The sequence below is a fragment of the Bubalus bubalis genome, chromosome 21 (genome assembly GCF_019923935.1).
Source record: "Bubalus bubalis isolate 160015118507 breed Murrah chromosome 21, NDDB_SH_1, whole genome shotgun sequence".
Taxonomy (NCBI): Eukaryota; Metazoa; Chordata; class Mammalia; order Artiodactyla; family Bovidae; genus Bubalus; species Bubalus bubalis.
Genome location: NC_059177.1, coordinates 59,183,297 through 59,432,668, shown reverse-complemented (window position 1 = coordinate 59,432,668; position 249,372 = coordinate 59,183,297). Strand labels below are relative to the sequence as shown.

The window sequence follows — 249,372 nt, the reverse complement described above, 5'->3', positions numbered from 1 at the left end:
GGCGGAGAAGGCAATGGCACCCCACTCCAGTACTCTTGCCTGGAAAATCCCACGGATGGAGGAGCCTGGTGGACTGCAGTCCATGGGGTCGCTAAGAGTCGGACACGACTGAGCGACTTCACTTTCATTTTTCACTTTCATGCATTGGAGAAGGAAATGGCAACCCACTCCAGTGTTCTTGCCTGGAGAATCCCAGGGACGGGGGAGCCTGGTGGGCTGCTGTCTATGGGGTCGCACAGAGTTGGACACGACTGAAGTGACTTAGCATAGCATAGCATAGCATGTATCCCTGGAGGCACCTCCCATGAGTAGAATATTCAAATGTGGTTTATGGGAAAAAAATGTTAGTGATACGAGGGAAATAGTAGACAGTAACATTGAGAATACTTATCTAAATATTAAAACTTTTGAAAATCAAAAATTATTTAAGATACAAAAGCAATACAGAAAAAGACATGTGGTCGCGATTACGTTACAAATAGGCGCGGAACAAAGAGACAAGAAACCGACCTTCCTTCCAGACGGGCGAATGGCGGGGGACTTTTCGTCACTCGCCTGTGCATTTACGCGTCTTCTAACACCCTTAACACCCCAAGTTACTTTATAATCAGAACAGGGGCGTCGTGCTTGCTGAGACCCCGGCTTCCTACCAGTGAGAAGACACTGCTCTGCTCACCTCCACCCTGTCACCATTCCTCCCTGCCGGGACTCAGAGCCTGGCTAGACCCCCTCACCCCGTGCGGTGACTGCCACGGGGGAGAAGACGCCTCAGGACCACAAGCCAGGGCAGGCTTTCGGGGGCCCTGCTGCCCTCCTGGGTGGGGCCAGCCCGAGACGCCGGGCCTCTCGGAAAGACCTGACAGCCTGGGCTTACGTTCCTCCCTGGCACCAGGCTGGGGTGCGTCAGGCTGCATCCTGATTCACTCTGCCCCAGTCCCCACCACCCCCAGTGCACACCCAAGCTCGCTTCCCTCGTTTACAAGGCCCCAGGATTCACTCGCACTTGTGGGCCCAGGTGAGACTTGACGCTCATACGTTAGGACGCTTATTTTTCCTGCTTTATGAAGGAACAGTCCAACAGGGAAGAATGAGCTTTAGCAGAAACACGCAACGGTGAGAAGGGCGGCTCTCGGCACCGGTTTTGGGTGTCGTGGGGCCCAGCTGCAGCAAGGGCAACACCCGCCCCGCAGGCCAGTTGCGACCAAATCCCGGATCTCACGCGCTTACAGGCAGCTTCGTCTCTTGTACCGGCCCTGAATTCATGGGGTCGCAAAGAGTCGGACACGACTGAGCGACTGAACTGACCCTGAATTTGCCCTTAACCGGCTACCCTCAAACCCTCCCAATGATACTGTTAACTGCCGTCTTATTCGATGTTCGTTGATTGTTGTTCATGCTGAAGGAGGAGACAGAACAGGCTCTATTTTGAAAGCAAGACTCCATCTTGGGCCGGACTGTGGACTCTGAGCTCTATGCCCAGAATCTATGGAAACGACCTACCATCTGGAAAACCAGGCCCCCGGAAGGAAGAGCCCCAGGGCTTGTACCTGGACTCTCCGCCTAAAAGAATATCCTAATTATCTGTGTAACCGAATAGAATCGTGCATTCTATTATGCTTACTGGGGTGTGACCACAGGCCTCTTGATAATTGTCCACTGTTAACCACCTAGGCCTAAGGCTTATGAATCATGGGTTAACTTTGATTGTATCTTTCTTTTCCTTTGTTCAGACTAGTTTCAGGGAATTTGGGGAGGTGGGTTTGAGCATATAAGGTTTTCACAGAAACTGGTCGGGGTCCCTGGCTAAGAGGAGACTCTGCTTGGGCCCGCAGGCGTAAGAAGCCGCACTGCACTATCTGCATTGTCCTTCTGGGTGAGTCGCTTCCCGGAGCGCGTGGCTACAAGTGTCAAGCCTCCGGCTTTTTTGCCCATCCAAGCTGAACCCCTAGGAGACAGATACAAGTCGGTCCCATAGTTCCTCAAAAGAGTTTTGGAAGGATGAGGCATCCCTGTGCACACACTTCCTTCACCCGACACGGAATATTTCCTAGTAAGTGTATTTCCAGATCAACGGTATTTGTGTCATGTTATTAAAAAACAAACTTACGTATGTGACTAGACTGCACTCAAGTGTAATTTGCTTCTATGTAAATCAGACTGAATTTGTTTGCACTTTAAATGTGGTTTCTGAGAGGGGATGAAGGTGTCACAGACGGTCGGTAACTACGCACAAGCCAGGGACTGTCTGCAGTACGCCGCCTGCCAGTAACGGACATCCTAGCAGAACGCTGTGGAGCGCAGTGGTGCCCACGACCAGTGGCCGCTTGGGGACGACAGGAGCCTGACTATACAAACGTACCACACGGCCCTCAGGAGACACCGCGGCACCAGACGGAGCCCTTTCCTGGTCTCGCTGCCGTCAAAACTAGCAACCACCGTACGCTGTTTGCTCGCTTCTTCGCCTCTAGATCATCCCAACGATCTGTCCATAAGGCTGGACTCTTCCTCCTGCCTAGTGAAGTCTGTTAAGCCCTCAAGTGAATTTTCCCACTTCAGTATATCTTTTACTCCCTAATTCCGGTTTTTACTGATACTCTCTATTTGGTGAGCATGTTCTCACGTGCACGCACGTGTAGCTGTTCAGTAGTGTTCGACCCTGTGACCCTTTGGACTGTAGCTTGCCACGCTCCTCTGTCCGTGGGATTTCCCAGGCAAGAATACTGGAGTGGATTGCCATTTCCCTCAAGGGGAATCTTCCCAACCTATGTATCAAAAACCCTCATCTCCTGCGTGGGTGGGCAGATTCTTTTCCACTGAGCCACCAGGGAAATGTTTAAGTCTCTAGACCTGACTTACTCTGTACACATTTAAAACAGCTGACTTAGTCCTGGTCTAAGTCCAACGTCTGGGTGTCCTTAGGGATAGCTTCTATGGACGGCTCGTTTCCTGTGTGTACACCGTATTTTCTTTTCATTTCTCTTTCTTGGCATGTTTCATAATATGTTGTTGACAGTGTGGTATTCTAAGCAATATAAAGTAGCAACTCCGGAAGTCAGACTCGCTCCCCTCCCCAAGGTTGGCTTCAGTTTCTGTTGCTGTCCTGATTTACCTGAACTGACTCTGGAAAGCAATGTGTGAGCACTGAAGTCTCTGTGGAGACACCTAGTAATCAGACAGGGCTCGCAGAGTGCTGAGGGCCCAGCCCTGGGTAAGTCTGCCCAGCCCTCATGCCTGCTGTGGGGCCTCGAGGTCCATGAGAGAAGCACAGCGCCTCTCAGGTCTTCCTACAGCCTTGGGCACGCGCCTGCTCTGCCCCGAGAAAAGGCCTTCCAAAAGAGCCGATGCTTTAGGGCTTCTCAAAGGCCCCTGGACCCTGGTTGCCCATTCCCCTCCTCCTTTAAACTTCTGGCTTAAGCATTATTCACTCCCTTGGGTGGGCAGTCGTGATGTTAAACCACCGCTGGGGAAAAGGCTTTTTGCATTGGATGAACTCTGAGCTCCAAGTAAGTTCAAATAAAAACAGCTTTGCAAGTAGGGTCTTCCAGAGAACCTCCAGGCAACTCAAACAGTCTGAGTCTCAAATATTCTTTTTTCTTTTTTACAACTAAGTCACAAAAATCGCTTCTGAAGTAACTTTTAACCAGCAGGCTTAATTTACTATTGTGTTCAGCCTCAATCCATGAAGCTTCACAAAGCAGTTAGCCAAATCTCGAGATTCAGCTGAAAAGTTCATCACTCATTTTCCCACCAAAACCCTTTTTATATTACTGATTAGACAACCCAATAGGTTTTCTCCTGGAATCGATACTTCGTTTCAGTGCACTTACTTTTTATCTACATCCGTTTCAAAGTTTCCTTTGATTGTTACGCAAACTTAAGCCTACGCTTGGAATCCCATGGACAAGAGGAGCCTGGCCGGCTACAGTCCATAGGGGTTGCAGAATGTCTCCTAAATTCATGTTAAAGCCTTAACCCTCCCCCACAGTGTGATGGTTTTAGGAGGTGGGGCCTTCGGGAGGTAATCAGGGCTGGGTGAGGTGGGAAGGGTAGACATTGTACAGACCAGAGCCCTTCTTTTGGGTCATTTCTTCTCAAAGTGTAAGAATCATCTTGAGAACTTGCTGCAACACCACTTCCTCAGCCCCTTCTGCGCTGATTCTGAGTCAGACCTTGGGCCTGGGAACCTGCATTTCTACCAAGGTCTTAGGGAACACCAGCGCTTCTCCTCTGTGGCTCACTTTTTACCTGGTGTTCAGCCCCAGAGGAGCGACCAGTGTGTGGTGTGTTTTCTCAGGAGTCTCTCGCCGCGCACCTGGGAGGGCATTCTAGCCTGCGTGCTGAGACATCAGCCTTCATCCCTGCTGCGGGGGCTGTGGCTCACCAGGGCGGCCAGGTCTCAGCGGCAGCTGCAGGGAGAGGTGCCCTTCAGCCGGCCGTCTCCCCCTCTCCCCGAGCAGGGGCCCTGCGTGGCTGAGCTGCCCTCCGTTCCCCACTACAGCGCTGCGGCCAGTCTGTGCCGAGCAGTCCCAACGCGCTGCTTTCGGGAAGCAGAATTGGAGGAATGACTGCCAAGCGCTCCATGGCTTGAGGCACAGAGCTGCAGCTGATTAAACTCCTGCCATTTCTTCACTCCTTGGCAGTAATGGATTCTGTCCATTTGCAAGGATTTTAAACAAATACAAATCTTGGGCTTCCAGGCGGGACAGTGGTAAAGAATCCACCTGCCAATGCAGGAGGATGACAAGACATGGGTCTAAGCCCTAGGCCAGGAAGACCCCCTGGAGGAGGAAATGGCAGCCCAGTCAAGTGTTCTTGCCTGGGAAATCCCAAGGACAGATGAGCCTGGTGGACTGCAGTCCCTGGGATCCCAAAGAGTCAGGCACAGCCGAGCATGCATATGCAGGAGCTATGAGAGAACCCGCTTTCTCTGCTCTGAGGTCCCCCAGAGAAGTCACAGTCTGCAGCCCACAAGAGTGTTCTCACGGGACCCCACGGTGCTGGCCCCGATCTCAGACTCCCAGCCTCCAGAACTGTGAGAAATACCAGTCTTTTATTTAGAAGTCACCCAGCCGATGGTGTTCTGTTAACAGAAGCCTGACAGACTACAGCAATTTACATATCATTATGTTCAATCATTCCATAGTCATTATATGATGGCAGCTCTAATACTTAAGCTATTTTCTCATAAAACTAAAATATTGATATTCCCATTTAAAACATCTCTCATTAAAGGCCAACACTCTTAAAACCTCTGCACTTCAGCTCCTATCAGAGTGAACACACAGCTCACCTATTTCCAAACTGCCGCTGCTGCTCTTGCACTTCAAACTGTCCAGCAAGGTTCAATTTTATTAATTAATCCACAGCTCGTTCTGATATTTGCATGACGCGTGGTAAGAAATACAATTTGTTGAGAAAAGTACAAGAGTTAACTTAATTTAGATCTTGTATCACTTTATCCAAAATTAATTAAGTTCTATCACAGATTTTTTCACCTGAACCACATGCTTTAACAGCATCCTGATGAAATGTACATATTTAGCACTTTGATCTTTTAACACATAACTTCTGAGCACTATTTGTAGCCAAAACTTGTCATTAGCACTAACTCAAATTCCTGGTTGAAAAAAAATCAAGTCATTTTTTACTCCAGGACTACAGATTTTATGTATTCAGTTGGCCAAAATGTTCATTTGGGTTTTCTGTAACATCTCATGGAAAAACTCAAATGAACATTTTGGCCAACCCAACAATATGTATTTAACACAAGTTTTATTCTGTGCAGATTATTGCACAGAATCAAAACAAGTTCCAGGCTGGTACTCACTACTATTATAATTCCTTCTTTGTTCTGCAGACTAACAAGACTCAGATTTATTATATTTAAAAATATTAAAAATTATCCAGATTTTGTCATCTCTTCACTTTAGATAGTTGTTCTTAATATTTATGATACAATCTTAAGTGTATAGCACAAAAAAACTGCATACTTGCTGCTATAGTTTAAAAGAATTACACTGGGCAGACAAAATTTTAAGTCAGTGATTCTCCTAAAGCAATCTGCATTCTGTTAACACAAACAACTTAGCCACAGTCCCTTCAGTGACACAGACCAAACTGTGCCATGAATGTTCCTCAGATGTGGTTACAACAGCAGGTTCATATTCTACGGTACTAACGGCCTAAAACTGTCAGCACAAACCACTGGGTTTATATGAAAATTTATATTAGCTAATTGTAACAGTACAATTGTACAGGAGCAGTGATCAAAACCATCCCCAAGAAAAAGAAATGCAAAAAGGCAAAATGACTGTCTGAGAAGGCTTTACAAATAGCTGAGAAAAGAAGAGAAGCCAAAGGCAAAGGAGAAAAGGAAAGATATACCCATCTGAATGCAGAGTTCCAAAGAACAGCACGGAGAGATAAACAACAATGCAAAAAAACAGGAAAACAATAGAATGGAAAAGACTAGAGATCTCTTCAAGAAAATTAGAAAATACCAAGGGAACTTTTCAGGCAAAGATGGGCACAATAAAGGACAGAAACAGTACGGACCTAACAGAAGCAGAAGATACTAAGAAAAGATGGCAAGGATACACAGAAAAACTATATAGAAAAGATCTTAATGACCCGCATAACCATGATGGTGTGATCACTCACCTAGAGCCAGACATCCTGGAGTGCAAAGTCAAGTGGGCCTTAGGAAGCATCACTACGAACAAAGGTAGTGGAGGTGATGGAATTCCACCTGATTTACTTCAAATCCTAAAAGATGATGCTGTTAAAAGTGTTGCACTTAATATGCTAGCAAATTTGGAAAACTCAGCAGTGGCCACAGGACTGGAAAAAGTCAGTTTTCATTCCAATCTCAAAGAAGGGCAATGCCAAAGAATGCTCAAACTACCACACAACTGCACTCATTTCACATGCTAGCAAAGTAATGCTCAAAATTCTCCAAGCCAGGCTTCAACAGTACATGAACCAAGAACTTCCAGATGTTCAAGCTGGGTTTAGAAAAGGCAGAGGAACAGAGATCAAATTGCCAACATCCGCTGGATCATAGATAGAAAAAAGAAAAGAGAGTTCCAGAAAAACATCTGCTTCACTGACTATGCCAAAGCCTTTGACTGTGTGGATCACAACATACTGTGGAAAATTCTTAAAGAGATGGGAATACCAGACCACCTTACCTGCCTCCTGTGAAACCTTTATGCAGGTCAGGAACAACAGTTAGAACTGTGCATGCAACAACAGACTGGCTCCAAATGGGGAAAGGAGTGTATTGTCTGTACATTGTCACCCTGCTCATTTAACTTCTATGCAGACCACATCCTGTGAAATGCCAGGCTGGACGAAGCCAAGCTGGAATCAAGACTGCCAGAAGAAATACCAATAACCTCAGATATCCAGATGATATTGCCCTAATGGCAAAAAGCAAAGAGGAATTAAAGAGATTCTTGATGAAAGTGAAAAAAGAGAGTGCAAAAACTGGCTTAAAACTCAACATTCAAAAAAAACTAAGATCATAGCATCCAGTCACATCACTTCACAGCAAATAGACAGGGAAACAATGGAAACAGTGACAGACTTTTGTTTTCTTGGGCTCCAAAATCACTGCGGACAGTTATTGCAGCCATGGAATTAAAACACGCTTACTCCTTGGAAGAAAAGCTATGACAAACCTAGACAAAGTATTAAAAAGCAGACATTACTTTGCTGACAAAGGTCCGGATATTCAAAGATATGGTTTTTCCAGTCGTCGTGTATGGATGTGAGAGTTGGACCACAAAGAAGGCTGAGCGCGAAAAACTGATGCTTTTGAGCTGTGGTGTTGGAGAAGATTCTTGAGACTCCTTTGGAGAGCAAGGCGATCAAACCAGTCAATCCTAAAGGAAATCAACCCTAAATATTCATTGGAAGGATTGATGCTGAAGCTCCAGTACTTTGGCCACCTGATGCAAAGAGCCGACTCATTTGAAAAGACCCTGACGCTGGGAAATACTGAAGGAAGAGGAGAAGGGGATGACAGAGGATGAGATGGCTGGATGGCATCACCGACTCAATGGATGGGAGTTTGCGCATGGTCTGGGAAATGGTGAAGGACATGGAAGCCTGGTGTGCTGCAGTCCATGTGGTCACAAAGCACTGAATATGCAACTGAAGAACAACAGTACAATTACTACGATAATTTTTACCATAAAGCATTTCAACAGTTTCACTATTAGGATGGTGCATGGTCATATGTGCTAATATCAGCTCTGAGCTACCTGCTGAATTGTGTCCAGGGGCTGACACAAAACTGCAGCAGTTATTACCAAGAGGTCCTGCACGGGAAGATGGGGCTGCTCTCAGAAGCAGGCCGAGGAGGCTCGGACTTAACGTTTTTCTCTGGGGGATGCATAGCAAGTGCTACCACACCCGGTCACTTCACTGAAATTCCTGCCCACCTCTGCTGGCATTTGTATTTTCCACCCACGGGTTAGGTTTCCAAAAAAGGACTTCCCGTCTTAGAAAAAACCCTGAGGGAAAGCTGTACAAATCCTGGCTACCTGCTAGAAACGGGAGGGAAGGGAAAAGAGAAATAGCAATCCCTAAACTAATACTGCGGAACACCTCGCCACCCCGGGTCTCCTACTCCATCCGTCCCAGCTCCAGGCTGCGCTCCGGGAACCCCACCTAAACCCAGGCAGCAGCGCCAGCCTGCTCCAGACGCTGACGGCACGGAGTCTCCTTCCTCCGATTACCTGTCGCGAGCCACCGGCGATCACAGCTGCTCGGACATAAACCCCAAACTCCGCGCCCAGCACCCCTCGCCCCGCCCAACGGCCCCAAGAGCCTTGAACCTTATCGCTACCCTCACACAGCCCTCCGCCAAGCAGGCCTCCTCTCCCCGGAGACCTCGGGCAGGCGCAGCGTCTGCCGCAATCGCAACGGCGCCTTTCCCGGGGCGCCTCCTCCGGCCTCAACCCCTCCCCACAGTCGGCGGGGCCCGCGCCCCAAGCAGCCGCGGCTTTGCTCGATGAGCCCACCAAAGGATGCCCGTGGTCCCGTCGCCGCGCACCTGCCGGACGCCAGGGACCCAGATGGCCCCAGGACAGGCCTGCACTAATGAGCTCATGGTCTACACCCGCGAAACGAACTACAGCTGCCCCGAAGCGTGGGGCGACAAGCCGGCGTAGGGCACGTCTTCCGGGTCCCAACACGCGGGTCCAACTGCGCAGGCGCACGCCCCCTTCTCGGCGGGCTCCGCGCCTCGCCCCGCCCTCCGGCCTCACTCCCGACAGGCCGCGCGGCCCCGCTGCACGCCGGGAGTTGTGGTCTCGGCTCGGGCGATGCGCGCGGGCGCGGCGCGTGGCAGGAAGCGGAAGCGGAAGCGGCCGCCGCGGCGCTAGCACTGACGTGTCTCTCGGCGAGGCGCGGCGCTCCAGAGCAGGCCCGGCGGCAGCGGAGCCGGAGCGCGACCGAGGCGGAGCGAGACCTGGAGCCGAGCAGCCGCCGCCATGGGGAGTGAGTCCCTCGGGGCAGCACGGGCGCGGGCGGGACCCCGCTCCCCTGGCAGGGAAGCCCACGCGGCCCCTCGCCCCTGCTCCCCGGGGCGGCGCGGGGCCCCCCAGCCCTGACTCTCCTCTTGTCTCTCCCCCCAAAGTCAAGTTTCTGGAAGTCATCAAGCCCTTCTGTGTCATCCTGCCCGAAATCCAGAAGCCGGAGCGGAAGGTGAGTCGGAGCAAGGCTCGGGGAGGGCGGTGAAGCGGCCCCGACGCGCCGAGTGGACGCCCCTTCCCCAGAGTCTGGTCCGGGCGGCGTGCTTTTTCCCCCGAGCCGCGTCGGGCTTCGGTTGGAGCGTACTCTGTGGACGTCCCTCGGGTGGCCCGAACCCGGGGCTTGCGCTGCCCCGAAGAGGACCCTGGCCTGAGTGAAAGACCTCGAGAGCCTCAGACTCTCCGGTTTGAGCTCCTCTCTCTCCGCCCGCTCCCGCGGGAGCGGATCGCCGGCTGTCCCCTTTCCTGGAGATGCGCTTTTTGTCCAGCTGCTGCAAGGAGTTGAGAGCAGTCACTTGCCTATGTGTAACGGAGTCTGCCCTTCTCCGTGTGCCCTCACTGAACTGAGAAGGAGGGCGTATTGTGACCCGTGTCTTTACAGCAGGTCCATGAAAACACGGGAAGGTAGAAATGTGGAGCTCTGTTGACTCTTTATCAAGATTTTTTGCACGTGCACAGCTTCAGGCCCAAACAGTCAGAGTTGCCAGTGTAAGCGAAGCCGTTAAACAAGGAAGAACAGCTTCATCGGGTTCTTACGGAGAATTAGTAGGAATATGTTTTTGTCCTCACATTCTTTGCGTCTCCTCCACGGATGTGCTGGCTTTGAGGGGCTGATATGCAAAGGTGTGTGTGTGTGTGTGTGTGTGTGTGTGTGTGTGTGTTCCCAGCGAAAGGGCCTGATATGGAAAGGTGTGTATGTGTGTGTGTGTGTGTGTGTGTTCCCAGCGAAAGGGCCTGGCTTTGGAGGCAGGCTCCCCGGGGATCCACCCTCACGCAGCCTCTTCATGTGTGACCTTGGCCTTGTGTGTAACTGAGTGTGGTGGGAGAGCAGTAGAAATCTGTGCGAGGTACGGCAGCGGCTCCTGAAGGGGTGAGCTCTGGAAGACATTGTGTCTGATGGCAGCCTTGAAGGAAGAAGAGAAGTGTCCTTGAAGGAAAGGAAAGGAATTCTAATGGCATCAGGAGTATGGAGTCTGCTAAGGCAGAGAAGACCAGTCGGTGGGAGGGTGTTCGGTATTGATAGAGCAAAAAGGGTGGGCAGGGAGCCAGACAGATGAGAAAATTGCTTTGGGGTAGGGTCGAGGTTGAGAGGATTCTGCCAAGAGAGTGAACTCCAGAGGTAGGGGAGGCAAAAGTAGGATAAACAGTTTCTGATGTTTTGCTGCTGAATTTGGCTGCTTCCAGGAGAGGAGACTTGGTTATTTAGAATGAGGAGTCCTGTAAAACTTGTCCACTATCTTTCCCCGTAAAGAATCGTTTCTAGCTTGTTAAGTGACCCGTCAGCCTGACAGGGTGTTGCTTTCCTTGGCTGCCTCCTGATTTCCCGGTGGGAAGGGGCGCAGGGAGCATTCTCAAGAGGAAGAGTTCTGTGGATGCTCCCCAGCTGCATGTGGAGCGTCTCAGTGTCCGATCTCCCCACCGTGGCGCGGTTGTCCTGTTGAGCCCTGTCCACAGTGGGCAGCGCAGAGGCGCTGTAGCCCTGAGCTAACCAGAGAGCCGTGACTCTGGCTCTGTGCTCACTTAGAACAAAGCTTAAAAAGTGTCTTTAAAGAACACGGTTTTGTTCACTTACTACCTCCACTCACAGGGTGTTTCTGTGTTAAGATCTTAGTCCACAGAGTAAGTCCTGTGTTTTCTAAGCCTTTAAAGCCGTTCATTCTTGCTGTGCAGCCTGCAGGTGCTATGAAGACGCTTCGGTTTCAGAGCAGAGGGGGCTTGGGCAGGTGTCTCAGCTTCCCCGATGCTGCTTCTCAGTCACCTGTAAAATGATTCTGAGCCGTCCCCTATCACCTTACACACCTGAGGAGACGTGGAAACTCTGGTTAAACAGACGCTACCAGTAGCTAGTGAGTCGGTTGAATGTGCCGTTCTCCCTGCTCCTCCAGTGTGTGTTACATCGTCTTATCCTTAGTTCCTTGAGAATACTCAAAAGAAACACGGTTGCAGATTAGTTGACTCCAGCATAGCAGGATTTTGTCCATTACAAAACCCCTTCAAGTGAGGAGTGACGCTCCCATGCTGTGGGCGGGTCGGTTTAGGGATCTCTTTCTGTTGCAGCATTTCTTTGATTGTGGGTCAGATCCTACACTGTTCATTGCTGACAGTTCAGAGCGCAGGCTTTGAGCTCAAATCCACAACAGCTGTGGGATCTGAGACAAACGTGAGAGTGAAGTCCCTCGGTTGTGCCCGACTCTTTGTGACCCCATGGACTGTAGTCTATCAGGCTCCTCCGTCCATGGGATTTTCCAGGCAAGAGTACTGGCATGGGTTGCCATTCCCTTCTCCAGGGGATCTTCCCGACCCAGGGACTGAACCCAGGTCTCCCTCATTGTAGGCAGACGCTTTACCATCTGAGCCACCAGGGAAGCCCATTTTTCTAAAATTCAGTTTTCTTGTAAAAGCAAGGATAACATGACGTCGTGTGAAGATTAAACGAGATGATGCACATGCAGGTCTTTGCGTCTGTGCCTTATCTGCAGAAAGGCTTCCCAGGTGGATCCATGGTAAAGAGTGCGCCTGCAGCGCAGGAGACGTGGGTTTGATCCCTGGGTCGGGAAGATCCCCTGGAGGAGGAAATGGCAACCCACTCCAGTGTTCTTGCCTGGAGATTCCATGGCCAGAGGAGCCCGGCGGACTACATTCCGTGGGATCCCAAAGAGTTGGATGTGACTGAGCACACACGCACACACGTGCACAGAAGGCATGCAGCACGCACACTCACATTTGGGCGTAGTGTGGCGTGTCTGCGCCTTGCTTTCCTGTGAGCAGAGCAAGGCATCGAGCGGAGCCCACTTCGTTGCTCTGCTTGTGGCGGGCGGCCTTGCCGTCTGGGCTCGCTCTGCTCTGAAGGTAACTCGCGTCCTGGCCCGCTCTGCCCGCTGCAGATCCAGTTCAAGGAGAAGGTGCTCTGGACCGCCATCACGCTCTTCATCTTCCTGGTGTGCTGCCAGGTGAGCTGGGCTGGGGTCCGCGGGCCGGGGGCCGGGGGCCGGGTGGGGCGTGGGGGGCCGGGAGCACGTGCCTGGCTCCTCTCTGCTTGCTTCCAGATCCCCCTGTTTGGAATCATGTCTTCAGACTCAGCTGACCCGTTCTACTGGATGAGGGTGATCCTGGCCTCCAACAGAGGTAGGCTGGCGCCCTGCGCCCGTGCTGCGTGGGCTCGACTGGCCGCCTGCAGCTGCGGTGCAGGCTGGGCTTCAGCCGGAGCCCGGGGGCCTGGAGGGGGCGTTCGCACGCCGAGCTAAGCGCAGCCTGGCGAGTGCCGCGTTCCGCACCCAGCATGTCACCCTGTGCAGAACTGCTGTGTATGTGGTGCAAAACCTGTGCCAAGAAGATAAGTCTGCAGGGTAGAGATTTCTAAGTAATGTGCGGAGACTAGAATGCCTTTGAAGCAGCTAGAATGACAGCCTGTCTTTCTCCTGTTTGGTAACATTCTTTAGAACATGCAGTTTGTTTCTCAGCTGTGTCTTGTCCGCATCTACAGGTTACGTGATGTGTCCAAAGAAGTAAATGCGTAAGCAGTGTGCTGTACACTCTAAACAGTCGCCTGTTTGGGGTGAGGGGTCATTTTGAATGTTTATGCTGATACTGCTTCTGGTGGACTCGTTTTAAAAATATGGTTCACATCAAGTTCTAAATCAGTTGGAAGCATAGCTTGCTTTAGTGTAATGGAAGTAGAGGTCTACTCGAAACTAGATACAGTTGTATGGCCCTCATCTCCAGGCTCTGGAAAGTATTCTAACGTCACCGTTTTTTGTTAACTGATGAAGAGTCAAACCTACCTTATCTCTGTACAACCAGCGTGAACCCGTTTTCGTGAATTTAAATGTAGCAATCCGTTTAAACGCCATGTGACTTCCTAAAGGGAATGTCACCTGGCAGACTGAACAGAATGGATTGACTTGCCCTCTAACTGCTGGAATCTGGGGGCTGTTCTCTGAATGAAATGTGCTGGCAGACTGAAGCACGCTGGGCTTCTGCTGGGGCACACAGTCCAGTGGTGTGCGGTCATTTTCTCACCAGCATCTTGCTTCTCCACACTGACGTCAGCTGTGTTTTGCCCCCCTTCCTAAGGCACGCTGATGGAGCTGGGCATCTCGCCCATTGTCACCTCCGGCCTCATCATGCAGCTCTTGGCTGGCGCCAAAATAATTGAGGTTGGTGACACCCCGAAAGACCGAGCCCTCTTCAACGGAGCCCAAAAATGTAAGTGGGATTGTAAATGATGTTCAGATGTCTGTAGTTGAGAATTTGAATTTGCTATGAAGTTTGGGTCATCAACAATTGGCTTGGGGTTTTTCGGGAGGCGGGGTTGGCTGTCTTTGGCAGGAGTGGGGGCATCGCTGTAATCCCCTCGGCCCTCCAGCCCTGTGTGGCCTGTGTTGGCATGAGGGCACTTGGGATGGGCTGGAGCAGGCAGAGGAAGGGCGTCTCTGCCCAAGGCTGGAGGGCCCGCCCTCCACCATCGCCCTGTCCTTCCACTTAGAAGCAGAGCTGTGCTAAGAGTTCAGTAGAATGTTGTGTGTTAAAAACCGGTGAGTGCCTCGCCAGTGGTGGTACCTGGCGGGGGGGGGTTTTCTCTCGTGGGAGTTTACGAGGATTCGCTTTAGAGGAATGATGGTCTTTCAGCTTAGCTGCATGTACCAGTTGTGTGATGCTGGGTGGTCAGATGCAGCTCGTGTCCCAGTTTCTTCACCTGTAAAAATGGGGATGATGATATTTTCCAAGTAGTAAATCTAAGCGGCACTCATAACAATGACCAGTCATCAGAATTAACCAAGTTAAGCCTGACTGTGGATTGACAGGAATTAATCGGGAAATGATAATTACACTTTCCTACCCAGCCGTATTTCCTTCCACTCCAGCATGTTTTAAGATCTTAGGTTAGTAGGTTAAAGAGTACAAAAGACTAATCGAGTTTAAACTTGTCAGTTTCAGACACAAATCAGGATTTTAAAATGTATATGTGCGTTATTTTTTGGAACTATAGATCAGCTGTTTCTCTTTGGTCTTGGACTTTATAAAAAAATTTTTTTCTGCTCTTTTTTCTGCCTTAAGAATTTGGTCTTATTGAGCACTTTTAGAAAGTCAAAAAGGGACTACATATGACAGGCACTTTGGAGTAGAATGTGTATATTTTGGTGGGGGGCGGCAAACTAAGCCGAAAAGCTGGAGTTGAATCGCAGTCCCATACTGTAAGATCCACGCCGTACCATGGGATCCAACAAAAAGCGTAGATTCCGTCGTGCATCCCGGGGGAATGTAGTGATACAGGACACGAGACTGTCTGTGAAAAGGAAAGCCTCCTCTAGGAGAGCTCCGGGAGAGCTGTGTGGCGGGGGAGTGGGCTGAGCGAATCGGTGGCATAATAGGTTTTCCCTTAAATACTGCATTAAATACAAACTGGGAAGGCTCAGCGGATCGCCGAGTTTGTGTTCTGTGCCCCGAAGCGTGAGCCTGTTGGTGGCCTGGGCGAGTACTCCTGGAACCTGGGCCCCAGCCGAGGGCCTCAGTGTGGCGTGCGGGTCGGGGTCGTCCCTGAGCTGTGTTCACGTCTGTCGTGAGGAGCTGGGTGGTGACGCTTCAGGTCTTTCCCCCGCCCCTCACTGAAAGGAGATGCGTCGAGGAGGAGGTGGAACTATGAGAGCCACGAGCTTCTGTTCCGAGTTGGGGTTACCGTGCGTCGATGGCGCTTTGTCGATGTGGTTCGAGCATTTCCTGGCTGAGCTCCCTGGGGGCAGGGTCTGTGGTCCTCACCTTTGTCCTCCTGGCGTGGAGCTGGCGTCTGGGTCGCCGTGTCCTCCAGGACCGCGTGCTGGCCCCGAGCACACAGCTGTCCTTTCGTCTGCAGTGTTCGGCATGACCATCACCATCGGGCAGTCCATCGTGTACGTGATGACGGGGATGTACGGGGACCCGTCCGAGATGGGCGCCGGAGTCTGCCTGCTTATCACCATACAGGTAACACTGGGCTGGCACCGAGGCTGAGGCACCCTCACACCCGCCCCCGCCAGACAGCAGAGCTGAGGCAGGCCAAGAGAATTTTCCTGAGAAGAGGCCCGGGCCCCGTGTTCCCTTCTGAGTTCACAGAGGAGCCCCCCACGGCAGGCGTGCTCTCTGCCTTCAGGGGTTCCCATCAAAGAAGCCAGCTCCCAAGGAAGGGCAGAGCCATGCTGTGGGGAGCACTCATGCGGTCTCTTTATGTTTGTGTACTTTTTTATTTTTTAATACTGACAGCTCTTTGTGGCTGGCCTGATTGTTCTGCTTCTGGACGAACTTCTGCAAAAGGGGTACGGCCTGGGCTCTGGGATCTCCCTGTTCATCGCCACAAACATCTGCGAGACCATCGTGTGGAAGGCGTTCAGCCCCACCACAGTGAACACCGGCCGAGGTGAGGCCCCGCGCCCGTGGCGGGGTTCCGTGAGCAGCATGCGCGCCCCCGTTTCAGGGGCGAGGCACCCGTGGCGGGGTTCCATGAGCAGCACGCGCTACCCCGTTTCAGGGGCGAGGCGCCCGTGGCGGGGTTCCATGAGCAGCACGCGCTACCCCGTTTCAGGGGCGAGGCGCCCGTGGCGGGGTTCCGTGAGCAGCACGTGCGCCCCCGTTTCAGGGGCGAGGCGCCCGTGGCGGGGTTCCGTGAGCAGCACGCGAGCCCCTGTTTCAGGGGCGAGGCGCCCGTGGCGGGGTTCCGTGAGCAGCACGTGTGCCCCCGTTTCAGGGGCGAGGCGCCTGTGGCGGGGTTCCGTGAGCAGCACGCGTGCCCCCGTTTCAGGAGCGAGGCGCCCATGGGCGGGGTTCCGTGAGCAGCACGTGTGCCCCCATTTCAGGGAAGAAGATCAGTTTTAGGTACATCGCTTCTGATTTTTCTGTGCGTGTATCTGTAAAGGTTTTGAAGATACAGGTTTCTGCTGACACCAATGTGTCAGTTGCATATTTCACCTAGAGAGCGCGTTGCAAACACTGGCCCCCCCTCACGTAGCACAGCCTGGCCGTCACTGCATGGGCAGGGCAGCTCTCCCAGCAGGGCTTCCCTGGTGGACACCCAGTTGCTTCCAGCCTCTGCAAGGGGCAGCTTTGTAAAAGAGGCAGGGATGTGGGCGCTCACAAGCTGAGCTCAGATCCTGGCCGCAGCCTTGGCTGCCAGGATGCTTGGGGCCGCCCTGAGCTCCGCTCCGGCCACCGGGATGTCCGGGGCCGCCCTGAGCTCCACTCCGGCCACCGGGATGCCCGGGGCCACCCTGAGCTGCCCCTTCTCAGGATGCCCGGGGCCGCCCTAAGCTCCTCCGGCCACCAGTATGCTCGGGGCTGCCCTGAGCTCCTCCGGCCACCGGTATGCTCGGGGCCGCCCTGAGCTCCGCTCCGGCCACCAGCATGCTCGGGGCCGCCCTGAGCTCCGCTCCGGCCACCAGCATGCTCGGGGCCGCCCTGAGCTGCCCCCTCTCCCCACCGTAACAGGAATGGAGTTCGAGGGCGCCATCATCGCGCTGTTCCACCTGCTGGCCACCCGCACCGACAAGGTCCGAGCCCTGCGGGAGGCATTCTACCGCCAGAACCTCCCCAACCTCATGAACCTCATCGCCACCATCTTTGTCTTTGCGGTGGTCATCTATTTCCAGGTGTGTCCAGAACCGGCCCTGGGGAGTCAGGAGGGCCTGCATTTCCCATGCCCACACCCCAGGGGTGGCGTGAACCACGCATAGCAGTGACACGGGCAGCTGGCTTTTGACGGAGGGAGCTCCGTGGGCTTACGGGAACCTGCCTGGACTAACGAGCTGAGGCAGCTCTAACGTTTCGCGGCCTTAACTCAGGGGAGGTGAGAGTAAGCACAGCCTCGGGCCTGCCGCTCACGCAGGTGTGAGGGGCCTGTAGCCGCGGCTTCCTTGTGCTCGCGGGAGCTCTCGGCTCTCACGCGGTGAGTCTGCGCGACTTGCTTCTGGACAGGAGACTCAGCTGCCTGTTGCTTTCTGTAGTTGGACTCGTGTCTGTCGTCTTTGGTCAGCCGCTCTGTCCTGACACACAGGTGTTTATGCCACCAGGTGCTGAGGACTGAGCACGTCTGCTCCGTTAGCTGATGCTGGTTAATGACAAGCTAGCTCCTCAGGGTCTTGGGGTTTGATTGTTGAGGTTTTATTTTAAATATCCTGAACTCCGTTCTAGGCACTGGGAGATTGTTTAAAAAGAAAACAAAATCAAGTACATGAAGAAAGCCCTTTTTATTTGCCAAGGGTTTCAGAGGGAAAGGTTGTATTCGTAGGAAAGGAGAGAAGCCGAGCTTTTCTGCAGTGAGTGAGAGCATCCGAGAAGGGCCTGTGGGGCCTGTCCGGGGCTGCCGTGGAAGCAGGGGGGACACGGCCAGCCACTGATGGCACTTCCAGGGTGTTCCACATTGGTGTCCTTGTAGAGCGGTGGACCTTGTTTTCTGACAGAAACCCTGCTGTGCTCGGGTGCATCTTAAGCAGCTTTTCTGGACCCTTCTGTCCATTTGCTCTTGAGTGTGGCGGGTGGGGAGGGGGCGTGGAGGCTCGAGCGCGGTGAGAACCTGGCTTCTGCTTGGCTCCTCAGGGCTTCCGCGTCGACCTGCCCATCAAGTCGGCCCGGTACCGGGGCCAGTACAACACCTACCCCATCAAGCTCTTCTACACGTCCAACATCCCCATCATCCTGCAGTCCGCCCTCGTGTCCAACCTGTACGTCATCTCCCAGATGCTGTCCGCCCGCTTCAGCGGCAACCTGCTGGTCAGCCTGCTGGGCACCTGGTCTGTAAGTGTGGCGACCCAGGAGCCCGTGAGGGGCCGGACACGGGGTGAGGCTGTGGCTGGGCCGTGCTGGCGCCGTGGGCCTTGCTCACGGCCAGCGTTGTTTCGCCCTATGACGCTTTCTAGTTGGGCTTGGCACAGGTTCAGGGACGTTTCTCTGGGTGGGACAGCTGCCCCGAGGGCCCCTGCTCGGAACTGTCTCTGTGCTGAGGTAGGGTGACGGGCGGCGCTCACCACTCCCTAAATCCCCCCAGGACACCTCCTCCGGCGGGCCAGCGCGGGCCTACCCCGTGGGGGGCCTCTGCTACTACCTGTCCCCGCCCGAGTCATTCGGCTCTGTTTTGGAAGACCCCGTCCACGCCGTGGTGTACATCGTGTTCATGCTGGGCTCCTGCGCCTTCTTCTCCAAGACGTGGATCGAGGTCTCGGGCTCCTCTGCCAAGGACGTGAGTAGGAGTTGCAGTCTCTGGGAGGTGGTTGATGCAGAACCAGCATCCTCGCGTGCGGCTGGAGTGAGGGGGCTCGGCTTGGCCCTTCTCCTGGGATGGGGCTGTGAACACACATGGCAGTTAGTCCTTGCTAGGCCCAGTTCCAAAGCATTAGCAACCGTGGCCGGACCCCAGGTAGATGAGCCTGTGCTCGTCTGGGGAGCAGCAGGCAGAGTAAACTAGGCTTTCCCTTCCTCCTCCTCGGCGCGGTTTCACCGTGCGTGTGGGTGCCGGGGGCGCCTGCATCTGGTGGCGTGTCAAGTGTCTGCCTGGGCCTGGACTCACGTCGTCCCCCTGGGTGGGCGTCACACAGGTTGCAAAGCAGCTGAAGGAGCAGCAGATGGTGATGCGGGGCCACCGAGAGACGTCCATGGTCCACGAGCTCAACCGGTGAGTGCTGGCCCCGAGGCCGATGGGGCCCCGATCTTCAGGCGTCCGGGAGCCCTCAGCCCCTCCCCCGTGGGGGGCAGCCAGGCGGGGAGACCAGTGCTTGTGGCGGATGGTGCGGTGAGGGTGCTGACCGAGGGCCCTCGCCGTGCTCCTGCGAGCCGGGTTCTCTGGCAGGGTTCTGTGGGGCACTCCAGGAGGAGCGTGGGGGGTCGAGCGTCTCAGGGGCATCCAAGTGCAGGTGGAGGCCGCTAGGAGGGTCGGTGTGTGGAAGGCCTGTGCCGGAGGCCGCGACCGCCGGGCAGAGCGAGGGGGCTGGACTCAGAGGTGGGAGAGTGAGGAGGCTGCGGCGGTCTGCAGGCCTCTCCCCTCACGGTGGGGCTGCCCCTGGGCAGCAGGGTGGGCCATGGTGAGCGCCTTAGACTCTTAAGCCAGCTTATTTCAGCTCAGTCTCTTGGTGTGTGAATGAACGAACGTGACTGGTTTCCTGTAGAGCTGTTCCCAGCATCGGGCTCTGTAGTCAGGCCCAGGTCTGTCCTGAGGACCACAGCTCGCTTGCCTCAACCCCAGGAAGTCAGTGTGGTTAATGCCAGGTCATTTTCTGATGCCTAATGGAGGCGGTGGGCGGTTTCGTTCATTCCTTTAAGAATTCTCTGATGCCTCTAGATTTATAGTGCCGTTCAGAAGAAATACAACGAAAAGTCATAAGGAGACATTTTACGTTCCCGTCTTCAGAATCTTTTGTGACGTTTTCAACGTCTCAGTTTGGACTGGTCCTATTTCAGTAGCTGCCAGTGACTCGTGTCCCAGCTCAGTAGACGGCAAGCCCTAGTCTAGACCGTTAGGCTGCCTGAGCAGACGGAACCGTGCGGGGTCGTGGAGTGACCTGAGGGCGCCGGGGTCCTCAGGCACAGTAAGCGGGTTGCTGCACAGCTGCTCCCGCGGCCTGGGTCAGGCCCGAGGACTCCGGGCGGCCTGTGGCTGATGCGCGCCCCTCCCCAGGTACATCCCCACGGCTGCGGCCTTCGGCGGGCTGTGCATCGGGGCCCTCTCGGTCCTGGCTGACTTCTTGGGTGCCATCGGGTCTGGAACCGGGATCCTGCTGGCGGTCACCATCATCTACCAGTACTTTGAGATCTTCGTGAAGGAGCAGAGCGAGGTCGGCAGCATGGGGGCCCTGCTGTTCTGAGCTGTGGCTCCCGGACCTGGCAGAGGCGGCCTGCCCCACCACGGCCGAGAGGGGACGGGGGAGCCGCGCTGCAGGAGCTCGTCTCAGGCGCTGCTGAGGCGCAAGGACTTCGGTTCAGTCGTGTGTTTGAGTTTCATATTCTTTTCATTCCACTTTGTAAAGTGCTAGAAATTTTCCAGTTTAAAATTCTGCTTTTCGCTCTGGCATTGGCGGCGGAGCTGTAGAAGTGGGTCTTGCCTAGCTGAGCGCCGGAGGCGGGCTGGGCTGCCAGTGGCCCCGGTGTCCACGTCACTTCTGTGTTAGCCTTTGCACCTTCTCAGCGTTGCCTGTGACCGCAGCAGTCTCGGCTGCCCCCTCAAAGGGAGCGTCTCGCTGGTTAGAAGCACAAACGTTGCAGCGTCTCTGTCTCGGGGCAGGAGGGCGGGCCCCCGCAACAGGCTGTTTCCTGGGGCCTGAGGGCAGCTCGCCGGCGCGTGCCCTTCACAGCCCGGCCGGAACATCTGGTTTGAAACGGTTTCTCTGGAAGACAATCATTTTCCCTTTTGAAGTTAGTTTTTTAGGACACTGTCTCTTCCAAACAAGTGGGATGAATTTCCAGAAGACCCTCCTGGCCCCTCTGTGTGTCTCTGTGGGCTGACCTGGTGTCCTCGGTGGTGGAGCCGGGCTGGGATCCACAGCTCTGCAGCCGCGCCGGGCTGAGCACGGTCCGCTATGCGGAGGACTCTGGGCTGCCAGCGGTCCGGTTGCCCTGGCCATCACCGAACTTGCTGTCCGTGCTGTGTCCGTCCCACCCGCCCCTCAAGAGGGGAGGAGCTGTGGAAGACTTCCCATTTATATTTTTTTAGAACATTTTCACTGTACTTAGGACCAAGCACAAGTGAAGTAAATGGCGGGATGCCTCTGATCTCCACTGTCACCAGAACCGCCCAGCAGAGAGGAGATAGGCTCTAGATCCACGGTGACACCAGGGTCAGAGACATTGGTTTTTGCTAAGTTTCACCCCTGTTTGATATAAAAAGACAATTACGTTTGAGACAAATTCTGATTGCAATAATAGGTGACCTAGATCTTAGGAATTACCACCTTCTCAAAGGCCTTTAGGGAAGCCCTTCTTGGGGGCCAGCAGAGTTAGGTAGCGCAGCCTGAGGGGTGCGTTCTGCCCCTCGGAGACCAGACCCCACCAGCAGCGGGCACACGGTGGCCTCTGAAGCACAGCCAGTAGACGTGCCAAGTTTGGCGCCCATCTGAGCCCAAGGGGCCCCGAGGCTCTGGCTGTGCTGCCCAGGGAACAGACCAGCCGAGGGACGCGCGGGCTCGCCCAGACCACCTGGCGAGTGGACAAAAGAGCCAGCATGGGCCCCGGCTGTCCCCCTCGGCCGGGCACCCACCACACCACACGCGGCCTTGTCCGACCCAGTCCCACGCGGAGACCTGACGCCCCGCAGCCCTGCTGCAGCCTCTGACCACGCACGGCTCGGGCGCCCGACCCGCAGTCACTGGTCATGGAGGCGGGCTGCCCCCGACTTCCAGGGGACTGTCACTGTGGACGCCCAAGCGGCATAACTGAGATAAGGTGAATAAGAAACAAATAAAGCCAACTTTTTACAAGCTGCCTTGTGGCGGTCTCTTGGTTTTCAGTTCTGTTGCCAAAGCCAGAGAGAGGAGGGCATGGCCTTGGCTGCCTTCGGGGGCACAGGGCTGGTGTGAGACATGAGTACCTAGTTTTGCACGGGGTGCTGCCCAGGGCTCCCCATTGATGGGAACCTGGAAAGCTGCGTTGTCCGGGTGTCTGGTGCTGCGCGCATGCCGGCCACTCCAGCCCCTCCAGGAATAGACGGTGGACCAACTGCTATGAGCGTAGCAGCTTCCAGCACTTCAAGTCCAGGCCTTGGCTGTGGCACGTGTCCTTCCCCACCTGGTTGCTGACAGACTCCTGCCTCGGCGGTCTCCGCTCTGCCCTGGACCCCCAGCACTAGGGGCAGCGGTGGCCGCTCCCTGGAATGTGCCGTGCAGAAGAGTTTCCAGCTGTTTCCATCGAGCTGAACAGTAGGTGTTTCCACAGTGGTGTGAGCCCGTGTTGTGAGCTGTTGCTCTTGTCCAGACAAGGCCGCACCCCAGGCCCTCCACGCCCGCCGCCTCAGGGGCCCCCCATGACACGTGGACAGGGCCTTCCTGCTGAGCTGTCCACATGGAGCCCTGGCCCTGGTCTCATCTGGGAAACATTTCTGAGGGGGTGTGCCGGCAAGGCAGGTTGGACCCTGGGGGGGATGGGTGCTCGGGCCTGGCCTGCAGAAGCTGGCACTGAAGCATGAGAGGCGGGGTGCCCTGTCACGACCCCCAGGAGCTCCATCAGAGGAGCCCCCCCCACTGGCGGAGCGCAGCAGCCCTCCCCGCCGGGCGATTGTGCTCTGCCTGTGGCGGAACAGAGCCCTGGAGACCCCTGCCCTCGCTCCCCACTCGGGGCCTTTCCTGGAGGGTGGGCTCCTCCCACCCACCTGAGAAGAAACACCCCGGGAAGCTCCCGCAGGTGCCTCTGCTAGAGGCCTCTGTGGGGCAAGGAGAGGGGCCTGGGGAAGGCTGCCACCCCTCCACGCAGGAGCCTCCTGGGGTGCGCCCAGCCAGCCTGCCCCAGGCCCACTGCCACCCCCACCCCTGCCTGCCCCACACCCTCCCCGGCCCGCTCTCCTGAAGGCCTTCACTGGGCCAGCTCCCCACCAGGCTGAGTCCTCCGGAAGCGCAGGGGACGTGGGTGGGCCTGTCCTGTCCAAGGGTCAGCAGAAGGCTCTGCACCGACCTCACCACCTGCTCGTGCTGGGGTCCAGACAGTCCCATGGGGCCCCTTGGGCTGTGCCCCCAACTCCCCTGCCCCGAAACAGACCCGGGGCACGGGGGGTGGGCATCGCACTGCCCTGAGCGAATAAAAAAAGTGCAAAGGAGTGGAGGCGGAAAATCTCCCTAATAAAAATGCTAGAGAGCAGAGGGTGGCTGACGGCAGGAGGCAAGGGAAACTTTTAAAATTAAAAGCCGGGTTCAGTAAGGTTTCCGGATGCTCTTTGCCCCGTGGGACGCACGCTCCTTCCCTGCCCCTCCATGGGCTTGGTCTCCATCGCGGGGAACCAGCCGGGCTTGGCCGCCCCGGCGCTGTGCGCGGGCGCCGCGTGGGGGCGCTGTGGCCTCGCAGAGGCGCGGGGCGCGCGGCCGGCCGGCTGCAGACTCGGGAAAGGGGTAGGAGGGCCTGGTGCGAGCCCGGCTGCTGCTCGCCCCCGTCACCTCCTCGCGGAAGCCGCCCTACCGCCCCCGCAGCACCGGCCCGTGCTCCTCCCGGGCCATATGCCGTCGGCTGTCTGGAGCCTGTACGCCCTCGCGCATGGGGCCAGGGGAGAATGCGGGCGATCGGGCCAGACCCCAGGTTTTCAGACGCCGGGCCATGGGGAGAGGCTGGCGGCCCGCGGGCGGAGGCCGAACGGCGGTCCCCGCGCCCAGCCCTCGCGCAGGGCGGCGCACGCGTGTCCTGGGACCGCCAGCCCCGTGCGCGCGTGCGTCCCCGCACCGCCGCGTCCCCATTAATCACACGGCGACGGCGATGTCGAACGGGCGGCCGGCGGGCGCCCATCGGCGCATCTTATCGCGCCGGCCCAGCCGCCGCGCGCGCCGCCCATTGATCGCGCCGGCCGGGCCGGGGTCAGCGCGGGCCGGCGCCTGACAGCGCATCCATCGCCGCAGACGCGCGCTGACGGCGGCCCGGGCGACACAGCCTGGCCATTAATCACCGCGCCTGCCGCGAGTGACGGCCAGGGTGACGGGGCCAGCCGGCGACAGCCAGCCCTGCGGCCGCCCTGGCACCCCTTCCCCGGGGCCTGCTGTCCCCAGGAAACGGAGGCAGGACAAGGACGGGATGAGTGGACCCAGGTCTACTCTCAGCGGGCCCGTTTCCAGACGCCAAAGGGCCGGGCTAGGCTGGGACAGAGCGGGAAACCAGCGCCCCCATCCCCGTTGCCCAGCCCTGCCTGCACCTCATTGAAGAGGGGGCCAGGGGGCAGCGAGGGCCGGCATACCCTTCCTGGAAGTAGTGGACATTGAGGGAAAGGCCCAGACCCCTGCCGGCTCTCTCCCCTCTCCAACCTGTGGGCCTGACGGGTCCAGCAGCAGGGGACCTCCAGCCTTTCCAGGATGAGCTGTCAGGACCAGGACGGGCAGGGCCCAGCGCCCAGCCACTTCTGGCTCCTGTTGGATGAAGTGTGTGGCCTCCTCCTCCTCCAAGAGGGACAGGGGTCGGGACTCTTGACTGAATCTCAGTAAATGGAGTGCCTGATGCAGCCACAGCAGACCCCCCCAAGTCTGCACACCAACCCATCTTCACAGGAGGAAACCAAAGCTCAAGAACCAGAGGGATCAAAGGCAAGGGTCAAAGACAACCCAAGCTGCTGCACCCCTGCCTGCCGGGCCCCCCCGGACCCCTGCTCCCGCCCACCTATCACCTCTGCCGGGACCCTCCAGAGCAGGCGCTGCTCAGGCTGGCGCAGACGCTGTGGGGCACCTGTATCTGTTGCTCTCCTGGGCAACGCCTGCTGGGGTCTGAGTGGGGGGTGGTCCAACAGGGAATGCACCCCCACCACTCTGGCGCTCCATTTTATTAGAAAGAGGGTTGAGAAAGGTCTGCTAGCCAAGAAGTCACCATCATCTGTTTAGTTCTAAAAACCAATATTCTCTAAGAACCAATCTTGGGGGTGTAACCTAACAGGTGTGGTGGTGAAAAGACGTGGGCTGAGAAAATGGAAGCAGGGCCCTCCCTTTAAGAGCCCTTAGGCCCCGGGCCCTCACATGCATTCCTGGCCATTAGCACAGGAGCAGGGAGCTGGGATACAGGCAGCTCACCCATCGGGCTTGCTGGGAGGCACCCAGGACAGCCTGGGACCCGAGCGTGGAAGATTAGCCACTTCCTACCAACAGCCCCCTCCCTGCCTCACGCTAACATTACAACAGTTCTTCACGTCGGAGCTGAAATAGTGCAAAAAATGGGGCTGCTGTAATTGTTGGTAGATTATGTGTCAGCCAGATAAGATGTAACAAATATTTCCCTCCCCACCAGGGTCTGTTTCCCTCTTGGTAATGGATGGAGAAACTTCTCATAGTCGGCGAGGGATTGGTCGTAAAAACTTCGCCTGGAAGATTAATGTAATAATCACAAGCTTTGCTGGGAAAAATAGGAGGGAAATTAAACTAACCCAGCCTTCCTACCTGTCCAGACCCGTCTCCCTCACTGTGAGTGCCGACGGACGAGCAGACCATCTCTCTGGGCACCACCAAGGCCAAGAGACCTGGGGAGTGTGGACAGGGGGCAGTGAACACGCGCCCATCCTCCCCAGGGCTCGAGGGCCCACCCCCGACAGCTCGGCACACTGAGGAGCATGGCCTCCAACCACCTGACAAATCGTCACTGGCTGGGCAGGGGACCCCCAGCCCAGTGCCCACGCTGCGAGCATGTGGGAGGAGGCGCGCGGCATCGCGGCCCAGCAGGGCGAGCGGTCGCTGTGTCTTCATCTTCGGCTCACGCTTCTGTGGGTCCGGCGAGCCTTAAGCTGGGAGACCAGAGACATGGGAGCGGACTCGGGGGAGAGGGTAGCCAGGTAAGGCCAGCGCGCACAGCCCTGGCCTCAGGAAGCACCCCACCACCCCTCCCTGTGCCCACTTCCCTCACACCCCCCACCTCAGGACCCCCATGCTGGGGAGCAGCAGGGCCCACACAAGACCCATGCTGGCAGCGGGGCTTCGAGGACCCCGGCACTCCGCCCGCCCGCCTGGATTCCCGCTCAGCTCCGGTGACGGGGGTGCGTGCGGCTGACTTACAGTGGTGCTGAGGATCCCCGTCTCGGTGGGCCCCTCTGGTGCACACGGAAGCACCCAGGACCCTGCCCGTGAGGCGCTGCTCCTGCGCCGGGCGCTGCCCCCGGTGGGCACAGGGACAAGGGCCGGCCCGGCAGAGCGCGCCGTGGTCCTCCTGCCCGGCAAGGGCACCCAGGCAGCGTCTGCCCACGCGCCGTGGGCCCTCCCTCCCAGGGCCTGATGAAAGACGTCATCCCCGTGACGGGGGCATGGCTCAGGGGCAGGGTCCAACTGAAAGGGATCCCAGTGGTCAAAGCTGAGGTACTTGAGCAACAAAATAACGTCGTACTGGGTTATAACCCTGAAGCATATAGTAAAAAACCAGGGGCTTCCCTGGTGGTCCAGTGGCTACATCTCAATGCTCCCAACACAGGGGGCCATGTTCAAGCCCTGGCTGGGGAACTCCATGCCACAACCAAGACCCAGTGCAGCCAAAGAAATTAAATAATAAAAGAAAAAACTCCAGAAGTCCATCTTGACACAAAAGAGAACAGATGGTCTCTGGGGCAAAGACACTCAGCCTCCAGGAGGTGAAGTGAAGGTGCCGCCCCCTGGGAGGGCTGGGCTCAGAGACGCCTTCCAAGGACGGTGAGGAAGGCGGACAGAGCAACCCGACGGCGCGCCCGGGCCAGGGCCCACGCCAGCACAGCAGCCAGGAGTCCCGCCAGCGGGCACGCCCGACGGGGCCTGATGGAAACGCCCAGCGCTCTTCTCCTAGTGACCCTTAATCCCAGTTTAATCACGAGAAAAACACCAAACCTGCCCCACTAAGGGCACTATGACAGGGTACCTGACCAGCACTCTTCAAAACTGTCCGGGTCATCGGAGACGAGGCAGCCACAGGTGTGACATGGGCGCTGGGTGGCTCCTGGGGTGGACAGCAGAGAGCTGACCGCCGAGGACATGTGCAGAGAGCCCAGGGTGTGCGCCGCGGGCTCAGCGCATACAACATGTGCTCGGCGGCGAGGAGCTGGCCGCCAGGGACCGCTGGGCCGTCTTCAGCCCTCCACCTCTCCAGCTGTTCCAAAGCACAGCCTATTATACAAAGTGAAGTAAGCCAGAAAGAAAAACACCAATACAGTATACTAACGCATATATATGGAATTTAAAAAGATGGTAACGATAACCCTGTATACGAGACAGCAAGAGAGACACTGATGTATAGAACAGTCTTTTGAACTCTGTGGGAGAGAGAGAGGGTGGGATGATTCGGGAGAATGGCATTGAAATACGTATAATATCACATATGGAATGAGTCGCCAGTCCAGGTTCGATGCACGATACTGGATACTTGGGGCTGGTGCACTGGGATGACCCAGAGGAATGGTATAGGGAGGGAGGAAGGAGGGTTCAGGATGGGGAACACATGTATACCTGTGGCGGATTCATTTCGATATTTGGCAAAACCAATACAATATTGTAAAGTTTAAAAATAAAATAAAATCTAAAAAAAAAAAAAAATCAAGGGAGTCAGATGTCATCAAAATAACCTATCAGGATTTATTAGAAAACACACCAGCGGCAGGGTTCCTTCAAAGCAGCCACGGGAGGAGTTACAATAATTTAAAGGAAACATTTCCATGCCAACCTCACAGTGCTACTGTCCACCCGGGTGGGGACAGCACCCAGCGTGGCTGGAGCCTCCTGTCCACGGCTGGGCCGGGGCCTGGCTGACCACAGTCCCCATGCAGAGGCCCTCGGTCGCCTCACTTCATGTACTTGTCCTGCTGGTCGGCCAGGATCTTGGCTGAGGACTTAGCATCGTAGAAGAGCTCGCTGATCTCCTCCACGTGCTCCTTCTCGATGCCGTCCTTCCCGTTGATCTTGGCCAGCAGGTTGGCCGGGGTCAGCAGCTGCACGGCGTACCTAGAGCGGCCAGAGCGGGGGTGAGTCGGGGCCATGGGCAGGAGCCCTTGCCCATGCCGGCAGGAGTGCTCATGAGCCCTGGGAGCTTGTGCCAGCTGCTGCAGACACAGCAGACAGGGACAGTGGTCACTTCCCAGAGAGCTGGACCCAGCACCCCACCAGAGGAGCCAGAAGTCTCCAACAGCTGTAAGCCCTGCCGCCTCTCACCGCCTGCAGTGCTCGCGGGCGGCAGCCGCACTGCAGGGAGGGCCGCGGCCTGGGGCCACGCAGTGGTGGGCGCCGACGCCAGGGTCCAGACGGGCGGGGCACACGGCGGGCAGAGGGGCACGGGCCCGAGAGCACACGCGCCATCCAGAGGCGAGCACGTCTGGCGCTTCTGCACGACCATGCCACCCAGCCAGCGTGCAGCTCTGCGTCCCCCTTAGAAGTGAGGGGCTGACGCCAAGGGAACCAGGCTGGGCTAAGCACTGAGAAGCTGTGACTCACAGGAAGGGATCAGGACACCGAGGGGCACCCTCCACAGCAACCGACTTCTGGCCGCTGGGAGCAGTCAGGACAGCCGCCTGTCAGCGCTCCTCCCCGCCCACCAGGTAGAGGCGCCGGGGCTGCAGGGGGCCACCTGCCCCGCCCCCGTGTCCAGTCCTGCCCCCCTCCTGCACCCCAGGGTCTGCCGGGCAGGGGGCCCACCTCGGGACGGAGGACTTGCTGCCGCTCAGCTTTCCCAACACTGCCAGCAGGCCGTTCTGGCCCTGGGCCGGGCGGGGCCCCATCCAGCCAGGGCCCGGGAGCCAGCTCACCTCAGGGTGGTCTTGGTTCCAATCTCCCCCAGGTGGTTCAGCGCCTCCTCACTGATGTTGATCCCCTCTGTCTGGGCTCGGATCTTAATGATCTTTGGGAGAAAAACTGTGATCAACAGTGGCCGACCTCAGCATTCTCGTGCCACCTCCTGAGACCATAGAGGCCCAACCCGGGCGGATGGGGCAGAGCCTCCCGTGGGCACTGTGGGCGTCGCACCCCTGGGGGACGCAGCCACAGGCCCACAGGAAGCAGCTGGTGCCTCCTCGCCTCGCCCCTCAGGGGCTCCCTCAGGGCAGCCAACCCCCCTCCCCAGGGCGGGCACCGCCACTTGTAAGGCAGGGAGGGACACCCTTTCTCTGCCTGACAAATGATGGTTAAATACATTTAAAAAGTTACTTTTAAAGACTCAGCCGCCCTCATAACATCACTGGGCGATATCACGTCTGTCAAGAGCAGGCTGGCGCACGTGCGCTGAAGACCCTGGGGGCTGGCGGGAGGCAGGCTGGGCAGGGACGGCAGCGCGCACGGCGCTGGGGCCCTGGCCGCGCGGCAGCGCCGAGTGATAAGGGGCAGCGGGGTAATGATGCTGCGTGTTGTGTGCTGAGATAACTCGGGGACGTTGAGCCTCGTATAATACAGGAATTTTTCACTCTGGCAGCTTCGTAAACAAGATATCAAGAAGCCCTTGTTTAAATTAAAGCCATAAAGACGTACCCGGGACACAGCCATGGAGGCGGGAAAGACTGAGCCCAGGCTACAGCGTCACCAGGGCAGAGGGGGACACAGCCATGGAGGCGGGAAAGGCTGAGCCCAGGCTACAGCGTCACAGGGCAGAGGGACCAGAGGGTCAGGAGCTGTCCGCAGGGAAGGCCCAGCTCGGAAACAGGCCTGCAGACGTGAGTGGAGAGCGGGCAGGGGCGCAGTGGATGGGAAGGCAGCCCCTCTGCAGTAAGCGGTGCCGCCAGGGCCAAGGGCCAGGTGCTGGCAGGAAGGTCTCAACTCAGACTTCTGTACGAAATGTCCTGAGCGCTAGAGTGCTGTCCACTCAAATATCTCACAGACGCTGCGCTGGCCACATCAAACGTCGGCTCAGCCGGGGGCTGCCAGGTGTGACCTCAGTCACAAGCACCTGGGTGCACGAGGGGCCCATCTGGGCTGCAGAAGCGCAGCTGAGCAGAGACGTCACCAGACGGGCACGCAGACGGCGGGAAAGCAGGGGTGGAAGGCTCCCGCCAAAGGACACCCCTCTGGTCACGCCCGTCAGAGCAGAGCAGCTCTGCACTTTCGCGTAAAAAGAGCTGCTCACCAACAGCTGGGTCTGCCACAAGAAGTCCCCGGGGCCTCAGGAACTCTAGGGAGATGTGGACACGGGGTCCTGGAGCCTGGTGGGGAGAGCCCAGCCCGAGCGGCCGACACTGGAGGGTGTCAGGGATGCTGCGCTCTCGCTCTCTCTGGAGCAGGTCACAGCAATGCCAGGAGCTCCTGCTCCAGACCGCTCACCAGTGACAGTTCATAAATTAGATCTTTAATCATTTAATAACCTGCAAGGGATAGTTTATGAGGGTGTCGGCGCTGGTGGCAGAGTACACAAGTTACATCATTTTGGTTTTAAAAAACCCACCCAAGCTCCAGTAGAAATGCTGAGACTGTCCCCTGAATGGCATAAGCAACGTCAGGTTTGTCCTGGAGCTGGTCTGTCATCTCCTCGCCCAAGAGAAAGCCCAAGAAGAGGCCCCCCGCTGAGCCTGTGGACCCTGGGGCAGCACGCACATGCGGCGGGGTGGGGTGGGGTGGGGGTGGGTAGGGCAGCATGCTCCGGGTGGAAAGGAAGCCACAGAGGCTGGCTGGCTGATCTTGCGATGCCAGCCTGGAGCCCTGCTCACTGAAAGCTGCTGAGGAGCCTGTGAGCAGCAGTCACTCCTCCCTGAGTGCCCGCGCTCTCCCTGGGGCCTCCCAACGGCCCCAAGAGGAGGGAGCGCTTGTCCCGTGAGCAGAGGCGGAGGCCCACAGAGGACACCACGCAGCCACAGAGCGCCGTGGGGCACAGGGCGCCGCCCCAGCCACGACAGTTGGGGTGAGAAAGGGGCCGGTGTCTCCTCTGCTTCTGCTCCTGATCAGTGAAAGCCTTGGCTTCGACCCAGCATTCATCCAAGACCAAGAGACTCTCATGTGGGGACAAGGCCTCCAGCCGTGGACCCCATCTCCCACCCAGCTGCTGCCGTCAACCACAACCACCGGGGTGCGATCCGTGTGATCACACAGGGAGAGCTCTGGCTCTACACATCACGGGCCTCCTGGGCGCTGGTCCACAAGACACGCAGGGCCAGGCCAGACAGGCCACAGGCAGGCGGGGGGGGCTGCTGCGCAGGGTCCAGGAGAGACCCTCTGAGCTCCGAAAGGAGCGGCCTGCTGGCCAACTGCCACAGAGACTCCCTCCAGATGGGACACTTCTTATGGGGAGGAGGCTGGTGGCACAGACTTCAGGTAAGGGGCTTCAGGATGAGACAGCCTGGGTCCCAGACCCAGTCCTGCCACAGATGGGCCGTGTGAACCTGGGCAAGCTAACCAGTCTACATCTCAGCACCCGCTCTTTAAGAACACCAGTAGTAACTGTCCGCCCTACCTCGAGCGACGGGATCGAACGACTCAGTACCCCATCTGAGTGCTCTGGAGGAGAGGGTCTGGCAGAGTCCCCCGGATGTCAGTGCGGCCCTGGGCCACTCCAGGTCCCCAGCCGTGGCCATACACTGACCCACAGTGAGAGACCTATGCCCCAGCAAGACTGTCTGGGGTCAGGGTGGGCACAGCAGATGGCTGGGCCCCGCACTGCACGGCCGGCTTTGTGTCCTGGAATCGCCACGCAGGGCTCAGCCAGCACAGGGGGAGAGGATGGCTCGGAAGGCCAGAGGGACGGGGCTGCCAAGGCTGCGGGCATGTGGCCGCGGCTCCGTCTCTGCATGGAGAGCTGGGGCTGCGCCCTGGGGACGAGGCCAGTCCCGTGGCCGTCACCTCTCCTGATTCAGCACAGGCGGAGCCGCCGTGCGGGCCCTGAGCTCAGCGCTCCCCGCGCGCCTTTCCTGTGAGCCTCACTCCACGACCCACACCCACACGTCCTCTGCTGGGACCTGGGCTCTGCCTGCGGGAGCCAGGCTGCTGTGGGCTCCGGTGGGCCGGCGCCTGGGCGGGCCCATCACTGAGTGGGCTCTGCCGCCTCTCTCAGAGCTGGGACCTTACTGGCGGTCCTCCTGTTGGTTTTCCCACTGTCCGTGTCCGAAGGTTACCAGGTGGGATGGAGTAGAAGAGAGGACTGCCAGGACTCCCGGCAGCTGAGCCTCTGGGACACTGGAGGCAATGCCCTGTTGGCTCGCACATCATTCAGGTGGGCCAAGGCTTGGGAGCACAGAGACATGCCCGCGGCCGGCAGCTCTGTGGGGGGCAGTGGGGGGCCAGGGCCACTTACGGGCGCCGTCCTGCTCGGTGTCAGGGACCCAGAGGGCGAGCAAGGGGAGAAGGGGGTGGGGCTGCCCACCTGTTTCATCTCCTGTGGGGTGTACAGCATGGTCCGGATGATCATCACTCGGTCCAGAAGGTCGAGAGGGATGCCGTGAGGAGAGGTGATGTCCTCCGTGCCCCTGCAAGGCCAACAAGTTCCACGTCACTCAGGCCTCTCTGGACAGTGGAAACATGGCTGAGGCCCCGGTGATAACAGAGCAGCTAGTTCTCGTCCTGAGAGTCAGAAGCAGGACTGCAGAGGACACAGACTAACTCAGGTGCCATTAGAAACCACGTCATTGTTTTTGCAAATATCAACACCACAGGAAACTGGGGGAGGAGGAGAAAAGCCAACTGGAATCACATCGAGACTGTTCGTACCGGCACCTGCCACGCCCTCTCATGTTACCCGAAGTGTGCAAATCCGTTTGGGTGGCTTCTGTCCCTGTTGTTTCAGTATTAACGGCCCATGGCGAGTCTCGCTGGGCCCACACCACTGGGCACTCGCGTGGTGGCCCCTGGCGCTGCTGCCGTAATTAACGGTGTTTCAGGCACACTGCCGTCAGCATTTCCTCAGCATCTCCCACAGAGCCGACACAGCCCTGAATATCTCCCTAAACATGAATGGGTGAACGGAGGCCTGCGTTCATTTTTGCAGCCGCAGGAGCGATCGGGCCCCGCTACCCTGCAGCCAGCACGGAGCAGCCTAACAGCGTGCTGCTTGCAGGTCCAGGAAAGGAAGGCCTGACGCCTCATCTCAATTTGCCTTTCCTTGACTATTAATGGATCATGTGAATGCCTTCCCTTAGGTTCCTTAGTTATTTTATTTCTTTTGGGAACTGTCCAATCATATCCTTTGCCTGTCTCTCTCTCGAATCCTTAGCCAAACCAGTGAATGGCCACCCCACCGGGTTGAACAGCACCAGCTTCCAATGGGCTGTGTGCCGGGCAGAAACGTGTGGCACACGTGCCAGGCTTCAGCCGCGTCTGGAAGCCCAGTGGGCCGAGCCGGGGCTCCTGCCTGCACGTCTGGAAGGCACAGCAGCAGGCCCCCAATTCCCTCCCCAACAAAATAACTAGAACGGCACTATGTTATGTGCATTTTACCACAAAGAAGAAATTGTTAAATCTAATACATAAAAATAATTAAGACCTTTTCAAACAAAAAAGGAAGCAGACTAGTAGCAAATACAAAACATTAAGACACCATTAGAAAAAAAATAAATCTTTTTCACCAACAAATATTTCTAAAAATAATAATAAAGAATTATAAAGATAAAATTCTATCATGATTAAAATCTTAGTACTTGGTATACCTGTAATTGTCATATTAAACAAAATAACCTTTAAAAACTACATTTAATTTTCAGTTATTTAATTCTGTTTAGGCTATATGTTTCTCTTTTTAAAACCTATTTAGAGATTCTCCTGGGAAAAGTTTAAAAGACCTCAATTCGCCATCCTAAAATATCCCCAATTTTACCACACTCATGATAAATTATCTTCATTCCAGAGATAGTAAATATAAAAACTCTAGAGAAAAAAAGATTAGGGAAAAAACCACAAAGGAACAGAATTTATCAATATGTGTTAAAATTTTTTCTTTTGGTTTTGAGTCCATAAAACTAAAAATTTAAACAGAAAAAAAAAAAAAAACAAAAAACCCTCTGCTTAAAAAATACTAAGCACTTCTCAGGAATTAAAGACCAAAGACTGTGGAAATGTATTCAAGCTCTGACTCTTAGGTACAAAGTTTCTTTCAGACAACGTATTAGAGAAAATGGTTTCTGGAACACACATGCTTCTGGGTGGGGCTGAGGCCAAGCTCCCCAGGCCCCACTGGGCGGGTTCTGAGGTCAGGGCCACCCTCCCGTGCCTCTTTTTCCCTAGATGGCATGAGACGAAGAGGACTCTGGTCCTGAGCGCTCTCGGCCCAGCTCTCGGCCGGGTCGGCTCCGGCCGCGGGGCTCCCTCGGCGGGGGCGCCATCTGTCCAGGCTGGGCCTGTCTGCCCGCAGTCACATTGAAGCCAGGCCCCACCGGAGCAAAGTCCAGAAAACATACACAGGGTCTGCGTGGCCGACACCAGACACCAGGCCAGGCGTCGTTTCCAGGTGCTGCCCAGGTGGCCAGGCCCTGGCTGGCCTGGACCTGGTCCAAGCTGCCTTCCCTTCAAGACCAGAAGACAGCTGTGACGGTGGTGAGCAGTGCTCTTAACAAGACAGCACGACAGGGATTCAGAGGGGCCGCACGATGCCGGCGCTGCATGGGCAGCGTGCACACAGATCCTCATCCTGGGCGAGAATGGCCACCTGAGCGGGGGCTGCCCCAGAGCCAACAGCACGGCCGCCGTACAAGCTCAGCGGAGACAGAGCTCCTCTGCAGAGGCGGGTCTAGGGTGCGCATTGGCCTAGGCTCCTCACTCGCTTTGGCTGCAGCTCTGTGCTGAGACATTGATGGTCTTGGGGTCTCTCTTCAGATTCCCGCCCCCCCTGGGCCAGGAGCACGCAGTCTCCGGGCCCTGCCGCCCTCACCACCGTGTGGCGGGCTTGCAGAGGCCCTGCCCCACCCCGTGGTGCCCCAGCACTGCCGGGAGCAGGCCCGACACGCAGGGCGTGCAGAACACGGCAGCCAACGGCTGGGCACACCGGCGCTCGCTCGGGCGCTGGAGGGGTGAGGCCTCTGGGCGCCCTTCCTTTTCTAAAGCTCTCCCTTGTTTTTGGCTGAGCTGGGTTTTGTTGCTGCGTGTGGGCTTTCTCTAGTTGCGCTGAGTGGGGGCTGCTCTCCAGCTCTCACTGCGGTGGCTTCCCCTGTTGAAGAGCATGTGCCCTTGGGCACGTCAGTAGCCACGCTGCACAGGTTCTGCTGTCCTGCAGCACATGGGATCTTGCTGGACCACGGAAAGAGCCCATGTCCTTTGCGCTGCAAGGCAGATTTTAACCACTGGACCACCAGGAACGCCCCTGGGCTCCCTTCTTGAAGGTGGGCCTTGGGGATTGGGAGGGAGGTACCACTGTGGCCCCAAGAAAAGGTTTGGGCCAGAAAGAAAGGACAGGATTCACTGTCAGAGGCCAGGGTTCTCGTCCTATCTGTGGCCAGGGGCACACGATGCTGTCATTCTGGTTCCTCATCTGAAAAGTGAACTCACAACACACACCTTGGGGAGCTCACGTGGGACGGAAGTCAACACAGCCGTGTGGCTGAGGGCTGGCCCACCCGACCTTTCCTTTGCCCACTCCAACCAGATGACCAAGTCACACCCATGGGAACCCCAGTTACCACGAGGAAGCCCTCACATGCAGAAACAGGGTGACTGCTCGAGTGAAATCAAGCTACTCCGAGCGTTTCCCTCAGGATGAACAGGGCGCCCTCCTCCCCACCTCGACGGGCGGCGCGACGGGGTGACGTGACCCTGGAGACACCGAGGAGCCTGGGGGCGGGGGGGCAGGTACCTGATGACGCAGTTGCCTCGGTTGGACGCGAAGATGACGATGGGGGCGATGGAGGACTCGAGCGCGCGGTGCAGGTAGGTGAAGCACTCGATGTCCAGCATGTGGACCTCGTCCACGAACAGCACGCCCGGGACCAGCTCGGCCACGCCCTGGTCAATGTACTTGTTCACCACCTTGTTGATCTCCCCCCGGAGTTTATCTAGGAGTGGATGAGGGTGACGGGCAGGGTCAGTGCCGTGGGGAGGCGATCGCCTTTCTCTTCACTCCCTCCGAATCCCACCCAAGCCCAAGTTTAGAGCTGGGCTTGAGTGTGAGCTGTGTGACCCCACCATCAGGCTACAACCCCACTCCAGGCTTCAGTCTCATCTGAAAATAGCGCTAACGTTGCCTAAAAGCCAGAACCCTGGCACGCTCCCCCGAAGGTGTGTTAAGTTTGTACACGCTTGTCTTCACCAGGGCGCACACCCCTGGTCTGGTCTGTCACACTCCCCACCGGGCCTTATTATCTCACACCCTCCTGGAAGATGGGCAGTTTTCATATGCAAATTCCCCTGTGCTACACTGAGTAAATGACCCTTTCTCGTGGCCTGTGTGACAAAGCTTCGGTTAATTAACTTTCAATCAAGCGCCTAGAAGGAATAGGGTGCGTTCAGAATCCTCTCTGGAGGAAAACCTGTGAAGAATGACAAGGTCTGAGGAGAGGTCCCATCTCAGAGCTTGAAGAGGGACGAGCATCTCAAAAGCTGAATAACTGTCCAAGGTCATGGTTTTCATTCTCCAAACCAGCACTTGCACCATCAGCAGGGGGGAGCAGCCCACACACCCAACACCTTCCACCACAGCTAAGAGGCGGGGCTGGAGAGACCATGCTACAGTAAGGACACTGCTCTGGGGGTTCACATCGTGCCACTGGCTGAAATTTGCAAGAAAACAGCTTTAACGTTGACAGTTTTCAAGTAACCAAGCTATCTGTGGTAATTCGAAAAAAGAGGAGCATACAGTTGGCAAGAGGAGCAAGTAAATCAGAGGCCCAAAAGGGGCAGGCAGCCTGCAGCCTCACCCGGGGAGGCAGGCAGGAGCCACCAAGGCGAGCAGGCAGTATGCTGCTGGCGGGACGCGCCCGTGACCGCCTGTCTCCCTCTCGGGATGCGCATGAGGATCCAGCGCAGCCCCCGCTGTCAGGAGGGGCAGGATCCCACGCACCGCCAGGCTCCGGCCCCCAGCACTGCGTCTCGTCTCACCTGTGATCTCCGTCTTCTTGGGCTTCATGAGCTGGCCCATCATAGACAGGATGTCTTGTCCCCCCTGCACAAGAGAAGGCTCAGGAGTCAGTCTCGCTTCCTAAGGCAGCTGCAAACACCTCATCACCACCTCCCCCCGGGGCCCTCATCAACTGATCAACTCAATAAGGGTCCTGAGAAGCAGAGACCCCTGGCACCTGCTCTGGGAACTTGAGGAGCTTCTCAACACAGGACTTTTAAGAGGCTCCCCGATCCTGCCAGAATCTAGCAAAACCCCCATCCCAGCCATGTCTCTTCCCGGTCCCGAATGCCTGCCGGACTCCACAGGACTGCCAACCCTTCCCTGGGCACCTGACTCTCCAGGACTCACTTCGAGCCCACCTGCCGGGAATCACATCCTGCTTCCCAGGAAGCTCCAAGGCCGTCCCGCTGCCCCAGCCCCGTGGGGCGGCACCGACTCTGGGCCTGCGTCCTCTCACCAGGCCTAGCGACCAGAGCTGCTCTGGGCCTGGAGCCTGACGGTGCAGCAGGCCGCCCCCGGCAGGCTCTCCAGCTGCCAGCGCCTCCGTGCAGGCGGCCAGAAGCCAGCTCTCCATGGCCACCTGGGGCTGCCAGGCCCTACCAGGCACACGGGTGGTCCCTGAACGCACAGCAGTGAAAGGTGGCGAAGCTTCCTGACCACTGAGGACATCTGGCCCCAGAGCAGCCCCGCCAGGTAGGAAATAGAATGCCCTCTTCTCAGAGGAGCAAAGAGAAAATCAGAGAGCCCTAAATCATAGAAAACCCGAAGACTCAAAGTGACCATTAGCCGAGCCAATCAGTGTAGGAGAACACGGCCCCTGAGCCGGCTCGGGCGAGTGGCTCTCACAGGCTGGTCCGGGACAGCCACTGCACAGACCGAGCGGAGGTTCTTCAGCCATTTCTTGGCCAAGGCTCCAAGGGACAAAACACCCACGGGTCAGATTTCAGGTTAGAAAGCCTGTTCCCTTGCTAGCGGGAATAGCCTCTTTTAGGACGAACAGGAAACCAGACCCAAAGACCACCAGCGGGGAAAGAGTCGTCCTCTGAAGCGCACGTTCCCCAGAGATGGCAGAAAGTCATCCCGCGCTTCCCCACGTTTTATTAGTCAGGACACAAGCATCCATCTTTTACTCACATGAGGAGCAGGGGCAGCTCCAGCTCAAAGCTATAAAACTGGGGGTTCTGCTAGGCAGGGGGAAGACCGCTCTGTGAGGCTCTCTGACATCCTGCAAAGGGCGCAAAGAACACTCCTGCCCCCACCACTCACACCCAGAGCATGCCAGGCCCAAGCCAGTGCTGGGGGGAGCCGGGGAGAAGCTGGCAGCTCAGGCCGGAGGCTGGCGGGAGGAGGAGCAGTGTGCAGGAAGCCATCTGTGACTAGAGCATCTGAACTGCAACAAAGGAGCCCCTCGTCGCTCTTGGCAATGTTAATTGCTGAACATTACAGACAGAAAAGGACTGTCTGCCCTCAGAAGCGGCAAGACTGACAGCTTATCCAGGAGCACCCAGCGCACAAAAGGACCCGTGCTGGCAGGGCCTGCGGCCAGCGGCCCAGCAGGAGCCAGTGGGCAGTACCTGGGGGCGCGCGTTGGCCACATCCAAGTCATGCAAGGTGACGTCCTGGATGATCTCCTTCTTCTTGTGCACATCCCCCTTGGGCAGGGGAACGTACTCTTCGGCTTCAAGGTCAAATTCTGTGGCATACGTGTCACACCTGCCCTGCCTCTACAGAGACAGAGAGAAGCCTGAGTGCCTGGAGAGGTCCACTGCCAAGTCCCCACGCCACTCAGCGAGATAAAGGTCTCCAGTCCCAACCGTGGCCAACAGCCGCCTTGACAAACTCCAAACGTGGCCTGGTCCCCTGCTGCCGAGAAGGCGCTATCTGCTCATCGCCGGGCTCCAAAAACCCAGCTGAGGACACCCGACACTTTCTCCCAGAATCTCCCCCTTGTTTTAACTGCATGCAATTCCCGATAAAGGGCAAATCCAGTAGATTAACTGGAGACGGAGGGGCTGCTCAGACTCTTTTGTAGGTGGGTGATTTAGTGCACGATATGAAGTATTATGCTCATCCATTAAACAGTGAGGAACTCTGTACAGGACCCTGGAAATCAGATACTAATGCAGCATTCCTTTCCACATGCATATATCTTGGGAAGAAAATACCAAAGAGATAAAAGGAAGATTAAATACCCTGCACATTTCAATTTGGAAATGACTACCGCTATTTCACCTCCTCACTGTTCTCCCCTTCCAAACAGGTTTTAGTATTTTTCTAACAGACTGTCTGTTTTCATCACGAGAAGGTTACAGAATGCAGATACAGGGAAGGCAAACTTGTCTAAACCTAAGGGGCAGCAGGCCCAGCGCCCCTCCCCGCGACCCCGGGCCCCACGAAGAGAGAAGGCCCCGCCCCGCCCCGGGTCTCCTTGCAGTGTTACCTTCACGGCCCCACTGTTGGCTTCGATGTAAATCACATCTCCAGCTTCTACTCGCTCTTTCTGCAAACTTTCAAAAATGCTGGGGTCCAGCTTAAAAAGAGAAAAAACGTAAGCCAGGGAACTATAACAGACAAGTCTATTCTGACACACTGTCAGGCGCCTCCCGCACGAGCCAAGGCGGCGACCGCACGGAGGAGCGTGCGTGCGTGCGAGGGCGTGTGACGCGGGCAGCGACCGCACGGAGGAGGAGCGTGCGTGCGAGGACGTGTGAGGCGGCTCTAGAGCCTGCGTGCCCCAGAGAGCAGGCGGGAGAGGGGCACGAAGGGAGACCCAAGCTCCTCCTTCCTTTTACTCCAAGGCTGCAAACTGGCAAACACAGCTCTAACCACTTACAGGTGGGGCCCAAGGCCCTAACACCCCCTTTTGAGACTGCTCTCCCTGCGGCAATCCCTGGCCCTCCCCACCTCGGGCAGGGGTGGCAGTTTCTGCACCAGAGGCAGGGACAGAACCTGCTTCCTCTCCACGACTGCCCTTCAGCAGGCCTGTGGTTTAGACAAGGCTCTCTGAGCTTCACTTTCTTCACCCACATGACAGCACCCAGGCGTAATCACATCACAGATGCGATTCATTCAAAGGAAACATAAAACCAGGATCTCTCTGAAGCCAGTGGACTCAAATCCCAGTGTCTGCTCCTTGGGCCCAACTGCTTCTATCTCCAGAAGGCAAAGCAGCACGTCCGGGAAAAGCTGCCTTCTCCAGATCGTCCAGACTCGGGCCACCTGGGCGATCGATATTCTGGGAGAGCATCCTTTGTAAGGAGTCGTTATTTAGAAACGTTTCTGTCTGTTAAACTTCAAGGGGAGCTGTTACTCTCAACTCTCAAACAAAACGAGAATAAAAACTTACCAGGACTCAGTAGGAAAAGCCATACATAAAAGCACACATGTTGTGTGATCCTATTTTTATGAAGTGTTCAGAAAAGGCAAAGATAGACAAAGTGGACTAGAGGCTGCCAGGGCCTGGGGGTGGGATGGGAAGTTACTGCAGATAGGCAGAGGTTTCTTTCTGGGGCAACGAAAATGTCCTAAAATTGGATTGTGCCGAATGCTACACCGCTCTGTAAACCGATTAAAAGCCCGGGAGTCGCGCACTTAAAAGGGGTGAATTTTACTTAAAATGAGACCTCGAGGAAGTTGTTACAAACAGTAACCACAGGAGCCCAGGGCTCCACCCTCCTGGACCACTGCCTGGCTGAGGCTGGTGTGTGGCGGGCCCCGAACGTGGGGCTGGGACAAGGGCGGCACTCCACAAAGGTAGAGGCCTGTCCTTCGCCCTGAAACATCGTGTCTCCAAACAGCCTGCGCAGATGCTCAATGTGGCAGGAAGTTTTCGTTTTGAAAGCAAAACATTCATCCTCTTGTTATTTTCTTACAGAAATTGTGCCAAACAGCTTTATGGATAACTGAAATTTAAACTGTATACCTTATGTTATCTATCCTACATTCGATAGTACACGTTCTTTTTTTCTTTTTTTGGCATCAAGCATTTTTGTATCAGTTAATTTCCCAAATGAATTGACTAAAGATGTAATTACTGGAAAGGTGGCAGATCCTGCTAAGAAATGTAATTAATACAGAATGGGAGAGACGAGGGGGAGGTTTAAGAGAGATACTTGCAGAGGCAAGCTCCTGAGATGGAAACCCTGTTAGGACAAAGAAGAATGGTGCTTTGGAGAGGCGACGTTTTTATGATCTCCATAAAGCAGTGACCAAGACACCACCTTACAAAATCAAAGAACGATAAAATCGCAGAGGAAGGCAAAGATGGAGACATTATATGGTCAACCTCCTGCAGTCTACAGATAGGGAGATGGAGCCCCAGAGAGCTCAGCTGACGCCCAAAGGTCCCACAGCGAGCTACAGCACAGACAGCAGTCAGTGGGACTCGGAGAATCTGCCCCACCACTGACTAGCTGTGCGATCCTAGGATAAATGCTTAGCCTCCTTGTGTGCCTCAGAGCTCTTTATCTATAAAATAAGGGAAATCACACACACACAGATTTCTTGATGCACTCAGCCCAGGGCTTGACACATACAGTGAATAAGTGCCGTGAAGAAGAGGCTATTCCTTATTATTAATAAGGCAGAGCCACAGTCAGATTGTTCCATTTCACAACATCAGCAGCTGCCACTTCCCACTGGCCTGTGGTGTCACACACTCTCAGTCACTTCCCACTTTCAAACCCAGTCATTGTCTTATACTACACTCTCCTCAAGGCTTACAGGACAGGGGCGGGAGGTTCACCCAGGACCTTCTCCACTGCCACTGCCACACCCTCCACAGAGCCCTGGGCCGAAGCAGAAGTGACCAGTGAAGCCATCACGGTTTCAAGGTCCCAACACACAAAAGGGCCTGCAGCCGGGACTCCGCACCAGGCCCCTCGAGGCGGCGCCGCCACGGCTCCTCAGCCCTCACCAGATGGCTCAGTGCTGCTTCTCCTGTGAGCGCCAGCAATGGAACCAACCGTCAGCGGCCAGGCCCGAGACACGCGGTCCCCTGGAGGGACGCAGGGTGGCACCAGGCAGCTCAGTCCTGACACACACGATCTCCTCGGCGCCAACAAGCCGGACCCGTCCTCACTGAGTCGTCCGCGTGCCAGCCCTGCCCACAGGTGCCGTCTGCGGCCCTGCACAGACGCGCTCACACAGGGAGGCGCCTCAGCAGAGCAGTGCCCACAGGCACGTGCTCACCTTCAGCTGCTTGGTCCCCTTGGCCGTCTTGAGCCCAATGATCACGTGGCTGATGGTCTTGCCGTAGCCCCCCATGGGATTCTCCGTCTCACACGGGGTGAGCTCCGTGACCTCTCCTTCGTACACCTCCTTGGTCTCCTTTATCCGAAGCCCTGAAGAGAGATGACAGAAGAAACCCTGGTGAGAGACTCGACACCCTCCCACTTTTCCAACAGTCTTTTTAGCCATAAAACCTCCACGTTATAAGAACCAACGAGTCAGCCTCGCTCACACAGTCCGGGGGAGGGAAGCACTGCACAGACGCAGCCCCAGGGCTGAGGTGAAGGGCCCGTCCCTCTCCAGGGAACGCAGGACTGGATCCGAGTCTCCGGGACCCCTCTCCTCCGACCACGCTACAGAGCCGACTCGCTGACAGCGTTTCCCATGGAACCTGCCCCGTCCTTCCCCTTCCAGTCAACATGTGCCTACAGACTCACTCCCGTTCTGCCAGCCCTGGAGTATGGCCTCCCCATCTCTATCCAGCTTATACTTTGCCCAAAAGTAAAAACAGAAACCTAAGGGAAACACAGACTCAAACGGAGATGCGTGCCACTCATCTACCATACAGGCCTTTACCTGCATCCTGACCGCACAGCACCACCATAAAAGAGAGCATTATGACGCTTACGGGACAACCCGGGATTTCAACATGAACTACACACGTGCTGGTACTTAAGAACTTACTGTTAATTTCCCCTAGGGGCGAAAATGGCATTTTTAAGTCCTTATTTTCCAGAGATTCACACAAATATTATAGGTCAGAAAGCAGGTCTGCAATCAGATGGGGCTACGGGGAGCCTTCCTACCACTTGACTACTTTTCTTGGCTACTTGATACTTTCCAAAATAAAAATTTTAATAAAAGAAACAACAATGAAATACTACTTTACAACCTCCAGAATCACTAAAATTAGAAAGACGGGCAACACCAAGAGTTGGTAAGGATGCAGGACACTGCTGGCGGGAGTGTGAGCTGGTTTAGAAGTAATGTGGTGTTTATTACCTCCTCAAGTTGGACACATGAATATCTGTGACCCTCCAATTCAGCTCCAAGGTTATACTCTCAAGGCTGCGGTGCACGTGTGCACGCAGGGACACAGCCAGCAGTGGTCACGCAACGTCACTCTTACTCGCCAAACACGGGCAATGCTTCTCCACGTCTGCCCGCCGCAGAAGAGCCGCCTGCACTGTGATGTATCCATACAAACAAATATCATGCAGCAATGAAAAACGATCGTGGCTACTCGCAGCAACAGGGATGACTCTCAGAAGCGGAAGGAGAGCTGCCCATATGCGGATACTCTGGGGCACTGGCGATCATCTCTCTCTTGACTGGGAGCTGGTTTCATGGTTTTTCAACTTAAAATGACCCACCAAGACACACACCAATGTTCCGTGCACTCTTCTGTATGTATGCACCAGACTACCAAGTCACTTTAAAAATAAATTAAAAAAATAGTCCAAGTAAACACTGGGGCTTCCCTTGTGACTCGGTTGGTAAAGAACCTCCCTGCAATGCGGGAAGCCTGGGTTGGATCCCTGGGTCGGGAAGACTCCCTGGAGAAGGAAGAGGCTCCCCACTCCAGTATTCTGACCTGGAGAATTCCATGGACTATACGGTCCATGGAGTCGAGAAGAGTTGTACACAACTGAGCGACTTTGACTTCACTTCAAGTAAATAACAGCAGCAGGACCAGGCCCAGGAAGAACACTGCCAGCTGAAGCTGAGGGGACAGCTCCAGATCTCTGCTGTGTCCAGTCACATGCCCAGCCTGCAGACTCACTGATCCCCCCTGACTGCACTCCGGATTTCGGGGGGCGGGCCCTGTCATCACTGTGAGGTTAAAGCTCCCCAGATGATCACGACATACAAGCCCAGCTGAGACGCTCATCTACAGAATGAACCGAGGACTCTGCTCTGCTCACGGCGTGGAGACATCAGCTGGTGAGGCGGGAAGCCCTGTGGTGGCTGGGTGCCTCACCATCAGCTTCTCTGTCCTGACCTTCTCTGTCCACACCGCGGGCCTGTGGTGTCGCAGACTCTCGGTCACTGCCCACTCTCAAACCCAGCCATTATCACTGGCTTGGTTTCCTTCTTTGCCCAGAAACCCAATCAGGACAAAGACTCAGATATTAGGGTTAAGGAACAGTTTTACTCTCCTTCACTCCACCTGACCGACTACAAATGGAAGTCTTAGGGTAGCCCCAAAGGAGAGGCTGCACTTCCTTTCTACCGCACCCAATGCCTAGTTCCTAAGAATGAAGACAAAAGTTTTCCAAACGACATGAATGCACCAGAAGATTGTGACAACATGGAAATTTCTGTACTTTAAAAATTAACTTTGATTTTTTTTTTAAATCAAAACTTATAGCCCACAGAGACAAGCTCCTTCAAATGGAAGGCTTCCTTCTATTTCCTGGCAGACAACGGTGACACGAGATTCCTGAGTGGGGAAGAAAGGCATTCCCATCTCTCACTAGCCCTGCATTTGTTTAGAAGTTGCTCTGTGCTGACAAGCAGGCAGGGGACGAGTGGACAGACAATGAGACCGGCTGTTAGCCAGGAAAGGGGCCGGGCTGGCGCGCTCTCTGGCAACAACGTCGGGAACGACACAGGTTTCATCTGCTGGCTCAGGTTTCTGAATCCCTGACAGGGATCTTCATCACGTCAAGGAAGCAGCACAGACTCCTTGCTTTTTATTTCTGGTCGGCTTACTGCTTCCTCCCCACCCCCTCTGCCACTTCACAGGAACTCAAAGGCAGAGGAAGACGCACAGGGCTCCCTTTTGAAGGCAGTCAATGGCCTGCCTTTCTATTCTGGGGCAGGATCAAGAAATTCCTCTTCACCTTGCTGCCATCAAAAGAATCACATTGTCCCCTCACCTCAAAAATGACAGATGCTCAGGAAATTTATCTTCATTTTTCTCAAATTTTAAGGCATTTAACTTAAAGCAATTCAGACATACGCATTCGTGTAAAGATGAGCTTTGTCATCTTTTACCAATTTCAGAAAATCATTTTCTAAATAAATAAAAATATATTTTAAAAGTACTCAGATAACTGGAACCGATTGTAACATCTTACTTTTTATCTCATCGGCTACTGAGTTAAATAAAATCTCTGGCACATGTTCCTCAAATTCTTGAAAAGTACTCAGGAAGAAGTTAAACCAGAAAGAGGGTCTTGTGAGCCATTTCCACTGTTATTCCAGAGAGAGCATGACACGTAATAACAGGAACTGGACCTTACAAAGATAAAAGCTGTAAGGAAGCAAGACACAGCACCTAAAGTGAATTCTGTCCGGAGAAAGTTTATAAATGGGGCAAAACTAAGCCACACTGCCCGCAACACACATGGGTGTACAGGGCTGCGATGCTCGGAAGCCGCTGCCACGGCTCTCACACTCTGTGGGGACGTGCGGGAGGCGAGGGGCTACACCTGGGAGAGCATGAGCATGAGTCTGATGCTCTGTACCCTGCGTGAACGGTGGCTGTGTGAGCATCTACTTCATTACTGTTAAAAATAGGTGTTTTTACACTTTCCTATGTATATGTTATCTTGGTCATGAAGATCTTTTTTGTACAGTTCTTCTGTGTATTCTTGCCACCTCTTCTTAATATCTTCGGCTTCTGTTAGGTCCATACCATTTCTGTCCTTGATTGAGCCCATCTTTGCATGAAATGTTCCCTTGGTATCTCTAATTTTCTTGAAGAAATCTCTAGTCTTTCCCATTCTGTTGTTTTCCTGTATTTCTTTGCATTGATCGCTGAGGAAGGCTTTCTTATCTCTCCTTGCTATTCTTTGAAACTCTGCATTCAGATGTTTATATCTTTCCTTTTCTCCTTTGCTTTTTGCTTCTCTTCTTTTCACAGCTATTTGTAAGGCCTCCCCAGACAGCCATTTTGCTTTTTTGTATTTCTTTTCCATGGGGAAACTCCAGTACTTTGGCCACCTCATGCGAAGAGTTGACTCATTGGAAAAGACTCTGATGCTGGGAGGGATTGGGGGCAGGAGGAAAAGGGGACAACAGAGGATGAGATGGCTGGATGGCATCACCGACTCGATGGACGTGAGTTTGAGTGAACTCCGGGAGATGGTGATGGACAGGGAGGCCTGGTGTGCTGCGATTCATGGGGTCGTGAAGAGTTGGACATGACTGAGTGACTGAACTGAACTGAACTGATGTGTATATTTCAATTTAAAATAGGTACATAAAAAATCCAGTGTTTCAGGGTAAAAAAATATTTTCAGTCAGAATATTTTGCAGTTTGACAAAATCCAGAACTTAGCCTGCTTTGCTGGGACCCCCATGGCTGTGCAGGAATGAAAGCTTTTCTCATTTTACAGGACATATCCCAATTTCCAAACACTGGAAATTCATTCAAGAGTTATTAAAACACTGTGTAAACCAAACGACATCTATCAATCAGACACGGCACTGAGAGCAGAAGCCTCTGCTTCCTTCCACCCGCTTCCAAGAGCGCCCCTCCTCCCATTCGGAGAAGCAGCACTGAGCGCCCCCGCCACGGGCTGGGAACCAGGGCGCCGCTGGGGGACGGGGTCCGCTGCGCCCGCAGCGACACTCAAGGCCCTCCTTCCCACACTTCCCCTCCACCGCAAACGGCAGCACCCGGCGAGCACCCGCACTTCCTCTCTCTTCCAGCCCCACATCTAATCGTTCAGGAAATTTCATCGGTCCACCATCCAGCTGGACCCAGAAGCCAGCCATTTCTTTCTACCTCCACCAGGCTGGTCCACAACCTACCTCCTCTCGCTCAGGCCCCTCACCAGCTCCTTGCTTCTGCTCTCACTCTCCATCCCAGCCAGAGGGGTTCCTGTGAACCCCAAACCACTCCTCAGCTGCTTCTCTTTCACTCAGCATGATTTGCAAAAGCCCTATTTAACACACCCTTAAACTAGACGCTAGATTCTTGAGGAAAGAATTCTGGGCTTAGACAAACCCATTCTTTCTTAAACTTTGAAGAAAACTTCCTTGACGTTTTCTAGTAAATGTCCCTCTTGAGAATACTTACCTTGCTTTGACAACCAAAGGGACTAGACAAGGACACAGGCGCTCTGACAAGTGCTCATCACCCGTTACCCAACAGTAGAGAGAGACGCAGGTCTGAGGGGGACTAAGATTTCCCCAGACCCAGACCCGCAGGCATGGGGCCAGGACAATGCCCCCGAAGTCCTGGCTGGAATGAGGGACATTTCGGAAGAGCAGTCACCTTCTGCTCGCTGTATGGAGTCAGAGCACGGGCCCCAGGGTCAGACAGGTGTAGGCTCAGACTATGGTTCTGCGCTACTTGCTAGGTAGATCACCGCAGGCAAGTCATCTAACTTCATGAGACTCTGCTTTGTCAGATGCAAAATGCAGAGCACATCCTCCTGGGCAGGAAAAGGCCACGGTCAGTAGAGGGCCTGACACACTACGAGCCTTCAGTACCGGAGCCCCAGGCCCCGCGAGGTCGGCACCACCGCCTCAAGGCTCCACAGCCCACAGCCCCGGCTCACTGACCGGCCGGGCACGCAGGCCCGGCGCCCCCACAGCCCGGCGCACAGAGCCGCGGGCTCAGGGCCAGAGCCTTTGCCGCGGCCGTCACCTCCGAAAGCACAGGAAGGCTGCCAAGAGAATCCACTGCCAGATGAAACCCCAGACCAGGGCTGGGGCCCACGCCTGCTGGTTGCTGAAGCACGTTCTAGAAAAGCTGGGGTTGTGTTTCATTGGCAAAGATGACACTAATGGAGCCAAACGCGAAAGAGCAGCGCCAGCAGCAAGCCCCACAGGCGCTTCGCAGGAGGAGCAGCTGAGGACAAGCCTCGGCGCGCGCGCGGCTACTCACCAATGGCCCTGCGGAAGTTCTCCATCAGCACTTCCGTCTTCTTGATCTCCGTGGAGTACACTTCACTCCCCACCATCGGGCAGAAGGGGACCTTACTCCCCAGCTCCTGAGCAATAGCTAGAGCTAGAGCCGTCTACACAGAAAGCAAAGAAATGCGCTTGTTTCACATGCTTGAAATACAGTGATTCAGGAACATATGCTACAAACAGACATTATTAACTAGGAACCGAAATTCTAGTCCCTTTAGTTGTAATACCGTTTGCATGTTTCACAATAAACATTTGCTGACTCTTGTGGACAACTTCTAATGTGAGCGGCATCTCCGACGGTCCCTGGCATCACAATGGCGTCACGACGGAGACTCGGCCAGAACAGGTCTAGCTCCCGAGGCTGCACACGCCCCTCCCGCTAGCCCTGTGAGCTGGACACCACTGCTCTCCCCATTTCACAAATGAGGAAGCTGAGACACAGATTAAATAACTCGTCCCCGGTACCGTAATCTAGAAAATGGCAGAGTGGGGCCTCAAACTCTGGCAGCAGGGTTCCAGAGATCATGTTCCCATCAGAATTAGCAGAGGCTTCCCAAACTGTTCCCTCAATGTCGAAACACGGTGCTGACCACGTCGCAGTAGAACAGCTCTGCTGGGTCTCTGAGATACTGCTTTCTATCTTTACAGACTCAGGAAGCCATCAACTACAGCCCATCAGAAATCAGTAATCAAGGAACAAATGATCGAATGCCCACTTTATGCGGAGTGGCCCACAAATCGGGCAGAATGACACCCAGGCTGGGATCCCGAGGCTACGAGTTGGTGCAGTCACACCTGAACATGCCCATAGAAACTACACAGTGACTTTCGCTAAAATAACTACAGCTGCTGAACAGACGAAGACGTAACAGAACGTGACCAAACATCACGTACGGAGAGCCAGGCCTTAATGCTGCTTTCAGCTTGCTTCAACTCTGACACGAAAGCCCAGTAAGGTCAGCTCCCGAGGTGCACAGGCTAAGACAAAAAGCTTGCTGCTAAAGAATGACGTGGATCTCTGAGACAGTTTTAATTCCTCTTCTGTTCACTGCTGATGGTTTAATCTTCAGTGTGACCCCAAGCACATGGGCCAGCCACGTGCCTGACTTTCTCATCAGTCAAATCAAATTCCTGGGTTAGTCACTGGTAACAAGCTGATTGCCCACAGACGGCTCCTACTTTGGCCTGCAGAATCTCAGGTGTATTTTTCAACTTAACTGTTGTCCATGCTTGGATGTAGGGAAATTTCACAGAAAAATACAGTCATTTAGCTTCTTCTGAGAAGCAAGAAGCTCTGGCCACAACGGGCCCCAGTGGCCACACGGCTGCGCTGAGAGTGGACACCCAGGCAGCTGCCCCCAGCAAGGCTCGCACTAGCTCCTGGGCGCTTCCTCAGCCTACTGCCCACGTGAGCAGGCATCCGAGTTTGTGCCCCCGAGGCTGATATCTCTAGAGCTGTGCTCTCCTGCATTCTGAGTATGAAGGGAACATCTCTAGAGCATGACAGCAAGGTAGCAGCATGCTCAACCAGGACTCTGTGGGAAGAGCCGTAGGCCAGCCAGGCCCACCTTCTCTCCAAACTGCTCACCTTCCCAGTCACTCTTCTCTCTTTTCCCCCAATGCTACAGGCCCCAACGCCTCTCCCTCAGTTGTGAACTCAGACAGTGCCACACCTGATGCAGTGCAGACCCCACAGCAGCCAAATACAGAAGAAATGACCTATATGTTCCTGTACCATATGAGAACTGTGTGGTTAAGAAATTCCTTGGGGTGTCCAGTTGCTTCCGTTTAAAGGCTCTCAGAAGGATGGCATGAGATGCAGCTACTGTGCATCTGCACCTACCATGTAGGACAGAGGGACCTGCACGAAGACTGCGTGACGTGAGCTGCGAACGTCCAGATGTTTAAGCTGGATTCAGAAAAAGCAGAGGAACCACAGATCAGACTGCCAACATCCGCTGGATCGCAGAAAAGCAAGAGAGTTCCAGGAAAACATCTGCTTCATTGACTACGCTAAAGCTTTTGACTGTGTGGATCACAACAAACTGGAAAATTCTCAAAGAGATGGGAACACGAGACCACCTTACCTGCTTCCTGAGAAATCTGTGTGCAGGTCAAGAAGCAACGGTTAGAACCAAACATGGAACAATGGACTGGTTCCAAATCGGGAAAGGAGTACGTCAAGGCTGTATACTGTCACCCTGCTTATTTAATTTCTATGAAGGGTACATCATGTGAAATGCTGGGCTGGATAAAGCACAAGCTGGAATCAAGATTGCCAGAAGACCTATCAATAACCTCAGATATGCAGATGATACCACTCTTATGGCAGAAAGTGAAGAGGAACGGAAGAGCCTCTTGATGAAAATGAAAGAGGAGAGTGAAAAAGCTGGCTTAAAATTCAAACATTCAAAAAACTAAGATCATGGCATCTTGTCCCATCACTTCATGGCAAATAGATGGGGAAACAATGGAAACAGTGAGAGCCTTTATTTTCTTGGGCTCCAAAATCACTGCAGATGGTGACTGCAGCCATGAAATTAAAAGACACTTGCTCCTTGGAAGAAAAGCTGTGATAAGCATCGTCAGCATATTAAAAGGCAGAGACATTACTTTCCCAACAAAGGTCTCTATAGTCAAAGCTATGGTTTTTCCAGTAGTCATGTATGGATATGAGAGTTGGACTATAAAGAAAGCTGAGAGCAGAAGAATTGATGCTTTTGAACTGTGGTGTTGGAGAAGACTCTTCAGAGTCCCCTGAACTGCAAGGAGATCAAAACAGTCAATCCTAAAGGAAAACAGTCCTGGTTATTCATTGGAAGAACTGATTCTGAAGTTGAAGCTCTAATACTCTGGCCACCTGATGCAAAGAACTGGCTCACTGGAAAAGACGTTAATGCTGGGAAAGATTGAAGGCAGGAGGAGAAGGGGACAATAGAGGATGAGATGGTCGGATGGCATCACTGACTCAATGGATGTTGAGTCCATTGAGTCCAGGAGTTGGTGATGGGCAGGGAAGCCTGGCATGCTGCAGTCCATGGAGTCAAGAGAGTCAGACACAACTGAGTGGCTGAACTGACTGACTGACTGACTTGCACAAGAGATCCCGCTGAATGCTCCCAACCAGCCTATGAACTCGATGATCTAGTTCACATTTTATGGACTTAGAAACTGAAAGTCAGACATTCCCAACTCACTCACAGTCAGCTGGCAAGCATCAGGGCCAGCATGCAAACCCCGTCTCCAGGAACCACTGCTGATGACCGCCCCAAGCAAGTGGCACAAAGAGGCTGTTGCCAAAAGATTAAACAGTCAACTTTATTTTCAATCTCACATGAACACCTTTTTCTAAAACCCAAACACAAAGCCCTATTATTATGAGCGTGCAGCCTTAAGAGGGGAGCGGCCACATTCTGAACAAGCACCGCACTCCTGCCGGCCACTCAGTTACGCTGCCTAAACCTCGGGGCCCGTGGGCACACAGTGGTGCAGGAGTTACCACATGCCTTGAACGTGTGGAGAGGCACTGGACAACCCACAGGTGCCGAGAGCCTCTGGTAAATCCTGAAGGAAAACGGTACGATGTTACCAGAGCACCAAGGACCCACGGCTCCAGCAAACTGGCTGAGAAAGCCACAGCCGCTCCTTCCGGTTACAGAACATCCAGAGTGAGTAAACAGTCAAGCCAGATCCAGAGAGGAAAGCCACCATGCCCGGGGAGCTGGCCTGTGTTTGATAGATGCCAGAAACCATGGATACAAAGAAGCTTCAAAGAACACGTGTCAGTAGACAAGCTGACCACAAAGAAAGTCTCCAAGGGCCAGGGACAAACTCGTCAGTCTCAGCACAGCTCTGGCTGAGGAGGTCTCCCTAGTAGGCTCTCAGACAGATTCAGGATTGGACTCTACACGGCCTGACGGCCAGAAAACCCAAGCCACAAAATTCCCATCACGTGCCCTGGGGTGGGAGCAAGCAGGGCCCCTCACAAATCCTCTCAGGAAGTTCTCGGCCCTAATCAGGAGATCAGGGAAGCTCAGATTTGATCAAACACAATTCCACAAGCAGACACAGGATATAAAGTGAATAAGAAATTGTTTCATGAACAAGAAACAAGAGACTACCAAAAATAGCCAGATCTTGAAGAAATGAAAAAATTTAAAAATAAGAGGAGGAGGGAGAGGCTTCTTCATTACAAAAAAAAGTAAAAAGAAAAAGAAAAAAAGCAAGCGAATATATGTATTAATGAGGTTAATGGCAACCCATTCCAGTACTCTTGCCTGGAGAATCCCACAGACAGAGGGCTCTGGCGGGCCACAGTCCATGGGGTTGCGAAGAGCTGGACACACGTGAGCAACTAAACGCAGCACAGCGCGTATGTACTAACCGAGGATACAAGAGATTTACAAAGTCACCATTTTGCAACCAGCAGTGTGATAACGGATAAGGCAAAGACCACTGAAGAATGCTACAGCCATCGGGTAAAGGATATTCCCAACATCTCAGTGTCACTTCCCAGAGGCCTGAGTTTCAGAGCGAGCCAGTCCCCTTGGAGGAGAACACGGCGTGGTGTCAGCCTTCCGCTGCGATGCAGGTTCCAGACACAATACCACCATCTATGCGGTGTTCTGCCAAAGTGCTGAGTGTTTCAGACACAGTCAGACAACCACTGTAGGACACTCTACAAAACAGCTGTCCTGGGCTTTTCAAAAATGTCAGTACTGTACAAGGAATCCAAAAAATGCAGGGAAGGATAACTGTTCCAGATAGAGAGACTAAAGAAACTATTGTGAATGCAATGTGAGGTATGTGATTATAATTCAAATAAGAAATATGAAAAATGAAAACAAAATGAAACAAAAAAAAAGCAGCACAGAAAACGAGAGAGCCAAAAACTGAAACGACTTACAGATATTTTACTATGGACTAAATATTAGCTAATACTATTAGCAACAGTACACTTCTTGGGTGGATAACAGTATCATGGCAAAGAAGGTCCTGGCGCTTACTTTCAAACGGTTTAGAGGTAAAATACAGAAAACACAAATGTCACAAAGTATTTAAAATTAGTTACCTATGAGTAGGGTACAGAGGGGTTCATCAAACTGTTCTTTCCACTCTTTTGTAGATTTCAAATTTTTTAAAATGAAAAATATTCAACGGACTGTCTTGAAGAGTAGCTTTCTCACAGGCTACAAGGCAGACTGGAAGAGAGGTCTAAAGAAGCTCCCCAGAATGCAGCAGAGCCAAAGAAACAGAAAACATAGGTTAAAGACTCGAGGACAAACTGAGAGGCTCCGGGCGGGCGCTTCAGGCTGGAGAGCTCACTGTGGGGGCCGCTCCACACTCTGCAGGGCGCCCTGCGGGCCCCACGGCCTCCACCTACCAGAGGCCAGCAGCACCCGCTGCCCCACCGAGTGCAACAATCGAAATGTCTCAGGACAGTGCCACAGGGCCCAGAGGGCAAAGGTGGTCCAGGCGGAGGACCCCTGCAGGGGGGTGCCACCTCACTGGACTTCAGGAGAGGAAAGAGACCAGAGAAAGGCAGCATCTGAAGAAAGAGAGGCTGGCCAGTTCCCAGAACTGATTAGATATGTTACATACTCAGATCCATATCAAGCAAGATAAATGAAAATAAATCCACTCTTTGACATAGCACAGTGAAACACCAAAACCAAAATATCCCAAAAACACCCAGAGGAAAAAGACAAAATCCTCAAAATTAATCTTCTCAAAAGCAACACTAGTAGCCAAAAGGTAGGAAATACCAATGAGAGAAACAGCATTGAGAGAAAGCATCTGTCAGCTGAACTACATATCCAACAAAACTATCTTTCAAAACAAGGGCAATACAATTAACACAAACCTGACTTTGCCAGTTCCTTCTAGAAGGAACTTCTTAATGATGCGGTTTAGGAAGAAGAAAATGGAAAGAGAGCAAACATCTAAGATACGAAAAGGGACAGTAAGCAAATAAATGGTAAATACAGTGACGAACCTAGAGAAGGAATGGCAACCACTCCAGTGTTCCTGCCTGGGAAATCTCATGGACACAGGAGCCTGGCGGGCTACAGTCCATGGGGTCGTGGAGTCGGACGTGACTGGGCAACTAACACACGGTGATGACCAGAAAGGAAACGGAAGTTCACGTTTACAGCCCTTTACTTGTTCACAAATACAATACTTTTTCCTCAACTTTAAGACACTCAACGTAAGATATACTGGCAATTCAATCTTACGACTTCAAAATGATAAAGTCATCATCTTACAACTACAGTTTAATAACTCTTCAACAGGGACGGCGGTGCTACTGCTTCAGAAAGGCTAAGGGACCTGCCTGGGGTCTCAGCACCAGGGTGGAACCCCCTTCTTTACAAACTCACTCCCAAGCTTCTCCTCTCCTGCATCAAGTGAGTGAGTTGCTCAGCTGTGTCCAGCTCTTTGCGACCTCATGGACTAGATAGTCCATGGATTCTCCAGGCCAGAATACTGGAGTGGGTAGCCTTTCCCTTCTCCAGAGGATCTTCCCAACCCAGGGATTGAATCCAGGTCGCCGGCATTGCAGGCAGATTCTTTACCAGCTGAACCATAAGAGAAGCCCAAGAATACTGGAGTGGGTAGCCTATCCCTTCTCCAGAGGATCTTCCCAACCCAGGAATCGAACCAGGGTCTCCTGCATTGCAGGTGGATTCTTGACCAACTGAGCTATGAGGGGAGCATCAAGCGGCCCTCTTAAAGAACAAACAGGCCCAGATGGTGTGTTTCAAGCACCTGGCCAAGCCCCTCACAGATCCCACAGGCTGTTAGGCATCTCAGCCTAGAAGGTCCTTTTATTTCCTGCAAAGCCAAACCCTCTCCCAGCTCCAAGGGCAAATGTCAAGCCTCAACTCCTGCAGCCATACCAGCCGAAGCACCACCTTCTGCTGCAACGCCAGTCGCATCTATGGCCAGGCGACGCCCTGCAGCTCAGCTGAAGACCTTCCTGCTGCCATGGTTCCCTCTCTGCCCCAGGGAGCCCATGAGGCCCTTGGAGATAAAAAGACAAAACTCGGTTTCCCCTCTCCTGCCATCTCTCACAGCTAGGACAGTGTTGCTTCAAGTCAGCATTTGGAAAATTGCCTGCTGACCGATTTTCTTTCCCTCCCAAATAAGATGTCATTCCCAAGATTTTATGACGCCCTAGGCCAACAGAAATATATTTCCAAAGCAAAGGAGACTTGAAAGAGATAAAAGACAAATTACAGACAATGAGACCCCTCTGAGGACTCCATTCTCTCTTCTCTGGAGGTCAGCCAGGATAATTTGAATTTTAGAAGCATGGATTTTAGATACTCAACTGTATTACTGCACATCAGTTTTAAAAACATACATATAACCAATTCAGCTAAACAAAGACTAGTTAAGACACAAATTCAATTTGGTTTAGACATTAAAATCAACCTCTTGGGCAGATTTTTAAAATGAGAGAAAATGAGTACCTTGCCAGTTCCAGGAGGTCCTGCCAACAGGACAGCTCTTCCAGCCATTTTCTTGCTTTTGATTAATTCTACTATCACACCACATGCCTAGACACCACAATGGAAAGAAACAGTAAATCAATATTAAAATGCTTCACAGGAGGAAAAAGTCAGTCTCTGGTGCACACAATTCACAGACTCATCACTGAATGCCAGGACACCACAGGGGCTGCTCTAGGTGCTGGAGGCCATGAGGGCCCCGGAGCTCCTGTTCTCGTGGGGAGACAAACACAAAGTCACTATGAAGAAAGGGCGACAAAGGGGCGAGTGGCTGGGGGCAGAGGTTACTCCACAGAGCGATCTCGGAAGGCCTCTTCGACACTGTATTTGATACATGAAACTCCAGGCAGGGCAGAAGTCAGTGTTCCCGGCAACTCAAAATACAGGAATGAGCCTGGCACACCCAAGGGACAGAAAGGCTGCATGAACCAGAGTTCAGAAAACAAGCAGGCAAGGAAGATGAGGTCGTGGAGGCAGGAGGGGCAGAACTTAGAAGAGGACCTTCCAGCCCACAGTCAAGTTTGGATTTTATTCTGCATGTAATGGGAAACCAGTGAAAAAGTCTCAGGCTACATGTCATGTTCTGAAGATTCGTTTTTAAAGAGTCTTGATGGCTGCTATATGGAGAATGGAAATGGGAGCTGCGGCATATACTCCAGGGGCCTCTAGAAATTGGAAATAAAACTGTGTTTCTACCTGCACGTGTGCGTTTTCCAGGGAGAGGTTCACAGCTTTCAGCAGATTCTCAAACTAACCCACTAAGTCCTAAGAAGCAGTGACATGTTCTGCTAGTTGGCCATCAGTTAACTACCCCGGAATGCTGCAAGCAAACGCTGCATGTGATTTTAATCTGTGGCGTCATAAGAGCCAAGAAATGCCTTTCAAATCCTCAAGACTAAACTATTTGTTAGCTTATCTTAAATATTCTGAGTATTAAGCCATTTTGTACAGCATATACATTGTGTATATATATATACATATCTATATAATCACATACATCTATATGTAGATATAGCTGACCCATGAACCCTTGAAGCTGGGATGCACGGTCTCCACACAGTCGAAAATCAGCACATAACTACACAGTCAGCCCTCCATATCTGTGACAGCAGCCAAGTGTCCCAATGCTTATATATTCAAAGAAATCTGCATATGGTGGACTCAAGCAGTTCAAACCCATGTTGTTCAAGGGCCGACTGTATACTGACATATATGTATGTACATACACAGAAATTCTATAAATGGGTTACTGATTTTATGCATTTTAGAATATTTTTGGAGCAAGGCTGAGAAAGTCACACTCCCTGAACACCTGTATCTTGAGACTACATAACACAAGATCTCTTACACTGATTTAAAGCATGACTCTCTGGCAAGGTGCATTCTATCTGTCTCAAGGCAGGTCACAGCTTTTCTCCCTGGGCAGTACCTTGCTGACAACGTCTTGTGAACACATCTAACTCTTCTCTCTCTTTTCCCCATGGACTATGGAGATGTATCTTGCTCTCACACTTAGACAGCCCCTCAAAAACACACGTTCAAGGAAAGCATGTGGATGTGCTCTATTCCATTTCTGCCTCAGCTGGAAAAGCACAGTACACTTACACAGCCTAGAAGATATTCTTCAGAGGTCGCATTTTTAAAAAGATAAAAGAGCCACTGTGGTCTTTCCATAATAACCTCTGATATCATAATCCTCAGCATTGGAACTCTTTGGGCAATTCAAAAGAGGTAGAAGACTTTTCAAGCCTTGTCTATGTACTCTTATTCACACACTTCCTCCTCCCGTTAATATTCTTCCATTTAGGCTCCTTCTCTACAGTGAGACACTTCCAGTGGATTCCAAAATTTAAAAAGTATGAACTGGAAGGGCCTTTAAAAAACTGTAACTCTCATTTTTCAGGTGAGGCTATTGAACATCAAGGAGGCTGGTGATGTGACCACTCAAACAAGGACCTGGCAGCAGAGGTGGGATGACTAATAAATCAGTACATAAATTCTGAGTCCCTATAGTAAGCCAGATTCTGGGTTTAACACCACCCGGTCTCTATCCTTGGGAAGCTCATATTCATATGGAGGCACACGGCATCCGAGTTAACAGCATGCATTCTGGAGTCAGGTTGCCTTGGCTTTAAATCCTAGCTCTACCAATCACCAGCTGAGTAATCTCAGACCCATAACCTAATCTCTGTGAAACACAATTTTCTCATCCGAAAACAGAATTCATTACAGAGGTACAAATGCTAACATATTTACCGTAAAGTATACTAATGTCTGCAGCTGAGTTTGAAATGCAAAGGCAGACGGCTGGATGGATAAATGAGCAGACAGGAGATAAAGCAACCGTGCAAAATGTTACTTGTAGAAACTGGGCACACAGGTACACAAGTCTTCCAATTTTGTTGTATGTCAGAAAAGTGTCATAAAAAAGTAGAGGAGGGACAGTATAAGGATGGAGGGGAGCAATATGACAATGGAAACAAGGCTGCTTAGCACATGGAGATCACTCAACAGCTATTTGCAGGGACAGCCTCTCAAGACAGCTGAAGCTGGATAAAGAGAAAGTTCAGTCACCTTATCCTGTCACATTTTCCCCTCTGGAAGGATGGTATTCAAAACGAAGGCTTCTCTTTGGCCCTTTCTTAGAGGGCAAGAGTCTTAACCGGGACTTACACAGCTGCTGAGCCACAGCAGAGGTCCACGGGCAATGGGCTGAGGGGTACCGTACTACACAGAGAGCACTGTCTCGGGAGTCAGAAACACACAGGCACGAACTCCAGTGTTGCTATTACTAAACTGAGCGGCCAGTGGACTGAGTGGCCAGGTCTCTCACCCTGAATTTTTTCATCTACAAAAAAACAACAGTTGAAAAAAAAAAAAAAAAAAAAAGAGCCTGAATAGTTCTGAGACAACAATGTAGGTGAGAGGACTGGGCACCATCATCACTTAGTAGATGTGGGCTTTAACTGGAAAGGTCAAAAAGGACTCGGTACCCGTCACCTGCCGAGGCTGGTCACTTTCCGGCTTTAAAATCCCAGAGCCTCCCAATGCGCTCCCAGAAACCCCAATTTGGGGCCCGCAGAGACCCCCCCCCCCCCCCCCACACACCGCAGAACCAATCCCCAAAGTCTAACACTCCTGTTTGGCGGTTTAAACGTTTGTGTCCGAAACGCACGGTGCGGGAGAGCAGGCTTTCGCCCGTTTTCTCCCCGCGGACTCCCGCGCCGCGCCGACCGCCGGGTCCCAGGTCCGCCCCGCCCAGGCCCGCCTCAGCGCCCCCGGCCCGCCGCCCGCCGCCACACCTCACGCGCGTTCTCCTGGCCCACGAGTCCCGAGGCCGCTTGCTTGGCCAGGCCGCTCTCGTCCAGCCCCAGCCCCTTCACATGGCTGTGGGAGGCGATACGCTGAGTCTTGGTGGTGCTCTTCACCTCCTCGATCTTCATCCTGACAACCGGAGCCCCGGAGCCCGCAGAGCCCAGGCAGCGCGCACCCTGTTACCACGAGGCCGTTACCAGGCGGTTGGTCCCGCCTAGGTCGGCGTCCCATTGGCCGCGGCGGGAACGCCTCCGCGCTCCATTGGCCCCTGGCTGCGCCCGTCGCGGCTGCCGGTAGGGCCCGCCCACCAGCTTCCGGCGGTGTCGCGGGGTTGGCTTCCCCCGCGGCCGGCGCTTCCTTCCTGGGTAGGGACTAGAGGGGCGGCGCTGTAGCTCACTAGGGTTGCGCGTCCCGCTCTTCACCGCGCCTTCCGGTCCGTGAGCGCGTTCGAACCGATACCGCTCTGCGGAGCTCAAGCTCGACCTCGGAGTTGGAGATGAACAGACAGGTTTAGAACTTAAGCTTCGACCTGCGCCGGCTGAGCAGTTTTCTGACAGCCACTCTCTCACCGTCTTCGGGCAGGCCCTGCTCAGCTTCCTCAGGGGCTTGTCCTCCTCTGCTTCCCCTCGCCTCCACCTCTCCCTTTACTTAGATTAAGTTGGCTGTGGGTGACGTTTCGTGTAATTCCTAGTCCGGATGAAGATGCGGGCGAAAAGAGGCCCCGCAACTCACCCAAGAACGCGCAGCAAGTAATCAGCAGTTGGAATTTCTGCTGAGGACTTAAGGCATGGATCCCATCCCTCAGATTAGACGGTCATCCCGCGGCTGCGTCCTGTCCGTTCCATGATAATGTCAGCGCTGCCTGGAACAGCGTACTCTTCCCATCCACCCATTCGTTCAACAAACATTGGTTTGCACCTGCTCTGAGCCAGACACTCCAGCGCACTGCGATGCAGACTTAAATACAAAGTCTGCAGCCATGACAAGCTCAGTCCTTAGTTGGGAAGCTTGTGACGGTGTGGTGCCAGAGCAGGTACACCCGCCTGGTGTGTAAGCCCAGAGCGGGCCACCTGGACCAGCTGGAGAGCCGCGGACGGCACCAGAAGGTGGTATGGTAATGCCCACACGGAACCCTGATGATAGGCTAACGTCCTTAGAAGCAGATGGTACTTTGCCATGCCACAGATAAGTGGACTCAGGTCCAGAGAAATGAGGGACTTGCCCAGAGCTCAGGGGAGCTTTTTTGCGTCCGGGTTGAGGCAGCCCTGAAGTCAAATCCTGCCGCAGAGTTGCTGACTCTCGTGTCTCCTCGTACTTCTCCATCGTAACTGCTGAGTCTAGCTTTCCAGTTACTTGCATGACTGCCGGTCAGTGTTGGTCTCTCCCACTAGACTGCAGGCACTGTGAAAGCGCAGACCGCGTCGCTGCTGTTCCTCGTTTTAGCGTCAGTGTCGGGCTCATAGCTCAGGCTTCCTTCCGGTTCTGAACCCCCACGTTCACGCAGAGTCGGGCAGATGTGCTGCGTGTATTTTACACACTGGATCTCACCAGACTGGGGAATGGTTTCTGTCGGTGAGTGGAAGCTTTTGTCCCCCGCCTCCTCTTCCACCGGAGCTGTTGCCTTCTTTTCCTGCTAAAGACGAGTTCAGAAATCTGATCTGACCCAGCATTCTCTTTTTACAGGTGCGGAAACGGAGGCCCTAAAGGAGGATGGAGTTTGTCCAAAATCACAAATTGAGCAAATGCCTTTCCAGGCCTGGACCGCAGGTCCAGCGTGCAAAGAAACTGGGCCTGGCCGCAGAGTCGGGGGTTCCTTCTGTTTCAGCAGAAGATGATGTAGCGGGTCAGTCTCCAAGGCGCATGAAGGTCGGTGAGGCCACAGCAGTAGACTTGATTATTATGCCTGCCCAGCAGCCTTCTTACCTCCCGACCTCCCTCACTCTCATTTTCTGTAGAGAATCACCCTTCCCTCTCTGGGCATCACATGGCTTAGATGGGTTGGCCCTCCCTCAGCTTTGTTTCAGGGATGGACACGGGAACCTGGCCTGGCCAATCAAAGTGTCCCCTCATCCCCAGAATAGTGATTGGTGCAGAAATGTGAGTGGACAGCCCAGTGACACTTAGTCCTGACCTTTACGGGAAATAACAGCAAAGAGCCTTGGTCCTGGGTCTCCGCGTCATCTTTGCCACTTCATGGGAAGTGTCCACCTGAGGCTGAAGGGGACAGGTCAGCTGGCAGAGACTCCTGAGGCGGCCCTTTACGTCCCCACACCCAGCCAGCGTTGCCCCACTTGCAGGGTGAGCAGCGCAGACCCTGGGGCTTAACATCCGTGGGCCTGTGCAGTGACACATACAAGGTCTGGGGCGGACACTGCATCCCAGCTTGTGCTGTGTGGGCCCTGGCCTGCCTGCCGGCCCGCCCGCTCTCTCACTCCAACCCCCTGACCCTTGCTGTTTCACCACCTGTCCCTTGATCCCTCATTTCTTCATCCAGGCTTGATCATCTCAGCCTCTTGGTTTCCAACGCTTCTGCTCCTTCCTTGCTTTGAAGTCTTTCGCATCTGACCTTTGAACCCCCAAGTCCAGGTCAAGCCTGCCTCTGCCTTCTCCACACCTTGAGAAGACTGCTGAGTATAGAGGGAGGCAGTCACTCGGGGACCCTGTGGAGCCACGCACCCATCATGTGCTCCAGCCTCAGCTGAGCGCTCAGAGCGTATCCTAACTAACAGAACATTTAATAATGGCCTGCGGTAATCAAACAGTGCAGCACTGGCATAAGGACAGACACAGACCTATGGAGTAGAATAGAGCATCCAGAAATAGCCCTCAGCATACGAGCAGGGGGGCCAAGCCCATGCACAGGGGAGAGCTGAAACTGTAAGTTTTGGTGACTTTGGGCTTAGCAGCAGTGACTGTATTTGGGGCCTGTTGTCTTGTTTTTTTAACAATTTCCTCCTTCTGATCAGTGTCTCAGCCTGAGAGAGGCGATAGAAATTTAAGGCATTAATGCTACTCTCAGCTACCGCTCTGGAGCCCTTGCAGTTTCTGCTGAGCCTCTGTGCGGTGCTCACAGCTCACGATGTCAGGTTCACATTCTTTAACTCATACTTCATTCTTTTCCTGACATTTCAGTCTCAGGGAGATCATTTGCTTGGTGGCTAGTGGCTGCGAACACGCATTTAAAGCTTTTGAGAGAATACAATGCACGATGAAGATTATGACGCTGATTGTAAGCAATAGCATTCCCAGGGTCTGGGGTGCACTTCAGAGCCGTGACTCCAAGATCCAAAGCAATCACAATCGAAGCCAACCGAAGGCCCTGTTGAAGGAGGCCCCCTTGTAAGCTAACTGGCTTCGTCTCTGGTCTTACATTCCCACGTTCTCACCAGCATCTGGAATGACCTCCCTTTCCGATTGTTGCCAAGTGCACTGGTGTGCTTGTTATTTCACCTCCAGGTTGATTTCTGGGGACAGAAGGGACAGATGATTTTGCCGGCACCCTGGAGGTGCTGCAATGACACCAACCAAATGACGTTGATCCACAAGGTGAGAGCATTGCTGCCTTTTTAATCCTGTTTTTTTGTTTAACATTTTTATTTTTTTGGCTGCACAGCTTGGATCGAACTGTGATCCCTGACCCGGGATTAAATCCCGGTTCACCGCAGTAAAAGCCCACGTCCTAACCATTGGCTGGCCAGGGAATTCCTGTGCCTTTTTAACTCTAATTCAGTGAATCTTAGGGGGTGAAGTATGACTCTCCCTTTTTAATACTTGCTAGTCTCACTTTTTATTGAGATTTTTGTGGTTCCCAGCTATTTATGGCAAGTGAAAATGTTTTTCCGTGTATGGGGAAATACTTTTATTTAAGTCGAACTTAACACTGTGTCTGCCTGGATTTTGCGTAAATGATGAAGACGGCTCATGTCATTGGGGTTGGAGAGGCCTGCATGAAACGGGGGTTGGCTGGCAGGGAGCGGAGGCTGAGCAAGCCTCCTCTCGCGGCCCTCCTCCCTCTGCGGGGAAACAGCCCTAGCAGCACCGCCGAGGGCTATCAGGAGAGTTCAGTGAGGCCTCTGGCACCGGGCCTGAGCACTGGAAGCGGCACAGAGAGTGGCATCCGGGCTCTCCGTCCCTTTGCCCTCTGCCTGCTGTGTGTGTGCTGCCTTCCAGTCATCTTGCCCTGCTTTCCCCTGAGGACTCTCCTGGGAATTGCTGTGGAGCCTGAGGCAGAAAGTGGGGCTGGGGCTTGGGTCAGGTCCGCCAGCCTTCTCTGCTGGGACCTGTCTCCATGCCAGCAGACACGCCCCACTGCAGCGGGGGAACCTGGCAGAACATGCTGGGGAAGCAGCTGAAGCCTGCAGGTCTCCAGGGCTCTGGCTGCACCCCCATCCCACTGATGTCATGTGGCAGTGGGGTCAGAGGTCAGGGGAGCGTGGTCTGACCAGAGGACAGGCCGTCAGGCTGTTTCCGGTGTAAAGTCTTAGCTGTCAGACTGTGCTCCTCTGACCAGGTGGGAGGGAATTATGAGCCATTCACTAACTTAATAAATGTGAAAATAGACTCCACAGTCTAGTTAAACGTCTATATTCGTTCACTATGTCTGCAGTAACCAATTCCTACAAACGGTGTCATAAGACAAGTCCCATGCATTCTGTTAGAGTTCTGCCTATCAGTGTCCAAAACAGGCCTCACTGGGCTACAGTCCAGGTGTGGGCAGGCTGGGTTCCTTTCTGGAGGCTCCAGGGAGCTCCCACAGGCTGGGTTTTCCAGCTTCTACAGCCTGCCCACCTCCTGGACTCATGTCCTGCTTCCACCTTTAAAGACAGTAACGGCCAGCGACGTCTTCTCATTTCACCATCTCTGGTTCCTTTTCTCCCTCCTCTCTCCCAGGGCCCACGGGATAATCTGGGATAAGCCTCCCCCCTCAACCTCATCTCAAGATCTTTTTTTTTTTTCATCTAAAGATCTTTAACTGAGTCACATCTGCCAGGTCTTGTTACCGTGCAGGCCAACACTGTCACAGGTTCCAAGACGTGGACATCTTTGGAGGTCAGTGTTCTGCACGGCCAGCCTTCCCCGCAGGGGTCCCGTCACAGCCCAGACTGATTTCCACAGGTTTTAGTCCGTATCAGAGAGCATACTTTGGTACTGCTTGTCCTGGGAAAAGATTTCAGGTTTTTCTCTGATTGTGCTAACTTGGGTCACACACTCACTGCCGAACCAGTGGCCATGGCTAGTGACAGGGACCCGAGTCTCAGGTCCTTCTCTGCAGCTAGAGTTGGGTCAGCCCCTGTGGTGACCCGGAGAAGAGCCTGGTGCCTCTGAGGACAGTTGAGGAGGGAGAGGACCCTGACCCCTGCAGACCTTAAAGAGCTTGTATCCATATTCAGGTGGAAGAAATGGGGCGGGGCGGTGGGGGGGGACATGGGGCGTGATTCCAGCTTGTGGGGACCAGTTCTTGCCAGGACGTCAGCTCCCGCCCTGCAGCTAAGGGGGCACTAGCAGAGCTGCTCAGCGCTGGCAGTGCCATGGAGCACAGTGGTGGCCTGGTGACAAGCTGATCCGAGGTTAGTATGGGACATGCCAAGGAAGGTACATGGTTAACACAGTCACTGGCAAGGTGGATAGCCTCAGAGAAGACAGAAATTTCCATTTCACTCCTAAAAGAATCTTTAAAACCAAAACTCAAATCGAAGAGCAAAGTATAATAACTTCCTCTGGGCAAATTTATAATTAATCCTGGATTAATTGGTCTTAATGAAGTTGAATTAATTACTAGCTGTTTGTAAAGAACTTTGAACTACCTTAATACAAAATAGCATTAAAGGAACAGAAAGGAACCAGCATTGCATTAACATTAAGAAGAAATCCCAAATAATCGCAGTTCTGCAGGCCGCTCCCTGTCAATCATTTTCCAGGGACTGGGCCCAGCCTTGGAACCCAGGCTGGGACTCAGGAGTTTGCGGCAGAGGAGGGTGTCTGTGGGCTGGAGGTTTGGGGGTGGCTCCCCTCAACAAACAGTTTGCATGTGCTCTCCTGGGGGCAAGCAAAGATACGCAAAGGTCCTCAGCCCACTGGGACAGAGGTGAGCACCAGAGCACCAGGCTGGTCTAAAGCAAAGTGGCTTCCCTGGGGTAGAAGCCAGCAGAGAGACAAAGAACAGAGAGGCAGGCATGATGGGACCTGCGTCTTGCTGGCAACGGCACTCCAGCTCCTGCAGGGTGTCCCTCACACTCCTCCAGGCACACCTGCCAAGGCAGAGCTCTGTCCTTCCCTGCTCGTGCCCAGGCACCGCCGGCCCCAGGATACAGTCTTAATCTGGACGACTTTCAGACAACCCAGAGCTTCCATCTCCTTGGCACTTGTGGAGATGGGGCTGGACTCCCCGACGGGGTTCAGGCCCCACCCCGAGGCCCACTGCTGGGGAAGGAGCGGCGTGTGAGCCGGCTGCGGTGGGACTGGAGACAGGAAGACCTGGCCTAAAGCCTCAGCTCTGCCGCCGGTGAGCGTTTAGATTTAAGTCCGGCCAGGTCATGGCTGCAGCCCACATCCCCAAGCATCAGGGGTTCACCAGGCAAATGTTCCTGAATTTCATACAGAAACACTCTTGACAGGCGGGGGTGGTAGTCCCAGCCGCTATGCTTGGCTGAAGCTGAGCAGTGGCAGCCCGTCCGTGCAGTACCCCTCTGGGCACTTTAAACCCTGCCGATCTCTCCTGAGAGCCACCTGCTGGGCCCAGGCAGGCATTTGGAAGTGTGGTCCGTGCCGCTGACCCGGGGCCACCCCTTTCCTGTGGGCGGCACGGCCAGAGCGTGGGGGCCGCGGGCCCGGCGCGGGACGTTCCTTTTGCTTTCAGTCTGGCGCTTCGGCGGCCCCGGCTCCCCGACGCCCCGGCGGGCGGACCGGGACCGGAAGCTTCGGCGGCGGAACGCGCGAGCCGGGCGCGGGCGGCGGCCGGGCTGGCTTAGCGGGAGGACCGGCGGCGGCATGGCGGGCCGGCGGGTGAACGTGAACGTGGGCGTCCTGGGCCACATCGACAGCGGCAAGACGGCGCTGGCGCGCGCGCTCAGCACCACGGCCTCCACCGCCGCCTTCGACAAGCAGCCGCAGAGCCGCGAGCGCGGCATCACGCTCGACCTGGGCTTCTCCTGCTTCTCGGTGCCGCTGCCCGCGCACCTGCGGCCGGCGCCGGGGGCGGGGCCCGAGCCCGAGCCCGAGCCGCGACTGCAGGTCACGCTGGTCGACTGCCCGGGCCACGCGTCCCTCATCCGGACCATCATCGGCGGTGAGCGCGGCCGCGGGCCGGGGGCCGGGGGCCGGGGGCGGGAGGGGCCACCCCGGCGACGCCGAGCGCTTTAGTCTTCTTACCGCGCGTGTGCGTGACACACTTGCCACTCGTTCGCAGCACAAGTTGGGGAAGCTCAGAGACCCGCACGGTGCCCGGAAGGCGTCCACTCGCTGTCCCCTGGTCCCCCGTCGCCCGTCCCGGGAGTCGGCCGCCGCCCCCTCCCGCGCCGCTTCCGGGCTCAACGTGGAGACAGGGCGCCTGTGTATACGTCGACTCCTCCTCTTCTTGTTCTTCCTTTTCTTCTTTTTGTAAACAAGATGGTAACACCACATGCACTGTTTCACTGGATACGCCACGCTGCCGCCCCTATAGTGAGGCAGCACCCACTCCAGAGTTCTCGCCTGGAGAATCCCGCGGACAGAGGAAGCTGGGGGGCTACAGTCGGTGGGGTCTCAGAGTCGGACACGACTGAGCGGCTAAGCACACACACACCACAATACATCATTGCTTTTCAACATCACGTGGAAATCCGTTGTACACCGGGACCACCATTTCTTAATGTCTTAATGATGGACATTTCTGTCCTTTACCGTTTTTGCTCCCGATGCTTCTTCAGTGAGTTTTCTAGAGCAGACGTCTTTGGTGGGTGTGCTTGTGTGTCTGTAAGGAGAGCCCCTAGAACTGACACGCCTGGGCAGAGGGTCTTGGTGGGTACTTCTCAGATGCCCTCCTGTGATGTACCATTTCATTAATTTTAACAGTACATGTAGTACACGAGTATGCATTCTACTCCTGAAGAAATAGAACGTCACAGACCAGGTAGAAGGCCCCTACTCACCCCTCCCTTCCCTCCAGAGGAAGTCGCTAGTGCACCTCTGGGGAATTGCCTTTTCACACCCATTTCAGTGCACTGGACTCCACAGACAGGGCTTTAAAACATGTTCCTTTTATGTAGAAAGACGGTCCTTTAACGCAAGCGCATGGCATAAAGGGTGTGTGGCTCAGAGACTCTCCTCTCTGTGGACCAGGACCCTGGTATCGCCCGCCTGTCTTCTCCTCCTGTTCCTTCTGACGGCACTCCCTGGGCCCACGGGCACATGTGGGAGCACAGATGGTTCAGATGGCTTCACTGGCCTGCTGGCGGACAGCGTCACTGGGTGCAGGGGGCCCCGGCTGTATGATGAGGGTCAGACATTTCCACCTTGCTGCCTCCCGACTGGTCCATGCTGCGGGCAGCCTGAGAGTTTCCTGTTTTCAGGAGAGGAAATGGAGGCACTTCTTATGGGTGTTAATGCAAGACCTGAGCACATGGAGGCGATGGGCCCCAGGCTGCTGCTCTTTTTCCTTCAATAGATCAGATGCGCGCCTTCCCCTCGGGGAAGTGAGGAAAAAGTGGCTTTTTCTTTTGAGTGGAAGGGAACGGCGTTCGAGGGTCTGCCAGCCTGTGGCTACAATCCGGTGTGTGTGCAGTGATGCTGAGTGAAGCGGTGTGTGTGCAGCGATGCTGAGTGAAGCGGTGTGTGTGCAGCGATGCTGAGTGAAGCGGTGTGTGTGCAGCGATGCTGAGTGAAGCGGTGTGTGTGCAGCGATGCTGAGTGAAGCGGTGTGTGTGCAGCGATGCTGAGTGAAGCAGGGTGTGTGCAGCGATGCTGAGTGAAGCGGGGTGTGTGCAGCGATGCTGAGTGAAGCGGGGTGTGTGGGGAGTGCAGCCCCAGCCCTCCGCCGAGGAAACTGCAGCTCCCTGGACAGGGCTGGGAAGCCGCTCTGCTGCCCGTGACCTGGGTCTGTGAATCCTCACGTTATCCTCATGACCCAGAGGCTTCGCACGTCTTGGTCTTCTTGAGATGGCTCTGGAGGCTGAGTCCTGGCTTCTGTCCCCAGAATCCTGCCTCCTGGACCTTGTCCTTCCTCTTGCCCTCTCCTCCTCCCTCGGCTCATGCGTCACATGAGGGATGGATGTTCATAAGATCAGGTCCACTCTCAGCCTCAAGACTGTCCTGAGGTTGCTCGTTGCCCTCGTGAGAACCTCGGTCTGCCTCTGCCCACTGCGAGCCTTGTCCCTGTCTCCTGGCCTCCCGACACACTGGCCTGCTCCTTTTTGGATGGGCCAGTCTTGCATCTGCTGTTCCCTCCTCTCGCACCATCTGAACCCTCCTCACTGAAGCCTCAGCTTGAGTGTCGCCTCCTCAGATAGGCCCCCTCGGACCTACTGGCCTGGTGTCCCTGGCTCTCTGCGCTCCTCCTTTCTCGTGTCCCGTTGTTCCCTGCAAGCCCTGTGTGCCGTCTGATGCGCTGGCCGATGCACTTGATGTGCTTGCTTGTCGAGGCCTCTGTCCTCTGTGGGAGCGAGCGGGAATAGCGTCTGGCTCACCAGTGTGTTCTCAGTGCCATGACCAGAGCCAGGCCTGTGGGAGGCACCCGATGAGTTCCGAATGAATGAAGCCATGTGCCAGCCCCGAGGCTGTCAGGGGTGGTGGTGACAGGTCACCAGCACGGTGTCCTCCCCCTGCAGATTGACAGTGGAGTAGAGAGTGAGCAGAACACAGGTCAGAGGGTCAGCGCTCATTCCGAGCCGTGCTGACCAGCCCCCGGAGCACTGGCTCTCTCAGTGTGAGTGGACAGGGTGCCTGTCCGCCCTAGCCCCTGCGATGGTGTTTCTGGGCGGTATTTTCCTCTGATCCATTTTACAGTATAAATCTTTCAGAGTTAGAACTTTGCCAAGATTCAGTGATGGGGCTTGAGTGGGGGTGAGGGACTTGGACCCATCCTCGCTCTTGCCCTGGCAGGAAGGAGGAGGTCTGACAAATGCTGGCGGCTGGGCTCGGCCATCTGTAGTCGTCTGTGGCTGCTAGGATTAACAGCGTAGTGTGGCCCTGGTCTCCTGTGCTTGTGGGTAATGAATGGCCACTCTGTGCCCGGCCGTCGTCCTGATCGCTGGCGCCCTGTGCCCCCGCTTCGGCGGTGCTTCCGCCAGGCTTGCCCTGCTCTGGGCCTGCCTGGCCAGAGCTACTGAGCTGTCACACCTTCCACGTGTGGCTGTCGTTCCTAGCCTCGGAGGGCCGTGGGCAGCCCCCGGGAGCCTGTCTCTGCAGCCTGGTGGGGGGAGCTTTCTTTATGACACTTAAGCTTCTTCCGTTCTCTGTTCTTCCACGTCTCCGAGCTCACGGGACAGCATGGAGCAGCACGGTGCCTTCCGCCGTTCTCTCCAGGAGTACGCCTGCAGTCTGTCTGCGATGCTCTTTGGTCCCACGAGAAGGCCCGTGTGTGAATGACCGTGCGTTTTCCCCCAGGTTTTGACTCTGCTCATTGGCTGTCTGCATTTAGCGCCGAGCAGGCTGCGTGGCCCAAGCAGAGGTACCACACGGGGGGCCTGGCCACTCCAGGAATTCAAGTATTTTCTTCATGCAAAACCAACCAAGCCAAAAAGACACTTCTTGTTTTCTCCACCCCTAGTCTTTCAATGGATCTGTCTAGAAATTCGTTGTGTTGAGTTATGGCATCTTACGCTTGTCCTCAAATGCTGAGGCACGTTTAAGGGCGATGATACGAGTGGAGGCGCTTCCTCAGCTCTCACTCCTTTGGCTCCTAGAATCTGTTGGCTTTCGTCCCCTGCGCCTCGGTGCCGGGTAGGACCCCTTCTTCCAAGCCCAGAGCCCTCGGCGTCTCTAGTAGACCCAAGTCAAGCTCCGCCTGCAGCTGCAGCCGCTGGCCAGCGGGTGACTTTGCTGGGTTTTGGATGACAGTGTGGGAGCCGTGTAACGTCAGAGACGTGGCCTCGAGTTTAAATGAATGCAGAACATTTGAGCAGGAACCAACCAGGAAGAAAAATGGAAGCAGGTAGTCATATCTCATTCTGCTGGGGTACATTTTTCTTCTCATGGGGCTTGCCCTTGAGAACAAAACATATCAAATGTTAAATCAAAGAATATTTTCTGGTCATGCCAAGAATAGAAAATAATGCAGACTTGCTTTGGCGAGGCGAATGTTTTGCTGGAAGGTTATAATCAAAGTCAGGAGGAAACCGTAGCCACAGCTTTTAGTAAAGCTGTGATCATTTAAAATTAATTGCTTTAAAACTTCTCACTTAGCCTCAGATTCACTCCATCCAGGTTGGAATAAGATTTGGGCAGGCGTCCCAGGAGCCAGCCAGTCCCAGGCCCTAAGACCTGTTTCCTGCACGCTCGTCCTTGCGTTGGCCGGTCCTGGGCCAGGCTGGGCCTGAGGCTCCCTCTGACCAGCAGGCCTTTGAGGCCATGCTGTGGGAGGTGATGGGGAGAACAGTCTCTGGAGCTCTGGGGACCCAAGGGGACCGGGAGGCCTTCCACCTGCTGTTCCCGTGAGCCTGGAGGCCTCTGGGTGGCTCTTGGGCCAGGCAGCGTCGACTGTCAAGACTGTTTTCTTAAACATTTGTTCTGAGATGTAATTCACATACCATAAAATCTGCCCGTTTCAGATGCACATTTAAGCATCTTCAGCCTGTTCCCAGAGCTGTGTAGTCTGTGCCACAGCCTGAGCTGCATCAGTGTGAGAAGATCCACATAGCCATAGGGGTCCCCACCCCTTCTCTGACCCAGGCCGAGCCACGGCAGTCCACACCCGGCTCCCTGACCCAGGCCAAGCCATGGCTGTCCACACCCGGCTCCCTGACCAGGCCAAGCCATGGCTGTCCACACCCCCTCCCTGACCCAGGCCAGTCCATGGCTGTCCACACCCCCTCCCTGGCCCAGGCCGAGCCACGGCGGTCCCTACCCCATCCCTAACCCAGGCCGAGCCGCGGCGGTCCACACCCGGCTCCCTGACCAGGCCGAGCCACGCGGTCCACATCCCGTCCCCGACAGGCCGAGCCACGGCGGTCCATACCCCCTCCCTGACCAGGCCAAGCCACGGCGGTCCACACCCCGTCCCTGACCAGGCCGAGCCACGGCGGTCCCTACCCTCTCCCTGACCAGGCCGAGCCACAGCGGTCCACACCCACTCCCTGACCAGGCCGAGCCACGGCGGTCCACACCCCGTCCCTGACCCAGGCCTGGAAGCCTCTCGCCTGCTCAGCGTCTCTGTCTGTGTGCCCGTTCTGGAGTTTGGTACAAATGAATCCCACGTGCCATGGCCTTTTGTGTCTGGCTTCTTCCACCAAGCGTGTTGCTTCCAGGGTTCATCCGTCTTATAGTGTGCAGGATGCCTCATTCCTTTTTTAAAATGCATTTTTGTTTTTAATTGTGGTAAGATATATTTTACATAAAATGTACTGTCGTAACCATTTTTAAGTCTGCAGTTCAGTAGCCTCCATCTTCAGAGCTCTTTATTCTTACCAAAGCAAAGCCGTGCCTGTTAAACCTGCCCCGCCTCCTTTTCATGGCTGAGTAGTGCTCATTATATGGATAGACCGCCTTTTAAAAACCCAATCATCATGTGAAGGACATTTGGACTGTTTTCACTTTTGGACAATGATGAGAAACTCCACTGCGGACATTTGCGTTCAGAAGTTTGTGTGGACGTATGTTTTCACTCTCTTGGGTTTATACGTAGGAGTGGAGTTGCTGGGTCAGAGGGCAACTCGGTCTGCTTCTCGACGAGCTGCCGCCCATCTCCGGCGGGGCTTTCCGCTGCTCCGCTGGGCTTTCCCTCCAGCAGCGTGTGGGCGTCTCGTTTTTCCACGGCTCTGCCAACACTCGTGACTGCCTGGCTTTTGGACCGTAGTCATCCTGGTGGGTGTGCGCTGAGAGCTCACGGACACCTCAACTTGCGTTTCCCGGATGTTCGCTGGTTCCTTTTTCTCTGGAGAGCTGTGTATCCAGATCCTGAGCCCCTTTTTTCAGATGGCTCATTTGGCTTTTGTTATTGAGTTGTAAGAGTCTTTATGTATTGTGGATACCAATCCTTTATTAGGTATCTGATTGGCAAATATTTTCTCCCCTTCTCTGGATTGTCTTTACTCAGTAATATTTGAGGTAAACAAGTAAGTGAGTTGAATTAAGTGGATGTAGTTTGAGAGGATTATGTGTGCCCGACATTATTCAGGCGGTGAGGGGTGAGGGGTGTCTGGAAGTGCCGTTTGCGAGTTTCTGGAAGGCCCTTAGGCGCCCCCACGCCCCGTCCCCGTCCTGGACCTGCCCGCTCGTCCTCAGCGACAGCAGGAGGAGGCTCTTTCCGTCTGTCCTCCCCATGGAGGGTCCCGCCCCACACCGCGGTCTTGTGCAGGTATGTTTTGATGGCCCCTGTGTTAAAGTCTTTTTTCATAAAAATTCATCGCCAGCATGTCAAAACCAGGAGCTTTCAAGTAACAGGTGCAAGTGAGTGTGCACTCGAGTGCAGAGTCCACGGGCCAGAGCTCTGGAGCCTGGGGCACCTCCTGTCGGGGAGGCCCGGGGAGGTGCGGCAGAGCTCACACGGCGCCCGGGAGCATCTCCCATCCACACGGGGGCTCTTCCAGGCCCCAATCATCTCACTGCGTCCTGCAAACTGGCCCCAAGGCGGGGGTTTCCCTCCACACTGAGCATCGCCCCTGAAAGGAGGCTGCGTGCTGCTCGGTCGGAGCAGCTCCAGGCCGTGTGTAGGGCCTCAGCCCTCACTGCTCTGGGGGGAGCCCGGCTCCTGAGCAGCAGTTTGTACATAAGTCAGTTTGTCAAAAGCACAGACTTGTGCCTCCATTCTCCCTGGATTATTGGAGTTCTGTGTGTTGTTAATTGGGTCTTTATTTTCTTGTAATTAGGCTCCTGCTGCTTTGAAGTGGCCGAGGCTGCTGGGGAGGGGGACCTAGCTGACGCGGTGATCCTCTCTTGGCAGGAGAAGAAACAAGTTTTGCTGTTGAGAGAGAAGTTGAGTTTCCCTCTGCCGTATCTCTCGTGCTAGGATGATGCCTCTGTGTCTCGGGGCTTCAAGGAGACTGCGATCGCTTCCTTTGTCTCTAACCTACTTCCCGAGGACGTCTTTTTGCTGGCATGCACAGGTGCTACCTGCAGATAAACCCGACTGTTCCCTTTTAGAGTTAGTACTGGGAAATACCAGCGCTGACCTGCTGGGCCCCCTGGATGCGGGCCCCGATCCTTTGCCACTTGGGGTCACTCGGTGGCGTAAAGCTCCTGGAATGGGGGGCTCAGCCTCTGTCCCCTGATGTCGGGATGAAGGCTGTCTGCCTCCCGGCTGTGCGGCCGGGCGGTGCTTACTCTGCTGGGGTCACTTCCAGGGGAATTTCAGAGCCCCCTGCCCTGGGCACCCGAGACCCTCCTGTGTGTGTGACCCCGGTGTTCCCTGCTCTCTGAAATGCGATGTGTTTGGAGGTGGTCCTCAGAGCTTCTGCCCCAGAGGAAAAAGACTTTCCGTAAGTAGGGCTGCTTTCCCCAAGCACCTCTGGGGTCCACGGGCGGGCAGAGCACAGGAGGCTGGGAGGATGCTGGAGTCCCCAGCGGCGTCGGCTGGGCGGGGAGGGCTGGCCCCCGTTGGCTGCACTGGGCGTGTTTGGAGAGCCAGTACGGGGTGTGCCCAGCACTGCCAGCAGGCTGCTCAGGGATGCCAGCGTGTCCCCTCGCAGCACAGCGCAGTGACAGCCAGGAGCCATAGGTGACTGCGGAGTCCCTGTCCGCCAGACTCCAGTGGCCCCTTCACACTGAGCAGCGCCCCGATTCTCCACAGCGGGGCGGGGGGCACTCCCGTGACCCCCGCCCCCCTCCCGCTCCTCCCCTGGCATCCTCAGCAGCGCGCCCCCTGCCTTCTGCCCAGCACGGCCGCTTCCTGGACAGGCCTCCGTCCACCCCACGCTCGGTGAGCACCGCCTGCAGCGTCTCAGGTCCCAGCCCCTCTGCAAGCTGGCCTCCTCGCCCGAGCAGAGGACTCGCTCTGAATGGCTAATACGCTTTATTTCACTGCCTAAAAGGTTTTCATTTTCTCTCCGTTGGTATAAAGGCCAGACTCGGCGATAGGCTGACAGGGCCCTTCCTGAGGGGCCAGTGTGTCTGCATTTCCCAGGACCCCAGGCTTAACAAGCTGCTTGCCCATCTCTGGACAGAGAGACCGGGGTCTCTCTGGCTCTACCACATCTCTGGGAAGCCTCCCCGTCCCCACGCTGGCCGGGGGGAGGGCCTGACCCACCCGCTGGGCCCCAGACCCCGTGTTCTCCCCTCCGTGGTCAGTGCGTTCGCTGCGCCCCATGTCATCCGACTCCAGGACCAAGGGCAGGGCCTCCGCGCAGGCGCAGAGCAGAGCCGCGGGCGCGCGGGTGAGCAGGTCGGCCCCTCCGCCGGCGGCCCGCACCCTGCCTCCCGCGGGGCTGGGAGCCCTCGGCCACACAGGGTTCACTGCGGAGCAGACCTGCCTGGAGGTCAGACGAGTTAATCTTTCAGTGGAAATTCAATCCTCATATTTCATTTTCAGGCCACTTTGCGTAGCAAAGTAGTTTAACTCGGAGCAGATTTCTGCTGTGCTGATGGTTAATTTCATGGCCCACAGAGGGTCAGCACGCCGGGGCCGGGGCCGGGGCCGGGGCCGGGGCCGCGGCGACCCCGTGCAGCTCGCCGCACACGGTGAGGGCCCGCAGCCTGTTGTCTTAGGGAGGCCCTCTCAGGCATCCTTCAGCACGGCGCTCTGGAGTTAACAGGGTGACCTTTTCAAGAACATTTTTAAAAGCTACAACACAGATCCCTCCCACACCGTATATTTTCCTTTCTCCACGCAGTTCAAAGGGGCTGGGTTGTCTCATAGGTTTTTCGCCGGCGATCTTCAGCTTGACCCTGGTTGTTTAAATCTGCCGGAGGAAATTTGAACAAACTTGTACTTTGGTAATTCTTCTGCCTCTGTGAACCTTTAACCCTAAGGTTTCTTGGAGAGCCTGGGGCTGCATTGTCACCAGCCGTCCCTGCTGGGGCTCTCAAAGGCCATTGTCTGGCGCGTCTGTTTCCACTTTGCTACTGGAGTTCTCTGGAGGAAGGGTATTAATTCAGACCTGATCTGCAACAGGACGAGGACTTCTGAACTTGCCCCCGAGCTCGGGGACGGGGAAATGAACATAATGTGAGCCTGTGGGCCCCGTGGGGTCCTGCAGTAGCTGTGGAGGTGGGGGGCCTCCGGGGCAGGCCGGCGTGGTGGCTTCCCACGGTGACCCACCTAGGCCAGCTCTTGTCGGCAGCAGGACCAAAAGCAGTTCCTGCTCCTGGAGGTCCAGCCTGGGGCCCGAGTTCTCCCCTGTGACCTTCCTGGAGCAGCAGGTCCTCAGGAACCCAGGAGGCTGGATGTGAGCCGGGACCCCACACCTTGGCTGGGCGCACCTGTGACTGCACCCTCCTGGGGAGAGGGGCCGGGCTGGGCGCGGGGCCTGCCAGGTCTCCATCGAGTTCTCCCCGTGCTCCCCACAGGAGGGCCCCGAGACCCCAGGAGTGTGTGGCACCTCAGTCATGGCGTTGGGGGCCCTGGCATTTGAGGCAGACTCTGCCCACCTCTGTCCTGACGGCTCCTCCTGCATCCTGGCAGCTGCTCTTTGCAGGAGCCTGGGGGCTGTTGGAGCCCCCGGCCCGCCCCCATAGCTTTCTTTCTCTCCTCCCAGGATTCATAGTGCCCTGAAGATCTGGCCAGCTGACCTGATTCCTTACGATCAGACTTTGAGGAAGGAAAGGCAACTGATGCATTCACTCATTCATTCATTCTGCAAACCCTGAGCCATACACGCACGCTCGGAGCAGGGTTTGCGTGGGTGAGCGGGACAGAGTGGAGCTCAGTGTCCACTGTGGGGGCAGTGCTGTGCTCTGTGAGCGTGCGGGGAGGACCGAGCAGGACACGTGGAGATGGAGCAGTAGGCAGGCGGGTCCTGAGGCTGCCCTATGTGTCAGAGGCTGGTCTGGCTGACTCTCAGAGCCAGTGTCCACAACAGGAACCTGCTGTGGGCTGGCCGGTCTGGACAGATGATACTGTCTGGAGCCTGTGTCCCTCCCAGGTTTGCCAGAGGACGAGGCAGCGCGTGTCCTGTGGTCCCGATCAGAGGCCAGGAGGGGGACCCCGCCAGCTGCACGCGCCGAGTCCTGTGTCTGGCCCTGGACTTTTCTTCCCAGGGAGGAGGGCAGGACCATGGGGAGACGGGAAGCGGCAGGTACTCCTGGCTCACCTGAGCTGGACAGCAGCCAGGACACTGGGACGCCAGGACTGCGGTCTGCCATTAACACTGGACTGCCGAGCTGAGCGCTGGGCATTGCAGGCAGGGACTGGAGGAGCTGAAGTCGCCGGCACCCCTGTCCTTCCCTCCGGGTGCCCGCTGGGCTGAAGGGGCTGCGCTGGGGGCAGACTTTGCACTTTCTTCCCCCAAAGTGGGCTCCCTGGGGGCTCAGCTGGTGAAGAATCCGCCTGCAATGCAGGAGACCTGGGCTCAGTCCCTGGGTTGGGAAGATCTGCTGGAGAAGGAAAAGGCTACCCACTCCAGTATTCTGGCCTGGAAAATTGCATGGACTGTATATAGTCCATGGGGTCACAAAGAGTCTGACACGACTGAGCGACTTTCACTTTCTTTTTCACTTTCCCCCAAAATGAGTTTGGCGTGAGGGTTGGCCGGAAGGGTGCGTGTGGGTACAGCATATGGGCAGCTTGTGGTGCAGAGCAGAGCTGCAGACAGCCCGAGAAGCCCAGGGCTTTCCTCGTGGGCTCCCGCCGGCAGGCTGGCCTCCCGCTGGGCTGGGCCTTGGCCTCTGCTCCCGTCGGTTCCTGAGCTGAGGGTCAGTGATTTACACCCCCGAGGCTCTCTCAAGATGCCGGGGTAGTCATCTGGGCATGGAGCCTGGACCCCAGGGTGCAGGTCACCCTGCAGGTTGGGGCCCATCAGGAAGAAGAACCCTGACTAAGCTCTAGGGGTTCCTCTGAGAAGCAGCAACTGGGGTCCCCCCACCTGTTTATTTCTCCCCCTGGAATCAAGTGGAATATTTTCCTGGAGAATATTGCCTAGATAAAAAGAAGTACTCTACACTTGTTTTGCAGATTCATTAGTCATTTCTAAAAGTTCTTAAAAGTAGATAGGAAGAAAACCTGCCATGGAAACCGATGAAGTTTCTCTTCGAGGAATGATTCTCTTCTAGGAAAGATAAGAGGCAGTTATTTTGGGTCTGGTTTTGTCAGCCGAGTCTCTCCGTCTTCCTCTTACCTCGCCGTCTGTCCCGGAAGGGGACGCTGGAGCAAGCTCCCCGGTGACACATGCGTATCACCCTTTCCTGACCGCGTCCGGGCCGTGGAGAGGTGGCGCTGGGCGGCGGCGTCCCCGTCTCCCTGCCGACTCGGGCCTTTTCGGGCACAAGAGGGCAGTGTTTGCTCGCGGTCCTGGGTGGACACATCCCTGTGGGGTAACAGGTCAGCGGAGTTAGAATGACCTCGGGCTTTTCCGAGACAAAATAAACCGTAAGCCGCAGCCAGGGTGGCTTCCCGTGTACGCCTTTAAGCGCTGACCCCTCCAGAAAGTAGCTGCTTGCTGTCTTTTTTTTTTTCCTTAAAAAGAAAAATATTGTTTCTTTGAACGTTTATTTTTCATTTTTTTTAATCAATGGAAATATGGTTTGCAGCCTTGTACGTACAATGGCAGAGGTTAAAGTGTTGCGAAAGCAAAACAACCGCCTTCCAATTAAAAGCCATATGGGAGGGTTTCTGTTTGAAGCAAGGGGTCAAATGTATATGCCGCCCCTTTCGCGTCAGCGTAAAGATTACTGGGCTTAACTTTTAAAGTGTTTGAAGATGTGGGCTCAGGTGCCAGCCCTCGTCACTCGGTTTTCCTTTTTTTCTGCAAGTTTGTGGTGTTAGCCAAAGCAGGGACTTTCCAGGAGAGAAAAGAGGTGATCTGCCTGCCTCCCTGGGTTCACAGCTCTGGCTGAACTCGGCCGTGTCTGCTCTTGTACGAGGATTTGCCCATTTTCAGCTCCTCCGTGGTGTTTCCCCGAGCAGCTTTCAAGGCTGGAAGACATGTCTTGGTGCCCAGTCCTCCTGATCCCCCGCCCCCCAGATTCGGCGTCCCACAGCCTCCTTGATCCCCTCAGCCTGGAAGTGCAGGTTGCAGGTGCCTCTGGGAGGGGACAGCCAAGCCCCCGAGGAAGTGGGTGGAGCCCAGGTGTGGCCTCCGCTGTCGGACAGCCCAGCGCAAGGCCACTTCCCTCCCGCCAGCTGCACACCTGGGCCACAGGCGGTTGCCCCGCTCGCTCGGCGGGTTTTCCAGAGCACGGGCTGCAGGAACACCGGCATGAGGGTGGAGAGGCTGTGGCGACGTCACCCCTCCACCCCGCTACAGGAAGCCAAGGGCTGGGGGTGCCGGACGCGAGGCCAGAGACACAGACGGAGGTGGCTGCCGCTTCTCCATCACCAGCCCCTCTGCCTGCCTGCGGCCGGGTGTGGGGGTCCAGGCGGAGCCTCCGAGAGCCATCAGGAGGAGAGTTGGGTTCCCAGGCTTGGCCTGTATGAGTGCCCCTCTTTTCACCTTTTGTAGTCACAGCGTCCGTCTTCCCAAGTGACTGTGTCCACAGGACAGACGCAGCGTGCACAGTGGCTGTGTGAGCACAGCTGTCCCCTCAGGCCCACCCGTAGATCAGTGGCGTCTGATGCAGAGTCTGACTGTGCCCGCCCTGCTGGAGCCTGGGGTGGCCTTCTTGCTTGTATCCTTGTGAAGCCTCTCTTCCGGCTTTTCTTAGCAGGGAGCCTGAGCGCAGGCTTTCAAAAGAGCCTCATGCCATGCTTCTCCAGCAACACAGTTTGTGAAAAATGCCGGAACCCTCCACTTCCAAGGGAGCCGGATTTGTAAGCGGACGGAGCGCTGCTTCCGCCTCGGGTCCTGAGCTGGTTTCCATCTGCGGTGCCCAAGGCAGGGGTGGCGAGCAGGGAATGGTACAGACGTTACTTGGCAGTAATTTCCAGGCAGATTCTTGAATGCCGTGTGTGCTTCGGGTCACCGTCAGCTCATAACGGAGCAACACGGAGTGAGAATCCCTGCCGTGGAGACGTGAGCGGCGCTGACGTGCGATGGCACGGATAGGAGCTTTCTGTGAGCGCAGGTTCCCCGTGCTATCTGGAAAATTCAGATTGAATAGCCATTCTGAAGTGCTCCCTTTTAAAAGAAGTCCTTCCACGAGCACTGCAGCCCGAGTAAATACCAGTAATTTTTATTTGCCTCTCCCTATCGGCGCCCTGCTGCAATGCTCCCGCACAGCCTATCTGGTCTTTTCAAGTGAACGTCAACTGATGAGTGTCGGCTTCCAACCTGCATTACGATCAGCCCTTCACACCACAGGCTTCTCCCGCGCCTCTGCCTCTGCAGCTGATTGCCAATACCCCACAGTACCCGGAGGCAGCCGCCGGGGGAGGGCACGTGCTGAAGCGTGGCCCCGGGCGCACAGGGCAGGGCTGTGTGCCCGCGTGAGAGGGCGCGGGGCCTGCCTGTGCCTCTCGGGTGGGTGAGGGGCTGCGTGGACCCGGGAACGCAGAGGAGGCTGGGAAAGTCTCCCTGCGGCCTGGAGGAGATGCCCGCTGTGGCCTCTGCCCACTCGTGGGGGCGGCCCTGGGGCGGCTGCTCTGAGACCTCACAGGCCAGGAGGGCAGAGGACGGAGCGGACATCCCTGGCCAGGTTTCCGGCGCGTCCTCCCCCTCCGGGCATCCAGTGCGCTCGGGGGCCTTCTCTCCTCCCGTAGTGCAAATGGCTCAGCCCCAGGACACCCAGGTTCGCAGCCAGTCAGACTTTCTGGTTTGCAGACACGGTCACCACGGGTCCTCTGCATGTCCTCCGGGAGGTCCATGGCCGACCTTCCCGAGGGGCAGAGACTGCCGGGCTGGGCCCTGCGGCTGCCAGGACTGAAAGGCGACTTTGGCTCTGGTGCTGGCCTGTTGTGTGACTGGCCGTTTGACTTTTCTGAACCCTCGTCTCTTCACACGCTGCGGAAAGGAATGGTGGCTCTTTTATGGGACTTGCCATTAGGACCCCTGTGGCAGCTGTGATAGGGCCAGCTCCGACCTGGTGCCCTCCTGCCGGGGGCGTGCAGACCAGCTCTGAGGGTCCGCGTGGGACATCCCCCTCCAAGGGCTTGTGAGAGTCGAGCACCCCCTTCCCTCAGCGCTTCAGACAGTGGGAGCGAGCTCTGAAATTATGCAAGAGCTATGTTTCAAAGAAGGAAGCGAAATTCTTGCATTTTTTTCAGGCAGAGAAGGGGAGGGAAAATAGATTCATTGTTTTGCTTGGCGGTTCCACAGGATGCAGGACCAAGCTGCACCCCCCTGCAATGGCATCATCGGCTGACTTTCTTTCTCTTTCTCTTTCTCCCTCCCCCCGCTTCCTACGCAAACTGCAACAGAACCCCCCTCTCCCGTACTGGGGACGTGCTGATGCTGGGCTCTTTTCTCTCCGGTGGTCTCTGGGCTCCTGGTCAGCACCTCCTGTGCGTTTGCTCTCCGGTGGCCTCTGGGCTCCTGGTCAGCACCTCCTGTGCGTTTGCTCTCCGGTGGCCTCTGGGCTCCTGGTCAGCACCTCCTGTGCGTTTGCTCTTCGGTGGCCTCTGGGCTCCTGGTCCGCACCTCCTGTGCGTTTGCTCTCCGGTGGTCTCTGGGCTCCTGGTCAGCACCTCCTGTGCGTTTGCAGGGGGGTAGCCAGTGCTGGACCCGGGCTGATCTCGGGTCTCGCAAAGAGGCTCCCCGCCCGCCCTGGGGAGGGTGCCGTCCCTTGCGTGTGGCCAGGGCTAGGCCGGGGAGTGGACATGCACAGAAAGCTGGGGGCTGACCCCTGGGTCCTGAGAGCCGGGGTTGCAGGCCAGGAGGAGGCTGGCAGGCGCCGGGGGAGGTTGTCTCGGGGGACCGTAAAGTCCAGCGCCCACTCCCAGTCACACCTTCACACAGCCTGGGCGGGGGGACAGGGCCCAAGTGGGAACCCCTTGGGGGCAGTGGCTGCTCATAGCCTCAGTTTCCTCGTCTTCAAACTGAGGAGTCACGGTGCGGGCTCTGTGAGACTCCACAGAGAGGCTGTCTCCCTTATCTCAACGCACGACTCTGAGACCGACAGGGTTCTCTGCAACCTACGAGGTCTCAGTAAGTGGCGTTAGCTGTTAGGACCGCAGCTAAGTGTGATGTGATGTTTTAATTTTTAAAAGACATTTCATGTAAAAATAAACCATCTGTCAGAAGTCTCCTTGTAGGAAAGTTTCCTTGTGGGAGAGAAGGGCCAAGTGGATGGCATCTGACACGGCGGGAATGTCAGCTTGTCGGGCCTACTTTGTCATCGGCCGTAATGTCGTTGGGGGGAAGCTGAATTGACCCACTTGAACTACAAGTGCTTCGTTCCGTGGATCTCGCCGTGAAACTGTAAGGTGGTTGGAACTGGGAGGAGGAAGGGCCCACTGTATGAAAGAGGCCCGGAAAGCAGGAGAGACGTGGACATTTGTCAGAAAGCAGCGTGTGTTCTGCCAGGAGAGGCTGGGCTGCCAGAGGCCCTCGGTCGTCCTGCCCCTGCTGAATGCGAGCGGACCCAAAACATGTGATGAGGAACAGGCTGTCTTTAAAGCGATCTGGGTCTCCCCACGGCAGGAGAAGGACACGGAACACACAGCGGCACACGCGGGAGCACGGAGCAGCTGAGAAGGCTTGAGGTTTCGAGTCAGAAGCTGAATTTGAGCCGTTAGCTGTGTGACCTTGGACAGATTCCCCGACTTCCTGGGGCCTGGACTTCCGGGTAGCAAAATAGGAAAGAATCGTCCTAAGGATAAGAAACGAAGCTGGTGCGGGACGAGCGTTCAGTAAACAGTGTTCTTGGGAGCATTGCTCCCCCGGCAGCAGGCCCCGTCTCTGTGGCCGTGAGCATGGGCTTCCCTGAAACGCTCTGGTTCCTTCTGTAAACGAACACCTGGACCATCAGTTCAGTGTCGAGGGAGGCTCGTAGGTGAGTTCACGTGACTCAGCCTTGGAAAGCTCCTTTCATTAACTCCTGATTTTAGTACCAGGACAGAAGAAGGCTCTTCAGAGACTGATGTGGTTGAAACCTGAGCTCAGCCTGTGTGTACACCTGGGGAAAAATTCAGAAAATTCAGGTTTTTCCAAAGACTGGATGGGGTACCCTGCTTTCAGTTGGGGAAACAGTTTCCCCCTGAGTTTACTGTTTATTTGGGGGGGCATGTATGTTTCCCAGTGTATCAAATATAATACATAATATTGATGTATTTTAAAGTTTTCGAGCTAACAAACATTAACCCTTTATGAGGGTTTTTAAATGGCCTTGCTGATTTTCCGTTTCCCCCAGATTCACATGAGTGAAGTTTCTGGCAGCTTTGTCTGCCTGGCCAAGCAGACATCTCCGTTTGGGACAGCGGGGAGGCCCACGGCAGCCAGTCTCACTGCAGTGAACTCAGAGACCTGGCCAAGCAGACACCTGCGTTTGGACAGTGGGGAGGCCCGCGGCAGCTGGTCTCCCTGCAGAGAACTCAGAGCCCTGCGCGCTTTCACTGTGCTGTGCTGCGGGTGGCCGAGGGCACGGGGCTTGTTACGGTGGAGACGTTTGTGTCTTGGAGAAGCAGGCTCCAGTTTGTGTTATAAACAGGAAGGTTGGTTTGCGAGGAGGTGGACGAAGCGCCCAGAAGAGAGAGGGCACGTGGCAGCTCCAGGGCTTGTTCGTAGGTGTCACACCGTGAGCCGGGCACAGATGTTCTCGGTGTAGACGGTCAGTGTCCAGGTCTCCAGAGGGGCCGCCCACAGACGCATGGCCCTCGAGAGCGGATTTCAGGCTCGGGAGGGGTCGACATGTGCCTGGAGACCCCGGGCCGAGCAGGCTGTGCCCAGCCCATAGTGCTGAGCCGGGGTCCCCGGGGACTCAGCACGACTCGGGCCATGAGGGCTCTGTTACAGAGTGACTGGACTCTGGGTTATTTTAAAGGAGAGTCTCCTGGGCAAATGAGAAGCATGAAAACTGTCTTCTTTTCCTACAAGTGAAACTTTTATTAAACACTTTTTCCCCAGGATCTTTTCAGCATATGAAGTGAAACTGGAAGCAGTCTCCATATGTAACTTATATGTGGGGGCTGAGAAGCACGAAAAATTCAGCTTCTGAAGACGACTCTTGACAGGAAGTCAGCAGCACCCAGACCGACCGAGCGGCGAACGTTCTCTGAGCCGTAACTGCGGTACCTCAGCTGTATGCAGACTCGAGCTAGCTCAGCGGTGATGTCTCAAACTGTGGCCGTCTGGAGGGGCTGCGTCCGGGCTGGCGTGTGTGGCCGTCTGGAGGGGCTGCGTCCGGGCTGGCGTGTGTGGCCGTCTGGAGGGGCTGCGTCCGGGGCCGGCGTGTGTGGCCGTCTGGAGGGGCTGCGTCCGGGCCAGCGTGTTGGTAGAGGCAGCACACAAACTCCCAGTTCAGAGACACACCAGCTTTCCCGTGAAGCTCACTCACCATGCGGCTTCCCAGAGTCTTTCCCGGGGAACGTCTGTGATCGCAGAAGCCCAGGACCCGAGCCGAGCGAGACTGGCCTCCCGCTCCTCTACCGTGAGGCTCCCAGACCTCCTTTCTTTACCAGGCCCAGAAACCGCTTCTCACCGATAGCTCTGCCTTCTTAATGCTGAATCTCCCAACCCCTGCTCCCTGCTGTTGTTACTGGAATTGTTATTTTCCTGGAAAAACTCCTGCTGAACCAGCGTGGGTCTCCACAAGAGAAGATGCTGCCGTGCGTTTTGGCCCAGTGCATGGGAAGCCACGCAGGGAGTGTGCCTGTGTTTGCAGGCATTTGCACCTCGCGGCCGGGAGGGAGACTTGCTTTCACAGCCTAGAAGGGCAGCCATGAATCCCAGTTCTGGGGGACGCCAGTGTGCATACCGACTTGTTCCAGTGAAAGGAAAGGAAGCCCTTGGTCCCGTTTGAGTCTCTGGGATGAATGGGGCCTATTTCTGATTCCGACTTGACTGAGGCAGTCTCTCCGTTTCCCCAAGTGCCGCTTCCCAGGGTGAACAAAACATGTTCTGTGTGCAAGAAATGTGAGATGCCGGCGGCGCGGGGGAGGAGCGGGAGAGGAAGCTGTTTGCAAACCTACTTAAAATAAATTTGAGGGGTCAAACATGGAACGCAGTTGCCGAAGAGAAAGGAAAAAACGCCTTAGGTCAGTTCAGCTGAGTAGCTGGGCATTCACGTTGGCCGGAGGACTGAGTATTTCTTGCTAATCAGATATAATCGGCCCAGATAATATTTGCGTATCTGAAGCTCGATCTCATTGCCTGTACATCAGGGAAATTAACCTAGCGGGGCATGTTTCTGAGTTCGGTGATTTGGACGAACAGACACCACTCGGAGGAGACGTGGGCTGTGCACCTCGTCGTCCGAAGCGTTCAGACCGGGGTCTGCAGTGTGCCTGTCAGCCCTGGGCCACGCAGAGGGGCTGGCTGGCGTTAGCACTTCACTGAAAAGCGATCGGTACTTCTAAATTAAACATGCAGAGTTATCTTCATGAGACATTGAATGAGGTTGCTGTGTTATTGAATTTGGCCCACAGTTTAGCCAGTTCAGCAGGGTTTGGGGGTGTCTGAAGCAAATTAATATGCGAGCGAATTTGAGTCAGCAAGGTGGATGACTGTCTTATCAGGACAAAAAAAATCCTTCCCCATGATCCACACTTTTCAGGACGTAGATAAAACCTGTTGTTTGAGGTTCCCATCTAAGAATGACGACTTCAAATTGCAGGTTTTAACTAGTAAAACGCACACGATGGAATAGTTGCATTAAACGGGGAAAAAATAGCTCCCTTATCTGCATGACATGTAGCATAGAGGAAGCCTAGGTTTGCGGGGGAGGTTGTTGTTTTGGTTTTGCTTATATAGGTTGGAAGAAAACTTCATTTTCTTTGTTGTAAAAACACTGAGGTGGTCCGAGCACCTGAACTTGCTTTGTCCTATAAGGCAGAGTGTGATTCTGCCTCTGCATCCTCTAACCTGGCCCGGCGCCTCAGCTGCTGTGGTTTCCTGAGCCTGATGGCCCGGCTGCTTCCCAGATCAGCCCCAGCCCCTGTCCAAGGCAGCCCCTCACACCCGCCTCCCAGCCAGCACGAAGTGTGTTTCTCATGGACACTGAGCCTTGCACACGAGGCTGTGCAGTCCGGGGTCAGGCATCCCTCATCCTAGTCCCGTCTTTAAAACGGGAAAGTGAGGCCTTGCAGAGGGGTGAGGAGGAGCGTGTGCCCGGGCAGCTGACACGGCGGGCGGCCCGCAACCCCGCCCCCGGCCCTGCTGCTGAGATGCTGCTGAACTGGGCTGGGAGGGGAGGCCTGTGACAGGGCTGGGGCTGGGGGTGCAGCCACTGCAGCTCAGGGAGCTGGCGGGTCACTGCTCCGCACTGCAGCCTGATGCTCGAGGGCGGGCAGGAGGCCTGGCACAGCAGGACGCTCCAGTCTTTCACAGCCACCTGCAACTTTAAAGCAAAACGAGGAGAAGAAGGGTTCCCAGGGTGGCGACGGCCTTCACTTCCATTTTCCGTGGAGCTCCTCTCCTTCTGGAAGCTCCAACCTGACCGTCTGCCTAATTGGGACCTGATCGAAGGTCATTCTTCCCTTTCCAGGGCCTGAGCTTCCCTCAAAGCATGCAGCCCCGGCCATGTGGGGGCACTTGAGGACACAGCCCTAGAACTCACGGCTGGCCCGCCACGTCCTTCACGTGGGAGACACGGGCCGCGTTCCGGGCACACGTGGGTGGTGGCCCCTCCCTGGCACCGGGCCGCAGGGCTCCCTCCGGGCCCTTTCTGCTGCAGATGAAGGGTGCAGTGCTGGCCAGGATGGCGGTCACGTTGCAGCCCCAGCCCTTGCCGTGCGGAGCGCACGCTGCATCTGCCCGCTCGTCTGCCGCCCTCCACCAGGACTCGCGCTCCAGCCGACGTTCCTCCCAGCAGATCACGTGCTTGTCAGACGGTGTGCCTTCTGAGCACTCTGCTGTGTTTTCAGCCATGGTCCTCGGTTCTCAAGGGGTCCTCCCACAAGCCTCCAGCCCGATTTCAGATTTAAGGGGGCAAAAACACAGGCACAGAGCAAAACAAGAGCCTTGATGTAAAATGGAAGTGGAACCTGGTGGCAGCCAGTGAGCCTGCGACAGGGTGGGAAGCGTCTCCTCTGACACGTCTGTCCTGGAGGAGTGTGCTGGCCCGGCACGGCCTGTCCCGTGGACCCCGACCCGGCCCGGCATGGGGGGCGGCGGCTCCCTACCCTCAGGAAGGGCCCGGCGTGGGGGCCGGCGGCTCCCTACCCTCAGGAAGGGCCCAGGAGTGAGAGGTGACCATGAGCACTGCAGGGCCAGCGTGGCCGACTCCTTTCTGGTTTGTCGGTTGAGTTTGTGGACGGCGGCTGATGGTCACAAAGCTGCGGCCGAGTCCCTGCTCTGCTACGTGGTCCCCGCTGATCCCTGCAAGATTTCGGGGAGGAAAGTTTGTGTTTGCTGTTGCTTTTTAGTAAATGAAGAAGAGACGACTCAGAGGGTCCCACACTATATAGTGGGAAAGAGACTGATCCAGAAGTTTTATGAAAAGTGCTCTGTTTTCCTTTAGGCGCCTCACACCCGTGGAGGGAAGCACACGGGGCCTGGAGGATGCAAGGGCAGGGTGTCCTCTGCCTCATGTCTGGGAGCTGCCCTGGGGTGACGCTGCACACTGTCTCGCGTGGAATCGGGGTGGCCTCTACCCCTATGCACGTGGGGCCCAGAGTGTGGAATCGGGGTGCCCTCTGCCCCTGTGCGCCTGGGTCCCAGGGTGTGGTATCAGGGTGCCCTCTGCCTCTGTGCATGTGTCCTGGGGTGTGGATCAGGATGCCCTCTGCCTCTGTGCACGGGTCCCAGGGTGTGGAATCGGGGTGCCCTCTGCCTCTGTGCGCGGGTCCCGGGGTGTGGAATCAGGGTGCCCTCTGCCTCTGTGCGCATGGGCCCCGGGGTGTGGAATCAGGGTGCCCTCTGCCCCTGTGCGCCTGGGTCCCAGGGTGTGGTATCGGGGTGCCCTCTGCCTCTGTGCATGTGTCCTGGGGTGTGGATCGGGATGCCCTCTGCCTCTGTGTGCGAGTCCTGGGGTGTGGAATCAGGGTGCCCTCTGCCCCTGTGCGAGGGTCCCGGGGTGTGGAATCAGGGTGCCCTCTGCCTCTGTGCGCGGGTCCTGGGGTGTGGAATCAGGGTGCCCTCTGCCTCTGTGCGCGGGTCCTGGGGTGTGGAATCGGGGTGCCCTCTGCCCCTGTGCGCACGGGTCCTGGGGTGTGGATCGGCGTGCCCTCTGCCCCTGTGCGCGTGGGTCCCGGGGTGTGGATCAGGGTGCCCTCTGCCCCTGTGCATGTGGAATTGGTGCGTCCTCTGCCTCTATGCACGGGTCCCGGGGTGTGGATCAGGGTGCCCCCTGCCCCTGTGCGCGTGGGTCCTGGGCCCTGCCTGGTGGCGACCCCACCACACCCTCCTGTCGTGCTGCTGCCCCAGCCCGCCTCCAGGGGCCGCATCTCAGGTGAGTGGCTGATGGAAGGAGCAGCAGAAGGCCTCTGTTTCCACTCACCCTGTGTGTGGTCTCTCATCTCCACCTTTGGAATCCCGCCGACCCAGGCTTAAGTTCTGGGTGCACTGCTTTATGACTTGCTGAGGGACCTCAGGCTACTGTTGAAGCTTTCTGAGCTTCAGCTGGGTCACAAGCGAAAATGGGGCTCGTAACCTCTCCCCGTGAGGCTGCTGTAAGGAAAAGGGGAGACGCTCCAGCCCGCGCCTCCCGCTGTCAGTTAGCACTGCCGTAAATCCTCTGGCCTGACCTTTGTTGTCTTATCTGGTCCCGATAAAGCCCAGGCCCCGTCCCTCTGAGTGACTTCAGTGAGGTCCCTGCAGAGGGCCGACCTCTGATAGCGGTGGCGTGGGCATCTGATGTCACACTGTCGCCCCAGAGCCCACGGGCTTGGCCTCTGGGCTGTGCCAGCCTCCCGCCTGCCCACAGGTCTGACGCCCACCCTGCCTTCTGCCACTGGTGCAGCTGGAGCTCTGTGCGCGCACGTTTGATCCGGAGACGGCCATGCCTTCCAGGGACCAAGGAAAGCTCCGGAGTTTGGCTTCCGGGAGCGTGACCTGGGACAGAGGCGCCGTCTCCCGCCACCTGTTTCCGCGTCTGTAACCGGGGAGGCAGCACGCAGCCCCGCGTGTCGTCAGCACCCCCGGGGCGCAGCTCCGAGCAGGTGCCCCGCAGCTCTTGGCTGTTTTCTTCTTACCTGGCCAATTCCTAAAACTACTGGAGGGGAATTTGAGCATCTGACCCCACCCGAGTCGCTTCCTGCCCTCTGTCGCCCGTGGCAGGGACGGGCTGGAGGCTGGGCGGGTTCGGGGCGGGGGGCGCGCACCGAGGCTGCTCGAGGACGCGCTGTGTCAGGTGTCTCTGTGCCCCGGCCCCTCTCAGGACCTCACGGAAGCAGAGTCCTCCAGGAGCTGTGGACACAGCCTTCCTGACAGGCTCGGCCACTGAGCTCTGTCCTCCGGGCTCATCCCTGCTGCAGTGTGGGGCAAAATTTCCTTCCTTTTTACTGCTGAGTAACGCTCCGTTGTCTGTATGTTCTTCCAGTTTTCCACACATAGATTAAGTACATGACCACACAGCGTGCGCACCAGCCTGCGTGTGTTTCCAAGCGTCTCTGCGGCTGGCGCGCGGCGTGCTCTTGCCCGCGTGACCGCTTGGCCTTTGTCAGTGCTGTCCGTGGCGACGTTGTGCTGGGCTGCGCTGAGAACAAGCTGTCTGCTTCCTCGCCTCTCGCAGAAGTCGCTGTGTGGGACTCGCCGCGTGTGTCTGGAGCTGACAGTGTCTCTCGGGGACACTGGGGAGCGTGTGGTCTGCGCTGTCCCACTCCCCTCCGAGACGCTTGGTTGCACGGCTGAGCCGCTGAGGCTGTGTGCTGTGCAAGGCGGATCCACCACTTCTGACACGTGATGCCCAAATTCCACAGCCTCTAGAAGTTCAAAGTGTCTTTTTGGGAGTTTAGATGAAAGCTGATCTGAACTGACTGAGGCTATCAATAACTTTTTGTAAAAGTTATTTATGAACCTTTACTTATAAACTTTTAATTTTTTCCCATTTAGTGTGAATATAGGTAATGCCGCATCCCTGCTGTGTCATTACATGATGTATGGTATATTTTTATTTGTGTAGAATTGCCTTTCTATGGGTAATTTTTTTAAATGTATTCATAATCTTGTAATTGAAGTACTTCATAAGTAACTCCTTTTTACTTAATGATACAAGGTGGACATCTTTAATTTGTAATAGACCATTCCTTTGTATGGTAGGTATATATTTTTGAAAACTGGTTTTATAACAGCTTTATTGAGATTTAATTCATACACCGTACAATTCAGCCGTGTAAAGTATCAATTCAGGGGTGTTTGGTATTCACAGAATCGTGTGCACGTCAGCACCACCACCGTCAGGATAGTCCCTCCCCCAGTAGGAGACCCCGGCCCCGCACCGTCAGCCCACCCCGCTCCCCTTGCCTTTGGCAGCTGCTCAGTACAGCGTCCTCTGTCCCTGGAGGTGCCTCTGCCTGACGTCCTGTGTAAACGGAATCCTGTGTGATACATGGCCCTCTGGGTCCGGTTGTTCCACTGTGCAGAGTGCTCTGGGGGCTTGTCCACCTCGTGGCAGGAGCCTTGCTTCTTTTCCTTTTGTGGCCGGAGAACGTCCCATAGCTTGAGTAGGAAGCGCTCTGGTGTCCATCGTCTGAGGGCATCTGAGTGGTTTTCAGTTTTCAATGCTTATAAGTCATCGTGGACATTTGTGTTCAGGTGTTTGTATGGGCGTATGTTTCCGCTCTCTTGGGTTTATACCTAGGAGAGGCACGGCTGGGTCAGACTCTGCCCCTGGTTTCTGAGGGTCCCCCGCCAGCCGTCAGGCTCTGCCCCTGCTTTCTGAGGCCCCCCCCAGCCGTCAGACTCTGCCCCTGCTTTCTGAGGGTCCCCCTCAGCCGTCAGACTCAGCCCCTGCTTTCTGAGGCCCCCCCCCAGCCGTCAGACTCTGCCCCTGCTTTCTGAGGCCCCCCCCCAGCCGTCAGACTCTACCCCTGCTTTCTGAGGACCCCCCAGCGTGTTCTCCACAGCGGCTGCCCCGCTTTCCCAGGGACATGGGGGCCTGGAGTCCCCGCAGCCTCGCCAGCACTCGCGGTCTGTCATCACACCCATTCGAGTGTGTGATGTGCTGTGTCGTCCTGGGTCCGGGGCTGAGGCGGGGCCGGGAGACAGGGAGGGGGTGCCTGGAGTCGGAAGCGGACACTGGGCACCAGCTCTGCCTGGGGACGGACGGCAGGAATGGGGGTGCCGGAGCAGGGCGGCGTGGGGCGCAGTAGAGCAAGGCTGTGGTCACCTCGCGGCCCTTTGTCGTGGGGCAGATGAAAGGGGCCCCGATCGCTGTGTTTATGCCAGTCGGGTGCGGCCCTTGGGCTCCTGGCGAGCTGCCGCGTGGCCCCGGGCGGAAGCTTGGCGCAGTGCTGTTGTTGACCCTTTGTACTGGATGGGAGAGTATCTGCCTTGCAGGCCAGGCCGGGGATCAGGTATTTGGAATGCATAGCTAATGCGTTCCACCCCGACCTTTGGCATTATTATTCCACAGAATCACATCTAATTGACTATTTCCAAGCGTCCTTGTACATTTCACCCGTAGAGCAGGGCGGGCTGCCCGCAGCCCCTCTCTGCTGGGGCTGCCTGGGAGCCGCCCCTCCAGCCTCACCCACTTGTTGGCAGGGCCCCTCTCCTCCCATGGGAGGACAGCCTCCCTGCAAGGAGGGCGTCGCAGGGATGCCCTTTCTCTAAAGGAAGAAGGTTTCTCCTCAGGGATGGCGGGGCTGGGGGTGGGCAGGGGACAGGCGCCGTCCAGGTGGGGCAGGCTGGGGCAGGCAGCCGCTCCCAGCCCTGCAGGGCTGCCCACGTGCCTCCCCAGTCCCTCCCCCTGGCAGCCCCTCTGCCAGCTGGTGGCCTCATCTCCTCTCCCTGCAGGATGGACACGGCCACTCGGGGCCGAGCCTCAGACACCTTCAGGGCGGCGGGGACTGCGCTCCACTTAGCAGCACTTACTAGAAAGTTGGCTTGGCCCAGCCTTTCTGGGGGCTGATTGTGGAAAATCTCTCTAGAGCCTTAAATAAATTCTATTTGTGATTTCGTAATTCACCTTCTAGGAAACATCGACATGAGCCAGAGCCATGTGCTCAGAGACGGCCTCGCCTCCCACAGCAGCCGCCTGGTGGGCAACCGAGGCCCCTGTGCTACCCTTCCTGGAAACAGTGTTGACAGAGGGATTTAAAGCAGGAAAACGCCCGTTAAATGTAACATTACGTGAAGCCGTGGAGCCGGGAATTCCGCTCCTGCCGGGCTCAGTAGTGCCTGGCTCCCAGAGACGCAGGCACACGTGGAAAGAGATGTCAGACATTGGTCCAGCGGCCGACTTCCGGGGGCGGGGCGTCGGTCACCTGGCCGTGATGAAGGAGGGGCTTCTCATCAGTCAGCCCATCCTCCCCATCCAGGTACCTGGGCTGAGCTGCGCACAGGGCCTGCTTGGCAGGGCGGCGCCTCGCGTGGTCTTTGCTCTGCGTCTGTTGGCAGTTTGGGGCTCTTCCTTTAAACGCATTTTAAGGTTTCGGGGCCAGGCTGTTCTGTGGCTTTTGTTGAGGAAACATGAAGGAAATCTGCCTTCCTCATATTTGTTTAACTACTAAAGCATTTAAAATATTATTTTTCCTTCTCTGAGATAACCAAAACACAGCTGACTCGCCATCACGGTGCGGGGCTAGAAGTTCGCCCACGGTTAACTCCGTGCGATGAAGGGGGCAGATTTCACAGAAGTAGCTGCCGTGCGCTCAGGGGCTTGTTACTCTGCTGCCTCAGAAAAGAGAGCCGAGCCTGGGTCTTGCCGAGCACCATGTTTGGTAACAGCAGAAGAAGGAGCGTGCCGAAGCCCCCGGAGCCGCGGTCACTGGCAGCTCTGCCGTCTGGGGGCGGGGGCCCCATCCTCAGCCGCGGAAGGCGCCTCTCAGGCAGACCTGCAGCTGCAGGAAGCCGTCGCGTCTCAAAGATGGCCGAAACCTCACTCTGGCCCTGGAAGCTGGGCTGGGGGCTGGGCAGAGGGCAGAGCCAGGGGTCTGCTGCAAGGACTGCTGTGAGGTGGGGTCCCCACAGTGGCCAGAGAGCCAAACTGGGCTGGTTGGGGGGAGCTCTGGCCTGTCTCCCCAGCAAGAGGTGCAGGACTGCCAGCAGGGCCGGGGACGCCAGGCCTGCGGAGGCAGCCTGGGCCACGGGCTGCCTGTGTGGGGCTGGAGAATGGGCAGCCCTTCCTGTGAGTGGCTCTGTGCTGGAGCCGGCAGGGAGGGTGCCGCTTGGCCGGCTTGTGTGAGGGTCGGTGCCCAGGCAGAAAGGTGAGGAAGCCGCCTCTTCACAGTGATTGTCTCCTGACCTCCGTGAGCCCAAATGGCTCGTAAAGAGGAAGTCCGGAGCCAGATGGAACGACCCCTCGTGGTGGACTGCGCGATGGACACACACACAGATGGCCCTGTGCTGGGTCTATGGCCCTCCTGCGCGTGTGAGGTCTGTGGAGCAGAAGGGAGCTTCTGGGCACACGGGATGTGTGGGTGGGATGTGTGCTCTGATGCGGGAACACAGAGGCCCTTTATACAGTCTCAAATACAAAGCCATTGTTTTCTGACTGTGAAACTAATACAGACCTATTTTAGAAAATTTGGATAGTAGGCAAAATTATAAGGAAGAAAGTCATCATCTAGCTGACATGGTTGAAATTATAAATTTTATGTACGTTTTTTTCTGCGGCTTTTAAAACTTCACCATTGTATTCTAGGCAGTTTTCCCCACACCATTAATCATGTTCTCTAAGCATCGTGGTTTCACGCCCGCAGGCGTCCCATCGTGTGAACTCGGGGGACAGCGGATGCGCCTCGGCTCAGAGACGTGTGCTCAGAAGCCGGCAGTGACTCCCTGGTCCTGCTCGCTCCAGAGCCTGGGCTCGCCACGCGTGACCTGGGACCCAGTCGGTCCCGGCGGGCTCCGTGGGACTGGAGCGTCAAGCACCGGCCACCCAGCCCCAGCCTCACCGTTGAAGCGCAGCTTTCCTCTGCTGTGTGCTTCCCTCTCTCGCACCCGCATGTGCCCTGCATGTGTGTGGGGCCGCTGTGCATCCCCTTGGCACCAAGGCAGAAGTGCGCACGCGCTCGGCCGCCCCCTCCGGCCCTGGACTCGTTCTGTTCTTGTGCTCTGTGAGCAGCAGCATCCAGGGTGAGCCTGAGCGCCGGGCTGTGCTGGGCTGGTCACTCCCGGGGCTCACGCACAGACGTGGCACCACAGGGCCACGGGCACAGGTGTGTTCACGCCTCTGATCCGCACCGCCGGGTTCCCTCAGGAGGCAGAGCCCGCCTGCACCCCCCAACCCGAAGCAGGGCTCGTGGCAAGCCCTGGGTCACCAGCCCCGAGTCCAGGTGCCCCGCCCCTCCCCGTGGCCACGCCACCCTCCCCGAGCGGCCCGGCCCCGCCCCTCCTGGGGACCCTTCCTTCTGGTGGGAGGGCTTCACTGCCGCCAGCCAGTCCCGCCTGCGTGGACGCCCCTCTGCCGAACAATGAGCACATTCAGGCCTGACTTGTGTTTTCAGTTATTAAAAAGCGGAGCCGCCTGTCTCTGCCTGTGACTTTCATCTCCAAGCCTTTATTACCCCCTGCCCCCCTTCCCATCGCCTCGTGTCTGCGGGTCCAGCCCCGGTGTCCCTGCCTGCAAGCCTTCTGGACGTGTGGTAGCTCCCCGGCAGCGCCGATGCCCGTGGCCCTGCACGGTTTTGTCGGGCTCAGGGCTGCGGCTGAGAGGGCAGTGGCTGTCCTTGCCCGCACGTCCCCAGGGCCTCACTCACAGTTGCTTCCACGCAGCTCTGGAGCAGGCGCCCAGCTCCATCCTCTCCCCTCGTCCAGAGTGGGTGGAGCCCCGTCTGCCTTGGCATCAGGGCGCCGGGTAATGTGGTGTGGAGGAGACTCCTGAGTCCCCTGGACCGCAAGGAGATCCAACCACACCATTGTAAAGGAAATCAGTCCTGAATAGTCATTGGAAGGACTGATGTTGAAGCTGAAACCCCAATACTTTGGCCACCTGATGCAAAGAACTGACTCATTGGAAAAGACCCTGATACTGGAAAATATTGAAGGCAGGAAGAGAAGGGGAAGACAGAGGATGAGATGGTTGGATGGCATCACCGACTCAATGGACATGAGTTTGAGTAAGCTCCAGGAGTTGACGATGGACAGGGAGGCCTGGCGTGCTGCAGTCCACGGGGTCACAGAGTTGAACACAAGTGGATGACTGGATTGAACTGAACTGAACCATCAAGAAAATGAAGGCTGTGTCTAAACTCTCAGGACCACATGTACCCCCTTTTCTCTGCCCTGGCACACCAGCTCACATACCGGCGTCTGCAGACTTGGGATTGAAAAGCTTAGTCACCTCTCCCCTGTTCATCCTGGCTTTACTGCGTGCCCACTGTGAGCCAGCCTCCGATCCCGTGGTGGGGGACACAGGAAGACGTACCCTCTCTGAGTGCCAACGTGAGCCCTCCTTGGTGGCTGAGTTTTTACCACTCTCCAGCCACGCCTTGGGCAGGTCGGGGGAGAGTGTGGGTTGAAACCGCAGCAGCGCTGTGCAAACGTGAGTGGGACGCAGGCCTCAGCCCAGCCACCACCACAGAGCTGTGGAGGAATGAACCTTTGTCCTGTGCGGCCGGGGTTGTCCCGTTAGAACGTTTCCGGTCACTGGGTGAATGAGGCACCCTCGGGGGCATGGAGGTGCTCAGGGACGAGAGTTCGAGGCTGTCCCGGCGTGGGGCGGTTTGCTGTGGATCATTTGGTCACCGCTGTGATCCCAGACTCAAGCTGTTCACGGTGCACCCTGGCGATCCTCATCTTCTCTGCACACGACTTTGTGTTAGCTTTTACTATTGTTAGAGCTGCATTCCTGCCACTGCAGTGAAACCTGCCTGATCAAAGGCCCCAGACCCCGGCACAGGGTGCTCTGGTCACAGGCGGCCTTTGTCTGCGAGAAGCTTGGCCTGTAAACGTTTTATTAGACCATTAAGTGGCCGGCAGCTCTCCCACGCTCACTAACGCCAGAGAGGCCCGCGCACATGCTTCTACTTTTCTGAAACTCTCGCTCTTCCTGAGGCTCTGTTACCCTTTGACCTGATTTTCTCCGAGTCTCGCCCCGCAGATCTGGCTTCACCTGCGTGGCTGGGATGACCGTCTGTAGGGAGGACCTGCCTGGAGTGGGAGGCGCGCTGATGACTTCAGGGGCTGGAGCTCCGCCAGCCCTCTGGCAGCCCCATGCCTCCTAAGCATGGCTCTGCTCGTGAGCCTCCTGGCCGTGCAGCACCCGGGGCGGGGGCCCGAGGGCAGCACCTGGACTGCACCTGCGTCCTCCTCTTCAGGGTGACGTGATGATCCCACGCAGCTCACCGTGCAGCCTCGGGAGCGTGCACAGCACGAGTCGCTCCGGCACTCAGTGCCGTGGCCTGTGCCATGCGAGGCGTTCTGGGCGCCCCTCTGGGGGCTGCCCAGGGACCCAGGTGGCATTGGGTCCTTCCTCTGGCCGGAATCTGCAGCCCCATGTTAGTGGCCCCCTCGGGCCCCAGGGCAGGCAGAAGGTCCCTGTGTGCGTGACCAGCCACCAGCCTCGAACGCTGTCTGCGTCCTCATCAGGCCCCGGAGGAAGGGCTGAAGGGGAGGCCCCCTCTCTGCCAGGGGCTGAGCTCATCTCCAGACCCCAAGTCAGTGTCGCGACTCGTCACAACAGCAGAAGAGTCTTCCTAGCCTGTCCCCATCTTACCGACTGCTGAGGCTGCGGACACGCCGCTCCCTCTGTACTCTCGCTGGAGCTGCGGGCGAGGCGGGAGGTGTGTGCGTGCAACACGTGTGTGCTGGCCTGGAGGGCGCGGCGTGGGGGAGGCGGTGTGCTGTGGAGCACGCCTGCACGCCCCTCACGGGCCCTGCTGACTTGGCATTTCTGGATCATCCTTAAATTTTACCGTGATTTGACGAGAAAAAATTTCGACCTAAGAAAAATCATTCAGTGACAGATCACTGACATAAGTTGGTTAGAAATACGATGTGAGATTTAAGTTTCTGCTTCCTCAGTTACGTCAAATGAGGCGTCTAAGCAAAATTCTTCCTCAGCCTGTGACGGCTCCTTCGAGAGTGTTTTCTCTGCGGGCCGTGACCGAGCACAGAGCCGCGGCTGTCGGGGCCCAGAGTGTCCGCAGGGTGCTGTCCGCAGTGGCGCTCCCGAGGGCCCTTGTTTCTGGGGGGAGCCTGGGGGCTGCCGGGCTCCGGGTCTCCTGAGGGCTGCAAGTCAGGTGCCTTTGGGAAGGCGTGTGGTCAGCAGGGAGCAGCTCCCCAGTCGAGGAGGAGGAGGCGGCCGCGTGGTGGCGCCTGTCGCGGAGGCCTGGGGCTGTGGGCTGGGGTCGGGGCAGGTGGAGAACCGAGGCGGAAGGTGGGGTGTTGGGGCGTGAGGGCCCGGTGGTGGCGAGGCTCTGCACAAACTCCAGCCCCACGCCGCGGCCGCTGCATGCAGACGCGCAGTGGACGCTCCCTGTGGCCGGGCTTCAGAACACCCAGTGGGCTCCTGGTCTGATGTCCAGCTGACTCAGGCCCTAGGGAGGAGGGCTGAGGCCGCGGCATTTAGGACGGGACTGGGCACAGCGAGGCCACAGGGCCTCCCCGGGGGCTTGGGCTCTGAGGAGGCGGCCCTCCCCTCCGTGTGATGTCTGAGCAGCCCTGAGGGCGTGGCGGCGGTGGTGGCCGTGTCTGTGAGCTCAGGGCCGGGGAGGCGCTCTGTGCGGCCCCCGTGGGTCAGCTGAGGCGAGTGTACAAACTGGTACTGGGGTTGCTTGGAAAATGCCCTGAAAGGTCAAAGGCAGGATGCTGAGGGGAGGAGATTCGGTGAAGCCTGCTGGTGTGTAGTCTTCATTTGCGAAGGGCAGAAATTCCGCCCAAAGTGCTGCTTGGAACCAGCGTGGTTTGTGGGCCGGATTCAGGCACAGCTGGATCCAGGCCCGCCTCTGGCCGCTGCCTCTGTGTGGTTCTGGAGCTGCCCAGGGCGCTCAGCGCGGCTCATTTTTGCCAGTCAGCGCCCCCAGCTGAAGATACAGGACAGACCGAGCAGCCAGCCGGGCCCAGCCTGTGCCTGGCGCTGGGCCCGGGGTTCCTGCCACGTTCGGGGGCTGAGCTGGGACCAGGGTCCCGGCGGATAGAGGCGCCCAGGGCGGGTGGCGGCCAGGGTGCGGGGGCCCCGGGTGGGTCTCCAGCCCCTCAGAGTGGCAGCTGTTCTCACGGCCGCCAGCCCCGCAGAGCTCCTGGCTTCTGTTACAAACCAAGCATTCGGCTATTTTTCTTGCTCTGGGAATTGTTGATAAAAACTGTCTGTTTAGTTGAAACATTGCAAAAGTTATACAGGAAAAATAAACAAATCTGAGGACCTGGCCAGTTGTGGCCTGGAGGGACATCAAAGGTTGGCCGGTCACCAGGCCCCACTTGCACTGGGGCGTGTCGTGTCCACCGCAGGCCGGGGGCTGGGAACCAGCTCCAAATCCAGCGCTGCGCTCGGGCTGGGCGTCCTGAGCTCCCGCTGGAGCAGCGGGTGGTCCTCACAGGCCTTCCTCCCGCCCCAGTCCAGGGGAGCCCAGGGAGCCCCCCACCAGGCAGCCCCCTCAGGCTTGCACGGGGGTCTCCCTACACCTCTGTTCCCTGGCACCCAGCCCGCTCACCCCACCTCCCGGGAGCGCTCACCAGGGCCCTGTGTGCTGCCTCCAGAAGCCGGGGTCACAGGCAGGTGCTGGCTGGGCCACGCTCAGAGCCGGCCCTGTACTCCCACTGGCTGTGGCTGCTGCCGGGCTGCAGGGCTGGGCACTGAGGCTGGAAGCTTTTCCAGAGGCAGGGGCAGACTGTCCCCGCTGGCAGCGTCCTGAAAACTGCCCTCAGGTCCCTGGCGTGGCTGAGGGAGCCCTCTGCAGTGGACTCTGAGCGGGTAAAACGTAGCCAAGCATCTTCACGCTAACGTCTTAGTAGGTAGTCGCTTTCGTTATAAAGTATTTGCAGTTGTTGTAAAGTACGTTTTCTTGTCTCAATTTTGGGAAAAGGCACAGGAAGAGGAAAATAGAAAATCACCCAAGGCGCTGGGGCTCAGGGCGGCTGCAGAGCTTGGCCAGCGGGGCGAGCAGGGGCAGGGTCCCCTCCCGGGAGGGGCAGAGAGCCGCGGCAGGGGCACAGCGCACGCGCGCTTTCTCTTATCCCATGTCGCTCTTACGGGGCTCTCTGCACGAGGCGCTGAGGGCCGAGGAGGACGCCCTGCACGGGTGTGCTTTGCGTGACTCACGGCCCTGAAATCCAGAGGAGAGTGAAAGACAAAGCCCCTCCGCAGCGGCTGCCCGAGTGGACCTCTGTGCCGCCTGGCCCCGACCCAGGCGCGCCTGTGAGAACCACCCCGGGAACAGCTGGGGACAGACTCCGTGCTCTCAGCCTTTCTGTTTTCGTTGTTACCAGAAAAATAATCGGCTCCGTGTCTCACGCGCCTGATGAAGTGGCCCAGACACCAGCTGTAGCTCAGGACGGTTTCTGCTCTCCTTGCTCTCAGACGGGAGATTGGCAGGCCCCCGGCCAAGCGCAGGGCCCGCGTCCGGGCTTAGCACATCTGTTCCGGTCCGTCCATCCTCCCAGCTCTTCTGGGCGTGGTGCTGGGCCGGGGGCCTCATGGGCCTGGAGCGCATGTGCTGGGGCAGAGCCCCCTCCCCCGGCACCCAGCTGGCCGCTCTCTGCATCAGGGTGCCGTGCTTTTTCTGGTTTGGGGCCTTCCCTGTGGCCTCCTTCCTAAGGAGGCTGGGACCCTCTCCCCTCCCGTCATCCGAGGGGGCCTAGAGGCTCACAGAGGGAAGCGGGGAGGCTGCTGTGAAGGAGCTGGTGGTGGGCAGAGCAGCAGGCCACGCCGGCCACTCCCTGGACTCACTACTGCTCCACGGGCCTCCGGGAGCCTGCCTGACTCGCCGCCTCGGGCCCTCGGTACCCGTGTAGGGGGTTTAAAGTCTCTCCCCGCCCCAGTCATTTATGCGTTTTGAGAATCTGATCCTCAAAATAGAAGAGAGGACGAGGGGGCAGTGGGGAGTCTGGTCACTGAGGACGCCACGCATGGGTGTCTGTTCTGTTACGTCTTGTGGCCGTGAGGTCCTTGGTCGTGGCGTGTGGACTCTTCAGGTGCAGCTTGTGGGGTCTCGCTCCTTGAGCAGGGGTTGAGCCCGGGCCCCCCGCACTGGGAGCTCAGAGTCTCAGCTGCTGGGCCCCCCGGGCAGCCCCCACCTGTGAGCATCTGACATGGTGTCTTCCCTGCTGAGGACCCTGATCTGAATTTTCAGGGCGTGCTTTTGGAGTTCTGGGCCGGGAGTCTTGTCTCTGAACCACATGGGCTCTGGAGGCTCGCGCAGCAGCTCCACGTGCCCCTCATCCTGCCGGCCACCCTGTCTGCCCCACCCTGAGGAGTGCTCCCGCCAGGTACAGAGCGCTCCCGGGGCTTCTGCCTGTGTTTCCCACTGCTCTTCAGAGCAGTCATCAGAGGGGACGGCTCCATCAGCGGGTGTGGAGGCAGTGGCGTGTGGACTGCACAGCCTTATTGGAGTCCAACAAGGCATCCGGTCTTGTCCTGGGATCCCGGGACAGAGCCCCTGACACCTGGGAATGCCCGGTGGTCGTGGTGGACCCCTGGGCTGCGTCTGAGCTCTTGCTGGGGGAGATGGAGGCCAGCGGCATGACTGGGGACCAGCTCTGGGCCAGAGACAGCATCCTGACTGCCTGACCTCTGCCCCTGCCTGAGGTCAGGGGCAAGCGGACTGAGTTCAGTCCCGTGGCCAGGGTCTGAATCACTCACGCCCAAGGAGTGAGAGCCCAGCAGAAGTCTGGGCCCAGGGCTCCGCAGGGCTTTGTAGCTGGTACAGAGGTTGATGGCGGGCGAGGTGCCCTGAGCCCTAGGGGAGGCAGGGGCATGTGTGGCCTGCGCGTCTCTTCCTCAGCTGTCCAGGTTTGTGTCCTGCATGGTAGCGTTGTAATCGGCCGCCCGTCCTGGGTTCTGTTCTCAGAGACTTCACCCTGGGGCGGGGGTGACCGGGGCCCGACCCCGAGACAGCCTGGCCGCGAGGAGCCCTGGTGGATGCTGCGGGGCGTCATCTCCCTCCCTGGGTCTTTGCACAGGGTGCTGTGCCCCGTCACTCCTGGCTTGAGTCTTAGAGGCTCGCCGCCTGGGTGCAAGAGGCTGCAGAGTGGGCTCTTACTCGTGGGTGTAGGGGCCAGGTGCGGGGAGACACTCAGGACCAGGGCCCAGGGTCGGGGAGATGCTCAGGACCGGGGCGCAGGGGCAGGGAGATGCTCAGGACCGAGGCCCAGGGGCGAGGAGACGCTCAGGACCGGGGCCCAGGGGCAGGGAGACGCTCAGGACCGGGGCCCAGGGGAGACACTCAGGACCGGGGCCCAGGGGCAGGGAGACACTCAGGACCGGGGCCCAGGGGCAAGGAGACACTCAGAACTGGAGCCCAGGGGCAGGGAGACGCTCAGGACCGGGGCCCAGGGGAGATGCTCAGGACCAGGGCCCAGGGGCAGGGAGACGCTCAGGACCGGAGCCCAGGGGAGACGCTCAGGACCGGGGCCCAGGGGCAGGGAGACGCTCAGGACCGGGGCCCAGGGGAGACGCTCAGGACCGGGGCCCAGGGGAGACGCTCAGGACCGGGGCCCAGGGGCAGGGAGACACTCAGGACCGGGGCCCAGGGCGGGGAGACACTCAGGACCGGGGCCCGGGGGAGACACTCAGGTCTGGGGCCCAGAGTGAGGAGACACTCAGGACCAGGGCCCAGGGGTGGGGAGATGCTCAGGACTGGGGCCCAGGGGAGACGCTCAGGACCGGGGCCCAGGGGAGACGCTCGGGTCTGGGGCTCAGGGGCCAGCCCCCGTGCCATGATCACAGAGGGGAGGTTGGTGGTCTTTGAAGGAGAGATGCCCAGGGATTCTGTGCTGCTGACCGCCATCCGGAGTCCCTGCAGGAGGACAGTGGAGCCCGTTGAGCCCTAGAGGCTGACGGACTTCTCCCACAAAGACCCGTGTCTCCATTCCAGGCGGCCGTGTGTCCTGCACTCCGGGGGGATGGGGAACAGCCGTCCTGAGTTGTTGCAGAGGAGCGGGGTCTGGTCCCCGAGCCAGCAGTCAGCGCCTCCAGCCCTTCCGAGGGGTCTGGCCCATCCCTAGGGTCCAGGGAATGTGGGATGCATCCCTGCAGCCCCACCACATCCTCGCTGGACTGGCCCCCCTCCCCCCTCCCCCTCCTCCCTCCCGCCCCCCCTCCCCCTCCTCCCCCACACCCTGCCCTGGCCGCTGAATTCCCCTCTGCGGTGCTTGCTCAGCGCAGACTTCGCATCTTGCTTTGATGTCCTTCACTGCGTTGACCTTATGGATCTGTGTGTCTGCCCATAGCACTGAGAGCTCCTTGAGGGCAGGGGTGGGCCACTCTGGGGGCTGCGTACAGAGCACAGAGGGGCCCAGTGTGGCTGGGGGGCAGCTTGGGAGGGAGGCGTCAGGGGAGAGGCCCCGGGGGGGGACGGCCGCTGCTCAGTCCCTCTGACTCCGTCCAGAAAAACGTCTGATTGTGTCTTGAACTCATTTTCGTTGCTTGCTTCAGTGGCCTCACTTGGCAGCTGAGGCCATATGCTAATTCCACCCTTTTCATGAAGGAATTCTGCTGATTTTACTGACTTTTTATGGTAGATTTCCCCCCCTTTCCTTCTTTTTTTTCTCCTGCTTCCCCAGTAAACAGATTCCTGAGACCACGCTCTCAGGCTCTGTGACCCTGCACGCTCCGACCTTGTTGCCCGGGGCAGCCTGGCCAGCCTCACCCTCCCAGCCCTGCACCCGCGGTGCCTTCTCTGCCTCAGGGCTCGCCGTGGCTGGGGCCGCGTTTCTGGAAGGGGCTGCCTGTGTCTGAGGCCACAGCACCAAGCACCGCCACTCAGAACTCTCAGAACGTGGCCCATCCATCTCGGTGCTCGGAGTGGGGGCCCCTTCCCTGGGGGGGGTGGCGGGGCCTGCAGCCTGGGCTGCTTGCTGCCCCACCTGGAGTCTCAGCATGTCTCCCACGTGGCCCCACGAGGGCCACTCCTCCCCGTCACTGGGGTCCCGGGGGTCTTCTCCTGAGGAACGCAGCCTCTGCAGATCTGGCCCTGGTCCTCACTGCACGCCGTCCTGCCTGGACGCGGCCGCCCACCCTGCGCCCTCCTCCCCTCGCATTTCTGTTTCTGGCACATGGGCGCTCGGCGTGCCAGGGGGCGTCACGCCCCAGGCCAGGAGTCCGTCCACGGCTCACGGCAGGCTGCTCAGGGCCCTCACTGCCCCCCAGTCATCTGTGTTCCTTGCAGAGGGGCTTGCTCACCACCAGCTCCGAGTGGCGGGGGGCTGCGGGGGCACCGGGGGTCACAGGACACGGCTGTGCTGGGCATCGTGGGCCCCCAGGAGCCCGGGGGAGGGCCGCCTGGTCCAGACGGGGCGGAGGCGTCTGAGCTGAAGTCCCCGCGTGCAGCTCCAGGGGAAGGGCCAAGCGCGGGTGCCCAGGTGCCGGGACGCGGGGCCAACAGCCGGGCTGGGGCTCGTGGGGGAGGCTGAGGCAGGGCCGGCCCCAGCGCCCTGCTCTCTGCCCCTCGGGGGGCTTGCACCATCCCATGGTCTCGCCCACTCGGGGGGGCCCCGTGCTTGTGGACCCAGGGCTGTGGGCTATGTGCCCGCCGCTGCAGCCACTCTGGGCCTCCGCCTGCAGGACTCGGGCTGGACGGGGCGCCTGGCCCCGTTGGACGCCAGCGGCAAGGATGGCGTCTGTCCTCAGGGACATGCCGGCCTGGGGCCGCCGAGGTTTCCACCTCACTGTCCTGGGAAAACTGTCGTCTCGGGCTGCCCGTGTCCCAGCATGCTGAGCCGGTGGGAGAACCTTGCCTGACACTGGGGGTATGCCCGCCGGAGAGGGGCCAGCCATGAGGCTGCAGGGGGTGCCTCAGGCTGGGGGGGGCCTGCGGAACTCCAGATGAGGCCTGCGGAGCCCCCACTCTGGGGCCCACGAGAGTTCGGGTCTCAGCTGAGGTTTTAAGCCCCACTGTACCCTCTGGGGGGGCCCGCCTGGGGACCGTGGAGGCCCTGCCCAGCTCCTCCAGGAGGAGCGCCCCCGTCTCGGCACCTGCCCTCCTCCCGAGACCCAGGGCGGGAGGGCCCAGGGCTCAGCAGGATTCACCAGCCAAAGAAGTGGGCATTTGCTCCGCGTCCTCCAGCCCCCTCTGGAGACCCTCCGCTGGGAGCTGCAGGCCGGCTTTGGCCAATAAACATGTTTTGTTTGGGCCATACAGTTTAAACATGTTTCTGGAATTGGTTGTCAACATTTAAAAGTTGGCACAGTTCATACAGTGGTCCAGATTTTTGGCTTCTTTTGAAAAATCAGAAGATCTGGCAACTCCAGGCCCGCATTCCTCTCTGGCCATGTGGGCTGGAGCTGAGGGGGGGCATCCCCTGTAGCGCGGCCCCAGGAGTGACCGTGGCATCCTCTCGCTCCAGGTCGAGGCCCCCCACGGGCCCAGCGGGCCTTCGAATTTGCCCACTGCCCCCACCTCGGGACAGGCATTCGTCCAGGGCTGGGGTCGGTGAGGCTGGGACCTCGGGTTCAGCACCTGCTTTGCCAGGCCCAGGGCTCTGAGGTCCGCCCGTGGCCCTCAGGTGACACTGAGCCTGGTGTGCAGGTGGGAGAACGAGGCTCCATGAGCAGGCCTCCGTGGGCAGGCAGGGAGGCGCCGGGGGAGCCTGTGTGCCCTACGTGCGGTGACCTGTGTCTGCAGGCCTTGCCCTCACTCCCGTCTGTGGGGAGGGGAGACACGGCCCGAAACCCGGGGACGTTTCTGCTTTGGGATCCCAGGCTGCATCTTCAGGAGTAGTTATCCCTGGTGCCACTTGAGGAGGATGCAGGCCGAGGGGCCCTGGGCCAGGCAGGGCCAGCTCTGCCTGGGGGCCCCCGCCGTGCACTGAGCCCCGGGTTTCTCTCATGCTGATGGGCTGCTGGCACGCCTGACCAGCCGTGTGCAGACCTGTGGTTCGTGCAGCCGTGGTGCAGTGTTGAGGCTTTCAGGCTTGTCCCCACAATGGGTCCCAGATCTGCAGAATTTTAGTGAAAAGCACAGACTTAAAAGTAGCACTTCCCCAGGCACGCGTGGGTGCGGGGAGGACCTGGGTCGGGGGCTCCGCGTCCCGAGGGCCCCATGAGGCACACACCTCACGACGTGCTCGCAGCTCTCAGCAGCCTGCCCCCATCGTGGAGATGAAGAACCAGGCCCGCTGTTTGGCTCGTGAGCGGAGCCGAGCTGCAGACTTGTTGCCGCGGGGCCTGGCCACAACCCCACCCCGATCCCAGCGGGCCCTGCGCATCCAGGGTCCAGGCAGTGAAGGCTCAGGAGTTGTCTGTCCCGGGGATCCTTTCATTGCTGGCTGCTCAGCAGGTCCTGCAGGGAGCCGGCCTGGCTCACCCTGCCATCTGGTGCCCGCGGACCACGTGGCCCGGCCTGCTGGCTGAGGCTGTCCGGCCCAGACGTCCCGGTGGCGAGGGCGCTGCCGGCTCACGTTCCCACGTCCAGCCTCGGTGTCTGTCCACACGGAGCTCTCCCACCCATATTTGGCAATTTGTCTCTCCCCCGCCCCTCCGAGGTGTCTGCCAAAATCCTGTATGATTCGTGTCATCTCCCAAGCTGTTACGGTATATGAGGGCAGGGGATAATTTAGTTATTTTTGACAAAAGAGCCTTAGCAAAAGTCAAAAAGGAGGGGGGAGTTTTCATACTCACTGCATGAAATAGACAATATTTCCTGAAACAGGAGATACGAACCTCAAAGAATTTAAAATAAAACATTCATTTTATTATTTTTTTAAAGAAGGAAAAACGAGGGGAAAAAAAAGTAGTATAGTCAGTCTTTTTATCCTAAGTACAGATGAAATTGATTAAACCTTAAAGACTGGCCTCCGCACACCCGGTTTATTAATTGAAGAATTTCCTCTTACCCAGAATGGGAAGTTCACATTAAACCGAGCTGGCCCCTGAGTGGCAGTGACACCTGAGAGCCGAGCGTTCTCCACAATCCTATTTTCTCTTCGGTGCGAGAGGAAATCCTAAAATGGTTACAGGGAGGAGGCGGGGGAGCAGAAACCCCACATTTTAAGGAAGCCTTCTTTCATTTCCTTGTAAAGCATGAAATCAAATTATAGCTCATGGCCCACAATTATTTTATTTCTACATTTCAAATTCCATTTTCTGCTCCTTCTCGCTGCTCTTGAACAGGAGTCGTACTGTTGTGCAAAGTCAGCTAAAAAGATTACCCCAGGTAGGCGATGGCACAGTAGCTGAGGGAAGCAAGCGCGGCCAGGACTGCCGGCTCGTGGTGGCCCTGGAGCCCGGCGTACCTACATCTCTGCATCCCCTGCGTCCCTCTGTCCCCCACGTCCCCTGCGTCCCTCTGTCCCCTGCATCCACCACATCCCCCTGTCTCCCGTGTCCCCCCAGTCCCCCACATCCCCCGCATCCCCCCAGTCCCCTGCGTCCCCCTGTCCTCCGCGTCCCTGTGTCCTCCACGTCCCCCGTGTCCCCTGCGCCCCTCCATCCCCCACGTCCCCTGTGTCCCCCACGCCCCTCCATCCCCCACGTCCCCTCCGTCCCCCACATCCCTCCGTCCCCCGCATCCGCCCAGTCCCCTGCATCCCCCCAGTCCCCTGCATCCCCCTGTCCCCCACGTCCCCTGCACCCCTCTGTCCCCCACGTCCCCTGCATCCCCCACATCCCTCCGTCCCCCACGTCCCCCGCGCCCCTCCATCCCCCGCATCCCTCTGTCCCCCACGTCCCTCCGTCCACCACATCCCCTGCATCCCCCACATACCCCACATCCCTGCCATCCCCCGCGTCCCCCCCATCCCCCGCATCCCCTGCGTCCCTCTGTCCCCCACAACCCCTGTATCCCCCAAGTCCCCTGCATCCCTCTGTCCCCCACACCCCCCCATCCCCGGCGTCCCCTGCGTCCCTCCGTCCCCTCTGTTGCCTCCGTCCCCTGCATCCCCTGTGTCCCCTCCATCCCCTGTGTCCCCTCCGTCTGGGAAGGCGTGCCAGTCGGCCCAATGTGGCCCTCTGCTCCAAGAAAACAGAGACCGCCTTCTATTGCTGTGCTGCCCTCTGAGGAGGGCACCACGGGCCATGTGTTGCTCTGTCCCAGGCGTCCAGGGCGGCTGGGAAGACAGAAGCGGGGAGAAGCTGTGAGCCCAGCGCCTGCTTAACACCCCTGCCTGGAGAGGTTGAAGGTCACGCTTTTCCCAACTGTCATCAGCCCTCGTTCTGTTGCAAGGAGACAGCCGGTTAGGGCTAGCATGCTCTTCGCGCACTCTTGCCGATCCCTCGTGCACAGCAGGCCTGGGGCTCACAGCGTCGCCTCGAGTCGCAGCAGACCACTGTGCAGGGCCGTGTTTTGCTCTGTCGTTTATCTCCCCCATTAGCTGTTTGTTCTTGTGGTGCTCTGGGTCTCTGTCGGCGTGCTCGGGCTCTCTCTAGCTGCGGAGCGCGGCTTCTCGTCGTGGACGTGGGCTTCAGTGCTCATGGCGTGTGCACTTAGTTGCTCTGCTGCACGTGGGATCTTCCCAGAAGGACAGAAAGTGAAGTCGCTCAGCCACATCCGACTCTTTGCAACCCCATGGACTGTAGCCCACCAGGCTCCTCCGTTCATGGGATTCTCCAGGCAAGAATACTGGAGTGGGTTGCCATCTCCTTTTCCAGAGGATCTTCCCGACCCAGGGGTCGAACCCAGGTCTCCCACATTGCAGGCAGACGCTTTACCGCCTGAGCCACCAGGGAAGCCCCAGACCAGAGATCAAACATGTGTCCCTTGCATTGCAGGGCAGATTCTTAACCACTGGACTACCAGGGAAGTCCAGTTAACTTCTACTTACCAGGAGTTTAATGCATTTACTGTCATTTAAAGTGAAAGTGAAGTCGCTCAGTCGTGTCCGACTGTGTGGCCCCATGGACTGTAGCCTACCAGGCTCCTCCGTCCCTGAGATTTTCCAGGCAAGAGTACTGGAGTGGGGTGCCATTGCCTTCTCCAGGGGATCTTCCTGACCCAGGGATCGAACCCGGGTTTCCCGCATTCCAGGCAGACGCTTTACGCTTTGGCCACCAGGGAAGCACCAGGGAAGCCATGTATAGTTGTATTTAACGTAAGTGCATTTGAGTCCCGAACAGGACTTGCTGTAAACACGGGAGTCCCAGTACTGGTGGCAGTGTCCGCGGGCGGGGCACCGGGCAGCTCAGACGCCCCCGACGCAGGTTCGCCTGCTCTCCACACCTCCCTCCGCGCCCCATCTTTATCAGCCCCGCCTCTAGAAGTTCTCTTAAAGGTCTACCCTCAAAGACTCTCTTAAAGAGGCTTTCATGCTTCCATTTAAGATCCCGTCGGCCACACGGCCTGTCCTTCCGAACAGGGACCAGCCCCAGTCCAGCTGCCTCCCCCACAGTCCTCTCCTGCCTGGACCCCAGAATCAGAGCGGCCCCGTGGTTCCCCCCCACCACTGGACCCCAGAATCGGGGCGGCCCTGTGGTTCCCCACTGCCCCCACTGGACCCCAGAGTCAGGGTGGCCCCGTGGTCCCCCCGCCCCCACTGGACCCCAGAGTCGGGGCCGCCCCGTGGTCCCCCCTGCCCCCACTGGACCCCAGAGTCAGGGCAGCCCCATGGTGTCTCTCCCCCCACCCCCACTGGACCCCAGAATCAGGGCGGCCCCGTGTTCCCCCCCACCCCCACTGGACCCCAGAATCAGGGCGGGCCCCATGGTTCCCCCCGCCCCACCGCACCCCAGAATTGAGGCAGCCCGTATTTCCTCCCCCCGCCCCCACTGGACCCCAGAGTCAGAGTGGCCCCATGGTCCCCCCCGCCCCCAGTAGACCCCAGAGTCGGGGCAGCCCCATGGTTCCCTCCCCGCCCCCACTGGACCCCAGAGTCGGGCGGCCCCGGGCGTCTCTCCCCCCGCCCCCACTGGACCCCAGAGGCGCGCGGGCCCGGGCGTCTCTCCCCCCGCCCCCACTGGACCCCAGAGGCGCGCGGGCCCGGGCGTCTCTCCCCCCGCCCCCACTGGACCCCAGAGGCGCGCGGGCCCGGGCGTCTCTCCCCCCGCCCCCACTGGACCCCAGAGGCGCGCGGGCCGGGCGTCTCTCCCCCCGCCTGCCTGCACTGTGGCTCCTGCCCCCGCCCAGCCCCTCCACCCTGCACTGCAGCTCAGAGGCTGGGGCCTGGTTTTCCGTCTGTGTTCACAGCCTCAGCACAGGCTTGAGCTGGGGCAGAGCTTAGTCAGTCTGTGGGCCTGAGTGGGCAGACGGCGGCCTCCCCAGCCGCCCCTTGGTTGACCAGGAGTGTGGTCCTGACAGTGAGGGTCCGCTCCCTGCTGGCTGCAGAGCCGCCTGAGTGCCTTGCCATGGCTAGGGGCTGCGAGCGGAGGCTCCCGTTGTCCACCCCCGCCCAGCCGCCTCTGCTGCCTCCTGGGATCCTCGGGATGGGAGAGGAGACTGCCAGGCCCAGAAGGGCTGTTGCATATGGGACCCGGCCGCTCAGCTTCATCCGTGGCCTCCCTCCGGCGCCTCACACCGCCTCCACAGTAGGCGCTCGGCACGGCCAACACCAGGGCCTTCTGAGGGGTCCCGGGGTCACAGTGGCTCGAGGGGCCCCGCTGGAAGCCGGGTCAAAGCCAGGAGCCACCCGCGCCTGGCACCAGCCCCCGGTCACTCTGTTTCTTCCCCGCACTTTGATCCGGGGACGGGAAGTGACATAACTGGCCCGTCTTGTCTTTCTCTAAATCCCCAGTATTTCCACAGAATGAATCAAACAGTGTCTTTTCCGATTCCCATGAACCCAGGGTAGGAAATCACTCTTGAGTCTGCGGGGCCAGAAGGAGCGAGTGGGTGGGAAGCACCAGTCGCCCTAGCCGCTCACAAGTGCCCCTCTATGTTAGTCGGCCTATCAGCGCTTCCCATCTGCTGCTGCGGACTGCAGAGTCCTTTAAAGGTTTGCAGAGCAATTAGAGCAGGGCTGAAGTCTCTCAGTACTTTGAAAAATCACAATTTCCAATTCCATAGATTATATATCTTAATCGTTTTGGAAATAAAAGTAAAGAAAAACAAAGATCAGCATTTAACATGTTTTCTGTGAAATGAAATTTTCCGTCTGGGACTAAGAGGGCGTAATGTGTTTGGGGGGGGGGAGTTTTCAACGGGAGAAACTGAATATAAAATGTTAACCATTTTAGCAAAACCAGATCATTAACCCAAGTTTGAGTTTTAATCAAAAGCTATGGGCATCCTATATAAGAAGTAATATTGAATTTAAAACAAAGAAAATACTTTAACTGGTGATGTTAAACATTCAAGAAACGGTGTAGGTGCCCGACAGCCCATGGCGTAAAACTGCAGTGGAGGCCAGCGTCCTGCCGCCATCAGGAGCGTTTCCCAGCGCAGGGAGCGCCTCTGCGCAGGGAGCCTCGGGTGGAGTCGCTGGACGGCAGCGAGGTTGCAGAAGGTGCCTCGTGAGGGGCCGTGGGGAGCGCCTCAGGCGCGGGAACCCTAGGGCGTGCACTGCTGGGACGGTTCTTCCATGGCGGGCAAGGGAGAAGAGTCCCAGCCACGTGGAATGGTTCTGAGCAGCGTCTGGGAGGCCCTTCACAGGGCCCCTGGCAAGTGCCAGCCCATGGCCTGGAGCGCTGTATGCCCCGGTGGGCAGGAGATCCGCACTGTTTGAACCTGGCCTGCAAAGGGGGCTCCCCCCTGCACACACACACACAGACACACACACCTTGCCCAGCGAGGGGCCACGGCAGTCCAAACAGATCCTGTCAGTTATGCGCTGACCCTGCGTCCGGTAGACCCAGCGTGCCGCCGGACCCACAGGAGCCCCGGAGCGGCCGCCGGCCCCAGGCACAGACCCCCAGGGAAGGACGCTGCTCAGCCCACACGGACTGCTCACACTCGGCCTGAGGAGGGTCGGGTAGAATCTTTGGGAGTCAGCGGTTGTGACCACCCCGGGCCTACCTCTGACGCGGCTGAGGAACTGTACTGCTGGGCCTATGGCTGCCAGTCGCCCCAGCCTGGCGTCTGTGCTAGCGGCCCGGCTCCTGACCGCACGTGCGCCTGTGAGTCCTGCCTGCTGCGTGCCAGCTCTGACCCTCGGCTCGTCCCCGCAAGGAGGAGACCCCCTTCTCACAGGCAGGAGGCGGAGGTCCGGGCATAGGACACCGAGAAGCAGAGCCAGGGCTCGAGCTCGCAGCTGTCTGAGTCCAAACGTCCACTCTTTCCATCGCCAGCTGCCTGCTGGCCAGGGCCTGCATTCCTGAGTCTCTGGGCCCCTGCAGCGTCCCGAAGAGCAGGTGGGCCAGGCTTCTCCGAGGAAGCCAAGAGGACCGGGAGAGGACAGGGAGCAGCGGCAAGCTGCCAGCGTCCTCGGGACGACCTGGGCTGAGCACTGTCCCTGGGGGCGCGGGGCCACTCACTCACCACCCCCTGAAGAGCCCGGGAGGACGACAGGGCCATGTCAGCAGAGGAGGAACAGGAGGAACAACAAAGCCAGCCGTGTCGGAGATGGGAGAAAAATAAACAGCTGAGGACAAGACAGCAGACAAAGAGAGGTGCTGGACCCCTGCCAAGAGGAGGGAGCGCCGGGAGCCAGCGGATGCAGGGCCTCGCGACACGGCACCCGCGGGGCTGGGGGCAGGCCGCCCGGGGCGCGGGTGCCACCGGGGGCGCGGGTCCCGGCTGCAGGGTCCCCCATGTGTGCCTCTCCTCTCCGAGTCTCACTGTCCGGGTCTGCAAAGGAGAGAGAGCATGTTACTGTGACTCAGGGACGATGGGTCGCCGTCCAGATAACACTCAAGTTAGGTCTCCCCCTTCATATTAGGCCAGGATAACTTCCTGGGTCAGTCTGAGGCACACTTGTAAGCATGTGTGTATGCACGTTTGGCTGCGTCGATCTCGGCTGTGTCTTTGAGGTCTTGGTGGCCCTTCCGTTGGCGCGTGCAGCCCTCTGGTTGCGGCACACGGGCTCAGCGGCTCTGCGGCATGTGGGATCTGAGTCTCCCGACTAGGGACCAAGCCCATGTTGCCTGCACTGCAGGGTGGATTCTTAACTGCTGGACTGCCAGCCAAGTCTCTGAAGCATAGACATTTAAAGCTGTAAAAGGACTGGAAGAAAACACATGAAAAATACATATAGTCTTAAAAGTAAAAAATACCCAGGTGACATACGAAGCGCAGAAACAAAAGGGGAAAAAGGAAAGACTGACCATTTCCACATAAAAAGGGAACATGTCTGCATGGAGAGGAAAGATTCATAAAAGCTAAAGGTGATTCAGGAGAGAGGCCTGGAATGCGCCTTCCCCACCCAGGATAGCTTCTCAGTGTTACAGCGTCTCTCTAAATCAGCAATAAAAAGGAAACAGTGTCAGGCGGGCCCTTGCAGGCGCCCCCAGCCCCTCCTCTCCGCTCAGCAGGGTTAAACTGTCTTTAAATTGGCAACAGAGTAACAATCCAATCTGAAGGGGAAACAGGGTCCATCCATGTCCCACCCTCCCCAAGGGGGCGGCCAGGCAGCACCAGTGCAGACCCAGCAGAGGCGCTGAGTGTCCCGGGGAAACAGGCAGGGAAAGAAGGCTGGGACGGTGTGGGAGGCAGGCGGGCTGCAGCCCTAGTCTGGCTGTCAGTCGGGTCCCAGTGACGGCAGACTCAGAGCCAGGGCTCGGGGAGGCTGGGCAGGGGCCGGGGCAGAGACCCCACAGGGTGGTGGGGGTCCACGGCCCAGCTGCGAGGCCGTCAGACAGTAGGCAGGGCAGAGCCGCGGAAGGCAAGCAGCTCACGTTGGAGGTAGAGGCCCTGCACACCAGCATCAGGAGTAAGCAACTTGAGGCTGCACAGAGGTTCTGGTTTTCACCCGGTGGGTTGACAAAATCACACTGCCCACAGCCAAAGGGCGGCCGGGAGCAAGTCCTCCAGCTGCCAGGCCGCTGTGCAAACAGGCTCCAGGAGTGTCCGGCGAGCCTGCCCAGCTGCCTGTTTAGAGACACTGACCACAGCCATAGGGCGGCCGGGAACAAGTCCTCCAGCTGCCGGGCTGCTATGCAAACGGGCTCCTGGAGTGCCCGGCGAGCCTGCCCGGCTGCCCATTTAGAGATGAGGACCCGGTTATAGAGCCGGGAGGGGCCAGCGTTCCCGGTCAGGTGACCCCGCACCCAGCTCTCGGGGCTGCGGTCTCCACTCGCCCCCTCAGCCACCCCTGCCCCTCTGACCTCGTCCTCTCTTCCCCCAGGGGCCCAGATCATCGATCTGATGATGCTGGTCATCGACGTGACCAAGGGGATGCAGACCCAGTCAGCCGAGTGCCTCGTGATCGGGCAGATTGCCTGCCAGAAGCTGGTCGTGGTGCTGAACAAGATCGACCTCCTGCCCGAAGGGAAGAAACAGGCGGCGATCGACAGGATGACGAAGAAGATGCAGAAGACCCTGGAGAGCACCAAGTAGGTCTGCTGACGAGGGGCGCCGGGGCGCTGGCTGCCGTCCGGGGTAGAGGCCACGGTGCTTGTGCCAGAGGACAAGGAGCCAGAGCGGGGGCTTCCTGACAGGCACGGCGGGTGGCTCCGTCAGTGCCCCGTGCAGGGACCCAGGCCACCTGCGTCTTGCTGGCCCGCCGCTGCGGCTGTGTCCTGGGGGAGCGATCAGAGCTGGGCACCGGCCCACGAGGGAGAGTCCAGGGATCACACGGCCTGAAAGGGCCCCAAGCACCCCCCCCCCACCAACCTGAGACCCTGTGGGTGAGAACTCAGTCCTGCCTGCTCACTGCCTGCTCAGCTGAGACCTGGTTATTGGAAGGGGGGCGGGTTTGGGTGATGGCTGGACATGACCATCACAGAGGCTTACGGAGTTGGATGGACAGACGGACAGGTGGATGGAGGGGTGATGGACAAAGGCTGGATCACAGGGCCCTCTGGAGTATTTCATGCCAAGGGGTTTACGATTCTGTCCTGTGGGAAGTGGGGAGTCGTTGACTTTTGTGCAGGGGAGTACCTGAGAGAGGCAGGCTGTGGTGGGGAGGGTCCCAGAGACAGTGGAGAGCCCTGGGAGAGGGCGGCCGGGCGGCCTGAGCAGGGGCCAACGGCCTCGTCCCGCGCCGGCTGCTGGTCTCAGGGTCCGGGGGCAGGAGGGGTGGGGGACCGTGGGGCAGAAAGCCCCCGGGTGCTCGGCGGCCACGGAGGCGGAAGCAGAAGACGCCCACAGAGCGAGGGTGTCCGCACGCCCGGCTGTGTCCTTGGCCGCTTCGCGGCCAGCGCCCTCTGATCAGGATGGACCGCGGCCGCCGCGTGCCCCGCGGCCCCCGACCCCGTTGAGCCTCAGCCGCTGCTCCTCCCGCCTGGGGGCGCACAGTGGGGATGGTTTTGTCTCCCCGTCACAGAGATGGATATGCTCTCCCCTCTACGGGGCTTTTCTCGGCTCTAACACCTGCAGCTCTCGCTCAGAATTCTCCGGTTGGTTAAATTAAAGCTTCAGCCCTGAGAATGGGCCAAATATGTCATAAAAGATTTCCCAGTGCTGCCTTTTGTTAGCAAAATTCATCAATCCGATAAAATCGACACATTTAGATAAGTGGTGCATAAGAATTCAGACTTTGTTATTCCCAGCAGAAGTGGACGTGAGACTGTAAAAAGGAAGATAAAAAGTTGTATCTTCTTTCTAGTGAGTTATTTGATCTCCCTGCCGTTTTATTTACTTGTCAGAAAGGGGATACCAGGTCCTGGGGCTCCTGTACAGTGTCCGCATCGTTGGTTATAAACGAGACGTTCTGGGAAGTGCTTAGGATGCTGCTAAGGGTCAATTAATAGCAACCATTTAGATTAGGTAAATTTAAGGAAAATTCTCACGTACACCTTTAAATTACCCTTCCTATTTTAATTTATTGGGTGAAGGTCAGTCACAGCCTTTATCGCACATGCAGAGGAGACTGGCCTCTGAAGGGCTGCTGACACCTCAGCTCTCCTCACGCAGCGCCTGGGGGTGGAGAGGCTCGGGTGTGCCTCCCAGGGCAACCATCTCGTGGGAAGAACTGAGCTGTTACCTCCACTCAGCTGAGAGCTCCCCTCAGTCCTTCTCAGGGGTCGTAGGGCTTCCCTGGTGGCTCAGCTGGTAAAGAATCCGCCCGTGATGCTGGAGACCTGGGTTCGATCCCTGGGTTGGGAAGATCCCCTGGAGAAGGGAACGGCTACCCACTCCAGTATTCTGGCCTGGAGAATCCCATGGGCTATACAGTCCATGGGGTTGCAAAGAGTCGGACACAGCTGAGTGACTTTCACTTTCACTTTTCCTTTCCTTACGGTCCCTTGTTAGGTAGATCGTCTGTAACAGCTGTTTCACACGTGAAGCAGCTTTCTGTCTAGAAAGGAAAAATATGGACAGCCAACCTATGTATGTATCAAAACCTAGAAAGTGGTAAAAACATGGTGCTTTATTTTTCCTATCCAAAGAGTAACTGAAAGAAACTTTGGAAAATAGAGGAAAGTTGTTAAAAGAAAGTGAAGCCCCCAGAAGATTTCTCAGAGCAGCGGCTGCTAATGTGGTTCCCCCCGTTCCTGTCCACTAACCGCGCCCTGCGTCACCCACCGTCTTCCATGTTCAGAAGGTGCAGTAAGATGTGCAGTAAGGTGTGCGTGGCACGACGCTGTGCGCTCATCCATCTGTAAACGCGCGGTTGCGGCGTTGAACGCCTTCACTGAGCTGGGCCCATCACCACTGCCTGCTTCATGGTCCCCGTAAACCCTGTCCCACTGACTGGTCACTGCTCGCCTCTGTCCCCCGGGCCCTGCTGGCCTCTGCTCTGCCTGTGTCTCTGGGAGCCTGACTGTTCTGGGACCTCATGGAAGTGGACTCAGGCTGCGTGTGGCCTTCTGCCTGCCCCGCTTCAGTGAGCACAGGGCCCCAGTCCGCCCGCGCTGGGGCGTGAGTCAGACTCGCAGTCCTTGTTTCTCGGGGCTTAGGCCGTGGCTTGCCTGTCCGTTCCTCTCCTGATGGACGCGTGTTGTCTCCTCTTGGCTGTGGGCAGTGGGGCTGCTAGGACCGTGGGGTGTGAGCCTGGCGTGGCCCGGCTTGCGTCGGGTGCATTCTCTCGGCGGCCCTCTGGGGGCCGCTGCGCCATCTCCCACATGCTGCGCGAGGCTCCAGTCTCTGCAGCCATGCCAGGAGGTGTGACGTGGCGCCTCGCTGGTCTTGGTTTGCCTTCCCTGGTGACTGCTGTGGAGACTCACGGGTGTGTTGGCTGTTGTCCGTCTTCTTTGGAGAAACGGCCGTCAGATCCTTTGCCCATTTTTTAATCAGGGGTTTGGTCCTTGAGCTGGAGGAGTTCTTTACATATTCTGAAGGCTGAGCCCACGTCAGACTTGTAAATGTTTCTTCCATTCTGTAGGCTGTCTTTTACTTTCTTGATAGTATTCCTCGATGCACAAAAGGTTTTAATTTTGATGAAATCCAGTTTCTTTCTTGCTTGTTCTTTTTTGCCTGTGCTTCTGGTGTCATATCCATGAAATCGTTGCCACATTCGATGTCACGAAGATTTTCCCAGTTTTCTTTTGCCTGAGAATTTTATTGTATTAGTTCTTAAGTACAGGTCTTTGCTCAGTTGTCGGCTATCTTTTAGGTATGGTCTACGTTAAAGGCTCACCTCCATGCCTTTGCAGACGTCCAGCGTTCCTGGCAGCATGTGTTTCCCTTTTCTCCTTTCACGTGTGGCTCCAGAGGCCCCTGTCTGTCCCGGCCAGCACTGCCCCGCCTCAGTCCCCGCTCCTGTGTGGAAAGCTTGCATCAGGAGGCTAAGCCCTCCAACTTTCTGCTGTTGTTTCAAGATTGTTTTGACTTTGGGGTCTCCTTGCAATTCCCATCTGAATTTGAGGATCTCCTTTTCCATTTCAGCACAGAACGGTGGTTGCAATTGTAACAGGGACTGTATTGGATCTGCAGATGGTTTTAGGTAGAATGGACACCTTAACAGGAGTAAGTCTTCCAGTTCGTTGACACAAATGTCTTTCTCTTTATTTAGATCTCGTATCCAAGTTTTGTTGTTTTTGGTATACAAGCCTTTCATGTCCTTGGTTAGCTTTATTCCTAAATAGTTCATTCCTTTAGATGCTGTTATAAATGGAATTGCTGTCTTAATTTCCACTTCAGATTGTTTTGGCTAGTATATAGAAACACAGGTGATTTTTGTGTGTTGACTTCATACTGTGCAACTTTGCTGAATTCGGTTCTCCCCCTGTAAGCACACAGCTGTGGTCCTGAGGTATTTACCTTCCTGACTTGTGCTTTTCTTACTTAACATTTTATAGAGCAGTTCTTCGTGTGACCGTAACTCTGTTGCCGACCCTTGGGAACGGCTTAAGTTTTCTTTCCTGTAAATAAATAATCCCTGATGAACATCTTTGACCACCATTCAGCTGTGCTCTCTTTTTTCTCTTGAGAAGAGTACCGGGTCACAGGGCAGGAGCCCTTCTGAGCCCTTTGCACATCTCTGGGTGCGCTGACATTTCTCACAGGCGAACTCTAGTGTCTAATTTAAAGATAGATTTGAAAACTCTAAGATGGAATGTTGCTTCACTCTTGTTATAATGATATGTGATTCTTTAATTACTGGTAAGACTGAGCACCTTTTCTTATGTGTGTAAATGTTGTGGTTTTGTGTTTAACTTATGCCTGTATGTTTTGTCTGCTTGCCTCTTGCGATTTTAATGCTTACTTTTTGATTTTCAGGAGTGTTTAGTATCAATAAGGGTGTCATTAATTAACCCTTTGCCTGTCACATTTCCTATAAGTAAGTCTTTAGCGTTTGCTGTCTTTCCATTCCATTATTTTTTTACATGCAGAAGTTTCTAATTTTTATGTAGTCAAGCTCTTTGATTATTTTTCTTTGTGATTTCTTTAATCTCTGAAAGCATTTAAATTTACTCTTGCATAAGCATTTATCAGTGTTAACAGAAATAAAAATAGAAGGTAACAATGTAGCCGTATCTTCCCAACGCATCAGGTCATAGTGCTCTTCCTGCGGGCCCGTCCTTCTCCCCCACACGCACAAGTCTGCCGTGGCTGTTATCACAGCGACGCTGTGCTGTGTTCTAGGCTGCTCTGTTTGTTTCTCCACTGAGGTTGCCGTCTGACAGCATCCTGGGGACTCTTTCTCCCAGACCTGCTCTGGTTCCCTCCTGTTTCTGTTCTAACCAAGCTGTCTGCTTACAGCGCCCCTCCCTCGGCCTGGGGCCCCCTGCACGGCGCGTGCCGCACGCCCGCTCGCAGCTGACGTGGTCTCCGGCACTGACTTCCTCTCCCGGCCTCCGTGTTTCTTCCTCTGTGGAGCGCGAGCTGATAGGCCTGGCCTCGGCGTGTTTATCGTCAGGGAGCCTTGGACGTGGGGTCCGGATGTCCAGGGGCTTCGTGACGAGCTGTGACGTGTGGAGCACTGCTGTGCGCTCGGCCCTGGGCTGGGGCTTCCCTCGCAGCCAGCTGCTCGCAGTCACCCCCAGCTTTGTGTCTGGCTTGACTTGTGAGCACAGTAAGGAATCGTAAGTGTCGCTCGTGGTTTTTACTACCATTACTTTGCGTTTTGCTCTTCCAGACCTAAGGCTCAGAGTCCCTCTGCGTACACCTTTTACGTGCGTCTCACACACACACACACACACATATTCCCGGGTGTGATCTTAGCTCATCTGAGGTGGGTCTTGCGTGCTGGCGAAGGTCCGCCTGCGTGCACAGTCGGCAGCTCTGGGCCCGGCTCACGCGGTGGGGAGCCACAGCGGTGGGGGCGGGGGCGCCTGGGAAGAGGAGGCGCCCTCTCCACCCCACCCCCACCCCGCGCTGCTGGGCGGAGGGGCTGTGCTCCGGGCTCTTGCTGCCGCGTCTGGCCAGCGCCCCTGTGCCCCTAGAGCCCAGACAGCAGCCGAGCTCTGAACTGGGCAAGGGGGCCACCTGTCCCCCGGGAGCCAGCAACCAGGACACTCGGGGCGCTCAGCAGACCAGCAGGCCAGGTCCTCGGGAGCCTGGGAAAAGGCCAGACACCAGCCCAACACGCCGTTGCGTTCTGTTCCAGTGCATTGCCCAAAAGGGTTTGGATAAACAGTAATTGAATTTCCGAAAGCTTTATGGTTAATCGCTGGAATTCTCAGCGCCTGCCTTCCCCTCCTCTGCGGCCCTGGGCCCGGGGCTGGCAGAGTGCGGGCCGAGGTATGTGTGGGACGGGCCCACGCCCCGCTTCAGGCTGAGAGCCGGGCCCGCACCCCGTTTCGGGCTGAGAGCTGGCTTCCCCAGGAGCCGCCAAATAGGAGAAATGATGCCGTTTCTCTGGGAAGGGGCTCTGAGGGACACAGACACGCTGCTGCTTGCAGTGGCCGCCAGGTTGCTGGTTTCCACTCTGACCAAGAGTCAAGGGCTTGAGGCTCCTGCAGGGGCGAGGAGGGCTCATGGGAACGAGGCAGGTCACAGCGCCACAGTGGTCCCCTTGCTGAGGGGCTCGTGCTGAGTCCTGGCTGTTTCTGCTGACTGAACCTTCCGTGGGTGGCTTCGGGGCTCTGTTGATCTTCAGGGCTCTGAGAAGGCTGGTTCTGGTCGCGTTTCCAGTGCTTTTATGAGGAGCCTCTTTGAGAGTCTTCACTCCACACTCGGCTGGTTTTTTGGTTTGTTGAGTCTTTGACATACACCTCGTGAATGCGCCCAAATCAAGGCACATCCGCCAGCATGCTTATCTCAGAGTTGTTTGTAACAGTGAAGACTCTGAAATGTCCTGGATGAGCCCCACTCGGGGGGACAGCGTGTGCATCCCGGGCCCCGCAGTGATGCAACTGTTCAAGGGCAGAGGCGGCCCGGGTTGAGCCTGAGCTCTGGAGGCGCCACCTGCAGCCTGCTGCCGCTGACGGCGGGGTTCGGGGCACACTAACTCGCCTTCTGAGCCGTTCCTTCACATCTGTAGGATGCTGACACTTTCGTCCTCATTTTCTGGAGTTTCAATGAGCGCGTCCGTGTCGTATTCTTGGCTTAGTCAAATGAGCCCATTGTTGTTATTTTTCAACAGATAAGTCTTTCTAATATACTGGCAAATAAACTAGAAGGATATGAAATTGTGTGACTAATGGAACCAAAATATGAAAAAGTAGTTCCTTGGCAATGCACGGAGAGACCGAAGTTGGAAGATGGGATCACGGTGATGAGCCCAGCACGTGATGGGAATGCACGTTGGGTGTTGTCTCCTTTCTGTGTTTCGTGTTTGTTTTCCAGTGGACGATGTCAGAGTCCACTGCATGGGAGTCTCTGCTTAAAGTGGCTGTGTTCGGGAGGCGGAGGCTGTGGGGTGGCCCGTGGGCGCCCGGCGCGTCCTGAGTCCCTGCAGAAGGCTGGGAGTGTTTGCTTAAAGTGGCTGGGCTCGGGAGGCCGGAGGCTGTGGGGCGGCCTGTGGGCGCCTGACGCGTCCTGAGTCCCTGCAGGAGGCTGGGCAGCGTCCGGTGGTCTTCCCTGGGGGTCTTTACTCAGGGACCAGGCCTGGCCTAACTGCGCCTCCTCAGGAGGGCTCAGCGAGCAGCTTAAACCCAGGGCCCCTCTAACGTCTGTGGCTTAGCACCAGGTGCTCCTTCGGGCCTCTGCATGAGGTCACCGGGCGGGAGCATGATGGCCAGCCACCCCGCGGTCCCTCCGGCAGGGCGGGCATGGAGGCCTCCGTCACGCCTGGCCCTCCGGCGGCCCCGGACATGCTTGATGACCTCGGCGGCCCTGTCTCTGTTCCAGGTTCCGAGGCGCACCTGTCATACCTGTTGCGGCCAAGCCTGGGGGACCAGACGCCCCTGAAACAGAAGCTCCGCAGGGCATCCCGGAGCTCATCGAGGTACGTCAGCTGCATCCATGCGGGGCTCCGCCTCCCTGCCCTTCCTCACAGGGTTAAACCCGAGCAGAACCGGGGTCTCCACCCGCAGCACAGGCCCCCACCCTGCAGGGCCAGGACGGCGTCCCATTAGAGTGCTTCTGGCAAGGAGGTTGGTTGTCATGTTCTGGGAGCCGCACTGAGCTCTTCTCATACGTGATTGTGAACATTCGCAGTCACATGATTATTAACGAACCTTGGGAGGCTTCAGGTATTGATCCGCATTTTGGCAGAAAAGAGCCTGGGGCTCAGAGGGCTTAAGTGACTTGCGCAGGCTCAACATTGAGCAGGAGGTGGAGCTGGGGTGCAGACCCGGGTTGGCCGGCGGGCTTGGCTCCGGGACCCACTTGCCCTGGGCCTGCAGACCTGGATCAGGAGTGACCACGCGCGTGGCCTCTGTTTCTGTGACTATGCAGGGCAGACTCTGCTGACTCAGCAGACCTGTTTCTGGGTGAAGCTTTGGTGACTTTTTCGTCGCCAGCTCCAGATCACACTGGTTGGGGAAGCTGGGGTGGTGGTTTCTGCTGCGGACGTGTCCGCGTGTCCCTGTCAGAAGCCTCCGGGCCGGGCCTGCTCACACACTCTGGTCTTCTTCGAAAAGCGTCGTTACCACAGGACCAGGGCTCTGTGCCGTTCAGTGCCAGACAGTTCTTGACAACGTCTTCTCTAGTGGCGTCAGGGAGGAGCAAAGCAGAAAGGGCCAGGCGGTCTCCAGGAGGGCGGGGGTGTCCGCCCTGCCTGCCAGCGTGTGGCACAAGCCTGTCTTTGCAGTTGCTGACGTCGCAGATCTCCGTCCCAACGAGGGACCCCTCGGGGCCGTTCCTCATGTCTGTGGACCACTGCTTCTCCATCAGAGGCCAGGGCACCGTGATGACGGGCACCATCCTCTCGGGCTCCGTCAGCCTCGGCGACAGCGTGGAGATCCCGGCCCTCAAGGTCAGTCTGGCCTCGCCCCACTTCCTCTGGGCCCCTCTCGAGCAGCAGGGAGGGGCCGGCCCCGTGTACCCCCACTGCCGGGCCGGGCTACCCCGTCTTCCCTCTGTCCGTCCCGCCCGCAGCCTGGAACCAGGGCTCACCTCCGTGCTCAGAGCAGCACTGCTGACTGGAGCCTCGCGGGCAGGGGTTCTCGGTGAAGGCGGGAGGCCCCTGGGAGCACGGGCCCTGAGTGAGGCGCCGGGCAGAGCCCCTCCGCTTTCTGCAAGCCCCCGAGTCAGGGTGACAAGGACGTGTGGGCACTCATTCCCGAGTCCCTTGTGCTTCGCCGCAGGGATTTCACGTTAAACGCAGTCAGAACCGTGGCTGCTCAGGGCAGGAGAGTCTGGGGACACTGGGACAATGGTGCATTCCTAGTGTCAGCGCCGGCGCTACGTCCCCCGTGGAGACCTGGGGTGGCAGCGGGGGTCCCCGCCACCCCTCCTCCTGGTCCCTTCCGGCCCGGTGTCCAGTGGCCCTGATCCCTCCCCTCGGGGGGCTTTGTTTCCTGGAAAGGAAACACGAGTAGGCCACCTGTCCTCTCGTCCATGGGGAACATGGGCTAGTGAGAACCTGCGAGGCCCCCTGGCGTTCCGGGCCCAGGGAGGGTCTCCAGTCCTCAGAGAAGGCGAGGGGAGGGCAGTGGCAAGTCCGAGAACGCATCTCGGCTGGGTCCGGGGCCAGGGATGCGGCCCTTGGGGCTTCTGTGGGCCCGGAGGCTCATCTGCAGGGCAGGCCCGGGCGCCCCCTGGGATTTGTTGTGCTGGGTTTCAGACTTGCCCGGGACCATGACCTCTGAGCTTCCACATTCTCCGTGTGCCCAGACTTGCCCAGGACCATGACCTCTGAGCTTCCACATTCTCCGTGTGCCTGCGTGTGAGAGCCAATGGCTTGTCCACACAGGGAGGTGTCTTGCCCGGAACAAAGCACCCCAGACCACTCAGGCCTGGTTTGGGGGCTTAGATGGCAAGACGTGAGCTGGTGTTGAGAGGGGAGTTTGGAGCTCATTAGAGTTAAGGCTGTAACAGGGTGAGGATCTGGATACCGGGAGGGGTGACGGCATTTTGCACACGAGCTGGTGTGGCATTTGGGGCCAGAGGGTGGGCGGTCGTGGGTGGCTTGTGCCCCAACAAGCACTGTGCCCTCAAGAACCTCCAGGAGAGAGGTGAGGCTCTCACCCTGGGCAGGGCGGGCTCTCCACCGATGACAAGCATCGAATGACACAGGGCTCTCAGGGAGGGGGCGTGTGACTCTGGGGGCTGAGACCAGGGCACTGCAGCCCGAGCCCAGGGGCGCGCCTGGTAGGGAGGGGGCGTGTGACGCTGGGGGCTGAGACCGGGGCACTGCAGCCCGAGCCCAGGGGCGCGCCTGGTAGGGAGGGGGCGTGTGACGCTGGGGGCTGAGACCGTGGCACTGCAGCCCGAGCCCAGGGGCGTGCCTGGTCACCTGGCCGCCCGCAGCCAGGAGGAATGGGGGGCGTCCCATCGGAGGCCCCAGGGCCTCAGCCTGGCCGACACCTGGGCCTCGGCCGCATGCCTCCAGAGGCGCAAGAGGACGCGCTCCCACTGTTCCTACGGTCAAACCTGCGGCGACCCGCCATGGTCCCAGGAGTGAGTGGGGATTTCAGACGACAGGCCTGAGGTCAGGAAGCTCTTCCCGCCCACTGGGGCCTGGGGCTGGCCCTTCCTGTAGCATCTCAGACGGCTCACTGTCCGGGCTGCTGGTAGGAGATGCGGGCCTTGGGGCTCTGCGGGTGGGTCGGCGCTCACTGACGGCCAGCCCCGCTCTCCCAGTCCTCCCCGTGACCCCGTCTGACCTGGAGGAAGGCCTTGACCCAGGAGACAGTAGTTGAAGCCGCTTGGCTAGCGCCAAAGCTCGGCTCTGGGCACTGTGACCACGTCCCTGGGAGCCCCCGCTCAGCATCACGTGCCCGGGGTTCTGTGGCCCTGCAGGGTCGGCTCCAAACTGGACGGCTCTGCCCCGAGGCCACAACATCCCCGTCAGACTTCCCTAACCGCCTCGGACGCCTCTGACCGCCTGAACTCCCCGGGCGGCACAGCCCAGCCCCTCCAGATAAACAGCCACATCCCCTCCCAGCCGCCCGCAGCCTGCCAGACCCCAGCCCGGCCCTGCCGCCGTGTCCGCCCCCAGCTGGGCCCGTTAGCTGAGGGGGAGTGAAGGAGAACCGAGACCACACAGCTGACACCCCAGGCCCTGCCCCTCAGGCTCCCGGGACCTACCACGCTCAGCCGGGGGCCCTCCAGTAAGGCGCGGCCTTGGGGGCTCCGCTGGTGACGTGTCCACTGGCAGCCCACCATCAGGGCTGTGTCATAGGACCCGTCGGAGGTGCCGGCCGTGAGGAAGGGAACAGGGACCCGGGTCGGGCCACAGGCAGGGCCCTCCGCCCTCTGCTCCACCGCCGTCACAGCCCAGATCCCGAGGGCCCCCGTCCACGAACAGGGGGATGGTGGAGAGCGCCCCGTGCCCAGAGGCCGCCTTGCCATTCGGCACTGCCGTCATGGGGATCCATGTGGGTCCACGCACAGGGCACGTGGGTCCTCTCCTGGTTGTGCGGGGACAGGACGTCTAGCAGGCCCCTGAAGTGGGGTGCATGTCCGAGCCCGAGGGTCCGCTGAGAGCCACGTTGGTGTGATGAGGAACGGATGTCCCCATGGGGTGTGGAAACCTGTTCAGTGATGAGACTTTAGAGGAAGTTCAGATCTCGATAGCATACTCCTCCAGATGGGGTCTGCATGCAGGTGGACTCACCTCTCATTCAAACCCCACAGAGGAGGCACCGTCTGAGACAGGACCCAGCGGCGTCTCCCCTGTCCTTGCCTCTGCTGGGAAGCTGATCCCCGGGGTGAGGCAAGGCCCGGACTCCGGGAGGACTTGGTCCTCCCCCACCACCTCTGCCGCCCCTGCCTCTGGCCGGCCTCACCTGAGCCCTCCCTGCCCGCAGGGGTCTCTCCTGGAAGCTCCTGGCCACTCCCCGAGCGGCCGGCTGCACGCCCCCACGTGTGTTTCTTCTATGGGTCCCACTGCAAGGACCTCCTCGAGGGCAGAGACCGCGTCCACCGGGCTCCGCGCTCTCAGCACCCGACCCAGGGCCCAGCGCAGAGCAGGCTCCAGAAACCGTTCAGTGAACGAAGCAGCGGGAGAAAGCCAGAGAGAAGAAGCGGCTGGTTTCTTAGTAGGCTTTTGATGCAGGTGACAACCTCAGAGGGCCATGTGGACGCTGCTCCCCGGGCCCGGGGGCAGGACCGGAGCGGGTGGCGGCCTCTCCAGTGTGGGCCCACGTGCTGGCGCCCCCCAGACAGCAGGCACAGGGCTGACGGTAAGCCAGGCGCCCAGGGCTGCAGCCCCGGCCGAGGCCTCTGCCTCGGTGCCCACCTCCTCCTCAGCCATTTCCTGGTACAGAAGGCTCGTCTGGGACGGTGCCAGGCCGGCAGGGCCCCTAGCCCAGCCGCCCCGGCCCGGGCCGGCCCCATGGGGAGACGCGGCCCCCTGGGCCGTGGTCCCTCCTGCCTGCTGTCCTCTCGGCCGCTGCCATGACCCTCTTGGTTTTATTTTCCTCATTAAAGGAAAGTAGAATGTTTCCTGAGTGTGCGTAGAGCCAGTGTACCGCTTACACTGAATATTTATCATTCTTTCAAGAAATAAAACAGTAATAAAAACACCATAAACATCACTTTAATCGTGCACAGGCTTCAACTTGTAATAATCCTGGGGAAACGGCAAGTGAGATGTCTCCCTAAAGTAAAGGCACTCGCCTGTTTTTGTTCGAAGTTTTGCTCAAATGCTTTATTGTATAACCTGTTCCTATTTTTTAAAAAGTGCCAGCCATTGTAGGTTTTTTTTTTTTTTTTTTGGTCTTTTCAAAAGTACTTAAATGAGATGCTTCTGGGCAGCGGTAAATCAGAGTTGAGCCAGCCTTGGGGGACTGTGCCAGCTGCAGTTAGGTCCCTTGCTTGCTGTTAGTGACCCTCGTGTATGAGGGCTCGGGCGCGGGTCTGTAGCTTAGGGCATGTCCAATAGGTTATTGCATCTGCCTGCCCGCGCGCCCTCTCCTCCCGCCCTTGCGCCCTCTCTCCTCTTCTCTCCTCTCCCGCCCGCGCGCCCTCTCCTCCCGCCCTTGCGCCCTCTCTCCTCTTCTCTCCTCTCCCGCCCGCGCGCCCTCTCCTCCCGCCCTTGCGCCCTCTCTCCTCTTCTCTCCTCTCCCGCCCGCGCGCCCTCTCCTCCCGCCCTTGCGCCCTCTCTCCTCTTCTCTCCTCTCCCGCCCGCGCGCCCTCTCCTCTCCCGCCTGCCATCTACTCTCCCACCCGCTTGCCCTCCCCTCCCCCACCCGCGTGCCCTCTCCTCTCCCACCCGCGCGCCCTCTCCTGCCCGTGTGCCCTCTCCTCTCCCGCCCACGCGCCCTCTCCTCCTGCCCGTGTGCCCTCTCCTCTCCTCTCCTCTCCCCCCAACCTGCGCGCCCTCTCCTCTTCTGCCCGTGCACCGGGGTGGAACTGTGGTCCTCGTGACAGGGCAGATTCCCGGAGAGCAGGTGACAGGTTCCCGCGTGAGGGTGGTGGGGGCGGGCCAGGGTGCTGAGCTGGGAACACGCCTGCAGTGGCCCTGCTGAGAGGCAGCTTAGTGAAGGTGACGACCTGAGTTGGGGAAGGGGCACTTTAGCTGACTCTCGATGATGGGATGAGTCAGACAGGCAGGGAGGTAGTGGGAGCAGGCCGGGGGAGTGCGGCGGTTTCAGCCTGTTGAAGACTGTGGTCCCTGTAAGGTGCAGGAGGTTCCGGAGGCTGCAGAGGAGAGCGTGTGCGTGTGCGTGTACGTGCAGAGGGGCAGGCCACAGGGGCCGGGGGGCTGCCCTGTGGCCCAGCAGGTTGGGGCACCTGGGTCCAGCAGGCGGCAGCGCAGTGGGCGTCAGAGCGGTGTGGGAGGCAGCATTCCCAAGCCCGGGGCTGGACTGATGGGGCCTGGTGCAGGGGTGGGCGCGTCCAGCTCGGCTCCCAGGCCTCTGGCTTGAGGAACAGGTGGGCTGGTGCAGCCATTGTGGAGGGGGAGCTGGAAGTCTGGGGTGGGGGCAGAAGTGGAGGGGAGCATGCACTGGATTTTAGTAAGTTTGGACTCTTTGGGGGCATCCAGTTGGAGGGGCAGTCTCGGGGCTGAAGCTCGGATGTGTGGGAAAGCACGAATTCATGCACTGTTTGCGTGTCCAGCGCAGCCTGGGGGCCTCTGGCGAGGAAAGGCAGCTGTGCTCCTAAAGTTTTCTTCCTGATGCCTGGAGGCCCCCAGCCCTCCTCCTGGCCCTGGCGTGGGAGCCGTCCAGCTCTGCAAGGTGAGGTCTGAGAGGCCCTGCGCTGGCACCTCGGGAAAGAGGGAGGGTCCTCCCAGGGCTGTTTACACTCTCCAGGGTGACAGGCCCCCGGGCCGGCCCCGAATGGAGCTGCCCCGGCCTGCCTGGTGCCTGGGCCGGTCTGCGAAGCGTCCGGCCGCGGGGAGGGCAGCCGTACCCCCAGCCCCCGCGACGCTGCCGCCGCCAGAAACAAGCAGGGTGACTGGGCGGAAGGTCAGGAGTTTAAGAGCTTGTTTTATTCGAGACGGGGCTAAGAGACAGGAGGGAGTGCGCGGGTTTATATGTGGATCCTGGTATTTGCTTTGAGCTGCGGCGAGTGGTCGGGCAGGGAGGGAGGCCGCCCGCCAGGGAACACTGCCAAGCAGAGCTCCACTAATGCGATCCAGACGCGGCCCATCTCCCGCCTAATGCAGTCCTTGCGGCAGGAAGGGCCCGGCAGGGCCGCTTAACCCTTCAGGAGCTGCGGTCGGACCACGCTCAGCCCTGGGCCCCACCCACCCGTCATGGGAGCCCCCTGCCCCCATCGGGGTGCTGGGGCGTCTCTGGTCACTCAACTGCTGGATGCACCCTTCAGGGCACTGACGGGGGCGAGCACGTGGGAGACGTTTGCTCAGGAATAAGGTGGCCACACGGTCTACAGGGAGGGGTGACTTGCCCAGGATCTCGGGGCTGGTAGGAGGTGGAGCGGGGTGGGACCTGGTCCCCAGGTACAGCTCTGTGCGGGCCCGGGACCCTCTGCCTGGTCAGTGTCCCCAGTCACAGCTCTGTGCGGGCCCGGGACCCTCTGCCTGGTCAGCGTCCCCAGTCACAGCTCTGTGCGGGCCCAGGACCCTCTGCCTGGCTACAGCTCTGTGCGGGGCTGAGACCCTCTGCCTGGTCAGTGTCCCCCGGTTGCCATGGGGGCTGTAGACCTTGCTTCCTGGGAGGACCGGCCACCACATCCGCTCACCTGCCTCCCAGGGCAGCAGCCGCGGAGCACAGGGTGTCCACGTGTGAGCATCCCCGACAGGGTGACGCCAGTGTGGGTGGAGGGACCGCGCTGGGACTGCCAAGCCTGCGAGGGCATGGGTGCCCACCGGTCTGCACTGGGCCCTCAGCACATTCTGTGGGTGAAGGAGTCCCACGCATGTACGTGTGCTTCCAGCCGTGTGGGAAAGCGTGTGCGCGTACACGTGTTTGTGTAAACTGGTCAGGAGACCTGAGACGCGCGCGGCTCAGGGCCCTGCGTCGTGGGTCCGTCCTGGGGGGAGGGTGGAATCAGGGCGCGGAGAGGCTTCTGTGTTCTCGTCACAGTGCTCGCGTTCAGACCTGTCCAACAAGCTGGTACTCGTGTTTCTCGTGTGGCTTTTAGGGAAGGAAAACCAGATTCGGCGGCGGAGCGGCTTCTGTCGTGCGCGTCCGTCTCCTCTCCCTCAGCCCTGGGCCCTCACCTGCAGACGGGCAGGCGGCCCCAGGGAGGCGGCCGCGCACGCTGGGCCCAGTGCCGGGCGTCCTGCCGCCTCCTGTGCGAGCAGAGCGGGCAGCCCGGCCCGGGTCTGACTTGGCCTGCGGGCCCGCCTCGTGAACCTGACCGTCTCCCGGAGGGGGAGCCGCCCCCACAGCGTTCTGTGCTGCCCGCCGCCCGGAGGCCGCTGGGGGAGATGGTCTGACTGATGAAGCGCTGCCACCAGCGGCCGGAAGTGCTGGCCTGCCCGCATCAGGCCCACTGTGCCCACGTCAGGTCAGGCGTGCCCGCGTTGGGACCAGCGTGCTCACGTCAGGTCAGGTGCGCCCGCATGGGGCCCAGCGTGCCTGCATTGGATCAGCCCTGCCCACGTCAGGACTGGCGTGCCCACGTCGGGTCAGGCGTGCCCGCGTCGGGCCAGGCGCGCCCACCTCAGGACCAGTACGCCCGTGTCAAATCAGACGTGCCCGCGTCGGGTCAGGCCTGCCTACGTCAGGCCAGGCACGCCCACGTCAGGACCTGCGTGCCTGCGTTCCAGCCCCCTCCCGGCCGCAGCCGCGGGTCACGGGAGCCGGGAGCGCTTTTGAAGTACAGCCTGGATGTTTGGCTTGACCATGTCTGTTTGCTTAAGCATCGCCCTTGCCAGTTCGTTCGGACCTTCTTTTTCTTTTAAAAACATGCCGCTTGCCAAAGGTTATTTTGGATCTGTTTTTGTTTATCAGGTGAATTGTTCCAGCACGATTGGAAGCAGACACACGCCTGAGCCACGCTCGGCCGCGTGCATGCGTGCATGCGCACAGGCGCGCACAGGCTCCGTCCGTGTACACCCCGCAGGGCCCTAGAACATACATGGCACACTGGGGGTCTGGGAGCCGCGGCGGGGAGAGCGCCGTAGTCCAGGAGCTAGCAGTGGCAGGGCTGTAGGTGGGAGAAGCTGGGCGCTGACCTCGGGAGACCCAGCCAGGGGAGTGTGGTGGAGCTCTGGGCCCGAGTGGGGCTCCAGGCTAGGTGAGCTGCTTCGTGCCCCGGCGCCTGCGGCGAATTTCTTCCGCAGACGCGTCTCCTGCCATCGGGACCCACTGTGCGCACTCGGGGCTGCTCAGAAAGCCCTGTCTGCTCCGAGGGGCGCTGTGCCCAGACGGGTGGGGGGCTCAGCTCTCTGGGGTTGGCTTATCTGAGACAGGGTCCTGCGCGGAGGAGCGGCCTGACCTGGCACTAGGTCTGCTCCCCTCAGGCTGTCGGGGACCCTCCGTGTCTGGACTTCGCTCTACTCCACATTGCGTGGCCTTGGGCCAACTCCGGCTCCCGGGAGCCCCTCGAGCTGTGCTCAGTCCTCATTTCCAGTGACGCTGCATGGTCCCCAGGCCTGGGGTGCCGTCTGAGGCTGGACCCGGGCATGGTTGCAGTCGCCCAGTGACAGGGCTGGGGTCCCCGACATGATGGCCGTGTGATGTGGCCACCCCCAACCCCCAGCCTGCAGGAACCCGCATCCTCCCCCAGCCTGGGACCAGCGGAGGGAGGTCCAGCCGGGGAGTTTGGAGACCGCTTCCTTCCTCCCCAGATGGGAGCGGGGAGACTCACGTCTTAACGTTTTCTTCAGATTAAAAAAAAATGGTCATCAGTAAAAATTTGAAGTTTCTATAAAGGATGTGGAGGTGACCTCCAGTCCCACCTGGGCCCTTTGTGGGCACCCTCAGCCAGCTCGAGGGTGTGCAGACAGTGTGATGCACATGTTTGGCCGCGTGTTCTCCCACACGCACAACCCGTGTGCTGGTCCTTTTCGATATGTAGATGGAGATTGTGCAGTTACGAAGCTGACTGTACAGCACAAAAGTAATTATGTCTTTATCTGAGTTTGGGAATCTTTCTAGAATGTATTTTATACTCCTCTCGTTCCTTGAGTGTCTCAGTTCTTCCTAGAATACTGCGTGTAATTTCCTTTGCACGTGATGACTCAGCCCATTTACTTGAGCTCGTGGACTTTGCAGGGTTGGCGCTGACAAGTGTGGACTGTTTGCTTCTCTGAAGGGGGCCCTGGTAGCCTGTCCAGTGGGAGGGGGTTCCCTGTGCAGGCCACAGGGCTGCTTGCAGAGGCCAGGTGTGAGAGAGGGTTCAGATGGGCTTCTGGGCACTCCTGGGGTTGCCTCATGAGGGGGGAATCCTCCCATTTGCCTTAACCCCAAGAGCAAGGGAACACTGAGAGGTGTTATCAGAGGAGGAGTGGGGAGAAGTCAGACTGTGGGGCCCAGAGTGGGTGTGGCGAGCCGGCTGGTCCCAGCGAGGGGTGGTGGAGGTTTGGTCCAGGGTGGTGCCAGGAGACAGGATGGCCGTGCCCAGCAAGCGACACCCTGGATGCAGGCAGGTGGGGCTGGGAGAAGGTGCCCACAGTGTGGGGGCCGTGGTGCCCGAGACGTCTGGGCAGACAGCATGGTGATCTGACATCCAGAGCAGCAGCGGAGTCCAGAGGCCTCCTGGACGGCAGGTCCCTGGAGCCAAGGGCAGAGTGAGGTCATTTGAGGAGTTTAAAGAGGAGGCCTTGCTTTCTGCAGAACCGTGGGGCATGCTGTGTGTATGTGTGAGTGAGGTGCCTCTGCATGCTTGCCCCCTCACTGTGGGCACCGCCCCGTTTCTCCGGCCCCTCTCACACCATCCCCAAGCCTATGTCGAGCTTCGGCGCCTCCCCTGTGCCTCTGTGTACTTCCTCGTAGTTTAGCCAACACCTTTGCATTCGTGGAGTTGAAGAGGGAGCTGGGTAACATCTGTGAGCCCGAGAGTGTGCTCAGCCACCGCGCGGTTTCCCGTCTGGGACGACACAGACAGACGTGTGCCCTCAGCAGCGGCGTCTGTGCTCTGCCCCAGGCCCCGGTGGCACTCACACGCCTGTGCTCCGGCTCCGCCTGCATCCTCCGCTGGTGCGCCTTTGCGGTGGGGGTGGCGTCCGTCCTGGGCCCACCAGTCATGTGCGGCTCCATCAGGACTCTGTTTTTCCTGGAGTTCCTGCAGCTCGCGTCGCCCTCTGGGGGCTCTTGCCCATCCAGAGGGGTCTGTCCGGGGTCTGTCTCCACCCCCCACACTCTGGAAGCTCCCTGAGCTGGGTGGGGGCAAGAGGGGCCGTGAAGGTGTCCCTCCTGGCAGGAGTGTGTGTATGGACTGCCTGGATTCTTTTTCACGGGCCATCTCTCGCTTCCCACTGTTTGCTTGTTCAGTGTGTATCACGTCTCGTACGCTGGGCTGTAGCCTGGTACCTCCTTACCCTGCTGTTCAGCCACTTGTCACGCTCCTGTGTCCGCCGGACGAGCCCCATGCTGTGCTTTCTGAGCCCTTTCTTCATCCCTGGGGCCGCAGGCTGCTGCGGACCCCCTGCCCAGCCCCAGGGTCAGCCGTTTCCACAGGGAGCCCACTGCTTCCCCGGGTAGCGCGGGACGCAGAGGCCAGGGGCTGGGGCTGGGCCATCCCTGCGCCTGGACCTCTCACCCACCTGAGCTGGGAGACCGAGTGTGCATGCAAGCCGTGCGCACACGTCTGTAATTACAGACACACACGTGTCTGTCCGTCTCTGTCTCCACCCGGCCATGCAGGTGCATCCAGACCGACGTGAGCTCAGTGGAGCGCCTTCCCACATCGACCCGCCCAGCCCAGCCCCCACCGCCCTCCCTCTGTCCACCTCCCTGTCTGCTGAGCTCCTTTTGCTAGACTGTGAGCCCAGGCCCCGGGCGCTGTTTCAGTCCGTGGGCACCCACTGGCCCTGAGCCCCCATCCCTGGCTGCAGGAAGGCCGCCATTCTTGCAGACGGCGTGAGCTCTGAGAGCTAGCTTGGCAGATCAGGTGGCGAAACACCCCCTCCAGTCTGTCGTTACCTTAGTTTCTAACTGTTAGAAAAGTAGGTGCCGGCTTCCTCCTGATGGGAGAATCCAGGCTCCACCACGGCGAGGCACGTGCCCCTCGCTTGCAGCGCCTGCGGTTTCTTCCCGGGGGCGTGTGCGCTCCCAAGCCCTTCCCCTGCTCTTTCTTCAGATTAAGATACCTTGGTACACACGTTGTTTTGTGCCTTGGTTTTTTCCCATGGAAGCTCTGTCTCCTAAGGCACACTGACGACCGAGCTCTCCCTTCTTGTCTCCCCAGCGCGAGGTGATAGCGCAGAGCCACCCGCGCGTGCCCGTGGCCTGTGCTCACCCCCCGCCCCCTGCGCCACGGGCGGCCCTGCAGCCACCTCCGCCCCGCCGCGTGGCCACGGAGCCCCCGCGAGGGAATAAGCAGGACGCTGTCCTCCTGCACGCGTGTCGGGGTCGGCCGTCTTCTGGAATGACCGCTCAGCCCTTCACACACCTCTGTACCTGGTTGTTCATCTTTCTGTGGGTCTGAGGTTCTTGTTTATTGAGACATGTGTCCTTTGTCAGATAATGTGTATTGAGGTGATTCCTCTCAGGCACTAGCTTGCCTTTTCATTTTCTTGATGATGCCTTTTGAAGGTTTTTAATTTTGAGAACTGCAGTTCATCGATTTTCAAGTACATGGCTTGTCTTTTTTTTTTTTTTTTTTTTTTTTTGTCTCTAAGAAATCTTTGCGTGTGCTCACCCCACAGTTAGGAATACATTCTGTTTTTCTTCTGGAAGCTTTATAGTTTTAGCTGTATATTCCATGTTCTGTTCTATGTTCCATCCCAGATTAATTCCCTTGTATGAAATGAAGAAGGGATTGAAGTTTATTATTTTTTCATATTTCTTTTTCATTTCCATTTATTGAAAAGATTTGCTTTTCCCATTGAATCTTAGTGGGATCTTTGTAGAAAAACATTAGCTAATATATCCGGGTCTGTGTGTAGAGCCTGTTCTGTGCTGTCCGTCTTCTACTCTTATTCTAATCCTAGTCTGCCTTGATCACTGTAGCTTTTCATTCCAATCCCAAAGAAAGGCAATGCCAAATAATGCTCAAACTACTGCACAACTGCACTCATCTCACACACTAGTAAAGTAATGCTCAAAATTCTCCAAGCCAGGCTTCAGCAACACATGAACCGTGAACTTCCTGATGTTCAAGCTGGTTTTAGAAAAGGCAGAGGAACCAGAGATCAAATTGCCAACATCTGCTGGATCATGGAAAAATCAAGAGAGCTCCAGAAAAACATCTATTTCTGCTTTATTGACTATGCCAAAGCCTTTGCCTGTGTGGATCACAATAGACTGTGGAAAATCCTGAAAGAGATGGGAATACCAGACCACCTGACATGCCTCTTGAGAAACCTAAATGCAGGTCAGGAAGCAACAGTTAGAACTGGACATGGAACAACAGACTGGTTCCAAATAGGAAAAGGAGTACGTCAAGGCTGTATATTGTCACCCTGCTTATTAACTTATATGCAGAGTACATCATGAGAAACGCTGAACTGGAAGAAGCACAAGCTGGAATCAAGATTGCCGGGAGAAATATCAATAACCTCAGATATGCAGATGACACCACCCTTATGGCAGAAAGTGAAGAGGAACTAAAAAGCCTCTTGATGAAAGTGAAAGAGGAGAGTGAAAAAGTTGGCTTAAAGCTCAATATTCAGAAAACTAAGATCATGGCATCTGGTCCCATCACTTCATGGGAAATAGATGGGGAAACAGTGGAAACAGTGTTAGACTTTATTTTAGGGGGCTCCAAAATCACTGCAGATAGTGATTGCAGCCATGAAATTAAAAGATACTTACTCCTTGGAAGAAAAGGTTGGAGAAGACTCTTGAGAGTCCCTTGGACTGCAAGGAGATCCAACCAGTCCATCCTAAAGGAGATCAGTCCTGGGTGTTCATTGGAAGGACTGATGTTGAAGCTGAAACTCCAGTACTTTGGCCACCTCATGCAAAGAGTTGACTCATTGGAAAAGACCCTCATGCTGGGAGGGGTTGGGGGCAGGAGGAGAAGGGGACGACAGAGGATGAGATGGCCGGATGGCATTCACCGACTCGATGGACGTGAGCTTGGGTGGACTCTGGAGGTTGGTGATGGACAGGGAGGCCTGGCGTGCTGCGGTTCATGGGATCGCAAAGAGTCGGACACGACTGAGCGACTGAACTGAACAGTGAGTTTTGAAGTCAGGTCGTGAATTTTGAAATCAGTGAGTCTTTTTGTTCCTTTTAGATTTTTTTTCTTTTTTTGGCCTTTCTAGGTTCTTTGCATTCATGTAAAATTTCAAATCAACTTTATTTTTTTTAAAAAATATATACTGGAATCTTGATTGTCATCTGTATGGACTCCATAGAACACTTTGGGGACACTTGGCGTTTCATGAATATCGACTATTCCAGTCCATGAACATGGTATGCCTCTCCATTGCTTCAGGCCTTTATTTTCTCTCAGCAATGTCTTGTTGTGTTCAGTGCAAAGTCTTGCAGAGTTTTAGTAAACCTATCACCAAGTGTTTTATCTGACACTGTTTAAACAGTGCTTTAAAATTTTCTGTTTGCTGTTAGAGTGAAGAAATAAAATTGGTTTCTGTATGTTGATCCTGTGTCCTGCAATCTTGCTAAAGTCAACTCGCTGAATCCAGTGCCTGTTTTGTGGAATCCTTAGAACTTTCTCTGTAAACAGTCATGTTTCCTGGAAACACATATGGCCCTTTCCTACCTTTTTTGCCTTAGTTTTTTTCCTGCCTCAAAGCAGCAAGAAATAAGAGAAGGTTGCTCCATGCCCACGGCTGCACCCTGCCCAGACCCAGGCCCCTGTGGGCGGGCTATGCCAGTGACCCCGGGCTTGCTCGGGTGGAGAGCCCCCGGGGCCGGGCTGGGGGCCTCAGCCAGGTGCCCGCTGGGCGTCCTCCCCCCAGAGCCTGTGCTGTGCCCCGGGGCTGACCCACCAGGACCTGGCATCTGAAGGGCTGGCAGGGAGAGCCACGTCTTCCCAAAAGTTCGTCCTCATCAGGGGAGTGTAGAGGGAAAAGCGAGTCAGCTCCGTCACGTGTGCACCCTGGACTCAAGCTGATGGCGGGTCAGCTGTCTCCTCCGCACAGAGGGGGTGTGGCCTTAGCCGCACCCGGACCCGAGCGTGACCTGGCCCTGCTCTGAAGCTCAGATCTGTCCGGGGAAGGACCCCGGGGGCTTGAGGACCGTCCCTTAAAGACCAGCGGCCACTCCGGCGTCACCCAGTGGAGGAGGGAAGGGCTTCCCGGACAGCAGCATGTGCGAACACGCGGGAGCAGGGAGCGGCCGAGGCTGCGCTCGATGCGTGGCCTTCCGTCTGCGTGGTCACCGTTGCAGAGCAGAGACACAGACGGCCCCCCGTTAGGTGCGGTTGCCATGTTGACTGAGTGCCTCTTGTGTGCGCTTCAGGCCTGCGCTGCGCCCCCAGCGGGCACGTCCCGTGGGCTGGGCGGGCGGGGGCATCGTGTGACCGCGGAGTGTGCGCCCGTGACCCCGCATGGGGACGTGCCTAGTCAAGGGGTGTTTCATTCGGGCGTCCAGACTGGAGTGAAGCAAAGGGGGCCGGTTCCAGAAGCCGCTCCTCGGGGGTCCGGGCGCCCCGAGACGTGTCCTGCCCAGCGCTGGCCCTTGATGCCGCCGGACGCAGGCCGCTGTCCACTCCCCGAGCCGCACTGACCCCCAGGCTGCCCTCAGGGCCAGGCAGCAGAGGAAGCGAGTTCAAGCCTGTCACCTGTTTGTAGTTTTCATAATTTCTGATTTGGCATTTTGATCAGTCTGTTTCTGGTCAAGGAAATGCATCCGCATCTCATAACAGGAAACCCTTTTGTGATCTTTACTTCAAGGCATTTTTCTCTCTCTCTCTCTACTTCCCCCGTCGTTTTTTCTCTTTTGGCAAAAATACAGGCTGAATATGATGTGCGTCTTATTAAAAGTTCAGCATAATTTATTGCCATTGGTTTGTTTACAAAGTCAACAATCCCCAACTGCACAGCGTGGCCTTCCTACAGTCACTGCTCTTTTCAGACTTTCTTGGCTTTTCCTTGGGGCTAGGGTTGGGGTGGGGGACAAGGAAGGACCCACACTTGAAGGGGTTGCGTGGCTCCAGGCTGATTCCTCCCAGGTCACAGCGCTAAGCAGACGCCCCACGATGCAGCAGGGCCACCGCCATCAATGTGGGGGTCCCGGGGGTGGTGGACACCGGGAGACTCCACCCCCTCCTCAGCCCAGCAGTCCTCCTGCCCTCAGAGCCCACAGGACGTGTGGGACCCGGTGGGGGGAGAACGGGCCCACAGCAGTGTGTCCAGTGTGGTCCCCAGCCCCTGCACACGTCTCTCAGGGGGAGGACGGAAAGTGGGGGTGGGCTGGCCCGGTCCCTAGGGCTGACTTAGCCCGGGCCTCGGGGGGCAGGGTCCTGGCAGAGCTAGAGGGGCTGCCCCCTCCCAGGCCAGCGCTTCCCTCGTCACTCTGCTGGGGGTGCCCCCAAGCCCACCCTGGGACCTATAGACAGGACCTGGGGACATAGCCCACAGGGTCCGGCCTCCCGGCCTCCCTGGTGGGAGGCGACGCAGCAGAGGCCAGGGCAGAGTCTGAGCTGACCACCCTGGGCCGCCACCATGGGGCTCCCCGGAGCCGACCGCGTCTCCTCTCCCGGCCTGGCCCCCGAGGCCCGCACGTGTGCACCGAGCCCCGGGCACTCGTGAGGCCGCCCCCTCCTTCCCGCATCTGCCCTGCGGCAGCCTCGTGCAGCGACCGCCAGAGGCCCAGGCCACCCTGCAGGAATGCGTTGCCTTAGGGCCCCGGGCGGTGGGGACCTGTGGCCTCTGCTGCTGCCCGGCTGGCCTCCTGCTCTGCGTACCAGGGAGGGCCTTGCTCCGGCCCCCGAGGCTGGGCGGAGCTCCTGGGAGACCAGAGTGTGTGGTGGGGGCCAGTGGAGCGCTGCCCGCTCACCATCTTGAGCAGGTGGGCAGGGAGGTCAGGGAGACGTGGGCTGGCCCGTGAGGCTCGCTGAGACTCACCGTGGGGGTGGGGGTCTCCGCTCCGGCCTCCGCAGTCCCTTGTTTACGGTTAGATTTGACAACTTCCCCAGGAGTTGGGGTTTGCAGGGCCTCCACCTCTGTCTCTAGGGCTTCCCTTGTGTGAAGAGGCAGAGAGCCTTCCGACCTTGCAGTGGAGCGGCAGCCCTGGGCGCAGAGACCTCGAGACCCCGGGTGATCTAGAGTCTTTGCGACCTTTCCTCGCAGATCCCAGGGCTTCCTGCCTCCCCACCCCCCACTTCCCAGGGCCCGCATCAGGCGTGGGGAGGGGCTACCGCGAGCCTCAGTCCTGGGGACTTCCCCCTGGTTGGAGAGTTGAAAACACCAGCAAAGCAGACACGCGGCACGTGAAGCTGCTGACCCTGGTCTCCTGGCCTCTCTCCCAGGTGCTGGGCTCAAAGCCGGTGGCTGTCCCCGTTCCCCTGGAGACCTTGGTGCAGGAGCTCCCGGCCGCCTGCCGATTCCTGAGTGTTCACGGCCGCGGGGGTCCAGGAGCGGGTGTGAGGTCCCGAGCGGTGTGTGAGGCCCCAGGGAGTCAGCCCCGCACAGAGGCCACACGCTCCCTGTGTGTGTCGACCTCTGAGTCTTGAGAGGCTGCAGTAAAGACACAGAGGCCCTGAGGTGACCTGTGTGATTATGTTGCTCCGTGTCGGGTGCTGCAGGAGCGTCCAAGGAGGCGCGACCCGGCCAAGGGTGTGCCCCGTCAGGGCCGTGCGGTGACCAGCGCTGTGCCCACCTGGAGCGGCCGAGGACCTGGGGGCCGTGTGCCCAGGCCCGGGACGGGCGTCTAGAGGGGGCGGGGCCGGATGCCAGCCCCGACTCTCCCCACTCCCACCCCTCGTCGCCCAAGCCCAGGGTCCACTTTGGACGACCACCCCTGCGCCCCGACCTCGAGCCTCCTCAGTCTGCAGGGACAGGAGCTGGGGGCAGGGGGACCAGGGCCCTGGGTGACGTACAGGGGCTGGGTCGTCTCAGGGCCGGCAGGGCCCAGGGCAGATGGGCTGTGTGGAGTGGCTGCTGACCCTGGGCCTGGGTGGCTTCTGACTTCTACGTAAAGAAGACGAATTTTCTCATCGAAGGGGAAAAACTGCCCGATTATTATCAGGGCAAGTTGGTTAGAGTGTTAGTTAAGTCATTTGTCAAAGCTCATTTAGTTGTCAAAATTAAATCATTTCCCTCCATTTCCTGGAGGATTGGTCATAATGATAACTTTCTTGGCGCGGCATTTATCATCCTGGTCCGAATGGGGGATGGGGTCGGGGCAGGCGGGAAGGTGTCCCCAGAGCGATACGACTCCCTGGTCCTCCTGTGGCAGGAAGATGCTATTTTAATCGTGCTTAGCTCCTGTTATCACTTACAGCATAGCGTTCACGTAGCTGTAGCCACAGGCCTGGACTAAAACAGGGCGATACCAGTGGTCATGTTCACAAGGCAGGGAGAGGGACGTGGTGGGCTGTCAACTCCCCCACCCCAGCGACGCTGACGGCAGGAGATGGTGGCCCTATGATGCAGGGTTCTGATTTCAGCCGTGCGGCTAAAAAAATTAACATCCTAAAATAATTGTGGGAAAAAAAGTGTGGCTTACAAGAAAAAAGGGTCTTGCACAGAAAAGAAAAAGAGAAAACGGTCCAGTCTCTCATTTCTCAGATGCTCCTTGACGTTTCCGTAAGGTCAGTCATATACCTGCTCACAGCCCTCGAACAGCATGAAGGTTACAGCTGAAGAGGGGGAGTCCCCCCACCCCACCCCAGGCCCACCCCAGCCAGGCTTGCTGATTTTTCTAAATTTTTCTCAGAAAAAATTTTAGGCAATGTTAGCATACACACAACTCTGTATGTGTGTGTGTGCATCCGCACACACGTACATATATATATATATATGTAAAATTCTGTTAATTCACTCAGAAAAATGTTTGTTTTTGTTCATCGCTATAACTTTGGAGGTGTTTGTTGGCGTCTGTCTCCCTTTAGCTGCCTGCTATAGAGCGTGTCGTGTGAAGGTGCTGCGTCGTCTCCACCCGCTGCTTACCCCTGTTGATGGACAGTTGTCCTCTTAAAAGTTACAGCTGATGCTGCATAGACGGCCTGCTTCAGATGTCCCAATGGGCTTGTGTGAGAATAGCCACAGTCAGCCCTTCGTGGTGTGATCTTGTGTGTACAGTTCTGACGCTCACCGCCTCACCTGCCTGCAGCAGAGGGGTGTGAAGCAGCATCGCTGCAGGCCCCCGTGAGCCCGCCGACCCCAGCCTGCTGTCCCCAGCAGCCACGCTCTCCTTGCCCAGCATCCCTGCTCGTGACCCTGTGAGCCCGCCAACCCGGCCCGCTGCCCCCAGCAGCCACGCTCTCCTTGCCCGGCATCCCTGCTCGTGACCCGGTGAGTTCGTGAGCCCGCTGACCCAGCCCACTGTCCCCAGCAGCCACGCTCTCCTTGCCCCTTCCCTAGCCTATGGAGGAGCTCTCTCTGTGTGTTGATTGGCCACTCGTGCTTTGCTGCTGGCAAATTACCTGCGGGCAGTCTCTGCCATCTCAGCTGTCTCTTTCACAGTAATGACTAGTAGTGACTGTAACCCTCCGCCGTGAGCAAATCAGCCGTGTCAGGCGCTGTGCATCACACGTCTCCCTCTCACGCGTCTCTGGTCCTTTGCACACGTGGTCTGACATGTCAGCCCCTCAGGACTCTGCTGTGTGCTCTGCCCTTCTCAGAACGGCCTCCAAAGTGCACACTTTCTTCTGAAGTTGTTTCTTCGTTCATTCTTTCGTCTGCAGTTACTCTTTGACTTTGCTTTCATGCGGTAGCACGGTGGCACCGGCGCCAGTTGAAGCACCGCCTTGGTCGCCAGCTTAAATGCTTCTCTGAGCTTTGTTGCTTTTCCCTGATTTATCCTCTGTTCTCCAAACTGTTTCTCTTCTCTCTCAGCTCCGTATGAATAGGCTTCAGCAGCTGAGACTGGTTTCTGCCTCCTCCAACCCCGTGTTTCCGCCTGTTTTTCTCAGGATGCTTGTAGCTGTGACTGCACGCTTATTTTCAGATGAACTTTAATATCATTTTTTCAATCACCAAAAAGCAACTTTGATATTGTAATTCAAATAGAGCTGAATGTAGACTCATTCAGAGAGCGTTTGCGTCTTTATAGTCTCTAGGCTTCCTGTCTGCTGGCACTGTGTGTCTTTCCATTCACCTGGAGATTTTGAGTTTTCTTCAAATAGATCCTGCACATTTCTTCAGTTTTTACCTAAGCATTTCATCTTTTTGGTTGCTCTTATCAATTGGATCTTTCCTTTCATTGTAATTTTTAATTTCTCTTTGTACAGAAAGACTGTTGATTTTTTAATGTTAATGAGTAACGCACCACTTTACTGAAACAGACTTCTCTGTAGTTTTTATTATTTTTCCCGTGGATTCTCTTGAGTTTTCTAGGTATATAATTGTATCCTTTGCAAACAGGGACAATTCCATTCTTTGTTTTCAGCGCTTAGAGCTCCCCTTTCCTTCTTTGGTCTCATTACATTGCTCAGTGTCCCAGAACAGTGCTAGGTTGCAGGCACCCTTTGTTTATAATTGTAATCAGAATGCGCCTAATCTTTTATCCAGGGGGGCCCTAGCTTTTAGTATCATGTACCTTCCTTCTCTAAGAAGCAGGTATTCCTTTCCTCCAATTTCTTTAAGTTTTAACGTCAAACATCATGGAAACCCTCTTTGGCATCTTACTGGGTGGCTGGTGACTTCTGTCCTTTGACCTGCTCGTGCGCTCTTTTATATGAGTGGTTTTTCCGGTGTTACCGCCCCGGGCACACCCTGCTCGGCCGCAGCGTGTTACTCTTTACCACCCACCGAGCTGCATTTGCCCCTCCAGCCGTCACAGTGCGCGTTAGCAGTCGTGATCGCAAGGCCTGGTGTCAGCTTTGGTCACTTCAGCTTTGAGCACCAGAATACCAGCTTCACGGGAAGAATTTGAAAGCTTTCGTTCTTTATTCTTCCTAAACAGCTTGAATAAGCTGTATGTTCCTTAGAAGGCTGAAGGTCTCTGAAACCATCTGAACTTTGTGCTTTTGGGGGGTTAGCACTTTGATGACTGTAAACTTTTTTCTTCTTTGTTGGTTTTCTTGATTTCCATCTCTTCCAGGGACAATTTTGGTAAAAGAGTTTACTAGAAAAATTTCTATTTCAGTTATATCTTCAGATTTATTTGCATTGAGTTTTGCAAGTGACTCTTCTTAATTTTTTTATATGTTGTCACTCCTGTTTTTTCTTCTTATATGTTGTGTTTGTGCTTTACCACTTTTTAAGAAACAGCTTTTACGCTTGTCTGTCAACTCTGCTGTCTCCTTTTCTGAATGAACGCCGTGGCTTTTCTCTTTGCTCTGCGCCCCTCTGCCTGGGTGGGTCCTCGCCTCCTCAGGCTTCCTGCGTGGCGGCTGGGCGCATCGGCCAGGCAGCCACTGCGTCTGCGGCTGTGCCTGCCCTCTGAGCCCAGCTTCGGTCGCGTTCCTCTCTGTGTTTCGCGTTACTTTCTAGACATCCTGCCACTTCTGTTTTCAGCTTTGACCCGAGAGTTGTTTAATGAGGAAATCTTTGTTTCCCAGTTGCGTTTTTTTTTTCTTCCTGTTCATTTGGTTGTGCATTTAGAGTTTTTATTGCATCGTTGGGGGAGAACGTGGCCTGTGTCATGTTGACTGTTTGGAGTTTATTGAGTTTTTCTTCGTGGCCTAATACATGATTTTGTACATGTTCCAGGGGCTCTTAAAAAGAAGACTTATCTGTTACCAAGCTTGAGATAAACGCCCCCCTTGCATCACATGTGTGGGTGTCAGTGCGAGCTGACGGCTCCCTCTGCCCCGTTCGCTGACGTGCTCGCCCTGCGCTCTGCTGGAGGCTTGCTGGGGCGGGTGCTGGCATCTCCTCGTCCTTTCTCCTCTGCTCCCGACACTTTGCGGTCCGCTGGTCTCTGACCCTTCACGACTCACCTCTTCCTGTGGATTAAGACCTTGCTGAATCATCAGTGGCCCTTGGGCTCATTTCAGCTTTTTCTGCCCAGAATTCAGGCTTGTTGGATTTCATTTTGGCAATTCAGGCCTCTTTTTTGTTAGGGCAGTAATCTTGATCTTTTTTTCACTTCTAACGTCTCTGAGTCATTTTGTTTTAGAGGTGATTCTTACTTGCAGTACAACACACCGTGACCTTGAAAAATCAAAATGAATATTTAAGCCCCACGGAGCCCTCTGGACTCACTTTCCCTGTCTGTGAAGTGGGTCGTCTTCTTCAACTGAAACGTTATGTGGTGTTTACTGTACACGTTATGCCGCTAACTGGCACAATGCCATCCTCTTCAAGATATTTCTTCCTCGGACTTTGACAGATGAGCCAAGCAGGTCCAGGGAGGTGAGTTTTCCAGAGCTGCCCGACCAACCGTGTGTGGGCTGTGGTCCCCTCCTGCCCAGGGCTCCCCACTCCACCCCCCGTGTTGTTTCTGCTCATCGCTTGTAGCCGCCATCGCACCATCGATGGAAGCCCAGGTCAGCCTCTGTGAAGTGATTTCTGGCTTTCTGGACGAGCTGTGGCAAGTGGGGTAACCTAGTAACCAGGTTCACTTTTTACTTAATTGGAAGCAGACCACGGCGGGCTCAGGGGCAAGCAGACAGTCTCCTGAGCAGCGTCCCCCCCCACCCCACCCCCCGCCTGTCCTCTGAGCGGGAGGGCCGCCCTGCCGGGGTGGGGGCTGCTCACCCGAGGGCCGCCCTCTGGACACTGCTTCCGGCTCCTCGTGACCGTCAGAAACAGCAGATGGAGCCAGAGACTTGGGGAAAAAGGCCACCCGGTTCCGAGCCCTCACCTCCTGGGGCCGCGACCTCGGTGCTGAGCGTGGGGCGGGCTTGGCTCCTTGATGGGGGTCGCGGAGGTGCGGGGTCCGCTGCAGACCCTCCCGGGGGTGGACTGTCTCAGGCCGCCGTGAGGAGGAGGGACTCGGGGGCCTGCTGGAGGGAGGAGGTCCTTAGGGCCGGAACCCCCCAGCCCAGGGTGGTCCTGGGGGGCGGCCGTGTCCGCGCTCCCGGCTCTGTTCCTCCGGGGCCCACGTCCAGTCAGCTGGACGACCTTGCTGCTTTGTCTGCTCAGGGACAGTCAGTGCACCCAGCCCTGGGCTCCAAGATGAGCCTGCGGCTTGAGCTCGCCCCGCGTGGGAGCGGCCCAGCCTCAGCCCCTGCCGCCGCGGGCACGCCATGGCGGGGCTCAGCCTCCTCTGCCTGCAGGCCAGGCCTGGCCCTGCTCCGTCTGGGGGATGCTGAGGACGGTTGCAGGTGCGCCTGCCCAGTCTGGTCCCAGCACCGCCCTGGGCGTCCCTCACTCCCTCTTGGCAGTTGCGCTGTGGGTGAGGGGAGCAGGCCAGGGAGCCAGCCTTCCAGCTGTGAGCAGAGGGTCTCTGCGCAGGCAGAGAAGCATAACTGGAGGAGCCGAGCCCTCAGCAGTAAGCTCAGGCCTTTGCCTTTGGCCCAGAGCTGGCCTCAGGAGAAGGGGCTGCAAGCCAGCTTCCAGCCTGGCTCTGCCTCTGGGCGCCCAATGGCCAGGGCCCTGCTCACTCAGGCTGCAGGGGCCTGGCCGGCTGGCCTGTCCAGACTGGGAGCTCAGGCCTTCTGGGGCCAGGTCCACCCTGGCGAGGTGTGAGCCCCTGTCTGGGCGTCCGGGGTGCAGGGAGGCGTGAGCAGGGGGCAGGCACACCCACCAAGCTCCTGGCATATGCTCAGCTGAGCTTCCCACCCGCTGACCCTCTGAAGGACCCTCCGGGTCTGCTGCTCTGAGCCCCACCGTGCAGACGGAGGCCAGTGCCAACGTGCTTCACAGCACTGGCGTCAGAGCCCATGGGGCGGCTCCTCCCAGCGCCCGCTGTGCCCCTGGGTGGCAGCTCTGTCCTCTGTAGCTGGAAAGGGCAGTGTCGGGGGCCTCCCATGCACCCGCTCACCACTTGGACTGTGCACTGGGGCCGCGGGAAGACCTGGGGCGGCTGGCCATGTGCTGCTGGGAGGTCCGGCGGAGAGTGGCCGTCCCCGTGCCGGAGGGGGCGAGGGCCTTACAGGGGAGACAAGGTTTGGGTGAATGTTTCCCAGGGGTCCGCGTCCATCCAGGGACAGGTGGTTGTGAGTGGTGGGTACGGAAAGGGCGAGAACCTGGCCAGAGACCCAGGTGTGCCCACCACGGGGCCTGCACGCGAGTCCTTGTGGGGAAGAGCCCAGGGAGGCCCCAAGCCTGGCTCAGCCAGGAAGGCTGGGCAGGAAGTCGAGGGTCAAGACCCTCCTGGGGGGTTGGGCAGGGGACTGCCGCTTCTGAGAGCTCACTGGGGCCTGGCAGGTGAGGCCCCTTCCCCAGTTTACAGACGGGGAGGAGGTGCAAGGCAGCACCTCGGAGATTCATTCACACGTGGAGTTTTAGCTGTGAGACCGTGGGTCCTGCCCTCAGCCCTTGTGACTGGGCTGCGAAGGTCCAAGCAGGCAGTGAGCACTCGTGGCCCCACTGGCTGAGGTGGGGGGCGCGGTGGTCCCGCCAGCCCAGTGCCCTCCTGCAGGGCTGCCGCTCCTGGAGGCCCGCCCTGAGGGGAGCGCACGGCTCTGCTGGGAGGCCGGGTGCCACACACCCTGCACTCTGGCTCCCAGCCCTCTCGTCTGACTGAAACGTGCCTAGGCCCAGGGAAAGAGACACGTTTAGGGAAGGAAACAAAAGCAGCAGGTCAGTGCGGCTGCGAGGGGCCCGAGGCAGCATCTGCGCCTTGAGGAGCGCACTCACCCGTGCCCTCCGACGCCCAGGCCATGCTGTGTTCAGACCGGCCGACAAGCCTTTCGGCAAGGGTAGCAAACCAGGGCCCCCGAGCCCTGGCTGAGTGAGGCCGGGCGAAGGCCGCGGGGTGTCCTGTTTTCCCTTCTCTCCCTGGTGTGTGTGCGGCCATGGGAAAGCACTCTCCGTGGGGAAAAGCCCACTCAGAAAAGGTTTCAGGTTTTCTTGAGACGTCTGGTAAGGAAACAAGCTACACGGCGACGTGAACTACTGGAAAATAAGTGAAGAGAGCTTATTTACAGCACAGAAGATAGCCCTCGAAAAAATCTGAAGAATTAAACACTGGATTCAGACCAAAGTCACTGAAACAGCAGTGATGTGTGGTGGGAAAGGAGCAGCTGTGCAGCTCCCTCCGCTGACGGCTGCCTCCTGCACCGAGGCTGCGGTTGTCTTTGCAGGAATTTGATGCCTGCCATTTGCAGAAGCGGGCAGTGTTTGGCACGCGGGGCATGTGACGGGTCGTGCCTCCGCAAGGCCCGGGGCTTCCCTCTGTGGTCGCCCCCGGCCCCTCCCCTGCCTTGGTGCGGCCACTTCCCTGCAAAGCAAGAGTCGGGGGAGTGGTCGGCCAGGAGAGAGCTTGGGAAAGGCGGGGACCCAGGGCTTCTTGGGGAGGGGCAGCCTTTAGCTCAGAGCCGTGCCCACCGCCTCCAGGACACAAGGCCTCCGGTGTGAGGATGCAGCCCGTGCAGCGCCCGTGCCCGGGGACCTTGGCAGGGCCCCCTCCTGGCCTGTACCCCCTGGAGAGGGTTCTTAGAGGGCGCTGATCTGCCCTCCACTGCGGCTGCTCCCCTGCGTCGGCTGCTCTGCCCTCCCCCAGCTGTTGGAGACGCTCTTGGAAGTCCTTCAAACTCTGACTGGCCCGGAGCCTGGTGAGGTTCACGTGGGAGTCAGTTCTGCTCAGCTCTGCTTCTTGTGCGAAGCTCCCAGGCTGCTCCGTCTTGGGGTCCCAGCCCCCGAATGGTGCCCAGGCCACCGTCAGGTTCATGCGTGGCCATCAGCCCCCGGGGGCTGCGTGGTGGATATGCAGAGCATCCTCCGCAGCTGCTCGGGTGTGGTGGCCAGGAGGCCTGTGTCGGGAAGGTTCTGCGAGGGGCCTTGCTGCGCCGGGAAGGAGGCTGCTCGTTGGCAGCTACAGGCTGAGCGTCTTCTGCTCGTCCTCCCTTCTGGCTTCCCCCCCACAGCCCTGGGCACCACTGTGATGCCCAGTTCCTCTGCCACCGCAGCCACGTGCAGAGGCGGGAGACGGACCCTGCTGCCCACATGTGCCCTGCACCCGGGACAGGGGAGCCTTTGTTCGGCTGAGCGCCCACCGGGAGCGTGCCAGCATTCCCGAGGGCTGGCCCGCGCCCTCCAGGAAGGACAGGGCTGTCCCTGCTTGTTGAAAACTGGAACGTCGGCTAATGAGGAGCCGTTGAGAGACGGGTGGGTCCCGTCCCAGGACAGCTCACCACGGTGGGCCTCGCTGCTCCCCGAGGTGCAGCGGCGGCTGGGCGGGAGACTGCGGCTCCCAGCCTCCTGCTCACAGGATGTGGCCAGGTGCCAGGCCCAGGGGGTCAGGTTTTTTCTTCCCTCATCACCATTTAGCCGTGTCATTGTGTGAAGAGCAGTCAGAGGCAGCGTTCGGCTCACCGTGTCTCTTGGGGACACCTGCAGAGAGTCAGCTCCCCAGGAAGGCGGCCTGGCCTGGGAACTCGGGCGGTCCTGGTTGAACTCAGGCTCAGTCCTGTCACATGGCCTCATGGGGCCCAGCTCCTGCCTGTGCCCGTCTTGGTACTGCTGCAGGCAACCCACTAATGCCCGGGGGCCAGGCGCCCCACAGGGTCTGGGTGAGATGCTGCCGCCTCCCCGCTGTGGGCTGGGGTGACGGCGGCCACGCAGGTGCCTCTGGGCGCTCGGGCGGACAGTCAGCGTGTCCCCACCCCGCCCGTGCTGGGCCTTCCCGGCGGGGCCGCGCTCACACTGGCTGCAGGCCCGGGGGTCCACGTCCAGACACGCTCAGGAGGCAGCTGCTCTCAGGTCTCAGGGCAGGCAGGTTGTCGGGGGCGGGCAAGGCTACCAGCCAAGCGCCAGCTGCTGTGGCCTCTGCCTCATGCGTTCAGAAGACAGGACGTGCCTGGGAGGACGGAGGGACCCGGGGGTGGCCACGCGGCAGCCGCTCCCGCTGGGCAGAGGCCTGCAGCCCCCCGCAGTGTTGGCACGGGAGGCTGAGGGCCCGCCTCTGGAGGCCCCACCTTTCCAATGCAGGGTATGTGGATTTGATCCCGGGTTGGGGAACTAACATCCCACATGCTGCAGGGCAACTAAGGCCGTGCACTGTGACAGATTCCACACATCACATCTGAGAGCCAGCGCAGCATGGAAAGAAACAGTGCCCAGGCCACGGGTCACCCAGCCTGCCAGCGCCTCTGCCCACCCAGCCCGCTCCTGCCCTGCACAGGCCACGGGACTGGGTGCCGTGACTTGCATGCACTTCTTCAAATCTTTTTCTTTTCTGTTGAGCACATGTTTTTTCCTGATTATAAAAGCAGTGTGTATACCTAGTGGGAAAAACAGAAAAGAGTAACGGGGGAACTGACCGTAATTCTATCGATCACTTTTATATGAACTCCCTTTAATTCACTTTCCTGTGTTATAGGCTATGTATTTGTATACGATGGACATCACTCTGTTTAATTTTTACTTAATATGTCAGTATTTCTGATGCATGGGGCACCAGTTTCACAAATATGTCCTGTATCTTTGAAAGCGCTTAGCTTGATGCTATTTCATTGTTTCTTACTATTATCCTTACGTTATTTTCTTTCTTAAATTTTCCAGAAGCACTCTGTGTGATGCCAGTGATGCCTGAGGCACGCCGTTTCCACAGCGCCTCACCGTGCCGGGAAGAGCACCCTCCGCGGGGGTGTCTGGCACAGGCTCTGGCCGCTTGTGTTCTTTTTCTGACTATTTATGTGGCTGTGCTGGGTCTCAGCTGTGATGTGTGGAATCCTTGTTACGATGCATATGGGATCTTAGCTCCCCGACCAGGGATCAAACTCACATACCCTACATTGAAAGGCGGATTCTTAACCACCGGACCACCAGGGAGGTCCCAAGGCTGCTTGTCTGTGAATCCGTGCTTTGAAGAACTGTATTATGTATTGCCTTTTTCAGTTAGAGTGGAAATGTATACTTGCGGAGAGCTTCACACACTGTCCCCTAAAGCTCAAAGCCAAGTTCCCTAAGATTCTGCTCCCAGAGAGAACCAGTGGTAAGGGCATGTGCACATCTGTTTGATGTCTGTGTGCACACACGCACACACACAGACGCACGTACACACAGGCACACACACACTCACACAGATGCACATACAACAGGCACACACACACACACATGTGCACCTGCACACATACACACAGGCGCACACACAGGCACGCACACAGACACATATACACAAGCACACACACATGCACACACCGGTACACACAGGCACACACGCGTGCACACATGCACACATTCACACACAAGTACACGTAGACACATGCATGCACATGCACGCTCACAGGCACACACACACACAGACGCACATATACACAGGCACACACAGAGGCACACACAGAGGCACACCCATGCGCACGCCCTCGGGAGTAAAGGGCCCGTGGTCCCCGTGGCCCTGGCTGTGGCCGTGTCCCGTGACGCGCTGGGTCTGGTCCACAGGAGGCAGGCGCGGCATCGTCACGCCCCCAGGACGGGCTCCCCAGCTGCCCCGGGGCCCTGGCCGCGCACGGCCCTCCGTGAGCGCCTCCTCAGAGCTGGTCCCGGCTTTCTGGACCAATTGGCCTGTGTGCAGAGTCACGTGGTCCCAGGGGCCAGAGGCCCCGCGCGGGGGATGAGGCGCGCCCGGGCCGCCCGGAGCTGGGTGCAGAGGAGCGGGGGCCGGCAGTGCCCCAGCCTCCGCGGCCGGCCGGCCTCCCTCAGCGCACGCTGCCATCATTCTCCCTGCGTGACACTCGACGGCGGGGAGTTAGCCAGCTTGTTTCATCTCTTCTTAAGGAAAAGTTAAATTTATAAGCCCAGCCCCGACCTTCCCTGTAACTCATGTGCTCATCCTGCTCCCTGGTTTGATGTATGGCACCGCTGTTTCATTAAACAACATACAGGAATAATTAGTTCGGCAACGATGCCTCAGAACAAAAGCTCTTGATTTAGTTTGACTTTATAAGTTGGTCTCTTTTGATGTGCAGGAGCACATCTGGGGTCTCAAAGAGAGCAGAAAGGAAAATAGACGACGTCTAGCCAGGCTGGGGCTCCGGGTTTCCCGAGCACAGCCAGTAACCCTTTGGTCCCGGGCCCCAGCGGCCGCATGAGCCCCGCAGACCCGTCAGGTCCCGCACTCTGCGCCTGGCGGCCTGGCCTTGCTGCAGCTCCCCCTCCCGCGTGCAGACCCTCCTCCTACTCTTCCCCTCACTCCGCGGGGGCTGAGTGTCAAAGCCCACGGTGTGCGGTGCCCTCGAGTGCTCCGGGGGCCGCGGGTGAGCAAGGCCTCAGCCCCATCTGTCCTGCGCTCAGGTTCTGTCCCCATGGGCTGCCCGGGGGTCTTCCGACCTCTCCCCCCACCAGCTCCTGCCGCCAGCAGGTGAGGCTGCAGCCTTGCCCGACCCCCAGGGCCCTGCAGGCCCCACGGTCACAGACCTCTGCCCCCTGCCCGCATGCGCCCCTCTTCTACATGAGCTGCCCCCCTCCTCCAGGCCCCTGCAAATAAGTCCCTCAGCTGGGCACCGTGGCTTCTCCCTCGAGCCCTGGCCTCCTTGCCGGCCCGGGAGAGCCCTTGGCACACAGTGCCCAGGAGGGAGTGACCGTCGATGCCGGAAGCTCTGGGGTGAGGGGCTTATATCCTGGCGTCTGGCCCCCTCATACCCCGCAGAGGGCCAGGCATACAACGGGCTCTGTGCACGGGGGTCTGGCCTGTGCGCCGCCTGGTCCAGCCGTCCGCGTGCATGGGGACCCCGCTGCCCAGGACCGCGTGAGCCGGGGTGACCAGGGGCCTCGCGGGCCCGCGTTTACAGCCGGCGCTCCGGCAGTGCAGGTGCCGCCCTTGCAGGGGCGTTTTGGGCCAGATCCATGCGGATTCTGTTCCAGCTGGCTTTCGGAGCCACGGGGGCAGATTAAGTGGCTCGCTCTCTGGCTTTCGGTTTCTAGGGAACCAGGTCTGGGACAGGCAGACGGCGGGTTCCCTGAGCCCCCGTCAGGCGCCCTTCACCCCTTGCTGCTCCAGCCGTGCCCCCCTTGCCCTCTCACCCAGGACACAGAAGGACGCACCCGCTCTCAGCAAGGCCCAGTGGGAGCGCCAGGGCCGCCCTGCCTCCCCGGCTGGACGGGGCCCGGGACCGCCCGGCGCACAGCAGAGTGGCTGGCATTGCTGCTCCAGGCTGTCTGGCCCCTGCCTGTGGGCCACAGACCCCCGGAGCCTGCCCTGCCGGTGCCTGCACAGCCCCCACTCTCGCCTGGCCTGGGAGAGGCGTTGTTTATCCCCACTTCACAGATGAAAACACCGAGGCCGCAGCGGGGACGTGATGTGCCCCAGCCCCGCGTCCTGCCAGGCTCTGAGCCTCGGCCTGCCTGCGTCAAAGCCCCTGCTCGCTCCGCTGCTCAAGGCGAGTCCCCTGGGCTGACTCACACCTTTCCCGCCTCGGTGACACGTTTCCACACTCGGGGCCCATCAGCCCGCTGCCCAGGCGCCCGGTCCCAACCCGTCCATGACCCCTGCCCCATGGCTCCAGCTCCTGACCCTCGAGGCCGCGGCATCTGCCAGCGGGAAGGGGCCGCTGCCGGTGCCGGCTGCGTCGCCGGGGACAGCAGGCTTCAGGAGGCTCTCCTGTAATCTCTCTATCCACACGGCCCTCATTTTAATTTGCAAAATTGAACCCAGATCGAGAGCGGTAAAGCCAGAGGACGGTAAATATTCATGCCTCAGTGAGCGAGGGTGGCTCCATGGCCGTCGTGAGATTGGGAGAATTACCTTGGGGATTATGTATATTCATGGGCCGATCTTTATTTGCGATATAACATGACTCCCGTTGGCCTGTGTGTTACCCAGTCTACCCCAAACAGACTTTGTGCAAAGCTCCCGCCCTTAAGCTCCTGGAAGTCCTCTCGAGTGGATCAGCCTCTCCCCGCTTCCTAGGAGACAGGCGGGAATAATCGCCCCGCACCCAGCCGGGGGCGGCCACGCATCCTTCTGTGTCCGCTCCGCAGGGCGTGGTGCGGTTCTCGCGTGTAGGCTGCAGCCGAGGAGACGAGTTCTGTTCCCACGGCCGTCTCGCTGCCCCCCCACCCCCACCCCGGGCTGCAGGACCAGGCCTGGCCTGTGCTGCATGCCCCAAGCTGGGGAAGTGCTCACAGGTGACCACCCAGGGAGGCCAGTCGACGGCGGCCTGCCGCACGGGGCATCCAGCTCTGTTGGTGCAGCTGCTCGGGAGCACCCACGGGGGACCGGGCGGAGCCAGGCCTGGGCAAGGTGTCTGGATGCTGCAGGTCTCTCCTAGGCGGCTCAGAGCCAGGCAGGGTCAGCCGGCCACGGCCCACCGCCTGCTCTCAGACATAAAGCTTTTCATGCTACGATGGCAGAGCTGAGCAGCTGCAACGGAGCCCGTGGGGCCTGGGAGCCCGACGTGGTGGCCGTCTGGCCTTCTGCAGAGACGTTTGCGGCCCCCGGTCCTTCAGCTTTGGAGGACACGGGCCCTGGAGCCCCGTGTCGGGCTCAGCCCTGGCCTTCACGCGCTCTTGCGGCTCCATCGTCACAGCGGCCCCGATGGAGCTGGGCCGCACGTCTCCTTTCTGCTGATGGCACAGTACTAACAGTTGTCGTGTCCGCGGCCCACCTTCACCAGACCGTTCTAGCTTTTGATGCAGTGTGAATGGCTCCGCACGGATTACCTGGGGTAATCCCCCCACTGCCCGGGGAGGCAGGTGCATTTTCCCTCTGAGGAAGCGGAGAGGGCAAGCCCCGTGTGCAGCGTCATGCGCCGGCTCGAGGGATCTGCCGCGGGAAGCCTGGCCGCAGAGCCTGCGGTGCTGGGCCCTTGCCCTCAAGTGCAAGTTCATGTGGCAGCTTCACCCCCAGTGCCGCGCCAGCCTCCTCCTGTGGGCAGGACACACGGGCTCCCGTGTCCTCCGGGAGGCCTGGCCCAGAGCTTCCCCGCAGGGTCTGCATCCCAGCCCACCACTGCTGTCGGGGAGGCCTTGGGCCCCGTCTGCCCCCTCTCCACGGGGGTCGTGGTGAGACCGACGACTCCTCAGGCCTGTGTGAGGGCTGAGTGGGCTGGTGTAGGTGAGCTTGTTGGAACACTGCCCAGAGTATACAGTAGGTGCTCCCTGAACGGCAGCAGTGGCGGGGGAGGTGACGAGGTCCCCAGGCGTCTGAGCGGCTCGTTGGTTAGCACGTCAGCAGAGGGTCTGCAGACCACGAGCTGCGGGCCAGAGGCCGGAGTGGACCTAGGCCGTTGGTCTGGAGCCACGGAGAGCCGCGCTGGGCCCCCGAGGCCACGGGCGTGGAGGCGGCTGGGGTCCACCTGCCGCCGCCTTGATCACCACCTCACCTGCGCTGGGCCTCTAGTGCGTCCCAGGCTCCCCTACGCCCAGCCGGCCCCTCGATGGGACACGCCACCCGACTCACCACCCCACCCGGGGCGCTCACGAGCTTGGCTTTCTCTGCTCCAAGTTCTAGCTTTCCGGGTTTAATCTTCGTCCATCTCACCTGCAGCCGCTGCGCTCCTCAGATAGCGTGACAGGGTCCCTCGCAGCCCCACCAGCAGGTGGGCGTGTCGGCTGTCTGCACTGGGAACCTTCCATGTCTGAGAGCCCTCTCCAGATTTCCAGGCAGACCCTAGTCAGCCCAGGGTTCACCGGTGCCTCGGGAGATCTCTCGGGTGTGGAAGAGACTCTGCCGGCCGAAGCTGAGCCTCTTCTTCGGCCCACGGCTCCCTGGGTCCTCGGCGTCCTCCCCACGGACGGCTTCTCACAGGCCAGGCTCAGCAGGGCCTGGGCGCCTTCGCACACTGCGGCCGGTTCGCCGGCTCTGGCTGGAGTTCCGAGCTTGGCCTGGTGTCAGGAGCAGGCGAGTGCCCCTGACCTTTGTCACCTGCGGCCCTGGAGCCTGCACGGCTGCCGGATGTAGTTCTCTGTGGCCGGGCGTTCTGGGTGACTGCCCCCATGGGCCAGGGACTGGCAGGCCATGGCCAGCGGTCAGTTTCCCTCAGTGGCAGTTTCCAAGAGGGCAGTTAAAGCCAAACCTTATTTTTATTTTAAAATATGGACCAAAATAAGGACCAAACATGGACCTATTATGGCATCGAACACAAAAATTTCTATGAACCTTAAAACTTAGAAGTGGTTCTGTGCCCCCAGCAGCTGGCATCCTGTACCTGCCCCCCTCTGCCATCTCCTGGGACTGCTGGGCTCTGGAGCCCATGGGCTGGCAGGCTCCCCCGGCACTGTGAGCCCCGCAGCTTGCCCTGAGGGGCCCGGGAGGGAGAGGTTGTGCTTTCATTTCTGAGACTCCCCAGGTCTTGTCCGAGTGGGCTCATCCTTTGAAACCCCGTCGCATGCCCAGGACCCAGGCCACCGGGTTGGTTCTCCACAGCCTGAGTGTGGCCGTGTCCCTGCTTGGGACGCTTCTCCAGGCTGAGCCCCCCGGGTCAGAGCTGGCCTCCTTGGCTCACCTCCCAAGGATTCCTTACCCCCCAAAAAGCCCGAGGATGTCGTTAAAAACAATTAAAGCCCCAGTTGTATGGAAAACAGGAGAATCAGACATCATTGTAATTCAATTTAAACTTTTATGGGATGACAAATGCGTGCAGGGTGGCTGGGAGGAGGAGCATGGAGCTTCCTGGCAGGCCCCTTGTCACTTTTACGGTTTTCCATTGTTGCCTGACTGGGTGGCTAAGAACCTGGGTGAGTCTGTGAGGTCGCAGTGGAGGGGCGGGGCCTCTGGTGGGCCCCGCGGTAGGAAACCTGATCCCCCCCTTCCGCCCCACTGGTGCCCACCACGAGACAGCAGCAGGAGGGGCCAGCAGGCAGCAGGATGGCACGGCCTGCCATGGACAGCCACCCGCCCAGCGCAGGCACCCAGAGAGCAGAGCCAGGTGGGCAGGCGCGGCGCCGGCCGTGGGGCCTGACGGCACATCGGTGCTCGCTGCATCCCCAGGACTCTGGGCAGGGCTGAGCTGGGGCGGTGCACACAGGCCCGGGGGTGACCGAGCTCCGGGCACGCAGCCTGGCCGGGCACTTGGGGGCGGGGCGGTGGCTGGAGTAGACAAACGCGCTGGCAGGCAGAGCCCCCCATCAGAGCCTGCACTCGGGTCTGGGGGTGCTTGTGGGTCCCCAGGCTTCTGAAGACAGCCTCCTCCTCTTAAGGGGCTTGTCTCGTTCCTGAGCAGGGGCCCCTGAGAGGAACGTCTCCTCGCTCTCCTCCCTGGGGGCAGCTGGCTTTGGCTGAGGCCCCCGGGGATGTCTGCATGGAGCAGAGCCCAGCGCTGGGCAGCAGCACAGCCTCTCGGGACAAGGCCAGGTGGGAGGGGCCAGGCCAGCGCTGCCAGGCCCGGTTCCTGGTGGTGCCAGTGCCCAGGGGCAGGGGCCGGGGCACCGAGCCAGGACAGGGAGGGGCCGGCCTGACCTCCTGTGATGTCACCTCCCCAGGAGCATGCCTGGGAGGCCGCTGGGCCTGGCCATCCGCTGTGGGGAGGAGCTTTGCCCCTTTGCCTCGGGGTGAAGTGGGGGCAGCAGGGACCCCCGAGGAGCCCCGTCCCGGTGGGCGCCAGCCGGGTGGCAGCCAACAGCCCGCAGTGCCGCATGGAGGCGCTTCCCGGCGCTGCTGGGGGCGAGTGGCCGTGGCGGTGGGCAGTCAGGGGCACTGAGGCAGGCGTGCGCCTCACCACGGGTCAGCATGGCGGTGCTGGGGAGCATGGGGAGGGGCGCAACAGGAAGGGCCCCCGCGGCGGCGTGCCCACGAGTGCGGGCACGGGTAAGAGAAGGAGGGACCGCGGCAGTCAGGAGGAGCAACCTGGACAGACCGTGCGGCCCGGCCGGCTGCTGTGTGAGCCTGCAGGCAGGTGTGCATGCAGAGACGTCGCCCAGCAGGAGCAGACGTCCACCCAGGGCAAGGGGACGAGTTGTCGAGTGGACCAGCGGCACGGCCCTGCCCTGGACGCTCACAGGCGCGTGCGCCTCGCGGGGTGCTCACATGGCTGTGAACGCCCGTGGTGGGACACGTGAAGACTCCGTGGAGGTTTCTGCAGGGCGGCAGGGCCACGGTCAGGCCTCGGGGCCTTCAGCCCCACACTGAGGCCAACGACGAGTGGCAACTCAGACGGGCCAGTCCCAGGAGGGAGCACAGGCCGTGGGCACCTCACTTGACCCCGCAGCTTTCTGAATGGTTCGTTCCTCTGAATACAAGTGGGTGGGGACTGACCCCCGGGACGCATCCGCTGCCCCCCAAGCCCAGGCCGCCCTCTCCCCAGCGGCGTCCCCACAGCCCAGGCTGCCCTCTGCCCAGCGGCATCCCCACAGCCCAGGCCGCCCTCTGCCCAGCGGCGTCCCCACAGCCCAGGCTGCCCTCTGCCCAGCGGCGTCCCCACGGCCCAGGCCGCCCTCTGCCCAGCGGCGTCCCAAGTTTGGCTTGTTGTGCGGTTAATGCACTGGGTGGGGATGTCTTATCTGTGCCCAGCCCAGCTCAGAGAAGAGGGAGAAATAAGAGCAGCCAAATTGAAACCTTATTAAACCAAATTGGTCAGGTCTGATGGAGCCAAACCTAGACGGATCTTTGAAAGCTGATTTCATTTTTCCCTCCGGTCTGAGCCTCTCTGGATTGCAGTAACTGATCCTGCTGTAAGCTTGTTAGTGTCAACCTTGTGCGTCTCTTCTCCTCTCCCGACTTACATTTCATTAAGCGCTGATGCAGTCTCAGGGCCCTGACCCTCGCCTTTGGCACAGCCAGGAGCTTCCAGGCTCATTAGTGGACGGAAACGGGTAACAGGTCCAATCTCATTACGGCCGGTGCCGTTATTACAGCAACCTCTGCCCGTCGGAAGCGCGGCTCAGCCCCCTTCTCTCAGCATCTGGTGATCCTGGGGGCTGTCCTCGCGTGTGGTGTGGTGGCTCTGGCTTCTCTGTGTCCTACGCTGCAGAAACAGCACTCCCAGAGAGCTGGGTCAAGGGCTGCGGTGCTCGTGGACGCTGGTGGGGCTGACGCGTGTGGGGTGACGGGAGAGGGGCTTCCAGAGGGCACAGGCCTCACCCCCAGGCCTCAATCCCAGATCTGTGAAGTGCGGTCACCGAAGCCATCTGGGTGTGGTTGGGTGAGCAGCGAGGACCAGCTTGTCAATCGACGAGTGTCCTGTGGACGCCATGTCTCTCCTCTGCCCTCGCCGCCACTGGCCGGGTGTCCGATCCTGCAGGCTGGTGCTGTGCAGGGCAGACGCACGCCTCGGGACCCCGCCTAGGCCCCCTTCCCTGCCGATGTTCAGTGGCCTTAGAAAGCGCCCCAGTCACTGTGAGCCCAGCCTTCCGCCGAGGGCCGCAGACGCCGGAAAGCACGGCGCGGAGGCTCAGAAGCCAGAGAGAGCCCCTGAGTGCGCGGGGCCAGGCCGACAGGCATCTGTCTGCTCTCCCACTAGCCCATCCCAGACCCCACCGGGCGAGGGCCTGTCCCGCTGGGGCCCTGCTGGCCAGAGCGGGGCGCTGAGGGGCTCTGAGGGGCCAGGTCTGAAGTCTACTGGGCTGGCCATCAGGAGGCACCACTGACCTCCGCTGGGGCGGGGGAGGTGGCTGGGCCCTGCCTCCAGCTTCAGAGCCTTCTTCCTGGATTCATGGTGGGGGTGTCCACCCTGCGGTCCCCGGCGCCACCCCAGGTCGGCTGGTCGGGTGGTCAGGGGACAGGCCAAGGGCCAGGCCTGCCTCGAGGTCCCGGAGCTGATCAGCCCAAGTCTCAGCCTGTTTGCCTTGTGACCTTGGAGACATCAAAAACCTCTGTTTTCTCATCCATAAAATTGAATGTAAAAATATTGACCTGCCTCGTAGGGTTTTATGAAGAGTAACTGACCCGGAGGATGGTAAAGCTTGTTTATTACTCAGAAAGGGCCACACTGCTCAGCAGGCGTGAGCTTGAGTTTGAAAAGCGTTGGCTTGTGTGATGGTATTCTCCTCCTCCTGCCAGCTCCCCTGCCCCTGCCGCCCCCGTCTCGTCTCTGGCCATCACTCGTCACACCGGTCCTTCGCATGTTGGGGCGCTTCCCCCGTGGAGGCTCAGGTGCCCCACACACGGCGCGGCAGGCACGCTGCAGGGACAGGACCCTGCGGAGGGCGGTGAGCATGCAGGGCTGGGGAGCAGGCCCGCAGCGCGGCCGGGGTGAGGGCCCCATGCGCCGGGCAGGGCTGGTGTCAGGTGACGCTCCGCGGTCACTCGGTCACCCCGCGCCACATTCCTGGAAGGCCGCGTCCCGGCGCCCGCGCGGACCGTGCAGGGTGCCTCTCTCTGATTGATTTTGACGGTGGCTTTTGACACCGCTCCTCTCACTTTCTCTGCCCCCTGACCTCCTGGTTAGGTGGTTAATGGTCTTTAAACAAACACTGGGGTTTCAGGCTCCACTGGGAAGGACCAGGCTCCTTCCGCCCAGCCCCCCTCCACGGGGAGGAAACGGGGGTTCCACACCCCGACCTCGTAGACTGGGCGCCCGCAACCTAGCAGCCGGCGCTGCCTTCCGTCAAGGGTGTCGGCGGGGGGCCGGCGCTGCCTTCCGTCGAGGGTGTCCGTGGCGGGTTTCTGCTCCTGTGTTGCTCTAAGCAGAGGTCCTCTGATGGTCTTGTCACCCCGATGTCGGTCTCTGCACACGTGTTGCTCGCGCTGTGTATGTTTGTGGGGCCTTTTCTGCGCCTGCTCCTAATTTAGCCGCCTTGGGCACAGAAGTGTGCTGCTGGGGTGGGCGTGTGAAGGTTTGGGAACAAATAAGATCTGTCTCCCCTGGTGGCTTCCAGCTGCGCCCCACTCCTCACCACCGCTGCAGCCCCCCACCGCCTCCACACCTCCAGGCACCCTGGTTGTGAGTGGACTTTCCCTGGCCCCCGCACAGCTGGCTGTTGTGATCAGGGTGTCAGCTCAGACACAGCCTCCGCAGAGGTCTTCCCTGACCTCTGCCCCAACACAGCCAGACTCCCCCAGCCCCCAGCCGGGGCCCCAGCATCATGCTGAGGTGTCTCCTCTAAGCAGGGCATGAACGATGCGCAGACTGTGGGCGTGTCAGTCACACGTACCTCCACACGCAGCCCCGTGCGTCTGTTCCACTCATGCTAATGGGCGTCCTGCGGAAGTGCCTGCAGGGCTGTTTCTGGATGCTGCGTTCTTTGTGGACACAGCTGGCCCTGTCCCCACACCTGGAACAGCGCCTGGCATGCAGCGGCCCCGGGGCCCGTGTGTCTGGCTCTGCCCGGCGACGCCCGCAGGCTGGCAGCGGGCGGGTCTGAGCGGGCAGGGGCAGCACAGCAGGCAGCGTGGCCGGGAGGCGCTGGGGCAGTGCTCTGCCCACGGGGGTCTGGGCAGCCGTGTTTGTCCTGCACTTTCGAGGCAGCCAGGCAAGGCCAGGCAGGCGGGGCATGATGGGAAAGCAAGGCTAGGCTGAGGGCTGGGGAAGAAAGTGCAGGATGGAGCCTGGGTGGGAGGGGGCCGAGAGGGGCCCGTGGTGCAGTGGTCAGGCTGCAGTGACCACCGCCCACAGCCAGGCCCGGGCGCCCCATGGACCTGCTCTGTGCAGGGGCATCTGATCGGGAACCCGTGGCCGCTGGCAGCCCTGGGACACAGACCTCTCCGCCTGGGCCCCCGCCCCCAGGTGCAGACCCTGAGCCCGCTCTCTTGTTCCGCCCAGGTGGTGAGGAAAGTGAAGTCCATGCAGGTGTTCCACACGCCCGTCGGCTCCGCTGTGCAGGGGGACCGGCTTGCCATCTGTGTCACGCAGTTTGACCCGAAGCTGCTGGAGCGCGGCCTGGTGTGCGCCCCCGAGTCCCTGCACACGGTCCACGCGGCCCTCATCTCCGTGGAGAAGATCCCCTACTTCCGGGGGCCCCTGCAGACCAAGGCCAAGTTCCACATCACCGTGGGCCACGAGACGGTCATGGGCCGGGTGAAGTTCTTCAGCCCCGCCCCCGACAGCCTCGACCGCGAGCCCGTGCTGGACTCCTTCGACTTCTCCCGCGAGTACCTCTTCCAGGAGCAGTACCTGTGCCCGGGCCCGGACCCGGCCGCGGCCGACGCTGCTGAGGCTGATGAGAAGGTGGGCCAGGCCTCGGCAGGCCGCTGCCCCCGGCAACAGTGGGCCCTGGTGGAGTTTGAGAAGCCCGTCACCTGCCCGCGGCTGTGCCTGGTGATCGGCTCCAGGCTGGACGCCGACATCCATGCCAACACGTGCCGGCTGGCCTTCCACGGCGTCCTGCTGCACGGGCTGGAAGACAGAAACTACACGGAGAGCACCCTGCCTGCGCTGCGGGTGTACAAGCTGAAGCAGAAGCACGGCGTCGTGGAGCGGGTGAGCATGCCTTCCTGCCTGCAGTCCTCAGATGGGAGCTGCGTCCACATCCTCTGGCTCGGCCGGTCAGAGCCAGGCCAGCACACGAGCGGGCCCTGCAGCTGCCTGGCCCAGCTGGTCAGCGCGGGCGGGCGGCTCCTTGGGCGGCCCCCGACCGTCAGCTGTCCCCGCAGCCCCACCTGGGAGCCCCCACCCGCTGGGCCCTGAGCGGACGTGCGTGCGGTCCTCCCTGTCCCTGTGGCTCCCTAGCGTCGAGTCCGGGGGTCAGGGATGGAGGTGGTGGTCCTGGGACCAACCGGTGTCCGCAGGCTCAGAGCCGCCCGCTGAGAAGCCAGCGCCAGGAACTCGGACACCCGTGGGGCCTGCCTGAGGCCCCACAGGCGCCGCGGTCCTGACCCCCAAGCGGTGGAGCAGGGTTGGCCATCCTGTGCAGCTCTGAGTGTGTGTAGATGTGGGTGACGGGCGGGGTGTGCAGGGACTGCGGGTGGGTATGCAGGGCCCTGGAGCCCATGACTGCAGGCCGCGTGGCCTCGCCTCTGACCCCCTGTGCCTCGTCCTCTGCTGGCCCCCTGCCCTGACCCCCAGGGGCCTCTGCGCACACTGCCCTGGGTGCTCCACGCTGGAAGGCGTGGTGTTATCTTCACCCTGGCCGCCTGCAGATGAGTTTCAGTGAGAGTTGGCACACCCACGAGTTGGCGAGTCTCTTTCCCTCAGTTCCCTTGCTGGAGAAGCAGGGGCTGTGCACCCCAGCCCTCAGGGCCGCAGGCAGGGGGGCCGCCGTGTGGGCAGGGCCGGCCCCAAGCGCCAGGCCCCATCTGCTCTCCTGGACTTCCCTCCTGGCGCAGTTGCCTGGGTCCCCAGCTGGCACCTCTCTCTCTGCCGTGCTGGGGTCAGCCTGGGTGTGCCGGCCCCCCTGGGCCTGGCCCCCACTGGCGCCGGACGGGCAGGGCCTGCGGGCTGGGCAGAGGAGCCTGTGGCATCGGCCCAACCAAATGTGGACGCGCAGACGCCACCGGGCACGCTGGCCGGCTTTGAAGTCTAGGCGGCTCTGCCGCGGCTCCTGGCTCGCCCCGCTCCAGTGCTGATGGGTCACTAATTGTGCCCGGGGCCCCGGGGAGCACGCCAGCCCGGGCGCAGGCGGCCTGAGACTGCCTCCGGCCAGCGCGGGCTCTTGGCTGTCCGGCAGCGCTGCCCGCGGTCCCCCGGGCCCCACCCGGACTCAGGCCACTCAGGGAAATCGAGACTCTTCTGGAGCCGCAGCCGAGCAGACCCTGCCTTGGGGAGATCAGATGGCCGCCCGCGAGTGCTGGCCCCGCCCAGCACCCAGGTCTCTCCTGCCTTCCCCACGGAATCTGATAGCCCGTGCCTGTTGGCCCCCCTTTGAAAATGGCTTTTTCTGTATAGACAGAGGGCCAGGGCGGCTGGCCATGGTGGAAAGTGCTGGGTCTGGATCCGATGCCCCGAGCAGGTGCTGGCCTGGCCCAGCTGTGGACCAGTCCCCCCGCCCCCAGCCCAGAAGCTGTGGGCTCTCTAATGGAGCTGGTGGAAAGCCGGTGAGGCCATGCGTGGGAGGGCCTGGCCCGTGTGAGGTGCCCGCAGTGCCCACCCACCATTCATCCCGGAACACGGTGCTTTGGTGCCCCTTCATTGGCACCAGAGGAGCTTCGCCCACGTTGGCACCCAGGGATGGGGACAGTCAGGGAGGCAGGGGCCGTGAGTCAGGGCCGTGGACACCGGGCCTGTCCCTGCAGGTCGGCGCCCTGGGTGCTGGTCAGGCCTTGGTCTTGAGGAGTGGGCCTGGGCGCCCTGTTAGTGGGCGTTCGGGCTGGAGCCAAGCCCCGAGGCCTCTGGAAGTTGCCCGACAGAGTGAGGTGACTTGCGGGCCAGTCTCCACCCCTGGGTTTGCCCAGGGGGCTTATGTGGGGTCAGTCACCCCCAGAGACCGTGTGTCTTCCTTACAACCACCTTGCAGGTGACACGCGTGTCCTGTGCCCCCAGGATGGGGTGCTGAGACTGGGGAGGGGCCAGGCCGCCCCGCCCAGCGCTGGGGGAGGCGCAGTTGTGGCAGCGTGCTCCTTAAGCCAGAAAGGACGAGCCTGGATGCCTTTGTCTGGGGACCTGGGTGTTGCCGGTCCTGGCGGCTTCGAGGGCCCACTGGCGGCAGAGGTCTCCCCCGGGGGCCCTCCCAGTGCACGTTCTCTGCGGGCTGGGCGCCTCGCCCTCCTGGCCCCAGGCGCCCGCGCCCGCAGCCCCCGCTTCCCCCAGCTTCAGCTTCTGCCGGCCGAGGTCTTGGCCCCTGGGCGGTTGTCTTCCTCCTAGGTCTCCCTTTTTCTCACTGACACCAGTACTCCCTCCTGACAGTAGCCCTTCTGGAAGAAGCCCCCGAGGCTCAGCAAAGCCTCGGGCACAGGCTGCAGGGCTGGGGGAGGCGGACCAGGCCCCCTTCCAGTGGCACCCCTGTCCCGGCGCCCGTCCTCCGGTTGGAGTTAGGACAGTCGCCTCAGGACTTGGGCAAGTCCCAAGCCGCGCCGCGGAGCCAGCCGGAGACAGACACATGTGTGACGACGTAACTAGGTGCGCCGCCGGCCGAGTCCCACTCGGGGGCCGGGGCGGAGGGGCTGCACCGGGCGGACCCCATGCAAGGCTCACGGCACTCGAGGACTGGCCCATGGCCATGGGGCCGGCCGGCCAGGTGGGTCCTTCGTGGACGCCGCGGCCCCTCGGCCCATCTCACTGCCCAAGCTCAGCGCGGTCCACGCCCGACGTCCCGGGGTGGGCTCATGGGGAAGCCGGCCTCCCCGTGGGACGTGCTGGTGTCTGATCCCCGAGGGCTCTGCTGAGGCTGGGAGCCTGTGGAGACAAGCCTGAGCGCCGCCCGCAGGAGGCCTCGCCCTCTGACCCCAGGGGTCACTGAACGCCAGCCCCGCGGCAGAGGTTTGCGGGGACCCACGGCCGCACCCGTCACTGCTGGAGTCTGTGTTCTGGGTGTAGGGGGCGCCCTGGCCCCTCCTGGCTCCCCGGCGGGCGTCTGTCCCCGCTGTCCCCCCGCTCCCACATTGGCAAGCGACTCGGACCCTGTCCCTGAGCTCGGGAAAACCCTTGCAGACAAGGGCCTGCGGGTCCGTGGGGCTCTGAGGGCCTCGCTGCTCCGGCCAGCGGCCTCAGCAGTGATGCCGAGCTCAGGACTGGCTCCCAGGGCGGGGGACGCCCACGGCTGGTCCAGACCCATGGGTCCATTTGGCTGTCGTCCTGGCCCTGCTGGCTGACCGGGCCCCCCACAAGGCTGGGACAGGGCTTCCGCGGGGGTGCAGCTGGGGGCCTGTGGAGGTGACAGGCACCCTCGCCCTCTGAGGCTGGTGACGCCTGCTCACCTGGACTCCCCAGTTCTGGGGCTCAGAGCAGCTGCTCCATGCAGTCCACATGCAGCAGGCCCGGGGCACCCTCACACAGCCTTGCTGGCTGCCACGCAGAGGGCAGGGCCATGCCTGCGAGTGTGGAGGGCACGGAGCAGTTCCCACGGGGGCGAGGCTGACGGCTCTCCACGTGGCCTGTGTCCCGTCTGCCCGTCACCGGGAGGGGGTGCGCACGTGCCTGGTATCTGGCTGATGAATCTAGGCGGGGAGGGTGTGTTTTTTGCAAGGTTTTCAGGGTAAGTGGGGCAGTTTCTGCTCTTCAGAGCAACCCATCCGGGTCCTTGGCCAAACATCTTGGCCTCGTGGGCAGAAGTGCGATGTTCCTGAGCCTGGCTTGCGGGGACCCAGGAGGAGGTCCCCGCTGACTGCACGCCTGCCTCCGCATGCTGCCCAGGCAGTGCCCAGGGCCCGGAGAGCAGGAGGAGGCCTCCCTGGCACTCTGAGGCCTGGTAGAGCTGGTGCTTACACACACGCGTGCACAGCCCCTTTGCCCGCTCTCTGCAGAGGCCGTGGAGTGGGGCTGGCAGGGGGCCTGGGTGTGGGAGGTTGCCGAAGTGCGGGCGGGGCGGGCTTGGGAGTGGACGCACCCCCTCGGCCTTCCTGAAGAGCTGTCGGCTCCAGGGCCGGCGGGCGGGATGGCTGTGGGCTCCCGTCACCTCTGTGTATCCCTGCGGGTGGTGGATAGGAGGGCTGGTCATCAGCAGTGACGCGGGCTGACTGCCCGTGCGTGTGGCAGCCAGCCTTCCCCCAGCGCTGACGCTGTCCCCGGGCGGGTGGGCACAGGTGCTGGACGACCACAGCGTGATTGGCCGCTCGCTGTTCAAGAAGGAAACCAACATCCAGCTGTTCGTGGGGCTCAGGGTGCAGCTGTCCACCGGCGAGCTGGGGGTCATCGACAGCGCCTTCGGACAGAGCGGCAAGTTCAAGGTCTACGTCCCTGGTGAGTGCAGCGGTTTCCTCCTGCTCGCGGGAGCTGTCCCCTGCCAGCCTCTGCCCCCACTGCCCTGTGCCCAAGAGCCAGCGGGTCCCGGAGACGGCAGCTGTGGGCACCGCGTCTGGGCTGAGCGTGCGGGGCATGGAACCGCTCAGACTGGCAGCTCGGGGGGCACGCAGCTGCCTGGGGTTGGAGTTGCCGCCCCGTTCCTGCCTCCCGCTGGCTCTGAGGCGGGCCTGGTCCCCGTGGGGCTGCAGCGTGCGCCTGCTGCCTGGGGTCCTGCTTCGCCAGCCGGTGGCCACGGTCGCGGCAGCTACAGCGGAGGATGGGCCTCCCGCGGCTCTGCAGGCCGGGAAGGAGGCCAGGGAGTCCTCTGGGTGTCCCGCCCCACCCCAGGCGTGCTGGCCCTCTCACCTGGGACCGCACGGCCCACGGGGCCAGGCCGGATATCAGAGGCCGAGCTGCAGGTGAGAGCGAGAGGCAGGGACTGCAGTGGCCAGGGAACTCAGGCCCGGGAGTCAGGCTTCATCTGATGCACTTTATGTAGAATTTCCTGATGAAAACCTAGAACAGTCTGAACTACAGGAAGCCTGTCCCTGGGCTGTGTTTGTCCATCACAACCCGTGACTCCTACTTGAGCCTCAGGACGGACGTGGGGGCGTCAGGGTCACGCGTCCACACTGAGCTGTAGTATGGGACCAGCGCCTTGTGGAGCCGTGGACACTGCCCTCCGAGACCTCAAAGCTGGACAGGCTCGCGGGATGGCCCCTCCCCATGACACCCGAGGAGCTTCCCCCAAAGTCTGGGGCCTCAAGGTTGAATGGCCCGCGTTGACAAAACTGCCCCTTCCAAAGGGCCGCCTCTGTCTAGAAGGCCCAGAAGGTCGAGGCCCTCCCTGCGAGACAGCTTGGGGACCCGCTGGGTGGAGGGTGGAGAGGGTGGGGGACATGGCCGGTGGTGACGAGGGTCCCCCCGGTCCACCTCCGTGTTGCTGGCACCCAGTAACCCTCCCCGCATTCCAGGTCGTGCCTCCAAGGGACCCGGAGCCTGGCCGTGGGGCAGCGCCCGGGGGTGGCCGCCACGGGTGCAGGGGTCCCGGAGCACCACAGGGCCAGCCCAGGGTCAGGGGCAGGGCTCGACTGGATGCACAGGTCTAAGCATCCCACGGATGACGGTCTGAGAAGGCAGAGGGACGGGGGAAGGCGGAGGCCGCCGCGGCACAGATGAGCACGCACAGGAGAAGTGGAAACTCACGTTGGTGTCGGGGGCGGGCCTGGCGTCCTGGTCTTGGTGTGGTCGTGGCCCCCCAGGCTTCACACAACAGCCTTTGGGCTGCGCCGGCCCTCTAAGGTCGAAATGAAACTGTTGTCTTTCCTGTAAGATGTGCCCTCCACACGCACACCACCCCAGACACCGAGTCCCACCCGTGTACGCTGCCTGGAACGGATTCTCGGGCACCCTCAGGAACCTGTGCTTGGGACACCCCCTGAGGGGCGCCCGCCCCCGGGGCCACGCCAGCCTTCCCTGAGACGCCATGGGCTGTGCTTGGGACACCCCCTGAGGGGCGCCCGCCCCCGGGGCCACGCCAGCCTTTCCTGAGACACCGTGGGCTGTGCTTGGGACACCCCCTGAGGGGCGCCCGCCCCCGGGGCCACGCCAGCCTTTCCTGAGACACTGTGGGCTAGGCGTGTGCAGGCTCTGCAGCCCTGCTTGCCCAGGAGGCAGGAACAGGGCTCCTGCAGAGAGCAAGGGCCTGCAGTCTACCAGACCCGCCTGAAATCCTGGCTGGAATTTTATCCTCCTGAGCCTCAGTTTCCTCATCTGTAAGATGGGTCTTTTGTGAGGGCTTTTTTCTTCCCAACTTTTTAAAATAACTTGATCCATAGGGAAAAGCGGAAAGAAAAGTGTACTGAACACTCATGTTCCTCAGATTTCACACCTGTTGGCACCGCGTCACGCTTGCTGTGCATGTGCTGAGCCGTGCAGAGGAGGCACAGCAACCCCCGCGTGCCCGCTCACACCCCTGAGGATGGCGTCTCCCCACAGCCACCCTCACCTGGAAGGGCCCTTCCGGGGAGGAGGACCCAGCAGGACCGGGCCCAGCCCCGAGCGTCACGTCCCCGGAGGAGCCCCGCGCGGGGCCGTGGCCGGAGCAGGCAGGAGCAGCGTGGCTGACATCTGACATCACCTTTGAAAGTACTCGGAACATGAAGTTGCACGTAGCACATGCTCCCGACCGCGTGAAAGGGAAGTCTTGCAGAGAAAAGAAAGAAAAAGTGAGTGAGAGCGTGGCACTGACAGGCTGCGCGAGGCTTCTGTCCTCTTTAGCTTTCTCCAGCACGCGGTCTTCACTGAACGGGCCTGGCGGGTGCGTCCGTGACTCTGGGCCGAAGACATGGAGACCAGCTCAGACCCCTGCACTGAGCCTGGACCTGGGCCGTCCTCAGCCACAGCTCCAGGGTCACGGGGGCCCCAAAGTCACGGGAGGCAGCCCCTGCCGCCCCCAGGCCCCACCATCTAGAGGCCAGGGAGGCAGTGAGGTTCACGGGCTCCTCCTGCCTGGAAGGATGAGTCACCCTTCGCTGGACTGCAGACGGCTTGGACCCGAGGGCAGGGCCCATGTGGGCCCCGAGCCCCAGCTCTGGGGCCGCGCTGTCAGGGAAGGCAGGCGGGCTGCCCCTGGACGGTGGGTGGCGCAGGGGGCTGGGGGCTCGGTGAGAGCCTTGGGAGGGAAGTGGGCTCACTCCAGGGGGGCCCCTGTGCGTGTTTGAGCAGAGGTGGTCAGGGTCTGCGGTGTGTGGGGGTGGTGCTGCAGGGAGCCTGCACACTCCTCGGGGAGCCTCACCTGGGCCCAAAGTAGCTGCGTCAAGGCAGCAATCCTGAGGTGCGGGGACCCCCCAGGAGGATCCCCGGGCGGTCAGCAGCCTCCCACCGGGTCCTGTCCCCAGCCGGCCGAGGACACTCCATAAAGCAGCTTGGCAGAGAGAAAGGAGGGCTGCAGAGAAGTGAGGGCGAGAGCTGAGGCTTCAGAAAATCCCTGTAAAGTGAAAACAAACCGTCCGTCTCTCCCTGGCGTCTCACCAGACAGGCCTGTGGGGACGGCCGTGCAGAGGCCTGGTCCCGAGCCGGCCCCACGCCGCCCTCTCCGGAGCATCCTGACCGGGGGGGGACGTGTCACTGAGCGCTGGGAGCCCTTGGGGTGCGTCTTCCCCCCAGAAGAATGGCCCGCCTCGTCCCTCTTTGGCCAGTGAAGCACTTCTAAGCGATTGTAAAAATTATATGAACCCCATCGAAGAACTGTTACAACAATGTTTATACCCAGTATTTGAAACAAAGACAATGATATTATAAATAATTGTAGATGATGAAGATAGGCAAGAAAAAATAACATCATTAAAAGAATTTTACAAGACGGACCGTTCACAGAGATGGATGGAGTAACACAATACAGTAAAAATATCTGCAGTAACATGAACACGGCCCCGCGGACAGAAACCATCTGCTGGCCTCTCACCCGGCCGGGCCCCCGGTCATCCCCGCGGGCCGCGCCAGGGTTCCCTGTGCCCCGGGGGCCTATGCCCAGCAGGCCGGGGCCGCTTGGGAGGCCATCCAGCAGCGCGAGAGCCGGGGCTGAGGGCTGTCCTCTCCCGGTCCTGCCACCGGCCAAGGCCAGCCCGTCCGTGTACCCACGGCACCCGATGCTTCCTCGATGCAGAGCTGTGTCTCTGGGGTCGGGGGCGAGTCCATGGCCTCTGGGTGCCTCAGGCAGTGTGCGGTAGCAGAGCCGCAGGCCCGGGCAGCAGCCCGCTCCCTCCTCGTCCACAGTGGACAGACAGCCCCCAGCAGAGCCGCAGGCCCGGGCGGCAGCCCGCTCCCTCCTCGTCCACAGCGGGCGGACGGCCCCCAGCAGAGCGCAGCCCTGCACCCCTTTCGCCTTTAACCAATGTTTGATGTTCTTAAAAAAAAGGTTTTTTTTAACCGTGGAAAAACTTTGGCCACAGAGAAGAGAAGAGACTCCCCCGAAACCAGCGAGATGCTTGAGCCCTGCCCCCGCCCCGACCGGGAGCCCCCCCCCCCCCGCCATGCGCCCCTGTGCCGCCTCCGGTGGCCGTGCCCCTGGCACAGGCAGCATTGCCAAGGTTTCTGTGGCTCCGGCCTGGGCCTCGCGGGTGGGACCCACATGATGCTGCATCCCCGGGGGGTCCTCGCCAACCCGCCCGCCCGCCACCCATCTGAGCACAAGTGGGCGTTTCCCGGGGGGCCCTGCGGCCAGCTGGCCTGGTCCCCACCTCGTGGAGGATGCGGTTGGTGGGCTCTGGAGCCGCGCAGCTCAGCCCTAAGTGTCAGGCTCTGTGGGAAGACCAGGGCAAGGGGCAAAGGGACACCCCAGCGTTCAAGCGGAGACTGGGCTGCTGTTAGCTGTGCCCCATCTCTGCCGCCAGCCCCTTCCTGTCTATAACGGGGCTCAGAGCACCTTGGATCCTGGGGTGGGAGGAATGCGGGGCTCTCGTGGGGAAGCGCCGTCTCCACGCGAGCCGGCCCGTGATTCAGGGGTCAGCTCCAAGCAGAGGGGTCAGCGGGGCCTCAGTCCAAGAGCTCAGGATGGAGCTGCCACCAGAGCTGGGTGCGGCTGCTGTGGGCACCCCTAGCCACATCCCCTAAGGCCCGGCCCTGCACCCATCTCTTCCCCTGACCAGGCTCCTGGCCCCCGCTTCCCGGACCTGAAGAACAAGCCTGGCAGCCTTTGGCCTCCTGGTGGCCCTGGGCTGACCTTGAGGGAACCGTCCTCCCCACAGCCCACTGTGGGTCTGGGCCTTGCCTGCCAAGGGCAGAGCCTGCAGCCACCGGCGAGCCCACGGCTCTGGAGGAGGGCGCAAGCCTGACCGCTGCCCAGACCCTGGCTCAGGGCCCCTCCCCGCAGCCCCAGGCCCAGCGGAGCCCCAGCCGGCAGGAGCGGTGCGGGCTGCAGCACCAGGTGTGTCTGAGCCTGTGCGTCGCCCGTGTGTGCCCGTGTGAGTCCACGCTCCTGTGTGTGTCTGTGCCCGTGAGTGTGAGTCTGCCCTTGTGAGTGTGAGTCTGTGCCCATGTGAGTGTGTCTGTGCCCGTGAGTGTGAGTCTGCCCATGTGAGTGTGAGTCTGTGCCCGTGTGAGTGTGTCTGTGCCTGTGAGTGTGAGTCTGCCCTTGTGAGTGTGAGTCTGTGCCCGTGTGTGTGTGTCTGTGCCCGTGAGTGTGAGTCTGTGCCCGTGTGAGTGTGTCTGTGCCCGTGAGTGTGAGTCTGCCCATGTGAGTGTGAGTCTGCCCGTGTGAGTGTGTCTGTGCCCGTGAGTGCACTCGTGTGGTGGTGTTTTTTCATAGAAGGGGGGTGACTGAGAGGCCAGCTTCCTGACAGGGCAGTTGTAAAACATTCATAAAACTTTTATTGGACTTGCCACCCTTCCAGATAAATATTTTTCGATTTTATGGGCTTGTTTTAGGGCCCTAAGCTTAATCGTGGCTTTGTAGCTGCTTTAAAAAAAAATTAATTATTGTTTTGGCAAAGGGAGCCCCCGCCCCCACCCCAGCAAAGGCGGCAGCTCTCTGAGCTCACGAATTCCTGCCTGTCAACTCTTGCCCTCTCCCTGCGTGCCCTCGCGGCGTGCCGGGGTGAGCCTGGACGCGGAGGACAGCGGGAGAGGAAGACTCACTCCAGTCCCCACTGCCGCCCCGGCCTTGTGGGAGGGCGGGCGGTCCGGCCCACGGGAGGACGGGCTCGGGGTCCCGCTGGGCACCTGCCGCCCCCGTGGAGCCGCCTGCCGGGCTGACACGTGTGGGTTTGCACAGCCCCTGGCTCCTTCCTGCCCCTCGCGGGCCGAGCTGTGCCCCATTGCCCCCCAGAGCTCAGAGTGCTGCCGAGCGCTGTGCGGCAGCTCCGTCCTCCCCACGGTGGCGATAGGCGTGTGCCCTAGAGGGGTCCACACACGCTGTGTGCATGCCAAGGGCAGAGCCCGGCTCCGTATGCGGTCACGCGTGCCCGGTGGGCCCCAGCGGGGCTGATGGGGTGTGCCCGTCCATACTCCATGCTTTGTGCTGGACGCGGCCCTGAGTGCTCTGTGTCCCGTGAGCTCCCGTGGGCCTCGTAGTTCAGAGATGCCGTGGAGGCTGTCTCGTGCTCCCGGGCCGCCATTTTTCCTTCCTGTCTCTGCTGAGGACACGAGCCCCAGGAAGGAGCCCCAGATGCCTGTGTCTGTGCACAGACGGGGCCACTGCGCCCGCGCAGGCTGGGGGCCTTCTTGGAGGCGGTGGCACCGCGCTTCGCTTGAAGGGGGTGGGGGGCGGCCTGGGGAGGGCTGTCCCAGGCGGAAGCGCCCAGAATACGGGGGTCGAGGGGACGCTGGGTGTGGCGTGGGCCACCTTCTGGGGGCAGGATTGGAGGTGACTGAGGGTCCTGGCTCCAGGAGGAAGGGCTGACCCAGGCTGGGGGGGCGGAGAGAGGGACAAAGATCAGGCCAGATGCGGTGGCTGAGCAGGTGACGTGAGGGCGGGGGAGCCAGGACGCGCTGAGGGCCAGGCGTCACTGCGCCGTGCCAGGCGCCCGGGGTCAGGGACCCTCGCGGCCACAAGGCCGATGGCTGTCAGAGCCATGCCGTGGGGACGCAGTGACCGTGCCACCAGCCTTGGAGGGCACGCTGGGGCGCCCCCAACACCTGCCTCCCCTGGGCCTGCGAGAGCCAGCCACGGAGGGTGGACCCCAGAGCCCCTGTGTCTGGGCAGGAGTGTGGAGGGACCCAGCTGTCACCCCCGAGCCCCTGTGGCAGTCCGGACTGCAGCCCACCTGCCCGCGTTGGAGCCGAGGCCGATACGTGATCAGACCGCCACCCTTGGGCCCTGGAGCCGACCGCCCCAGCCTCTGTTGCCCCTTCGTTACCCCGGATGAGGCTTTTTCCCGACTCGTAAAAATGACAGTTTTAATACGTGGAATTTTTTTTTTTTTTTAAGAAAACCAATATGAAGAAGACTTTTATTGTCAATAAGCTCTACCTTTTAAACCAGTTATCATAGTTTCTGCTTTAGGTATTTTAATTGAAGATTAACTGCCGTTAGAGAGTGTATGCATTTAGGGAGGGAGTGAGTGTCTGGAGGATTCAGATTCAGCTTTCTTGCCGATGGGGACTGTGTCGGTGGGGCCACCGGGTCCCAGGCCCGCACCCACCAGCCTCGGGGGGCTGTGGGTGGAGGAGGCCCCGCAGGAGGGTCAGTGACCAGCGTGGGCTCCTGGAGGCAGGGCCGGCGGGTGTGTACCCCTAGCTGGCTCGTCCCGACCCAGGAGCCCCCCACTCAGAGCCGGGGGGAGGCCAGCGCGTGGCCGCCAGGAGCTGCCCAGGCCTCCGCAGCAGTGGCCCTGCCTCTGGGGCCTGCTGTTGGAGGCGTGTGTGCACAGCGTGTGCGCGTGTGTGTTCTCTGCAGACCAGCCTGCTCTAGGACTTGTGTGTGTGTCGGCGGGGTGGGGGTGCTGGGCGGGGGTAAGAGGGGCTGTGCAGGGTGGGGGGCGAGGAGGAGGCCTGGCAGGAGTGAAGCCGTGGGTGCGGGCACACAGGTGTGTAGGAGACGCTGGCAAGGCCGGGCTGGAGAGCTTGGACGCCGGCCCAAGGAGCGGCTGAGGATTGCTGAGAGGGGCGCGTGGGTCTTTGTTCTGGAAGGATCTTTGGCTGCCGACCCATGGGCAGATCAGAGAGGGAGCTGGCCCGAGAGCCTGGAGGCTCCTGCCAGGAGGCTGGTCCCAGGCCTGCTCTGCCCGCACTGGGGCACCCACCACCGCTGCAGGGTCGAGGCCCGCCGGGGGTTCCAGGCCGAAGCCCGGGAACAGCCCTGTCACGCCTGCCCTGGCCAAGAGCAGCGGGAGCCGACGCTGGTGCTGCGGGGTCCCCGGGCGCCCAGCAGCCCCGCACCGGCTGTGCCCCCGTTGCACGCGACCTCGGGTGCCTCTGCCCAGGCCACCCCCGCGACCCACCCTCTGTCTGATGCTCGCAGCCAAGTCATTTCCTACTTCAGAATGGTTTTCTTTTTCACCTTAAAACAAAGTCCTTCCTTCCGCACGGCACCCTGCTTTCCCTCCCCACACACCCCTGGTCGCCAAAGCCTTAGCTACATTGTAATTTCAATTTACACAGTGTGGGGAAGATTTCTGCAAAGGGTCCTTTTTTGTTTTTGAAGAATTCATCATTGCTGCTAAGAAGCTTAATATAAATTAAAGGAGGAATTAGGCAACATTAAGACATCAAAATAGGGGTGCAGACGCCCACTGCCTCGCCTCCGCCCATTAAAGGGCCGTGAGGACCCATGGAGCGCAGGAGCCTCAGACGGGCCCGTTGCCGCTGCCGCCTCTCAGATTCCCTTTGTTGTAGGGACGGCGGAGCACACGTCTGATAAAAGCCTAATCACCTTATCTTTTTAAAGCAAATTGCATCTTTGTTTACATACGGGGTCCATAGCAGGACGGGGAAGGAGGGAAACTGGGCCCCCTCTGCCCAGCCCGCCAAGCTCGAGGCTGGGAGCATGTGAGCAGCCTGGCCTCCTGGAGGAGGCGTTCCATCCAAAGTCACCATCCCCCGAGTTCTGCAGGAGGGGAGTCAGGGTGCCAGTCCTCAGGCGGCCCTGCCCGCCCGCCCAGCGCCGAGCTCGCTCCTCCCATGCTCCACCACCCATCTGGCTGCCCGTCCTCCTTGGCCCCGGCCAGCCTGGGCCCAGTCTAAGCTGCCTCAGCCACATCCGCCCCGTTCTGAGTGGGGCTCTGGCTGAACTCACGGTCCCCGTGTCCCTCTGAGCTCCCCAGCCCCCGTCACCCCACGATGCGACTTCCACAAAGCGACCCCCACCCCCGGCCTGCCACAGCGTCTCAGCTCTGCCCAGAGCTGCTTGCCCCGGGAATGGCTGGACTTGGGCCGGCCAAGGGGGGCCACTGCGGGGGCCGTTGACCCGAGCCTTTTGCAGGGCTCCGTTCCCACTGGAGGGTGCGGGCCGCCCACCCGCGTGGAGGCCCCTCGCCCAGGCTGGCCCCTGACATGAAAGCCACTCCAGCAGCTGGAGGCAGTTTGGCGGCTTTGATGGCCGTGTCGGGGCGGCACCCGCCGCCCGGCCTTGGGAAACAGCACGGCTACATTCTTCCCTGATTACTGAGCCCGGCCTGGCCAGCGGCCTCCAGCCCATTGTGCCTTTGTGTGGGGCTGGCGCTCGGTGAGAAAGGCCAGCCCGGCCCTGGGAGAGTGTCCCCAGGGGGAGCCGCGGGGAGCAGCGTCGCCCCCAGGGTCACGCCCACCGCCCCCAGGCCACTGGACGGGGGTGGGGCAGGCCGCTGGGCTCCGAGAGTCCCCAGGTTTAGGGAGAAGGGGCAGAGATGCCTGAGCCTGGGTTCAGGCGCTACAAGCGCCTGGAGCCTGGCGGCCCACCCTCCTGCCCCTGCCAGCCGGGTCACGGGCGGGCCACTTGCCCAGTAGGTGGCGTTTCCCGCTGGGTGGCCCCCGGTCTGTTGCCCTGAGCACCCAGGCGGGACCTCACCCACCCTCTGGTTTCATCCGACACGCCCTCCTGCACCCACAGGCCAGACCCCCGTCCCCGCCCTCGCCCCTGACCGGCCGCTGGGGAGCTCCTGCCCGGGGGGTTCTGGGAGGCCCCAGCAGCCTGGCTGGGACGGTGGCTGAGGAGGAGTCAGCAGAGAGGGCAGGGCATGTGGCCAGACGCGGCGCCCTTGGTGTCGTGGCCGCGGGGCCACACTCAGGACCCAAGATGCAAAGGAGGGGAGAGGCGCCGTCACCCACGCGGAGGTCCACATGGCGGCCCCCGGTCAGCAGTCGCCCAGGGCAGTGGCCCCAGGGTGGCAGGCGGTGGGAAGGGCCACCAGAATTCAGCCTTGGCGGCTGAGACGCTCCCTGTCTGCCCGCAAGCCCGACTCGGGGGGCACCTTGCGGACACGGAGCCCGCGGTCCCCCCAGAGCCTTGGCTCCACAGCCCTACCAGCATGGGGCCAGACGCTTGCTGTCCCCAGGCGTCACACTCCCCCCAGGACCGGATGCTCAGATGCGGCCCTCAGCCCTTCCACGTGGCCGGTGCGCGGCACCAGGCCCCCGGGTCCCCCAAGTCCTTCCCGGGGGGTCCAGCCCACGGCACCGCCCCCGCTGGCCTGCAGGCTGCCCGCCCATCTTGCTGCTGCTTCCTGCCTGCCCCTTCTCAGACCCGAGCTCTGAGAACGTGCCCCCGGCGTCTCCCAGGCCAGGAGCACTGTGCGCAGGCTTCCGGGCGACCACCAACGCCCTGACCTGCCCTCCGTCCACGCCACTGGCCTCTCAGCCGAGGGGAAAGGCCACCATGAAACAAGGCGGCTCCCAGTAGCGTTGCCAGGAACCCCAACAGCCAGCTGCCCCAGCAGACGCTCTCTGCTGGTCGGCGTGCTGGGCTCGTGTCCAGGCCGCCCCGTAACGGAGCAGAGGGCAGCAAGAGACTCTGCATCCTCGCCAGCGCCTGGTAGACTCCCGGCTCTGCTGCTCCGGGCGACGCGAGGTGTGTGGGTAACAAGAGCCCTCGCAGCGAGATGACCGGCAGATTGGGGCACGCCTGTCTCCCCGCCGGACGCCGATCCCAGGAGCCCCCTGCCTCTGCAGCCGTCAGACCTCGCGGCACTAGAGGGCCCAGGCACCCATGCCATCCGCCAGGCTTGGTGCCAGCCCCCGCCCTGCAGGAGGAGCCCGGAGGCAGAGGGCACCTGCCGGCCTGGCGCCTGCGGGAGGGCTGGCCCGGGGCCCTTCCCACGCCCCGCGCCCTGGCCCAGGGCCTGCGGTTCCACAACCCACTGCCCAGCAGGAGCCTGGATCCCCAGGGCAGTGGGCCCTTCGGCCACCCCGTCCCGGAGTCTCGTTGGCTGAGCACCCGGACCCCCGGGCGGTGGAGAGGCGGATGGAGCCCCTTTCCAGGGGCAGGGCCGCCCCGACCGAGTCTGCGGTCACGCCCGTCCCAGATGCCCCAGAGCTGCTCCTCGCACGGGTCCCCTGCTGCGCTGTTTCCCACAGTCTGCCTCGGGTGGACACCCCGCTCCTGGGTGACGGGCTGGGGGCGGCCGCCTGCATTCAGCCCCAGACGTGGCCCAGAGTTCACACACCCACCCAGCCCAGCCCCCTCAGGCCCCGCTCCCCACGGGCATGTGGGGTGGGGGGGGACAGGGGTCTTCCTGGTGTGACGCAGGGCTCCTCTCCTCGGGGAGCCAGCCAGCGCCCGGGCGGGGAGGGGAGGACCTCCCAGGCACCGGCACAGGTGGGGCAGGGGGCGCCCACCCCCACCCTGCAGGCTCCTGACACCCAGCCGGGGGTCTGTGGCTGATGGACCCCTCTGTGTGTGTTAGGAGTGAGTGCCTGTCCTGGGGCACAGCGGCCTGCCGGGACCCTTGCTGCCCAGAGCGGGAGGGCACAGCTCACTTCCACCAGGACCCCCGGCAGGGTTGCGGAGCTCACAGAAGGGGAGTGGCTGGTCCTGGGGTGCCCGCTGGTGCAGGGCTGGCCTGAGCCTCAGCCCATCCCCCCAGGGCTCCCGGGTAGGGTGGCCCCCACTGGAGGCCCACGAAGAGGCTGCCTCCTGCTGCCCCCAGGCAGGCTCCTTGTAAAGACAAATCCTGCAGAAAGGGGCCCTGGCGTTGGGGAGGGCAGGGCATCCGCGCGGAGGAACAGCATCAGCCATCATGAGCGCGCAAGGTCCCAGGACCGGCCGCGGGAACAGAGAGCAGTGGGCAGCAGGCGCCAGCAGGAAGCGAGTTCTGCCGTCGCTCAGCCAGCAGCGGAGACAGTGGGTCTGCACCCGGCCTGGGTGCTGAAAGGAGCCAGGGATCCGTGGGGCCGCCCTACCCTGCCTGGAGTCGGGGGACAGCGTCCGCCAACACCCAGGGAGGGGGCACCAGCCGGAGCTCACCGGCCCCTCCTTCCACCCTCCTACCCTCCGGGGTCCCTGGGCAGAACCGTGATGCCGCCCGCAGACTCACCCCGGGCCGGAGAGCGTCTGGGGTCTCGGGTGAGAGTCAGATTGAGTGCCAGGGGCAGCGAGCCGTTCGCGGCAGGAGAGGACACGGCCAGCAAGCGCGGGGCTGCCCCAGGGGCCTGGGCACAGGGTGGGCACAGGCAGGGAGCTGGGAGCTGGTGGGAGCCTCGCTGAGCCCCAGGCCAGATGGGCTGGTGGCCAGACAAGTGTTGGGGGTGGTGCGGGGGCACAGGAGGGCCGGGCCCGGCCGGTAATTGGGGGGGTCCTGGCTCTATGGGGGAGCGGCGGGCCAGGCCAATGCTGGGGGGTCCGGGCTCCATCTGGGGGGTCACTGCAGAGTCGGGGACCAGATGGAGTGACGGGCTCCTCCTCTGTGCCTCGCAGGTGGCCTGAGCCCCGAGTCCAAGAAGATCCTGACGTCCGCCCTCAAGAAGCGGGGCCGAGCCGGCCGGGGCGAGGCAGCCAAGCCAGAGGAGGCGGAGCAGCCGGAGCCCGCCCAGCCCGTGGGCCTCAGCCTGTCCTTCAAGCGCTACGTCTTCGACGCCCACAAGCGCATGGTCCAGTCTCCCTGAGTGCCCGTCGGCCCCCCAGACCCGGCCAGGCCTCAGTGCCAGACGTGCCTCCGCCTCCGGGTGCTCCCCAGAGGCCCTGGGGGGCTCTGTCCCTGCACCCCCGTGCCTCTCGCCAGAAGAGCCGTCTTGAAAGGCTCCAGGTGTCCCAGGTTGCCCAGTTGGCAGCCACAAATAAATGCCTATGGTGCCCACCTGCTGTGCTGGTCCTCTGCTTTCACGGGTGCCCCCTCCCTCCCAAGGCGAACGTCAGGAACTGCCGAGGCTCCTGATGGGCCTGGGGCCACGGGAGGGACCCAGACTCAGCACCCAGTGGGCTGAGGGTGTCCGTGGAGCGTCAGGCCCTTAGGCAGCCTGGGTGGCCCCGGGTCCCCTGGACCTTGAGGGAGCAGCCACGTCTGGGAGGGCACCTCCCGGAGGAGCACCCATGGGGATTGGAGCTGCAGGGGCCAGGCCAGTGCCACAGGGCAGGAGGCAGGCTGGGGGCTGCCCCCACACACCGGCACCAGGAGCTCCCAGGCTGGGCGCTGAGCCCCGCAGAGCCACTCAGAGACCCGCAGAGGCCCTCAGAGCCCCACAGAGCCCCCTCATGCCCCACAGAGCCCCGCAAAGCCCCTCAGGGCCCCGCAGAGGCCCTCAGAGCCCCCTCAGAATTCCTCAGAACCCCACAGAGCCCCCTCACGCCCCGCAGAGCCCCACAGAGCCCCCTCATGCTCCACAGAGCCCCGCAAAGCCCCACAGGGCCCTGCAGAGGCCCTCAGAGCCCCCTCAGAACTCAGAACCCCGCAAAGCCCCTCAGATCCCCACAGAGCCCCCTAGAGCCCCGCAGATCCCCTGCAGAGCCACTCAGAGACCCGCAGAGCCCAACAGAGCCCCCTCTGAACCCCACAGAGCCCTCAGAGACCAACGGAGCCCCTCAGAGCCCAACAGAGCCCCAGCCTGGCTCCTCTGCCCCCTGCAGCCCAGCCGTCCCTGCAGACGCATCACAGGGCATCGAAGCATTTACAGACGTTTGCAGGGTGGGCAGATGCTCCAGTGACCCTGGCTTTGGCCTGCAGGTAGACGCAGAGGCCTCCCTTTTACCCTGGTAATCTGTGCATCATGCTATAATTTGCAAACACGGCATTAAAAGTAATACCAGGGACAGGTTGTGTTCAGGTGACTAGGGCCTGGTCAGCCCTGAGCCACAGCCCTAGGAGGGCAGGGTGCTGTGGACCCATGCGCACGGCCGTGCTGGGTGGGAGGTCCGCGTCCAGGACAGTAGCGGAGGGCCGGGCAGGCAGGGAGAGTCCAGACCCAGCCCCCACATCCCAGTCGGGAAGCCCCTGTGGAATGTCACCAACTCCCCACCACCGGCCAGACTCCGGAACCCGCTCCCATTCAGCCCCCATCCCTGCCTGCTGCCATCTCTCCAGGACGGGGTCCCCAAGGGGTGACTTCAGGGAGAGGCCCTGCGACCCTGGGTGGGAGGTGGACTCGGGCAGGGACGCTGAGCCACAGGGCGGGGGCCCCCGGCCACGGCGTGCAGCTCCAGAGCAGCGTGCCTGCCTGCATGGCCCGCGGCCCAGGAGGGGACGCTATCAGGCCTGGCATCGGTCGAAACCTGAGCGCCCCAGCCGCGTCGGCCGGGCACAGCCTTCGGAGGGGGAGCGCGGCTGGAGGGCAGGCGGGCAGGTGGGGGCTGGCGCCCTGTGCTCTCGTGGGCAGTCCCCGCTTCCTGTTGCTCCGGGCACCCCCAGACCTTCTGCGTCTCAGGAAGAGAGGGCCCTGTGGCAGCCAGTGGCATCTGCAACCCCTGCCCGCCGGGTGTCCCGGGAAGCTGGGTCCAGTTTAGAAGTGGGGGCCACCTGTACGCAGTGGAGCTGGGCTTTGAACCCAGGGTCTGGACGCCCCCAGAGGCCCCCACCCTGCCCCAACGCCTCCTCTGCAGCCTCAGAAAGAGCTGCCCGCAGGGAACGGGCCGGGGGCGGGCGTCCTGCCACAGGCTCGCTCGGCAGGAGGGGTGGCTGCCATCCACAGGCCCCTGGCTGGCTGGCGGGGCTAATGCACCAGCCAGGCGATAAGGCTTATCTGGAAGCGTCTCTGGAATCGAGACTCTGATGGAAACAGGCTACTGGGTTAATACAGTTTTGACAGATAAAGTCTCGTCGACGGGAAGCCCCGGGGGCCAGGGTAGGCAAGGGGGCGGCTCTGTCCTTGCCGGCAACTGCCCGGCCGGCGCGTGCGCGCGGGCCCATGTCGGGGGGTGGCCCGTCCGGGGGCCCTGCCCTTCAGGCTGGGGGTCTGGCGTGTCATGGGAGTGGGGTGACAGTGGGGTGTCAGGTCCGGCGCGCACAGGGCGACACCATTTTTCAGGCCAGCTTGTCCCTGGGGCCTGGTGGGGTGGGCGTGGGGACTCACCGCCCCACTGCACACACCCGAGCTTCCCCGAGGGGGCCCAGGCCTCCTCACAGCGGCTGGAATTTCCAGGCTCCCTCTGGGGGCTCAGGCCAGTCCTAGTCACGGCCTCCCAGCTCCAAACTCAGCCGTATCTGTCCCCCTTGGCTGCGTGAGGTGGGGTGAGGTCACATCCCTCACCCTGGCTGGGTCCCTGGGAGCCTCCACACAAGCAGTCCTGATTAAAGAGAGTAATTAGCGTTTGGCTGATAACGGAGCAGGGCCACTCATCAGCCAGCTCAGGCAGGGTAAGGGCGCGATGGTTGGGAGGCAGCCAGGCAATGGGGTGCCAGGCATGGGGTACCATGCCCCTGGGGCAACCAACCCCAGCCCTGGGCCTGCGGCAGGGCAGGGAGGCGGGGGCACAGCCACAGAGGCCGCAAGAGTGTCAGCTCAGCATTCAAGAGAAGCCCCCAACTTCCAACTTCCCACCAGCTCTGGGCACCCCTCACCAAGCCCCAGGCCCTCCCGGTGGGCAGGGGCCTCTGAGGTTGGAAGAGGACCCCCAGGGCGGGCTCGTGATGGGCCAGTGGGGCGGAGCCGGGCAGGGGGTGGGGGTCGTGCAGGCTGAGGCCGAGTCCCAGGGAGGAAGGGGAGGGAGGGGACAGGGCTGGGAAGACACCTGGGCTGCTCACTGCGCACTTACTGAGCACCTGCTGTGCGCCCCCAGCCCCCCAGGCCGGCAGGTTAGAGGTCGTGCGGCCACGGGATGTTGCTCAACGCCGTCTCCCTCCTCCGTTATCACCGGGTCTGGTGGGGAGACAGCTCGGCAGAGAGAAACGGCCGCTTCCTGCGGCCACAGCTGGGCTGCAGATAAAGGGCGGCCGGGAGCCCAGCCTCCCACCTCGTCCCCTGGGGGCACCCGAAGACTCAGCCTGGCGCCCAGCTTCCCACAGCCACCACCCAGCAGGGCACCTGCCCCCCAGCCACAGCCGCACCCTGCAGCCTCGGGGGGCTGTCCACCCCGTCTGGGGACGGGGGAGGTGGGGGTGGACCAGGTGGACGCAGGACCCAGGCTTCCCCGGAGCCCCAGGCAGGCCCTCGGGACCCAGCTTCCCCAAGGCCTCCAGCCGGGCCCTGAGCACGCTGACCCCTGGTGCCCGTGCCAGGCGGGCCCTGCCCCGTCCAGCCCGCCTCAGCCGAGTCCCGTCCAGGACTGTGTGGGCAGGACCTGTCGGGTGGATGGGCAGGTGGCCCAGAAGGAAGGGCTGCAGCCAGGCAGCGTGGGCGGCCCGCATGGCCTCTGTCCTTGGCACCTGGGGGCAGACATCCGCCCCATGGTGGGACCCCACAGTGGAAGGGGTGCGGGACTCCGGGACGTGGTGAGCCCAGCCCCACGGCTTCCAGGAGACGTGGCACCCAGGGGTGCGGCGTGGGGGGTGGCAAGGCCAAACGGGAGAGGAGGAAAATCGGGGCATGCTCTGCAGGGCCGGCGGCGGGCGGGCGGAGGGGGTCTGGACACAACTGGAGATGCTCAGCCAAGGAGAATCTGGCAGAGGTGGCCGGGCCCCCCAGGGGGCAGACAGGGTGGGCAGATTGTTGTGCAAGGGGCAGAGACTGGCCTGAAGCAGCCCACCCTCATCCAGCTCTCAGGCCTTGGGCGAGTTGGGGTGGGGGTGCCGGGTACCTGCCGGGTATGGGGGGGCTCCAGCCGGGGACGGACTGGGGAGCAGACGCCCCGCTTCCTGGGCCCCCTCCTCACGGGGAATCAGAGGCAGACGGGGGTCCTCTGCCCCCAGGGCAGGTCCCGGCACAGAACGGGGTCTGGGTGTGCGGGGGGACGCCGGGTGGGCCGCTGATAAGGAGAGACAGTTATCAGAGTCACAGGGCGCCACTGATAGAGAGACAAGATCTCTCAGCGGGCGGAGGCGCTGGGACGGGACCCCCCCGGGGGTGCCCACATCTCGGGTGGAAACACTGAGGCTGTGGCCCGGCAGGGCGCCCCCCACCCACCCCCAGCCGGAAACCCTTACAGTGGAGCCAGAGGCCAGGCCTGGACTGGGGCGGCCAGCCTGAGGCACCCGCAGGCACAAATGTGGACGTTGGCGGCTCCTGAGGCCACCCTGGGGGCAGGGCTGAGCCGGTACCCGGGCCCACCCTTGAGGCTGCAGCTCAGACGCCCCCTGGGTGCTGGGAACGGGGGGCTGCACAGACAGAGAGAGACGGACAGAGACAAATAGCAGGAGAGAGAGAGACAGACCCCAGGAGAGACAGCGGGGCGGACTCTGAGAGACACGCAGAGGGGCTGGGGCACCCTGAGCGCCGAGTGCACCCCGGGGGCGGCCCCAGAGATGGGGCAGGGTGGGGCATGGGGCCTGGGGCCGGCCCTGCTCCGATTGGCCGGGGCTAACTGCAGTGGAAGCCCGTAATTGATTCCCTGGGAGGACGGGGATCATTTCCATGCAGAGAATTAAGATTTTCTTCCAAGATGGAAATAAAGATTAATTTGCAATTTCCTTCCTCACTGCACACAGGAGAGTGGCTCTGCTGGAGGCGGCCTCAAGCGGGCAGGTGGCAGAGGGGGGCAGGCGGGGGGCGGCCTCCCCGGGGGAGAGCGGCCTCCGGGGGCTCCTGGTGCCCCCACCCTACATACCCGTCATGGCTCCGAGGGGCAGCCTGTCCCCCGAGGGCTCCCAGCTCCGTGCCCGCGGCTCACGGCACCCCCGCCTCCGGGTCTCCACTCGCCACGCCAGGCCCACCAGCCAAGCCCAGGCGGGGACCCAGACTGGGCCCATTGGAGAGAAACGCTGGGTCCCCATAGGCCTCCAACTCTGCACCCTCCACTGGGGCCCAGGAGCAGAAAATGACAGCCCAGGCACAGACGCCAAGGGGCACCACACCCAGGTCCCCGGGCCGGGCATCCCAGGCTTGTCCCCGGCAGGCAGGGCACAGGGGCCACGGCACGCCCTCCACCCTCTCCAGGCCCACTCCCTGTCCTCACACCCTCTGAGTGAGCCTAGCCTGCCCAGGCCAGGCCGAGGCCCACCCACAGCCGCGGCGCTGTGTCCCAGGGGCCCCTGTGAGTGGCCCTAGCACAGCCGGGGGCCAGCGGTCTCACCCGCATCTCTGCCGTCCCCAAGGGCTCAGGGCCTGTGTTCAGTGTGGCCTCTGGGCAGTACCCTTGGGAGCCCCAAGAATATGACCTTGGGCTCTTGGCCATCTGTAGCCCTGAGACCCGCCACGCTCACCTCCACACCCCGCCCATCCTGCGCTGCCTGGTGGCCCACCGTGCGCCCCGCACCCTGGGGTGTGAGCAGCCTGGAGCTGGCCCACCGCGGGCCCTGCAGCCCGGGGAGTGAGCAGCCTGGAGCTGGACGTCTCACCTTGTGCCAGCCTCTCCTGACAGTGACCTCTGCATGACCTCCTCCAGCACACGAGGTGGGAGGAGTAGGTTTACGAGCCGGAGGCGGGCGCATTCCTCCCGGGTGCAGCCCGCCGGCCTTCGCCTATCTCCCCATCGCCACAGGACGGAGGGCCCGGCTGCCCCCGGAGCCCCGAGCACCCCTCCCCAGCCCACCTGCGGACACCATGTGCTCCAGAGCGAGGATGTCACCTGGCCTGCACACCCCGGCCCCCCAGGCCAGGCGGGGCCCACTGCTGCAGCCTCTGCTTGCAAGCCTCCAGACACTGGGCGATCTGCCCCCCACCCTGGCTGAGATGGGCTTCCCCTCGCAGGGGGACACCGGGGGCCCCAAGTCTACATTTGCAGCTCCCTGCCCCCAGGGCTGACCTGCGGGGCTGCATCCCCCGGCCAGCACCTCTGAGAAGCCCACCCCCACGTCACCCCACATCCCAAGACACCCCGGTTGCTGTCGGCCACTGCCTGAGGCTCGTCACCTCATTGATTCCTTTGACCACTAACAGGACCGGAGTTCCCTGCACGCTGCCTGGGTCCTCGGGGCATCTTGGAACAGCCTGCCCCCTCTGAGGGGCACCAGGAGGGCGGGGACGACTGCCGCCCTAGCCTCAAATCTGAGTCCCAGTCCAGCCTCTCTCCAGGGAGAGTCAGCATCCAGGTCCTTCCACGGGCTGCCTGCCTCCGGGGTCACGTGGCCGGTTCCCAGACCCCACAGCCCCCTGCACCCCACTTTCAACAGCACAAGCAGATGTGGGCCCAGTGAGGCCTGGAACAGGTGCGCCTGCAAGACGAGTGACGGGCGGGACCTGCCCTCCTGGGGAGTGGTGAGGGTGGAGGGGCTCGCAGCAGGTGCCCACCGCCTGCTCCGCAGCTGCCGCCGGGGGTCTCCTAGAAAGAGACAGTGGCTGCCCCAGAGTGGGAGCGGCGCTGAGCTTCATCAGCTGATGAGCCGGCGAACAGCACGTGCCGGGCGCAGCCGCACGCCGGGAGCGGCGCTGAGCTTCATCAGCTGATGAACCAGGCGCTGACCTTCATCAGCTGATGAGCCAGTGAACAGCACGTGCCGGGCGCAGCCACACGCCACAGGGGACGCCACCCCATGAGACACGCTGCCCTGGAGTTACTCGGGTGGCAGTGGTCACGGAGGTGGGCAGCGCTGGTGCTGCATGGACGGGCCTGGAAAGCACTGCACGGAGGAGGGACAGCCAGACGCTGAGGAGCCGGGTTCCGTGGCTCCCCGCGCGTGGGCTGCCCAGAGGCGGCTCCCTGCAGACAGAGGGCATGTCCTCAGGCCAGCAGAGGATGGGAGGAAGAGGGCGGAGAGCATGGGGGACAGGGTTCTCTTCCAGGTGCTGAAAAGGACCTAATGCTGATTGTGGGGATGGCATACAGCTCCGTGACTGTTCTGAAGCCACAGACTCACACACACGGAGTGAACTGTGTGGTGTGTGTTATATCACAGAGAAGCTGTTTAAAAAAAAAAAGTAGCAATAAAGTTACCATATGACCCAGCAATTCCACTCCTAGGCCTGCACCAGAGAGAGCTGAAAACATCCAAAGCGTGTGTGAGTCAGGACAGCAGAAGCGTGGAGAGGACCCGATTCCATCAGCTGACGAGTGGAGAAGTGAAACGTGGAATTAAATACGGATACAGGCTCCACATGGGCTTCCCTCACGGCTCAGATGGTAAATCATCCACCTGCAGTGCAATAGACCCAGGTTCATTTCCTGGGTGGGGAAGATCCCCTGGAGAAGAGAACGGCAACCCACTCCAGTATCCTTGCCTGGAGACTCCATGGACAGCGGAGCCTGGCGGGCTACGGTCTATGGGGTCGCAAGAGCCGGACGGACTCAGCAATGGCAGCACCACAGGCTGCACAAGGATGAAGCCTGGAAACAGGCTCAGTGAAAGGAGCCGGACAGCAAAGGCATCCTCTGGGCCATGGCATTTTCAGAAGGGTCCCGAGTAGGCAACCCCATGGTTGTAGACAGCAGCCTGTGGTTGCCGGGGGCCGGGGGACCTGGCCGGACGGCAGTGGGGGCTCGTGGGTGTGGCTCCCTTCTGGGGACAAAGCGTGGCGACGGTTGCACCGCGTTGTCCACACGTGAAACCCACTGGACGGCCTGCTTTCACTGGGGAGCTTCCCGGCGTGTAACTTCCGGCTCCAGTCGGCCAACGCCGTCCTCCCAGCCTCCCAGCCAGCCCTCAGCAGGGGCCCCACACCGTCCGGTCCTCTCTGGTGGGAAGCCGGCGCCCACCCCCGGGGGCTGCGGGTCAGAGTGCGTGCGGAGCCTTGGCGGTGGCGGGCGGGGACGGGGACACCCAGAAACTCGCGCGCGGCCTGGCCCGGGCCCCCGCCGCCCGCTGCGCCAGCCCGTGGTGGCTCTCGGCTCCCAGGGCTGCAGGAGAGGCCAGCGGGGTTATGCAGGGGGAATCGTGTTGTTCTTGTTTTAAATCACTCCAGTATTTGTCGTGTTTATTAGGCAACTGGTTCAAACATGTGAAAAATGTACAGAGCACAAAACAGTGAACTCCCACCAACAGCCACGTGGGCAGGGAGTCATGGGGGCCGCAGCTGGGACCCTCCAGACTCCACGGTCACGCCTCTGCGGACCCCCGGCCCGCCTAGTCGTGGGGAGCAGGCCTGCGTGGAGGGTGGGGGAGCCACCCCCTCCTTCGCTTTCCCAGGCTGCAGGAGCAAAGTTCACCATCAGGACCAGAGGTGGGGGGGCCTGGGTGCCTCCAAGACTCTGAAAGTCTGTAACTAGCTGTGTTTTTGAAAATCACTGCCAGCTGCATACAGGAAAAGTACCCCTCTCGCACACACGGCTTGTTAGTCTGAGGAAACCCACTTGGTCCATTATGGTCGAGTCGCGCCCTCCAGATCCCGCAGGCGCCCGTGGCCCCTCCTGCCGGGGTCAGGTTTCTGTCCACACAGTCGTGCGTCGTCTCGAATGTCCCGTGGCCCGTGCTTCCTCCTCCGGGTCCATCCACCGTCTGTAGTGTGGACAGTCGTTCCCTCTGCCGCTGAGCAGGTTGCACGGTGTGCGTGTCCATCAGCTGGGGAGTAGTCAGGTGGTTTCCAGTTTGGGGCAACTGTGAATAAGCCGCTGAATTTTTAGGTGAACCTGAGTGTGACTTCTCTTGAGTAAGTGGCTGGTTGTAGAAGGCTGGGGTGTGAGGTTCTGACGCTCCCGGTGACCGGCAAGCTGCATCCCCTCCTGACGTGGCTCTCTTGCTCCCTCCCCGGGGGGCCAGGCGCTGACCCAGGCTGGGGGTGGCCAGCGAGGCGCTGCCAGCCCAGTAGAGGGGAGATGAGAGACAAGAGTCGTGAACACGCAGGCTCGTGTTGGGCCCCGAGGGTGATGAGGAGGGGACGGTCGGCGAGGTCCTCGCAAACCAGGGGAGCCATTGGCCTGAGGCCTAGGGCACTGAGCCGGGCCCCGGGGTGGCGCGTCCTGGCATGGCACCGTGCCTGGGGTGGATTTACTAGGCACTGCCTGTACCCAGGCCGTGCGGGAGACCTCAGAGACACACCCTGCTCACAGCCGAGGGCCTGTGGGGGTCGCGGCCAGGCGGGCAGAGCTGGGGCCCTCCCTGCCTCGTGCTGTGCAACCCCGGGTGGGTGGCAGGCCCTCTCTGAGCCCCTGCCCTCCCGAGTGTGCCGCAGCCCCTGGTGGGAAATGGCACTGAGGCGCCCGCGGGCGGGGAGAGACCCGCGGGCGGGGCGAGCCGCGGGCCCCGCGCTGCCGCCGGCCGCCGACAGAGGGCAGGAGCGGCCCGCGCCTCCGAGGCCGGCGCTGAGGCGGCCGGCGGGGACACCTGAACGCACGGCCGGCCAGCCGGGGTGCCTGCAGGGCCCGCACCCCCCAACCTCCAGGCTTAGTGTGGAAAGCGAACACAGGCCGCCTCGGCCAGCAGTGTTTACACTGGTCACCTGTTGAACCAGCACTCACTCTTTTGGACACACAAGGTTAAACAAAACCTGAATGTCAGCCTCACTTTCTTTAAACTTGGCTGTTTGGGGCTCAAGCTCCATGCAGGCTGACGATGCTGTGTGCAGACGGGCGTGTGCCTCACGCCCCGGACCCCTGTGATCCTCCCCGCGAGGCGCGCCCACCACGACCCCCAGTCACAGCTGGGGCTCCGAGAGGGGACAGGCGTGCTCAGGGCCGCCCCCTGCCTGGTGCAAACACGCATGTCCTGTGCATGGGGCACGTGTGCAAGAGATGGACGGACCAGGGCCCAGACGCACCCACAGCCCTGGCCAGCACCCTCGTGCACACCCCGCACGCCCGCAGCTGTGCACCCAGGCCCCCTGCAGGCCCGTGCACCCTGCACGCCCGCAGCTGTGCGCCCGGGCCCCGGCAGGCCGAGCCCCACCTGACGGCTGTGGGGGTCTGTTGCTGCCCGGCAGGCCCGAGAGGGTCGCGGTCCCCGGGTCACCCCAGGCCCGGACAGGGGCGCCTGGCCGCCACCGCAGGTGGGTCTGGGACGCCACCCCTGCAGGGAGCGGGAGCAAGTGGCCTTCACCCAGCCCCTCAGGCCCTTCCTCCCGGCCACACAGCATTTGCATAGCGCTCCCCAAGCCCGCAGATCACATTACATGGAGACCCGATGATAATCTTTGTTGAAATAATATTTAACACATGCTGCAGTTTTAATTAACTATCTGAATAATCTCAAATTAATACCAGAGCTTTAAAAATAAGTTTTCATTTTCGCATTTGGTAACATAATAGCGGTCCGGGCGACCTGTTTCCTCCTTTGATTTAATTAAAAGCCCTTTTGTACGTCCCTTGTCACTTCAGAAACGGACAAAAGCCCCCGAGGTGGGCAGCCCGGGCCCCCGACTCAGGGCCCAGCGCCAGGGTCACGGCTGCGGAGTGCCATGCAGCGTGGCCGCGTGTCACGCACATTCACACGCAGGGAGGGGCCTGGCCACAGACACACACGTGGAGGCAGCACACGGCTTCCACCCTTGCACGAGTGTGCCAGGCCGCACGGCCACGCCCTGCACCAGCCCCGCAGGGGGACAGCTGGCTGGCCACCCGCTGGGCAATTGGGGTGACGCTCAGGCCGGCTGGGGCTAGGGGCTCCTGGTTGGCATTCCGGGTCTGGGTCCAAGGCCACAGGTGCCGGCCAGTCGGCTCCCCGTGTGTGCGTGGGTCTCCGTGTCATGCGGTCTCTGTGTGTCCAGGCTCGGCGCTTCAGAAGCGGCCAGGTGGACACCTCCAGGGGCGCACGGCGGACACACCCCCCACCCAAGCCCGGATTCCTGGGCAGGGGAGCTACAGAAATCCCATTGGCTCAGGAGCTGGGGGTCAGAAATGGCTCCTGCGTGGAGTTAGGTGGGTAGGAGAAGGGCCCATCCCTCGGGGCCCATCTGAAAATGGGGTATCTCCGCAGGCGCAGGCTTCTCCTCCGGCCAGCAGATGTGGAGGGCTGCGTGCAAGCTGAGTGGTGCCCGCAGCGGGCAGTGCTGTGAGAGGCCCCTGCCCTCAGTGGGCCCCGTCAGAATGTGCTGCTGCTGGCGGGAAGCCAGGCGTGGCCAAGGGGGAGGACGAGGTGGGTGGGCGCCTCCCCAGTGGGAGGGTCAGAGGGGGCCCCCGGGGCTGCGGTGCCCGACACCAGGGTCCAGCCTCCCTCCTGGGCACCAGGCCTGGGACCTGGAGCGTGACCAACAGGGCCCTGCCTGGGAACCGGCTGCCCTGGGGTCCAGCTCTCCTCCCTGACACCAACCAGTCCCTTCCGGCTGAGGCAGACTGGCCAGCCCTGGTCAGCAGGGCCCAGCAGACTCCTGCCTCCAGGGCTGCCTGCAAGGCCGGAGAGTCCGCTCCTACCCACCTGCCCCTGGCTGGGGAGGACTGGCCTGGCTACTTTAGGCACCTCGCCCCCACCATCTCACACTCACACACACACACACACACACTCACACACACTCCCACCCATAGTCACAAGTCACCCAGGACCACACACAAGTGAGCACACAGGCGCCCAGTTAGCCCACGGCCCACAGGGAGCAGTGACCACCATGGGCTGGGCTCCAGGAGCCCGCCAGCCTGGGGAGGCTGCATACAGGCCGGGGGCACCCTCATCCCGAGTTCCCACTGGGTGCTGGCGGCCCTGCGTGACCCAGGAACCAGCACGGGTCTCAGGCAGGGCAGGCGGGGGTCCCAGTTCACATGGGGGAGTGGAGCTGGGTTCAGAGAGGCCAGGTGAGCTGCTCAAGGTCACACAGGGGGTCTCAAGCAAGCCTGCATAAGCGGCCAGCCCCCTGCGGCCCCTCTACTTCTGAAGGCAGCGTGGCCAGACCAGGAGCGAGGCGGGCAGGAGACCCCGGCACTGGCCCCCCAGTGCTAGCCTGGAAGACTCGGGAGCCGGGGAGCTGGGGCTGAGGTGGAAGAGGCTCCCCCAGCCTCCGGAGGCGGTCACAGAGCAGACGCTCTGAGGCCTGACCCTTGTGCTGCCCAACGCAGCTCCTGCTGGTCTGCTGGGGTTGGGGGGCACGGGTGTGAGCCCCAAGCTCCGAGAAGTGCCCGGAACCAGGGGCGCTGCAGGCCAGCCCCTCACTCACTCATTCGGTCAGTCACTAGGTATGCACCCAGTGCCCGCGGGGCAGGCGCTGTCCTGGACAGGTGTGGCGAGCCTGACCCGGGCCCTGCCCTCCCAGGAATGCCATTCCACTGGGAAGGGACAGCATACATCAAAGAGATGGAGCGCGATTGCAGATAATCAGGGCGGGCTTCTCTGAGGAGGGGTCATTTGGACCGAAACCTGCCTTGGCAACAAGAGTGAGGCGGCCCAGGAATGGCTCTTGGGAGAGGATTCCAGGCAGAGGGACTGCAAGGGCGAGGGCCCAGAGAATGGGAAGTTCGCAGGAGGGGGGGCCCGGGCAGGGTGGGGGTCTGCCGGCCGGCCTGGGAGCAGCCTGGAGGTCTGAGCACCCAGTGTGGCCAGAGGTTCCAATTCGCCAAGAAAAGCTGGCGATCTGGGTTTTGACACAAAACCTCGATTTTTAAAAAATAACCACAACCAGTTGTACTTTCCCTGAAACTGTTCTGAGCGCCAAAAACAGCCGGTGGTCCTCTAGTTTAAGCCCTGCCTCGGAAGTGAACAACGAAACTGCAAAATGTTTGGACTGTAGCCCCCAGGCTCCTCTGTCCAGGGGAGTCTTCCTGATCCAGGAATCGAACTTGAGTCTCTCGCGTTGCAGGCAGATTCTTTACCATCTGAGCCACCAGGGAAGCCCCCTCCCTAGGAAGCTGGGGCCTGGGCTCGAGTCCTGCCTCCCAGACTTGCTGCTGTGTGAGCCCTGTGCAGGTTGCCCGCTCTCCGTGTGCCTCAGTGCGTCCACCTGGAAAGGGGCCGCCGCGGAGGACCCGTGCCGTCAGGTACATTCAGCAGCCGACTGCTGGACGCCTCCGTGTGCCCGAGTCAGTGGTACAGTGGGGGTCATAGTGGCGGACGAGAGAGAGTGTCCACCCTGGTACCTTACCCTCCACAAGGAGCAGGAAATGAATGAGTGAGTGGCCACCACATAGGACTGCCGTGTGTCCAGAAGGCCGAGGAGAGAGAATGGACCAAGAGGCAAACAGGCATCAGGTGGAGTGACCCAGCAGGGCAAAGGGCAGTGCAAAGGTCCTGGGGCCTAGCTGCTCCAGGAATAACCAGGCTGAAGTGGGAGGATTTGGGGCAGGGTGGGAGGAAGATGAGCCCTTTGGGGGCTGTGGGAGCTTCAGCTTTTCCCCTGAGTCAGGTGAGCTGGGGGAGGTGTGGAGCTGGGCACAGGTGAGGTTGCCTGGGGTCCACAGGAGCTTCCTGGCTGCTGCTGGGGCCACAGGTGGGGGCCCAGGAAGGCAGTCCAGGCAGGGGTGAGGGGCCGGACCCGGCCGCCTTGGGGCTGGGAGGACGGTGAAGGTCCCCCGACAGAGGGAGGGGGCAGAGAGACGCCTGGGCTTGGTCCAGGCCCCTGGAGGCCGGGATGGAGAGGCGGAGAGAGCTGGTTCCCGGCTTCGGGGCTGCAGCAGGGGCCCACTGGGACATGACCTCCAACGTCCGGCCGGCATGGACGTGGACGCACGGGTGGGGGGCGCGAGTGTAGACGGCAGTGGAGGGGCGGGGGCGGCGACGCCCGACCTGACGGCCTTGGCGGCTGGGGCCTGCGGGCCTCCCCTCCCCCACGCCACCTGCGGGGTCGGGCCGACCGGCCTTTGTCCCGCCCCGCGCAGCGCCCCCCGAGCAAACACAGCTGAGCGCCGGGCTCGCGTGCCGCCCCGCCCCGGCTCGGCGGGCCCCAGCTCCGGGCGGGCGGCGGGCGCGGGGCGGCGGCTTAGCGGGCAGCTGCGGCCGCGGGCTGGTGGGCGGCCTGCCGCTCCCACCGGCACCGCGCTTTGTCATGCAGATGCCCGCTGGCGGCGCGCGCCCGCTCCCCAGCTGACCCGGGCGGCCGGGCGGCCCCAGACCCGCTTGATCGTCCGCCGGAACCGGATCTGCCTAGTGCTGGGCAGCCCGGGCCGGGGGCGGGCGTCTCTGGGCCTGTCTCCTCGCGTTCCCGGCAGAGGACCCGAGTCGTCCCTGCGCGGTGGGAGCACATTTGGGGACCAGCCCCCATCCCTCCCGCGGACGGCCCTCCTCCGCCTTCTCTGAGCTCTGCGGCCCGCCCCGCCCCCGCCTCAGTCTTCCCATCTGTGCTTTGAGGGTAGGTGACCAGGTGACCAGGATGAGCGCGTGGCCTCGGGCCGCGGAGGCTGATGACTCCGACCGCAGCCCCCCAGCTTGGCCTGGGGACACGCCCACTTTCCCCGGAGCCAGAGGCACCAGGAGAGAGGTGATCAAATGGAAAGTTATTTACTGCCCGGTGTCAGGAGTCAGGCCCGAGGCCAGGCCGGGAGCAGGAACATTCCTGGGTGGGATCAGGCACTGAGCCGCCCTGGTGCTCGGGGTCACTGCGTCCGCCCCGTAGCCCCAGCCGATGCTGTCCTGGGATTCATGCCAGAAGCTGCAGAAATGACCACCACGCATGGGCCTGGTGCTCGGGGTCTGGGACCCTCCACCAGAGGAGTCGGTCCTCTTGGGCAGCCCAGCCGGGCAGTGGGCAGGGACCCCTCCCAGGGGTGCCCCTGAGGGCACCCCGACGGCGCCCAGTTTGTCAATCCCAATCACGCGGGTAGTTCTGAGGGAGCTCTGGTCCAGAGATTTCACTCCTAGGACTTCATCTTCAAAGGGTGAAGTGTGTGTGCCCTCTGCCGCCTGTGACCTTGGGCACGGACCTCCGTGTCCTGTCTGGAGGCGGCAACATCGGCACGCCACCCTCCAAGGCTCCCTGAGGAGGGCGAAGACCCTGCAAGTCGGGGGTCCTGATGTGACCAACAAACGGAGATGAGACCCCTCCCAGGGTGCCTCGGGTGTGTGCAGCCCCACCCCATCCTCCTGCACCCAAGCTCTGATGGCTGGGAGAGGGGCGTAGGTCCCAGCCCAGACTCCCCTTTGCCTGTCACAGGAGAGGGTGGGGGAAGCCAGGCCGGGCGGTCCACACCTCCACCCCAGGCCCACACCCTCTGCTGAGGCTGGCGGAGAGACCCTGGAAGGTGGGGGACTCTCCTGAACACACCTCCAGGGAGGGGCCTCCATGCCCAGATCCGGTTTCTGGCAGGACTGGTTGGTCTACGTGGCCCTGATGGATGGCTGAGATAAGGCATGTGCAGGTCGGCTGGGCTAAGAAGGGGGTGGCCCAGACCCCACCCACTCAAGGGTGGCTTGGGGTCTGAGCCAGTTTTGTCCCAGCTTCTGGCACCGGCCTTGGGGGGCCACACAGGAGCCCTGTCTGAACCCCTTCCCTGCCTGCCGTGAGAGTGGCACATGAAACAGTGACCCTGGGGAGGGGGCTCCCGGCCCATGGCCGCCCAGGCGAGGCCCGCTACAGCTGAGGGCTGTGCAGGCACACGGCAAGCTTCTGGCACCAAGAGCCCGGCGGACTGAGGTGCCCGGGCGTGAGGTTGCTCGGGACCCCCGGTCTCAGCAGGGCCCAGGCCTGGCTGCGTCTCGGGCCTCCTGCTGACATCACCACGCCTGCGAGAGTCCCTTCATTTGATCCTCTCCTCTGCTTCCCGTGTCACCCCTCTCCTGCCAGGACCCTGACCCGCAGACCTCTGGGGCCCTGAAGCCCAGGGAACAGCTGCGGTGCCCGCACTCCAGGGCCCGGAGCCCCATGGGGACGGCCACAGAGGAGCCCTCAGTCCCCCGGACAGGGCTTCCCTCAGCCCAGCACGGGCCTCGGGCAAGGCGGCCCTCAGATCTGCCTGGAAAATGGGTTTTGCCTGTAGGACGGAGTCGTGGAAAGTGGTCCCGGGGAACAGGGGCAGCCTGGGGTTGGGGACAAGGCCAGGCAAGGGGGAAAGCGAGCTGGAGGAGGAGCTGCTGCTCCGTGGTCAGTGGGCTACGGACCCCGGAGAGGCCAGCTGAGAAACCTCGAGGGGTATGCGGAGGCCCGTCCACCCAGAGACGAGCGGGGCGTGGCTGTAGCCCTCACCCCATCAGGCAAGGCTTGTCTGTTGGCCTGCAGCGCTCATGCACACAGGGGCCCAGCAGGTCCTGCAGGCATCCTCACTCTATGTCAGAGCAGCTCTTGGAAAGGAAGGGCGAGTCGGGCCATCAGACGGGTCTGCGGGACGGTCTCCACGGCGCCGCAGCTGGCGCGTGGCAACACGGGCACGCTGCCCGATGCACACGCCCGCACCCCCATCTGCCCTGGGGCAGCCTTTTCTCACTTTCACGTCCGGGGCAAATGAACCCAGGTCTCCCCGTGTCCTGTCTGTCCCCCGTGGCGCCCCCGCCCCCTGCCGGCTCAGTTTCCGTGATGACTGGTCAAAACCTCTCTCCCTCTAGACGGCAGTCCCCTCACAGGCGGGAATGAACTCCGCTCGTCACAGAGTCAACATAACGCGGCGCCCTGCCCGTGGCACAGCGGGTGTGCAAACCCGTCCTCCCTGAGTGAATGCGGCGAGTCTGTGGTGGTGGGATGGCACCGGCGGTGACTGCTCACCCCACTCCTGACCTTTCTCCTGAAGCCAAGCTCATGGCTGCCTGTCACGCGTGTCACACTCAACAGGCCCCAGGACCCCCTGGTTCCCCCTGCCGCGCCGTCGTCCCATCTCAGAGCAGACAGGGCCCTCGGAGGTGACCCAGGCCTTCCCACAGCTGCTGTCCCTTCAGCAGAAGCCGCCGCCTTGGGGCCTGGGCGTGTGCCCCCTGCAGGGAGCACTCAACCCACACCTCCCTCGCCTCTGCCAGGAAGAGCAGGCTTGCAAGGCTGAGCCCAGGGCAGAAGGCTTAGAGCCGTGGAGCCCGCAGGAAGCGGAGTCTGCAAGGCAAGGACTCCAGGTGACCCTCGGGGGTCTGGGTGGGCAGCCGGGAGGGCAGAGGGACCAGCGCTTGGCAGGGGCCCGGCATGGGGCAGGCCTGGGGAGGGTGACGTCAAGTCCTCGTTCAGCACAAGTTGCGAGCAGCTTCCGTGGCTCCGGGCTGCAGCCCAGGACGGACTTAGACAGCAGGCAGGGCCAACCCTGGGTCAGGCAGCACCCAGGCTCCTGAGCCAGCCGGCCCGCCGGGAGGAGACCCAGCAGCGGGATTCGCAGCTGAGAGATGCTGGCCTGGCTCACGGAGACCCACAGACGCTCGCAGGCAGGGTGATGTTGCCAGCCAGAACTGGCAGGCAATCGATAAGCTTAATTAATAATTAACTTTTTAATTAAATATCAATTTAAAACAAGTATGGGAATCAGTCTCTTGCAATTAACACTCTTGCTCTGCTTTCAGTAAGGGGCTGGACGGGAGACCTGGGCTCCAGGGCCAGGGGGGCAGGGCGGGCACGCGGGATCCTGCAGTGCAGGGCAGGGGCCCAGGTGGCCCACCCGTCCCCTCCTGGAGCCACGGGGGCCCCGGGACACCCGCTCTGTCTCCTCCAGCCACAGGGAAAGTGTGCTCGGCCCTGCAGTCACCGCCACGCTGGGTACACTGGACACAGAGCAGGACCCAGCCCTGCCTTCAAGGAGCTGGCCTCTTGAAAGTCGACGGGGAGAGACTCAGCAACCTGCGAGTGGCTGGTTCCCAGGATCCCAAGGAAGGAGAAACCGGGGGTGCGGGAGGACGGCTGGAAGGACACGGTGGGTGCGGGCGCAGCCTGGCCGGAGGTGGGGGTTGGGGCGGGCAGGCGTCTGCAGGTCTGGGGCGGCCCGGGGCGGCCCGGCGTCTGCAGCGGAAAGTAGCTGGTACATACCCCTGCTGCCACCCCGGAACCCCACGACCCCAGGGGTTTCCTGAGCGGCGGCTCGGGTGACCGCAGGCATAACCACGGCGCCTGGGGGCTCAAGTGGCCGGTGGTGCAGGTTCCTGCTTGGGGGGGTTGGTGACAGCGCGGTGTGGTTGGCGGGCAGGGCCGCCCCGGGCAGGCGCTCGGGCTCCCGGGCCCCACGGCGCCCCCCGGGTCCTCAGGACACCCCTGGTGGCCGCTGAGGGCATCCAGACCTGCAGTCCTGACGCAGAGGTGCACAGCAAGGGAGGGTCTGCAGAAGGTCCGCGCGGGGAGCAGGGTGCCGGGGCTCCCCCCACACAGCAGGTTCCTGGGGAGGGGCCCCTGCCAAGGGGCAGAGGCCCAGGAGGGGGTGGGCCGGGCCTTACTGTGCGGGTCGGGGGGCGGGCTGCCCCGGGACAGGCCCATCCAAGGCCAGGTCTCAGCCGGGACGGCACGTGGGAGGCAGGCAGCAGAGCCCCACGACTTGTCCCTGCGCCCCCCAAGGCCTGGACCCAGGGAAGGCAGGCCGGCATCTGTTGACAAAGCTGCCGTGGGGCTCCTTCCTGGCTGTAAGAGCACAGGGCAGTAGGGAGGCAGGGTGCCATGCGGCAGACGGGCACGCAGTGGGTGCTCAGCAGCCCCCGACCGCCAGCCGCAGAGGGAGGCCATCCCTGACGACAGGAGTCGTGATGACGCGACTGTCCTAGAGGCCAGACCAAGGGCGGTGGCCGCTGCTCTGCACCGAGCTTGGGCCCCTGCCTGGCCAGGGAGGGACCCTAGGGTCCGTGGCCCTTTTGTCGCAGAGGGGGCAGACCAGGGAGGCCTGAACACACCCAGCTCTTCCCAGGGCAGCGCAGAGCGGGCTGCAGCAGGGGCCACGCTGGGGCTGGAGCTGGGCTCAGCCGGGCTCTGGACGGGGTGGTCTCTGCCCCACCAGCCCTACCCCCAGCTGCTGCCCCCGGTACCGCCTCGTCTCTCCCGCCTGGGCACCCTCAAGCTTCTCCCCTGGCTCCAAGGCCCTGCTCCTTGAGGGTCTCTGGGTCCCTCCTCGTCCCCACCGTCCTGCCCGCCCCGCCTGCCGACGGAGCCCCCTCCCGCCCACTCCAGTGCCCTTATCTGGGTCCAGCCCCTGCGCGATTGCTGGGAGCCCATCCCCATGACAACGGGGCAGATGGCGGCTGCGATTAGCTGCTCTCCCTCCCGCCACAGCTCAATCCGTCTTTGAAATTAAATCAGCTGCGATAACATCGACTGGCCAGGGGAGGGGGGGCAGGCAGGAGGCTGCCCGGGCCGCACCCACCCCACCCCAGGCCTGGGTGCAGGGCGAGAGGAGCAGGAGTGGGGTAGACGGGCTTCCAGTACAGATGGGCGACCTCGTCCATGTCTCTCGGCCTCCGAGCCTCAGTTTCCCCATCTGTAAAATGGGGGCAAGTGGCCGTCCCTGTTTTGGGGGTTCAGTGAGAGTCTCTGGGGAGAGTGTACAGGAGGAGCCCTGGGGGGTCTGCTGCTGCTGCTGCTGCTAAGTCGCTTCAGTCATGTCCAACTCTGTGCAACCCCACAGACGGCAGCCCACCAGGCTCCCCTGTCCCTGGGATTTTCCAGGCAAGAACACTGGAGTGGGTTGCCATTTCCTTCTCCAATGCATGAAAGTGAAAAGTGAAAGTGAAGTCGCTCAGTCGTGTCCGACTCTTAGTGACCCCATGGACTGTAGCCCACCAGGCTCCTCCGTCCATGGGATTTTCCAGGCAAGAGTACTGGAGTGGGGTGCCATCGCCTTCTCCACTGGGGGGCTCAGTAGGGCTGAAAACATGGCCCGTTCCCATCCATGGAGAAGCCAGAGCCCTGGGGGAGAACCTGGGCCATCAGGGTCCCAGGTGGCCTCAGACTACACGTGGTCGGAGGCTGCAGACCTGCCCTGCGAGCCTGGTGCATCCCTCCCCAGGGCTTTGCTGCCCTCGCTCATAAAGGCTCCAGCGTCACTGAACCTGGTGCCCGAGGGGCAATGCTGGGACCCCGTCATGTCCACCCGGCAGTAGCGGACAGTCAGGGGCCCAGAGGAATGTGGGGACCCAGGAGAGACGTGTGGAAGAGGGGGTGTAAGGTCTCCCCGAGGGTGTGGTGGCAGGAGAGGCCTGGGTGTTTCAGGAACCAGGTCGGTCTGTGCAAAAGTCCCATTTCAGGAAGGGGGGCTGCAGGGAGGGGAGGGTGGGGAGGTGAGCGGGGACCCAGGGGCGGCGGGGAGACAGAGGCCTGGGAGGAGGGTTCCTGGCATGGCACGGCCCGTGCTGAGGTCTCGAGGCAGGAGTCCCCCTGGTGAGTGTGCAGGAGCGGGAGGAAACCACGGGGGCTGGAGCACAGGGTGTGCCGGGGAGCCAGGGAGGTCATGGGGGCCTCCGTGGCCACCCCGAGGACCTGACTTTTCCTTTGAGTGTCTCACGAACCTCTCAGGTTTTCACAAGACCCTTCCGGCTGCAGAGATGACAGCGGGATGAAGGGAGGAGGCTGGGGCAGTGTCTGGGTGAGCCACGAGCAGACGTGGGCCCCGTGCAGGGGTGAGCGTGGGAGGGCCTCACTATCTCCTGCCTCAGGACCTTTGCACGGGCCGCGCCGCGCCCAGAACCCTCCCCCAGGCCCCTCTCCGCCCGCCTCCCGCGAGTCTCTGTCTGGCCTTCAGCTCGGCCGTCTATCAGATGGGGCTCCAGGCCAAGAAGAGGACGCAGAGAGGGGCTTAGGATCAAAGAGGGGCTGAGGGTGTGCAGCCCACTGAGATGGGTCTGGCCGCCACCAGGCTCCATCCACTCGGAGGGACTGGAACAGGAGACCACTCCGACTGGCCTGGGAGTCGGGGGAGACACCAAGGCGAGGTCCTTGGGATGTCTGTGAATGCCCGTGCCTTGCAACCACCCAACCCCGGGACCCTGCGCCCGCCGGTGGGCTGCTGGCCCGTAATTGGATTTGCTGGGCAGCTGTCAGGGCTAAGCAGGCCCACTTGATGCAGCCACGCTCGGCCGGTAATTGGTGAAGTTAGCAGGTCGGCGGGGGCAGAGGTCGGGTGGTTAATGCTGTCGTGGGGGCTTTGATGAAGTCAGCCCTGCTGCAGGGCTGGGAGCCGCGGTGCGACCCTCTGTGTGCCATGGGGCTCCGCTGCCCCTCGCCTAACACGGTTAGGGGGCCTCCAGCTGCCGGCCCGGCCCCGGGGCTCTGCGGGGCTGGACCCAGGAGGCCTGAGCCTGCAGGGGCAGCAGGTCACCTGCTGTGTGCTCCTGCCCAGGGCCCTGCAGCACCCGAGGGGACTCGCGGGCCCCTAGGGATCTTGGGGTGCTGCCCTGTGGCGGGGACAGGGAGGGGACAGGGGCCGGACCGCCAGGATCTCAGAGCGAGGCCTGATATCTTCATGCTGAAGCCGAGCAGTGCACCCCGCCCCCCCGGCCGGCGGCGGACGCCCGTGGTGGTTAGGGGCCCCAGGCTGTGGGCTGGGCAAGTGGGCGGCCGTCGTGACCCTCACGACCCCGACAACGCGCGCGCACGGACGCGGGCACGCATGCAAGGGCGCGGGCACGGACACGCGCGCACGGACACGCACACACGCATGGACACGCACGGGCGCGGGCACGCACGCACGGGCGCGGGCACGGAGACGTGCGCACGGACACACACGCACAGACCTGCACTCACGGACACGCACGCATGGACCCGCACGGACACGCAAGGACACGCATGCAGGCGCAGGAGGTGCCAGCCCGGAGCCCGCGTGGCGCCCTGGTGAGGCCAGCCTGCGCCGGATGCCGGACCCATCCCCGGGCCTCTGCCGTCTGCCCCGCCGGCTCCCCAAGCGAACCACCGCGCCCGAAGCTCACTTAGCACGTTTATTGAGCACCGCCGGGCGGCGGGCGCGGGCGGCGCCTACTTGCTGTCCACGCGTTTGAGCTGCTCCTTGCCGTTGATGGTCACCGACGTGAGCTGCCCGTCCTCCTCCACCTCCACGCGCTCCTGCCCGTTCTCCACGATGCGCTTGGTGGTGACCTTGTGGCCGTTGACGATCTCGGTGGACGACATCACCGATTTGAAGCCGGAGCCGCCCGAGCCGGAGCCGCAGAAGGACGTGGACGAGAAGGTGGTCCGGCCGGCGCCCCCGCGGCCCAGGCTGTCAAAGGCCGAGAAGGCCTCCATGAAGGCGGGGAACTCGCCGAAGCCGGCAGAGAAGGCCCCGCGCAGCCCATGGCCCCGGGCCCCGCGCTCGCTGCCGAAGGGCGCGTCCCAGAAGTCGAAGGAGAAGGGGTCCAGGCCGCCGAAGAACTCGCGGAAGATGTCCTCCGGGTTGCGGAAGGTGTAGCCGCCGCCGAAGGGGCCGCCGTGCGGGGAGCCGGTCCCGCCTAGCCGCCAGCCGTCGCAGCCCGCGCGGTCGTACAGCGAGCGCTTCTTGGAGTCGCACAGGACCTCGTAGGCCTCGGACACCTGCTTGAACTTCTTCTCGGCCTCCTCCTTGTTGTCAGGGTTCTTGTCGGGGTGCCAGCGCAGGGCCAGCTTGCGGTAGGCCTTCTTGATGTCCTCCGGGGAGGCGTTGGCCTGCACCCCGAGCACTTCGTAGTAGTTAGCCATGCCGAGGGCCGGGGCGCGGCGGCGGGGAGACGCGGGCCCGGGGCCCGGGTGGCCGGTGGGTGGGGGCACCAGTGGCAAGTGCGGGTCGCTCAGCGGGGGCCTGGCTGGACTCTGGGGCTCAGGGGCGGCTCTGCCCGGCCGACTACCCTTTCATAGTACCAGCGCAGGGGGACAGGTGGGCGCCTCGCTGGAGGGGCGGGGGGAGGGAAGGCAGTGCCCCTGGGGGCCCCCCCTCGGCCACAAGGCCCCCTGCAGAGCTGCCTGGCCCTTTGTGACATCGGGCCTGGGCGGGGCAGAGCCCGGCCCCTGCAGTCCGGGGCCTGGTACACGGGCCAGCCCTGCGCAGGAGGCCATGCCTGGGGGTCCACACTCGGACCTCAGGCTGCTGGAGCCGCCAGGGCTGAGCCCCAGGGGCTGAGACAGGACCAGCCTCCGGAGGTGGGCCCCGGGGTCTGTGCTGGAGGTCAGGGAGGGGCGTGAGGACCCCTGGGGTGCAAGTGGACTGAGCCCAGAGGCTGGGTGGGGTCGGGGCTGGAGCTCCTTCCGCTGGTGCTGCGTGGGCCTCTTGGGTCGTCTGAGACGAGCCCCGTGGAGGCAGGGTTGTGTCAGCATCTCGGGCCGCGCTTGGCTGACAGCACAGGTTCCTTGAATGAATGAGGCTCAGAGACTTGTGGCATCAGACTCAAGGTCACACAGCAGGTGGGAGAGGGAGGGAGGTGCTGGGGTGCGGTGGAGGGCACCCTGGAAGGGGCGTTCCGCTCAATGCCGGTGGGAAGGGCAGGCCAGGGAGCGCGGTGGGTCGAACAGTGGCCCCGTCCCAGCCGCAGAACCTGTGGATGTGCTCGTATTACTGTTGGGGAAGAGGGTTTCTCCGTATGCAGTTAGAGCTCACCCTGGATTGCCTGGGCAGGTCTGAAATCCACGACAGGAGTCCTTGGGAAAGAGAGAGACGCACTGAGAGCAAGGGGGAGCAGAGAACACTGCAGGGCCCACCGGCCTGCCCTGGGACGGCGCCGGGGGGGCAGCCCCTGCCCACCCTGAGGGAAAGCAGCCTCCGGCCCATGCTGTCTGTGGCACTTTGCGGGAAGTGAGGAACCCGCGGTGCCCGGGGGCCGTCCCTGTGTTTTTGGTTCTTGTTCTGATGCTGGGCGCATTCAGAAGCAGCATTAACAAGCGCGTTAAACACACCGGTTCCCGTGCCCCTCGCCCCCTCCAGGTGAGATGGAGGCACCCACCCCAGGGAGTCAGCGGGCCCACCGAGAGCTAGTGGGACAGCGTCTCCCCGCGCCCGTGTCTGGTCTGCACCCCTTCCTGTTCCCCCCTCGATGGCTCCTTTTCCCTTGAAGCTCACGGGTGCTGGGCTCCCAGCACCTCGTGAGGACAGCATGTTCTAACTAACCCCAGATGCTGGGGGGGCGGCTGAAAGCAGACAGTGGGGACCCCGGAGTGACAAGCGCTGTCTCGTCACACTCCTTGCCCAGAGGGCGGCTCACCCTCTGTCCCCAGCCCACCCACCCACGCACTCGGCAGTGGAGTAACCCGACTGGACGCACATACAGGCAGTTCCGTAGGTGGGACGCTCGGTGTCTGTCGCTGCACCGGGAGCCTGTTCTCGGCAGGCTTGTCCGCTGGGGCTGAGGGAAGGTGCCCACAGGAGGTGCCTGGTGGCAGAGGCGGTGGCCGGAGCCTCCCCCATGTCACAGAGGCTTAGGACTGACGCTTGGCTCTTGCCTGCTTTACACGTCAGCACCCCCGGGACAGCTGCTGGGGCTGCAAGACACATCCTTTCCTCCTGGAGCCTAGACTGAAGGGTCTCCGGGGGAGAGAGCAAGAGCTGGCAGACACTGGGGACCCTCCCACAGCCCCTCCTGGGATGTCGCGAATGTCAGTCTTGCCCACGGCACGCAGGCAAAGCTGTTTTCCACGGAGTAGGGAGTGGCGATCCTTCAGGACGGGTCCACGCATTTCCTGCAGCACTGTGAGCGGCGCGGTCCATGCAGAGGGCAGAGGGCAGTGCCCTGTGGTGGATGAGGCGGCCGTGGTCCGGGGGGGGAGGGGCTGGCCTTGCTCCTGCTGGGGACAGCAGCGGAGGCGGCGGCTCGTGGCGGGAACAGTCGGGGCGCTGGCGGGGGTGCGGGCGCGGGGGGCGGCGCGGAGTGGGAGCGCCGAGAGCGACCGTGACAGCCCTGCAGGCCGCAGTCCCGCCGGCTGGCGCTCATGCAGGGACCACTGCGCTGCTCCGTGGTCTCCATCGCACCCTGGAGAGCCCCTTATGGCTGCGGTCTGCAGGGGCCTGAGGTGTGGAGGAGAAGGAGGCAGGAACAGGCAGAGGGCAGCCCGGAGGCTTGCAGCAGCTTTGGGTGACCCTCCCAGAGGCCGTGCTTCGGGGCAGCGGGCTGAGGTGCTTAGGGCGCGCTCGCCAGATTGTCCCGGGGCTCGAGCAGCTGCCGGATGACCCTCGAGAGCCGCTGCTTTGGAGCCGCAGACCGCAGTCATCGGCAACTGGCTTCCCTGGGCTCTATGCCCCGTGTTGGCCAGCAGCTGTGACCTCGGGTGCCATGTTTTCATGCCTGTTACATGGTCGGTAATTGTCTACCCCGTGGCAGTGGCTCAGGTGAAGGCGGTGGTGGCCGTGGAAATGGGGGCGATGCGGGTGGGGTGGGGTGAAGGGCGTGGTCACGGTGCAGAAACGGTGGCCACGGTAACCGCCGCTTGCTAAGGTCGGGATGCTGGTGGCGACGCAGGGATGGGGGAGAAGCGTGCGGATGGTCACGGCAGTGCAGACACGGGCTGGGGTGGTGGGGACAGACAGGGTGCGGCAGGTGGCAGAGGTGGGGGTGCCGCCGGCGGGCACGGGGCAAGGGGCTGGCGAGGCGAGTGACATCAGAGGCGGCGGCGGCAAAGGCGCTGGTGGGGTGTAGGGTGACGACCCTGCTGCGAGGGTGGTGCCCGTCGGGCGGGTGGGGCGGGAGGAGCAGGCACGCGTGCTGGCCTGTTGCCCTGATGATGGTAACAGGGGTATGAACTTGGTGGAAGCCCGGGGCCCGTAACAGTCGGCACAGCGTGGGGCGGTCACAGCAAGGTCGGGCATGGGACCCAGGGTGCTGAAACCCTGGGGCATCCTGCAGACGCAACCCTGGCCCAGGCCCCCTCTCTGCATCCTGCCTGGGGCTCCACTGGCCTCCCGCGGAGGAACCTCCTCTGATGCTGATGCTGCCCGAGCCCCTCAGCGGGCTCTCTGCCCTGCTCTCCCCCAGGTCCTGGGCTGGCCCGAGGCCCCCAGAGTGGGCGGGCGGGTGGAGGCCATGGGGAAGGAGACAGGCTGGAGGCCGTGGGGAGCGGGGCACAGTGCAGGAGGTGCAGGGCGGGGGGGCTGGGCGAGGAGCCCGCAGGGCGAGGATGGAGGGCGGCCGGGGACCGCGGCAGCGCCCGTGGGGACGGTCGCACGCAGAGGGGCTCCCTTCTGTGCAGGGGGCTCTCCCCTTCTGTGCAGAGGGCTCCCCTTCTGCCAGCTTGGACTGGCGTTCTCTGAGGCCCAGGAGCCGGAAGTGTCCATGGAGATGGCGGGAGCGGCGGGCCCAGGCCCCTCCGCAGACCCACCAAGGCTCAGGGCTGAGCCAACATTGGCCGGCCGGCCCCCACCCTCCTCTCTGCCTCGACTGCCCATGGGTGGCAAGGCTTCTCCGTGCAGGGCTTCCTGCTCCCTGGGGAGCCCCTGGTCTCCCCGGTCTCAGGCCCACCCGGAGCCCCGGCCCAGGGCAAGAAACAGGCCTTTGGGTGACCAGGCACTGGCCGGCAGAGTCCAACCCCGTGCCAGGACACCCAGAGAGGGCAGGGCGCACCCAAGGTCACACAGCGGCCCCAGGGCGAGCTGGGGGGGCAGCCAGGCAGCCAGTTGGTATTCTCGGCGGCCAGAGGCCCCTCTCTGTCTCTGTAATTAATGGAGTGGCTTTTTAAAAGGATTCTAATCACCCCCGATCCTATCTGCTTATCACTAGCGTCCCTAATTAGATGATCCTGGCAGTCACTCGGTTAATTCCCCCCAGCCCCGTGCAGCCCTGCCCGGCCTGGGGCAGCCCCCCCAGCGCCCCCTGCCCCCCCGCCCGGCCAGATGGGCAGTTCAGGCCTTGTCTCCCCTCGGGGCCCTGGTGCACTAAGTGCATTACCTCCAGGATGGATGGGCGACAGCCGCGGGTGGGCCGCTGGGTGGATGGGGACCCGTGAGTGCAGGGACTGAGCGACGGAAGGTGACGGGTGAACGCACGGACGGGCGGGGAAGCTACGCACTCTGCTCGTCAGGCCAGACAGCCACTGTCTGCCCGCGTGCGTTCTCGAGGAGATCACTGCTCCTTTCTGGGTCTCGGTCTCCTCTGTCAAATGGGGGCAGAATAGCATCTTCCCCATTGGGTTGCTGAGAAGACAGCTTCGGACAGTGGAGGACCCGGCCACCATAGGGTAATGACGGAAGTGTGGGAGGGGGCGAGGTCAGGGTGGGCGGGCGGAAGGAGTGGACAGATGAGTGAAGGCGGAGGGGTGGACGGGCGGTCCGAGGAGTCGTGGACAAGTGGTGGAGGGACAGGTGGTGGCTGGGAGCAGGGCCACCAGGCGGGCGAGGGCGCGGGGCGGCCTGTCCCCCCAGACGCCCCACGACGGCCTCCACACAGATGAGGCTTGGACCTGCCTGCCCTCCCCTGGACCTCCAGGGGAGCATCCCGCCAGTGACACGTGCCCACCAGGTCTCTGCGTCCTCACCCTCATCCCCACCCAGGTTACACCCCTGGGGTGGGCCACGTGGTCTCTGGAGGCTCAGCTCCAGCCTCCAGTGGGCGATTACAGCCTGAGAGAAGGCGTCACATGTGGGACCACCCCCCAAGTTCCAAGGTGTGCCAGCCTCCAGGGCAGCCGCCCTCCCCGCCCCGCCCCACCTGCAGCAGCCCTGGGAAGGGCTATGATCCCGGTTCCCGCAGCTGGTTCCAGGCATCTAGGAGAATCCAACCCCCAGAAGCTCCCCCAGCACCCACGGGCCTCTGCAGCTTCCACTTGTGCGATTTCCTAGGTCTTTTTGGGAAAAGCATAGAACAAAGAAGCCTGAAGCCTGTATGCATGTGCACATGTTCACACCATCCATCTACCCACCCACTTATCTACCCATCCTCCTCTGCATCCATCCACCCACCATCCATGTCCCTATCCACCCATCTTCCCACTCATCCCTCCATCTATCCATCACTCACCCAGTTATCCATCCTCCCACCCACAAATCCATCCATCCATCCATCTACCTGTCACCCGCCCACCCACTTACCCATCCATCCATCCATCAATCCTTCCCTCCATCTATCCATCACCCACCCAGTTATCCATCCTCCCATCCATCAATCTGCCCACCCATCCTCCCACCCACAAGTCCATCCACCCATCCATCCATCTGCTTATCCATCCACCAATTCACTTATCCACCCACTTATCCACCCATCCACCCATCCATCCATCTACTTGTCCATCCTCCCATTCACTCATCTACCCACCCATCCATCCATTCATCCATCCATCCACCCACCCACATAGCCATCCACCCACCCATCACCCACTCATCCATCCATCCACCCACATATCTACCCACCCATCCATCCATCCACCTATCCATCCACCCACCCATCCATTCATCCATCCATCCATCCACCCACCCACCCACATATCCGTCCACCCACCCACATATCCACCCACCCAGCCACCCATCCATCCACCCACCCATCCATCCACCCACCCACCCACCCATCCATTCACCCACCCATCCATCCACATATCCATCCATCCACCCACCCACCCATCCATCCACCCACCCACCCATCCATTCACCCACCCATCCATCCACATATCCATCCACCCACCCACCCACCCACCCATCCATCCACCCACCCATCCACCCACCCACCCACCATCCACATATCCATCCACCCAACCATTCATCCAACCATCCATCCACCCACCCACATATCTATCCACCCATCCAGCCAGCCAGCCAGCCACCCATCCACCCACATACCTACCCACCCATCCATCCACCCACCCGCCCACCATCCATCTCAAACATGCTGAGCCCCTGTCGCACCTGTGCTGTGTGTCAGGCCCTCTCTGGGTGCTGTAGGTGTGTATGCCAGTGAGTGCACTGGATGGGGTCTTGCCTTTATGGAGGTGACTCCAGTGTAGAGGATGCGGGAAACTGATAGCGAGTGAAGGTTTCGTGTAATGTCCGGTAGTGAGAGGTGCCGTGAAGAAAAAACAGAAAGACAGCTCCTCCTGACGGGGTAGTCGACAGGGCGCGCAGCCTGCACACGCATGCTCAGGCCAGGCCCCTGGTGCTAGGGCACACCTGTGCACGTGAACACACACGTGCACGCAAGCATGCACAGCCCCCCACAAGGCAGGACGCGCTGCTGTGCCTGGGGGTCGGGGCACGATGTCCCCTAACGCGTGGGTTCAGCTGGGTCACCTCCCTCTCCCCACCCTACACAGCTTGCCCCAGGTTCTGGGGAGGACAGAGATACCACCAGCTTTGAAGGGGGCCAACCCTTTGTGTGATACCAACAAACTGGAAAATCCTGAAAGAGATGGGAGTACCAGACCACCTGACCTGCTCCTGACAGACTTGTGTGCAGGTCAAGAATCAACAGAACTGGGCATGGAACATTGGACTGCTTCCAAATCGGGAAAGTACGTCAAGGCTGTATGTTGTCACACTGCTTATTTAACTTCTATGCAGAGTACATCATGAGAAACGCTGGGCTGGAAGAAGCACAAACTGGAATCAAGATTGCTGGGAGAAATATCAATAACCTCAGATATGCAGATGACACCACCCTTATGGCAGAAAGTGAAGAACTAAAGAGCCTCTTGATGAAAGTGAAAGAGGAGAGTGAAAAAGTTGGCTTAAAACTCAACATTCAGAAAATGAAGATCATGGTCCCATCACTTCATGGCAAATAGGTGGGAAACAATGGAAACAGTGACAGACTTTATTTTCCTGGGTTCCAAAATCACTGCAGATGGTGACTGCAGCCATGAAATTAAAAGAAGGGTGCTTCTTGGAAGAAAAGCCATGACCAACCTAGACAGCATATTAAAAAGCAAAGACATTACTTTGCCGACAAAGGTTTGTTTGGTCAAAGCTATGGTTTTTCCAGCCATCATGTACGGATATGAGAGTTAAGACTATAAAGAAAGTTGAGCACTGAAGAATTGATGCTTTTGAACCATGGTGTTGGAGAAGACTCCTGAGAGTCCCTTGGACTGCAAGGAGATCCAACCATCCATCCTAAAGGAGACCAGTCCTGGGTGTTCATTGGAAGGACTGATGCTGAAGCTGAAGCTCTAATACTTTGGCCACCTGATGCGAAGAGCTGACTCATTGGAAAAGACCCTGATGCTGGGAGAGATTGAGGGCAGGAGGAGAAGGGGACGACAGAGGATGAGATGGCTGGATGGCATCACCGTCTCAATGGACATGAGTCTGAGTGAACTCTGGGAGCTGGTAATGGACAGGGAGGCCTGGCGTGCTGCGATTCATGGGGTCACAGAGAGTCAGACACGACTGAGCTGAGCTGATGGACCAGAGGCTTTCGTTTCAGTCATATGCACATTTAAAACCATACAGGTGACTTGTTAGGCTGTTTATTTCCTAATAAATTAACAAGGTCAGAAGCTCGAAACATCCAGGAATTGAGGGCCTGAGGGCACAGGGCTGCAGGGCTGGGCCGCAGGGCACGGGCGCCAGGCCCGGGGATGGGTGTGTCCTGGACTGGGGGGCCCTGGGGAAGGTTTGAATCCGGAGCAGGGGAGGGGCTTGGTTAGTTGCAGGTTCCAGAAAGACCTCTCCACAGAGAGAGACTATTTCATGCCCAAGAAGCTGGTATAAATGCAGTGTGCAGAACGTACTAAGTGGCGGTGAGGGCGTGAAGCTCCCAGACCCTGTGGTGGGAATGGTAACTGGGACAAGTTTGGAAATTCCTTGGCCTTTGCCTACAGGTGGGGGGCGGTGGGGGGGGCGTCCCTTGACTCAGTAATTGCAGTTCTAGGCTCCTCCCACTCCCCCGAGAAGAGGCGGCTCTAACTTACGGGGGGTGTCGCTCTGGGACTGTGGGGCTTTATATAGGCTCTGCCCAGTGGGTCCCTCCGGCGGAGTCTTGTCTGTTGCCGACTTAGAAGGAGGAGCTGCTAGATGCTACGGCTGCGGGGAAGTCGAGGAGCTGGCAGCCGGTCGGGTATCTTTGCAGTCCAGCCTCTGCTGAGAGGCCGGCCCTGGTGGCACCTCGTCTGCAGCCACGTGGAGCGCTGAGCCGCCCTGCCCCTGGGCTCCTGATCCACAGACGGTGGGACAGACACGCGTGCACCTTTGAGCTCCTGAGTTGGTGGCAGTTTCTTAAGTAGAATAGAAGACCAGTACTGGGTGGGGTGCATGCTCGTCACTTGAGTCGTGTCTGCCCCTTCGCGACCCCATGGACGGTAGCCTGCCGGGCTCTTCTGTGCATTGGATTCTCCAGGCAAGGATCCCGCAGTGGGTTGGAGGTGTTGTGTAGTTGGCTCTCTTTCTGGGTATTCACCATTGAAATGAAAAGGTCGCATGCGAACCCCATGGCAGAAGAGACAGGTGGCAGGGCCCGAGCAGCGGGCAGGGAGTGACAGAGGCGGCCAGGGTGCTGCCTCTGGGTGCGGGCGGAGCCAGGCGGTGCGCGGTGGTAGCGTGGGGGAACGTGTGTCTGTAGATCTGCCTGCCTGCTCCTGAGGATGGGGGGTCTCCCCCAGCATCTGCTCCTGAGGACGGGGCCCTCCCCCAGCATCCACTCTGTGCCTGGATCACGGCCTCCCCTAGATCGGCACAGCCACACGTGGAGGGAGGGGTGGGGAGAAGAAAGAAGCCAGCATCTCCCCAGGGTCCCCCCGGGAGCCCTGCATTAGGGCCGGGGTGAGGGGCTAGGGGGCCAGATAGCTGGAAGGAAGCAGCTGGGCTGGGCCCCCCAAGTCCCCTCTCTGGGGAGGAGCCCCAGCTCCAGCCTGCATGCCAGTGGGAGCCATCCTGCTTGCCCCTCCTGGGGAGCAGTCCGCAGCGTCCCCAGCCATGCAGGAGGGTCATCGGGGGCACCCCGCCCTGCTGGGGGCAGGCCGGGGGGAAACGTGGGAAGCACCCACTGAGCGGCCAGGGCTGTCAGCTTAACACTCCTGTCCATGCCAGCCTTAGGTGCCCCGGAGAAACAAGAACAAAGAGGCCGCCTAACACGTGGGCTTCCAGGGTGGAGACAAGCCCCAGGGCTGCATCTGAAGCCCCCTGAGCTGAAATGGCCCCAGAAGGCCGTCTCCTGCTTGGGTGGGCTTTCCAAGGACAGAGGACCCTTGGCCTTCCTCATCACCCTTTCACCAGCCCTGCAAGGCGTGGTCTGCGTTTATTGATGAGCAGTGAGGATTCAGAGGGACAGTCACTTGCTCAAGGACGCACAGCAAGGGAGAGGCCGTTTTGTCTTCCCCACAGCCAGGCAGCGACTTTGTTAGGGACCAGGGAGCCCTGAGGGGCTGAGGGGAGGGAGAAGTCAGGTAAGGCTTCCTCTAGGATCTTTGGCTGGGGTTTTGAAGGGTGAAGAGGTGTTCTCCAGGCCGATCTGAAGGGGAGAACCCCTGAGAGAGAGAGACCGACCAGAAACAAGGCAGAGCAAAGAGAGAAAGTTCTAATAATGATTATTTTCTGCATAACGTTAAGTGGCAGCTTACAATCATAACACAAATTTATAAAGTGAAAACTACCATCTCCCCACCCGTGGCCTCTCACACTTCCCAGAAGTAACAACTATACTCATGAGGCACGTCTCCCCAGATTTCTTCATATACCCACATAAATATTTTTTAACACAAAAAAGTCACGCATTATATATTGTTCTGCATTTTCCTTTCCCCCTCCCCGAAAAAAAACCCTTGCAGTTGAACTTTTTATCTCTAGTGTTTCTGTGAAGCGCTCCTGAGACGAGCTTGCTGGGCCAGGGAGCACGTGGAATCCAGTCAACATTCCCACAGATGGCACGTGCCAGCAGCCGTTCCTACAGTCTGCTGGCCTTTGCCGTCTTCCTGAGAGGAGAGGCTAAAAGTGGTGCCTCCATGCAAAATCTGCGTGGACTTGACTCTCTCTGGGGTTGAGCTCCCGTCCAGATGATTGCCAGCTGTTTACTTAATGTCTGTTGGGAAGGACCCCTTGGTCTCTCCTTTGCCTGTTTTCTTTCTTTTTTTTTTCCCGGGGGCGGGGCGGCAGGGAGCTGTCTTTTTATTACGTGTTTCGTTTTCTTGTTTTGAGCTTTTGCGTATCAGCCCAATTGCAAAGTTTTTATCTCCCATTTTGCAATGGTTAATCTTAAATAATTCTGTTTATTATTAAAGCTATTAAACCTCATTACGGAATAGTTGGAAAATGGGGAGAAGAAGGAGAAATCGCCTGTCACAGGGACGTCACCATCTGTTAGCGTCTGGGGACAATTCCTTCCCCAGAGTTGCAGCGATGGTTGTCACCGTGCTCCGTGCTCGGCTTCAGAGCAGAACCTTCAGGAGGCATTTTCAAGGCTTTCTAGCGGGTGACCTGTGGTTCCCTCGCCTCCCTCCTTTTTGTTTATTGTGTGGTAAAACACGCATAACATAAAGGTCACCGTTGTAACGTGGCCGGTCACCTGCCATAAGGGCTTCCCCGTTCACATGCAGCCCTGACCACCGTCACGTCCAGGACCTCTGCGTCTGCCGAGCCGAAACTGTCCCCGTTGGACCCCGCCCCGTCGGCCCCCGCGCCCCAGCCTGGTAACCGGCCTCTACTTTCTGTCCCTGTGAATCTGGGAGCTCCTGGGGCCTCAGATACGTGGGGTCAGCCAGTATGTGTGTTTCTGTCACTGACTCATGTCACTGAGCACGAAGGCCTCCAGGTTCATCATCTGCTGCAGCGCGTGTCAGAGTTCCCCTCCCTTCTCAGGCTGAGTAATATCCCACTGTGTGGATGGGCCCCGTTTCCTGTATCCACTCATCCGTCAGCGGACGCCTCAGATGCCTCTGCCTTTGGGCTGCTGTGAACAAAGCTGCTATAAGCATGGGCGCCAATAATGCCTGCTCGAGTTCCTGCTTTTACTTCTTCAGCGAGTAAATACTCACCATGCCCTCTTTCTGAGCATGTGGGTTGTACCCAGCCTCTCTTTTGGAAGATTACTCAGCGTTCTAGCCTTGGAGCTGGACTGTGGTCTCAGGGCTCATTTCAGAGGCACCGCAGACCCCAGGCATCATCCCCACTCCCTCCCTGCCCCAGAAGGTTTGCAGTCTTAGCACATTTCCTTAAAATGGGACCTTCTTTCTCTCTGATTCGTTCAAAGGCCAGACTTCACCTAGAGCTGCTTCGCAGTGTTCCCTGGCCAATCTCTCGGAGAACCAACCCGGGTGACCCAGCTGGCTAGGTTGCACTGAATGGTTTTGAGAACAACTCCTTGAGAAGTCAGGACGCGGCATAGACTCCATGGGACGCTGGGACTCAAGCCCCGTGTCCCCAAGACCCAGACAGGCCTGGGCGGGAAGGGCCTGGTGGGGACAGAGCAGGGCTTGAGGGGAGCACTGCAGAGATGGCCCTGCACACATGCAGCCCCTCAGCGCCAGCTCTTTGGCCTCTTTTTAAGTGAATCTCCCAATTTTTTTTTTTCTTGGCTGTTCCAAACGGCTTCCAGGATCCCAGTATCCTGACCAGGGATTGAACCCAAGCCAAGGTAATGCAACCACTGGTAGGTAGCCTAACCACTGGACTGCCAGGGAACTCCCTGAATGTCCTAACTGAGAAGTATTTGCAACTCAGTTATATTTTTGTCAAACATGGTGCAGCCCAAACAAAACTCGTCTGCTGGCTGGTCCGGCCCGCAGGCTGTTGGTCCCAGACCTGAGCAGGCCTTCACCCATGGAGGCGCTGCCAGCTAGGTGTTCCGAGCCCCGGGACTGAATAGCCCTGCGCCCTGCATCAATGCAGGATACCTCGTTCATCACCCGTTATCTTGTAAATAATCGGGTCTCTTTCGGACTTACACGAGTCTGAGCCGTTGATCGGCTTATTCTGTCCGCCCAGCCACAAGGTTTGAACGACCGAGAGAATCGTGTTTAATAGTGGAAAGCCGTGCACGCACACACACTCTGTGCTCTGTTTTTCCCTAATTTTCTGACTTGTTCTGCTGGTCTTGTTAGTTTTTCCAGATAAAGTTCGGAATCATTTCATCATTTTGCCTAAAAGCAAAACAAGCCAGGCCGCCTTCTGATGTGCCGGCCGCCGCGGCTCAGGACGCGCCACCCCCCCACCCCCGGGACAGTCCCGTGGCTTACCTTCCCTTCCTCCCAGGTGAGCTGGGCCCAGGCATCCCGCCCACACCTAGTTCCCCTGGGGTGGGGTTGGTCTGGGACCCTGGGGCCTGGAATGCTGGCTCCCTGCCCTGTTCCTGGCGGAGGGTCACCAGGAGTGGGGAGGAGGGTTTTGGGGACCGAGCTGGACTGTAAGAATTACAAGGAGGGGTTGGGTCCTTCCTCCCATAAATGGGAAGAAGGGGCCCCGCAGGAGGAAGGGCCCAGGCCGCCTGTCCCCCTGGGTGCAAACAGATGGAACAAAGGCCGGCCCACCCCCGGCGCCCGGCGCCGCCCGCAGTCATAAAGGCCCCGGCGCCCGGAGCAGCACGCCCGCCCTGCCTGGGAGCTCGGCGGCCACAGAATCGAAACTGTTTCCAGCACAATGACCCTGGGCTGTGGGAGACGTCACTGGGGGTTGGGAACAGCGGTGCGGATGGGAGCCCTGGGCCTGGGCCTGCTGCTTGGGAGGGACTTGCTGGCCTGGGAGCTGGGCCTCCAGGGCCAGCACGAGCCGCCCCCCCACTGCTGGGTCCACCGTCCCCCTCAGCACCGCGCCCCCACTGCCACCCTCCACCCAGCTCTGTCAGAGCCCCCTGCCCTGCAAACCCATAGTCCTGGCAACAGGTCCCCCCCAGCAAGGAGCCTCGCGTGTCTCGGGCCCACCCCCACGCCAAGAACCAACAGGGCCAGTTCCCGTGTGCGGGATCAGTGACCTGGTCTAGTTCATGGGTGTCTGAGAAGCTCCCGCCAGCAGCCCAGCGTCTAGCTGGCTCTCGGCACCTTCCGCGGCCATGGCCCAGGCCCCTGCAGGGACTCCAGCGGCAGAAAGAAGGAGGGAGATGGGGGTCTAATAGAGAAGCGTTGGGGACAGGGAGGCCTCTTCCAGGGGTCGTCCTGGGCTGTGGATTCTGTGCTTGGGTCGGGAGTGGGCTCTGGTTCTGAGCTGCAAGCTCTGGACTGAGGCTTGGGGCCCACAGAAGGGCCCCGGGGGTTCTGGGCTCTGCTCTGACGCCCGGATTCTGAGGTCCGGGCTCAGGGCCTCAGGCTGAGTTCCCGCAGGTAGGTGCTAAGTTCTGGGTCGGGGGTCAGGCTCTGTGCCCTGTGCTTCGGGCAGCAGCTTAGTCTCCGGGCTCTAGGCGGTGGCCCTGGACTCTGGGTGGAGGGCCTGTTGGCCAGAGGCCGGGCGGGGTCGCCATGCTGCTCACGGTCTGGAACGTCCTCTGCTTGGGAGCAGAGTCTTGCTGGTCTTGTGGGCCGTGTAACCCCCAGACCACAGCAGGGCCAGGTGTGTGTGCGCACTCGATGCACTGTCCAAGTGAGACATCCTCTCCTGCAGTCGGGAGCCGGGGCGCAGGCCAGCAAGACCCCGGGAGGGGAGGCCAAGCCCTGTGGCCAGGAGGGGAGCTGCTGAGAGCCTGCCCCGACTACACAGCAGGCTGTTTCTGCTCCAGCGAGGGCGCAGGCAGAGGGCACAGCGGGGGCACAGCAGGGGCAGGGGCAGCGTGGGTCAGGGCCCCAGGCAGGCACTCCCCTCCCTCTGTCCTGACTGGGGGGGTGGTCATCTGAGAGCCTCAGCAGGCACCTGAGCCTGCGCCCTCCAGCCTGCGGTATGGGCTGAGGCGGATAAGGGTGAGCCTCCTGGGCAGTGGACGTGAGGGCCTGGGAGCAGATAGATGGCCGTCAGATACACGTCGCCAGGGACCCGGGGAGCAGAGACGGTGGGGGTCAGGGTCATGGACGGTGAGCAGAGAGACTTGAGGAGGAATGTGACCTCGGGGAGATCAGAGATCCTGCTGGCGAGAGGGAGCCTTGGTCGCAGATACCACGAGTCACAGAGCAGAGCTGTGGGGAGTGAGGAGGTGATGGGGGCTTCACTTTCACTTTATCAGAGACCAAGAGGCTTCGAGTCAGTGACCGCGACCACCCAGAGGTGTGTGATCTTCCAGGGATCGAGGCCCTGATGGTTAGAGACTGAGGTGTTGCCGGGGACCTGTGAGGTTGGCGGTTGCTGCCACTGATGATGGGGGATGAGGGACACTGGTCATCGGGGACTTGGAAGGGAAGACTTGGCAGTCACCCGTGTTGAACGCAATGCCTCTCACTGGGCAGTCGGAAGATTTGATGGCAAGGAGGCCCCTCCGCAACCAGGGGCAGTGGTCCTGAGGTCACTGGAGACAAGTGACCAAGGACATTGCTGAGAGACGCTGGTGCTAGGGTGGCGTGGGCCTGCGGACGCTGATCACGTATGAGCAATCAGACCCGTCCCTGACTAGGAAAGTCCTGATCGGTGACGCTGGTGACCACACCCTGCATGACCCGGAATAGTAGTGACGGCATGGTGGTGGTCGGGCGCAGGGGCGTCGGCAGCCGGGCAGCCCGCTGGGGACACTGCCGGAGTGGGTGTGGCATGGGTGGTGAGAGGTGGTTAGGAGACGTGACCGGCAAGCAGGGCCTGCCACTGGAGACACTGCTGAGCACAGCCAGTGACCGGACACAGCCCCCAGCAGAGGCCTCGATGAAACACCGGCGATCACGACTGGGCAATCGGCTGTTAGTAAGCGGATGTCTACGGTCACAGGCTCTGGTGATCAGATGTGTCATTGATCAGGAGTGTTAGTCCTGATGACCGTCCCCAGTAACCAGAATCATTGATTAGAGAACAGCACTCAGTGACGTCAGTGGTCAAAGACACCGGTAAGCAGGTTTGCCGGTGGACACAGTGGTGAGCAGGGAACTCAGACACAGGAGCTCGAGAGGGTGGCAGGGGGAGCCACCCCCTGGGCTTTCCCTGAGCCCTGCTGAGCCCTTAGGAAAAGGGCCAGCATGTGGCTAAAGGGTGCAGAGCCCACAGCCTCCCTGAGCCTCCTCCCCCACACGCACAGAGACCCCAGGACCCCCACCAGGCGGTGAGGAAGTTCCGGTGGCACAGTTCAGGGGAGGCTCAGGAGCTCTTCCGTCTGAATCCCAGGGCTGTAGGACCTGTTCGCTCTTAACAGTCTCCACACCCAGGCGGGACTCAGGAGCCCCGTGAGCCCATGAGGCAGGCCAGAGGCATTCACAAAAGTATTTTATTATTCTTAACAGTATTCACTTTGAAGGAATAGGAAGAGCGCATACAATTTTTACAGACAATATATAAATGTTGTACATAATTAACAATAACTTAGTTCACTAATCCAAAATAAAACGAGCCAAATAAAACATAAAACCAGAAAATACTGCCGATTCTTCTTCTTATGCGGATACTAGTACAAAATAAGTTAGTCCGGCTGTGCTGCCCTATTGCACTTGGCCTGCATCGGCACAGTCCCCTTCCTGGGCCGGCCCCCGCCAGCCGCCGCGGCCGCACACACTCTCCGCCCGGACACGGCTATGCACAGCTGTACCTTGGGAAGGGTCCAGACAACCACAGCACGGCGCAGCGGGGCCCCGGCAGCCCCACCTGCCGGGCGAGCCCCCGAAGCCTGGAGCAGCCCCGGCCCCCGGCCCCCGTCCGAGGACGGTGCGATCTGAGAGCCTCTCCAGCCACAGCCTTGGTTTGTAGGTTTTCTTTGTTCCACAGCAAGGGCTCTTGTGGCCACGTACAATTGACTGGACCCAAAGAGTTTAAAAATAAAACAACTCGTCAGCGAGTTAAGCTTATGCAGGTTTTCTCCTTTTGTTTTTTTATATGTTTCTCTTTTGCGTCGGTGTTGGAGAAGAGGGGGGTTCAGGGGCTAGCAGAAAAAAGACGTATGTACAGGGCGTCTCCGGCCGAGGCGGTGGCACAGGCTCGGGCCATGGAGGGCGCTCAGGCCAGGCTGGCTCCAGCCTCAGGACCAGAGAGCGATGTGGGAGACGTTTCCCCTCTCAAGAAAGCGCTTCCTTCCTGTGACCCAGCCCTGGCCTGGGAATCCGCACAGGGCCGCCCCTGATTGTCTCTGCCCTCCGGGGCCTGCGCAGCCCCCCTGGAGAGGCTCAGCCCAGCTGGGTTCGGCGCTTGCAGAGGGGGCCCAGGTCCCCCCAGAGACCTGCCCCCAGAGCCGGGCAGGCAGGCTGGCCACGTGGCACCCGGCCCCAAGAACCAAGTCTCCCCATCCTCGTGAGAAACCTGAGCCAAAAAAATTCCTCCGCCTGCTCCCCTGTCTTCTCCGCGGCCCCCGAGTGTCCCTCGCCCGCTCGTGTCTCTTCAGAGTTGTCCTTTACGCTTACAGTCCTCAGCGGAAACCCCGCCTGGGTGCAGCCAGGCCTGCCCGGGAGCGGCTTCACAGTGGCGGCCAGGGCGCCCACAGGTGAGGCCGTGCGTGTCCAGCTGGGCGGGCAGGGGCCGCGGTCTCGGGGCGGGCCGGCCAGCTGGGTACTGGGTCCCCCGCGCCGTGGGAGCGCCATCCCTGGCGTCCTTCCGTCAGTCCGTGGGGCGGTCCCTAGCCCATGGCGGTCACCATGCTGGACGGGTGGGGGTGGCCGAAGGAGAGGCTGGAGGAGGGGTGGATGGGCGTCGGGGTGGGCAGCATGTGGCCGGAGTGGCTGAAGGGCGGCAGGTGGCCCACAGGCGCCATGTGTCCCGCCAGGGCGGCGGCGCTAAAGGGGGAGGCCTTGTCCTGCACACACCTGGACAGCTCCTCAAAGCACTCAGACCCCTTCTTGCTCTTCTTGGACTTGCTGGACATCTTCCGGTTCCGGGTCTGGATGCCTTCCTTCTTCATGGTCAGCGGCCTGTTCACCTGGGGGGCCACGCAGAGCTTTCAGAGGCTGGAGCTCCCCTCCCGGCCAGACCACGCCCCCAGCCTGGCCAGGGGGGCCCCTCCCGAAGGCCCATCGGCCTCCAGGGCCTTCCCGCCCTCCCTGCCAAGAAAGGCGCCTGTAGGGCACTGCCCCCCCACCCCCACCACCCTGCAGAAGCCCACCCACTGCAGGCTTTGCTTCTGAGCAGAGATGCCCGACCAGGGGGGCGTCCTCCAGCAAGCTGCCCCCCTCGTGGGAAGCCCTTCTGGCGCTCGCTTCCCAAGCCAAGCCACGCCGGGGATGGCGGCCCAGGCCGCTCCCCGCAGCACAAAGCCCGAGGTCCCCAGGGAGGGGCGGGGCCGCTCACATTGTGCAGCTTGTAGTAGAGGCCGCAGGCGTTGCACACGGGGTCCCCGTTGGCGTTCCGGCGCCACAAGGTGGTGGTCGTCGTCTGACAATTTGCGCAACAGGTGCCTGCTCTCCTGGCGGCCGACTGGGGGGGCGGGACGGGGCAGGGTCGGCAAGCTGGGCTCCCACGGCCCCCCGCGACCTCCCTCCTGACCCTCACACCACCCTGGCTCCCTTCCCCAACCCACTGAGCCCAGGAGCGCGAATCGCACAGGAGTCTCTGCATCTCAGAATCAGAAACCTAAACCATCACAGAAGTTCAGACTGAAGTGCTCTCAGAGCCAAAGGGGCTGCAAGTGCTGCAAGGGGAGGCAGCCACCTCCCCCAGCCCTCGGAGCATGAATGCCACACACGGAAACTGAGGCTCGGAGAGGGAGCCCGTCTAGACGGCTGGCCCGTCCCCCCCCCCCCGGGTGCCTCAAGCTGGGGCTGCAATTCCCACAAAATCCACAGTCCTGGGCACGTCCAAGCCCCAGGGCCAGAAGACGGGGCCCCGCAGCTGCCCAGGGCAGGGAGGACAAACGCTCAGGAGTCAAGCTGCACACCGCCCAGCGCAGTAGCCACTGGCCACGTGGCCATTTAAATTCAACTGAACTACAGTTTAAGCAAGTTAGAAATACAGTTTCTTCAGTTGCAACGGCCACATTTGAGGGGATCCCTAATCACAGCACAGCTGGAAGCTACCACAATGGATGGTGCATGCCCAGAAGGCATCCATTGGTCACAACCTACTGGACAACGCCGATCTACCTGTCCAGGGCCCTGTCCCCCAGTCCCCAGGGTCCCGACTGCCCGCAGCCCCTCGAGGAGTACAGGCCTGACCCGGAGCACCGGACTCCTGGAGAAGGCAGCAGCAGGCGCCCCAGAGGCGGGCTGAGAGGAGCTTCAGCCCAGAAGGCAGCCTCGCTCTCCAGCCCCCACAGCAGCACATCCCAGGGAACGGTGGGCGGCGGGCTGGGGGGGGAACCCAGGCCAGCAGGGGCAGGCGTGACCCCAGGCCCCAGCCTGGTCCAGAGGGGCCAGCCTGCAGCCCCGGGCGGGGAGGGCTGAGGGTGAGTAAGCAGCCGGAGCTGGAATTCTGACTCAGGGGCTGGCCTCGCATCCTCCGCCTGCCCGGGCCCTCACCCCGCCCTTGCTCCAGGAAAAAAAACCAGGGGCCCCCGAATCGGCAAGCGATTTAAGCCTCCCTCGTAAATCACTTCGCCCTGAAAAAATATATTTATTATTCTTAGCATTTTACGCATTATTTGCAGAGTGGAGGGTATTAGAAATTTCAAAACAGCCCAGCGAGAGGCAGGACTGAGCCGAGGAGAGAGACTGAAAACTCGCGGAGTCCGGAAACAGATACGCGAAGTTTCCTTATCTTTGGGCTGCAGATGTCCGGATAGGAAACTCCGGCAGGAGATCCGAAAGGGCATTTTTTTTAAATCACTCAAATGAAAATACACAGTATAGGTGACTCCATGGAAAAATAATAAAGGGCAGGTTTTTTTTTGGTGGTTGGTGTGTGTGTTTTATTTAAATAAGCACGAGGAGACTGTGTGTTGGGAAGCCAGGGAGAGCAGCCCCGGGCTACAGGGAACATGACTTCACGGCCCTATTTTTAAAAGTTTAACAGAGGCCAGGGGATGGGACCTGGGCCCCTGGATGCTCTGCTCCAGTGGTTGTGTTGGGGGGAATCCCTGAACGTACCAGGTGGGCTGCCCAGGGGAAACATGGCCTGGAAAGAATCTAGCCTAAAAAGCCAGGCTGCCCCAACTGCCAAGCAAGTGATTCTCATGATAAAAGATTTCCAGCAGCTGCATTTAAAGGCTTGGTTTTTTGTGTGTAAATAAGTGCGGCTCGGCCCAGGTCGACGCTCCGCCCGGTGCTCCCCCACCCCCAGGCCCCCGCTGCTCCTACCAGCCTCCGCTTGGGCTTGATGAGCGGCCGGTTCTGCCCGTTCATCTTGTGGTAGAGGCCGCAGGCGTTACACAGGTAGTGCCCGGTGCCGTCCCGCCGCCACAGAGGGGTGGCTGTGGCCCCGCAGTTGACGCACTCCCGGCCTTCTGCAAGGGGACGGGGGACACAGGGTCACACGGGCCAGCCTGCTGCAGGGGCCTGCGGACTCTTAGTTCCAGCTGGGCTGGAGAGGGACCAGGAGGTGGGATTCAGAGGGCAGCTAATGGCAGGGAGGGGAGCGGGCCCCAGGTTCTGCTCAGGGCACCAGCTCGAGCCGGGCCGGAGACTGGGCCCCTTCGAGTCCCTCTCCTCTCCGCCCCGTCCTCTCTCCCCAGCTGCGCCTGCCTCTCCTGGGTCCCTGTCCCGGGCCCTCAGATTCTGCTCTCCGTCCCCCGTCCTCGGTCACTTCCGTCTCTCTCCCCAGCCTCCTGTGCCTTCCGCCAAGGCCCTGGACTGGGATGGAAGTTGCTGCTGTTTCAAACGAAGTAAATACTCAGCCCTTTCGTTTTTAGGCCGAGCAGCCTGAGTGACCTTGCGGGGCGGCTCTTGGTGGTGCTAGTTTGTTTTGTTGTGAGAAGACCATCTGGAATTCGAATAGAACGTAAAACCAATTTGAGAGAAAGGACGACTTAAAAGGCCAGCGAGCTGGTCAGACAGGGCCCCCCAACGTAGGACCCAAGTGGGCACGGGCGGCAGCCTCAGTGCGAGCTGACCCTGCACGTTTCTCCCCACGTCCTTTAAATTGGCAGCCCACACGGGCAGGAGCGTGCGGCTGCTGGACTCCGGAGTGAACGTGCTGAAAGTGCTCTCAAAGGGGCTGAAAGGAGGTGAGGACGGCGGGAGCCCCACAGCAGCCTCCGCGTCTGCTCCCTAGCCGGCTCCAGCCAGTCCCCGCAGCCCCGGGCAGAGGCAGCCCCTGACCCCCGAGCAGGGAGGGAGAGGGAAGGACACGCCAGGGGGCAGGGAGCGCGCTGGTCCTGGGAATTTGGCCTCGGGGGAACTCTCCCAAGGAGATTGGGAGCCATGAGATCCCTGATCGAGTTGCAGATCTAGATTCCTTAAGGGTCTAGAGCCCTGAGGAGGGCAGAGGGCCCCCAGCGCAGCACCAACGTTCACGGACACACGGACACACACGTCTGAGCTGCCACGCCACGCTCCCTACACCCGGCGTTCTCTCTCACACAGTCATGAGAACATTCGCTTCAGGCTCAGGGAAGGGACAGGGGACCCCGGGCAGGCAGTGGCCCACCTTGGAGGGGAGGGTAAGGAATGGGAACAGGAAGCAAACTCTGGGGCCACCAGGAGCACCTAAGAACGTCTGCCTGCTCCCCCATTCTGGGGACTCAAAGATCGGTCGGGGGCCATCAGCCACCCCGGATCAGAGAGACCCGGGCCGCCCCCTCGCCCGGGTCTCAGCCCCCTCCCACCAAACTGCAAGCCCTCCCCACTCCCGGGAGGCCCTGGGCCCTCGCCTCACCTGAGCAGGAGCGGGCCTTGCTCCGCTGCTTCGGGGTGAAGCTGGAGGCCGGGCCACCCAGGAAGCCTCCGGGGTGGAAAAGCCCACTGCTGTAGTCGTGGGCGGCCGCTGGCACGTAGGAGGGGTAGGTGGGGATGGGGTGGTGAGTGGCAGGCTGGGTGCCCATGGCGGCCAGGCTCGGGCGCAGGGGGCTGCCGCCTTCCATCTTCATGCTCTCGCCCAGCGGCACCTGGTACTTGATGCCATCCTTGTCGTCCCCCCTGGGGGCGGCACTCCCCCCTGCCGAGGAGGAGGCCGGCGAGGCAGCCCCGGTGGTGCTGGGGTCCGGAGACACTTCCTTGGGGGGCGTGGGCGGGAAGCCGAAGAGGTGGGTGCCCGAGTGGGCTGCGGTGGGGGTCAAGGAGGCCACTGAGCCGCTGCCGCCCCCGCCCCCAGCCCCGGCCCCCGGGTACACGGACAGGGGCCCCCCGGGGCCTCCGGCGGCCGAGGGGTGCAGGGGCGTCTTGGAGAAGGGGCTCACAGTCCAGGGGTTGTGGTGGTGTGCAGCGGCCGCGGAGAGAGCTGCCTTGCCCCCGTCCAGCCAGGGCAGTCCCGGGCTGTGCAGCAAGTGCGGCCGGCACATCTGGCCTCCGGTCAGGCGGGCTACGGGGGAGGGGGGAGGGGGCGTCAGGGTGCGCAGGGGGAGCCAGGACGCCCCACTGCCGCGACCCCTACCCAAAGACAACTGGAAACATAACACCCCAACCGACAATTCACCAGGAACGTCAGTCCCCAACTGAGGGACAAGTGGCACAGAAGGAGCCCCTGGACGAGCCGGGAGGGCCCCCCCTACCCCGCAGGTCAGCTGGAAACAGGCAGAAGCCCCAGGGGTCCCAGAGCCTCAAGAGGCCGCTGCCCCCTCCTTTCCCGCCCCGATTTCTCAGCGGCCCCGATTGCTGCGGACCCCACATCCGGGAAGCAGGCAGCGGGCCTCCCCGCGTCCAGCGCCGGGCGCTCGGAGTCCGGGTCCTGGTCACTCTCGGGCCCGGGGCTCACCGTGCGCAGGGCTGTAGGAGACGCGCGCGCGCGCGTGGGCCGGGTTGGCGTAGTAGGGGTTGCCCTGCGAGTCGAGGTGGTTGAAGAAGACGTCCACCTCGTCGGGCGGCAGCAGCTGCGCCGGCTCCATGTAGTTGTGCGGCAGGCCCGGGTGGTGCGAGTCGGGGTGCTGCGCGTTCAGCACGGCGGGGTGCGCCATCCAGCGCGGCTGCTCGGGAGCCACCTCCATGGCTGGCGGCGGAGGCGCGGGGTCTGCGCGGAGGCGGTGGCGGCGCGCCTGCACGACGGAGGGGGCGTGAGGGGGGCCATGAGGGGCGCCGCCGCGGCCGGACACCTCCAAGCCCCACCGTGAGGCGTCCCGCGCGCCGCTGCGCCCCAGCCGAGCTCAGCCGCGGACCAGACCCGGGTGGGAGGAAAGCCCAGAGCTCAAAACGAAAGGAGGGGCGCGGGGGGCCGGCTCAGCCACGCACGCTCACACCGTGACTCGGGTACCCAGAGCCACACACTTCTGAGCACGGGGTCACACGCGGGGACAAAACCCCGGCACCAGTGACCCTAACGCACGTAGACAGCCGCACTTTAGTCATTCCCCCATCTCGCCCCGCACCATGCCACCCCGCACCATCCCTGTGCACAAACGCATAAACAGACTAAAAAGTTAAAGCCCGGCGCCCGGGGGGGCCCCCGCGGGGCGCACGATGCTGGCGACACTCATAGAACTACTCTTGGCGCTGACCTCTCCCCCCCAGACACACACACACGCGCGCGAGCGCGCGCGCGCGCACGCAGCCCCACGGGCCAAGCGCCAGCCCCCCGCGCGCTCCCCGGCGACACAAGCCGAACTTCTCACCGAGGCTCCGCACAGCGGCCACCCGCGGCCCGGCCCCCGCAATGACCTCTCGGAGCCCGGCGCGCCCCAGGACCCCCCCGCCCGCTCTCGCAGCCCGAACTTACAGACGCAGCGGCGCGGGAGAGGCGCGGCCTCGGCGCGGGCGGCGCGGGGTCGGGGACGGCGCGTCCGGAGGGCCGGAGGGTCTCACGGGGTGCGAGCAGGGGGCAGCGCGCGCCTCGGCCTCGGGCCCGCCCGGCTCCGGCCGCTCCGCATCGTCCGGCCGAGCTGGCGCCAGCTCGCGGCTCCGGCACAGACATGAAGCGGGGGCCGCGCGCGCCTAAGAAGCGCGCGCCAGCCAATCAGCGCCGCGCGCCGCCCAGCCTCCGCCCCCCATTGGCCGGCCCGCGGCTCCCGGGCCGCGGACTCCGGACGCGCCCGCAGGCCGCCCCCCGCGCCCGCCCGCCCCCTCCCGGCGGCCCCTGCTGCCGACGCCCCCAGCCCCAGGACTCGCGCCCCGCGGCGAGCTGCTGCGCCCTTTTCTCCGGGCCCGCGTGGTCCCCCTACCCTCCGGGCCCTGCTCCCAGTAACTAACCTCCAACCCGGCCCCCTCCCCAGAAGCCTGGGCCGCGCACCCTCTGGGCGTTCGGTGTCCTCTCCCGGGGACCCCAGTCCGTCCACTCTCTCGGACCCCGCCTCCTTTACCACTGAACGTGGCCACGGTGGTCCACCTACCTCCCCAGGCCGTTCCGTCCCCCAAGGGGGACTCTGGCCAGACCGGGGGCCAGGGGTTCGGAGGACAGCTGCGGGTCAAGAGCAGCGAGGGGCAGGAACTCCAGGGCCTCCCGTGGGCACCTGGGCCTCGGGCGAGAGGCCGCTTAGGACCGCTGGACCCGGTGGAGGTGGCCTGGCTGGGGCTCCGGGGAGGGGGAGGGGGCGCCCCCTTCCCGGGCGTGGCCTTTGCAGACCGACGGGCCGAACTGCCTGGGGCGAGGCCGTGCAGACCCGGACTGGCGCCGGCGCCGGCTCGAAGGAGACGCCTCGGGGCGGGAGGAGGCATTTTCTTCCTGGGGGGTGGGGTGGGGGGGGGTCCCTAAGAAGTCCCCCGGGCAGAAGGAGACGGTGGTCTGAGAACTGAGACCTCAGCCACCTGGAACTGCTCTCCACAAACGTCCAGTCCGGAGATGCAGCTTCGGGTGAACCCGGCCCCGCGCGCCGCTGTCTTTGCTCACTCCCATTGTACAGACAGGAGACCGAGGCGCCTAGGGAGTGGGTCGGGAAAAGGAAATTGGGGAGGGGGCCTGGAACAGGTGCGGGGGTAACGGGGAGTCACCGACGTCCTCCAGCCCCTCTCCCCTCGCTGGGCCCACGGCCCTTGGGGGTAGAAGCCCAGAGGGATGCTAGGTGGGCCCACGGCAGGGGGGAGGGCCGGGGTCCCGGCCACCCCCGGGAGGCGGGGGGAGGGGCGGCAGGATTGACAGTCGGTAATTGGGTAACTGGAGGCGGCTTCTCCGGCCCGGCAGCCCCGCCACCGCGACGCCGGGCCCCTGACGTCACCCGATTCGCCAGGAAATGAACTTTTTAATAATCTGAGGAGGGAGGAAAGCCCTCGGTCCCCTCGGCTCGGGGGGCACCAGGCCAGGCTGGGCTCCGCCGGCATGCCCCCGTCACCCCCTCCAAGGCCAGCTCTGGCAGCGCCACGGGAGCCTCCCCCTGCCTCGGCGTCCCGCCGGCCCCTTCTGTCCGAGGCCCTGGCGCAGGTAAAGGAGAGGGGGGGGGACAGTGGTGCAGAGACCTGGGCCGAGGGAAACCGAGCGTCTCTGGCCCTTGGGAACCCGTCTGCCCTGGCCGCTGGCCGCGCCTCCCGCTCCGGGGCGCGCGGGGCCCTGGCTTCTCGGAACTCCGCTCCGCGGGAGAGGAGGCCGGCGCTTGCCGGGTAAGAGGCACCGGAGCCGGGAGCGAGAGCTCGAGGCCCTGAGCGCCGAGCCTCGGCTGCCGGCCCGGGCAGGTGAGTGGCCTCCGCAGCCTCCCGGCTCGCGCGCCAGAAACGCGCGCGGCCTGGCCCGGACCCACGGTCTCTCCGTACGTCTGTTTCTGCTCCCTGCCTGTAGCTTACGACTCATCAACGCGTAAAACGCAATCGCAGCGAAACCTCCAGCCTGTCTTGCCGCCTCAGAGCCCAGCAGGGGCTTCTCAAAGACAACGAGGCACCGGGGACCATCCCCGGTGTCCGGCAAGGCCGCCCCATGGAGTTCAAAATCGGGGACGGAGCGCGGGAGGCCCCGGACTCGCAGGCCGGCCGCCAGGCGGTGAACGCCGGAGCCGAGCGGAAGCTTATCGCCGGCCGCGATCCCAGCGTCGGTTCGAGGGGAGACGGTCGTTCCGAGCTTTCAGGAGAGCAGGTAATCGCCTTTTTCCCCCCAAAGCGCGGTTCAAATGATCTCCGGGGCTGGGTGGGTCTGCAGTTTCATAACCGCGAGCTCGGCTGCAAGCTCCTCCGGGGCAGCCTGAAGCCCCTCCGGGGCAGCGTCCCGGCCGCCGCAGGGATGGAGTGACCTGCCCGGTGGGTCGCTGCTCGAGCCGCAGCCCTGCGCTGCCCGCCGGGCCGGCGCAGCTCGAAGCCCGAACGGGGGGATTTAATTACTCCGCTCGGCGGCTCAGAAAATCGCCGCGAAGAGGAGCTTAGCAGCACAGTTAAGCAATGCTCGAGCGGGGGGCCTCCGGAGAGCCGCACCAGCCCCGCTTCCCGCAATCCCGGCCTAGAAGAAAAAAGGGAAAGAGGGACCCTGCCCCGTCTCCCGGGAACGTGGGGTCGCCTTCCCAGAGAAGGCAGGCGGGCAGGCGGCCTGCTCGGCCGCGGCCTCCACGGTAACTGAGCCCCTGCGTTGGACCCGGGACTGCTGCCTTCTCCCGCAGGAACGAACCCGCGGGGAGAGGAAAGCAGGGAGCCAGGCAGCTCGGCCCCCAGCTGGCCAGTAATGGGGGGTCCCTCGTGAGTGTGTCCGCTGGACAGACCGATGGATGCTAACCAGGGGCCTCCCCGACTGAGCAGTCAGACCATGGGATCCCTGCTGAGGGAACAAACCTCCAGGGAGGCTGAAGGCAGCTCCCAGCTCCTAGGATGGGCTGGGCTGGGGTGGGGATCCGGGGCTGCAGAGAGCGGATTTATGTCAACTTAGGGCCTTGGACTTTGGGGGTTTCCAGACACCCACTTTGGAGGCACATGTTCCTTTTTTTTCTTCTTTTTTTCTTTCTCTCTCTGTCTCTCTTTTTTTTTTTTTGGTTCACTCGCAAGGATTGTTGCGAATGCGGGTCGCTGCCCTTTGGTCTCACTGAAGCTGTCCCTTTCCTTACATGGGAACAAGATTTTACCAAGGACTGGGGAAGGGCAGCCGCGAAAACAGTTTTCTAACAACCTTTTCCAAATGACTGGAGACTCTCCGGTGGAGCGTGGCTCAGCGGTGTTTGGGTGCTTTCGCAGGGAGCTGGGAGTGCAGACATCTGGAGCCTCAGCCCCGCGCCCAGCTGCCCAGGGGTCCTCCATCCTGGGAAAGCCTCCTCCCCGCCCTTTGTTTCAACTTCGCTCCCCTCGGGGACTGTAAGTTCGCCCTCTCTTTGTAACCTCTTCTCACCTTTGCCCGTGGGCATCTAATTGGCCAGCAGTGCAGGGCGCTCAAAGAAATCCATTTGCTTAGCGGCTGCCTTCCACAGAGATATTTCATTTGCCACCCAGCAGCCCCCCAGCTCCACTCCTGCAGTGTGACTTGAGGGGTCCTGAGGAGGAGTAGGGGACTGCTCTGGCCAGAGGGGTTCAGAAGTCTCTAAGGCAAGGCCTGAGATCGGGCCTCAGCCATCCTCCAGAGGGGCACCCCCGTGCGGAGCCCCTGCTCTTTGAGGCTCACTCCCAGCCCCCTAAACTCCGACTCTCCCTCTCCTCCTGCCTCCCTGCTGCTTCTCTCACTCCCTGCATGTTCTGGGCCTTTTTGAATCGTAAACACCAGAGCCCAACGTTCTACGTGTGTCTGCACCCTGGGCCCAGGCTCCCGGGAGATCTTGGGAAGTTCTACCCGCCACCTCCAAGCCTGACAGTGTGGGGCCCTGCTGAGACCTGCAGACAGTCGAGCGCGGTGCCCCCTCCTCCGCGAACAGCCACGGTTTGCTCGGAGGCCTGGCAGCCCTGCAGCCCGGCGATAGGACAACGGGTAAATCCGTTTCGTTAGATGCAATTTGTCTGCAATTTGTCAACCCGGCTGGGAAACGCGCCCCAGACGCCCGGGCCGCCGCTGGCCCTTCCTGCTTCTTGGATCCTGCCTACTCATGAACGAATCCCAGCGCGAAGAGCCTGCATAGACCAGAGCTCACGGCCAGATGTCCCCGACCCCTGGAGACCTGGCTTTTTCCAAAACAACGAATTTCCTTCCGTGTTTTCCGGGAAAGGAGTGGCTGCAGCATCCGGGGGCCCTGAATGCCAGACCTTTCCCCTCGCGCTTGGGGCAACCTGGAGTTCAAGCCTGACCTCTGCGGAACGATTCTAAATGCCTGGGTGTAGACAAACCCAGACCCCCGCCGTCTATGCCTCCCGCCTCCCCGGAGGCAGATCCCCGAGCCGGCGGCGGCCCCATTCTTATTGAAATTCCACTAAAAGGATTCCGACTCCGGCATGGGGCAGGGGGGAGACTTCCAGACCCCAGGTTCTCCCCACCCGCACCCCAGCCACACAAGATAAAGGGCCGCGGGGCGCGGCGCGCGGGGGCGCACGCAAGAGCGCGCCGGGTTAAGCCGCGCAAAGCCGGCGCACGGGGCCAGCCGGCAGGTGCAGCCCGCGATCGGCTGCCCGGCTCGGGCGCATCGCCGCCGCGGCCTGGAGGTGGGGGGCGGCCAACACAAAGGACCCGGCCCCGGGGCTGGGGCGGGAGGGTGTGCTCTGCGTCTCCCGGAGCAACCGGGAACCCGGGGCCTACGGCTCCGTCCGAGAAATGGGAAGGCTCCCGCCCGAGTCGGGCCTGCTGGCCACAACTCCCCAAACGCGCTCTCCGGTTTTGGCCCCTATGACCTGGGGTTCCAGGCGCTCGGATTCTTAAAGCGAGCCCCGAAGGTCACATGTTGGGGGCACCCGGCCAGGCGGACCGCTCGACTAGGATGCCAGGTGGGCCGAGCCTGGGGGCTGGCAGGGCCCTGGCCAGGCGAAGGGTCGACTTACCAAGCGAGATGCGGTGGGCGGCGCCCCCGGGCGGCCGGGGCCGGGGCGGAGCAGGGCGACCAAGGAGCCGCGCGGGCAGGCCGCGTTACCAGCGGGGCCCGGGCGGCGCGGAGAGCGGCCTCATGGTGTGCGGCGGGCGGCTTTTGTTTGCGGGGTGGATGACGGGGCGACGGCAGCCAGGAGGAGACGTGAGCGGTGAGCCCGGGCGGCGCTGGCCCTCCCTGCCCCCCCGCCGCCGCCGCGGTCTGCTTTTATTTCGACATCACTTTGGTGGGGGGGGCGGGTGGAGGCGGGAGCGCCCCGGGGCGGGGGGGAGGGCAGGAGTGTGCCCGGGGCTCGCGCCCAGCCTCCCTGGTCCAGCCACTGGCGGCTGGTGGGCGGTGGGCACTCAGGGCGCCTCTCTCTACTTGCCTCCACTCCAGCCCACTCCCGCCCTGGCAGGGGCGCACACGCTGGGATGCACTCAAAAAGGCCAGCGGTCTGTCTTCGGAGACTCTCCCCCCGGGACCTCCAGAGACGTGGTCACACGCGCTCACACACGCACGCACACAGATGCCTGCTCCTCCTTCTCCAATCCACCTCCAGTCACACGGCCGCACGTACATCCGTGCACACGCATTAGCACACTCGGCGTGGATGGACATCCTCAGGCAGGAGGTCTGGGTCACACCTACGTGCACACACGCAAATGTAGCTTGACACCCATCTGGCATTCACACGACTGCCTCACTCCCAGGCTGATGAGCCTGGGTGTAAACAAAGCCCTCAGCCTGGCCCACCTATAGCCCACCCCAACTCCAGAGCAGCCAGGGGATTTCAGAAGTGGAGTTTGAGGCACAGCCTGGCCTTTCCCAGGAGAGCCCTGGAGTGAGCAAGCCGTGGGGGCAGAGAGCTGTTCTTGGAAGGCTGAGTGGAGGAGCGGGGAGTCTTCACCCCAAGAAACTCCTGAGATTGGGAGCTAGGAAGGCCAGTTCTTGAACTTCCAAAGTTCCTACCAGGAGATTCAGCACGGTGGCTGGAGTCCCATCCCAGCTGCCCAGGGAGAGTGAAAGTGCCCTTTGGGACCTTTGGCCCAAAGACAAAGTACTTTGCCTCCAAAAGACTGGGAAGTGCTTGCCCAGGTGCCCGGAGAGGAGGTGCGTCCCAGCTGCCAGGCCAGCGGGCGTCCGCTGCGTGGGGGGCTTTCTTGGAAGCTGGAGGTGACTATGCTGCCTGTGCGAGTCCTCTGGGCTGAGTGCCCGTGTGTGTCTGTGGCCATTTGTGAGCACACTGGAAGGGAAGTCTGCAAAGCTGAGGCTATTAATCTGTCTGCTTCCTCTTGTGGGTCCTGGATGCTTTGTGTACTTGGTCTCTGCTCTGTGGGTCCCTGCGAGTTTGTGTGTTGTGTGTGGCTGTTTCAGAGTGCGACCCCGCGGGTGCACTCGGGAGGGAGTAGCTCTGGAATTGGACATGTGCCCCTGTGTATCTGTGAGGCCAGTGTGACCGTGGACCTTGCGATAGGAAGTGGGTATTTCCAAGTGCCTGTCTACACGCTGCTGCACATCCCTGAGGACACACACAGGGGTGGGGCGGTAGCAGTGGTGTCTCTGGGTCCCCTGTGTCTATGAACTGGGCTGTGGGCATCCGTGTGCTCGGATCTATCTGCGAGCCGCGTGCGACTCTTCCCAGTGTTACTCTGTGTCTGCGGGCTGCGGAGGAGTGTGTCTCTGGGTGACACTGTGTGCGTCTTCCCAGATTGCCTGCCAGCGCACCTTCCCTGACCGGCAGGGCAGGCCGCCAGCGGAACCAGGGTGCCATTTGCGAGGGCACTTGCTGTCTGTCTGTGGGAGGGGGAGATGAGCTGATAAGGCTTATCTGCCAAAGCCAGCGCCATGCTGAATAACTGCTCTAATGAGGTGGCCTCCTTGGGGGGGATGGGGTGGGGGGCACAGGAGTGCACCCCCACAAACCCAGCAGGCGCTGTGTCTACAGGGCCTTTCCTAGTCTGCCCTGCTCCCTGGGAGGGGGAGCTCCCCATCTTCACCCCAATTACCATCTCCCTTCCCTGCGCGGCTGGAGCCTCCCTGGGGTGGATGGAGAGACATGGAGAATCTGTGCTAGAAAGGTCCAGAGAGACAGGTAAAGGGGACAAAGCAGGGAGACCCCAGGACAGACTGTTAACAGCAACAGCAATAGAGGGCCTGGTGGTGGGTTGGGGGACCCTCAGGGATAGGACCAAAAAGTAGCAGAAAGAAAAGAAAAAAGCGGCAGAAAGGCTTGGAGAGATGGGAAGGGAAGCAGTGAAAGTGTTAACCAGAGAAAGAGACGCGGTCAGAGAGATGAGAGAGATAGAGAGGAGGGCACCCCAGGGGCTCCTAGACCTCGGTGGGGAGGGCCAGCGGAGAAAGGGCCCCTCGGGGAAAGAGGCGGGAGAGGGACGTGAAAGACAGACTGGGCGGGGTGGCAGAAGGAGACGGACCGCCAGCCGCGCCCCCCTCCCCGCACGTCGGAGCATCCTCGAGTGCCCAGGCCCGCCGGCCGGGAGGGCGTGAGCGTGGAGCTCGCGGGCGGGAGGGCGGGGCCCCAAGGCGCGGGCAGGGGGGTCCGCGCGGGGCTGCGCCGCTGTCCGGGGGTAATTTTTCATCTCGGCCGGCTAATCTTTGTTCCCGGCGAAGATAATGAATAGCCAATCGTTATCTGCCCGGCTCCCGGAGGCTGCCCGAGAATGGGGCTGTACAGGGTTAGGGAATTGTTTCCAAAGTGCCGCGGAATAAATGGTGTTCCTTATCTCTGCCTTCCAGATTATCGGAGCCCTTTCAGAGCGCGCACAACAAATGCGCCCGCCATCGAATGCATCATTTACCACCACAGATCCGCGCATTGATGGGCAGGCAGATAGCCGTCCGCGAGGGGCATTCGGGCGCCCGGTGCGCGGGCCGCCGGCCGGCCTGCCTGCCGAAGGCACCCAAGTGTGTGTCCCCGGGTGTGCCCGGCGTGTGTAGATGAGCGCGGGGCGGTGTGCTAGTGGGTGGGCACCGAACGAGCAGGGGTGTTGGCGTACCTGCGGGCACGTCGAACAAGTAAGAGATGAGGAAGCGCGGGGGCGGGGGGTGGGGTATGCTCAGGCCGAGTGAGGGGGTGGTCCAGGTGAGGCTGCCTGAGGACGGGGTGCTGCGTGAGCGTGCGGGCATGCGTGTCCCCCAGAGTGACCAGACACGTGCGAGAAGGAGCGATCATGCCAGCCTGCGGGTGCAGACGTGGTTGGGGGGTGATCCACGTGTCTGCCCTCCGCAAGGCCGTCTAGGAGTGCACACGGGAGGAGGTGTCGCCTGCCACCAGGCCAGGCGGTGTGTATCCGGGCGTGGGTGTGCCACAGGTCCTGGGGTCCGCATGCTCCTAGGCGCGTGCCACCACGCGTGACTCTGTGCACAGGTCTGCACGAGGGTGGGTGCGGCCTTATGTATCTGCTGTGTGTCCTGGGGAGGGGGCAGGGGCCCTTCCCTGGGCCTGCCTGTGCTGGCCGCCCCCCAAACCCGCACACACCAGCCTGCCCCCCTCCAGCCAGAGCGGGTGTGTGCTAGGTACCAAACGAGGAGTTCAGAAACACCCAGGTGTCCCCGCCCGCCTCGGGGCGCGCCTGCCCGGGGCCCCAGAGCCCCCTCGCTCAGGACCTGCGGCGAGAGAGACCGGAGCCCCGCCGCCAGAGGTCCCCGCGCCGCTAGCTACCCGCGCCGCCCACAAAGGCCGTGCTTTCCAGGCGTGCGCGCGCACCGACATGGACACACACACACACACACACACACGCACACGCGATGGTCCCCATGGCGACGCAGATAGTGCCGCAGCCATTTTCCCTGTCTCCCAGGAGCCTATTATACGCCGGGATTAGCTCGTCGCCAGGCAGGTCAAACCCAAAGTCACCCCACCTGCGGCGCCGCCCCTCCCCCGCCCCCCCCCCCCGGCCGGGCCCGCGACCCCCGGCGCGCGGGCGCGGCGCGCCCCCTGGCGGCCCCGCGCGGGAGCGGCTGGCCGGGGTCTCTGTCCGCCACCAACGCATCCCCAGGCCCGCCGGGCCTCGGGACATACCCCACAAGTGTCTGTCGAAAGGATGGATGGATCGGCAGGAAATTACAGACGGGGCCGCCTGTCAACGCCACGCAGCCTAGTTGGCAGCAAGATGACCTCTCAGAAGGACCCTTGAGAACCTACCTAACAGGCCTCACTGACCCTCAGACCCTGTGTCCCCGTCTCCTGCCAGGGCCGCAGGAGCCGTCTCCCCGCGCTTTGGGGCCGAACATCCCCATCCCGGGCTCTCTGCCCGCCCTGCCTGCCCCTCTGTTCTCCGTCTGTACTGAGTGTTTCTCTTGCAGTGATTCTGCTGGCTCCAGCGGGTGGAGGGCTGGCTTGTTCCCCGCAGCAGCTCAGCCCTGGAATCCTTGGGGGTCCAGGGAATGCGGGCAGGTGGGCCGGCCCCAGCATCTCCGCTCCACTGTTACACCCTGCCCACCACCCACGCGTGGTGCACCCTGGTCCCCGGGGTGCTCGGCTCCACTGACCTGCGGCAGCCTTCAAGTCTGGGGGTGGGGGCTTGAGGACCCCCGGCGTGTGCTTGCGAGGGCAGGGACGGGAGCCTGGCCTCTCCCCGCGCCTGGGCCCCAGGAGCCTTCGCTCATAATACAAGATAATTGCCCTGCCTTGTCAGCAGGCCGCGATGATGAATTGCTGTGAGCGGGCCGACAGGAGGCCACGGCCCCAGTGGGCTTCCAGGTGGAGCTCGGCCTGCCCATCTCCCTCGGCGGGGGCTACTCAGCAGTGCCTGTTCCTCCTGGAGCACCTCAGGCTCTGGGGCCGGAGCCCCCAGCACGCACAGCCCCTTCCGGCTAGATGGCCTTTGGCAAGCTGCTTTCCTACTCTGAGCCTCAGGTCAGGCCCTGGCATTGTTACGAGAATTCCTCCCGAGCATGTATTTAAACAGCAAGTCGGGTGCAACAACCCACTACTACCGATATTTGGAAGTGGAAGAGTTTGCGTGAAGAGATTCATTTCCAGCTTCGCTTCCAGACCTGGCTGTCCCAGCCCCACATTCAGCGTGGTGGAGGTGGTCTCACCAGCCCCAGGCTCCACTGCAGGTCCCTGGGTCGGGGATGTGTCCTTCATAGAAATAAAGGGGGCTGTGGCCACGCTGCTTTTGCGTTCCTTCTCTGCACGCTTTGGTGGTATTTCCAGCGTCTTTTTCCCTCGGTTCTGTAAACTACGTAAGTGTTTGTCCGTTTATAGATCCAGCGGCCGCTTTAAAGTGCTCGGCAACAGCGTTCCTCACCCTGGGTGCACAGTGTCAAACAAAATGGCCATGGCACCCGTCTAGGGGTTGCCTCGGCGTGCAAACAGACTGACAGCGATGAACACACTGTCGCAAACTGTGAGAGGAACCGTGAGGGGGAAGCACCACACGTTTACAAATACCGAGCTGAGGCTTTTTGGCAGAGACATACTCTGGGCCAGGGCCTGTGCTGAGAGGTTGGGGGTGGGTGTGGAATAAGATCAGGTATGGTCACTCTGTGGTGGAGGGACAGGCACATCAGCAGATTCCACTCGTCCCAGTCTAGGGGAATTGGAATCCCCAGTGCTTACGTGAGGAAAGGCACTTGCCCCAGTCTGGGAGCATTATATATAAAGAGTGTCTGCAAATCAATAAGAAAGAAAAAAGTACAACTAAAAACTGTGCGAAGGTATAAAAAGAAAATTCAAAGAAAATGAAAAAGAAAGTGATCTTAATGCTTGATCTCAGTCAGAGAAAAGAAAATTTAAAATATGTGAGAGATTCGGGATGAGAGAAGTGTTCTAAAATTAGATTGGGGTGATGGCTGTAACTCCATTAACTTCCTAAAACTCACTGAAACATACAACTAAGTTAGCTTTATGTGTCATAAATCATAGCAGGATAAAGATGCTTAAAAATAAGCTAAAAACCAGTTTGAGATACCACTTGATACCTAGCGGTGTTAGCAAGTATCTAAACACACGATTGCATATGAGTTCCTCAGCGGGTGGGGAGACGAGCTGGCAGGAGTGTCCACTGATGCACCATCAGGGTGGCATGGGAAATGTGACACTATCGAATTTACAAATGCATTTATGCTTGGAGCCAAGAGTTCCATTTATAGGACTTTTCTGAGAGATACGCTCCCAGACTTGTGCAATCTGTAAGGGAATCCACAGCAGCCTTGTACATTACGGCACGATTGGAAACTCAAGATGCTCTCCTGGAAGAGACTCTTAAAAGTACTGTCACACAGCCAAACAGTGGACTGTTATGCTGAGAAAGAAAGGAGGGAGGGAGGAAAGAAAGGAAGCAGAAACAAGAAAGCAGCGGCTCTCTATATGGATATCAAGTGCTCCCAAGGGAGAGTTAGTAGCACACAGCAGGAGCCTAAGTGTGCTGTGGTTACAGACGGGGACAAGGCGACACGATCCGTACAGATTTGCTCACATATTTACAGAATTTCTCTGGATGGAAAACGAAAGAACCGGCTAACAGTGGTTGCACCTATGAAAGGATATACGTTTGGGTGGCTGGGGGTAGGCAGAACAGAAGGACCTTACTGTGGAAGCTTTGATCACTGTTTAAAATTACACAGATGATAGATGGAGATTGAGATCCAGATGGATATACACATATCCTATACAAAAAAGTAAAGGTTAAAAGCCAAAATATTTTGATTAGAAGATAAAGATAGAGAGGAGCAGAAGTCTGCCAAGAAGAGAAGTTGGAGGAAACTCCATCACTGGCTGCAGCACAGGGCAAGAAGGATTCTCTGGCCCTCTTGGCTGAAAGGCGAGTCGGTCCAGGTAGTCTGCAGAGTCCTTGGCTGTATCTAGTGAAGTTGGAGACAGGAGTGCATGTGACTCCGCATTTCCTCGTCGAGGCATTTCAGAAACCCTCACGCATGAGCAGAAGAGATGTAGGCAAGGATATTCATGGCGCACTATTTGTAAAAAAAAAAAAAAGAGAGAGAGAGAGAGAAATTAAAAAGAAACTTTGGACATGAGCTAGAGGCCCATCTCCAGGGAGCTGGATCAGCCAAGAGTGGCAGCACCCTTGGGTGGATGCCGTGCAGTGGTGATCTTGTGTGGCCGGCCCAGAGCTTGGTCAGAGGGAAAACGGGCAGAATTTTTAAACACAAAACAGAACCGTATATTGTTTGTGAAAATAAAGACATGAAGCAGAAGTATAGAGACAGAAATGGGATTAAATCTTCTGGAAGATATCATAATAAGATCTGGAAGAGAGCAAGCCAGGCCATGTTCTTGGATGGGAAAACTCAATACCATAAAAATGTCAATTCTCCCATATTTTTGGCACAAATTTAACAAAATTCAGACTGGAATACCAACAGTGTGATTAAAAAAACAAAAAAAACTGGATAAAACAACCTCAAAGTTTATGTGGCAGAATAACCAAGGAAAACTGGAAAAAGAGTAACGTGGGGTTTTCGCCTTCCCGGAAATAAGAACACAGTATAGAGTCACTGTAATCAAATCAACGTGGCTCTGGCAGAGGAACAGACAATGGAAAACAACAGAGAATCCAAAAATAGATTCCCACGCACACGAGGACATAATATACGACAAAGGTGGGTGTTCGGCTCGGTGGGAAGAGGGCAGGTTGTGAAAGAACTGGTGTTGGCACGAGCGAACGTCCATCTGGAAGAAAAGAAAACTGGACCCCGCTCAGATGCAGCCAAACACATTCCAGATGGATTAAAAATGTAAACGCGAAAAATAAATCTTGAAAAAAAAAATCTCGGAGGCGACACAGGAAACCTGGATGGAGGAAATGCCAAGGCCAGAGGCTGGGTGGCCTCAGGGGCACCTGGACAGGCAGGCAGCCACCGCGGGGCTGGGGGCCGGGTGTGTCCGGGGCCTCCCCGAGGCCGGGTCGCATCCACGGACCCCTGCAGGAACGTTTGCCTCAGCGCTTCGCCTCCTGTGCCGTTGCATTCCTCATTTTCTTTAAATCGATGGGTGTCTTAATACAGGAAGTTGTTACTAAGAGATAATTTTATATTACTGACAAGATAATGGGTTCAGTGGGCTAGTATTTTATGACGCACGTGGCAATAATTGTATTGACCATCAAGATGGAAGACTTTGGCGGGTAGGCTCAGTTGGCATTTGGGAAGTCTCTCTGTGGGCAGAGGGGACTGGAGGGGGCTCGGAGCAGTGGTCCCCCAGAGGACAGCGAGGCGTGAGCCAAGGTCACGGGGAACATCCGCCCCGCCTCCTCGCGCACCTGGTTATTCCAAACTCTGACGTTTACCAGCGTCAACACAGCTCCAGCCCTGGTCCAAGCTGCTGACATCTCTCCTGGATTCCTGCAGGGTGGAAGGCCTCCAGCTGCCCCACTGTCCCCTCAGACTGCCACGGCAGAGAGAGCCTGGGAGAATGTGAGCCTGCTCCTCCTCGCCCCGAGGGGCCCATGCCATCTGATCTCGCCCCTGTTGACCCTTTGACCTCATGCGTTTGCTTGCTTACATCCAGCCTGCAGGGATTCCTGGCTGTTCTTCAAGCGGACCTGGCACACGGCGACCCCAGGACATTTGCACCTGCTGTTGCCTTTGCTCAGAGAGCCACATGGCTTCGTCACACCCTCTAGGCCTCAGCCCGAGAGCCTTCCTGGACCACCTCCTGGTGACGACCAGGCCAGCTGTGGGTAATAGCCAGAGGGCAGATGGGTGCTGCAGGCTCTCTGGAGAGAGGGAGATAGAGACTGAGAGACAGAGGCAGGGGAGTGAGAAATGGCCGTGCAGGCAGGACTCTGCCCCAGGAGCTCTAACCGTGGTGCAGCCAGCTTTCAGTTCCCATGCCCAGGCAAGGCTGCAGGAGAACACAGCTGCTACTTCTTATAGTCGGGCCTTCCAACCCCGGCGAAGCAAGAGGACATGACCATAGCCGGGGGCACAAAGTGCAGCACGTCTCCAGGCTTGGGAGCAAGAACACTGGGAAGCGTGAGGCAGGATCGCCGTGTTCTCCATGCCACCAGAACAACACAACTCCCAGGTGTGTGTCCAAGACAGAGAAAAATGCTTCCACACACAGGCTTGTACATGTGTGGTCATGATGGCCCCAGAGTGGAGACAGGGCCATCAGCTGATGAACGGCTAAACGGTGGTCCAGCACACAGCGGAATATTACTTGGCCGTAAAAAAGAATGAAGCCCTGATACACACTAAAACATGGAGAAGGTAGTGTTAAGTGGTTTTCAGTATATTGACAGAGTTGTGCAGCCGTTACCACAATGTAAGTTTAGAAAATTTGCATCACCTCCAAACCCTTTATCCATCAGCAGTCCCTCTCCTCTCTCTGTCCCCAGTGGCCCGTACCACCAATAATGTGCTTTCTGTCTCTGCTGTGGATGTTTGAGGTGCACGGACCCACGCACTCCACTCTGTTGTCTTCTTCCACTTAGCATGATGTCAAGGTCCATCAGTGTCGTAGATGCTTGAAACTTCTCGCTGAGTTTCCCAGGTGGCTTCTCCTTGCCCACCCCCCATTCCATGGCCATGTCTGTCTGCGGTGGGCGTTGGGGGTTTTCATCTGCTCAGTGGTAGCCGATTCCTGACGGTGCTGATTTCAGACATTAAAGATTGCTTTCAGACAATGTCACGTAGTCTGTTTGTTTGTTTTTGTGAGTTTGTTTTTGCCAGGCTTGGAGTTTTTTCTGGCAGTGCAACCCCATCAAAAATGTATTTGGTTTTCTCCTCCCTTTCAGTTCAGTTCAGTTGCTCAGTCGTGTCCAACTCTTTGCGACCCCATGGACTGCAGCACGCCAGGCCTCCCTGTCCATCACCAACTCCCAGAGCTTGCTCAAACTCGTGTCCAGCAAGTCGGTGATGCCATCCAACCATCTCATCCTCTGTCATCCCCTTCTCCTGCCTTCAATCTCCTCCCTTTATTGCATTATAAAAACAGACTCTGAAATATTTCAGGTACACAGAAGCACCTGAAGAATGTAAAAGATACCTATATAACCAACAGCTGGCTGAAGCATTAAAACATCACCAGTATAGTTGAATCACGGGAATTCACTACATTCTATAACTTCATTTGTAACTTGGAGGTAGCAAGGGGTTTTCCAAGCATCACACAGAAAGCAGAAAATACAAAGAAAAAGGATTGAGCTTCCCTGCTGGTCCAGTGGTTAAGGATCTTCCTGCCCGAGCAGAGGACACGGGTTCGATCCCTGGTCTGCAAAGACCCACACGCCACAGGGCAGCTAGGCCCTTGCACCACCACGACTGAGCCCACATGCTGCAAGTACTGAAGTCTGCGTGCCCGGAGCCTGTGCTCTGAAGCCACCACACTGAGAAGCCCGCCCACGGCGACAGTGGCCCCTGCTCCCCGAAACTGCAGAAAGCCCGTGTGCAGCGATGAAGACCCAGTGTAACCAAAAAATTTTAATTAATTAAAAAGAAATTAAAAAATGGAAACATTGGACTACATAAAAAGTGCCAACTTCTGTATAGTTAAAGGTGTATAAACAAACTTAAAAGGTCAACAACAGACTGAGAGAAAACTAGTATTTGCAATGCATATAATAAAGTACTAGTCATATCTGTAATATGCAAAGTGCTCCTAAAAATCAATAAGGGAAAGGCAAGTAACAGAGAAATAGGCCATTTGCCAAGAAGAAACATCAGGGTCAATAAACATATGAAAAGAAAGCATGCCCTCCTTTGCAACCAAATAAACGAAAATGAAAAAGAACAGCGAGATGGCACTGGGCGTTCAGCAGACTGGCCACGCGCACGGAGACTCACACAGGCAGCAGGAGTGATAGCACCCTTGACTTCGAGCCTGAACCCGCAGGAACGGGAATCCTGCTCTCCACTGCTGATGGAGTATAGATTGGTAAAGCCTGTATCACGACCAATTAGCTGGAAGCCACTAAGTGTAAAGTGTACATACGCTGGGTAACAGGTCACATGCTCTAAGTAACAGATGACACAGAAATACCACTAACAGCATAGGAGAAGATAAACGCACCCACCTCATTTGCAAAGAAAAGAATCTTGAAAACAGCTTTAACATTCATAAATATGCACTGGTTCAATACATTTTGATATAAACATGGACATGAGTCTCAGCAAGCTCCAGGAGATGGTGAAGGACAGGGAAGCCTGGCATGCTGCAGTCCATGGGGTCGCAGAGTCGGACACAACTGAGCAACTGGGCAACGACAACAAATATTATTTGGCTTGCTATGCAGCTTTTTCAATGGATGAGTTTAGATATGCATGTGCAGCTAGGGAATGCCGTCCACAATTTATTTCTTGGGAAATAAATAACTTGGGAAAACCAAGTTATAGAGCAACAGGTATAATCCCACTAGGTTATTCTAAAACCCTATATGATAATTGTGTGTGCGCTCCCCAAGGTTCTCTGTGAGAGACATAGCTTGAATTACAATAAAAAAACATATCTCTTTTGTAACACAAAAACCGGTAAGAACTTTGAAAACCCTAACACAGAATGTGTACTACGTGACCTAAAGCTCTGAGGTTTAGAGCTATGATCCCTTTGGGTTATTTTTGAGTATGGAGCAAGGTAAGAGCTGGAATTCTTTTTTTTCTATAAAGACATTTAATTGTTCAGCCACCATGTTTAAAAAACAGTGTTTTCCTCCATCGAATTACTTTGGTGCCTCTGTAAAAAATCAACTGACCAGGGGAGGGATAAATCGGGAGATTGGGGTTGACATATACACACCACTATATACAGTCGATAACGAAAAACAGCCTACTATGTAGCACAGGGAGGGCTACTGAATACTCTCTGATGGCCTACATGGGAAAAGAACCCAAAAAGAGCGGACGTGTGTGTGTGCATGTCACTGACTCCCTTCGAGGGCACCTGAAGCTAAAGCAACATTGCAAGTCGATTACACTCCAATAAAAATTTGTTTAAAGATACTCAGTGGACCGTACGCATGTGGGGTCTATTTCTGGACTCTTCTTTTGCATTGACCCACAGGCTTTTCCTAATACCAACAGCACACTGGCTTCATCGCTGTAGAGGCATTACAAGTCTCGAGAGGAGGCTGCGCGCATCTTCCGGCCCTACTCTTTGTTTTTTTCAAGATTATTTTGGCTCTCCTAGGTCCCCTGCCTTTCCACATAAAATTTAAAATCCAGTTGTCAGTTTTTCTTTTAATCAAGTGCATAAGATTTTGACTTGGCGTGTACCGAACGTGTCGGGCAGTCTGAGGATAACTGACGTCTGGACGCTGCAGGACTTGTAGTTCATGACTGCGCTACGTGTCTCCACTTTGTTAATTCACCTCCCACCTCCGTATGTAAGGTTTTGTAGATTTGCTTTCTTTTGGTTTATTATTTGCCCGAGTGGACAGGGAGAAGCTGGGCTGCAATGCAGTCACCATGAGGCTCTGCCAGCCCTCGGGGAGCCCTGGTGGCGGGGTGGCCTCTGTCCAAGAGGGAGCGGGGTGGGGGCCATGCCTCTAGACTCCTACACTAGGTAGGTATTGGGGGCCAGCCACCCCCAAGATGGGGCCTGACCTTGGGAGACACAGGCTCCCCTGAGCTGATGGATGCGGCTGGGAAACCAATGGCAGGACTCCCGGCAGGCAGGCGGGGCATGAGTGCAGACTCCAAGGCCCATCACCGTGTCCACTGGGCCTGCTGACTCTGCCGAGAACCTCTCCAGGAAGTGGGGGCACCCCAGCGGGGGCGGGTTCGCCTGCCAGTCCCTGGAGCGTCGACGCCCCAGGAGCTCGGGCAGACGGCCGCGTCTCCAGGCTGGTGGCCTTCTCTCTGCTCCTCCGCCACCAGCAGACACCCGCTGCACCCTCCTCTGAAGGATGCTCAGCAGCACCCATAGGGTCTGCCTGTGGGCTGATGTGTGCCAGTCTCCCTCCAGCGCGCCTTTGGGGCCGATCTTGCCATGAACACCAAGAAGGGCTCCTGGCAGGTGACAGCGGCTCCTCGGAGAGCCACACCTCCTGGGGCTGCCACGTGGGCTCGACGGCTCTGCTTTCTGGCCGGAGGATGGCGGGGCCCTGGCAGCGTCCCTGAGGATGGCCGGGAGCGGGTCCCGGGCAGCGCCGTCAGCGTGCTTCACTCTCAGACTTCCTCCAGCCTCTGCGGGGGGCCTGGCAGTGCCAGCCGACACGTGTGGCACGGCGGGCTGGGTTGCAAAATATATCCGGCACGGCAGTTGGTGAAGGAGTTATGCAATCGCCGCCAACTTACGGAAACCACCTCGCAGCGCTCCTGGGAGGAGAGGAGCCCGGTGGTGCCACCCCGGCCACAGGCTCAGGGTCCGGACCGGCCCAGACTGTGCGTGGCAGGACCCGTGACAGATCTTCCCTGAAGTGGGAGCGTGTGACCCACAAGACCCCTCGACGCTGGCATCTCCTCCCCGAGAGAGTCTAGGGTCCCTCTGTCCTTCTCCACAAGCTCCAAGAGACGGACCCCCAAGACTCCCATCTCAGACCCCCAGAGAGGAGGTCTGGCCTTAGGGAGGCTGGAGGGGACAGCTGGAATGGGGAGGGGGCTGGGGACACCCCCCACCCCGCGCTGAAGGAGCTGAAGTGGGCTAGGCCTGGAGGAGGTTCCAGCTCGGGGGGAGCAGTGGCATTCAGGGGCACAGGTGGTAAAGCTGGGCCTGCAGGGCGTCACAGGGAGGCCAATCTCAGCCCCCGTCAATGCACGTCCCATCAGAGCCCTCCACCAGCCGACCACCTTAAACCCCCAGACTGACACCTCACACCGAGGCTCAGCACCTTCGAGAGGCGCTTAAACTGAGTCCAGGTGGGAACACACCCCTGGACACATTCTCCCGTGCCCTTTCCCTCTTCTTAGAAAGGCCGGCTGTGACCGAAGCCCTGAGTTAAATTGTGATTTGTGCGAAACTTCAATTTATGCACGCTCACTAGAGTAAGTAAATGTTACTATACTTTGCATATTATTCTGCACCTGACTTTTTTCACTCAACGTTTTGAAAGCAAAAAGGTGCGAGTCCTCCGACTTTGATTTTCTCCTTCAGGATTGTTTTGGCTCGTCTTCGTCCCCTGCAATTCCATATGAAACGTAGAATTAGGTTTTCGATTTTTATGGAGACGCCATCTGCAATCCTGACATGGATTGTGTTGAATCTGCAGATCAGTTTAGAGAGTACCGTCAGCTAAACAAAACTCTGCTGCGCTCACTCAATGGTGCCCGACTCTTTGTGACCCCATGGCCCGCAGCCTGCCAGGCTCCTCTGCTCATGGAATTCTCCAGGCAGGAGCTCTGGAGTGGCTCATGCCCTCCTCCAGGAGATCTTCCCAACCCAGGAATCAAACCCAGCTCTCCTGCATTGCAGGCAGATTCGTCACCAGCTGAGCCACCAGGAAAGCAACGTTAAGTCTCCGACCCGTGAATATGGAGTGTCTTCCCATTGATTTGGACTTCAGTTTCTTTCATCAATCTATCATAGTTTTCAGAGTATACACCACGCACTTGTTAAATGTGTTGCTGAGTCTTTTATTCTTTTTGGTGCTGTTGCTGATTGGACTGTTCGCTTGATTTCATTTTCAGATTATCCTTTCTAAGTGTTTAGAAGTACAACTGATTTTTGTGTATTAATCTTGTATCCTGCAAATTTGCAGAATTTGTTTATTAGAGCTGATAGCCTTTGCGTGGTTTCCTTAGGATTTCTATATGCAACATCTTTTCATCTTTGAGTAGAGATAATTTCTATTTCTTCCTTTCCGATGGGGATGCACATCTTTTCGTTCAGTTGTCCAGCTGCCCTGGATAGACCCTCAAGAACAACGCTGAATCGAAGCAGCCAGGGTGAACATTCTTGTCTCGTGCCTGTAGTTGAAGGGAAAGCATCCAGAGTTTCACTATTAAGTATAATGTTAGTGATGTGGTTTAAAAGATGCCCTTTATCAGCTTGAGGAAGTTCCCTTCCATTCCAGCTTTTTTACTGCCTTTTTTTTTTTTTTTTTTTTTTACCACAGAAGGGTGTTGCGTTTCATTAAACTCTTTCTGCATCTACTAAGATGGCCACGTGTACTTTGCTCTTCACTCTATTGATACGGCGCATTCCACTGATTGACTTTCACATGTTAAGCCAAATTCGCGCAAATCCAGCTTGGTTGTGTGTATAACTCTTTTACATATGTTGCTGGATTCGGTCTGCTGCCGTTTCGCTTAGGATTTCTGCATCCATGTTCGTATGAGATACAGGTCTGTAGTTTTCTCTTCACGTGATGTCTTTGTCCACTTTTGGCATCAGGGTGACGGCTGGCCTCACAGAATGAGTTGGGGAGTGATCCGTTCTCTTCTATTTTTGGAAGATTTTGTGAGGAATTGGTGTTAATACTAATTATTCTTTAAATGTTTGGTAGAAATCACCAATGAAACCATCTGGCCCTGGGCTGCCTCTCTTTGTGGGTGATTTTTAGAGAATTATTATATTTCAATCTCTTCACATATTACAAAGGCCCAGTCAAATTGTCTATTCATTCTTGAGTCAGTTTCGATATTCTGTGTCTTTCTAGGAATTGGTTCATTTCATCTGAGTTATCTAGTTTATTATCATTCTGTTGCTTACAGGGTGCCTTTATAATCCTTTTTATTTCTGTAAGGTCAGTAGTAATGTGTCTTTCCTTCCTGATTCTAGTCATTTGAATTTTTTCTCACTTTGTCTCAATCGAGCTGAAAGTTTACCAGGTTTCTTGAATATTTTTTTTAAAGAACCAGCTTTTGGCTTTGCTGTCTGACTCTATGGCTTTTCTAATTCTGTGTTTTCTGTGTGTATCCTGTCCTTTTGTTCCTCTGCTCTTCCTTTACTGCTGTCGTCTGCATTAAGTGAAGGTAGTATTTGACTTCGGAGAAGGCAATGGCACCCCACTCCAGTACTCTTGCCTGGAAAATCCCATGGACGGAGGACCCTGGTGGGCTGCAGTCCATGGGGTCGCTAGGAGTCGGACACGACTGAGCGAATTCACTTTCACTTTTCACTTTCATGCATTGGAGAAGGAAATGGCAACCCACTCCAGCGTTCTTGCCTGGAGAATCCCAGGGACAGAGGAGCCTGGTGGGCTGCCGTCTACGGGGTCGCACAGAGTCAGACACGACTGAAGCGACTTAGCAGCAGCAGCCTTAGCCTTAGCCTTAACCTTTGAATTTCTTTAATGGTTTTCACTACATCGTTTTGAGGTATTTGCTTAGTAGCTGCTCTAAGGCTTATCAACAGCTTCATATTTATACTAATTTAGTTTGTGACATATAGAAACACTACTCTTATATAATGCTCCCGTCTCTTCCTTTTTACAATATTATATTAAACTCGTTGCTGTTGTTCAGATGCTAAGTCGTGTCCCATGGACCGCAGCACGCCAGGCTTCCACATTCATGTCCATCGAGTCGGTGATGCCATCCAGCCATCTCATCTTCTGCCTCCCTCTTCTCCTTTTGCCTTCAATCTTTCCCAGCACCAGAGTCTTTTCTATTAAACACGCTACATCTGTAAATGCTGTAAACCCCACAGCATGTGATGATGGCTATTATTTCTGTGATTTCGTGTCTGCTTGGCCTGCCGTCCATGCCCCATCATGGAGGTCCTTCCACAGAGGAGCCAGGCTCGCGCGGGCAGCCGCCAGACTGGGCCTAGGCACCCATCAGTGAGAAGTTCCCAGTAGGACAAGAGCGATGCTGGGAGAGATCGGCTGATTCACGCCGTGGAAAGACTGGCGCCCTGGGCTGGGGGGCGGGGTGGGCCCGGTTTCCAGGAAGGCCTCGGGCAGGACGCCAGGCAGGAAGGGGCTGGAAGTTTCTGGAAGGGCAGCCTGGACAGGCCGGGCCAGCAGCCTCGGGCCTCCCCACGCAGGGCAGCTGCCCTGCCTGTCAGAGCTGGGGAATCCGCGGCACTTCCTGGCACATGCAGGGGTGGGGGAGGAGGGCAGGAGGCTGCTCCTCAGCAGGCCTCGTGCGGGGGGTGCAAGGCCGACAGGAGGAGAGGGCGGGCGGGTGCGTGGGCAGTGCCGGGTGCACCTGGGCCCCCAACGCCCACAGCCACCCTGTCCTGGGAGCCGCACCTCTCGCCCGGCAGGATGTGGCGAGGGGGCCAGGGTCAGGGACCCTCGGGCAGAGAACCCACTGCTGTGTGGGCAGGAGCCTCGGGGCCCACAAAGCAGGTCCACACATCGGAGACCCGGCTGTCTCTGCCTGAGCCGGACACCCCCACGGCCAGCCTCCCATAGCAGGACATTGGAAGGGGACAGGGGATGCCCCGACCTACCGGGGGCCATGCCCACCTGAAGAGACATCCCTTAGCACGTAGTCATCTGCTTCTCTGCAGGTCCTGCGACTGAGAAAGAGCAAAGCAGACGTGGGGGCCACTGGCCATGTCCCCCACGTGCCCCCAACACGCGAGCCCACACATAAGCCAATTTCTTCCTCTGAACACCAAAGGGACGCCTCTCAGGGCTCGTCACAACAGCAGCACGATGGTCCAGCCTGCCCGCAGCCCAGTGTGACTCGGGCCTCTCGTCTCCTGGCCCGGGGCCCCGCACACCCGCCCAGGCACAGGGTCCGGCCTCCAGACGCCTGGGGCTCAGCCCCGTGTCCACTCGTCCATCTGGCCAGTGGTCAGTGAGGGCCTCCGGAGCCCCAGCCTGCTGTCGGATCAGGGTCTGACTCCTCCCCACACAGCAGTCAACCCAGGTGGTCCACATGAGCGAGATGAGGACCCAGGCGGGCAGCACTGTAGGAGGCTTTGAAACTGGGAGAACAGGGCCCAGGCTGTGGGGAGGGGAGGGCCCTCCATCCCCCTGCCGAGAGCTGCACGGAGAGGACCCATCGGGGACGGGGAGGCCTGGCTCCGCTGGTGTCTGAGCCCCTGGGAGCGAGGCTACCAGCGGACGTGCTCAGGGGCGCTGCTTTCTGCTGCCTGCGATCCAGGCGGGCAGATCAGATCCAGCAGATGCTGTTCCTGCTGTCCCACTTGGCGGCCTTCCCCCCACTTTCCCCCTGGCTTCACCTCCTGTGACGGCAACACTCTCCTCCCGGTGGAGAGGTGGCTGCCGCAGTTCCAGCCCTTTCATCAGGCAACTGGGCTGTCTGGTCAACTTTGGGTCATGTCTACCTCTGAACCCATTGCTGTGGGTTTGAGGAGCAGGAGGGGCCACTGCGGCCTGGGCAGGAGCTGAGGTCAGAGCGGAGGGGCGGAGAGGGAAGGCTTTCCCCAAACAAAGCTACTTTTGGGGAAGGTGAGCCAGCAGGATTTGCTGATGGATGGACTGGTGAGGGGGAGGGAGGGAGAGAGATTGGCACAGGCTGCTGAGAAACCCGGACCAGGCGGTCTTAGGAAGCTCTGGGCTCTGAGTCACCATGCGGGCTGTTTGCAGTCTCGGCACCTGCCTGGCTGCGGCGGCGGCCCCAGAAAAACTGCAGGTGGTGGCTGCCTGCTGGCGAGAGACCGGGTCCTGCTGCTTGCCCCCGGGACCACATGCTGGCCCGTGGGCTACTGCGAACCCAACTCACCCCCCATGCCACAGGCCAGTCGTCCAGGGGGCGAGGCCCGCAGCTGGGGGTCGAGCGGGGGGCGGGGGCAGCTCTCTCTGGAGAGAAGCAGGAGGGACGGAAAGCAGGGGCTGCTGTGCTTTTTCAGGAAGGAAACCTTCTGACTGCAACAGTCTGGGAGTCTCGGTCCGCCCGGCCAGGAAGCTCCCCTCCCCCGCCCTCGGCCGGGTCCGAGGCCAGCACTTCTGAGGCCGGAAGGGAAGAGGTGAATGCGCATCGGAGCAGCTGTGGAAGCCGCCGGCCCAGGTGCCCCATCTTACGTGCTGATGGCAACCTCCACGCCCCCGAACTGGAAACTGGCCTGCGAGGTGGGGAGGGGGCAGGGGCGGGGTGGGTGGGGGCAGCGCAGGGCGCCAGCTCCAGGACGTGGCCGGAATTCCTGCAGGACACTTTGTTCCCAGACAGCAGCCCCCGCTAGGGCCCTGAGGCCCAGGCGGCCGAGCTCCGCCCCAGGAAGCCCTCCACCGGCGGGGGGCTGGGCACTGCCCCTTGCTGCCCGCCCGCCCAGTACCAGGCACGCTCCCCCCACACACACCCAGGCGCCTCCACCACTTCTGGGCCCCCAGCCCTGGAGCCGCCTGGAGCCGCCTGGAGCCTGGGCCCCGTCCGGCCGGACAGGTGTGTAGCTGCGCTCGTGGGCCCCGCAAGGCCCCCGCTTCCTGCAGCCAGGCCCACCACCCGCAACAAAGTCCTCACAAAGTCCCCCACCCCGTCCCGGCCGTGACCGCCCCCCACGCCAACCTGCTGGGCACGGCACAAACCCGGCAGGCCTGCCTGTCTCCGGAGCGCTAGGCGCCATCAGAAAAACAACCTAACCTCTCTGCGGTCCTTCGGCATCCGCTGCGGCATGGACGGCCTCAGGTCCCATGAGGGGACAAACATTCGGCTTCAGGGACTGATTCAGAATTATGCAATCAGAAAAGTCTGCAGGAAAGTCCAGATTTCAGCACGAGTTTTGATGTTACTTGATTTGTGGGAATGTTTGTAAACAAAACACTCACGGAGCTTTGTTCCGGGCGCTGTCCTCCACACGTGGCCTGCACAGCGGCGCCCGCAGCCGCTGCTCCGCTCACCAGAGGCGGGCCCCGGGGCCTGGACAGGTGGACAGCTTGGCCAGAGGGGGACGGTTGCAGAACCGGGGTTCAACCCAGCGTCCCTCTCAGGGCCAGGCTCCTAACCCACTCTGCACGCCGGGTCCTGAGGACCAGCGCCCTCAGCTGACCACCCCTGCCACCCCTAAGGGTCCCCTCTCAAGAAGAAGTCGTTTTCCAGAACTGTGCAAGGGGGAGGCGTCTGTGTGTGTGTGTGTGTGTGTGTGAGAGTGTAAACTATGAGTGCATTGCACATGTGCGTGTGCATGTGAGTGCATTGTGTGTGCGTGTGTTTGGATGTGTAGGTGGGTAGTGTGTGATTGTGTGTATGAAGTTGGGGTGAGTGTGTGTGTGTGCTGTGAGTGGATGTGTAGGTGGGTAGTGTGAGTGAGTGTGTATATGAAGCTGGAGTGAGTGTGTGAGCGTGTGTGTGAGTGTGCTGTGAGCGGATGTGTAGGTGGGTAGTGTGAGTGAGTGTGATATGAAGTTGGGGGGTGTGTGTGAGTGTGCTGTGTGTGCGGCAGCCCAGGGACTCCTGGAGAAGAGCTGGCAAGGAAAGAGGGCAGGGGCAGGGCTGAGACTCTGGGATGTGCCTGAAAAAATTAGAGAGTGATTAGTCCACGCTGAATTGTTTTTCTAAACTCCTGATGCGAACAGCATGTGGGGCAGCGCCCAGATGGTGCCCGGGAGCCCCCGGCGGGGTCCTCAGGAAACAGGTGCTCTGGGAATGCTTCCTGCCCCGGGCGCGGCGGGCGGGCGGGCGAGGTGGCCCTGAGCTGCCACACCGTCAGGCAGCCCGTCCAGCTGGGTGGAAGCCACAGCAGCGGTCACGGCAGCGCTGGCCTCGGCTGGACCAGGCCCCAGCGCCCGCGGGCCCGGCCTCTCCAGTCACAGAACTGCAGCCTTGGCTGGGCCAGGTGTGGGGAGCTGGGCTCTGTCCACCCTGCAGGGTGCTGGCAAGAGGCTGGCGAGCATCTTTACTTGGCAAAGCCACTGCCCATCTTTCTCCCAGGCGTGGTGCCCATGAATGGTCCACCAGTGGCAAACGCTCAGCCCTGTCTGCGCACCTCTCCACAGACGTGGAACCTTCTCCGTCTTCTTCATCCTTGCTCGTGTGATAGAGGAAAACTCCATCTCCCAGGTGGGCATCTCCAGCCAAAGAGGGGCATAGTCATGCTTGTTTTAGGAAGACCGTGATGGGGGCTAAGCCAACGACAGCCTGGGGTACAGCCTGGATTGTGTTCTGACACAAAAAATATCTCGGCTACTTAAGCAGATAGGGATTTATTCTTTTCACATAATGAGAAATCCAAAGCATGGCTGAACCCTGCTTGGGCTGATAAATTCCCTGTTTCTCTTTCCTCACGGTCACAGGATGACTTCTCTAGCTCCAGCCATAGATTCACGCTCTGTTACCTTACTCTGGGACACACCATAATGTGTGTGTGTGTGTGGCCTTTCGTTTTTTAAAGATTGTTTTTGATGTGGAGTACTTCCTTTTTTTTTTTTTTTTTTTTTTTTGAGGTCTTTTGTTGAATTTGTTGCAATATTGTTTCTGTTTTCTGTTTTGGTTTTCTTGGCCATGAGGCATACTGGAGCCTCACTGACCAGGGATCAAACCCGCAGCCCTGGCATTGGAAGGCAAGATCTCAACCACTGGACCACCAGGCGTGCCCCACCACATGCTTTAATTATGCTTTTGTTAACTTACTGATGGGCGTTTGGGTAGCTTGTACTTTGCGGCTGTTAAAAATAATGCTGTGTCAGGACTTCCCTGACAGTCCAGTGGGAAGACTCTGCCCTTCCACTGCAGGGGGTGCAGCTTTGATCTCTGGTCGGGGAACTATGATCTCACGAGCTACGTGGCACAGCCAAAAAAGGAAAAAAAAAAATGGTATTTTAAAAGAAAGCTTCTATGTCACTGTCACTTCTTAAATCTTGCACTGAGACCTTTAGACAAACATCCACGTCCTTCGTCTCACACCTAAACCCTCTCCCCCGCCTTGAGGCCCCTGTCCCACACCTGCAGAGCTACATCCTATGACTTCAGCCCCAGTTCTCCTGAGGGCACCGTAAGGACTCCACATGGCAGCTGCCTCTCCCCTGCCTTCCACCCTGGTCCTCCCTTGCAGGCTGGCGGCAGCTCCATCCACCCCGCCTTGGGCAAGGACGTCGTCACCCATGCCGCCTATGATGTCTGCCGGGCCCTGCAAGTCCAGCCTGTCCCCAGGCGTGGAGTCCACAGAGGGGTCCACGAGTCTGGATCTGGGGCGAGGTCAGGGCTGGGGATCATTTGGCGGGAAGTTGTCAGCACGCATGTGGTGTGTAAAGACACGAGACTGAGTGAGACCTCCGAGGGAGGGAGGGGACACAGGAGAGGTCTGGGGACCGAGTCTGAGGTTCGGCATTCCCATGGGAGGAGGACTGATTCTGATCAGCCAGCGAAGGTGAAAAGAGAGTGGGGTTCCAGAGCTGGTGAGCCTGCCCACTGACAGTAGGTGGCAGACAGAGAGGCAGACA

General features: G+C 59.7%; 6 protein-coding genes and 1 long non-coding RNA gene across 13 annotated transcripts; 4 read left to right on the top strand and 3 right to left on the bottom strand.

The window, feature by feature from the left end:
- The first annotated feature begins 9,349 nt into the window (after nt 1–9,349).
- On the top strand, nt 9,350–22,186 carry SEC61A1 (SEC61 translocon subunit alpha 1). The gene is made up of 12 exons (XM_006078841.3): nt 9,350–9,507; nt 9,647–9,714; nt 12,644–12,709; nt 12,806–12,884; nt 13,833–13,964; nt 15,610–15,719; nt 15,996–16,149; nt 17,214–17,374; nt 18,321–18,518; nt 18,769–18,960; nt 19,316–19,392; nt 20,392–22,186. Exons 1-12 carry the CDS (start codon nt 9,501–9,503, stop codon nt 20,576–20,578), a joined length of 1,431 nt encoding a protein of 476 aa, XP_006078903.1. The 5' UTR covers nt 9,350–9,500; the 3' UTR covers nt 20,579–22,186.
- A 5,752-nt stretch (nt 22,187–27,938) lies between these two features.
- Nucleotides 27,939–59,475, bottom strand: RUVBL1 (RuvB like AAA ATPase 1). Its single transcript, XM_006078843.4, has 11 exons — nt 59,251–59,475; nt 55,910–55,996; nt 48,406–48,538; nt 42,522–42,673; nt 39,772–39,861; nt 38,906–39,055; nt 37,310–37,373; nt 36,069–36,267; nt 32,655–32,757; nt 29,125–29,216; nt 27,939–28,327 (listed from the first exon to the last, which is right to left on the bottom strand). The coding sequence occupies exons 1-11, from the start codon at nt 59,389–59,391 to the stop codon at nt 28,168–28,170; spliced, it is 1,371 nt and encodes a 456-aa protein (XP_006078905.1). The 5' UTR covers nt 59,392–59,475; the 3' UTR covers nt 27,939–28,167.
- A 111-nt stretch (nt 59,476–59,586) lies between these two features.
- LOC102389990 lies at nt 59,587–63,828 on the top strand. Its single transcript, XR_329339.4, has 2 exons — nt 59,587–60,835; nt 60,947–63,828. It is a non-coding gene; the product is annotated as an uncharacterized LOC102389990 (long non-coding RNA).
- A 2,186-nt stretch (nt 63,829–66,014) lies between these two features.
- Nucleotides 66,015–176,716, top strand: EEFSEC (eukaryotic elongation factor, selenocysteine-tRNA specific). Of its 3 annotated transcripts, XR_006547486.1 has the most exons (8): nt 66,019–66,548; nt 112,924–113,131; nt 120,417–120,513; nt 121,321–121,485; nt 158,958–159,614; nt 163,811–163,967; nt 165,892–166,237; nt 176,338–176,467. XR_006547486.1 is itself a non-coding variant. In XM_006078844.4 (7 exons), the coding sequence occupies exons 1-7, from the start codon at nt 66,251–66,253 to the stop codon at nt 176,523–176,525; spliced, it is 1,770 nt and encodes a 589-aa protein (XP_006078906.3). In that variant the 5' UTR covers nt 66,032–66,250; the 3' UTR covers nt 176,526–176,716. The 3 variants fall into 3 exon arrangements, 2 of the variants coding, with proteins under 2 accessions (XP_044789998.1, XP_006078906.3); XM_006078844.4 differs by lacking the exon at nt 165,892–166,237 and having other exon boundaries at nt 66,032–66,548; nt 176,338–176,716; XM_044934063.1 differs by lacking the exons at nt 163,811–163,967; nt 165,892–166,237 and having other exon boundaries at nt 66,015–66,548; nt 176,338–176,481.
- Nucleotides 176,717–198,344: 21,628 nt separating this feature from the next.
- DNAJB8 (DnaJ heat shock protein family (Hsp40) member B8) lies at nt 198,345–199,427 on the bottom strand. Its single transcript, XM_006078845.3, has one exon. It carries the CDS (start codon nt 199,206–199,208, stop codon nt 198,513–198,515), a length of 696 nt encoding a protein of 231 aa, XP_006078907.1. The 5' UTR covers nt 199,209–199,427; the 3' UTR covers nt 198,345–198,512.
- Nucleotides 199,428–214,645: 15,218 nt separating this feature from the next.
- On the bottom strand, nt 214,646–227,208 carry GATA2 (GATA binding protein 2). 3 transcript variants are annotated; one of them, XM_044933499.2, is made up of 6 exons: nt 227,190–227,208; nt 221,161–221,437; nt 220,126–220,767; nt 218,610–218,755; nt 216,667–216,792; nt 214,646–216,298 (listed from the first exon to the last, which is right to left on the bottom strand). In XM_044933499.2, exons 2-6 carry the CDS (start codon nt 221,387–221,389, stop codon nt 215,999–216,001), a joined length of 1,443 nt encoding a protein of 480 aa, XP_044789434.2. In that variant the 5' UTR covers nt 221,390–221,437; nt 227,190–227,208; the 3' UTR covers nt 214,646–215,998. The 3 variants fall into 3 exon arrangements, with proteins under 3 accessions (XP_044789434.2, XP_044789433.2, XP_025128245.3); XM_044933498.2 differs by lacking the exon at nt 227,190–227,208 and adding an exon at nt 222,725–222,860; XM_025272460.3 differs by lacking the exon at nt 227,190–227,208 and adding an exon at nt 222,115–222,287.
- On the top strand, nt 222,988–247,150 carry LOC102390977. 3 transcript variants are annotated; one of them, XM_044933500.2, is made up of 3 exons: nt 222,988–223,749; nt 224,101–224,391; nt 245,850–247,150. In XM_044933500.2, the coding sequence occupies exons 1-3, from the start codon at nt 223,648–223,650 to the stop codon at nt 246,177–246,179; spliced, it is 723 nt and encodes a 240-aa protein (XP_044789435.2). In that variant the 5' UTR covers nt 222,988–223,647; the 3' UTR covers nt 246,180–247,150. The 3 variants fall into 3 exon arrangements, with proteins under 3 accessions (XP_044789435.2, XP_044789437.2, XP_044789436.2); XM_044933502.2 differs by lacking the exon at nt 245,850–247,150 and adding an exon at nt 225,285–229,955 and having other exon boundaries at nt 223,054–223,749; XM_044933501.2 differs by lacking the exon at nt 245,850–247,150 and having other exon boundaries at nt 223,054–223,749; nt 224,101–229,955.
- The last annotated feature ends 2,222 nt before the right edge of the window (nt 247,151–249,372 follow it).

Coding starts and splice junctions, on each gene's coding strand:
- GATA2 (XM_044933499.2), bottom strand. CDS start 221,389: ATGGAGGTGGCTCCCGAGCAGCCGCGCTGGATGGCGCACCCCGCCGTG. Junction 218,756..220,125: donor CAAGGCCCGCTCCTGCTCAG/GTGAGGCGAGGG, acceptor GTCCCCTTGCAG/AAGGCCGGGAGTGCGTCAAC. Junction 216,299..216,666: donor TCTACTACAAGCTGCACAAT/GTGAGCGGCCCC, acceptor GTGGCCCCCCAG/GTGAACAGGCCGCTGACCAT.
- LOC102390977 (XM_044933500.2), top strand. CDS start 223,648: ATGCCCCCGTCACCCCCTCCAAGGCCAGCTCTGGCAGCGCCACGGGAG. Junction 223,750..224,100: donor TGTCCGAGGCCCTGGCGCAG/GTAAAGGAGAGG, acceptor CCCTGCCTGTAG/CTTACGACTCATCAACGCGT. Junction 224,392..245,849: donor CCGAGCTTTCAGGAGAGCAG/GTAATCGCCTTT, acceptor GTGCTTTTTCAG/GAAGGAAACCTTCTGACTGC.
- EEFSEC (XM_006078844.4), top strand. CDS start 66,251: ATGGCGGGCCGGCGGGTGAACGTGAACGTGGGCGTCCTGGGCCACATC. Junction 113,132..120,416: donor AAGACCCTGGAGAGCACCAA/GTAGGTCTGCTG, acceptor TCTCTGTTCCAG/GTTCCGAGGCGCACCTGTCA. Junction 159,615..163,810: donor AGCACGGCGTCGTGGAGCGG/GTGAGCATGCCT, acceptor GGGTGGGCACAG/GTGCTGGACGACCACAGCGT.
- RUVBL1 (XM_006078843.4), bottom strand. CDS start 59,391: ATGAAGATCGAGGAGGTGAAGAGCACCACCAAGACTCAGCGTATCGCC. Junction 37,374..38,905: donor TGGCCAACGCGCGCCCCCAG/GTACTGCCCACT, acceptor TCTCTTGTGCAG/GGGGGACAAGACATCCTGTC. Junction 29,217..32,654: donor CCCCACAGGAGATGAAACAG/GTGGGCAGCCCC, acceptor TTTCTCCCAAAG/ATCATTAAGATCCGAGCCCA.
- DNAJB8 (XM_006078845.3), bottom strand. CDS start 199,208: ATGGCTAACTACTACGAAGTGCTCGGGGTGCAGGCCAACGCCTCCCCG.
- SEC61A1 (XM_006078841.3), top strand. Junction 12,885..13,832: donor GATCCTGGCCTCCAACAGAG/GTAGGCTGGCGC, acceptor CCCCTTCCTAAG/GCACGCTGATGGAGCTGGGC. Junction 18,961..19,315: donor CGGGCTCCTCTGCCAAGGAC/GTGAGTAGGAGT, acceptor GGCGTCACACAG/GTTGCAAAGCAGCTGAAGGA.